Source organism: Boleophthalmus pectinirostris, unplaced genomic scaffold (assembly GCF_026225935.1).
Source record: "Boleophthalmus pectinirostris isolate CB_2022bp ecotype Guang Dong unplaced genomic scaffold, ASM2622593v1 HiC_scaffold_7, whole genome shotgun sequence".
In the NCBI taxonomy this organism is placed as follows: Eukaryota; Metazoa; Chordata; class Actinopteri; order Gobiiformes; family Gobiidae; genus Boleophthalmus; species Boleophthalmus pectinirostris.
In genome coordinates, this window is record NW_026571473.1 from 22144541 (window position 1) to 22432898 (window position 288358).

Consider the following 288358-nt stretch of genomic DNA (forward strand, 5'->3'; position numbering starts at 1 on the left):
ACTAGCTGTTATGTCTATGGGAGCCGCGGGGACAGAGAGAGACAGACACACAGCGCAAGAGCCAACATAAGCAGGACAGATGTTACTGACTATACTGTCTTCATTTTGTCTTCACTGGAAATGTTACTCTGTCTTTATTTACTAGATTTGTGGGATGTCAAACAATTTGCCGATCTGCTATTGGCAAGTCACTACTGTAATGTTCCAAATTCATGTGGGCAAAAAATAGCTTAACATACGCCACAGAAGCTAATTCCAGTTCCTCTTGCTTCATGTTTTTACATAGCAAAAAAGTCCCATTGTACAAAATTGTGTTTATATATTGGTGCAAGGATACACAATTTGATGTATGCTGAATATTTTGAGTCAACCCTCTTCATTTATCCATGTTCAGGATTAGGTATGTCAAGGTGAATCTGTTAATTATACAGTTCACAATGTAATGTATATTGAGTCAAAACAGTCATTCAAAGCCTGAGCCATTCAAGGTGTATCCTTCAGAACCACCAAAACAGACCACCCAGGTGTCTCCCAAGAAAGACAGGTGACTGCGACACTCCAGCAGAACATGGTGAAGAGAAACCAGCTCCAAAGACCGAAGGTATTGAGGTATCTCCTTCTGACCCACCAAAAGAACAGTGACCACTAAAAGGTCTTCCAAGAAGGTCAGGAAATTGTAAGACAACAACAGAAAATGTTTGTCCATCAGCCAGTTTTCAGATACCTCAAGCCAAGCAGGTCTCAACACTAAAGAATGAGCCTGAGATCCCTTCCATCTGCCAGGCTGAGAATAAACAGGGTGCTGACCCTCACACTTGTAACAGGAGTAATGAACAAACTTTGAGATTATAAACTCTCCTGATATATCAAAAGTGCCACAACACCAACCCCACTGTGGTCAAATTTGAGGAACCATCAAAATCTACAAGATCTGAGGTAGATGACAGTAAACCAAGTGTTCAGTTTTATGCTGAAATACCAGAGGAAACAGAGGGACCCATCATGAGACCTCAGGAGCTCAGCAAACAGGAAACAGAGAAAGGACATTATTTGGGGCCCCATCTTCGCATTAATAGGGGTGCCATGGCACAGAACGCTTTGCGTATAGCTGATCTACAATATTTAGACATGAATGACGTTAAGATAAGATACACTTTATTGTCCCCATAGGAATATTTGTCCTCTGCATTTGACCCATCATAGTACCATGCCTGGGGATCCATCTTCATGATCCTGTTGCTTTAGCTGGAAGATTTTACCTGTGTTACATGTTTTTGATAGGGGAAACCGAACAAAATAATATGTCCACACAGAAAAGCCCGGGTGATCTGGGGATTGAACGTGGAATGCCACCCATGAACACGAATCAAGGATTTCAATATTCAAATCTTGTCAATATTTCTCACGATAGTTCTAACATCATGTCGTCACAACTTGGGACTATCGCAAAGAGTAGCATAACTGAACTGCCAAAGTTTGTAGTTATAGTTAAACTATTCTGCCAGTCTCCACCATTTTAGGCCAGAGGTTTTGCTATTTTGGCTGACCTGTCCTCCCCTACCCTACATCTGTGGAAGTTAACACCTATTAAGAGTTGTGTTAGAGCCCCCTCCGCTGTGGTCTGAGCCTGTCATTCCCACATCCTCCTCCTCTCATCTCAAAGGTCACATTTCTTCTTCACTGTGTCAGAGACAGTTTATTCATTCTAGTGTCACTCTCACCCAGGCCCTGTCACTACAGCTCAGCGAGGGAGGATGGTCAAAAACACTTTGCCAAACTAGATTCACTTTCTTGAACTTAAAATGTTTGTTTCTATTTGAGATAGGGCTGCTAATTCTATACCACAGTCGAATCAAAGCCGCAATTTGGGTTGGTGTAATGATCAAATTGTAAATATAACATAAATATTCTGTCTTTTTACAGATGCATTTTTAGGCTTTTACAATGATGTTCTGAAAATCATGGGACTCTTGTATTAGTTTATTAGTTCATATTTCAGTCCTCTCTCAAATGCTCTTGTTGCTTACAATGTGCAAGTAAGTGCACATTGTAAGTTTTTTTTTTTTTTTTGATCATTTGATCATTCCCAAGAAATGCATTGGGTCATTTTGTCAGTTCCCATGTGTTACAGTGGGCAAGTGTAGTCCTTGTAGCATGCTGTCTGCACTAGTGAAAGAAAAAATATAAATACAGTATGTTCCTTATTAAGCAATTTCAAATAAGTAAAATCTGCTGCGCTGTCGTCCCTTCCCCTAAACGAGAACACAGATTTGATAATGTTAGTGAGTATCATTAGAGAACAGCATGTATATGAGCAGAGATTGGCCCTCCTCCAGATGAAAGCAGTTAGCCCTGGTTAGCTCTGCAGCAGACATCACCATCTGTTTAAAGGCAGATCCACAGTCTTCATTTGGGGTTTTGAAGCCAATTGACCTCATAACACAGTTTCACTTTTAGACGTAGAGCTCCTTCATGTTCTTGTTCTTTGGAAATGCATTACTGTTTAACTAATGTATATATCAAAAGCAAAAATATCCATATGTATGTAAATGTAAGTAAAAGACACGTTTTTCCTTAACAAGACATTATATAATATCTTTTTGTGTCTTAATTTAGGCTTATTAAAATTTTTATTTTGACAGTAGCAGCATGTCATTTTTTCTAATGAACTGAACGTATGGTGTTATCCAAGGGCGTAGGTTTGCATAGTTACTGTGGTGACATGTCACAACCAGTATTTGGGGAAGACATAATACTCCCTACAAATATTTGCCTTTTTTTTTTTTATAAACAAAAATATTAATTTATTCCGATATTTTTCCAAACTCAGTAGTATTAATTTAACACCTTTTAGTTCACATTCTGTTTATCAGACGTTCTGAGATGTATTCAGTGATATGACGACAGGGTTACCCCTGCCACTATTTCATTGGCTGCAGCAGAGTGATGTCATTAGTGGTGTCAGGAGCCGAAACTGGGGAAGCGGCAGGACAGGGCCAGCACCTGAAGATGGTGGCTTGAGCAGGTGTGAGTGAAGACACTGCGTGCCAAACTTTGAAAAACTTTTCAAAAGGAACTTACTTGGCTTCATCTTCATTTAAATTTGCCTTATAATGAGTGGCCGCGGAAAAAGAGCGACTATCGCCACAAGTGCACCTCCCAAATGGTACACTACTTGTGCGCTGTTAGCAGCTGGTCTCTATTGACAGTATTCCATCAGGACATTTCCTCACAAATATCTCATCACCAACAAGCAAAGGGAAGCTGCTACAAACTTCTACATCACTGTTATCCACTAAAAAATCATCTTAGAAGGGAAATGGACACAAACTGTACACAACCAGACTGTTTTTGGAAAGAATTCATTAAACATATCATGGCCTAATATCAAACTCCTTTGCAGATCCATTCATTTTAAGTCATTCTTTCAAGCTGCATAACGTAGTGGTCTTTAAACTTCTAACATATATTTATCTTTATATGTACTCTGTGTAAAAAAAATAATAATAATAAGACTATATGGTGATCTTTGAAATGAAAATCTGTCCCTAAATTAAGCAACAATCTGATCTGAGAATTCCTTGATGTAAGCAATGAAAAAGTGTTCACTAAACGCAATACAGATAAAAGTGTAGAGAAACGAGACGAATCAGCTGCAATTAAAATGATGCTTTTAAAACTGTACTTAAACCCTTTCAGCGTGCATGCAACAGTACTCCCACCATTCCCCCTTTTTCTTAGGGCTTTCCTCGGCTTTTTATATCCTCCTCACCCAAATATGAGACTTTGAACTCCTCTTTAAACGTTGCAGGAACCAGGCGCTTGTTAAAGGATTGCTTGTGTCAAGATGCATTAAGCAGGTCAGAGCCGGAGCAGCGTGATGCTAGCTAATTTAAGGAGCTAAACCAAACCTACATAAATGTTTTTGCCAAATAGCCTAAAGCCATCGTCGAGGCAGATTAGAGAGGGGGGTGTGTGATCTAAAAATGAATCAGATGTGTTGCAATAAAAAGCAGGAAATCATACATGCCAGAAGAAGCAGCCTGCGTAGCCTGCTTCTGTGGCTCTTAATTATCCCTGTCTTGTTAAAAAGCTGCTTTGAAATGAACGAATGGCAGGAGCTGGCAGACGTAATGGGTGTCATTAATTCTGGTCTGCTTTGCTGTTGTGGTCCTTCAGAGGCGATTGTCCTTAAAGAGGCTCTGGGCACATGTGAGGGGGAGAGGAGCCGTGCCAAATGTGATGTCATGTTCTACAATGTGAGGAGGAGGTCAGGTCAGGATTTATGCCATAGTGTTAATATGCTTGGAGATACAGCAGGAATTGTATAGTTGAATTTAATCTTAATAACTGAACACATTTCTTCACTGCCTGCTAGCTCAACTTCTGGCATCACTGTGACAATAAAGCGCAACTTAACTGCTAATGTAGTTAAACAATAGCAACATACATTACTGTAAGCTGATAACATCAATATGTGAAAACTTGATATACACATTTGTTTACATTTTTACTCAAATGGTTTTAATCGAATAATTTATTTAAAGGTGTACCATGTAACTTTTCTGGTGGGACGCACATCATCTTAAATAGGATATGTTCATATTTGGTTTATTTTGGTTTTTGTTTTTATTTAAGTGTAGAAGCATTTGTCTCCTCATTTTAAGTAAGAAAATGCTTGACTTTTTTTTTTTTTTTTTTTAAGAAAACAAGACATTTTGTGCTTGTTCTATTGGCAAATCTTATTTGAAGTCAAAAATGCACTCAAATCAAGACAAATGCTTCCTCAAGCAGTTATTAACTTTTTGAACTTATTTACCTTTTCGTTTTTTCCTGTGTCCATGGAGATGTAATTACTTTGCCAAGAATGTGTACATTCATAAGTGTTGTACTGTTTATTTCATTTCACACATTTCTCCACAGATCTTACCATTAAATTCACCTGATGGTGTCACCTGCTTGTCTCCATACCATCTATGTAAAGCAATAACCCTCTATAGGGGCAAGCAGTTGTCACATCCTTATGCAGTGCACCCTTAACATTATATTAATCCTTCAATAATACCATTTGGAGTAACAATACTTACATATTTTAGCTGCCATACGCGCCTATAGGTCTAACACAAGCGAATAGTGGACCTCTCCTGTGCCAATTAGGATGACAGCCGCTTGTCTCTGTGGTCCAGCGGAGCATGTCTGTGGTCCTGTCCAAGTCTGACCCCATCACTGTTGACCACTATATATCCATTGTACTACTGTGTGCCCTATAGCTGCCCCAATCTGTGAGCTACTCCTCTGGGCCAGGCTGATCCACCATGCAGAAGATTTGAAGTGAGCTTTCCTACTGGCTTACATGAAATGGCACTAAGTGTATTTGTGTGTCAGGACCTAGTTTGTAGCATCCTGGTGCTTACACTCACCCAAAGCAGTATATTCACTGCACCAAGTCAATACGAACCATACAGTATAACTTTACAACAATGTACCACTCCCAAAGAGGCCGGAGAGTGCCAGGGAGTAAAGTAGAGAGATTGAAAAGTTGATGAAATGCTACGCACATCTTCATCCTTGTCTGTACAGAAAGTGAGTCAGACTGAAGGCAGAATGAAAGAAGGCGATTGAGGAGTTGTGAAACAGTAAACGTAGAGACATTTAAGTCGAGTTTATTGAAGTTGTGGATTTGAAGTAGCTGTAGATTCCTTTTCAACCTGCCGCTACTGCCAGATCACAAGCCCATCCCCGGAGACACTTTAACAGACACAGTGGAGCCAAATTGTGAAAAATGAATGATAACACAAGTCCTTTCAGAAATAGAAATCTTCATCCACATTAAGGACAACGTCTTCCAGGTCAAATGGTGCATGGTCTCAGTGATATTAAAGAGGATGGACTGTATGAATGTTGGCTCTATTTGGGCACTGTACCTATATATATATATATATATATATATATATATATATATATATATATATATATATATATATATATATATATATATATATATATATATATATATATATATATATATATATATATATATATATATATATATGTATATATATATATATATATATATATATATATTATATATTTTTTTTTATGAAAAATTGCTTCAGGCAGGGCATCTGATTTAAAATAATCTCTATAGAAGGCAAATAATTTAATATAGCTGTGGTAATAAGATAAATAGGTTGATTACTTTAGATAAGTTTTGTAACTCTATTTTGGGCTGCAGCCCGGAAGTCAGCTCTGAAAGCAGCTCTCTGATTGGCTGTGCTCAAGTGGTCCACCTCAGTTTCACAAAAAAGCTGTTCTAAAGCAGTGCACAAGAACAAATACATGTGGATAATAACAATGTGTTTGTGGGAACTAGAGAACAGTTAGACAGATTTAAATGCCTACTTCCTCATTCCACTGTGTAAAAACATGTACAAGCTTTCCATAATTTTCCATTTTTTCCTCTTAAGACATAGTGAAGTGATCAGAAAAGCAATAGGTCATGCCATGAAAGTTAACTAACGGTTCAGTTTTATGAAGGAGCACCTGTGGCTCCACTGATCTCAAGGTTGGCGGTTCGAATCCCACTCTTGACATTAAAACATCATTAGTAGAGTAGTCATATCCACTGACCTTGGGCAAGAAACTTAGCCCATCTCACCGCCGGTGTCTGCGTAAACTGGTATATGAATGTGTGACCAAATCTCAGCATTTTATACTTGGAAAAGTGGGACAAAAGAAGTAAGTTGGACAATGGACTTAAATGGCTGTGCGGGACAACCAGAAGAGGAACAGGTGGTCAGCCTAGTGGTAGCTTTTATTAGTTCATATACAGCAAGAATTTCTATAACAAAGGCAATTGTATAAGAAATAGCTCTGATCCACCGTACATTAATTTAAAAATGGAAAATAAATGATAACTGCTCCACGTAGAGATCTTTTATCCCATTTGTCCCCTCTCTCTCACCCGGGCCTGCTCTCTCACACTAAGGCTCGCTGATAGAGGGATGTAGAGGGTCTAGATGATGGTGATTACTGTGGTGTATGTTGGGTACAGCTGTCAGAATGGTGGGACTCCGGGGGGATGCGTACGCCCACCCCCCATTACAGCTCGCACTGACAGGCAGCCTCAGCACTCATCAGCCCACTAGCCCACCCAGTAATCAGGCCACAGCTCCCAGTTCCACCACAGCAGGCTGCTCCAGGAGACGCAGAGGGGGACAGATCACCTTTGTTTACTTATAGTGCCTTCAACCTCTCTGTCAACATAGAGCTTCACTAAGCTCATAGTCACCAGTTAAAGCAATGTCTCCAAAGGATTTCACAACATACACTCCAAATCTACTTCATTCTGTGGTCAAACATTTTAGAAGGATTTGGGATTTTTTTAAGATAAATGTGCCAAAATGGCTACACACTGCTGTTGAACCCTATGAAAAATCAAAGAACAATGTAAGAAAACCATATGTATAGGACTGTCAATGGTAATTTGGGATCCCAGGGCAAGATGCCTCACATGGGCCCATCTCTGATATAAATTAAAAGGAAATAGGTTCAATTCTGGGACCCTAAGACCCTGGGGCTGGGATAACAGACCCCTTTGTCCCCCTGTCTACTCCACTTGTTGTGTATTGGGGGTAGGTGAAAACAGGAATTTTCATAGAAATGCCTGCCAATGATCCAGGACATTAAAGATTATTCCGGCATGTGTGAATAACTGTACGACTGTGAGTGATAAAGAAAAACCATCATAACACAGTCTCCTTTACGCTGAAGTTTGTTCTTTTTCTCATAAATTTAAAGTTTACAGTATCAGCAAAATGTGCTTACACTGCTGGAGTACAAGTGGTGAATAATTTCATAAATATTGTGGATAAGAGAATGCTGGCTTAGTATTTTAGGGCAGTTGTTTTATAAAATGACATATTCTCCTCTCACATATTATGGGCAGAAGAATGAGTGATATTTGATGGAAAGACTCATCACTATAATCTTCCTTGATATAAACTCTGTTAATTGCAGTGGTGATAATAATCTCATTATAATAATCGGAGAGCTCACAGTAGATCCCAGCATCTGCCTGATGATTGCATTTTAATTGATCATTTTAAGGCTCAGATGGGTCGCTCGTGTCTTATTGCACAACCATAGTCTTAGCCAGTGCCATAATTGAGCATCTGCATCTGCCTTCTGTGGGTTGAAATGGGATAATTCAGGGCTACGAAATGAACACACATTAGCTGTTAAAACTGCAACATTTTAGCGTCATGGCTATTAGCCAGTTAAGGCTCATCATACATCTGTTTATTCAAGTGATACTTTCATTACATAAAACATGTTTATTAGTTAATATTTGATTCAAACTGTGACATTTACACACTAGTCCTTCAATTTGCCCTACTGTTAGTAGTAAGGATAATGTCATCTTTGTACATAGTGGGTATTTGATAGGGTAAATCTGACAATCATAAAGAAGATGCACATAAGTATATTCTTGTATTTGCTTTATTTCTGCTTTATTTCATTTACTTTAAATTAAACAAAGAAAAAATTTGCTTTTGGGGGTTGTAGGCCTTGCGTGTCAACTGAAAACCTTAGGGCTACGCTAATATATTTTCTCTCTCTTCCAATATTTACATGATCTTGGTGGATGTCTATTTTTATCTCATGTATATTCAGAACCTCCCCCACCCAACCCCCACCCTTCCCCCTGCAGCATGTATTGACCAGGTGGTGTATGGGAGCATGAGTCCTTCGGTGTAGCCCATGTTTCCCGATTGACTACATTAAATGCACCCTCCACCTCAGCCTCCCCCACCTCTCCAGTCAGTGTCACTACTGCAATCTGTTCTCTTTACTATACCACAGCTATTTATACCATTCAAAATCTGCTCCCCATTTGAAGCGCAACTCCTCCCTCACATCTTCTTCTGTCATATTGTGTAGCCCGGCTCTCCGTCTGTCCCTGCAGCTCCCAGACCGCTCCCCATAGCCCTAATCAGGAGGAGCAGAGAGGCGCTGGTCTTCTTCCTAATAGGCCAGAGGTTGGAGTCTGTCAGCTGTGGCCATATAAAGACTCTGGTGCTTGGGTCCTGACACATGGTTTCTTCTTCTTCTCTCTCACAGACGAGTGCTGAGGCAGATGGCACGGAGCAGTCCCAGAGCGATAGATACTGTTCAGAGGAAGAATCAGACTTTTTCTATTATACTAGATACAACTTCAGTATATTAGGTTTGGGCACTTGCACGACTGTGTTATGTTACTATAGCAAGCACAGAAATGGGTAGAACTGTTAATTCTACTTGATAATTAAAGGTGCGCTGTGTAACTTTTCTGGGAGAGGTCTGCTACCTGCTAGTCTTCATGGACATGTTATTGCTTTGCCTTGAAAGTTTCATAGTATGGCCTCATACATGTCTGTATTTATACAATTACAGTTATTGATCTGGAAGGCAACGAAAAACATACATTCTTAATGTACAGATTAGCTGATGGTGTCACCTACTGTCTCCATGGAAATGGATAAGTTAAATGGCTGTCTTATTGATTGGCCCTCTGGATATGTAAGAAAAAAAACAACTTTTTAGTGGCTACATGGGTTCTATGCTGCTGATATATAAATTAGATTTGAACTGAGTGTGTGGTTTGAAGTGTTAGTGCTAGTAATAGTAACTAAAATACATTTTGTAGTATTGGTTCACTTGAAAAAGTTTTTTTTTTAATCTAATCCAATCTCTGGAATGAGATAAAAGTAAACATGTTGTTTTTTTTTTGTTTTGTTGTTTTTTTTTGTCTGATTTTTTTGTCATATTAATTATAAATTGTCTGATTAATTATAAATTAATTATCAATTATAAATTAAATGTAAAAAACAAAAGAACAAAACTTATTACACGATTTAGCCTGAGTCTTGTTTTGTCTCTTTGCACTCTTTTTGTTCTTTTCACTACTTCTCCAACTCTCCTCCCCCATTAGAGCAACTCCAGGTCATCCCATTTGAATATGCAGATGTAGAATATGAATGATTAATTAGGCAAATGCTGGGGGATTTATAGTTCCATACCTTTTCCACTTTGGCATTAAATAAATGCATGTGATTTGCATAGATCTTAACCTGAAGCCACTGGTGTAAACTTAACCACTTAGTCCGGCAGCCATGTTGGAATTCACTCAAACATTCAATACAAAAGTGAAAAATCCAGATCAATAGTGGTGTGACTGTTGGCACTGTTATGTCACCATCTACTGTCCAAGTGACTATGTCATGGTGAGGAAATAGTTGTGAATGTTCGGGTCAACAAATGTGTAAACTGATGTATTAGTCCAGCTTATAGCCTGACATGTTACATAGAAGTTACACACGTGGGGTCAGGGTGATCGATCATTTGGCCAGCCACCACTGCTTTGATTTTCTCTCCCCTCTAATTGGGCACGAGGGACGAGCGAAGGGGGAAAGGCTCTGAAATATGATCTAGTGTCCTTTGTAGCACTGTGTCCCTATGCACAGACACACAGGGCTATGACAAATGCAAGTCTAGACAGTAATCCGAGGTAAAATATTGTACTGGGGACTTTTTAAGAAGGTTTGAACAAAGAAAGGAGCGACAATGAGCACAAAAGGTTGTCATGAATTAGGGATGCACTGATCCTATACTGGTATCGGATATCAGCACCAATACTGAAATATTAGCTGGATCCGATATGGGCTTCCAAATAGTGGTTTAGTGTCTATCCTGGTTGGACATACAAATTGATGTAAAAAAAGCCGTCAGCCCAGAAAGTATCATAATGTTTTATTTTTAAACTTTTATTTACACAAATTTGTTCATGAGTTACTTGAGAGATAAAAACAGCTACATAACACATTTGGAATATCTGGTCTCATTTTATTTTTGTTTGATGGAAAAAAATGTTTTTCAGGCTCTTCACTGGTTTCAGTAATGATGGACACTTAAAGCTACAGTACACTCTCGAAATTGGAACTGAAAAGGCTGGATTGGTGCATCCCTATCTGGAACTGGCTGTTTTGCTGTCACATTTCATATTTGCAGGTGGTTTGTGGTTACTATCGCTGTAATTACTACCTATCCTAGGACAGTAAAATATGTATTTTTCTCAATAACTTCAGTGTTCCCATTATTTAACCCCAAAAATGTGATGTCGTGTCAGTTGAAACTGACAATATGACAAGTTTGTGGAGCCAGTACATGGTAAGCCAAAATTGTAGATCAAAAGTTTGGTTATTTCCTTAAAAACTGTGAATCTCCCATAGTTATACAAACCTCTGCCATCCATGAGAAACTATTACATCATTAAAGAGTTGAACGTGAAGACAAACTAAAACAGAAATAAACAATCAAAACAGAAATAAAATCTCCTTCTAATAATGAAAACTAGTGGTCGGCTCATTACTACTGGCATTAAGTATATTTTTTTTTTACAAAAATGCATTTTCCATATATTGAAAAAATACAAAATCATCCAACATTTGCAGCCCATACAGTACATCCATCTCAGTTTCTATTTCTTCCATTAGGTCTTTCGTCTCGCTCCATAAGAAACTCAAGCATTTAAATCAGGGCTAATGATATTGACGTTTAATCTGCTCTGTGTGTGCCACTGGAACCAGAACAATAGTCATTTACTGCACCCAGCGTTAGATGTCTAATTTCACTGGGAAGAATCTCTGTGTGTTTGAGTGGAGCCTCTGAGAAATGTGCAGCCGGCCCGTAATTGAAATGTAGTCAGAAAAGATTTCCTTCTGTTAAGTGGAATTTGATAGCCTCCAAACTGCGCTGTGCATTTGCATATTTTAATTAAACATCTTGCTGTATTTATTTAAGATGATCTAAACCAACTCGTCACCTTCTATACTGTGGCATTAACTAATTCATGTTTGCGCAACATGTCAGTGTATATTTATCCACTCGTTTCTCACCATTTTGAACTTTCTTCCTCCGAGCAAGGCCGGGCTGTTTCTGTCTACATGTATTGCTTGTTTAAATTATATGAATTTACATTTCTCTGCACAGCATTTTTTTCCCTTGACCAGTAGCACCTTTGCCGAGTAGTTGCCATGACAGCGGGTAGCCTCAGCCTCTTGAGGGCTCCTGGAAGTGCGTGAGTGAAATAGCATTTTGGTGTTCCTGGCTAAAAGCAATTGGCGGAAAATGCGTGTAAGCAGTGATAAGGGATCTGTTGAGTGGAGTGGAGTGCATGCTTTTCTTATCGGAGTGTGTTGAGTAACAGCGCGCGTTTTAAAAGATAATAATCCTTCTTGGAGCCCCACCCCCAGATCAATAGCTCATTGGTGGGAAAAGCAGCAGAGGCAGTTAGTTAACAAGGGTCTCCATCATCGGCAGTCAATGCATCTCGCGTCGAATCTGATGGATAGGGTTTTATAAAGATCTGATGTTTTATTAGTGGGTAAGTTATTAGTGTGGCGAGTTTATGTTCAAGTATATTTAAGTACTAGATGATGAACTGTACATATTTATTTTATATATAAGTATGGAATTTAAGCATGTTTGTATGTTCATATTGTAAAATCCATTGTTATCAGGGCTATACTGAATCATACAATAGCCTGATTAATCAGCCAATTTCACTTCGTAGAAACTGTCTGACCTCGAAGCATTAAATTCATTCGCTCGGCGGTAGGCAGTTACTTTTTTATTTAACAATCGCTGCTATTTGGTTGTGACGTTTGTAATGTGCCGCAAACGGGGCTAACTGGTATATTAAGCTTTTCCCAAATCCCATAGAAAGAAGGGCAATAACATCTTTCCCCTTGATAGAATTCACCAAACATTCTCTTTGTTCTGGCTTTAAATTCTCGTTCTCGGGAATTGTTGCCAACACAGAATGTACGTCTCTTTGCTGGTTGACTAGTTCCGGGGTTCTTACAAACTACCTAGTGTATTCCGATTCCTGACTTAGTCGCTGGAGAGAAATGCAGTTGAGCGGAGGCACTAGGTAGCGCCAGCCTGGCTAGTGTTACAATGGAAATAAGATGCCATTTTCCTAGCTACATCAATCACAGCAATCTGTTTTGCAAATTTTGATAATGATAGTGTAATATTTTAGTTTGATGTGTGTATGACTGTACAATCTTATGTTTTAGTTAGACTTTTTTTTTCTTATGGTAAATGGGACACTGTGATGGAATCAGTAAATTTTCAAACTGTATATATTTCACAGAATGACAAGAAAGGGGCCCGACTTTGGAAAAGATTTACCTGAAATGTAAATGTTTGTATATGTCATAGCATCTGTTGCATACATTACACACCTACATTTACATACAAGCCTTCATGTACCAGTGAGTGCAGCAGTACTGTGCACACTGTCTTGCCCGGTGAGATAGAGTGTGACACAGGGAAGACGTCTGAAGATCGGGGGCGGTGTGGGCACGGGGGCAGACTGGGGTCAATTAGTATTCATAAAAGACAAATGAATCCATAGCTGTTGCCTAATACCAATTACTTTTGATCACCTAATCAATTAGAGTTGGTTAGGGTTACTGTAGCTAAATAGAAAATTAACTGCGACATTCACCATTGGCGTCGAGATGACTTCCCATCAGCCACTACATTGGACATGTTAATTTTCTCATCAAGGTAGAGAATGGGAGGGTATCGAGCCAGCAGAAGCAGCCCCCGAAACACACACAGACACACATGTACTAGACCGCATGCACAAGTTATTACAGGGCCTTTATTAAATATCCCTGTGGCCCCTTAATAGACAAATAGCATCTGATTCTATCAAGGAGAGTATAGAGAAAAGCAGGGAGGGCAGAAAATTAACAGTCCTCAGAGCTGGAGAGAATATGCAGTGCCCAGAGACCAAGCAAATGAGTAATTCAGAACTGATTGATTGTACAAGAGAGAGGCTGAAGCGGAGATAGAGTCAGATTATGGAGAGGGGGATGGAGAAACAGACGAGGATGATAAAATGACTTGTGTTAAAGGGGAAGTCATGAGAAGTGGTCAAGACAAAATGAAACTGTTTGATCAGGGCTTCTCAGATTGGGATGTGTGTACTTTTCCAATCTGATTCCGTCTGTAGTACTTTATGGTGATTAAATTAAATGATCTTTTATAATACTTTTCTGCATTTAAAGGTACAGTATGTAGCTTTTCTGGTCTGCTATCTTCCTTCTCTCCATTGAGATTTTTTTGCTATGCTTGGAATTTTCCACAGTATGGCTTTATATATGTTACAAATGACAAGCAGGTGGCAGATACGCTAATAGAAAAGTAACAGTGAACCTTTAAAACTGCATTACAGTTGCCATTGAGTTCAGTTTGGTTTGGTTTCACTTCTGGATGAGCTCTACTAACACTAAGTGTGTGGTATACTTCACATTTAACAGGAGAAGTTTGAGAGCCACTGTGTTGGATGGATCCCCTGTAAGAAGAGGCCAGTGAGGAGAGCTATACATGGTTTCCCCGCCTTCAAAAGCCAGAACTATATGGTTATTAAGCTAACTCTCCTGGATGTTCCCACCTGTAACCCAGTTTAAGTTCAGCCTGCGCCTCAGGGCTGCCACGGACACTACAAAGAAGTGCGGTCCACATGAGGTCAGGTGTGGAGAGGGGAAAAGCCCACGGTTAGCATTCAGTGCATGTGTGAGTGTGGAGAGAGGGGAAGGCTGCTCTGGAGGCTGGAATAGACTAGTACTTTAAAGGACATACATGGTGCTGTAGGTGACATTTAACATCACCCATGGAGCTGGATGGAGATCATGTTTAAACAAAATATGTGTCATTACTGTACAAGGATGAGTGGTGATATAACAGGAAGATGTTATTGCTTTGCCTATTTCCATGGAGACAAGCAGGCCGCACCACCAAGCCAAGCAAAGTTTTTTTTCTTTTTTAATAATAACACTTGTAATTTTTGTCATACTGTGTAACATGCCACCAAAGTCAGAACATCTCCATGAAGACAAGCTGATGGCAACAAAGTTACATAGTACTTTAAGATGAGGAGTTCAGATCATGTTTTTGAATATGCCTATGCCTATTATTTCTTTAAAAAGCCTTGACCTGGACAATTAAAACAAAGAAGCTGCAGCCTTTCTGTTTCACATGGCCCAGTCAAAATTATTATTTTTTGAATGAATGAATCTTTGGGATATTAATGGGCCCATATATTGCTATTTTATGATCTATGTTATAACGTAGTTTCCTCATCACAAACATCCTGGAGTTATGTTTTGTTTCATTCTTTTCATTCATTAATTTCAATGCACAAATTATGCATATCTAGGCTGAGTTCTTCTCTCAAACAGAAAACATTCAGTTCCACCTTGTGATGTCGCATGGTAATATGGGAAGTGTTTTTAAACATCAGGAGTCACCAAACTTTTTTCTCTGCGGGCCACGTTATTGCTCCTGACGGTGATGGGGGTCGGGGTTGGGTCGGTCGTAACAGAATTGAGCGACCCTGACGACACATGATTATATTCTTGGCAAAACGCCACACTTTCTTTACATATCCCACAAACTGCACGGTCTTTAAATTGAACAAAAAAAATAATCGGTTGTCCACTGTTCTTTGAAAACTCGGCACTCTCTGTCAACTTTTCATACTTTAACACGAGCCATTTTCTGTTCTTAATTGCACTACAGAACTTTGCGCCTGTGGTGACTGTCACTGTTTGATCTCGAGCTTGTCAGGTAACGAAAATTTTGTGGCAAATTTGGACCCAAATGTAAATACGTCATTATTTAAATATAAATATAAATACTTCATATAATGTCATTGTCTAATTGTAAAAGAAAGAAGTGTGGGGCAGAGGGGCTGGGGGGCTGGTCAAAGGGGCATGGAGGGCCAGAGTCCTTAGTTTGATGACCCCTGCCATACACCTTCAGATGAATCATTTGGCTGATTTCCATTTGGATTTCCAATCTCTACAGGATAAGAGGTTAAAAAAAAAAAAAGGTTAACTTGAAAGGTTAACTTAACTTGAAAACTACTAAAACTAATGTGGGACTGCTCAAACATGTGTGGACAAAACAAGACACAACTTGTTTTTGATGAGGTAACAACATTATAACCTGGCTTAAAGCTCCCAAGAGTGAGCTTTGCGTAATATAAGACCTGTAAATACTGATTTGTCCATTCTATTAATAGGAGTAATTTATGCATCCCATGGTTATCTTGGTCGGAGCCTTTGAAACAATATAATTCCTTGCAAATTTACATTTAGGAGCCCTATAGTTAAGTCTTCCCTATCTTGCACTGTCACTGGTGTCAGTATAGATCAGAGCATGCATGACTGTTCGTGTATGTGAAAGACGACAGCACACACTTGGTTTCATTACAGCTGGTTTGCATGATCTGCCAATTGCCCCAGTCCCTGCAGCTCTCATATAACATTATTACATCACATACAGACCCGTGTGGTGTGGGCTCCTCTTCATTCCTACACACCAATCTCCATGTGCCCTCTCCTTCTCACCCTCTGTTTAATTCCTCCCATCCTCTTCCTCGTGGGGTGACTTTGAGACGGGCGGAGGAGACAGGCCCGCTCGCTGCTGCAGTATTGACGTGGACTCTTAGTTAGGTCTTCCTCCTCAGATAGTCCTTCCTGTCTAATTAGTGAGGAAAGAGAGAAAGCCTGGGCTCCGCGTGTTTGTGTGTGTCCTAGCCTCTGCTCCCTTATCTCACCGCTCTCATTAACCAGCTTTTGTTTTCCTTAGCTTCATTAGCATTCCCATGACAGTGGCTGTTACCCTGGCGCTGGGCTAAATGCAGGGCTAAATGGTATATAGAAGAAGTCAGTCTGCCCCGTTCATTAGCCTGCTTTAATTGTAAGTGTGATTTTTTTTCTTTGTAAGAGCAGCTGTTTTTTTTCTTATTAGACTTTTGGTAGGGCTTCTACATATTAAGTGTGTGTGTTGGTTGTTCTGCGTTAAAAATAGGCCGAGATAAATGATTTTCCGAAGCTAGCTGTTACGCTCTGGGTAAGTCTTCTTGTCTGTGCCCACGAGGGGTACAGGCTAGTCCATTAACATGAAGACAGCATCTGTGTGGACACCATTCCTCTAGGTGTATAGCAAAGCGGGTTCAGCTTTAATACCACTCCACGGCTAGCATACTAAGAGAAAGTGAAGGAAATGGGAACAAATGAGCCAGCCACCAGAAGGCCTGCTGATCAGACTGGAGTGGTGGGGGAGGTAGAGGCAGGAGCATAAAAAATGAATGTGCATAGCTAAAATATGGGGTTAAGGAGGCGCAGGGACGTTTTTAAGGTCCTGATGTGGGTTACTGCTAAAATGAGGTACTTCTCCCCGGAGTCCATAGGGTCAATCAGGGGGAATATGTAGAGGAGAACAGGCTACTCCACCTGTACTAAGGAGAGGCAAAACGAAGGCCATCCAAAGCATCCATCTGTCACTATCACCATGGAAACGGAGAAGAAGGTTGGTGAAAACATTCAGTATTTTAAAATTATATAACTAAAACAGGTTCAAATGGAAGTTTGTAGCTATCGTTTGCCCTTCAAAACATATATTTGTTATTGTGCTTGTTTAATGCAGTTTTTTTTCCATTTCCGATGTCAGCAAGAAAAAGGCTAGATTTATACTTGAGCGTCTACAGCATAGTTTATTAAAACACACGGGGCTCAGTGAAATATTGACAAGCACATGAGCCATGTTCAGCTTTAGTCAAAATAATTGCAGCTAGTTTTATTCCAGCCTCAATATTTTGTTGCTCTAATAAAATCTAGCAGGAGGATTTGTGTAGAAGGAAAGACTGCAGTGCGGTGCAGACAGCCGCTCATGTGTGATTAAGTACAGCCACAACATGTGTTTGAATCTGAGCGCTCTCCATCTCTGCTGCACATGAATATTACTCACCAACTCAAACTGGCAAGACAAATGTAAGTTGTTATTAAGAATGCTGTCAAAAATCTATTTCTTTTCTGCCGCTCGGCTTGTCTCCCTCCTTCTTATCACTCTTCATTGGCTCCTTCTGAAGCGCCCACTAGCCCTGTCTATCAGGCCTTTGCTTACACAGCCTGTACAAGCTCAAGTGGTCATTATTCACAGCTTAAGCCATGGCTGTGTGCTGTGAAATAGCTCACAAGTGAGCTAACATGCGTCCAGAAATGCAATTAGCATAGCTATTAGCCTGGCTATTTCACATGTTAACCCATCAAATGCAGAAGCGGCTCTCCATGGACCCCCACAGTGAGCACTGACAATACAGTTACATGGACTTATAATGGAGCAGACAGTTCTTCTGCTTTTATAAGAACCTTTGCTTCATGGCCTGTCCTCCCTCTACCCCCTCATGTTGTCTTTATCTCAATATCAGTTTGGCCTTTTTGTTCACAAGTGCTCCCAGAGGATCTATGGACTAAATGGAAAATCCCTTTCCCCGTGGATACACGCACGACATTTCCAGAGAACAACCATTTCCAATAGAGCAGTGTTATTTCACCAGTTCGACCAGTGACCCTGTAAAAGACGCCCTACTGTGGCTTTATACACAGCCTCAATAATTCAGCCAGCACACTGGTGCTCCCCAGCACACGCTGACACACAAACACACAAAGAAACACAACTAAATTATTTACACAACCAGACGTCTACTTATATATGAATGGGAAGCGGAAGTCCATTCACCAGTAGGCCCACAGGCAGAAATACCTTTAGTCCTTCTCTGAGAACTGAGTACAGCTTGAACCAAAACACCCTAAAATGAGCAAATGATTTAATATAAAATAAAACTACTTGCAAATCAACACCCATAACTCTTGGTTGTTAGTAACTGTAGCCCAAGGACATAAAATGTATTGGTGTATTCCTTTTGACATGAGCTGTAATTACACTAAGGATATGACCAGGGGGAATTGAAATGGTAAGATATTTTATGAGTACATGGGTATAGAATATTAATGATGAGAGACATGCAGTGGGCTGGTCATTTTGTTAATACGGAGTTCAATCTACCTTCAACTATACATCGATATATAGAGCCGTGACCTCATTACCAGCTTAGGAAGTCCTGTTATTGACAGTATTTATTCACTGGTGTATAGTAAACATAAAATCCAGTATATTGACTTTGATTAAACAGTAAGTATCTTGCCCACTATTTTTATAATAACATACTTGACACATGAATTCTAGTGTGTTATTAAGCAAGCATTGAGTTTGTTTGGCCCTACTTATTTTAGTAAAACACTATACCAGGTTGTGCTAATGATCAGCACTGAGTTAGTATAAATAGAGCAATCACACATAATGGGCCTAATAGCACCAGGGAAGAACATTTTCCAACTAGGTTCTCTAACTTGCTATCAATATATTGATTTTCCTCATACATAAGTTGGCCATTTAATTAGATTGTACATTTCCTAAATTAAATCTCAATTCTAATTCGCTGCGCTAGACCCAGGAGACGCCTCTACCCTTTCACACAGCAATATGCTTAAATAGAAGAACAGGGCACTAATATACAGTAGTCTTTGCTTTGTTGTTATCATTGGATCTCTCAGCCTCTGTCTTTTCTTCTGCCAGTGTCCCAGTATAGCAGGCCTATTTCAGCCAGAGCACACATCATGACAATTAGCGCTTACAGGAGAGAGAGGAGGGCAATCAATACACCGGCCAGTTTTCTGTTTCTATAGGATCTGCTCCTCACTTCATTTCTCTCAACCTCTCTACAAACTAGCTGTCTCTGGGAAGAACAGAAGAGAAGGTTACCTCCTACTCTTAAGTTAACAGCTTGGGAATCTATACTATTCCATCTTAAATTGTGCTCCCATGGTTTGAGTTTAATCATTGTATTAGTTTCCTTCTATTTCTGATATTATAATGTTGTTTTTCATCACAAATGTACCTGGAGTTGTCTTTTATTTCATTCAGACATGTTTACACACTAACTCAGCATATTTAGGCTTCTTCTCTGAAAAAGAAAGCACTCTGTTTCACCATGTTATGTTATGTAGTAATACAGGAAGTGCTCCACTGTGTTTTTAAACTCCATGCACCTTTGCTAGAATCATTCAGATAATTTCACCCATGGAATTGCCAATCTCAACTAAACAAAAGGTAAAAAATAGCTGTTAACATGAAAACTACACAAACAAACACAACTCCAGGTATGTTTTTAAGAGGTAACAACATTCTAACATGGCTAAAAGCTCACAATTTTGTCAAAGCTCATCATTTTTTAAATAATGTATTACTGTTAACATTGCAATCTCGAGCTAAGCTTGCAAACTCCAGAGCTCAGTGTAGCGTTAGAAACAACTGCGATGTTTTTTTTTCCCCCCTCATCAGTACGTTTCATTTGATTAGACAATACAGCTTGAAAAGGGGCTTGAAGAGTGAGGACATTAAGCAAATTGTCAGAGCCAGAACTTAATTTCACAACATTACATCTTAGACCACTCAACAATTTATGAGAGTTATAAAAATAGTATTAATCCCAAAACTATAAAAACAAGATTTAGGGACCAGATTTTCAAATATTTTTGATAGCATACTCACAAGCAAATCAAACAAGGCTACCCACTGTGTTCCAGGATCAGGAACACTCACGATAAATATGGACACGAAGTTGGGGCTGTGGGACCCTAAAGCTAATGAAAGTAGAGCCTAACGCTCTCGAGCAGGTCTGGAGGAGGGAGAGGAGAGAGAAGAGAGCTGGGTGCTGCATGTTGGCATGTATCAGGGGGAGTATTTGGTGGCCCGCAGCCAGTATGAGTGAGATGAGGGGAGGCCAGTCTGCAGAGCCAATAAATTACCAAGCTTCAAGCCCCACTTTACATTAATGGAAAGTGCCGCGCAGCTCTCTCCAGTGGGCCTCTGAGATTAAAGAGCGAGGAAACGGCGGCGGACAGGCTCTCCCTGGCCCCGGTGCACTCTGGGAGACTTTGGGAGATGGTGGGATACGGGTCTTCAGGAACCACCACGCAAAACCGTCATGTGGGGGTTGAGTCAGGGCACTCTTCTCCTCACTCCAAAGACAGGGAGATTTGTCTTTATTTGAAAGGATCACAGGTTTATGCCAGTTCAAACTAGAGTCTTGTGGTAATTACGATGGTCCTATGAAGTTAAGATTACATAACTATAGTTATAGTTTGGTGTAAAGGTTTTGTGGTCTACCATTATCATGCCAATATGTGTGCAGATGACATTCTAATGACATTGATGTTTCCTACTTTTGAGGTGAAGATAGTGACTTTTTGTAAATATAAACTATGATAAAATAAAATAAAATTATAAAATAATGAAAATTAAGCTTCAACTGTGAACCTAGAGAAGAAAGATTGTGGCGGAGCGCCCGCGGAGCGTCACCCAATGAAGCATCTTCCTCTGGCCCAAGAGCACTCTTGCCATACAGGACCGCTCATGTGTCCCACGGTCTTGTACCCCCACAGATTGATTCCCCACTAGCTGGACTCTGTTTTCTCTGGTAGTGCATTCGAGGGTGCACACTCGATGCCCACACCCCACACACTCCTTACCTGCAGCAGTATTCATGCTATTCTCTGCTTCGGGGACCAAACCTAGACACTTCCTGGTCATGCTCTAAATAGTGCACAGTGGCTACGTGGGTGCTGGCTTATTGTAAGTGCTACTGCTGTATATTATAAATACTTCTTTTTTTTTTTGGACTCTACGTCATCATTTCCACTGTAAATATTCCACTCTGCACATTGGGCTGTGGATAAAAATGAACTTAAGTGAAGTTTTTTTGACTGAGCCATAATTTCTTAACATTTATTTTGAACAAACCTGTGACGAAGATTACAAAAACCAAATTGTAATCACAGAGAATTATGAAGGCTGTCCCACTCAAACAAACATAAAACAACATACACAAACAAACAAAAACATAATGCTGAAATGCAATATGTCTTCTGAAACAAGAATATGCCATATCATATATTAATAACTATAGGGATAATGTGAAATGTAGAATATTTTGTTCTATAATTGAACGTGTATTGCATCTGATTTTGCTGTCCGTTGTGAGGAGAGGCAGACAGAGATTGTGGCTAATTGCTGCCACTAAGGCCTAGAGCAACTTAAACACTGACTGTGGAACTTCTGCAGAGGCTAGAAACTTTAATAAAGAGATAAGACGTGAGGAGTGGAAGCAGAACTTTAGCTTTTATTTCAATAGCTTCAAACAACCAAGTGCAGACACTATATATGCCTCCTATAAGCAGAATAAGGTATATACATTTTATAGTTACTGCAGATACATTGAAAACATTTAGGCCATATCGTCCTGCTCTGTTCTGAAATTTGATGTTCATAAACCAGTTTTTAATGAATCAGCCATTTTAAATCTCTTTTCTTTTCACCAGTTTGCACATGTCTTCAGGTCTGAGTAGTATCTATTATGTGGTCTAAATCCTGTGTGTTACTGATGCGAAATACAGTGTAAAAGAGTGTAATGCGGTGGATACAGTTTGTCCTCTGTAGATCTCTCTCAGATTATGTGGGATCAGGAGTGTGAGGATGGGAGAGTGGTTGAAGCATATCCCATAATGCCTCTCCCTTTGACGCTCTCTGAAACCATTAGCCCCGCACCGAGCTCCAGGCCCGTCCACGCCACTGTTTCATGGCATCACGCGCATCTGGGAGCTTCCAATTAAAACGCACTTGCCTTTTCTTCTCCACTTCTCGCGGCCTGTATGTCTCCTGCCAGTCTTTAAAAGTGATTACACACAATTATTTCAATTAGACGTCAGGAAGCAGTCATCATCGTCAGGCAGTAATCAGGTTGTGGTGCAGCGGGGAGACTTGAACACAGCGACGCTCATTCCCTTTCATTAATGATAGAAAAGAACAACTCACTGCGTTTGAGCTCTTTTGTTTTTTCTTAAACTTGAGCCTATTTTTCACAACGTGGCACACTTTTAGAAAGCCAGGAAAAAGCCACTTGTACCCCCCGCGAGCTCTTCTCATCGCTAATGAATGTGGTACGTTTCGAGATGGTTTCAGCGAGACAAGTGAAGATGAGGGATCTGGGGAGACACAAAAGACCAGCGGACCTCCTGTCGTCTTTTGGACAGAGTCAAATAGAGAGGAAAGACAAAGACTTTATACAGGCTGCCTCCTGGCTATGCTTTACAGTGCGCCTCGTCTAATAATACCTACACTACATGAATGGCTGCTTTGACGACAATGTCAGAGTGAATTCAAGCCCTGCCAGCCCTAAGCCAACTCACACCCCGGGAATTTTTTTGTCTCTGAAAATTGTGCAGTTCGTGAAATAATAGCATGAGAAAAATAGGATAACTATATTACTAAAATTGGATGTTGCGAGCAGTTTCCCAAGTTTGTAAGTGATTATTAGGCCTTCAGATAAAGGCACTGAATATTTGCTTCTCAGTGGTTGTGTGTGTTTTCCTAACTTTAGATGATTTAAAGCAGTTTTTCCCAAACTTTTTTCTGGGGACCTATATTTTAAAAGTCACAAACCTTTGCGACCCAAGTCAATAGACATTATATGCAAATCACAAAATAAAGGTGGATTTGACCATTACTGAATATTAATGAGGATATTTTATTGCTGAGTGAGTAATCGTGTCTCTCTGAATAATGAGTATTACTCAAGTTTTAAACTGTGAAAAACAGAAATTGAACCAGCAATAAAAGGTCCATAAGTCGCCTATTTGGACATTAAATGTAGCCCATTTCTTTTCTTTTTTTTTCAACATTCAATTGAACCAGCAATATTGGAACAAAATAGTGAAGTGTAGAACTGAATATTGCAGATCTACATGCAGATCATGACAAGGTGACTCAAAGAAAATCTCTAGCGACCCACCAGAGGGTCACAACCCAGTCTTTGGGAAGCAATGTGTTAAAGGACCCATATTACACTATTTTCTGATCTATGTTATAGCATTGTTCCCTTATCTAAAACACTAGTATACCCAGAATTATGTTTTATTTTATTCACAGATCTTTAACACACAAATCCTGCATATTTAGGGTGAGTTCTTCTCTCCTACAGAACACACCTTTTAGGCTGGGTATCATTAAGAAGTTGCCGATATGATACATTCCTCGACACATAGGCCACGATACGATACATATCTCAATACAGTGCACTTTCAATTCAATACGATATATTTCAAATCGGTTTGATACGTTTCAATAAAAAAAATAAAGGCTAAATCATGGCTATGATATTAAAAGTCTTTGTTAAACCACTTCTTGTGCAAAGTTAATATGAAAAACGCCCATTTTAATAATCAAAACAGTGAAAATATAAAATGTGTCACATAAATGAGTTTCCTTCCACTGAACAATCAAGAAATCTGTAGCACTATAACAAAATAATAATTTTATTTAATATACCAAATAAAACCCCCTTGGCGATATATCGGTACATCAGCCCATGATATCAATACTGTATCATCACATTAAACTATACGATATATTGATATTTCAATATTTTTGTACACCCCTACTTGTGATATCATGTGGTGATACAGGAAGTGTTTCATTGTCAACTTCAAGCTGAGTAACGGAAGCAAAACTACAACTTCTGTAACATTTCCATCCCTCATTCACTCACCATGTTCGAAGAAGGTGGGTTCAGAGTCTTGCCCAAGGGCACTACACACTGAAATGCAACTGTCCTCCATTAGGTTTGGTGTGAGTACCCTAACCACTATGCCACTGCTGCCCATTCTATTCATGTTGTTGTATATATACTGTATATATGGGAGAGTTAGCTTCCCAACACACTTCCACCAACCATGTTCAATTTACAACATGGCATCTCATCCAATCTAGCCCTTTTATTGCTTCCTGTAAGGTGCCATAATATAAAACGCTTTCTCTGTTACGTTGATTTCAGTTGTCTGTGGTCGCTGTTCATTTGATATTGTTTACACGTAGCACTGTCCCTTCACCCTCCAGTGTGGGTGGGGTGACTGGGTCCGTAAGGGTTACAGTGGATTGTGTCTCTGCATTGTGTCTTTACTGTACTGTCCTTGAGGAGCAGAATGTGCCTCTGGATGTCCCGGGGGATGGAGGTATGCTAACAGCGCTAGTGCCCGTTCTGCTGGGTTATGTGCTGTGATAACATTGGCTGTGCACAGAGACACATGCTGCATAACGAACAGTCCAATGCTCCATCTCTCTCACTGCGGCTCACGTGCACTTTTACACTGGTGACACACAAACCAGGAGCGTCAGAGAGTGAGTGTGTGGCAGAGTCTTTTATGATTGTGTTTTGCAAACTGCTCCATAAAGAAGACCACGCATAAATCTTGTCTTCGTCATAGGCTGTAGTGCTGCCTGGATGGAACAACAGCAGGGCCTGATTTGATTTGAGCTTTGCATGTAGGGTTTATAGTATCAATAAATGTGTATCATTATAAAAAGCTACTGTATGTTAAGCAGAAACCCAATAGTTCACATAGAAAAAATGTTTAAGATTGAGCGGTAACTTTTTCTGTTGGAGGGTACACCATGTTAGCCAAGCTGGCACCACCTAGTGCCTCCGCTCAATTTCATTTTTCTCCAGCGTCTAGGTCAGGAATTGGAATACATTAGATGGTTTGCATGAACCACAGAAATGCGGTTCCGGGCACCAGCCAATCAGCGAAGAGCCATACATTCTGTGTTGGTAACGATCAAGGATTAAAAGCCCTGTTAGCAGCATATTACATAGGCCAGGACTGATTAGCAGCAATTGGTTAAATTTTAAAAAGTACCTGCTTACCATCAAACGAACAAATCCTAATGCTCGAGGTCAGACGGATTCCACAAAGTGAAACCACCTGATGAATCAGGCTAAAACCATGTGCTTGTCTCCATGGAAGTGCCATTGATTTCCCTGGAATGTTCCATTGGATGACATTATATTTGAGTGTTTATTCAATTGCATTTTTATTGCTAAATTACATTGAAGTACACACATTTCTATTGTGAATATGTCACCTCTCCGTAGATCTGAGCTGTAACTTGGTGCATAGAGGTACCACCTGCTTGTCTCCATGTAGGGGCGGTGGTTCGAATCCCGCTCTCGACAGATCCACTGACAGATCAGCGGTCAGGTCCACTGACCCACAGGCTGGCGGTGTGATTCCAGCTCCCACAGCTGTTGTGTCCTTGGACAAGACACTTCACCATGGGTGAGGCTGAATGGGTGAATGGTTGTTTGTTGCAAAGAGATTTGAGTCCCTTGAAGGTGGAAAAGCACTATATAAAAATGTGACCATTTAGATAGGTAAGTTTAACATCAGCGGAACATTTCAGTCAAAGCAATAACATAACCATGGAGACAGAAAAGTTACATAGTGAAATACTGACTGATACTTTGCAGTGATGCTGGGAGTGTGAATGTATGTGTATGGTGTAATGAAGCCATAGTGACAATTAGCAAACACCGGAAAAAAGTTTTAAGAACATCTGATAATTCGAGAAAATACATGAAATGGATTTAACTGCACATTTTCATGAGCCTGTGATCATCACAAGTGTTCATGGTTGGTTTAGGTATTTAATTTTCAACAAAAAAGGTGAAAGTAATGATAGCTAGCTTGTGACTGTAATGTTATTTGAGATGGACTTTTAACAGTTGTCTTTAGACCTCGAAAAAATGTATTCTTTGTTATTTCATGTTAGTTCACCAAATCCTACACTTTATGACAGAGTGTTCTATGGTCTGTTTTGTTGTTGTTGCCTTCTCAAAGTAAAATGGAAATAAGCTGGAGAAAACAGGTGTGCACAGTGAACATGCAGGGGCCCGGGCGTCTCATGCTTGGTTTCTCACCTGAGGCCCTCACACTGACTGCATGTCTACACCAGCATCAGTATTCTGCAGCTATGGCCCTGTCTCCACCCCCCTCTCCTCCACCTCTGAGCCCACCTCCATCACTCCACTGTCTCAATGCTCCCTCGGCTCTGCTCCTTCACAGCCAAAACAGCATCCAGCTCCAGTTATTAAACCACCGCTGCTGGGTATTCATGTACTGTGGCCTTTCCCCTTTTTCATATTGTCAGCCATATTAGCATTTTGTGTGTTTTGCTGTATTTTTTTCCTGTGGCCCTTATATTGGCTTGAGTTCTTTGCTTTCTAGCATTTTTCCTGGCTTGCTCTGTACTTCCACACTTGTCTGGTACAGTTCTGATGAAGTCTTGGTTTGGTCCTGTTCTAGTCCTGGTTTAGTCCTGGTTAAGTTCCAGGTTTAGTTCCAGTTTTGATGTGATGTGGAGTGGGCACATGTTATCAAGGTGGAAGTATTCTACAGTACCTTTCGGATATTGTAATTCATCCAAGTGCATTTTATTACTATAAGTGGTTGCAAGTGCTTTCGCCCTTTTTGTAAATCAAAGAGCTCCGGTACATTGATTTTATTATTTCATTATGAGATACTAAACTACAGTGCTCAAACTGAACCTGCACCGAGTGGTACAATTAAAAGTAATAGTATTTGTTGTGTAGTAGTAAAAGTAGCATATTAGTAACACTTTACATTTTGAATAATTCTTGCACCTTTAGATCTTACCTAATGCTTCTCACAAGTATGGCCCCACTGAAGGATGTCATGATCCAGGCCCTCTGCCCCACTCAGAGATGTGCATCCTTCATGTATCTGTGTGTGTGTATGTGCGTGTGCGTGTGTGCGTGTGTGTGAGAGTCGCAGTAGGGGGCTGATGGGAGGGTGCTCAACTGTGGAGGACTCATCATGGCTTATTAGGAGCAGGCAGGGGGCCATCAAGCCACAGATAAAGATGGAGCTGCCAGATACACAAGTCTGATGTGGTTAAAATGTAAAAGCAAGTTAATATTAAAGCCATTTAAATTAAGTGCAGCGGACTACATTGTGAAGTTGTGTCAATTAACCTTCAAAGAGGAAGCTCAAAAGAGGCAGATTTAAATATCAGAAGCTCCTGGCAGAACCTGTTAGATACTGCTATAATCAAGACATCATTAAAGATGCACTGTGTAACTTTTCCAGTGGGGGTGTGCCACTATGGAGATGTTATTGCTTTGCCTGGAATGTTCAACAGTAGTGAGTGAGTCTAACACACATGTTCTTCAAATACAGTTTTCTCTACTGTACAAAATGATCTTAAAAAACTTTTTAATTAATTAATTAATTAATTTATTTATTTATTGAGCTTGCATGTTCACAAACCTAGCTTTTATTTGGCTTATGAGGGCCTCAACCTGCTTGTTTTCATGGAAATGTTGTTCCGTTGGCATAAGACAAGCCATGGAATGCCATGGTGCTACTTTAAAGGGCCCTATATTGCACTATTTTCTGAACCGTTATAATGTTGTTTCCTCATTAAAAAAAAAGCATACCTGAATTTGTGTTTTAGTTCAATCACACACACTGCATATTTAGGCTGAGTTCTTCTCTCAAACAGAAAACTCTCATGTGATAATACAGGAAGTGCTCCACTGTGTTCTTAAACACACAGCTTTTCTAGAATCATATGGATAATTTCAGCCCTGGACTTGCCAACTCAACTCTCAACTGAGCAAAAGGTAAAAGGGAGCTGTTAACTTGACAAATACAGCTTTCATGACATCACAAAGTGGAACACAGCATTTGAAGTTTGGAGATGTAGACAAACTAATAATGACTCAAACATGTGTGAGTGAAACTCCAGGTCTGTTTTTGATGAGGTAACTACATTCTAACATGGCTTAAAGTTCACAATAACAGGTAGAGGGAAAATTAATGATGAATAAAAAAAAATAAAAAAAGTGGCCGTGCCGGCTTATCCCGTCAGATCTCAGAAGCTAAGCAAGGCCGGGCCTGGTTAGTACTTGGATGGGAGACCGCTGAGAAAATCAGGTGCCACAGTGGGTTGTCGTTTTGTCCTTAGGCAAGGCACTTCGCCCACATTGCCTAGTATGAAAGTGGTGTGTGTGTGAGTGATGGTGGTGGTCAGAGGGACCGATGGCGCTGATTGGTATGGCAGCTGCGCTTTGGTCAGTCTGCCCCAGGGCAGCTGTGGCTACAATAGTAGCTTACTACTATTGTGGAGTGAATGAATAATGCTCTGTAAAGTATCTTTGTGACAAATGTCTGTGAAGAATGCTATATAAATATAAACTTACTTACTTACTTACTTACAAAAATGGGATATGTTACACTAGACATTCCACTATATATTCAGGTAACTCTATTATTTTATGTATAAACTTTTTTTTAACTGATAATTTATTGTGTAGCAGATGATGGGAGATAAGAATAAGAAAGAAATCTAGACAGGCGGTTGGTCATGATTAATTCAGTGGGTGTTCTGCTGGCCTTGAATGAATGTGCAGTTAATATTTCATAATCTTAGTTCTTTTTCACATGATTGTGACATAGCTATGAGTGAATTTGGCAACACGTGGTAGTGGCGCTGGGTTTGTGTGTGTGAGGTGAAGCAGAGGGCATAGGAGCGGTGTGAAAGACAGAAGGTGTAATCTCACTCTGGGTAAATACTGTAGTGTTGTTAATGGTATTTCAGCCTCCTACCACAGCCATAATGAGAGGCCTAAGTCATTGGAAACACAAAAACACAGAGACAAGCTAAATAGTGGGATTTGCTCAGAGACTGGAGCTGAGCCATTGCGGGCGTACCATATGTGAGCACGAGTGAGGGGGCAGGAGCGTCTGACACACTTTGTGAATGTGCTGCTCTGTGTAAATACAAGCTGGCTCCGTTTGAGCTCATGCAGTGGAGGAAATGAGGAGACACAAAATAGATTCACACCGTCATCAATTGAATATTAATTGATGAAGTATTTTTCTTAATTTTAGCTCAGGTTGTTTGTATTGATTGATTGATTGATTGATTGATTGATTTTTGAGAAGAGTTGGGCAGTATGGTACTAAAGGTTGAATCATGATCTCATTTCTGTAATGATGTAATATTTTTGGTAAAATCACCATATTGTGATTCACTATTGGTCATCCTCAAAAATGTGTGAAGTGTGAACTTTCAGATGAGGAAGATTTAGATGAGTTTAGTTATCTCTTAAAGGCAATACGGGCATACAAATTGTATGAATCGTGCTAAAATTGTAATTGTGATATTGCTCAAATTTTTATTTATTTTTTTTGTATGTCACCCACCCTAAATGAAAAGAAGGTGTCTTGCCCAAGGACACAAACAATTCCACTCTAGACTGGATATTTGAGTGATATTTGAGTCTTCTGAAACAGACTATGCCTCTCAACACGACGGCAAATTCAAATGTTTTTCTGTAGTTGCTGTACATGTGGCATAAAATACTTTTTTTTTATCTATGCCAATCAAATGATTACATTCCACAGCTCAGACCTAATCAAAACAAGAAGAAAAGCACATCTGAACAACTGGGTTCTTGTTGACAGACATACACAACTATTCTCTCTAATCAACAGTAAAATAGAAAAGTTACAAAACTACTGTTATTTCTTTATTCTTTGTTTTAACAGCTTTTAGGCAGTGTTCTTTGTGTGCAGACTCCTTATTTACTGATCGACTGTTCATCCAACTATTTCATTATTAGTATCAACAGTTTACACACTGGTCTTTTCACATTAGATATAGTTTGACTCAAAGGTCTTTTATTTCTTTGTCCGCAAGTAATATGATAGGGTATATCTTGATATTTCAAAAAGGTGCTACAATCACTGCTAAACCTGGACTACCATTGCCTTAACTTGTTTATAGAGGACAGACGTTTTTCGCATTGAACAGACCAAGGCTCAAATAAAAGCTCAGAACCTCCAGAATTCACTCCCTGAGCTGCAGATGCTGCACTAGCACTGATTCATGATGGCTGCAGGTGCTGGGCTTTAGGTAGTGAGAACCAAAACGATGTATTGAACCCAAAATGAATTCCCCATGTGAGGCTCATTTAGGTAAAAGTAAATACAAAATTAATCATTAGAACCTCAGATATTTCAGTGTTTTTCTTCTATATTCACTATATTCTTAGAACTTGAGAATTTAATGCAGAATCTATAAATAAATGATTTTCTAATCTCTGCCCACTTAGAGCCAGTTGATTTACGGTGATGACCCCAGAAGCGTAAAGCCAAAGGGAAGTAAAAGTCAATCAGTGCAGGTTCAAATACCTTTAAACGGCCTATTTACCTCCCCCCCCCCATGTCATAGTGCTGCCCCGTGTGCCCCAGTGTGGAACATGATGTAAGATGAGCCCAGTGTGGTGCCCATGTGAGGAGTTAATTAGAGCTGAGGCCAGTGTTCTCTACCTCCTGACCCTGCTCTGGCTCCTGTCTCCTCCTCTGTCTTTCACTGCAGGCCTCACCCCGGTAATGAGCTTATTCCACACCATACATTATATCTGCAGCTGCCCCGCACCCTTATTCTTCTGCTGGGCTATTTCTCCAGAAAGACATCTTCATTCATCGCTGTCTCCAATTAGATGATGCTCCTGGCATGTGTCCTTTCCCCTGTGGACCCCAGGAGCAGCTTGTAAAACAGGCCTCCTCTCCCTGAAGGATACACTGGAGTTGTGTTTCAGGCAGAGGCGCAGAAGCCCTGGTCTCTTCTGGAAAATCACCAAATTTCATTTACCTGCTGAAAGAGAACCGATTTCGAAGTGACGATAGTTTTATAATTTGTTCAATATTTATTATTCAGTTATATTTATTGATCAGTATTTATTTCAATTATGTATTATTGCATTTTCAAAATGTATTTATTTTTATAATTTAAATACTTTTTTATATCACCTTACAACCAAGAAGTTAGTGTTGTGTAGGTCTAAAGGACGGTAACTGGTATTAACTGGCAAAATCTCTGTACGTCAAAGCAGGGTATTACCAAGGAGCAATATATCATATACATACTTTTTCAACTTAAATGTGCGCATTTTCATTTGGGGGTCTGTCACCTGCTTGTTTCTATGGATATGTAATTACTTTGCCAGGAATGTTCAACAGTATGACATTAAACAGCTCTACCTTATATTTATTTAATTACAAGTAGTATTATAGCTCAAAATACCTAGAAAAACAGGCATTCTGACTGTGAGTGGGGTTGCCTCTCTACAGACCTGACCTGTAACTTGGTCTGGTTTGGTTTCCATGCAGATAGAAAGGTTTAATGCCATACTGTGAATCATTCCAGACAAAGCAACAACATCTCTATGAAGAAAAGCATTTGACAGACCCATAATGCAACGTTACACAATGCACCTTTAAGAAGTCCTTTGTTAAGTATTATAAAATCCAGCTCCATGGTACACCATTATGCCTTGGTATTTCTGGTCATGGTTTAATGATGGTTTGTTACCCCCTCATCCTTAGTTGTAAGATTTCTGAAGGTGTAAATACAGCCAAACAAGTGAATTAACTCCCTAAGTCAATTTTATTACTCAAATTTGTATTTTTATCACAGAAATGAACAGGAATAAGTTATTTCTTGTCTCAAATGGGCTTTGGCAGTGCATGTGTGTGCGTTTGGTAGCCAGCGTGCCACATTAGCCTTGCAGTCCCAGGTAATGATCTCATCTCCCCGCCGGTGACTGGGAGCACACAAAGAAAATGACACACGGGGCGCGTAAGAGGGAGAGATGGGGAGCAAAGATTGGTATTGTAATGGTACTCTAATGGGCTACCTGACAAGTGCTTTTTCTTAATGCCAGACCAAGCCCCCTCCTCCCTCTCTCTGTCTCTCTCTCACACACTGCCCCAAACCCTCTCCTCTTCCTCATGTCTTCTTCTTTCTCTCTCCACAGAAGCGTTTCCTGTCTTTTGAGGAGCTGTGATATGGACGCGGCGTGCAGTGAAAAAGTGCAGGTATGTCTGTGTCTCATAGCTAACCCAGTGTTCCAAAGCAAATGGCAGTGTGGGATGACTCCTGAAACCATTGGAATGTGGCAAAAATACTTTCCCCTGAATGACAGTACTAAGATTCCAACACTTTGAAGTTGCAGGACATAATAATGATAGTTAGTTACTGTAGAGAGTATAATGAGTATTGGGAGGGTATTGTATCAGCCAGTGTCAGATGTGAAAAGTCAGATAAGTAGAGAGGACATGTTTGGTTAGCCTCAATCCAGTGGTTTCAGAATGATGAGAAGTTAGGACAGTTGCCATAGTTGTCAAAAAAAATATTATAGCTTTGTTATTAATGGGGAAAATGTCTCATTTGAACAATATCCTCATTGAAAAAACAATTACTTTTTATCATTCCTTTTTTGTGAGTATAATCAAATCAAAAGCAAAATCACTAGTTGAAACTCAGAGTGGACAGGGTGAGTCCAGCAGAGAGCACTCAGAGGTCAGTGTGTCTTGTTTGTGTGTGTATGTGTGTGTGGAGCAGATCTTAACGAGGCCCTGACACCTCTGCTTGTTAATGCTCGCATTTACACCAGTACTGCACACGCCCGCTGAAGCCTGCATGTGTCTGTGCAAGTCATGTTAGACAGAGTCGTAGTACTTTTCTTTCAATCATTGGTACATTCATTTTTATTTGAGAAGCTTTGTTGAATTACACAAACTCTGGTGACAGCATCACTCACGGGCAGATGAATCTATATCACAAATTTCACTGACCAATAAAATGAAGACGTTACCGGTATGTAGAGTCCTGCACCCAGTCGGGTACCCGCAGGTACACTTACCACTGTGAGGCACGGAGCTCTGTGCTGGTCCTTTTCACCTGCGGGCACCTCTGAGACAGTGACAGTGAGTCCATGTTCAGTCCTGGTTTAGTCCTCCTGGTTCAGTCCTGGGTTAGTCCTGGGTTAGTCCTGGTTCAGTCCATGGCGTGTGCAGCACAAAAGTGTGGCATCTCAATCATTGTTTCTTCTGCTCAGTAAATAATGCCTGTGATGACAGTTGAGTCGCGTCTGTGAATTCGTATTTGTACTGAATAAAGCGTAACCGTTTCATTTCATTTCGTGATTGTAATTCTTGTGATTGTAATTCAGTTTTTTATTCTGATGGATGCTTCAGTTATAATGCTTTTAATTTGTGGGGCAGGCACGGGCGGGTAATGGGTGAAATGTTAACAGGTCCGGGGGGTGCGGGTTCAACTTTGATAAAATCATGGTTCAACGGGTGGGTGCGGTGCTGTACTGCACGGGTGCGGGATGGTGCGGGGCTCCAAAAATGGACCCATGACCCATGAACTCCCGTATGGTGTCTGATGGCATGTCCAAAACTGCAGTCCTTGTGCTGTGATAAATCTCAGCATTTATCAGAAATTGCCAGTAAAAATGTTTTGACAGAAGGTGCCAGAATATGTACTGCATCACATTTCCAGGTTTCAAACAAGGGTGGATGACCTGACAATATGCCAGACATCTCCAGTCACAAAAAATGTACACTCATTCAACGAAGGACTTGGATTTACTACTTGACTAAGTCTTATGTGGCCCGTATGACATTTTTTCTTATACGTCTTTATGGTGTAGAGAAAACATTATGAGAATGTGGTGATGTGCAGTGCAATAGCTCATGCTTGGGCACCTTCCATTTGCTTTCTTATAAATGGTCTTTTATCAAATCACTGCCTGCTGTTTACTATGATCCTGCAATGAACCAAACACACAGAACAAGGTGGGAACGGCACATTAATCGCACAACTGCCCCACTGAGTTACACAACGCTGAAACGTCACAGGTGAGTGTGTCTGTGCGACGTGAAAACAAATGATGCACGTGTGTGAAATTACCCAGTCAGGCTTTGGCTTGGTGCTTTCTGTGTCCATGGTGCAACAGTTGTGTGGTGCACCTGCCTGGCCTGTGGTGATTTGTAGCTCTGAGCTGCCTCTCTGCCCCCAAGAAGCACACTGTATGAAGCTCCTATATACCCCGCTCTCTATTTTTCTATTTATACCCACTGAGCAATGAGCCGCGGGCAGCCCTCACTCGCCATTCCCAGCATACACACGCACACACACACACGTATTATACAGGGTCTTGGTAACACACCCGCTGAGGCCAGGTGGAGGTGAGAGCATTTCATCAACAGTGTGTCTGACCGTATGAACTAATATAATGTGGTTAGCTGTAGCATTGTCAGGCCTCGCTCTGCACTAGCACCCCTGCTATGTCCTCTCTTTGAGCTGCTGTTTGCCTGGTCTGCATAAAAGACAAATTCCATTCTGTGAAACGAATCATTTTTATGCTATAGTCTTTCTTATTGTTGATATGGTTATGGTATTGACACATGCGTCAGAAGGTGAATTGTGTAATGGATTCAAACTATGATTCACCCCCCTTGCATTTCTGTCTTATCATACAACCTATTGTGAACTCTTTCCATCAGTTTGTATGGCTGTTGTGTCCTTGGGCAAGGCACTTCACTCCATTTATCTCCAAAGAATATTGATGAGAATGAACGATTCCTTGATATACACCAATAGAGGTAGACACACTATTTTATGTGACTGTTTACAATATAGGCCTATAATGTCACAGTACATATTTATACACAAAGGTAGTTAGTACTCGATTACATTTACTACTTTTAACAGACTTTTGAATACAATACATGCATCCAGAATTTTGGACTTCTGGTCATCACGCAATGGATACTGGGAAGGGTCCTCCGAAAAAGTGAGCATGTTTGATTTCCCAGTGGAAATTGTCTATTGTCAAATCCGATCTTTTCAAGTTTTTTGAACCATATCACTTTTGTTTCTGGTTCTGATAGTTATATTTTAGTTATGAGATTCAGACATTGTAATTGTGTGGTTGTTGGGTCCTAACAGCAGAAAACGGGCTTCGGAAGTTTGCGAACTCCATAAATGCAAAAGGAAATCAGATCTGTGTGACTGCAAACCTCCGTTCAAATGGTTTTCCTTCCCAACGGAATTGAAAAATAGTGAAAGGTGAAGGCGATGGGTAGTATTGATACACTGGAAGGATGAAAAAGGTAACCTTTGGCTTCCTAAGAAATCATCCTGAGTTTGCAGTGAACATTTTGTATGTGGAATGCCAAGAAAGCAAACTTATGAAGCCCATTTCTTGAGCTGTTTTCCGTTGTTAGGACATTGAACAACCACACAATTACGATGTTCGAATCCCATAACTAAAATATGACAATATCAGTATCAGAACACTTCCCACTGGGAAATCAAACATGGCAGTTTGATGCTCACTTTTTTGGAGGGCCGTTCCCAGTATGCATTGTGCGATGCTCGGAAGTGCGGAATTTGGGATGCATGTAATTATTTTGGAATTATTTTGTTTTTATCATTCACGGTCTCTTTCTTGTTGTCTTTCTCATATAAAATACCAGGTTTGTACATTTGTCCAATTACCCTTACAGTTACTATCATTTGAGTGGTAGCTTTCTCACATACAGTATTTACTTTCCACCTCTTCAAAACCATGATGAGGATCCAGTGAATTAATTATTTGGTTTATAGTTTAGTTAATGATGTCCAGATAACATTATCCACCAGAATGCTTTCTTTTGCTGGCCCCATTCCTGGAAAAATTACTGCAGATCTCATTTTACTACCACAATATCTTAACAACTCATTCAGGACACATTTAGTGCATTCACTGCTGCATTGTATTAACCCAGATCATTTCCCATCCAATTTCCTTTTACATTCGAGTGCGCTATACCTTTTTGACGAGCCCATGTTTTGTATGAAGAAAGTGAAAATGCGAGTTGTGCAGAACGCTGGGTTAGAAAATGCATATGAGGTTCTCCAGTGTTCATTCTGCTGAGACAAAGTAATAAAACACACTTCTCTTGTAGCGCCTTTAATGCCAAATCCTAAATTACATTTTAATAACAGATTTACTCCAGTCTTTCCTAATGTGTTTTCTGATATACTTACTGGGACTACTATGGTGTGTGTGTAAGTCGCACTCATAAGGTATAGTGTGTTCATTAGAGCGCTGTTCACCTTTTATAATTTTGGGAGGATTTCTGCCCCATTTCTCCGATACAGGCTTAGAATCACCATGGGAGACAGTGAAAGTTGGAGTACTCTAGTGTAACTGATGTGGTTAAATATAGATGGAGACAACATCCAATGTGAAACAGATCAGGATGCATTATTTACTATTGAGAGAAGAGTGAAGCCAGGATGCCTGCTTGAGTTGGTTTACCTCCTCTGCCCTCGATTCCTCATTCGCTTTAAACTCTTGTCATTCTCAACCTGATGTTTGACAGTTGCTCAGTTGATAGTGAATCCCGCTCTCCACATAAACATCATTGGTAAAGAGGACAGATCCACAGGTCATCAGGGTGGCAGTGCGATTCCAGCTCTCACAGATAAATGCTGTTGTTTTGTACTCGAACAAAACACTTAACCCACCTCGACCTCAGTGTCTGCATACACTGGTGTATGAAGGGGTGTGTGAATGAGTGAGTGGTTCCTTGAAGCTTTGAGTGCTTTAAAGGTGGAAAAATGCTGTATAAATATGTGACCATTTACCATTTAGTATGTTTCACAGTATGGTGTGCTAGCTTGCATTTTATCAATTACATATTTTTTAGGGTTAAAGATAAATGCCATACTGTGGAACACTCCTGACAAAGATGTCATGTTTCCAGGCACCAAGCAATTGGTAGACCTTCCACGACAAGGTACATAGTGCACCTTTAACTTAAAATAAATAAATAAATCTACTCTTGTTGTGCTTGTGGGTAACATTTTGTGTCATGATTTAGTCCTGGTTTTGTTGAGTCTTTAATTGTTGGCAAAAAAAAAAAAAGGTTGAATTCAGCTGGAAAAAGTTTTAAAGTGAATACTCCACTCATTCAGTCCTGGCTTTAATATATCCTTTCAGAAATATATGGAGAGAAATACATTAACATATTCAGTTGACAGAATCCACCCTCCTTAGCCCTGTGTAGCATTTTGTGGTGGCATCTAATATGGGCAGTTTTAGAAAATGTTCACACTTGTCCTACTTTGGTCCTGGTTTGAGCCCAGTTTAGACCTGATCTAGACTTGGTTTGGTCCTACCTTGGTTTGGTAGTTCTGGTTTAGTGGTTGGTTAGTCTCAGTTTGGTTAAGATGTGGTGTTTGTTAGAATGAATGCAGACTCAGAATCACAGGTGCATTTGTATTTGCCCGAAATGTGATGTTTGTGCAGCAAACCCCGTACATAAGTTCAATGGCAGTTACAGAACTTGCAAAACTCCCTCTTTTTGTGTGAGCGCTTTGAAGCTGGCAGGGAGCAGTTATCTTAATTGATCTCACGGCATCAAGCGCCCGGCCACGTGGACCCGCTCAGGTGTGTGGAGACATTTGGAAATTAGCTGCTGAGTCACGCCACTGCTCAGCACACGACCACACAAGCTGTACTTTTGTAGGAGCCAAAGAAATGATATTTCTAATAAATGAATGTGATGGTCACAATTAAAATAGCATTAATGTCTTATTGACAATTTGTGGCTCAGGAAAAAAATCCATCACTTCCTAATGTGTGTGCTAATACTGTCACCTCCAGTAGGACCGTGTTAATCCTTTACCACTAATAAGCCCCTTTAATTACTGTGCAGACTCAAATTATGTTCCCATTATGATGCATAAACATATTTGCAATGTTTCCAAATGAGATTAACCTATTTGTGTGTTTTTAGACAGACAGTCATTATTTTCACAAATCTCATCCTCCCACAGTATTAGGACCACACATGCAGCAGGTAAAACATAGCTTAGCCGCGTCAAATGGCTCATTAGAGTTAACTCTTAGAAGACTGTTTATTATGGCCTACATGAAGGTCTTATCTTGTTTTTGCGGTATATTCTTTTGGACATGTTTACTTTGTTGTTTTATTTATTCTCATTATTCTAGTCTGTTTTCATAAATAACTGTGAAGGGATGCTTTTAGTTTCACATTTTATTCATTATGAATGTATTTTTACAAAGAGACTGTAAAAGTGTCCCTCCACGTATATTTATGTGAAGAGACTCGATTGAACGCTAATATGCTGACAGCCGTACCACACAGAGATTCCCAGTTGAACCAATATACTGTTGTTGTGTCTTTGGGAAAAACACTTTACCCACTTTGCCTTGTTTGAATGTGGTGTGTGTGAATGAGTCTACACCAGGGCAGCTGTGGCAAGTTGCTTACCATCAAGTATGGACTGAATGAATAATGCATTGTAAAGCACTTTGGGTGTCTGAAATATGCTGTATAAATCCATAAACTATATAATTAATAATATATATAATAAATGTATATAATACAATATAAAACAAAATGAAATGATTGTGTCTTCCCAAACCTTTATTCCTTTTAATCTTTATTCCGCCTTATGTTACATAATACTCAAAGATTTGAAGAGTCAATTTTTTTCAGTTGTGACTGTGTTATCTGGAGCTGACATACAGTGCTCAAAGTGCCCTGTGTTCAGATTGACAGCTGGCTGCATGTATAAAACATGTTGATAGCATATGATGATATATGATGGATTCTCCCAGTGGAAAATGGATAAGAGCAGAAGACATGTGACATTTGAACAGAGCTGTGGGGCTCACCTCAGGGTTACATGCACAGGACATATGCACCTGCTGTTAGCCTGTACACCTACACATCCATCTTCACAGCCACCATCATTATAGCAGTGCAAAGATGGCTTACTTCATATGTGCATATACTTGGTGTTCTGCTGATTATTCTGAGCTCTTTGACAATGAAGATAATAGTAAAATGGCAGTACCTCCAAAAAATAAGCATTAGTCATTATTCACATGTGTAGATGACTTATAAATATCTTAGAACTGTTATAAAAAGAGAGATACGTGCCACAGAATCCTTATCCTAAATCTCTGCCAAACATAACATCCAAGAACTCATCCAAACCCCTCTTTTAACCTTAACCCTGTAGACTTTCATTGTTATCGGTTCGTCATCATTAGATTCATTAGAAAACCCTTTATACATATTGGGAATTTGCAACTTTTCGTGTGTGCATTTTGAGTTGCGCAAAGGACTAGATAGTACACAGGAAATGTGCAATTTATGACATACAACTCCATGTCCGTTTTTGAAGAGAATACATCAATATAGCATGATATAAACATACATACTCTGAATAAGTCAGTTTAGCGTAACATAGCCCCACTAAAAGCTATAGGAATTCTTTATCTGTCATTCAATGTTTGGGCTGCCCCCACATTGGCAGTACAGAGGAGCCTGAGAACAGACAGGTGAAGCAGGGTCACAGCTAATCTCGTTCTGAAATTCACCTCCAGACATATTGACGCCTCATTGGAGGAGACTTTCATTTACCCATGCCAGCCAATGTTATTGTCATATCAGTGCAAATAAAGAAATGGGAAATATTCAAATAGATGTTTGATTAGGCTGTAAATTTGTCTGCAAATGTTGTATCAAGTGTCACTGCACAATGTGTGATTTCTTTTGGTACTTATGCACGTTTTTGGTATTTTACTCTTTCGCACTATTTATTTTAAAGGTCCTGTATTCTGCTAAATAGACTCTTGTGAGCTTTAAACCATGTTAGAATGTTGTTACCTCCTCAAAAACATACTGTACCTGGAGTTGTGTTTTGTTTTATTCACATTGACATTGACTATCACTGTATTATTAGTCTGTCTACATCTCCAAAGCTGAAAATGCTCTGTTCCACATTAGATTACAGCTACATTTTGCCTTTAGTTCAGAGGAGATTGGCAATTCCAGGACTGAAATCATCCAAATGATTCTAGTGAAGGTGCGTGAAGTTTTAAAACAGAGTGGCACTACCTGCATTACCAAATGAGATCACAAGATGGAACAGAGTGTTTTCCATTTGAGAGAAAACTCAGCCTAAATATGCAGGAATTGTGCAAACGTGTGAATTAAACAAAACACAACTACAGGTACTTTTTTGATGAGGAAGCAACTTTATGACATAGATCAGAAACAGCATAATATGAGCCCTTTAAATGAACTTTAAACATGAGTACAAAGGAGACAAAAATAGTCTCCTAAGCATAGTTGTTGCCCTGGTTTAATTCTGATTTGGTCCTAGATCTAAGTTACTCTTTTTTTTCTCCAGTTTGGCATTTCTAATTTTAATTCATCTGAAAGTTCCCATTATTTTGTGAGAGTTTAACAATCATTGCTGTAAGACAAGTACAAAGGGCAAAAATGGTGAAGCACTGTATTAGTTATCTTTGTTACTGTGAAAAAAGAAGCCTATTTGGACAAATGTTTCAAATGAGTTCAGAGAAAAGCTACGGCTTTGTTCTTCAAAACATTCAGAGTAAAGACAAAACGGAAAAAATAATAAGGAAACTTGACTTGTATTGTCCAAATGAAAACTTGCCCTCCCCAGATATCGCACATTTGAGCCTGTTACTGTCAGTAGTACTTTTAATGTAGTTTGTGGAATAGCCCTCTCTACTGTACTGATGAAGTATACTGAGACTTGGAGTGATGCCTTTTGTTCGTTGTAACGAGTTTGACCCGTTTTTCTGATAAATCACACTCTTTCATTTCTCAGTCTGTTTTCTCTCCATCTTTTCCCTCTGCTTCTGCCACATTTCTGACTCTATCTGGGCTCCTCTCGCTGCAAATGTGAATCAGAGTTGTCCTAATCCTGAGCAGCCCTTTGTGTGAACAATGACCTTCTTATTCCCACTGAAGATGGAATCGTCCTGGACATTCCCATGGATTATCCCACTGCTATGGACTTATGCTCACATGTATTTTTTGTACTATATAGCCAATGCACATTTTCAAAATCAGCAATTTCACACTTCTTTCTTTCAAATAAGAGTAAATTAGTTTTAGAAACACAGTTGGAATTAGCATTAATGTTCATTGTGCTCTTTCTCAGAATTGGAATTACTACTATACATTTAAAACTATAATAATAATTGATCCAGATTTAAGCAAAACCATGATAATTTAATAATTTGCTGCATTGCCTGTTGTTTACATGTTTGATAGTAGTGGGAAAAAGTAAAGTGGGATAGTGGGAAAAAGTAAAAGAAATTTGTCTTTAATCAACTTTGGTTCTGTCTAAATGTTTAAATATTACACTATCAAATTGAAGACAATACCTTTCACACCAGTGTAAGCAAAATTCACTGTCCTTTATTTTGAGCATTAGATTCACTTGTGATTGTTTGGGTGTGCCACATCGTAGCAGGTGAAGGGCAGAGAGAGCTCGCCTCTGGAGTTATCTGCTCAGCCAAGCTCAGACAGAGACAGGAGGAAGAGGAGTGGGACACTCAGATAGGGACGGCACACTGCGATGCTCAAGTGTGGGAGGAAGATAGTCAGGGACTGCTGAGATACTGGGAGTAAACTACTGCTGTAGAAGGAAGGAAGCAAATGGATGAGGTATGTTGAAACCAAGGAACTTTTTACCCTCAATGTTAATGTTCAAAGCAAAGTAGCAAATACATTTGTGACAAAGGCCAGACTGTAAACTGCTGGATAACTGGGCATCTGTGTCTCTTACTATCCTGAATCCACCTATGTCCCAGAAAGGAACTTTGTTGAACCTTTGTTATACCATGGTCCATGTGATCTGACCAACAATAAGTGAGTAGACCCAAGGTTTTGCCTGATTGACCGAAGATCAAATCCAACATTGTTTTATAACCTAAAACTGCAATATTTTAGGCTGAGTTGATTTTACATGCTGTCTCATCATCGCTTAGTAAGAAAAATTGCTCCAGTCTCTCTAGACATAATGCATTTGAACCCCGCTCGTTTGAACAGAGGAGCTTTGAAAAAGAGTTTCTTTGAGTGCAGATCAGACGAGTGTAAAAGTCAGTTATTAACCTCCTTGTGTCTTCTCCTCAAATCTACAGGTGCACAGATGGAGAGGGGCCAATAGGCTGGGGAAAAGTGCTTTTGAAGTATGGTTGAAGGGAGTGGGACTCCATCATAAAACAGTAAAATGTCTCAGGCAAAGGTGTATTCAGACACTTAACCTTTCGTATGATCTTTGAGATCCATGGCATTGGTGCATCAGTGGCTCTTGTATTTGACTATATTGTATTGTATTGCATTCTAAGTGAAATTACAAAAGTCACACGTTTAGTTTGTACCTTTCTTTAGCCAGAGAGGAGGGAGCCTAAAATCTGCACTCAACACAATTTAATGCACGCCACATTAGACATTAATGCAAAGAACTACTCTAGAATGCTTTCTAATGCAGTTGAATCCAGGATGGGCCATCACTCACATTTATTACTTTATTTTTGTAGTTGGTAGCGCAGGCATAAAATTCAGTTGCCAATTTTGCTGATGTAATGAAAGTGAACTCAAGTTTAATTTCTTTCGTTTCTTCCTCTTGTTCTTTGCAAATATTGTATGATTAAAAGTTCTCTTGAAGCAGCAGGACATCTTGTTGAGTTCAGACCCATGACTCAGAACTCACTGCAGGAGTCTTCAGGATCAATGGCCTCCAGTAGATGAGTGTGCGGTTACATTTATTCATGATTTACTCTGAAGAACAGAGTAATGATGATGATGCTGACGTTATGATAGCCTCTCAACACTCGGTGAACTTCTGAAGTCGTTTGAGTCAGCCCCTGTGATCTAAGTGGGGCAATGATTCTCCTCCGACCTCCTTCTAACCCAAACCTTCATTTTCTTTCTTCTTTCATCTCTTCCTCTCATTACACTTATTTTAAAATACACACTTTCTAAATCCTTCCTCGTCACCCCCACCATCCCCAAGTCCCTCACCCCTCCGCTCCTGGAAAGCTGTGGAAATCAGGACAGCGCAGCAGCGGAGGGGTTAAGACGCAGCGCGGCCTGTGATTGGCTGCAGGCCGGCGCTCTGAACCAGCCTACAGAAAGAGGTAACCAGGCAACCTCGGAGAGAAAGTGAGGGAGAGGGGCCAGAGGAGAGAGGAGGGAGGAAAAAACGCGCTGAAAGAGGAGGACTGGCATAGTTTTGTGGGGATTGTGCAAAAAGATGTAACGAGGCTCGCGGTGACTCTCCCCGGGATGGAAAAGTGGATTACTGCCCCTGCCGACGCTCACTGTGGATGTCTGAATAAACCAGGAGAGGACACGCGCGCATGAATGGATCTAAAGCCTTTTTTCGTGAAATGGGAACTAACTGTGCACGTTTTCGCTTTGGTGTGAAGGTAAGTGGGCCGAATGCAGAGAAGTGTCTCGTGTGTGTGGCGGAGGAGTGTGTCGCTTACTTTGAGTTGTGGAGAGCGGAGAGAGGAGCCTGTGGATTCACTCACTGCAATGAATAATCTACGGCTGCCGCTGGTGCATCGTGTCGGCGCGTGCAAGCTGGTGCTGGGAGGGTGCAGAGGTAGTGACCCTTCACAAAAATGCACGGACAACATCGGGATTCATGTCTGTTCCGATTGTGTGTTACGGTAATTTGCTGTGTTTGTGCCTTCTGTACCCCACTCCAAAGTGTCACGCACGGTCCTTTCCCGCTCTGCTGCGTAAGGTGCACGTCGTGGTCCTCCCTAGTCTGTCCCAACACCAACGCTCGCCTCGGTTAGACACGACTTTAGGACTGCAATGCTACTTTATGCCATTTCGTTTCATGTTTTTTAATTTAGCGATGGTTGTTTCGATGCTGTTTGCACTTTAGATAAACACTTAAGTGCCCGCTTGCCTGCCTAGCGGTCCTCGTTTCTAAACTTTTGCGCCGTGCATTGTAGCGTAACGTCCCCGCTGCGTAAAACTGATGTTCACGGTGTGGTCCTCGCGCAGGGCTGGCTCGCGCTATGCTGAAGTGAAACGTGCTCGCGGTGATGTCGTGGATGTTGGTGGAGTAATAGTGTTGAGATGTAATCAAAGCTGTGGGTTTGCTCCGTGTCGGATTTGAGCTGTGGAAAACAGCAAAGACGCATGGGGAAACAGTTGAATGGGCGACCCGGTCAGTTTGCTTTGGGGGCCCCAGCCAAGCTTCGCTGCAGCTAAAAGCCGCATTAATCATGGAACTGCCTCTCTGCAGCCCCCCTCTAGCTCCGACGCGCTCATATGTCTGCTGTGATGGTGTGCACTCTGTATGTGGATAGAGGGTGCAGTGTGGACGCCTCTGGCTCCAAGGCCATTTGAATGAAGTCCACTTTAGGCTAATCAGGTGATAGAGATATGATCGCAGTAGTTGATATTAATTCGTGCAAATGAAATTAACAATAATAAAATATTTTCATGACCCATTGTATCAGACATTTATTAGAGCCCACTTTATATGACATCCCTACTCAAGACGCATGGTTCATCACATTGTAAATGGTCTGAGAATTTGACGCAGCTTTCCCTGTGCAGTCGAGATAGTATTTTGCCAGTGTTTGTTCTGAAGCTTTAGCTGTGAGCACTTGTCCAGCGCTGCCTGCCACACACAGTCCTTACTTCAGCCTGTATGAGCCCAGCAGGCTACTGCAGGTCGTCATAGAAACCACAAGTATTGAGAAGAACTCAAAGACACACAGTGGAGAGTTTTCTTTTAATTCTTATCTCAGTCTGGTCTGTCCAGTCCCAGCCTTCCTTTTCTTTGTCACCACTTCTTTCACTTCTCCAAACTTGGCCTTCCTCCTGCAGAGCTGTGTAGTGCCTCTGTCTACTGTTTAAGCGTGGACAATGCAGTGTGAGGGAGCATTTGACTAAAGCTCTAAAAGAGGGCTTTTAGGCTGGGTCGTCATGACATCAAGAATTCATTGTAAAATGGAGCTTACATTTGCTCTTCCTAAATCTTTTCTCTTTCTCTGCAGAACTTAGGCCTGTAACCGTGAATTTGTCTCTCAGTTGGAGACGAGTTGTACCTCTGATCTGAAGACTCTTTTCTTCACTCAAAACTCTTTTATGCTGCACAGAATCCCATTTGAAACCTGTAAACGTTTGTGTAAAATGACAACCTGCTACCATGAGGCTATAGGAGCTGCTTCTGTATGTGCGGTTAACTCAGCTTTTTAACAACAAACTCCGATTACTATCTCCAGATTGTCTGAATCTGTCTTTTGAAACATAAAATAAATAAATAAATAATACCTTTGACTCAAGAACAAAACTGTTCAAAAATAACGGCACAGTCCCATTTTCTCCCTCACCTGTGTGCAGCCATTTGCATTACCACCTACTTCGCCAAGGCGCCCCAGTGACACCTGTTACTATGGATACAATTCAAGCCTACAGTAAATTGACGGCCTATTCAAGGTACCTGCTCTGTGAAAGTGTGAGTGTTCCTCGCTGACATCTCTTAAATTAACTGTGATGAAAACAATGAGGAGGCAGCTGCAGAAGAATTAGAAAAAAATGCTTATGCTCTTGGGTTGGGGCCATTTTGTTGCAAGCATTTCATGACAGTTATGAAAAGGCAATCCTAACAGTCATGTGTAAAGGTTAGGTTTCTCCAAAATGGTTGGTTGAAAAGCAAAAAAATAATGGATGTTGAAATGTCAGTGCGCGCAATCACTGCAGTAATCAGAAATCAACAGCTGTGTGCACTTACAGAGCTCACACCCACCTCACGTTCACATTTATGATCAACTGTAATGGGCTAATCACGGCAGAAGACAAATATGCAACAAAATGTTCACCAACAACCAGAAGAGGGACTTTTTAAATGATTTCCATGCAAATTATAATTAGCAGTACATGTAATCTTAACACTTGACAATAATGAAGACACTTTAGGTTTACTTTCTGTGGGGTTATTTCATTGTTTTCCTTATACTATATGCAAATTATAGTCCATAATTATAGACTTTGTTTCAGACAAGACAGTTGGTATTTTTCTTTGCTTTCAAGTAATAAGAGATTTAGTTTGTGTTCACACTATCTAGAGCCTGTTTGCAGGACTAAACAGCTAACATTCACACCAATTTACTGCAATTCAGAGTCTTTTTTATATGCCAAAGGGAGAATACACAGTTTGCTCGAGATTCTCAGTGTAACAGATATGCTAGAAGTTGTGTCAGTAGTAGTAATACAATTAGGGATGCACTGATCCGATACTGGTATCTGATATTGGCACTGATACTGAAAAAAATTGCTGGATCAGATATCGGTTTTGAAATATTTGTTTAGCTGATATCCTAGTTTGAATTAAATACTATTTACTAGGGATGTAACAATAACCAAAACATCATGATATCGTATTGTCAAAGTTCTCACAATAATATCATGTACCCTCACAATATATCAAATTACAGGTTTCTTTGCTTAGATTAAGAGTTATGGTGCAGCAACAGCTACAAAAAAGACAGAGGGAACTACATAGACCATGATCCTTTGCTCCATTTCAATGTAGACTGAAGAAATAACAGTTCTAAGCACTTTTAAGTCTTAGTTCTTTGGATTGGATGGAGGAAAAAATAGCATATTTACAGTTTTGTTAGCCTCCATAAAATATCGCAATAAATATACCACGAGATATATATTGTGAAAATAGCATACTGAGAGATTTGGATATTATTACATCTCTAATCATGAGCCTCCCCTCTATATCATGAGCTTTCCCACAATATCACAATAAATATCGTACAGTGAGGTTCATACTGTGACGATATCGTATCGTGAGACTTGAATATCGTTACACCTCTCCTCTTTACTGGTCATGACTGGTTTAGAAAGCCTTTATACAAAACTGTTGTGTAGTTACTTGAGGGATCAGTAACACATATGGGTCAGTTTTGTATTGTTTGATTTTTGTTTAAAGGAAATAAATGCTGTTTTAAGTCTCTGCACTGGTATCAGTTGATATTGGGAATCAGCAGCTACTTAAAGCTATCTGTATCGGAAATTAAAAAGTTGTATCGGTGAATCCCTAAACATAATTCTCACTTTTACTATATACCTGTATAGTAGTATTCACTCCATAAATACTACATTACCTGCACAAAACAATGCCTTTGTGCAGGTCCTCACTCTCTTTTGTTATCAGCTGAGGTATTTTTGATCTAACATGTTAAATATTGGTCTACTCCTTCAATAATGGGGTTTGCCTGTTACTGAGAAACCAAGAGGCTGAATTGACTGGCTCTTGGCTGGCTGCCCTACCCATTGATCCACGTTCAGTGACTGTGTGTGCGTGCGTGACAGTCTTTTAGATATAATTGACACCAGGAATATCCACAGCAGCCCATGGGGAGTCGATGTATATGTACTTGCTTTATTCCTATCCACTAGAAAGGGGAGTTAGGTGTTTGCGCTACCTGCTAGATCAATAATTATCAGACAAATGAACCCGGTAGCTTGGTATTGGATGTTGCTATCATTAGAAGCATTCACACAGCGGGCGCAGAGGGCAGTGAGTGCGGGCTTGTCTAGTGCTGTGGTGATGATAGAACTGCCAGCTAATCTGCAGAGCACTCTGTAATCTGTAATCTTTTTAAAACACTCACATATCTGGCTGCATCATTGGGATTAGCGTGCATAGACACAACACACTGGACCCTAGAGTCATTTAGGAGCACAAAAGGCCGCCACTGCCTCATGCGCATGATCCAACCAACGTCTTATTTTCAGCTTTTTAAAGATGTTTTTCAGTCACATTCTTCGTTGTAATCAAATGACAAGTTGTGTTTTTCTTGTAGCAATTTCAAATCTTGGACTTGTGCCTAATAGAGAAACAGAAGCTAAATATTATCTTGTTGAACCAAATGTTGATTTTGTCAATGTAGAACCGTGTTTACAATTATTTATGCACTTCTCCCTATGTCTGATTATGTAGTGCTGTAATGGATTCAAATTGGAGGAAATAGTCAATTATTGTTAAGAGTTTTACACGCAGAAGTAAGTGGATACTTTGTGACAGTCCCGCGCCTGGATAAATGGTCTGTCTGATGAAACCATCTGCATAGTGACAGCACAATCTGAGGCATTTGATTCCAGGGAACATTTTGAAATAAAATTAAATTATCCAAAATTGTTTCAACAACTTCTTATACAGTGCATCATTGATTGATTATTGATTGCTTTTTAAAGGTACACTGCGTAACTCTTCTGTTTGAGGTCCATCACCTTCTAGCCAAGCTGGCGCCACCTACTGCCTCCACTCAATTTAATTTTTCTCCAGCGACTAAGCCAGGAATCGGAATACACTAGACTGTTTGCAAGATTCCAGGAAGTGCAAATCCGGGCACCAGCCAATCAGCGAAGAGCCATACATTCTGTGTTGGCAACGATTCCCGAGATCGAGGATTTAAAGCCGGAACAAAGAGAATGTTTGTTGAATTTTATGAAGGGGAAAGACGTTATTGTCCTTCTTCCTATGGGATTTGGGAAAAGCTTAATATACCAGTTAGCCCCGTTAGCATTGGCTTACACACGTCAAGCGAATGAATCCTAATGCTGCAAGGTCAGACAGTTTCCATAAAGTGAAACCCACTCCATGGAGATATTGCCTGGAATGTTCCATCTTATGGCACTGCACTTGTCTATCTCTGCGGAGACAGCAATTGACACCTCAGGGCCAAGGTACATGACAGATCTGTGGAGAGGGGAGCCCACTCACAGTAAGAAAACCCATGTTACCGAGTAAATGCAAAATAGATATGTTTACTGCTACAGCAGGACATTCCAGACAAAAAAATAGCATCTCTATGGAAACAAGGAGAAAAGTTACTCAGTGCACCTTTTAAGTTATACATTTCTTTATTTAAGTTTTGGAATTACCTGCATATACTTTATACTGCAAGTTTTTCTATGTGCATAATTTTCGTGTAGTGCCTTGTCTGCAGGTAACTGAGATGTTAAAACTAGGTCCAGCCGAGTGAACAGCTGCTGTGGTGTAAAAGTTGATATTTAGATTTATATTGCATATGTTACGGCTCTTTTCATTCTCCACTGAGTCCAACTTTGAAATCGCCAAGGTGTTCACTTTGGTAATGAGTTTTTACAAGAAGCTACACAAACGCACGCAGGCACAGACACACACACACACGCGCAAGACCTGCAATGCACCCGAGTCACAGCACATTAACACTTCAATTAATTCAGTGCCTTAGATTCTCATTTCCGTACGAGTCAAGATCCCTGACCACCCAGCCCTCTCTCTGTAACCACACCTAGTAGACCCCAGTGTAAGACATGCTACTGCTGACACCAGAAAACAATACTTCATGAATCACTTTTTAATTTGTGTGATAAATTTGCCTCTCACTTGTCAAGTTTTCATGGTAAGTGCCAATAATGGGTTCATGATGTTGTTGGTATTGTGAAAGTGTAGTGATGACTAGGGCTGTGAATCACAATGTTTCTCACAATGCGAAACAACACACAATACATGGCTCCCGATACAATATTATCACGATATAGCGATACATGCACTAACTGATACATTGCACATGATATATTACTGTTTCTTAAGGATCATATACATGTTAACAACAGTATTTCTTTGTTAAACCACTATTTCTGCAAAGTTAATATGAAATACATCTATTTTAATTATCAAACAATGAATATGCCAGGTGTATTGTATAAACAAGTTCCCTTACAGCAAATAAGTAATAAAACTGATGTGCACTCACCAAAAAAAAGATACTAAAAATACTCATGGCGATATACCGACACAGCAGCCCATGATAACGATACTGTAACACCAAATTTAGTATCACGATATATCGATATATCAATATTTTTGCACACCCCCTAGTGATTAGACTGTTTATTGCGTCAATCTGTAGTCATGCCCATTATTTGTAAAATATGAACTTCTGCATTAGGAGACAAGGTCTAATCTAATCCAAATAGTTGAATGTATTGTATTGGGTAGAACATTGTATTGGGCCCTTGATTGTGCTGGGGGTTTTGTTAGTGGGTCTTCAGTGGCTGCCACACACACACACACAGCAAGACTTCCACAAAGTTCCACGCAGCCAAGACAAGAATGGATAGATCTTTGTCCTTTGTGAATTTTCTTTTCATATTTTTCTCCTTCAATTCTCTTTTGTTGCTGCTCACTAATGAATTTTTTACAGATTTCTGACTCTGTGTCCTTAGATTTGGTTAGATAAAGATGAGTGGTTATGCTAAAACTGTCATTACTTTTCAATCTGCTTGTTTTGGTCTCTGTAGATTAGACTCACAGAGAAAAGTATGCCAATGCATTGTTAATGAAAAATAATATTGTGATAATGAACAAATTGCAAATTAATTGAATTTCTAGATTTGGAGTCATTACAGTGCTGTGAAAAAGTATTTGTCCCCTTCCTGACTTATTTTTTCAGATCATCAAACTAATTTAAATATTAAACTAAGATAACTCAAATAAACAAGAAATGAAGTTTTTCTGTGATGGTTTTATTTGTTAAGAGAAAAATATGATCTAAACCTACATGATCCTGTGTGAAACTGCCCACCTTGTTAAATGATGAGGCAATTGTGATTAATCATTAATCATATTATAGTGGAATGCTGAGTTCAAATTCATAGCCACACCCAGGCCTATCAAGTCAAGAGATCACTTAAATAGAACCTGTTTGACAAGGTGAAGTAGGCCATATTGAACCCAAAACACCATGCTGCGATCCAAATAAATTCAGGAGCAGATAAGAAGAAAAGTAATTGACATGTGTCAGTCTGGAAAAGGTTACAAAACCATTTCTACATCTTTGGAACTTCGGCGACCCACAGTGTGAGCCATTATCTACAAATGGAGAAAGCATGGTACAATGGTGAACCTTTCCAGGAGTGGCCGGCCTTCAAAAATGACCTCAAGTGCGACGACTGATCCAAGAGGTCACAAAGGAACCCAGAACAACATCTAAACAACTGCAGACCTCACTTGCCTCAAGGTCAGTGTTCAGAGATTAGGCAAAAATGGCATGGCAGAGTTCCACGGTGAAAGCCACTGCTGACAAAAAAGAACATAAAGACTTATCTCACTTTTGCCAAAAAATATCTTGATGATCCCCAAAGCTTTTGGAAAAATATTTTGTGGACGATGAAACAAAAGTTGAACTGTGTGTCCTATTACATCTGGTGTAAAATGAACACAGCATCTGAACAAAAGAACATCATGCCAACAGTGAAACATGGTGGTGGTAGTGTCGTGGTTTGGGGCTTTGTTGCTTCAGGACCTGGACGACTTGCTGAAGGAACCATGAACTCTGCTCTCCACCAACAAATCCTGAAGGAGAACGTCCAGTCATCAGTTTGGGATTTGAAGCTGAAGCGCACTTGGGTTCTGCAGCAGGACAATGACCCAAAGTACACGAGCAAGTCCACTTCTGAATGGCTTTTTAAAAAAAAAAACCTAAATGTGGGGTTTGAAGTGGCCTAGTCAAAATTCAGACCTGAACCCAATTGAGATGCAGTGGCATGACAAAAAGGCAGTTCATACTTGGAAACCCTCCAGTGTGGCTGATGTAAAACAATTATGTGAAGAAGAGTGGGCCAAAATTCCTCCACAGTGATGTGAAAGACTCATTGCCAGTTATTGCAAAAGCTTGACTGCAGTTGTTGCTGCTAAGGGTTGTTCAACTAGTTATTAGGTTTAGCGGGCAATTACTTTTTCACATGGGCAATGTAGGTTCAGATGGCTTTTTTCCATTAATAAATAAAATCAGCACTTAAAACAGCATTTTGTGTTTACTTGTTATCTTTGTCTGGTATTTAACTTTGCTTAATCTGAAATGACTAAGAGTGATAAAGATGCAAAAAAGTAAAAAATCAGTAAGAGGCAAATACTTTTTCACAGTACTGTATATGTGCCCCATCCCAAGCCTGGAGGAATGGACAAACGTCAGATTAGATCGGTGTTTGTGAACCTTCAGGCTCTTCATATTCATTTACCATGTTTGATATTGATAAACACAAAATCGAAAAAGAAAAAAAAAAGTTTTATTTTTAAGTCATATTACTCCTTTGTCATTATGGCCTTGAAGTGTTGGACCCTGATGTTCTTTGTGGATCTTTACAAAATGAAAGTGTGTACCACATCTGAGTCCAGGGAAAAGCTGAAACCAGTCCTTTCAAACTTCCAACTTCATTTCAGTCACCCATTTTGCACCAGATGAGGACTAGAAATTGTGTCACAGAAAGTACGATCTTCATTTATATATATTGGGTTGCTACCTTCACAGTCTGAAATTGCCTCCATTCTTAACTTTTTTGTAACTGATTTGTCAAAGGGTCATAACATAATGCAATCTGTGTGCCAACTCAAAGACTAAATAAAGTGGAATTTTTGTAGGGCATCTGATACATAATTTGTAACTCAATATAACAACGAAAGTGTGTATTTTACGTGGTTATTTGGTTCTGTTCATTTAACCCATGTCTATTAAATTAGTCAGTTATTTCCTTGGACAGTCTTCAGATGAGGATACAGTTACAGTCAGTGACCCAAATAGTAATGCAAAAAACATCCAATAACATCCAATTCTATCTCTCATATCTATGTCACCTCCCTCAGTGTGAGTCTGAAGCAGTGTAACCCACTTCTTGTCACAGCAAGCTTCTGTGAGCACAGTGAGTTTATGGTCCCATGGGTCATGAAGCGGCCCATGCCATCAAGACAGTTAGGTTTCAATTAAAACAGAAACATAAAATGGAGGAAAATGCCATCCAGCGTTAATGTACTTATGGAGAACAGGGCCTAGTGATGGAGGTGTTACTCAGCTGTTTCACATTATGAGCTCTATAGAATAAATGAAGATGAACAGGCCACGACATGTTCAGGTATTTTTACATTTTAATCATATATTGTCTTTGATAATATTAATATACTGCTAATAATACTAAAGCTACTGGTGCATTTCTTCCATTTCTGGACTCACATTATTCTAAACAAATCCTTATTCTTACCAGATTGCCAGTTTAGGGCTGCAAGATGAATCACAATTTAATCAAAATCACAATTTGAATGGACGGAATTAGCAAATTACAAAGACTGAAATTTTTGGATTGAAATAATTTCCTCCACAAACAACAAATTATCCTGTCTTATTCTGCATAAAAAGGCTAACCCTGTAGTTACGAACCCTGTAGTTAACATCTGTGTTTTGAAATGTGAATCTTGTATGAGATTGTCAGGTTAAGTCTTTTTGTCAATTCAGTTTGGATGCATCTGTGAACTTTAAAGCGTCAATGTTATGCTATTTTCTGATGTATGTTATAATGTTGTTTCCTCATCACAAACATACCTGGAGTTGTGATTTTTTTCATTCACACATGTTTAACACACAAGTCTTTAACACACAAGTAAGACTAGAGCTGGGTATCATTAAGAAGTTGCCGATATGATACATACCTTGATAGATAGGCCACGATATGATACATGTCTCAATACAGTGAGTTTGATTTGATATATATTTCAAATATATTTCAAGGCAAAATTTTGGATGTGATACTAAAAGTCTTTGTTAAACCACTTCTTGTGCAGTGAATATGAAACACAAACATTTTAATCCTCAAAACAGTGAAAATGTCAAATCTGCTGCACAAACGAGTTTCCTTTCTCTGAACAAACAACAAAAATGTAGCGCTGAAACAAAATAATTTAGTAAAATATACCAAAAAATAACTCTTGGCGATATATCGTTACAGCAGCCCACGATATCGATAGTGTATCATCACATTAAACAATACTATATATCGATGTTTTGATATTTTTGCACACCTCTAAGTAAGACCACTGTGTTTTTAAAGTCCATGCACCTTCACTAGAAACATTAGAATAATTTCAGCCCTGGAATTGCCCATCTCTATTGGACTTAAAGGTAAAAGTTAGCTGTTAACGTGAAAACTACCATTTCATGACATCACAAGTTGGAACAGAGTCAGTCAATTTTGTGTAATATAAGACCTTTAAACAGAATTGTATTAAAACATAAATTGCAATGCTAGTCACAGTCTCACTTGTTACTGTTAGCAGCTGTCTTGATAGGAGTGGGGTTTGCTTTTATTTTTTCATGGTGTTGAAATAGTGCTGCGTAATTCTTATCCAAAATTATAACATTGAAAATCTTCTGTTGCACACATAGATCTAGAAATGTTGAGCCTTGTTGCAGCTCCCCAAGAGAAATGCCCCCCCTCATTGACCTATCAGTGTCTATAATGTAAAGCCAAGAAAATCCATGCAGCCTGTTTTTGCTGATCACATCTTCTCAGCTTTGCACACGGCTCTTTTCTCAGTACTGTGCATTTAGAAAGGTTACAGCGGGGCATTACCATCATAATTCTTGTCAGTGCTTCTCTTGGCTGTGTATTGACCTTTGTTGAGGCCATCTACTTCCAGAGCACATTTAATTTAATATACTCTGGTTTATCTTTGATTTATATGTTCTTATTCTTATTTATAGAGCTCTGTGTGGTCGCAGTATGTTAACGAAATTTGTTGTAAAGTGTGATTTAATAAAGGTGCACAATGTAATTTTTGTGGTGAGGCGTCTGCCATCTGTTTATGAAGATGTTATTGCTTTGCCTGGAACGCTCCACAGTGGGGTTAAACTTCAGTACATTTATTTACCTACTAGGGTTTTAATTGCTAAAAAAAAAGCTTACATTCAAGAGTGGAGTCACCTCTCCTCAGATCTGACCTTACTCAGCCTGTTGGGGACACCTGCTTATAGGGATTTAACGATATCCAAATCTCACAGTACGATATTTTCACCATATACATCTCTCGGCACGGTATTTATTGTGATATTTCGTCGAGGCTAACAAAATTGTCAATATGCTACTTTTTCCTCTTAAAATGCCTTGACAAGATTTAATTCAAAAGAACTAAGAAAGTGCTTAGAACTGTTATTTCTTCATGTAGTTTGCACCAAAACGGAGCAAAGGATCATGGTCAATGTAGTTCCCTCTGTTTTTTAGCTATTGCTGCACCATAACAATGAATTTAAGCAACGAAACCTGTGATTCAATATATTGTGATGGCCCACGATAGTACTGAGAGACTTTTGACGATACGGTATCACAGTATTTTGGTAATTGTTACACCCCTACCTGCTTGTCCTTGTGCAGATTGATATGTTTAAATCTAGGAGTGGGATGAGACACAATTTCCCCAAGACAAGACAAGAATGGGTCCTCAAGAATGATACAAGATGAAATGTTTGCATAATTTCAACTATGTAAATAACGCGATTTAGTTTCCAAAGTTTGCTTCAGTTTTTCTATTCACGTCACTTAATATTTTTGTTGGCATTCTAGCTGTCCTTTTTTAAACTAAGGCTTCTCAAAAGATACAACCCACCAGTACTTAACCCTTTTTTGCCAACCCCAAATGTGGGAAAAATCTCACAAGTTTATTTTTCTCATGTGTGCACAATCTTGTGGAAATTTTGTCTTATGAGATTTTGTCCCATCCCTATTTACTGTGGAACACTACAGGCGAAGCAACAACACCTCCATGGAAACAAGCATATGGTGAACACTGATGCACCTTTAAGTGGATGAAAAATGTTTTTGAATTCCCTTCACACCTTATCCACAATACTGCTTATAGTTTGTTCAGCTTTGCTCGTGATCTGCAACTTTTTAATGACTCTGTATACGGTCTGTCTGTGGTGTATTTTCACTGTGCCACTTGAAATGTTGTTTACTGTCAGATTTGTAAGCCTCTGACCCTCCAGACACATAACTACACATTAAGATACCATGAATGACTTAACTACTGGGGATTTCTGAGCCGGGATGAGCCCAGAAGAGCTAGTTAGCCCGGCTTTGTGGAGGGCAGGATTGGGCTGTAAATGTAGACGCATTAGCACGAGTAAGCATCTATTTATGAAAAGAGTGCTTACAGCAAATAAATAACCATTCATTTCATGGAGTAGCTTAAAGATGCATTAAGCTGGTTTTCAGTGGAGTACCAATGGAAGACACCCTATTGTTTCGTCAATTTAGGACCAGACCATTTCCGCAAATTGACTTGGTTTAGAAAATGAAGCCCTAAAAGGAGATTTCCAAGGAGCAAAATTGACAAAAATGCTTGACAGAATGAGCTAGGTTAAGACTTAGTTTGAATTTGCTTCTTTCTTCTCTTACATTCTTGTTTTTGGTCTGCACAGCATCTATTATAAAGCATAAAATTGCTACTTAGTGTTAAAAACCTCTCAAATAATACTACTTAAATTCCATTTGATATGCATGTAGTACTGAAATCATTTGAACATTTCTTTAAAAAGTACAATTATTCAGACCAACAAAAGAACTAGTATCTGATAAAGCTATTTAAAACACCAAAACATATTAGTAATTCCTTTTTTTTGTTTTTTAGAAAGTCCCTCAAGTCCCTTTATACAGATCACATGATGGATTGAATAACCAATACCAAAAATATCAAAACGTAGTATGTCATGGGTACATTCTGTTGGTCAAGGCTTTTCATTTCTGATCTCTCTGAAGGGAAATATTTTTACCAGAAAGAACCATTTTACATTTCCTTTAACTCTATACTATTTCCATTAAACCTGCAGCCGTAGCCCTCTCTGCTGTGCTCATGGAGGACCACCACCGTCTTGTATGCACATGAGGATGATGATGAAGAGCACATCTCACTGAAGGCTAAATGGTTTTTGCTCTGTATTAGTGCTGCTGATAGCCCCTTACCCACGGGCCATGACCCTCCCTCCCTCTCTCCCTCTCCCCCTCTCCCCGTATCACACACACACACACTCACACACGCACTTACGTACCTCCCACCCACTCTTTATTTGAGTGTTAAAGATAGGCAGCCTTCAATTAGCCGCATGATCCTCTCCATAATGACTGCTCTCTGTCTGTAGTGGGCCCCGGGCTGATGAGTGTGATAATTTGTTTTTTGGAGGGTGCTAACATGGATCACCCATATGACACGCTTACTACATGTGTGTGTGAGGGTGTGTGCGTGCATGTGTGTGGCAAAAAGCAGGATTAATGGAAGAGGGCAGACCTAAGTGCTCCAGATTAAATGACTGTGAAGCGTTGGGCTGGTCTCAATCACATAGGCCTGGTATTGCTGGGGCCCGAGCTGGCAGAAATATTTGGTGGGGTTAGGAAGTTAATACGATCAGGTTGACTGAAGAACCATATTTTTTGGAGAGGGAAGTGTATTTGCAGCTGTCCCATAGCAAATGTAGTTAGAAGATATGTTGGTACGGTACAGCTCAGTGGAGGTAAGCCTTGGGTGTGTTAACCTGTCTAGCTAGATGAATTCTCATGATATTTGTGAGATCAAACTCACAAGAATCCATCTGGACTGGCTCCTGCTGTTGTGATTGGGCCCGACCCACCAGTGTGACAGAGACTGGACCAATCACAAGACAGCATTGGGGTTTGGACAGAAGCCAAAAAGTGAATTCCCAACGGACATACTTTAAAGAAAATACTTAAAAGAAATACAGACTTTTGTTTTTGACAAACTTGCAGAGGGAAGTGCATCATGCATTTGTGTATTGGAAAGATGTCTGTGCTTTTCTCTCAACTGGATTTACTGTAACTAAAGTGTGATTATTCGGCTGGTTCCGCTGTTGTGACGCTTTGCTCAATCAGCTTCAAATATTCGTCATGACGTTCCGCCCTTTCCCGGTCGATTTCAGCAAAAACCTTTCCACAATGATAAATGTGTACAACTCCATTCAGCGTGCTACACATAACAGTCCAGCCTGTGGGTTCTTATAGTGTACAAAAGTGTGATTCAAACAGTGTGCCACTATTTTTACCATATGGATGCAAAATAAGAGTTGAGATCCTGGTGCAAAAAGGCGCTGTGTTTTGTGTTTTGTGTTGCTTATTCTATTATTTTGTCCAAATCTACCCCATTCACTGCTGAAGGACAGTTTGTATGAAAAATTATCTCAGTGACCACTAAATTGGCAGTGCCCTTGTAAACTCACTGTTTTCATAATCAAGAAAGACTGTTTTCAAGATTAGTGTCCTGTGCATTTGACCCATCCTTTAATGCAGCTCGGCCAACCTATAGTACCAAAGTAGTATACTCATTATATCAATTGTTCAATCCCAGTATGACTTGTTACTAGTGGTGTGCAAAAATATCAAAATATCAATATATCGTATCGTTTAATGTGATGATACAGTATCAGTATTGTGGGCTGATGTATTGATATATCGCCAAGAGTATTTTTTTGGTATATTTTGCTAAATTATTTTTTTACAGTGCTACAGTTTTGCTGCTTGTTTAGAGGAAGGAAACTCCTTTATGCAACACATTTGACATTTTCACTGTTTTGATGATTAAAATGTGTGTGTTTCATATTCAGTTTGCACAAAAGTGGTTTAAAAAAGACTGTTAGAATCACAGCCATCATTTAGTCTTTAGTTTTTACTGAACTGTATCAAAACTATGTATCGGCCTATGTATCGAGTTATGTGTCGTATCGGCAGCTTCTTCATGACACTCAGCCATACTTGTTACTGTGCAATCATTCACACTTGTTCATTCAGAGAGTTTGATCTCATAAAGCTGGTTACATGCTAATCTGTTAGACACTGCGTATGAAAGTGAATCAGGCATTTTGCTCTTTCTTGGTTATGCTCTCAAAACTCATGAATAAATGTAAAACTGTCATGTTGCTTCACACTCTAATCTGACATTCTGACATTCTTATTTACAGTACAGACAACATATTCAGACAGAATGCACCTGAGATCTTCAGTGTAGTTGAGCTTGGTGTCAGAAGAGCCTCTATATGTTCTCACTTACCAATGTCCACAATGACACCCCCAGCATCCCATCGCCATCTGAAAATGAACTCTCCATATTCTCGGCCATTGCACCAGGCAGAAGAAGCTCCCGCACCATTGGACCGGTCATTTAATAAAGCTCTCGGCGGGCGTCCTGTTATATGGCCCTGCTGCCGTATTATTATTGCGTGAGTGTCCCCCCGAGGGCTCCCATGTGATAGATGTCAGCAGCCGGGGTAATGAATTGCTCAGGTCAATCCACTCCCGGTGAAGAGGCACGCACTTGGGAAGGCCACCTGATAGACAATACACGCACAAGCTCCCATTCACCCCTGGCTCTTTCTCTTTCTCTGTTTCACTCTCTCTCTCTCTCTCTCACACACACACACACACACGCTCTTTCTCTCTGTCTTTCTCTGTCTCTTTGGCTTTTTCTTCCTTTCTTTCTCCCTCTGTCTCTCTCTTGCCCCGTATCCCTGTGTCTCACTCTTAAGCTCCCTCACTCTCTCTCTCTTTACCTATCTTTCTCTCCCTCTCCCCCCTCTCTCTCTCCCCCCATTTATCAAAACAAGGATCATTACGTTGTTCTCTCGAGAGGGCTGTGGTCAGAGCCAGTGCAAAGAGGGATCAGAAGTAAGAACTCATTCGAAAAGGCGATTTGCAGCAGTAAGTCCGAAGGTATGAGTGCCTTTTCTCCAGCTGAGTGCCAAGTCTCTAGAGTGGAAACGCATTGGGTGACTTTTACTCATAGCTGTGTGGAGAAGCTATTAGGCGTGTGCGTGAATGAGCAGGGCACATGCAGGGGCGGGTGCAGGTCTGCGAGGCGGGTTTAGACCGGGGGGATCTCAGTGGGAGGTTCTATAGGGCTAATAACAGCAGAGAGGGCAGCCAGCCACACCAGGCAATCACAGGCATTTCTCACACCACTAGTCCACAGCTTTTACTTCCTCCTGTCACCACAACCGGTCCACCTCGCCAGCTTCTCAATCCTGAATTTGACCAAACGTAACAGATTATAAACCCATTTTGATTCAATGTGCAGTAGCGTTTTGGGTCACTTATAGAGTTGATCACATGTCAGACTTCTAGTTGGTTCAGTAGGGAGTTTGCTAGGTGTTGACTTCGTGGTTTGTACAAATAAATTCATTTGATGTGATCAGGGCTGTGGTGGAGCAGTGGGTTAAGCAATTGCCCTCTAACCATTCAGATAACACCCTAGCATATAATGTCCAGGCCTGTCATGATAAAAAAAAAATTTGAAGTGTGATTTATTTCTGAAGTAAATATAGACAATAAACGATAATATAAAGGATAATTATTCACAAAAAAAGTTTTCAAAATGTACAATATTGTTAAGCAATGTTGAGTGTATAACTGAACAACAGATTCAAAGGTGCACTATGTAACTTTTTGCTTGGGGGTTCATCACCTGCTCTGTCTTTAAACTCTGACTTTAAACTGTTCTACCTTACATTTATTAAATTACAGGTGGTTTTATGGCTCAAAAATACAAACAGGCATTCTGACTCGTGAGCGGGGTTGCCTCTCCACAGATCTAGCTTTGGTCTGGTTTTATCTCCATGAAAAAAGAAAGGTTTAATGCCAGACTGTGAAACATTCCAGACAAAGCAATAACATCTCCATGGAGAAGAGCATTTGACGGACCCTCTACCAGAAAAGTTCCATAGTGCACCTTTAATTAAGTTAGATTGTGTAATTTTAAGTCATAATTAAACCTTCTACATCTCAAATCTTATCATATTACTGGAAGAAGAACCAAAAATGTCCCACTGGTACAAAGAAAAAGTCCCCATGATGAATTCTGACTCCCAAAAATGATCGTTCCATTTATAATATATTGAACGATAATTCAATATAGTAATTATCGTGACAGGCCTAATTATGTCCCAGAAAAATAAAAAAAAGATTACATTTGACTGGTTCTTTTAAGCAAACTCAACAAGAGCAGGAGCAGTGAAAAGAAAATACAGTTAATAATGATAATTTGAGTCAGATGTACATATTTACTGATTTGCACCGAAAATATTTTGTGCAGCACAGAATAGATTGAATTTTAATGTATGGCAAAAGATGAAGACTATTACCCTGTCATTAGTAAGGAGTGTGCGATGGAAGGCTTTTCTTGATGAGGAGAGATTGAACTGCTTTTCTGCTCTCTGCAAAACACTGTAAGATCATTGAAGCTTTGTTTTTCTGTGATGTTGATTTGTAAATCTGTATGAAATATGGCTTTTGCAGTTGTTAGCAAAAGAAATACAAGCACCCCTGTTGAGTAGCTTTAAGGACCCTCTTGATCATTTCATGTTTAAGATATTCTGTAGTACGCACATAATTGCAATCTAACCAGGCTTATTAGTTCAATAGTAAATATCCTTTAGGCCCATACTTTGAACAAGAATCCATTCAAACAAATACACTTTTCTTGAGTGTAGTAGGTCATGTTTGTTGTGGTTGTGGCTTAATACTTGCAGCTGCATTTCAAACATTTGAGGAAGTTGCTGGGGACTTGACTTGAGAGTGTTGAAGTGTCATCCAGAGGAGTATGTAGAGCCTGGACCGGAGCAGATCTCACGGGCACAGCTGTAGACTGTAGACATAGGCCAGATGAATGAGGAGAAGAGAGGGAGAGAGAGAGGAAAAGAGGGAGAGGAAGGGGGGGGGGTACTTCTAGGTGTTGTAGAGCATTTAATCACTCACCTGTGAGACTGATGATACGGCACACACGCACACACACGTACACACACATGCTCAAGTACAAACAGAATAACCGGTGGGACTAATTACCCAAACTCCGCCACAGTGAACATGGAGCCACTGAACGGCTGCTAAAAGGCTCATTCAAATGCAGGGAGGAAGGCCCAACAGCTTGTCCCCCTCCCTATGCCAGTCCTTATTCTGTCCCATCAGAAGAAGACTGTGAAGAAGCTAGTGCTGGCTCAGTTTAATATGGTAGTTAAACTAAGAAACTAAAAAGTGCTGTAAGATCTTTAAATAGAATAACACAAAACAACATTCTTTTTTCCACAGGTTCTTTCACTTTTAAGGTTTTGAAAGGTTTAGGACAGAAGAACAGTGAACTTTTATCTCATCTTATTAGTATTTGATAAGTAGAAGTGAAAATCAGCTATACAGACAGTCACTAGAAAAAAAACAAAGAACAACAACAGCTAATCATTCAACTAGAGATTTTCTTAGTAAAAGCTATACCAGTTAACTTTTACAAGGCACACATTACTAGGACTGCAGTCTTTATGGTGTTTAGTCAGTTATGTGGTTTATCATCTTTAGTCAATGTTTTGTTGTTGTTTTTTTTTACAAGTGAAGAAATTAGTTAATGAAGGTCATAAGGATTTTTCATACACAACAGAAGAAAGGGGAGTGCATGAGTAAGATAGAGTTTTGAGGTGATTGGACAGTTTAATGTGCTTTGTCACATATGAAAATGCTGTATTGTAGGAGAGTTCTTGTAGTTCGTGCATGCAACTGCAAGACATTAATTTTTGTGCCTTTGCCAGTGTTAAAGCCCAACCTATTCTAGTCAGTTCATTGAGGCACAGGGCATTTCTTTAATTACAGCACAACCCCAAGTAATCTGTACTATACTGTTATATTTGTCTGTCTGTTTTTTACTCTGGACCATGATTCCATTGAGCAGTAACGATATCTATGTAATAGGGGACATGTACACACAGTTATAAGCCAAAATTGTACTCTTACATTGTTTGTCTTCAATGTGACCAGAAGAAAAACTACTTTTAGAAGAAAAGTTAGTTTATAAAAACTGTGAAAAGTGTGGAAGTAAATATAGACTCAATTGCTCCCAGCTCTACTATATCTTCAACAGTAGTAGGTCAGGGGGAGGACTTGAAGAGGCAGCTACTCTCCGGGCAGACTCTGGCTCCAGGCTGTGCCACAGGTAACAAACCCATCCGTCACACCTCCACCGCACCTGTTACTGTGCAGATGGTGGGCCCCAGGAGAGAGGCGCTCCACAATGAAGAAGGATGAGCAATCGCACACACAGGGACCGGCACAGAGGGGGCGATAGAGGCGTGCAGGGCTGGCCAAACTGTGTGGAGATGTGGAGTTATGAGACTGCAGTGATGAGGGGTCAAGGGTCACACCTGTTTGTGTATCTGGTGGTTGTTAGGAGAGCGAGAGAGGAGGTGGGATCTGCTCACCTGTGTCCTCACCTGGAGAGTTCAATTTGTCATTCCAGTTTTGGTTTAATTTTGTAACAGTTGTTGGAGCAGAAACACAGAATTGCCCTGTGCATTAACATCAGGCACAGCCAAGCTGCATTCTTTGGGCATGTAATGAGGAAGAGAGCCTCAGCAGATGGTTGGATACATCTACCATCACTTTATTTAACATTATCAGAGACCAGGAAGGATACAGAGCCATAAGTTACCAGCATCTTGGGCGTGAAATATTTAAAGACTGACTGTAACATAGCGTTGTGCAGTTATTTGGATTTTAATCAAGATTCAGTCATTACTAAACACCAAGATATGCTTGGGCCATTTTATTTAATGGATCTAAAGTAGAGATAGATTGGCCTCAAATCTCCTGCACAGGTCAATATTTGTATTGGCCAACTTGCTGCCTAAAGAGTACACATCAGTGAATGAACATTTTAGTACAAAGAGATAACAGTACAAAACATGATTACACAGCTCCCTTAAGATTTATGGTATAACAGATGACTGTGGGTGGAGTTTGTTGTAAAATGGGGAAAATAATCAAAATCTGCCGTAGGAATCGACTGAAAAAAAAAAAAAAAGCTGACCTTATCGGCTACCGGTTTCACATGATCCCATCGGGCATGATAAAGCTATAACATATCATTCAATCTCTAGTCTAAAGCCAGTGTTCTGTCAGTAAAATCATGTATTTGGAGATAAATTTGTTTAGAGGAAGAAATATGGCAATTTCTTGGGCCAAAGGTTAGGCCAGCAGCAGTCCCTCAGGCCAAACAATACAGTTTAAAAATCAAATCGAATATCAGGTTTGATCACGGAAAATTTTAGATTTTTTTTTCTCATATCGTCCAGCCCCACTTTAACATCTCCAAAATTACCCTTTCATTAAATGTAGCCCATTACCTCTATTCTCATTAAAGACAGTAAGGCTCTGCTCCTGGATGTACCATTATAATTTGTTCCAGCAGAGAATGTGTGTGGTTGTGCCCCCAGCTACTCCTCTTAATCTGCAGTCCATTAGCATATTCCCTGCTCTCCTCACACTCGAGCCATCTGATAGGCCCATTTCACAGCCCCCATGGCCTGCATCTGGATCCAGGACGGGGAGAGGAGGGGGCGTTTTAGGAAGAAGATGAGAACAAAAGAGAAGAGGCTATGCTGTGTGACATATTTGGCATACTGATCTTTCTGGGCCTCGTATAAAAGTTTATTTGTTGTGAGTTTATTCTAAGTATACTTTATGAACTTTGAGTAGTTTGATCTTAATGTTTTTGGTCATATTGAAAGAGACTACCAATCCATTGTCCCATTTGAAGAAATAGGTTGTACTTCTTTCAATGTCACATTTATAAGACTCAAACTTGATGACACTGACGGATGACCCATATTTTAAGCACAAGATAAGACTCCAGTCATATGTGTGTGTGTTTGTGTGTGTGTGTGTGTAATATTCATTCATTGTTTCATAGACCTTCTGCTTGACAATGTATTCAATTTGATTAAAGTTATACATTGTGCTCTCTGTCTCTCCCATTATAATGCCAAATATTGGACTGTTGGACTTTCTAGGTCATTGGTAACTCCATTATATACTGCAGCTCAATGTAGTAAATTAATGCATAAGGATTCATAGAGTCATTCTTGCCTTATTCTTATTCCCCCATTTAAAGTCATGTCACATTTTGCCTGATTTATGCAGTATAAGACTTAAGCAAGTATTTTTCATTTTTGGAGTTTTGGTGGTTTAAACTTTCCTTTGTTCTCTACTCACAATCCCAGTGGTACAGCAGACTTTAAAAGCCATAGCCTTACACTGGTAGACATGTGCTGTCTGAACTACTCTTGTTTCAAATGCAAGGAGTGAACATGGCATTTCATAAGACATTCATGAGCAAAGACCAACCTTGTTCCTGGTGCAACCGAGATTTCCAAAAGACCTAATTTTTCACAGTGAGGCCACTCTTTCCTGGTGTTTCCATCAAAATTTTATCCCATCTGCAGTGAGCCCCAGACAGAGATGAATCTACGAATAATCCATAAATCTATCACCAAAGATCAAATTCAGTTTGCCACAAGTGCAGCTTGTGTCTTATTCATGAAAAGCACTGAGGTTATGTCAAACAAGCAGCATGGGGGGATGCAACACACTGTAAAAATGTAGAAATATTATGAATGTCATTTTCATATTTACTACTACATTTACTATTGGTGTTGTAAAAAATATACATTTAATATATATATTTTTTAAGATGCAATACTGAACTTGCCCTTCCTCAATATTATATTTTACTCTAACAAAAATCTATAAACATATACATCATGAGACAGTACAGTCAGATGCAGATGCCAGATTTGTGCCATGTTTTTTAATAGTCTTTTGTATATATGCACAAAAACTCTATATCTGGTAGGGGCCAGTGTAGATTCTTGGTTATACATTCACAAGAGAGCATCAGATTGCCTATTCTAGATGCACCACGGTCCTCCACTGCTCAGCCGGTGACAGCACAGGGCTACTCCCCCAACTCTCCCAACACCCCAGTCTCCACGGAAATGCACACCAGCTTTGTTATGTCAGAATTTTAACTTTATAAACTCTATTATAATATACGCTACACATACTGTTCTACACTGAGAAACTGCACAAACAAAATTATGAGAAAAATAAATATTGTCAGTGCTGAAATGTGGCGGGAATAACAATCATCTGTAAATGCAGAGCTACCGGGCAAATGTTGAAATTTAGGCTGATATCAAGCTGATTGTTTTTAAAACCAAAATGATGAAGCTCACATCAGCAGTCACAGAGAGAAAGATGACAACTTTTCAGTGTAAAGTCAATTGATGTCAAATTGAGTTGATGGAGAAGCCGGAAGCGCCCCTATGAACACTTCCTTTTTGATGGGTTAGCTGTGTCCATTTATATACTGTCAATGCATTGGAGTTTGAAATACCATTTTCTTTTCTTGATTTTGATTCTTTTACCTTTTAATTCCCTTTTTCTGTCCTCTTTTTGTGTCTCTGTCTCCCCCTCCTGTCCCATGACTGCCGTATGTAGTGTTATCATTAGCTTCCTGCCGCTCTATGATGGATGACTGGGAGAGGCTTGGTCCTGAGAGGAGGGATTCTGCTTGAGTACACCATCAATACCTGTGCTAGATTCACACTACACACGTGTCCACACAGCTCACACAGACACACAGACACAAAGACACCCCCAACACCCCCAACACAGCACTAAGCATAGCATGGGATAAATTGTGTGTGTAATAAGGTGTGGAAAAACAACTATCAGCTTTAATAAACACAGTATTCTCATTTTGTTTTGTGACATTTTCATATACTGTAGTAGTAATTGGTCTTAAAATGATTAATGTATTCCAGTTTGCTGTTTATATCCAGGGATGTTTTTGTGCTGCAAAAGATTCAGAAGGTCTAAATGTGATATGTGGTTTTAACTTTGCAGTCGAAAATAATGCTCAGATTTTAGTCGGTTCACTGTCATTGTATAAAATGTGAACAAGGAGCACTATGAGGAGAGTCTGCTACCTTGTCTGGAATGTGCCACAGTATGGCATTAAATGTATCTATCTCCACCAGAGCAAGTCAAGGGTCTGACTTGTGGAAAGGGAACCCCACTCACAGTGTGAATGTATTTCAAGTGATTTTTGAGTAGTTGAAACATCAGTATAGTTTAACTATTGTGAATAGCGTACACAGCAAAATAATAACCCAGACAAGCAATCATTGGACACCCACCAAAAATGTTACATAGTGAAACTTTAAAGGGCCCATATTATGCTATTTTCTGATCTGTTATAATGTTGTTTCCTCAAAAACATACCTGGCATTGTGTTTTGTTTCATTCACACTCCACTGTGTTTTTAAACCTCTTACACTAGCATCATTTTGGATGATTTCAGGCCTGGAACTGCCAATCTCTACTAAACTAAAGTTAGCAGGTAGCTCTTACCTTTAAAACTACTACTACATGACATCAAGAGGTGGTAAAGAACATTTTGAGCTTTGGAGTTGTAGACCGACTTGTAATAAACATGTTTGTGTGAATGAAACAAAACACAAGGTATGTTTTTGAGGAGGTAATTACATTAAAACATTGCTTAAAGCTCACAAGAGTTAAGTTTACATAATAGAGGACCTTTAAACTATTTTTGATGCCTTTGACGTTTGGCCCTTTTTTTCTTGTGTAATTTTGTACATTGGCACTGATTTGTTTATTTATGATACCCATGACTTTTAGCACAGCAGTACTTTACACTTAGACACAGCTTATCATGCATACAAACCACGGCGTTCACATCGCTCGTATTCAAATTGAGGGGAAAAAGACTATTTGATGCTAAAGTCCCAGTCGGCATGGCGTTTCTATTCTGTGCCTGTGCGTCTAAGAGGTTTGTATCGACTTGGAGCCCCACAGGGAGCAGTGCCAATACCCCCCACTCACACTGAGAGTTCAGACGGACCAGCTCTCCAATAGACCATAGGGTGCTAAAAGGGTCTATTTCAAGAGCTGGCACAAAGTTCCACCTCCGGGAACTTTCACACACTCCCCATGCACCATGACATTTGTGCACTGGGGTCTTGTGTGTGCGTGTGTGTCTGTTTGTGTGTGTTTGTGTGTGTACACCGAGTTCAAAGAGTTGGTAGTGAATTCTCAATTGGAAATGAGTCCAATATAGTCCAGAAGTCTTGCAGTGATTCACTCCCCCAGTCCCCGATGACATCAGTCTGGCTTTGTTTTGTGTTTACTCAAAGCTGCAAAGTCACCCCAGAAGTGTGGAAATTAAAGTTGAGATTGGAAAGTTCTTCTGTTCATGTTGGGGCCCTGAGTTGAACTGTGGGGTTGTTTTATGCAAGATAATTTTTTCATTTAAAAGTGGTGAAAATACATAAAGATGAGCATGTTTTTAATAGTAGTCAGGACTATAGGTTGCTGCGGAGTGTGTATTGGTCTTTGCTGTATAAATGATGGGTGTCACTCTCTATGTTATGGCTATATTCCAGTATGACTTGTGTATTTAATCCATATACTAGCATCATACTCAACATAGAAGATACTGTGCATTGCTAGAGACAGCTTTTGGGGTTGGAAAAGATTCAATTTCAGACATACAGTATTTGTAGAATTTCATATTGTTAAGATGATGTCTCCACCATGTGCTGATCTCTGAAGTTAAGCAAGGCTGGGTCTGGTTCGTACTTGGATGGGAGACCATTGGGAATACCAGGTGCCGCAGCGGGACAGCAGTGGCTTTAGTGGAAACTTGTTGTGTCCTTAAGCAAGACACCGGCAGTCTGCCATTACATCAGTCTATCCCAGGGCAGATCCAAATGTGGAGTGAATGAATAATGCACTGTAAAACGCTTTGGGTGTCTTGAAAAGTGCTATATAAACCCAATGCATTAAGGATATGTAATTAATTGTAAATGATCTTAACATAAACATATAGTGATTCAGTGCAGTTATGAAAGCGGTGCTCTAATTTGTGCCTGCTTCTGTTTGTTTACTGTTACATACAAACTCATCATTTGCCTTCCAGAGCCTACAGCCAAAAGAGACTGAGAAGAGAGAAAAAAAAATCTGGGAACACCACTCGACTCTGGAGACTAGAGTTGGAAGCATTAGATAATCCTGCTTGCTGTGCACTGTGGTCTGCTGCTGTTGTCAGACTCCATAAGAAAGTACAAGGCCTTATTAAACCGGGACACTCAGTAAAGATTGATTTTGTTTGGCTGTCTGTCTGTTAGGAGGAAGGGCAGGCAAGTGTGACAGTGAGCGTGGGTGATTAGACACACAGCGGGCGGGCGGAGGCAGGAGCTGTGACTGACTGATGTCCGCTGGTGGCAGGCTGCTCAACCGCCCCAGAAGAGGCTGTAGCCCTGGGGGGACGCTCCCGGGAGAAAGGGGCAAGTTGGAGCCGAGCTGGAGCCGAGCTGGTCCCATCCTCCCACAGCGCACACAGACTGACGGGACCAGACTCCAGTGCCATATGTGGAGGATTGATAAAGCGGCTCCATTGGCCTGTCTACTTGTGATTTTGATAGGAGTTTATGAGCTGCTGCGCCGGGGCTCGCCAGTGGCTCCAAGTCAAGTAGTTAGGAAGTGTTATTGTTGAAAGTCTCGCCTAAAGGACACTTGGCTTCTGCTAACGTCTAGTCTTGCGCTTCTCTTTCCTCATTTGTAACTTTTTTCACCTGGGTTGTAAATTGGTTTCTAGAAAACTGACAAGACTAGAAGGCATATTACATAATAGTCTTCTGTCATTATTGATATTCCACACTATGGTTCTGAATCTTTTCTTTCTTACATGAATTCATTTAAAAACATGTTTCTTGGTAAAAACAAAAATATTCTTCTTCTTTTCTTTCTTTCTTGTTTTGGTGAATTCACCTGTTTGTCTCCGTGGAACTAGATAGAGTTCTGTGGCAATCTGTGGAACATATTACAACACAATAAAAAAAAAAAAAAAAAAAAAAAAACCTTCCATGAAAAAAAAGTGTTATTTGTCTTTTGATTAGGGCTGGGTGATATGGTGACTGAGTTGTGAAAAATCTTCCCAACTACATCTTTAAAAGCTGTTAGTCAATTGAGTGAGTGACAGCTGGATTTAACCAATCACAGTTAAGTGTGAATTTTCAGAAGAAGCAGATGACTATTTATTTGTCTATTTACTAAAGATGAGACAAGCTCTCAGGCCACAAGACCTTATGTGATAAAATTGCCACAAGAATGTTTACACATGAGGAAAATAGTTTTTACATTTGGACTGAATAAAAACATTGTTAATGCTGCATAAATAAAAAATAAAAAAAAGTGTGGCCAAAATTGAGAACTAAGCCGCACAATAGATTTATCATAAACTATGTCAAAATCTTGTCTTCCAATCCAATCCAAGTGTATTTGTAAATAAGACAGTTTCCAAAGTGCTGCACATAGCAATAGCGTAAAATGTTTTGTCTCGTTCTCATGGACCCAGTTTCATGTCTCGTCTCATAGAAATTGTGTCTCACCTCTAGATTTGGTGTCCTTACTTGTTTCAGTATGAACCACAGGGCTCATTGCATCAGCGGTTGTCGTCTGTAATATCTGTATTTCCTTTCATCCTTCTGTGTCCTTAGTGGCCTGCTTTGTGACAGCCCTATGTGAGTGTGTGTGTGTTTGTGTGCATGTGTGTGCGCTCGTGTGTGTTTGTGCAACAGTGTGGCGCGACATCATGATTAAATGTTTGGAATAATTGATGATTGCATCCCTCATTAAGTCTGGCTCTCCTGCACCGGCACTTTGTTTTTCATACTGCTCCTCTGCTCTCCTCTTTTCCTCCATCCCTCTGTCTAGGCTGAGCTGATGGAGGTCAGGTGTGGTATATCATGTGGAGAGGACATTTTGAACTGTGATCTCAGTTCGTTAGAGCAAAGAGCGCCCCCTGGTTTCCGAGCAGCAAGGCACATCCCACATGATCCCAGGTCGATGGTAGAGCAAGCGTTTTACTGTCTTTTTTATTGTACTTTATTTATTCATTAACCCACTGCTGCGATAACCCTTAATGCTAAGTATTTCTTGCAAAACAAACCAGCGCAGTGATGTCTTCTTGTGCTGAGATTTCTGTTGGAAAATCAATAAAATGTAGGAGTTTGTTGTGAGATCCTTGAATGTTAAATCAAACGCGGTCAGGGCTCAAATAAATGCCACATTATATAAACATTTGCACTGTAAATAGACTTGGCTTTTTGTTCAAATCAATCTCTACTTTTTGCTGACCTTTCATTATTTGACACTCAAATGTGTGGCTCTATTCAGCTTCCTCAGTATTTTCCTGTGTGTTTCTTGGGACTTTGGGTGGAGTTTAGGAGTCCATGAGCTTATTCAAGCAATGGGTATTACAAGGCCATGGACTATGTAGTCATGATAATTAATGTATGCATTTTTTGTTGTATTTATACCTCTATGCACTAGTAGGAAACTTGTTGCACCATAAGAGTCAAATAAGTAACTTCTCTGATACATTAAGGCACAAACTTGCTAGCGTTTCAAAGTTGAAAAAAGCTAAGGCACTTAAAAAGAACAAAATAATTAAAAGCCTTTATAAACACATGGCAGATAAAGTTAAAATCACGTCAGTGCACTTCAGCCCTTCAGCCTTCATAGGGACAAACTGAGCATTAGATTTTGCTATTTTGTTTTTTAATAATACTGTTCATTCACTATTGTGTTTATTAGGATTATCCTGCATTAGGCTTCTATTATATTTTCACAAGCAAACTTCTAAAATGACTGATAAAAATGATACCCACGGCCCCTCATTATACAATTTGTAGAAGCAGATACATATTTAACTATTGTAGCACTGCAGAATGTTGTGCAGTACCAGAATAGTTGAGAGTGTATCACATAGAGGCATTGGCTGATGGGCTGATTGACAGACGAGCTGACACCCAGATGGGATCAGACCAGAGGCTTGTTAATAACCACAGTCTATGTAGCTCTGCGTGGAGAAGTGTGCCTCACTCTCAGCGCACAGCTCCATTTACATTTGAGCACATTAACGAGCACAGGGGAGCCGCTCGCATATCCGTTTTCATCTATTTCCCCTTAAAACATGAGAAATGAGGAATTCCCAACAGACGCAGCGGTGCTTTGATATCTCCAGCTCTGTGTCTGTAAATAGGTTAGGCACTGCAGACGATGTTGTGTTTCGTGCGTATGTTTTGTGGTAATCCTTGGCCCGGACATAAATGGGGATCTGTCAAGTGCTGGTTCTATGTGCTGTTTGTGCTGTATTTACCTGCTCGTGCTGGGGCTCAACTGGAGGCGGGGTGCAGCAGGATGTGTGCTGCTGAGAGGGGGCTGACTGCTGCTAGGCCTCAGGCTCCATATCAGTGATAATGCTTTATCCACTGGACAGCCACAGTCACTGTTGGAGCCTGCTGTTTATGGCTGCTACAGATGTAACTACTGCTCAGGACTATATAGTGCCTTCCCCTAGCTCCAGCCATATCCCCACAAAGCCTTACATCAGCTTAAAACTATATTTTAACCACATTTATGTCGACTGGCTGTCCGTTGTTTTGGTCAGGTGAGGACTTTCAAGTTGTGACTTGGACTCGAGTCAGACTTGAGTCACTATTTTTAGGACTTGAGACTTGACTTGATAAAATGGAGTAAGACTTGGGACTCCACATGGACTTGATGGTCAGTGACTTGGGATTTGACTTGGATTTGAGGCCTGTGACTTGAGAAGACTTGAGAAGCACTTTTAAATCTGAATTCTTTCCATTCTGACTGTAATGATTCACACTAAGATCTTGTCAAGACATTTAAAAAGTAAAACATAACTAAATTAATTTCTACTCTTATATACACTATAAACACTCATATAAATATACTTAAGTACAGTTTATCTTAAAATTCATATAAATTACAAAAATCTAAGCTATATTTGATACTTTGGTTTAAAGACTGGAAATGACTTGAAGCTCAAAGCAGACGACTTGGACTTGACTTGGATTTATGTGCCAGTGACTCGAGACTCGACTTGGACTTGCCTGTATTTGTCTTGGGACTTGACTCGGACTTGAGGTCAAAGACTTGAGAGTTACGTGACACTTGCAAAACAACAACTTGGTCCCACCTCTGTTTTTGGTCTGTGCAATCATAAACATGTTATCAACAGTAAACTCAGTTTTTCTTTTTGCTGTCCTTCATCTTGTCCAGTATGGTGTGTCCACATTTAATCTCCACGATAACCTTCAGAGTAGAAGGGAACACATTGAAGGTAGAGTTCTGATGTGGATATGACGCTGTGATAATTGGCATGTGGTGAAACCGATCGCTGACGTTTAAGCATGAAAGTAAGTGGCAATGTGTTACCACCAACTGCTCTTATGCTGCATCAAGCCTCCTGTTTTCTAGTGCTGCTATTTAGTTGGTTATCTTATAATTTTTGAACCATATTTACATCTTCTAAGCTTGATGTCCACATTGTTGGTAGAAACATTGCTAGTTTTTGCTGTCAAAAAGTTCAAAAAGTAACACACAAAAAAATGACTGACCTGTAAAACTTGAACACATGTCACTATCCATTCACCGTGGTGCTGGACAAAGAGCTATATTATTCCAGTGAAGGGGACATAAACGCCGCTGAACTTGAGTCAGAGCTATAATCTGGCTTCATTGTTTGTCCTAGTTTTGCCTTTGTACAGCTGTAAACTGCACACCCGTACACCTCATTTATCCTCTACCTGGTCATGAACTTTGACCCGTGCTGCTCTTCCTGTTGCTCTGTTGCTTCAGTCTTTTGTCTCTGAGAGCGGAGTTAAGTGGCAGTTGTTTTCTCCCGTGGGACAGATCAAAGCCGCGGATTTACTGTGTCTCTCCATAAACTGGTGAGGTAGGAAATGAGTGTCTTTACAATGGATTTGGAGTTACTGTTGGGTGTGCAGTGTGAAAAATATTATCACAAAAATTTTTTTTTATAATGCTTTATTCAGTGCTAAAATACAATTGATAAGAAAATATAACCGTAATCAAAAGAAAGTGGCTGTAGTTCTGAAAGTTTTCTATTTTATAAAAGAGGCTCGTTAGTTGTGTCAGTGGAAGTTTAATATTCACCAGTATTAAATAAGGACACACCAGGCTGCTCCCATATTATTAGGAAAAATATGACTTAAGTTAGGTTCATGAATATGTATTACTGAAGCTGTGAAATTCTTCTCTTCATTTTAACACCAAGTAAAATGGAACAATGATAAGAAGCTGTGAATATCTTGTAAAAGAAAAGAGTGAAATTCATAACGAATCATCTTACTGAATGTGTACATGGATGAGTGAAGGTTTTTTTGGGGTGTATCAATGGACGATCAGGCCACATACCACCGCCATATTATTTAGATACAGGTCTTTTATTGTATAAAAATACATGCATCTGTAAGTGATCTGAGCTGTAACTTAAACTAGTGGTGTCACATGTTTGCCTTCATGGATATATTTAATCCCATACTGTGGAACATTCCAGAGAACACATTGAAATCTCCATGGAAACAAACAGCTGGCTGGTCCTCCACCAGAAAAGTGCACTTTTAACCATCAAGAATTGTGAAGGCAGGTTACTGTGACGTACTGTGATTCTGTTTATGATTCCACAAATGAGAACAAAGGTTAAACCACAGAAGAAGAAATCATTCTCTGTTTTCACAATTTTCACTTACATAACTTAAGGCCAAAAAAAAAAAAAAAAAAACGTCCTTTAGTTGGTGTCCTTTACTAATTTGTATGCAGTGGTATTGCTTTTATGTCTGCTAGCTCCAATTTAGTGATTTCATTCAGGTTCAAGTCTGATGCAACAAATGTTAATGTGATAATTATTAGCTAATGCTTTAATGTGAGCTGAACTTTGGCTCTGAATTGGGAGATGAAGAGCCAGCTGTGTGGAGTTAATTTTTACTTCTCAATGGAGTATATCATAATATAAACCACCCATAGTCTTTTCAATGTGCAAGGTACAACAAATATTAACAAAAACACTTGATATGCACAGCTTTACCTGGCCAATCACAATGAACCATTAAAAGGGCCTTTCTCAAATGGACAAAGTTTTAGTGTGAGTGGAGAGTTTTGGGTAATGCATTGATGATGTTTGATCTAGTTAAATGGCTCAAGCATCTTGTCTCAGGACACAACAACATAACATCCTACAACTGGGCTATGGCCGCCCTTCACACATACATGCAGCACTGTCGTGACTATGATACTACACTATTACCTCTTTCTTTTTTGTATGCTATATGGTCTCTTAAAGGCACACTGGGTAACATTTCTAGTGGAGGGTTTGCCACCCGTGTGTCTCCATGGAAATATTATTGCTTTGTCTAGAATGTTCCACAGTGTAGATTAAACCTATCATGAAGGAGACACACTACATTACGCTACATTACAATATAGATCTGTGGAGAGTCGACCCTATTCACAGAAGGAATGATTGTGTTTTTGAGCCATAGAAACACCTGTAATGAACAAATGGTAGTATATATTGTAGTGTGGCTTTGGGATGAATTTTTCTGTCCAAGCCTGGTCCACGTCCGACACACCAGTGATCGATTAAGACATTAACACTTTTGTGTCCGAACCCGACTCAACCCGACCCAATTAAAATCACACTATTTTCATAGGCCTACTAATGACACAGGTAGGATATTGTTTGTGTGACCTCTAATGGACACAGAGACGCAAAATACAAACTCAGGATACAGTGAAAATAATGAGAGGACTTTATTCCTCACTAAAGTAATACTACTACTCACTAAAGTGCAGCATCTCATCCAAATTATCCATAGAATTTGTCCTCCACAAATTATCACACACATCCAGTCCATAAAACAGTGCTGTGAATCCAGTTTGAGATGTTATTTAAAAGTAAAACTGCAAAAATAGTTCATGTGTGTCTGTTTACATCCACACAGCGCACAAATCGAGGTGAAAGTGCAGATTAGCAATACTGACTCTACTTCCTGTGGACTTTATCGCCAATCTTTTATGCTTTACAAATAAGAATAAGAAAGAAATGTGAAGTATTGCACCACATTTCACAAATAATAGTAACATAGTTTTGACTTGTATCTAAACTAGAAGTGCAGTGCTCTGATCTTTTGAACACCTGAAGAGTCTCAAAGTGAGTGGGTTTACTGTAGACAGAAAACAGCTGATGCACTGATGTGTCCAAATCCAACCAGAGCCCAAACATAAGTTCTGAGTCTGACGAAGACCATCTTGCACACGTTGGCGTTCCATCATGCAATAAAGGACTTTCAATATATTCCATCGAAGTGCCTTGGGTTTGTACCATGCCCAGTTTTACATTTTCCAGTAAGGGCAACTTTCTGTTTTAAAACTACTAGTTTCACCCTTGTAGAGCACCCGTACTGTTATTTTCTTTTTAACTCTTTTATGACCCAATGAAATGCTCTACCTCTTTTTTTTTTCTCCAAAAATTCTAAGTATTTGTCCAAACCCCGGCAGACTTCAGTCAGATTTCAATGCTCTAGTATATATATCTATATGTTTAATGTTATACCAAGCAAAGCAATAACATCTCCATGGAGACAAGCAGAAAAGTTGCGCAGTCCCTCTTTAAGGCACTTATTTAACAGCAGACCTCACTGATAGTAGTTGTGATTAAGTGTCTTCATCAAACCCTCTTGTTACCCATGACTATAAAATGCTAATGTGAAATCAGCAGTTGTGCGATGCTCCCGAGTGGTGAGGACCTGGAGAAGCCAGTGGCAGTGTGAGGTGAACTGGAGCTGTTCTTCATGATTAGACATTATCCTGATGGAGGAGAGGAGCAGCTAATCTAAGACAGAATGATGGACAGAATACAATTACAATGAAGACCCCACCTCTCTCTCTCTTCCTCTCTCTCTTCTTCTCTCTTACTTCTTCCATGTTGCTGGCACGCTCCACTGTAGCTGCACATGATTTCTGGGCATTAAGCTCCTGTTGGCAGCGTCCTGTTTGTTGAGTCACACACACATCTCCCACTTGCGCCTCTTGGCATCGCCCCATTTAAGGCTGTCCAATTTACTCTTCCTTCCTTTCTCTCCCTCCTTCTCTCTCCCTCCTCCCTCCTCCTCTCCTCCTCCTCTCCCTCCAGCCCGTGTCGCCTCTGGTTCGACTTCAGCTTGTCGTCTAAATCCAGAAGTGCTAAGCCATGTTCACATCCTTTTCCTGCTGCTACTTTTAGCGCAGATTCCAGGTCAGGTTTTTCTTTTTTTTTTCTTTTTTTTTTCTTTTTGGATGGCACCGCTCCTATCAGTCTGTTAGGGAATTTTGTACAGCTCAAGCTTGACATGTTTTTTTATTTGAGAAATTAGCTTTTTCTATCCGTAGGGACGTTAGCTTAGATGTAGCGCTCTCAGCCCCAGTCTCCGGAGAAACAACCATATGTCTGGGGCCTGGCAGTCATCTGGAGAGAGGTATTGCGGTGCATTTTTCATTTTCAGCCGTACAATTTCATTCGTTGCTCATTCACAGCACAGGGAGAGGGTGAGTAGTGGGCTTTTTTGCTGGCAGAAAATGGACTATACTTTTCTCCTTTCCTTGATTTTACACTTGGAGAAATGTGTTTGTACGAGCCTGTATGGCAATATTGTGGAAGTGCTTTACATTATAGGTTACTTGGGATTGACCTTATTACAATCCATGCTGGTTTCCATGTATTAGTGGGACCCAAAACATGCACCATAGGTAAAAACTAGAGATGCTCTGATCCACTGTTTTCAGTTTCAATACCATTAGCAGAGTAGCCACCTGTTTATCGTCTTTGATATCATGTGCTTCAAAAAAAAGTTCCATTCGCTCGACGTAGGCTGTCCACTGTTCATTTTTGGGCCTGAATTCGTCCAGCTTGGCGAAGTTTGCCATCTTCAGCTGTCACTGCTCACTACAGTCACTTTACCTCGTCGCCAAAATTATGTGGTGTATTAATAACGAGTCGGCTGCACGCATTTAACAACTTTACTGGGGGCTTCTTTATAACACGTTACCATTACAAATCAATGCTTGAGAGCTCGCACTCTGGCATGCGCAATTCACTCCAACTACAACTACGGTGGCCCTGAAAGTTCAATATACCACAATTTTAATACTGTAGCTCTAAGTGTCTGCCGATACCCAATATCAGCCAATATAAGTGTAGACACTAAAAACAGCATTCCTTTAAACAAGATTAACTACTGAACATCTTAGTATAAATACAAATTAAAATTTTTTTTAGGCCAACCAGCAAATAGTTTTATTTCGTCAATTTATACGTCCAACCAGGATATCAACTGAACCGATATTTGGAAGTTGATATCTGATCCAGCTAATTTTTTATATTGATAACCTTTATCGGATTGGTGCATCCCTAGTATAGTCCTCAAGCTAAAGTAATCCTGACCAAGCCTTGCAACAAGATCATGGAGCTGGGTCTCCACTGATCCTGATGAGATGATCCAGCGGCATTGAAGGATGGGTCATATACCAAGGACAAATGTATCTATGGGGACAGTAAAGTGTACCTTAACCTTAACCTTAATTTCAAGAGAGTTCTGGCTCTGGTTGAACATGAATTTAAGGTTTTGTCAGCTGTCTTCTCAAGGAGTCCAAAGTCTGGCATGAAACTACTTCATTTGGTAGTATCACTCTGGGACAGTGCCTGGGGAATAAAAGAGTCTTTATACAGCATCATGTTTTAAGGTTTTATGGTCAGATACTTGTATGGATGATTAGGTCTTCTGCAGTGGTCAGCTGGAGTGAACTGGGTGGTACTGCTATTGGTATTTTATTCATAATTTTATGCATCAGGACAAGTTGTTGATGTTTTTGACATAGAATTTACATTGCTTTTTAGATCATAGTCAGAGGTTATAGCTATACAAGGTATATGCACATTGATGATGGCAATGAAGAGATGAAGCAAAAGAGTTGTAGCAGTATACATGACAGCAGAGCAGTGAATGTTGTGGCAGCTGTGATGACATGCTGTGATTGGCTGACGAACAGGAAGTAGTTTGTTTGTGCTTTGGGATTGTGAGTCATGAAAAGTTTTGTACAAAATGAACCACAATAGAAATATCTTTCTGCTGAGAAAATTGTGTTAAATACTTCAATATGACCATTTTCAGGAGATGTAAAATGTTGTTCATGATACCCAAAACTATATCCAAACAGAACTTAAACTATAGTCTCATTGTGAATACTTAATTGTTTATATTCTCAGGTCCTTTAGTTCTTTAGTGAATTTATTGATCAGCATGTTTTGGGAGTGACTAGACAGACATCTGCCTTTTCACTTGTAAATTACTAGCACATCTTTGTAGTTGATGTACTTTTTACACGAGATCCTAATAATTTTGAGGAAAGTTCCTTCTGCACACAGGGTCTTTGGTCGACCAAGAGTTTCATCTGCAGCCATACTTTGTTCAAGTAGAATGTGACCTGCTGGTATTGGTGGTTTGAACTGGTCCAAGTTAACAGTCAACTTAACCAGGCCCCAGATGCAAACTGAAAGACTTCACAGCCAGACGCCATGACACAAAAGGGTCAGGCAGGGGGGCAGAGGGGCACATGCTGGGGGTTAGGCCCGCGTTGATTCAAACCTCCCTCCATTCTCTTCTGACTGGTCTTCACACAGTTTTTTCTTTTCCCTCTTTGGCCCTGGATTATATCTTCTGTCCTTCTTTCTCTCCCCTCTCTCTCTCTCTCTCTCTTTGAGCTTTATTCTGCTGGTTGCCTCTAACCCTCCTCTCTTCATATACACTCTCTCTCTGTCCATTTGCTGGAGCAGTGCTGCTGATAATGCCTGTAATTGGAGTGACTCACACTTTTCCAGTGTGTTTGGACCAGATAAAGAATATTGTCAGCATTTTGCCGACATGGCCTCTGCTGGCAGAATTAAATGGACTCTGTTCTCTTCTGTCTGCAGCAAATTAAAAGCCTCTCAATTCATGTGTTTTCACCCCAGGCTCATACAGGGGCCTCCTATTCACAGGGAGAGAGGGACCCCGACAGCAGCACTGGCTCCAAGAGACTCCTATAGTCCATAATGTAAAAAAACAAGAAGAAAAAGTTTCTCAATGATTTCTCAAGAAATGTGTTGTATAAACAAAATATCACTATAATGTAAGAAAGTCTAAGCAGCATGAATTAATCTATTGGGTTCTAGTTCCAGTTTTGTTGCCGACTTTTTAAATTCTGCATCTAATTTAGCATTAAATCTTTTGCACTGTCCACTCTTACTTCGCTTTGTGTGATTAAAGGATTTGTGAGAGAACTAGTGCAGTTTAAAGAAAGGGTATTAGATTTATATACTGATATATTGCATTATTATATTATTATTTCAACTTTTAAAACTTTTGTTGTAGTACTCAGATCATTTGATAAAATTATTAAATATAACCACAGGTTAATCTATAGAAGAATTTAAAGAGAATTTATGGATTATTTTTCATTTATATATTCTTGGTCCATGCATTGATCTTGTACAGTGTGTGTATGTGTGTGTCGGTGTGTGTGCGTGTGTCTTTGTCTGTGTTGGACAGAAGCAGAGCACATTGTAGTGGCAGTGCTCGTGTGACAGAGGTGAGAGGGACAGTCACATTCATTATGCAGCGCGTCAACCTGCAGCTGTCTCCTGGCCTCTTTGTAGAGCTGTCCCTCCCAGTAAAAAGGAACTTGTCTGCATTTTGTTTTTGCATGCAAATGAGCGTGCCACTTCATTCATGCTTCAGCTCTGTGGACCTGGCTGTGAGCTTATGGAAGTCTCTGCCAGTCTACTCTTCAGAATCAAGGAGCAACAGATGGGCAAAGAAGGGACGCAGAGAAGGGCCAGAGTGTGTGGCAGAGGGACCAATCAGGCACTGTGCAGGGTCTCAGAGGGAGCTGTGCCGCTGACCACTTAAATATGTTTTCTCTTTACAAGCTGTGTAAAAAATACTCATTACTTTTGTATTGTTTTTTACAAGTTAGTAGGCTCAAAAACCTGCCATAGGTTTTTCCAAAATTACCAAAAATGAAGTTCTCATTTGTTCTGAGTGTGTATGCTGGATTTTGGGAGTGAGATAAAAAACACAATGACAAACTACATCATAAATGAGTGTAGAGTGAGACTAAGGACAACTGATGAGAAGAAAACACATGATCAAACAGAGTAGCTCGTACAGTGGTCCATGTGCTGTCCTTGCTCTGCAGTATAATATTGACAAGCAGTTGAACAACGTACCTCTGTTACCAACGGCAACCTGTGTTATCAGAAATCAGCTTGTTTCTCTACCTGCTGGGACCTTGCTTGCACACAAAATATTTTGGTTTGAGGTTGAAGAAATTACAAATGACTCATAAATATTACTTTTGGTTCTGTAAACAATCATAGTTGTAATAATTTTCTTTTCTCAAGTGCAGATTTTTCTTGTGACACCACCTGTGATTCCAATAAATTGCATTCTAACTGAAGTACTTTTTCTCTCTCTTTCTGACAGCTCTCCGTGGCTGGGTGTGGGTGGTTGTGTCAGGGCTGAGGCCCGGCCCTCTCCCATGCGCCCCTGTGCCCGCTCACACAGCTGGCGCCTCCACGCACCCACGCGGCGCCCACACAGCCTCCACTGACGCTGTCACCGGGACCCCCCTGCAGGACCCCCCTGCAGGACCCCCACCGGAGCAGAGGCACAGGAGCTTAGCCCAGAGGGAGTCTGACCATGTCCACAGAGACTGAGCTGCAGCCCGCGGTCAGGCCCAGCACTCTCAGACGGGACTCCAGACGAAAAGGTACACCCTCAAATGTCCTCTACTATGTACTATACCTTACCTGTCTTAAGTCCTGCCCTAGAGTTACACATTTCTCTAGTTTAGGGAGTACCTCTTAACATATCTCAAAGCTGAAATGTTTGAGCAATATGTGATCACTGAGCATTATGTTAGTTAGTTTGTTAGTTTGTTAGTGATATATGACTGAACAGCTGGAGATGGGATTGGACAAGTGGACATAGTGTATAATGAGTTGTGCTCATAGACCACCAGCAGGTTAAGAGAAGTCACAGAGGTAAATTCAGCTAGCCCAGCCAAAAACTGCTTAATCAGAGGCAGAGTGTGTAACAGTAACTTCCTGTTCCAAAGTCTACCTGCTCTAGTGGTGTTGTTGGTCAATGTTTACTGCATATAAGATATATGTGCTTGAAAATAGTTGCCACTGCCTTTATTAAAATCTGATCTGAATATGTTTTAGTGTATCATCAACTAGATAGACAGTAGTTTGCCAATATTGTAAGATCCATCTATCATTCAAGAGTTTGAAAATATCTCTTGATCTACAATGACAACATTCTCTACATAATCAATTGCTGTTGTAAAATATGCAGTATATCCATGAAGCTACAAAATGACCCATCCCTGTATCAGCAGCTGCCCATTTTTGTCCATTGCAGTACAGTTATATATTGTCATCAAAATCTGTGTTTGCAGTCATCAAATATGAAATCATTCTATACATTCTTTAAACAGTTCAGAAGTGAATGTTGTGTGCAGATTTGTAAAGTATACAGTGCAACAGTTCCAGAGACAGCCTCACACATAAATGCGCACAGCTTTGTCCTTGGTGAAGATCATATTCATTTACATTTTGCCTGGGGTCGGGCGAGTGAACGCGGGCGGCTGTTGTTGCTGGCTAATTAACAGGTAGGGGGTTATTATGTTGCTGTGGGTTGCCAGCAGACAGGTGCACAGACAGGGAGCTGGTGTGTGCAGGTGCAGAATGCTCCAGGGGCAGGTTGCTAAAGCAGGTGCAGAGCAGGCCAGGGCGTCCCAGAGCAGAGGTGATGCCAAGGGCCAGGCTGGCAGCCATAATGCAGCTGCTTGGTGCCACCTGCTCCAATGCCAACATCTAGCAATCTCCCAATAAGTGTCATGATTGATGTAGCAAGACGTCCTGCCAGTGCACTGGGAATTGGCCAAACAAACAAGCCCAACCGATGGAAATCTAAACTGGCTTGATGAAGATTAATAGTGTTGAAATGTAAAAGGAGCAAGATGCCACAAGGTATAATGATAAATGTCTTTGCATTGTGCTTGTATTACAGAAATATGATCTACAGTATTATATATGCTGTTTTCTGTAAAATAAGTTATTCTATTTACAGAATAGTCACTTTTTTAGCCTAGTTTTTAACTTATTAATTCAACTTTTTATGTCTTAAATCTTATTATATACCCAAAAAGTAAAAAAAAAAAAAATCCCATTATTGCAAAAAGTACACATAATAAATATTGACCCCAAAAATATTGTTCCAGCTTTCATACACTGAACGATAAGTTGATATAATAATTATTGTGACAGGCCTAGAGACCCCCATCTTCTTGTTTCCATGGAAATATTATTGCTTTGTAAAGTTCCTCTTGGCTCCTCTTGTTCATCTTGTATTTACGTAATTGCAGGTTATTTTATTGCCTAAGAACATGCATTCTTACTGTGAGCACGGTTGCCTCTCTGCAGATCTGACCTGGCCCCATCCCCAGATTGTCTCCATGGAGATAGATAAGTTTAATGCCATACGGTGGAATATTCCAGGCAAAGCAATAACTCTGTACTTGAAATTGTATATAAATTCCCACATCCCCTAACCCACCATTAGGGTCTGACAGTCCACAGTAAGTGCACAAATTCACTATCGCCTAAAGCAGGTGGCTCATTGCACAGCAGGTTTGAGCAATGCCAAAACGCTGCACACAGAATGAGCAGGGAAGCCTCAGTGCCTCTCATGTCCTATTTAGAAACTCCATTGTTCTGGTGCAAAGCTGATCATGTTCATCAGTCAGGGCTGCTCATAGACACAGGCACAGGCAGAGGCAGAGGGAGAGGTGGGAGAAGAGCCCAGAGCAGAGCACCAGAGAGATGGTGATGGATGGTGTGCCCAAAGCCTCCAGACCAGAGACAGCACCAGAACACTGCACTAATAACCTGTGATGTCACCACTATACCTGCTGGGAATGACCAGCTGAAGTTACAGTAGAGCCCGATTTAAAAATAGGAACAAAGTCAGGAAGGCATAATCGGAACTGTTATGTCTTGGAGAGCTAGTCATGGCATTTAATAGGAAGCAATATTGAATTTGCTAGTCAGGTATAACATTAAGGCCACAGGCAAGTAAAAATAGGATAGGACTTAGTGATTGTGAGAGAACATAAAAAGTATCATCAGAACACCAGTTATAATTTTGATGATGTAAGTGTTATAATATTGTTACCTCATCAGTAAAATTTCACTTTTGGGTGATCCTGCACATTCAGTCTGTATTCTCTTCGCAGACTCTTCTGGAATATGTAATCTTGTAGTAATCCCTGAAGCTCCATAAAGTCATAATCTTATTGCGTTAAATGTGCACTATATAGCTTTTGTGAGGGGTGCAGCATCACCTTGTGTTCTTGTCTATGATATTGCTTTGCCTGGAATATTCCACAGTATGTAATTAATCTTATCTTCTATTTATTCAATTACAAGAGTTTTTTATTGCTGAAAATACCTTGAAAAACAATCCCATTCCCATTATGATCATTTCTCAGAGGTGGGACCAAGTCGTCATTTTGCAAGTCTCAACTAAGTCTCAAGTCTTTGACCTCAAGTCCGAGTCAAGTCCCAAGGCAAATACAGGCAAGTCCAAGTTGAGTCTCGAGTCACTGGCACAGAAGTCCAAGTCAAGTCCAAATCGTCCGTTTGAGCTTCAAGTCATTTCACTTCTTTAAACCAAAGTATCAAAGATAGCTTAGATTTTTGCAATTTATATGAATTTTAAATAAAATTATACTTAAAAAGTCATGGTATATTTATATGAGTATTTACAGAGTATATAAGAGTTGTAGAAATGCAAATCTTTCCTTTTTAAATGCCTTGACAAGATCTTAGAGTGAATCATTATAATCAGAATAGAAAGAATTCAGATTTAAAAATGCTTCTCAAGTCTTCTCAAGTCACAGGCCACAAGTCTGAGTCAAGTCCCAAGTCAGTGACCTTCATGTCCAAGTCGAGTCCCAAGTCTTAGTCCATTTTATCAAGTCAAGTCTCAAGTCCTAAAAATAGTGACTCAAGTCTGACTTGAGTCAAAGTCATGACTTGCAAGTCCACACCTCTGTCACTTCTCCACAGACCTGACCTGTAACTTGGCCTGATGGCATTACTTGCTTGTCTCATTCCAGGCAAAGCAATAACATTTCCATGGATACAAGAAGGTGGGGTTACACAGTCCATCTTTAACACTTTACTATACTCTTCGCTCATGGCTTAAAAAAACTACACTGATATTAATCTAATAGAACTTTACTTACTTTTACTTGTACTAATGGCCCGCTTCTCTTACAATGCTGAAATCTGTAACATCTAACCCCTCCTCTCCTCACTGCTCTTAACTGCTCCCCTCTCTTCAGAGACTTGCATGTGTTTTTAAATGGGAAGTCAAATGTACAGCGCGTAGCCCAGTCGAACACGTCCTCTTTCGCACTCATCTTTGTACTGATCTGGGTCATTTTTCCATTACGCAGTCTCCCAGTCTCTCTGTGGGGTGATGAAAGCCAAATGCAATCGTATACCACACGCGAGCAGCTGCCGAGCTCTGGGAATAGGCTACTTTGATAATGTTCCTGTTATTTTGCCCCCCCTTGTGACTATCCTGGCGCATACACACACCCCTGTCTGAGGCTTCTGGGTTGCCTGATTTGAATGAAAATGGCTTTAAATGAATAGCACATCATAGTATAAATGGTTAGTATTAGTGTCAGAATCCCTATAGGACAGCTGGCCATTCTTCCGACTCGCTTTTATTCAGAATCTGTGACTTACAAACGACCTTGACTTGGGCGATCGAGAGGCAGACTGACAGGGGAGAGAGAGTGAAGAAGACTAATGATTTGTCTTGAAGGAGCGCTGTTTAATCTAGCGCCATTGTTCCCTAGCTCTGGGCACAAGAATGTAATGAAAACCACTACGGGACATCCCACATTTATCACAGGCACCGCACGTGTTCCAGTGTCAGCGCTGATCATTGGTCCAGAGGAGGCGGAGATGGTTTTCTCAAGCACAATTATGTTTTCATCTCTATAATTTTCCTCTAAGAAGTGGTTTTATTGAATTAGAGCGACAGGTAGAGATAACCTTCGACCTTTTAGCATTTGCAAGACCTGAAGTGAATAACATTAGCATTGTATGTCCTCCCACAATGAATAAAGATTGTGTTATTGGCCAAATTTGACTCTTTAAGTGTGTAGTCTTTATTAATCCACACCAAATCCTCAAGATTAGAGCTGTGATTCCTCTATCTCTCCTGTCACTGCTCTCATCTCCATTGCTTGGGAGAAAAATGGGAAAAAAATATAAATTTTTTGTGGTAGAATATCACATAGTAGAAGCAGTCTATCCACATTGACTTCAAACAGATTGGTGGATCATATTAACAACTTATTTTTTTCCCTATAACAGTCTGTTAGTGTTTCCATATAACACCTGTTAGTGGGTAGGTTTTTGACCAGTTGTAACAGGTAACAATTGACACATTTGCCCTTAAAGTTGATGAGTCTGATGGCAAATTGTGTTTTTCGTAGTCAGCAGTGATCAGTAGCTATCAAAAGTGGGTCCAGTGATGTACAGTGGTTAACAAGCGACAAGTAACAGATGCAGAGAGTGAAGGCTGTCCATATGGTTCTTATCAAGTGACAAGTCACTACTGGAGCTCTGCTCAGTCAGCTCCTTCTGACAGAACGTGTCAGGATATACAGTGATCACAGTTCACATATGGGCCAGCAGATGGCCATAGCACATAACATCATTTGCACTGGTATTACACAGGTGGTCACATGTTATGGCCAGTCCATTTATATGTGTTTTTGTAAATATTTATCTTGTACTTAACTGTTACAGCTGTCAACTGTAACTCATCTTATCATGTTAAAACTTTAGTTTACTACTTTGGATAATCTAAAACTTATTACATTTTTCTATTCAGCATCAAAAATGCATTTAAAACCTTTGCTGACACGAAAACTCTGAAATGATTATACCAGTTCTAACAACTTCCAAAGCTGTCAACAAACCCACGAAAGTGTCCTGATGGTTGTGAAAAATCACAGTATAGTGTCACAATGGGATTTGGCTGAGTGTGTATTTGTGTGGGAGAGGGGATATGCTGCAGTGGATCTGGCAACCGCTGGCATGAAAAGAGTGGTTAAAGGTTATAGCCATGCAGCCGTTAGTGTGGTGTGCACGTGCGTGGTGTGCACGGGTGTCTGTTTAGCCTGTCTCTGGTGTGCGATTAGCAAACACATTAGCTTATGTGGTGTGGATATTATGCACACATCCAGTCTATCTGGCACAATCACCGCAGCCATTTACTCAGATATCTTTCCCTTGAGGATTCTCCAAGCACAAACAATGCTATTCAAGTGTGTGTATGTGTGTGGGGGGGTCTATGAGAGGTAATCAGATCTGTTCCCTCCAATCAGACAGAGATTGAATTGAATTGGCTGCTGTTGTCACTAGAGGCCAGTGGGTATAGGGCTGACAGAAGACAAGAATGACCTGCAATAACACACAGTGACATAGACTTTGTGAAACTATATTTAGAGATAAGTGGCTCCTCTCTGTCCTCCCGCTATCGCTGCCCTTCCGCACCATCACTTTATTTCTGGAGGATTAGGTGCTGTATCCATCCTGCTTCCTGGCATCCCTAGCCCACACCGCTGGTCTTTTTTTAAAGTACACAGAAGCACTGAAAGAATATGAAAACGCCTGCAGGTAAAGAGGCATTGTGTAACTTTCCAGGCTGAGGGTCTGTCACCTGAGTTGATGCCACCGGGCCTTGACCTTACTTTGCGAATGCATGTTTTTGAAGTTATTGTGAATCAAAAGAAAAACCAATACTTTAATCAATGCAAGTACAAGTTTAATGTTCAATACTATTCAACATTCCAGGCAAGAAACCCCAGTTCCACCCAGAAAGTTACATAATGTAACATTAAAACAGTTTTAACTTAAGGTACAAGTGAATGTTGTGTTGTTCATAGTTTTAATAATAATATATAACTTTTGGCTATATTTACTTAATTTATTATATGTTTAAAGCTTTATGTTATGTCTCAAAAGTTGAAAATTTTTAAGTGTTATTTTAATTGGCTATCTTTGATACTTTAACAAGAGATTTTCACACAATGAAGTTACGTGATAGTATCTTCAAATATATCTGACAATTTTGACCACTCTACCTTCTCTTTGTCTCCTTTTTGGGTCAGTTCAGGTCATGGGAATGATGCAGTCACGTCTCTTTGAGTCCAGAGCTTGTATTTGCTCTCTTAAGTCCTCTGTGTCTGTGGAGCTGCTCTCTGATCTCTCTGTGTGCTCAGCTTTAGTCCTCAACTCCAGTTTGTGCTGCTTTCTCCCACCTCACCGCTAACTACAGTCTCCATAGCAACAGTTTGGTCCCTGCTCATAATTTGCACAAAAGGAAAATGTCCCAATGTCACACAAAGCCGTAATAGAGGCCCACGCGCTCACCCTGCTGCGCGGCTGAAGGACTTGCCTCCGAAAGGGCAGTTCTTATTTGTTTGATGTTGACAGGCTGCTGTTTGCTATTTCCAACACGCGCTAAAGTGTCTATTTTCCATATGGGAGACACAGGCGCTCGCTGACAGATGATGTGAAAATTAAAAGGTCAGTGGTTTTGACAAAAGAAACTAAAGCAAAAATAAGTTTTGTGCATTTGTTTTGTTCACAGATACAAGTCTATTTCAAAATGTTAAAATAGCATTGTTGAATAGTTGTCTTTATTGTCCATTTCTCAGCTGAGAGAGAAGGAGAGTTTATGTAATGTTTTGTTTTACCTTTGTGGTAAAAGACTATAGACTATCCTCCTACCAGAAATTAAGTTGAATAATCAGAGCAACTTTGTAATTATGTGTGATACTAATATATAAAGAAATGTGACCTGGGTGGCTCTATTGATTAAATTCTGTGAAACTTCATAATGACGGAAATTGTGTTATACCTGAATATTAAATTTAATCAGAAATTAATAGTAGATATGAAAATGTGGGTCCCTGCTCATGCGCATCTCATTAGAAAGACATAATTTTAAAGGTCAAAGCAAATGGATTACCTCATATTCCTATAGTCCCTGTATCTACATTTGTGACACAGTTCATTGTTGATATACATACAAACTCTCCAAGCTGGCCATAGCAAGAGTCCATGTGGATGTATAACCAATGGGCTCACCTCTTTGTCATGTCTCACTGCAATAACAGATCTCATTGCATAGAATATTTACAAAGCCCTGGTCTGGCTATAAGGCTAACATTAACTACCGCTCAAAAGTTGCCATTCTTTATTTGATACTACATTGAAAATGGTAATTTTGTGTTTGCATGCTTATTTCTAATTAATTTATTTAACAAATTTTAAAGGTACACTGTCAGAATCTTCCGGTGGAGGGTGCATGATCTGATGATGACCCAACCTGTTGAGCTGCAGTCTTTTTATGCTTTCTATTATTATTGTATTTTACTGCTCAGTGTGCTTAAATTACCCCTCAGGGACAAATGAAGTGATATTGACTGATTCTAGACAAAGTGGTAACATTTTCATGGAGACAAGCAGGTGGCTGTAGCCTGATTCATCAGCCGGTTTCACTTTGTGGAAAGCGTCTGACCTCGCAGCATTAGGATTTGTTCACTCGACGGTAGGTGGGTACATTTTTTTATTACACCAATTGCTGCTATTTGGTCATGACATATGTAATGCGCCGGAACGCTCAGTGGTGTCCAAGTAATTGCTGGCACAACAGCAAACAAAGCAGAGAGTGAAAATCCTTGATCTCAGGAATCATTGCCAATACAGAAGGTATGGCTTCGTCTACATCCATCTCGACCACTTTGTTTACCGTTGCGCTGTACCACAAAAGAGACCCAGACAGGTGCTTGAGTTTGACGTCATGGCTTCACAGCTCTTCGCTGATTGGCCGGTGTGGCTCGTCTGGGGGTTCTTGCAAACCGTCTAGTGTATTCCAATTCCTGACCTACTTGCTGGAGAGAAATGAAATTGAGCAGAGACACTAGGTGGTACCAGCCTGGCCAAAGTGGCTGACCCTCCATCAGAAAAGTTACACAGTGCACCTTTAAAGCTTGGTGAGATCGAAACCGAACCAAGTCCGAAGACTAGAGATAGGCTGATATATCGAGCTGATATTTTCACTTTTTAGCAAATCAAATCTCTAGCATAGGCCAATATTTTGTTTTGGCCGAGCTGCCTAAAGAGTACACACAGAGCTTTATTTGAACAAAATTTTAAGATATTGCCATCTTGAAGGGTAAAAAGTGATTGTAGGTGAGTTTGTCTTAAATAAAAATTACACAATTTGGTGAAAATAATCCAAATAGACCCCACAGATTGGCCTGAAAATACTGTAAGAGCTTTTCGGTCATCAGTTTGTCTGAATTCTAAACAACTGGTATCAGCCATGAAAAAAATCTGTCATACTGGTCAAACTCTACCTAAGCCCACAACATTTATATATATTTCTTTGTCATTTGTGAAGTAGTGAGTGTGTAATGACGAGCAGATGAGAGAGTCCTCAGACAGCTGGCAGAGCTTGTAGTTCCTCCTCATATCTTATGTTGTCTCCAGTCTCGCCTCCTGGAGTGCCGCTGAGCCAGCTCAGAGAAAAGGTTCATTACAGCAGATGAGAGGCAGGAGCTCCATGTTTTGGCACACGTCAGATAGCAGCCTTTGTTGTGGTGTGCTCACCGTTACTTGAAAGACCTGGCGGCATCTTGTGAGGACTTACCTGTGTTTGCTAATGTTTTGACACTTATTCCTCCGCACTCGCACACCTTAGGAAACAAATCGTCACTCAGATGTCTCCACTAAACAATGTGCTTTCAGTGAAGAGACTAGGAGTGGAATCACTTTTGTAGTACAAGCGTTTATGCTAGTACAAGGAACTTTCGAGTGTGAAGCCGGTTATTTATAGCTATTTATCTTATACTAAACAGCACTCGCAGTGCTTCAATCCAGCTCTGTTCAACCTACAGACATGATACTGTTATGGACTACATAGGCTCACACATTGTCTATGTTCTTCACATTCCTTACCATATAGTGGCTTTTAGCAGTGTTAGGGGTGGGACGAGATGAGACACGCGATAGGGTCCACAAGATCGAGACAAGACAAGATTTTGAAATAATTTACAATAATCTGATCTAGTTATAAAAATGACCAGATTAAGTCATTTTCATCATGCTTTTAATATCCTAAATGCATTGTGTGCTTTAAACACACAGGCCTATTTAAACATCATTGTAAATCCTCACACACATCTCTACTGATTATTACAGTATACTCGTACGTCTATTACACTTTATTTTTATTACTTAAAAGACAAAAACTGGACCTGCTCCTCTGTCCTCTGATGCTCCAGCCCCTCACCCCTCTCCCTCTCCTTCTTTCTCACTTTAAATGAAGTTATGGATGAGGAGGGCCTAAATATCTCTTTGTGGATCTTTTCAAAAAATGTTTAAGTGTCAAAAACACTGCATGGTCTGCACTGCCCGTGGATTAATTAGATGCGCATATTTATTTCATTATACTTTTTTGCGGTCTTTAGCGCTGATTATCTGTGTCACTATGGATCCTATCACTTCTAAATAAAAATTGGAACAGAGTTTAATGTGTTCTTTCTGAATATATGAGCAAGTCTCTATGTGGAGGAGTCTTTTAGCTACAGCTGCTCAAAGATACACAACTCTCCAGATCTAAAGTGCGGTGTGTAACCCTTTCATGTCCATGCCACATGTAAAGACCAGGATACAATCTCGCAAGATAGTTTTTCTCTTATGCACACAGTCTTGAAGCAATTTGATCTCGAGAGATCTTCTGGCATGAGATCTCGTCCCATCCCTAATCAGTTTATATTTTTCCAGAGTGATTGACCACAGTGTCCAATGGAATCATTTGCGACTTGACTCAGCTGATCCTGTTCCACATAAACACCTTAGTTAGATTTAGAATTTTTCTAAAAAAAAAAAAAACTGTGTATTTCCAACTAAGTGTTATTACATTTAACAGTATTAAATGGATTTGTGTGAAGTGGTTCGACTCAAGCTTTTGGCATAAACTTTTTGGTAAAGTGATCAGATACTTGCCCCTGGATTGGCGGTGTGATTCCAGCTCCCACAGATGGATACTGTTGTTGTGTCCTTGGACAAATCACTTAACCCATCTTGGCATACTGTCTGCATACACTGGTGTGTGAATGGGTGAATGGTTGATGTAAAGTGCTTTGATTTCCTTGAAGGTAGAAAAATGCTGTATAAATGTGACCATTTCCCAGTAATATCGTGTAAAAAAAATACAAAAGATGTACTCAAGCCATATACTTTTGGCACATGAATATGCATCTCTATTAGACCTTGACTGTAAATGCATTATGAATAAGTGCTGTTGCTATGGCGCCAAACTCCGAGCTCCGTGTTAACTGACAGAGCGGTCTGAGGGGAGGATCTTCAGTGTTGCGTGACAGGATGCTGGGGGCTTGTTTACACTGGTCCTCTCTCTGATGCCCTGTCAAAGCCTATGCACGTTACACATACTACATACTGCACTCACTCACACCCATGCAGCGAGGGGCCACATTCCCCTTCGTTAGTGAGACCAATTAGTTTGTAATTAAAGCCGGGGCGAGAAACAGGCTTTATAGTGCCCAGCATCCAGAGAGGCGGGGTCCTGCGTGTGAAGTGGCAGGACACAGTGAATCGTCTGCAGTGTTTGGAGGGCCTCATGCTACCACTGTTACTGTTGGGTTATTATTAAGAGAGCCCCCAAAGAAAAGATGAATTGAGAGGGTAGAGGACATGATTAAATGGCTGCAGCTCTAAAGAACATACTGTGGGCTTTGTGTGAGTAAATTAAATTCATTTTGTCCAACCACTGCACCCTGCGTCATCCAGGGTCCATTTGGAGTGGCTGCTAATCAACACAGAGCTGTATTTACAGGTAATTGTAGCTCATTGTGACCACTGCTTTTGGCACATATCATAGTGCATCTCATTACAGTAATACTATAAACAAAGGCTGGCTCTGAAAATGCTTTTGTGGCTCAGAGTGTGGCTGCAATGACAAGCTTAAAAGCACAGGGCAGAGAGGCCTTTCTCTGTTTGTTTTGTACAATCTATTCGATACAGAGCCGTGTATTTGGGCAAAATATCACAAAGCTTTTGTGAAATCAGAACAAAATAACATTTACAATTGGGCTACCTGAAAATTCATTTTCTCAGGTGTGTTGGCGGGTCGCACTATAGCTCATCAAAGGCCATGAAGAGTAAATCTGATTATAAAATGTTTTTATTTTACATCAATTAGGTTGCATAAGTTCTAACTAACCTCTATCTTCATGGCTAATAAATCATCCATTCATTGTTGAAGTTCAGCCCCTAACCAGAAAGGTTGCTGGTTTGATGCCAGCAGTGCATTCTACAGTTCTTGTCAGGATGGCTGTAGATGCGTCCTCACCAGCCTATCTCAAGGCAGATGCTGCTAAAGAAGTGATTTACCAATAACAAGCAGCACCGCTAAACAGAAAGAGAGAAAAGCCCTGTTTATGATGAATATTATTTGTTTGGTTTTATTTCAACAAAGTATCTGATCTGAAGCACTGAAATATCATTCACATTTTATCCTCTGCCTCTCTCAGCTTGTATTTCTTCCAATCAGTGCGTTTTCCTCTCCCAGATCCCCTATGACCTGGCTGAAGGAGCAGCCCACAGACCTGTGTATGTGTGTGTGTGTGTGTGTGTCTGGGTGTGCATGTGTGTCCTCAGGCTCTGCACTGTCCTCTGTAGAAGAAAATACACGGCAAATTAGAGCTGAGAAATACGCCAGGGACAGATGCCAGCCATCGCCCATTAGGCCCCCACCCTCCCACCAAACAAACAATATTTAAGGTCACTTTGACAACTCAGAACTTTAAACTTCAAGGAAGTGGCAAAGACAAGGCCACTGGCATATCTAAAGTTCTTCTCTTTGATCAGGGCATTTAGAGAATCATCTCCAAACATAAACTAATGTGTTTGAATACAAGCCTACTCAAGATCTCCTTTTCACAAAAGCACTTTATATAACACAGCATAAGACAAACATTTTCTATCTCAGTAAGAGCAGTTAAACATCAGTTTCTTCCATTAATAAAATTGTTGCTATATTGAAGGATAACCCCCTTCAAAACCAGATGGTTCATCTCAAAAGGCTTACCTTCCAAAGGGCCTTAGCATTATCCAGGCATTCTAAACAGCTTCAGATATAATTTGGTGAATCGAAAAGGGAAGATGATACATGATGCTATGGGTGCTAGCATAAAAAATTAAACTATGTTTAAAAGAAGGTTTTGAGCATTTGCGACTCTCAAACGAGAGAATTATTACTGAAAGTGCTTGCGACAATGAATCCAATCTCAAGTACAGGTATATTTGGGATGATTAGACATTATAGCATGGTTAAAAGGTCAAAACACAAGTCTTTTTAACATGAGTACATGATCATTGTCTAAACTATGAATAATATAACAATGTGACATTAGTCTTATAGTTAATCCACCACAATGCAGCTTCAACAACAGATTTACCTCATTATATTTGTGTTGCGGGGTACAAAAGGAGCGGCCCTGTTTAGACTTGAAACATCTGCACTCACAAAGGCACAACATTCATTTCTTTGACGAGAGTGGCAACAGTTACTTTATCATCTCATTTTACACTTGGCGTTTGTCTCCGCCAGCCACTGCTATGTTTATGGAGTATGCGTGGATGCGTATACTTAGTGAAGTGCAAGCGGGGTGTGTTGCCAAGTCTGTCTACCACAATTAAGCATGGTGCTGAAGGGGGAAACTTGTTGTTTTCTTGGCATGCTTTCGACTGTGGTTTTAACTGTGAGTGTTGCTATGATTGAGTGCTTCATCTGAACAAGTCTCGGAGAGGTAAGGAGGAAAAAGCCACAAGTTTTTGCTCACCAGCAGGATTTAGAGGCAGGATTAATTGGAGAGAGTTACTGCTACTGTAGGTTCCCTCATGTGCTGTTGAATTTGGGTTGTGGATCAAACTCGGCTGCAGTTAGGAGCCCCCGCGGAGCAGTGGAGACTACAAGGCCGACGGAAAATATGTCTAAAGTAAAGCACCAAACCAGAGATATAGCGCTATTACCATCAGCTTTTGTAATGATAACAGTCCAGTGTCACATTAAGGAAAATGAGGTGGACTGCTCCAGACACAGGTGCGCCCTCTAACTCTGCACACTGGCTCTAAACTAATCTCATGGCCCCAACTGCCCAATCAAACTAATGAACTGGACTCTTATGCATTATTGACCATACACATAAAAGTCTGGGCATCAGTTAGAGAGATGGAAGAAACTCTGCAGCAATGGAGATGTTGTTCTTTTGCAGGTAATAATATTCACCATCAATCTTATATCATTCTTTTTGTAAATGCATAAAGTGCTTTTACAAAAATAATCATGTTTTCTTTTTTAAAATAGATCTAATAGCCCTCCATTACAGTCATATCTTTCTCCAGTTGCAAGCCATTATTGTTACTATATTTGGGTCCGCTTGTTTGGTCTGGTTAGAAAACACATTAACAGTAGCAAGAAAACAAGAAAACACTGATGTAACATTATACAACACCAAGATTAGAAATTGCCACTGACTTAATGCAATTGGATTGGCCATAATTATAATGATTCTAGTATACGTGTTGCTTGTTAAAGGGTCCATGTTACACTATTTTCTGATCTGTTATAATGTTGTTCATCACAAACATACCCAGAGTTGTGTTTTGTTTCGTTCACACACATTTAACACACAAACCCTGCATATTTAGGATGAGTTTTCTCTCAAACAGTAAACACTCTGTTCCACTCTGTGATGTCATATTGTAATACAGGCATAATACAGTGTTTTTAAACTCCATACAGCTTCACTAAAATCAGCTGGATAATGTCAGTCCTGGAATTGACTATTTCAGTCTGCTGAACTAAGGCCCCATCCACACTAGTAAATATTCGAGTCGTTTTCATTGCAGATGCAGTGTTCGTCCACACTAATCCGATGGAAAACAGCTCCAGAGACGGAACGATCTGGAACGATCAAAATTTTGTGTAATATAGGACCTTTAATAGCTTTAGTAAAAACATTTTTGGTCTGCGGATGAAAACATGTGTGTCGGAGTTCAAGTTGTTTAGGGGATATATATGTAAAGGAATATATGTATGTAGGAATCCAGAGATGACTTCAAATCAGAAAGTACAGGATACACTTAATAATATAGAGAAGTGTCAACTACTCTGCCACATTGTACCCAAATAACATTTGTTTGCCAATAGAGCAAACAAGCTTAAAATGATAGCTCTAGTACAACATAAAATAAGCCAGAAAAAAAGCATGTACAGTCTTATTTGCATTAATATTACTGTGCATTGTTGATAGGAGCCTTGCACCTCTAGGCATTGCAATCGTCTGCTTTTTAGCAAATGTACATTGTAAACGTCTGCAGGTCCCTTATGTACAATCCTTTTTGGCATTCTACCATGTCAGTGATTCTTTGCTTTCCACTACTGTTTACTTTTCACAATCTTTTAATAAATCCAATATGTTTTAGCGAATTTTTAAACTCGAGACAAACCTCGCTATCATCGAAATATCACCTCGCTCTCTAGACAATGCTTTTTGCTCTGCTCGATGATAAAAATCCACACTATAAGTCAGGCACCATAAAGTATACACTCTGGCATTCTCAGTTATGTGCAATACGATGAAACTGTGCACCAACACAGTTCACTGACAGCTGACAGGTAAAAAACACTGTAGGGATGATATACTAATAGATGCAGGGCTAGGTTAGCATAGCCTGTAGCGTCACTGTGGGTTCTCCCTAGGGTGCACCTGTGTCCTGTACATGTGTGTATGGAGTTTGTATCCGTCATAACGCTCTAATCCTGAGTGACATTTATCCAATAGAGACCGTGCATATGTCCTCCCCTTCTTCTTTGCTTGTTGCTTCAGACAGACAGCCTCACCAGCGCTGCATGCCAAATACTGTCTCACCCACTCACACATACACACGGAGATAAGCTAAAACTGACTGCTTTTAATTATAGGGCCACGTACTGCTTACAAAGCAGATTTCCCGTGTTATCGGCTGTAGTGAGATGGGGGCTGAACTTGTTGCTTTTGTAGTTCACTCTGGGGTCAATGGTAGTAGGAGTAGTTTAGGTAGTGCAAGAGATGAAAAGGCTGATTATTCAACAGACTACCTATCCAATTTACTGTTAGTCCTATTCCTGACAAGATGTTTACAGAATAATAATATTTCAACTGTTTCAGATCATGCCGCCCCATAGTTTTTACAGAAAATAATGCAGTTAATAGCATATTTCTTTGTTTGATATAACCCCTTAATTTGACCAAAGATTCAAGCAAAATCAAACTGGAAATTTATCACTTTTTATGAGCACTGCTGTTTCTTTGTGTTAGCACTGTACAGAACCATTTGCATTACAATACAAATTCTATAAACCATCAGCTTTCCAGCCCTCCACGCCCCTTTAACCGTCCCCCCAGCTTCTCAGCCCCCACCTCTTGAACTGGCCCTTTGAGGAAATCCTCAAAAGTTGTGATGGTCTATTTTTTTTATTACTTTTTGGCAAATAGCACGTCTGCATCTTGTATTTTGTTGATTTTTCAATTAAAAAAGAATATTTATCTGAAGTATTTATATTTATATCTAAATAATTATATGTATATATTTACATTTGCTGCCAAATTTTCGTTACCTGACAAGTTCAAGATCAAACAGTGACAACACACGCGCAGAGGTCTGTGGTGCAGTTAAAGACGGCAAAATGGCGTGTTAAAGTATGAAGACTTGACAGAGAGTGCTGAGTTTTCAAAGACCAGTGGACGACCGATTATTTTGTTGTTCAGTGTAAGGACCATGCAGGTTGTCAGTTTTCAAAGAATATATTCTGCGTCGTCAGGGTCATACAATTCCGTTATACAACCTACCTGACCCCAGCCTCCATCACAGTTAGGAGCGATAATGTGGCCCCCCGAGAAAAGTTTGGTGACCCCTGCTATAAACTATGGGTTCTCAAAGTAAGGAGTCACAAAGCCCTCTGCGGGGGGTAAGATGATTTCATTGATTAATATAACAATAATGACAATTCATTTTTAGTCTAACTGAAAACTGTATATTTTGTGTTAAATTAGGTGAGATACAATAGCTTTAAATCTTTTGACAGTGTAAATTATATCTTCAATTGTATTTATTTTACAGCAAGGGTCCCGGAGTTGTTCACATAGTTATTTGGGGGTTCTGGGCCTGAAAAGCCTGAGAACCCCTGCTGTAACCCAACCATGTATCTCTTTTGATAGATTATCCCCTGACAATGCCTACTGCTTATAAAGGTTTAGTGGCCTGGATAAAAGCATGTGCGCACTGCTGTGTTTCTATACATTTAGTAGAACGATAGTCTTTCAGTGGACCGGCGAGCCTTTCATTAGTTCTTTTTCAATCTCAGCGGGGTTGCAACAATAACACACATTTAATTTGACGCCCCCCGCTGACCCTCTCCAGTACTGCGTCTCTTGTACACTGTCACTGGGCGGGCCTTCACTGAACATGCTTTCCAAGGTAATCATATGAAGCACTCAGGGCACTCTGTTTTCCCCTCTTGGCCTTGGTCTATGTGCTCCTACTTACTGGCTCTCTCTCCTCTCCTCCCATAGCAGCGGTAATGGTGATGGATGCAGATGGCCAGAGTGAGCCTTAAATGTCAAACTCAAATGGAAAGTGCCGTTCCGTTGAGACAATATCAGATGGACACTACTTAACACTCACAGATATAACATGGAATGGCCCTGTGCTGTTAGAATCAGCAATAAAACCTTGAATATCGCAGTATAAGAAGACAGCTAAACAATGCTACACCATGTTTCTCTTGTCGTAGCTTTCGTATTGATTGGACTTAAGAGGGGTAGTGTCCTTTGGAACTTAAAACAACTTTCAACATATTCCGCCTTAGAAGTGTAATATATATTTTTAATAACATTTATCAAACCAATCCAATCCACTTTATTTCTACAGCACCTTTTATAAACATGACAGTTTCCAAAGTGTTGCACCGACAAATTAAGACAAAAAGAGAGTAAATCATAAATAAAAAAGCATTAAAATACATTGTTAAAACTATAAAATTTATAAAATAAAAATAAATAAAACACACAGAGGACCATACAACTCATGCGGTGTTAAAAGCCAGAGAATAAAAGTGTGTCTTAGAATAATCTGAAAGTTAAAAACAATAATAAAAATTATAAGATAATAAGAGGGATATCAGTCTGGTCACCATGCACATTGCCGTGCCTAAAGCCAGATTCAGACAGTACTGTGCAGTGTGCGAGCAGATTAGTTTATTTCAGTGACGCATCTGAAACAAATGAGCTCATTGGTCACCCATCATTTAACAAAATCAAACCTCTCTCACCTCAGTTAAACAGAGTAGAGTTCTTTGCTCATTGATTCCACAGAAATACGTGATGTTTTTCAGTCTCCTGTGATATTTTTTCCTTCCTATTTTCCCCGTAAGCAGCCTTTTTTTGGAGATGGACCATGCGTGTCCCCGATAATCCACCTGCCAATCAAACCCATCTGAACTCGTGGAGATACAACCAGTGACCAGACTCACATCTTAGTAATGTTTTGGAGAAGTGTGTATTTTGGATCCCATGCAAGCAAATATGCATTTTCCGTCAAATAAACTTGTAGCTGTTGGTCAAACAGAAGTGGATCTGGTGTTTCATGTCATTGCATACGCACTTATATTGCAGTTTTCCCCTGTAGTTAATGTCTATTCTATTTGTATATTCCATAAGATTGTTTAAGAAGTTTATGGAAAGCCTTATTTAAATATGATAGAAGATTTGTGCACATCCCCTGGTGGTGTAATCATTTAGTGTTCTCAAAGCCCCGGTGAGACGTGACACAGTGCGCCTGCTGCTGCTGCGCTCCACAATAAGGACAGATGTTGTGTGGCGTTTTGTCTCCATAGACTTTGAGGCAGACACTTCACATTTGTGGGATTGTGCTGGAGCTGTGTGCTGGGTGATTCATCCCAAACATGAGTGCATGTGGAGGTGGTGCTTTTACTCAATGGGATCGCTTTGTTTATACACTGGAAAATGATTTTATCTGCACTAAGTAATCTGTAGTAGTGAACTTTTGACCCTATGCTACCCACAATACATGTTGAGAATTGATGTTGATTTTGCACTTGGTGGCAAGGGGATAATATTTTGCAGAATATATACAATTCTACAGCCACTGTTGCTCTGGGATAGACTGAAGGAAGCAAGGCTGCACACTGCACACCACCTTCATATGCAATGTGGGAGTGAATGTCTTGCCCACGGACACGATGGTAAATGGTTACATTATTATAGCGCTTTTCAAACCGCTAGCTTTAAGATCAGTGGACAAACACTCCAACTGAGCTACTTTCGCCCCAACAACATTTTACACTGGTTGCAGCTGGGATTGACACTCTGACCTTTTGGTTGATGGGCAAAGGCTCTAACTACTAAACTGCTTCAGTCCTCAGTTAGTTGCATGATATTGTTAGGAGAGTGGTGAAGAATGCTATACAGAAATTGCACCTGGATCCTGGGTTGTGCATAGACTTCTCCTAAGTGTGCTTCCCCAGGTGAACTGATGAGGTTGTAGGCTGCATTAATGCACATTGAGAGAGCTCACACCTGATGCTAGCCACTCACAGTCCATCTGAGGACCAGCCTGATGTCTTCCCTTTATAGCCCTAAAGACCCCATGGCGATGGTCAAGCCAGAGGTGCCCCATGACTTGTGCCAGTACACTAGTGAAGTCTAAGATTCCTGGGAAATTTCTTCTGTAATCTGTAATGGATTTTTTTTTACCCAACTACAAAGCAAAATGTAAATATCTGTAGATTTGTGCTTGATTTTAGCATAGTATTTTTACATTTGAGGAGAGAAGCAGCTCCATTCCATAATACTGTTAATTATCTAGACAGTTTACAACACTTTTTATTACAGTAGCTAAGGCCGTATGAAATGCTATGATGTGTCCCTTGGCCACACTTTGAACATCTGGGTCAGCTTCACGACTGTGGTTTATGTTCAGTTGATTAAAATAATGTTTAATCTGTTGAAAACAAGAGGGTTGTTTGCCGACATCAAGAGTCATTTTTGTGTAGTTTTAGTCTGATTATGTGGAAGATCTGGACAAAAACAATTTAATGTCATATTTATAACATGGATTATGTTTTGCAATGCCTCTGCACTGCTCTAAACTCTGTATGTGAATGGAGGGATGTGGTAGAAAAGAGGAGGAGGAGTGAGACCTCTCCATCACTGTGTGTATGACCTTCCAAGAGTCACGCTGCTGTAGAGTACAAAACTAATGCCTCGATATATTATCAGAATATGCTGCATAATCAGTACTCCGCCCCTTTCACCATCACTCTTGTAGACACGCTCGGGTTTATAGACCCCTTAAAGTTCAGAACAATGATATAATGTAATGCTGGAAATATCCACTCGACACATGAAGGTATATAAATGAAATGAATTTGGTCACCTTGCATCTGCAGATTTTACCCTGAAAGTTAACTTCCAAATGGCTCATGTCTAAAACTCAATTGTTCCTGATTTAAAGGTACATTATGGAACTTTTCTGGTGAGGGATCCGCCACTTGAAGTTTGGCAATGTTCTCTCTCCGTGAATCTTAACTTTGCCCTGTGAGGTCATTAGCTTGTCTCCATAGAGATATGTAAGTTTTATATTATACTGTGGAGATAAGCTGATCACAAGCAGATGATGTACTCTCCACCAGAAAAGTTTCCTAGTGAAGCAAAAAGAGGCTGTGTCTTCATGGATTGTGTTTTATTTGGAAAATTCACACACTATGATGAAACCAAAAAAACCCTCACATGGTTTCCAGCCACAAGTTGTACATTAGAATATTAAATCATACACATGTGACTCATCTAATGGTATTATTACTATACAAGTCCTCCTGCATTATCTTGCTTCATGTAAGACTGCAGAACAGAAGCAATACAACACCATTTCTCAGTACTATGTTATATATAAATAGTAGCTGCAGTAGATAACACAGACACTTCCTGGATGAGAGCAAGGTCAACACGTGTGTGCCATCCCTGACAACCACTAATGCTTGCTCACAATGTCCGCAATCTCCACTCACAATGGAGCAAGAGCGCTGTGCAAGACAGAGCAGATAAGAGCCAAATGTCACTGCGTTATTTTAGAGGAGACATGTCCCGGGAAGGGGACTCCACAGCCTCAAGTCTAATCCTGCAAAACTCCATTGATTACCTTGTCCCAGTGTATTGACCATGCCATTCATATGATGCTAGAGTTCAATGGCAGCAGGTCTCCAGTCCCATAGAGGTGCATAACAAGATGTAGCCGGTATTAGCAGCTTTGACCTATGTTTTTTCTTAAGATTATTGCTGTGAGCGGAATGATTGATGACTCCCTACAAGTGTGGAGAAGAGGTGACACATGCAGATGAGTAAAAGTAGGAAAGCAATCAAGCACTCAAATTTAAAATCTCTATTTGAATGGTTACAATTACCAAATGGAAACAGCTGCAATTGTTTCAAATGTACTTCTGCATACAACTAATGATTGTCTTGGATATAAAACTTGCTTAGCCTTTACGTTTTCAGTTCTCACTGTGCCCTCAAATGTCAATGCTTCTGAAGGTGTTAAATGTCCGCTGTAGATTCAATATAAATTGCAGATCTTATCACTATACTTGACAGTTCCAGATAGATTGTTTAAGTTATAGAAATAGATGGCTTCAGGTAATAGATAGATAGTATGAATTTGCTGATTGAGGTTCTCTTTGGTCGCAACAAGAATGGAGAGAATAAGGAATTATCATAGACAAACAGCTCATCTTTGTTATCCAGGCAAATTGAATTGCAAAAAATATTTTCAATAAAAACGGTTAAAGGTGCACTATGTAACTTTTTAGAATAGCATCTACCTCCTGCTGATTTCCACGGTGATGTTATTGTTTTTCCTCGTATATGCCACAGTATGGCATATACCAATCTGGCGTCAGAGGTTAAAAATGCTGAACTTTTGGCATCGGATGAGCCGTGTCAACCAATCAGGGACGACTATCCAGTGATGTAGCGACATTATTATCCAGAAAAAGGAGAAGAAAGAGAACGACACAGGAGCTGGCCAGTCAGGGCCGGGAGCCACAAACATTAGTGGAGTATAAATATATACACACCGCAACTGCCGAGTTGATCGCCAGGACTACATCAGGACTGGTCTGCTGTTGTTCTGGGAAAAGACCAGGACCGGGCACTTGTTTCCAGGGCAACGGATGCCCTGAACATGCATCAACTATTTTTCTCCTGTTCGTCCAAGGCATCCAAGACGTGCGTCAGGGTCGTTTAAACTCAAATGCAAAGGCATCCTGGTAGAGGCGTCCAGTGAGTTTTTTGAGGTTCCGGTCTGAACGTATCTTAAGAATGAATGCTTTTCCCTGGTATTTTGAGGCAAAACTATTATATTTCCATGGAAACAAACCAGGTTGCAGACCCTCCAACAAAAAAGTTACATTGTGCACTGAAGTATGAGTCGGTAAGGTTTGTGGGTGCCTTATAGGAAGACATTGAGATACATTGTGTAAAAACAGGACATGAAGTTGGCTGGTGTGAGACCTAGTATTAGCAGCTTTGACCTATGTTTTTCTTCAGATTACTGTTGTGAGCAGTATGATTGATGACCCCCAGGTAATAGGGGAGTGAGATGGAGGTCCTTGATGGAAGATGTAGTGTGTTCTCGGCGCTGACCGTTCTGTGTGTGTGTGTGTGTGTCTGCAGGGCAGGATCGCAGCGAGGCAGCTCTCATCAGGCGTTTTAAGGGCGATGGCGTCCGCTACAAGGCCAAGCTCATCGGCCTGGACGAGGTCACTGCCGCCCGAGGAGACAAGCTCTGCCAGGACTCCATGATGAAGCTCAAGGTAAGACAAATGCACACATTCCACTATCAAATATATGGTTTGTGAGATATTACGGGTTTGACATTTTTTCATGGGGCAAAATATTGTTATAGTTGGGTGTTTTTGTTTACAGTTTCAAAATATTCTCCAAAACATCAGAATCTGCACCTGGATCAATGTTATACAGCTTGGTCACCATCTAACTAAGTGAATAAAAAACAGTCAAACATATATCCACTTTGAAGAAAACTATTCTGATTTGTTGGGTGTTATGGCACATATAGCATCCATATAAATTCCTAACACGCATTGAATCAGTTACATAATATTTTTTTCTATTTTTTCATTATTGTTTTTGTTTATTTCTTCCTCTAATGGTCTAAACAACATCACATACCGTAATTAAAGTTGAATAACATTGGCTGTAACTAGCACATGTTCATGCATATTCTAACACCATTTTACTATGCATGTTTTGTGTATCCCACATACGGTAATGATGCCCTTTCATGTTTGGATGGAGATCTTTGATTTTAGTAGAAATCATAGTTAGAAGAAACACTGAACTGTGAACATTTATGAGGAGAAAAATAAGCCTTGTCGTAAGATAATTTAGAGTCTACTTTGCAGGGCTGGGTGAAGAGGAAGCTTTTGGTCTACTATTTACCTATAATGCGAACTCTTGTCAACAGAAACACATTTGAATAAATAGAAATGCTTCGAGAAGTGTGTTTCCCCCGTGAATGAGAAACAACCGAGCTTGGAATAGTGGAATAGAGGGTGTTATGGCAGATGGGACCAGAGTCAGCAAGACGCAATATGGTGCAACGACTATGAATGTTTGCTGTTATGGAAATCAGTAAAAGCGTCGGCATGTGGCTGTATACTGGCTATTGTCAATACGACTTATACGAAAGCTGGAAGTTTATCATTCAGATTTGTGTGTGAGAGATAGAACAGTGAGGTCCACAAAGAAGAGAATTTAAAGGTGCACTGTGTAACATCTGGGGGGAGAGTCTGTCACCTGCTTGTACCAGTGGAGAAGTTATTGCTTTGCCTGAAATGTTCTACAGTATTGCATTAAACTTGTAGAATTTGTGTTTATTCAGTTACAGGGGATTTATGAGTCTTGAAAAACATGCATTCTTAATGAGAGCAAGTTGCCTCTCTACAGATTTGACCTGTAATTTATCCCAGTAACATCACCTGCTTGACTCCATGGATATAGATGTTTAATGCCATACTATGGGACATTTCAGCAATAGCATCTTAATGGAGTCAAGCAGCCGACTTTTCACAGTGCACCTTTAAAGCTTTATTCAGGTCACCAACAAAGCGTTCAACGGAGTAAGTATTGCTGAAACTACTTTTATTGAATTTCTCTTGTGCAGTTACAAAGATGAACAGGGTTAAGAATCACCAGTTGGACAGCTCATGCTAAAGAAGCCAGTAAGACTAGATTTAGAGTTTAGACATGCAAGGTTAAGGTACACTTAATTGTCCCTGTAGGGAAATTTGTCCTTTGAATCTGTGTCTAGGGGCCCATCTCCAGATCTTGAGCTAGGCTTGGTCAAACTACCTTATTTCTCCTATAGTGCCTATTGTGCATGTTTTGGGAAGACTAAATTTAGAGTTTGGACAGGTACAATGGAGGAATATGGAATATGCAAGCAGAAGAAACCTAGACAAAGATCAAATAAAGGATTTGTGAGTGTAACATATGCAGCTGTAGAGACAGGAGAGGTTGCAGAGAATGGTGTGAGATGGTGCAGGTGATATTCTGTGAACACTCCTTAGCAAACACAGCATGAGAAAGAGAAGAACTAGCCGGGCATTCAAGTTCAGGGTTGTTATTTGTAATATAATGTCCTTGCAAAACCTCTGTGCTAGTCTGAATAAATAATGCACAAAGAGGCTCAAATATAGCCAAAGATAAAAAAAATAAACAGAATTGCACCAGGAACGCGCTTGGGTACATTTTGTTCATTGGTGTGAGAATAGTCTGTGTGCATGTTGTTTATGTCCACTGAAAACTCCATCCAGGCGAGGCGCACGAGGTGAGGCAGGGGATGGACAGCTCATTGATCAAACAGCTTTCCTCCTCCTCATTTATTCCGACAGCAAATCCATCAAGTCCTTTTCTCTGATCTCTCCACCTTCTTCCTCCACTGCCCCGCCCTGCACCAGCCCGCCATTCTACCTCTTTTCATCTGCTGTTGTGGCTCACCTATGCAAATACAGCCACGGGCAAAGTACAGAGACGCCCCAATCCTTAGAGGCTCTAGTCGGGCCATAAATCATACACTCAATTATTTCAAGCAGGTAAGTTGTCGCGACACATTGTACTTTCACTTATTTGCGAGGCATTTTAGCAGAGAAAATATAAATCAAAGTAAAAGAGGAGTTCTTGATGAATGATTCTTTGCAAGGCCCATTTGTTCATTTTTCACTCGTCCAGACAGAAGAAGAGAATGTTCGTTTGACTTAGGCCTAATTGGGCTGACAGTTTGTAAAGTCATTGTCTTGTAAAAGAATGAGGTAGAGTCCAACTACTATACAAGATGACTGTCATTGCTCAATAGTTTAGTTGTCATTTAAAGTTGCACTGTCACTTTTCTATTGGATGGTCTGCCAAATACTTGTTTCCATGGAGATGTTATGGGTTTGCCTGACGTGTTACACAGTATGGCAACTGCCTACTGTGCAGGTGTTTTTATTGTTGAGAAAAATATTTGAAAAACATGTGTTCTTACTGTTGGTGGAGTTGCCTTTCCACAGATCTGACCTATAACTTGGCTTGGTGGCTTCACCTGCTTGTTTACATGGAGATAGATAAGATTAATGTCATACTGCATACGGAACATTCAGGGCAAAGTAATGACATCACCATGGACACAAGCAGAAAAGTTACATAGTCATTAGGGGTGTGCAAAAATATTGAAATATCGATATATTGTTTTGTTTAATTTGATGATACAGTATCGATATCGTGGGCTGCTGTATCTAGATATCACCAAGAGTAATTTTTGGTATATTTTGGTATATATACTAAATTATTTTGTGTAAAAGCTACAGAAGTGTTGACATTTTCACTGTTTTGATGAGTAAAATTGGTGTTTTTCATATTCACTTTGCATAAACTTAGAGGACTTATTCAACTTTTTCAATGAACCATTTTAAATCGATGTGAAATATATCATATTTTATTGAATCAAAAGTTCACTGTAACAAAAAGTGTAGCATATCGTGGCCTATGTATCAAGGTATGTATCATAGTGACAACTTCTTAATGATACCCGGCCCTAATAGTCAAAGTAAAAAAAAAAAGTGTAGTTCAAAGTAAAATAAAATCACAGTTAACTTTTCAAACCTCCTATACTATCAACTTGTTTTTTGTAATATTGTTAATAGTCATTATAAATGATCTTTTGCTAATTTCTACAAACAAGATTTGTATGGTAAGTAGATACAGATTTGTGAAGGGAATATGGCATGAAATAGACTTGACTGAATGGTGAAGCCAAATGAAATAAGCTGATTTGTGGTTTAAAATGCAACCATATTGATGCAAAAGAACCAAAGAATTACATCACCATGAAATATGATGTGCTTTTCAGCTCCATGGCATGAGTCCGTTGCCTTTCTACTCACGACTTCCTCTTTGCAGCATTCTTCTTTTCCCTCCACATAGGCCCACAGTTATCAGAGTCAATACACTGATAACCACAGCGGACCACATGTTCCCAGAAAGATTGTGTGTCTTGTATAATTTTTCCCATAATGCCTTGCTCCGCTCTGACCGCTGTGTGTCTAAGGTCAGGAGGGCGCTCTATAAATGTTTACCTTAATTCTCCTCAGTCGCTTCTGTGTGTGCAGCCCTGTCCTCACTTATCTCTGCAAAGACCAATATACAAGGAACATTTTGATACATATTTGATTCTTTTGAATAGAATTTTCCCCATAAATGAATTCATGCATGTACGTGTGTCCCTACAGGGCATAGCAGCAGCAGCACGGTCCAAAGGAGAGCACAAGCAGAAGGTGTTCTTGACAGTATCCTTTGGAGGGATCAAAATCTATGATGAGAAGTCAGGGGTGAGTATATAGTATGTACTTTATGTATATCCATGTGTGCGCTATCATGGCGTATGTGCGTATTTGTGTGTGTGTGTGTGTGGTGTTTTCAATGTTAATGAGGCATCTCTGAGAGGGAGGGGCCTCTGGGGAAATTAGGGGGGTCTAATTGAAACCCTGAGTACAAGGCCGGTGCAGATGAGAGAACATGCACATTCTATTGTGTGGGTCTCTTAAACATAAACAGCAATAGTGTGGTATTATACTGACGATCAGCTACTTAATACACCTCAGCACGGCCGCTCTGAGGCTGTCCAACTGCCCGTCCTGTCCAATCTGTCTCATAGAGCAGTGTCAGTGGAGTTTTCATCAAGAGATGCAAACCAAGAGTGCGAAGTATAATGTTGTCCTTAAAGGTCCTCTGTGCGACTTTTCAGGTGACTGCTTCTCTCTATGGAGATGTTCACAAGCAGGTGCGCCACCAGTTACAGTTCAGGTCTGTGGTGAGGTGATCCTCCTCACCATTAGAATGTTTAGCAGTGAGTTTAGCAGACAGATAAGCTTAATGCTATACTGCGGACCATAGCAAAGCAACAACAATATCTCCATGGAGACAAGCAGATGGTGATACACAATTGTGCAGTCCCACTCCTCCCGCCCCTGCAAAGAACTGTAATTTTCATTCCCGCTCCCGCCTGCATCTGCAATATTTTGTCCCGCTCCCACCCACAAATCCTGCAAGATGGGGACGTTCGCTTTCTTAAGCTCTATCAAACACGGAGACAAGGAATTGTCTAAAATGTGCACGAGATTAGACCACATCTGCAAGTTTAGGCTGCTTAAAATGTTTTAATTAATGCCAAATAAAATATCCAGCCAAAGTATGTATGATAGGCAGACTTTAATAATTTGTATACTTTACTTTACACTCATATTTAGTTTGCGGGACTGTAGTTTATCATCCCACCTGCCTGCTCCCACATTGTCCAGTCCCGCTCCCGCCCGCATCTGCAATATTTTGTCCCGCTCCCACCCACAAATCCTGTAAGATGGGGACGTTTGCTTTCTTAAGATCTATCAAACACGGAAAGGAATTGTATAATATGTGCACGAGATTAGACCACATCTGCAAGTTAAAATGTTTTTATTAATGCCAAATAAAATATCTACCACACATGATGTATGATAGACAGACATGAATCATTTGTATATTTTACTTTACACTCATATGTAGTTTGCGGGACTGCAGTTTATCATCCCATCTGCCCGCTCTCACATTGTGCAGACCTGCCCGCGCCCGCATTGAGCTTTCAAAATGTCCCGCGTCGCGCTGTTTTGCGTCGTGCAGGGCTCTACACTGCACCTTTAACTAGCAGGTAGTACAAGTCACTTACATCGAGTATATACTAAAACTAAGTAAGCAAAACAAGCTAAAATCACCGTGTACAAATGAAAACCTATTTAGCATTTGAATATCTAATGTCCAAACATATCCAACTACATTTATTTAACATTATAGCCTGCTTAGTTTAGACAGTAAGATGCATTGTTGTACCAGCTCATGTTATCTTGAATTAGCTTTAGCTTTGAATGTTTATTTATTGATTTGATTATCCATACGCATTTGCATTAGACTACAACACCACTTAGCCTCTCTCAAAGTCGATGTATTGGCTGAATGTTGAGGACCCATGCAGTTTCCTTTACTGTTGTCGTGGCCAGTGTGCTTCTGCAGTGGCCAGTGGAGTGTAATGATTTCCTTTGATACTCCCTCCTCAAGGATGCCCTGACAGCTATGGTCCCAGTATGATCACATATGTGTCCCGTTATCCTTCAGCCTAAAATATAACACTGTCCCAAGGCATAGCATTACAAGGGCTTGACTTTGTTACCTTCATTTGACAGTTGAAGTTTCTGAACCAAGCAATAGCTGAAATCAATCATGTTTACCTATTCTGCACATACATCTTGACATTAGCATCCGTGTCCAGTCTCCTGCCTGGTGTCTGGTGGCAGTGGAACATAAAGAAGCCTCTGTCTGCACACTGGCTTTACTGTCTGACATGTAAAGCCACAGATTTAGACCTCAGCAGTGGCTCTGAGCTACAGATCTGTGTGAATGGTGCTGTGTGTCCATGTTCCTAAATGAAGCTATAATTCACCAGAACAGGGTTAGAATGACTGGACACACTTACCAAGAGTTTACTGTGGTTGGGACAAAAAGTAGGTCCAAGTCTGATTTATTAAGAGTAGTTATAAAATGAACGGACCAACAAATATGGCAACAATTTCTTTGTGTTTTCCTTGCTCTCTTTTTACCTGTGTTATTTATTTATTTATGTATTTGTTTATTTATTTGTTTATAACAAAAAACAATGTACATTAGGGTTGTAACGATAGCCGAAATATTGTGATATCGTATCATCAGAGTTCTCACAATAATATCATGGACGTTCACAATATATCGAATTATAAGTCTCTTTACTTAAATTAAGAGTTATGGTGCAGCAATAGCTAAAAAAAAGACTATATAGACCATGATCCTTTGCTCCATTTCAGTGTAGACTACATGAAGAAATAAAAGTTCTAAGCACTTTTAAGTCTTAGTTCTTTGGATTGAGTCTTGTCAAGGCATTTAAGAGGTATCATATTAACAATTTTGTTAGCTCCACAAAATATCTCAATAAATATTGTACCGTGAGATGTATATCGTGAAAATATCGTACCGATAGATTTAGATATTGTTACATCCGTAATCATGAGCCTCCCAACCATATCGCAAGCTTTTCCACGATAAATATCATACCATGAGGTTCATACCGTGACGATATCTAATCATGAGACTTGGATATCGTTACACCCCTTATGTGCATTAATAAACATTGTTGTAAATGTATCATGAATTCAACTTTAATCACACTGTAATTGGCTATATATTTAGCAGTTTTATGAAGAAAATCTTTTAATATTGGAACAAGGCAATTCCTTTGTATTATTTTAGTACTTGTAGTTTTTTTTTTTTTTTTTTTTCATTTTTCCTTTTATTTGTGTTGGAGGTGAATAGGACAGATTCTACTATACCACTGGGGTTCAACTTGGATCACCTCTACCAAAAAAAAAAAGAGGGAATTTCAGATGTGATCATTACACTCCACTGGACACTTCCCCTGTGCTATGACCTGTTTAAAATATAAACGACATTATTGTTCCATGTTTTTTTTTTCCTTGATGCAACCTTAAGTGCCACTGGAGTGACCTGTCAGGAACAGTAGATGTCATTGGTCAGAAGCACTTAGCTGACGGATGAGCTTATTGGCTACATCTCTTAGCTTAGGCGCACTCGTAGTGCCTTGGTGGAGGTCTTTTACTCAATCCATTAACTCTATAAATGTGATTGATGTATGTGCCGTTTATTACAAGTGGGTGTCTGGGTGAGAAAAAAATAAATTGTTGAAATTTCACAAAATGTCACTTAATGTTCGTTCCTAATATAGTGTAGTTAATAGCGCATAGGACAGCACATAATCAAAACTGCCTTCCCTGGCTAAGAGAAAAATGTCCCAATGCCGTATTTGAGTTTGATATATGTAAAAAGAAAGAGATGCGTGTGCAGAAACAATGATGTGAGCCAGAGTGATAGAGGCAGAGACAGACGGAGACAGCATTAGAAGGATAGGTGGGGAATCAGGCAGCATATGTCAAAGTAAAGCTCTCTACAGGGAGACCTTGTCCTCTGTCTCCTCACATTAATATTAACTATAAAGATATGCTGTCCTTACCAGCAGTCCTTCAGCCTAACTCCTATAATGGCCAGGGAGGGAGGGAGGGCAGATCGTGTGTGGAGGTTCAGGGCTCTCGACAGACTCATTCCCCTCCTGTCTGCGCATCAGTCAAGAGTCCGGGGCGGCAGGATGTATGGGTGCGCGGGACGGAGGACGGAAGGTCGTGCAGGGTGGGGGTGCTGGCGTGGAGGGTGGGGGTGGAGGGGTGCAGGAGAGGAAAAGACGAGGCATTAATCTAACCTGCAGGTCTCTGTCTCTATCGCACACCAATGGCTGTGACCTCAAGTGTTTTGGGCGGTCTTTAGAAAGTCCACAGGAGGTCAAGTGTGAAGGGCTGGACTCGCTGACCCCATAGACTGACCCCTACTGGTTCACTCAGGTAGTTTTGCCAATTCACAATGTGTATTTCAAAGGTGCTCTGATGTTTGCAAAATGTACCTTTAAAGCAAAAGTTGCAACAAGCAGAGAATGTAAGTGCTATTTATATCCTCAATATGAGTTATTTTAGTAGTTGACTTGTCAGCGATGATTTCTTTGATTAGTCAACTAGTTTCCATTGTACATTGATATTTTTAAATACATTTTAAACCAAACAAAAGTTGTACAAAAGTATAATTCTGAAGAGACTGAATAATCTGAATACTGAATATTGAATAATCTATTTATTTATTTAATGTTGTTATTGGTATGGATGTGAGAATGTGTCTATATTTATTCATTTTTACTGCACACAGATTTGCTCTGTCAAAGATTCGTTGTATTTTGTTCAATGACAGTAAATCTAAATCTAATCCAAAAAATTCTGATTATTTTAAAGTTTCTACATAAAAAATAAAGCTTGCAATCTTTCTAAGCTTACCTTTTGTTCTGTACAGTGCTGAAAGCATCCAAATGATTCTAGTGAAGGTGTATGAAGTTTAAAAACACAGTGGAGCAGTAACGATGATGATAAATGATAAATTGTAACATACTAGTAAACATGTTTCATTTGTGTTCCTGAAGATACTTAGACTAGGGGTTGTAATGATATCCAAGTCTCACGATACGATATCTTCACTGCTCATAGTATGATGGAGTCTAACAAAACTGTTAATATGCTACTTTTTCCTCTTAAAATGCCTTGACAAGACTTAATTCAAAGAACTTAAACTTAAAAGTGCTTAGAAATGCTATTTCTTCATGTAGTCTGCACTGAAATGGCGCAAAGGATCATGGTCTATGTAGTTCTCTCTGTCTTTTTTTTTTTTTTTTTTTTTTTTGTCTATTGATGCACCATAACTCTTAATTTAAGCAAAAAGACTTGTAATTCAGTGTATTGTGATGGTCCACGATATTATAGTGAGAACTTTGACGATACGATATCACGATATTTCAGTTATTGTTACATCCCTAACTTAGACGATAACTTTTAAAACAACATAAAGTATTTGTACAACCTCCGCTCTTACAAGAATGAACCCATTAGAGCTTCTAAATGTATTCTAAAAGTACGCTCAACTGAGTATCAAACCGCCAAGGCCAATTTATTCTCTGTGATGGCTACTCAAGCAAACAGGGCCATTGTCCATGCATCTATTTTAAATGTAGATGATATGGACTGATGGAGCACTACTTCACTAATCGTATTTAGCTGATACGGCAGGACAACAGGCTCAAGTGCTTGTGTGAGTTGGCCGGAAATTGAAAAATGACTGCGCAAAAAGTCAGCCAGTAACAATGGAAAATGTTTTGCACTGAAGTTAGTTTGACCAATGCTGTCAGTTTTGTTGTTGAGGACTCCACCAGAATCACCATTTCTTATGCTGTCACAAAGTTTTTGTTCTTGATAAAAGTTGTATCCACCATGAGCCATATTTCCTCGGTTGTAAGCTGTAGATTATATCATATAAAATGGACTGCTCTATTTCCCTGCTCCCAGCCCTGTGGCTTCAGACTGGCCCTCAGGCAGGAGGAGATGTGAAGAAGAGTGGTGCGCCTCGTCTTCCTCATGGTTCAATGACCAGTCTATGCCCCTGTTCCTTTGAGCCTGACACTGTGCAGACTGCAGCCACATCAACAACACAAATACTTATCCATTACTCCCACCTGATTCTGCTATAGTTGGCTACTGCTGCCAGACATGCCTCCTGCGGGATGAAGAAATTCTATTTTTTTCATTTTAATATTACATGTATTGTATCGCTATAAAAGAATTTTAATTGAATTTGAAAATAATTGTAGAATTGAAACAGAATAATTCCCTTTATCAAAATAATCTTGCTATACTGTCCCAGTGCGAATAATAATAATACTTTTTATTTGTTTTTCAAGTTTTGTGTAATAAAGAAAAAAAAAAAAAAAAAACAATACAAAGCTTGGGGTGCTGTTCCACTGCAACAAGGATATTGAAGGTTGAATCAAGTTTCTTTTTGTTTGTATTTCAAGCATTTCAATCAGCGTTTGATGAAGAAATGTCCTTTGAGTCGTACAAAAAGTCAGTTGTTCCATGGAATATATTTCTTCTATAATGTCTAGCCAATAATTCACTGATGGTGGGTCCTTTTTAAGCCAGCTTTTTGTTATTGTTTTTTGTTTTGTTTTTTTATGTCTATGTCAGAATCTTAAATCTTTTTTGATCACCTCTCCAAAAATATCTTTGGATCCTTGAGGACAACATAAGTCAAGATCGTATCTGTTTTTTCAAACAAATTGTCCCAGAATGATTTTAATTTTGTACATGTCCAAAAAATATGAGAGTGATTGGCGTTTGAGTGGCCACACTGTCTCCAACAAAGACAATCAAACCGTTGTACTCTAGCAGTAATTTGAGAAGTAATAAAGAATCGTATAAGACACATCCACTGCAAAGAGACGTGAATGGCTGTCTAACCTGTCTGTGGTGAGACTGATACTTAGTTCCATTAAAGCATATAGTGGAGGATAAATACTGAATAAATAAACATAGATGACTGCTTTATCATTTCTCTCTCTTTCATCCATAGAGCAGTGTATCTATCTATCTATCGGCTATTGCCAACTTATGTTACAAAAAGCAGTAAATGGCATTGTAAATCTAACTGGTGGCTTTTCACTGACTCATAGCGGGTAAAGATTGACAATAATAGAATCTCTGGAAGCTCAGAGTCACTCAAAACACTTACGCCTCATTCACTGCAGCTCTGTTAACGCTATTATATCAGACTGACATTCAGTATGGAGGCTGATGGCATATACCCCATTCAAATGTGCTATTATGAACTGTTGCCCTGGCGTACTTGTTGATTCATACCATAATCCACTGTAGTCACACGACCTCTGTTGTCAGCTGATTTGAGTGCCCTGTGAACTGTGTGGGTTGTGTGCGCCTGCAGCATTAGCAGCCTACAGCGGCTCTTACCTGTCTGCCCCATACCTCCTGTGTAAACATCCGTGACCCTGTACTCTTCTAGTCTGCCAACAGTATCTGCCTCACATCAAATTATTCTATTTTCTAACAATATTATGACAAATTCATTTCGTTTTGCATAGCCGCGGGCAGCGATGAGAAAGCCAAACAGTTCAGCAGGGCGGCGTCTCCATGGAAACCCGAGCTGTTAAAATCGAGGTGGTGATGAGGTTGTTTTTACTGGATATAGCACAGACAGCAGCGAGGCTATTAGATGGACAATTCTGGCATAAACATAGTCGGCGGAATTGACTGGCAGTTCTGCTATACAACTAAGATCAAGAAGTCAAATGAATAAGAGATTGTGTGAAATTATGAGGTATTAGTTTATAAACCCATTCTCTGACTATGATGTAGTTTCTAAAGTAGACTAAATGAACTTCTTGGATGGTTTAAGATTATTTTGAAGGTGAAATCCTGATTATGTTTAGTGTGTTGTGTTGTATGTTTCATTTTATTGATTTTTTTAAATTGTGTTTGTTATGTGTTTACTTGAGGCTATTTAACAGAGCAACAATTTCAGACTATTTTCTGTTTTAAATTCCAGTGATAAATGTCTGTTGAACACTGAAAATTGCAATGTATTATTATTATGAGCAAAAAAAAGTGATGTATTTTTGTTCAGCTCTGAAAGCCCCAAAATATCATAGAGTAGTGTTAAATTCCTTGGTGCTTGAGTTTGCCCATCACCTCAGCCTGTGCTCCCTGCTCCGCTGTGGGGCACACAGTCACCTCCTCCTCCCATCCGCACATAATTCAATAATCACTGCAAATGAGCTGTATGTGTGTTTACATGTGTGCCAACAGGGCCTTAGCCGCCATTCTCAGGTCAATCAGAGGTGATAATAATAATCATTAGGCTAATTATTCAATTCACTAGACATGACTCATGCAGTGATTAGCTAGATATAGAGCTGTGCATGTGTGGCCCCATGTTAAATTGATGTCACTGTGAGCATGCTTTGGAGTTTGGAGAAAAGAGCTTTTAACGATGTTATACTGTAGGTGTTTCCCTTCTCATTAACCTTCTCAGTCACTTAGTTGTATTTAGCACAATTCACGCATGTTTGTAATCACGTTGTTGCTCCAATCAACTTTTTAACTGCCACCGGTGTACACCCACTACTGTGTATTTACTTCGTTCTCCAATTTTATTTTCTTAATATGTGATCCGCATAGGATTCGACAGCATTGTATAACCATTTTATAACAAATGAAAAATCTGCACTTGCTAGCATGATCTGCAAAGCATGATCCAGCTCCCAGTGGGCCAAGCAATTTTCCTACCCAGAAGTCAGTAGACTTGTTTCTTTATTAAGTCCTTTTAGAAAATATTATTGATTTAAAATGTCCAAAATATAACATAATGATCCATGATGTTATATTTGTTATATAACTAAAATAACAGAAGTAACAGTTAAATAACAGAAGCACAGTATGAATTCTTTAAATTTGTGGCATTAATAATACACTTTCACTATAACGTGCATCCTCTACTTTAAGGCAGCAGATGTCTTCAGTCACTGATGTGTAGCTGGTCAGTTCATTCTCAAGGGCTGGAGGGTCACTGTGTAGCCTCTGCGCCTTCTTTCCCAGCATGCATCTGGCGCAGACAATAGCAACAAAGCAGACATTTAGTTCGACTTAGCCCAGCGCCAGTGCATATTAAGTCTGTGTATAGTGTGTCTGCTGTGGAGGCGCGAGGCAGGAGAGGGCACAGATGAAGTGATCAAGTGGACAGCTTGCCGAGTTGTGATTGTCACTGATCCCCCCTCTGTCCTCGGGAAAAACAGTGCCATCTGCCGCGGGCCATGCCAGCTTGGCATGGACCACCCAGCCTAAACTGGAGTGGGCAGAGAGCTCCAAACTGTTTAATAGAGGATACAAGGTCTCAGCATGGACACTTGAGAGCTATGTGATCCTATTTGTCGACAACACATAGGTCACATTCTCTGGAGCAGGCCGCATATAATCATATGTTTTATGCGGCTGAATATTTTTTGTGAGTCTTTGATTTTGCAATTTGTTTTTGTAAATCCAAAAATATAATTACTGCACATGCACAAAAGGGTTCATTTATGCTGCAGTTATTGTTTTTGGAAAATACCAATCAAATCTGACTGGATCCAAGGTAATTTGGTGGGCCACTCTGGTACTTTTGATTGTGAAAAGAAAATGATTATATTCAGAAAGAGTAATCAGAAAGCCTCTTGAACTGGATTGTCTAATTTACATGGTGTATGTAGAACCTTTACATCTATTGTGCTCTTCTTAACCAAACTGAAAACAACAACTGTGCTCTTTACCCAGGTTCTTCAGCACCACCATGCAGTCCATGAGATCTCCTACATCGCCAAGGACATCACAGACCACCGAGCATTTGGATACGTCTGTGGGAAGGAGGGCAACCACCGCTTTGTGGCCATCAAGACTGCACAGTCGGTACGAAACTTGCATATGGATTTTGCAGGATTTATTTAGCTACAATATTATCCACTCTCATAACTAGAAGGTTAGGGTAAGAAAGTTATTTGCTGGTAGTTATGGAAAATGCAGTGCAACTGAATAGAGTTGTTATAACGTTATGTAAGTGACCTAACAGTTGTGACTTCATGGGGGAGAACATGTTAAAGTTGACTGGATAGTGCAGGTCAAGTTGTCTACTTGTCATTCATGAGAATATTGCCATGCAGATCCGTGCTGCCCTTTATTCATGTGTTATACAGGGTGAAAGAGAGAATGAAAAGAGGGAGAGAGTTAGTCTCTTCCCTGCACTTATCACACTGTGGGGACTCAACTGTGTATACACCATAGACTGTATAAAAGAAGTGGACTAAGTGAGTGTGACATCACCCATAGTGTTCAGTGCCACTCAAATGAGGCTCGCGACTCTAACGGTTACAGGAGCAAATCTGGAGCCAGACTGTGTGTTATGAACAGGATTTTTTAAGGAAAAAATAGCAAAAAAAAAAAAAACCAGACAGAAGGATGACAAGATCCCATTGTATGTCAATCGGAGCCAGGGTCAGAAGGAGCCGAAAGCCTCCTGGCAAACTTCCTATTTAGGACACAGCGGCTAGCGCATTAGCTATATCCACTCATATATACAGTCTATGGTATACACACTCACATCATGGGGACCTGCATGATTTAAAGTTTAGACATGGGTTCAAATAAGTTAAGGGTAGTTTTAAAGTTAAGGTGGTATGGTTAAAGTTAGGATCAGTCTCCAGGAAATGAATGCAAGTCATAATGTCCCTATGAAGCATGTAAACTCGACATGCACGTGTATGTGTGCTTGTGTGTGTGTGTGCGTGCGTGTGCGTGCATGTGTGTGTGTGTGTGTGTGTGTGTACGTTAATGCATGATTCATCAGGGTCTTTCTCAATAGTGCAGCCCTCTTGACATTTAGATAAGCACCCTCCAACACTGTCCCTTTTGTGTGTTGCTCATCACAGGCTGTTTACTCAGTCCTGTGTCTTACATGTGGGGAACACTTCTCTCAGCTTCTACACTAAACCTCTATGGACTCCTTTAGTCTTTGTAAACAATGCTGCTGTGCAAATATCATAAAGCAGGATTTTCGGTCGTTCACATTACTGTTCGGTCAAGATAAAAAGCATCGGATCTGAAGCTGCACTTGGGCCAGTGTGAATCCAACAGCTGCATTCTGGACCGCAGAAAATCACCACCTGTTTGAAGTGTTCTCACAGCGGCAGTCAGCTGATGGCCTCTCATGTGGCTCTTCTTTTTTTTTATTATTTCCTTTTTTTGCTGTCAACGCATCAGTGTTTAGAGAGTATCCCAATAGTTAACTGTTTTTTAATGTAACAGTGATTAGCATACCCAGTCATCACAGAAACAGCTTCATTATAAAGGCTTATTAATATGGATGTCTCACTGGACAAATAATTACAGGAATGACTGGGACTAACAATTTCTCAGTAAATGATGATGTGTAATCCGCCAATTACCTTGTTCCTTTTTAACAACAGTAAAAAATGTTCTCCATCTATTCACTGACTTATTTTAACACAATACATTAAATTCCTGTGTTTTTGGAAGCTGCATTTCCCCTCCTGTTTTGAATGCTGCTGGTGTTGTTTTGGTGCGGCGTTTGGCTCCAGCTGGCTCACTCTGTAGCTGTATCGATTTCCCATAGTGAGTCGATGAGGGTTTGAGTGTGTGTCACCCGCACTAATGGCATATCCATCCTCCTCGGGCCATGGACCACGGCTCTTTGACTTAGAGCGATACTCACATTAGCTACTGCGCTACATATACAACTCACAAAACGGTTCCTCACCCAACGCTACATCCCCACGTAAGGTGAAGCCGTCATCTGTCAACTAAATCTGCACAGAGAGGCACCATTATTTATCACTTTGTTTGTCTGGGATTTGAGCAAAAATGGTGGAGATTGAGCCTGTTAGCCGTGGGGAAACCATGACGAGCTCCGAGCATTAAGAGGTTATGGCCGAGGCAGCGGCTGTAATTGGAAAATATACCATGTTGAAGTCAATTAACAAAGCACTGTGGTGTGGTTGTCACGAAGAGTGAGACTTTAAGATGTTCTCAGCCAGCCAATTTAGAGCTACATGCACTACTAATTGGTTTCGAGCTGATACCAAGAGTTACAAGTATGTTTTAGAAATTAGTTTCCCCCAGTTGTAGTACATTACGGTTGTTAAGGTACACTTTTTGTTCTTTTATGTCTGTATTTGACCCATCCTTCAGTACCACTGGATCAACCAGGAGTGGTGGAACCTGAAACTAGATGCACAATCAGGATTACCTAGCACCAGGATTAGCCTGGTGCACATGTTTTAAGTATACTTGGTAGGAGCATAGAAGTCTAACTATATAGCAGATTCAAGCACACTTTGTCGTCTTTAACAACTGCATAACAGTGTGGTTGGCGAACCTGCTTCTAATTAAAAATCTGGAAGTCCTTGTCCTTTCTAAGTCTTCTTAAGTCCTCTTTACTCAAGCTTAAATAACTTGAAATAACTCTGCACTTCATTCCCGTGAATTAAATATGTGACTAAACTGACCAGCCTGTTGTTGCCCATGCCCCATAGCTAAAGTAAGAGAGGACCACTCATAACAAGGCAGTGCAATGCCCTTTCTAGTGTTTTGTATACTTTTAAGCAGGTTTCATTATAATTCACCTCTTACCAAAGACGATTAAGCTATCAACTTTGAAAATGCAGTTTTGTGGCAGCCTACATTTTACTTATGCATGAGAAAGTGAATCCATTTAGAAAAATCCTTGTCAGCTGTGTTTTAATTGAAGCTCGGTAAAAATGTTTATGGCTGCTCTTTTTGTTGTAAAACTCTTCTGAACATGTCTTGCTTGTCTCAGCTCTCTGTTCCCTCTTGTCCTCCATTTTGAACCATAGTAGAAAACCACAGTAAAGTGTCTGGAGGTTAGAAGTATACATTTCTGAATGCAACAGTTCCCTAGTGTGATGTAGTGACTGTATACTTCTGTGTTGGCTCTGCGGGGGGCGTGGTTCTCCCCAAGTGTGTCTGTCTGTGGGAATATGCTCCATGAAATCCAGGAACAGTCTAAAATAGCACTGCTTTATGCACGGTAGCTTCTAGTGTGTGAACTCTGCGTGCACTTTGCGTAACTCCAGTCAATAATTGATAAAGTCTCGTGGTGCTTTGTGATGTGGTGTTCATGACAGTTGTTTCAAGTTGTGCATCACTGAACACATTTGTTGTCTGTCATCTCCTGACAAGAAAGGTGCACAGTGCAAGACGAGGCTAGTGTCCTGCAACTCCAAGGAGCACTAGAGTCCACCAAGAATCAAATATATTTTACAGCAATTGGATACAGACTGTGTAAGATGCAAGATAGGGAATGGAATTTTATCTCACAAAAGGCTACACTGGCTACACCGAATAAAATTTACAGTGAAAGATATGTTTTGTGAAAAGAATTGCTTGTTTCTGTCAAGTAACTGAAATTGCCCAATTCAATCTCTGTCTGAACCCTTGGAGTACAGACAAATGGCTGGGTTCTTTGTGAAGCTGAGGCTCTGTAGTTTTGGCCTCTGCTGTCTGATCTACCCTCATTATAAGCGGGAACAAGCTCCACATAGAAGAACATTTGATTTCAATTGCTGTCTAGATTATTTTTGGTAAATGTAAGATGAGGTATAGCTGCTGTCTGCGGGGATGGTGGGGTACACTGAACATTTGTTGAGTCTCACTAAAAATTAAAACTCACTCACTAACTAAAAAGTCCTAAAATTTATCCTGATTCCTCCCAGTATGGTTGATGAAACTAAAACAAATGTAAGTACAACTCCAAATGTATAACACATTACAATGAGGTATAATTTCACTTCGTTTGTTAACAACTTAAATGCAAAAAAGCAGCTTGTTTTCAGACGTTTTAAGGTTAGTGACATGAGCAGCACCTGCTTTTTACTACATGTTGTATTTATATCCAACATTTGGAGCATATTTGTGAAATCTTGTGTTTATCCCCTAAGTGCTCCTTTTCATGCCTGACTCCTGAGCCTCTGCCCTGATGCTGCAGCTCACTCTGTCTTTGACTAATCCTCAGTTTAAAAAAACAGCACTTTAAATCACAAAGGGCTCTTGTGTTTGTGGAAGTTGCCACAGGTGAGAGAGCAGCACATTTCAATAGTTCTAAGTAAAGAGTTAAGAAATATATAGTTGTACAAAAATATTAAATTGACTTTTCTTACTAAAATAAAATATAGAAAAATGTCCTGCTTAGCAACCTTTTTCAAACATTTATTGTTTGTAATAAAATATAAACTTTGAATGGAGATACTGTAATTAGTTAGCTTCTTATTTTCTTTTAATCAGACAATTTATAAGTGAGATGTATTGTATTTGGGATGCTCTGCAAGCAGTGTTCAGAACTGTGACCGGTAGGGATGGTACAAGATTTTGTGCTACAAGATCCTGTGAGAGAAAACTGTCTCGTATCTCGTCTCGTCCCTCATCTCATCTTGTAGAAATGTTGTCCCATTTCTAGTGACCGGTGTTGGTGGTCATGTGACAAGATGAATATTACAAAAATAAAGATGCTGAAAAGCCAGAATACATATGACTTCTGAAGACACAGCAGTTATTCGGTATTTAAAGGGGCACTTATTTGGTGGAGGATCCATTACTTGTTTGTCTCCATGAAGATGCTATACTATCAATGAAAACTAATTTAATATTAGCATGTTAGATGTTCAGTGCCATACCATGGAACTTCACAGGCAAGTCAAGGACATCTCCATGGAGACTTGCTGGTGGTGGACCTTGCATCAGAAAAGTTATATATTGCACCTTTCAATTTTATTTTGATGGTTTTACTAAACATCGTGTGTGAATTATGAAATATGGTTAAAGTTTGTTGTAAATGCAGTACAAGCCAGGAGGCATCTGGAACAGATGCCCAAGCCAATTCAGCTGGCTCCTCTTGACATAGAGGAGCAGTGGCTCTACTCCGAGCTCCTTCCTTGTGACTGGGCTCCTCACCCCATCTCTAAGGGAGCGCCCAGCCACCCTGCGGAGGACACTCATTTCAGCTGCTTGTGTCCTTGTCCTTTCGGTCATTACCCAAAGCTCATGACCATTGGTGAGGGTAGGAACGTAGATTAACCGGTAAAGTCGAGAGCTTTGCCTTTCGGCTCAGCTAACTCTACCCCACAACAGTCCGATACAGCGACCGCATCACTGCAGAAGCTGCACCTATCCGCCTGTCAATCTCACCCTCCATCCTTCCCTCACTCGTGAACAAGACCCCGAGATACTTGAACTCCTTCATTTGAGACAGGAACTCTCCACCCATCCATAGAGGGCAAGCCACCTTTTTTTTGTTCGAGAATCATGGCCTTGGATTTGGAGGAGCTGGTCTTCATCCTAGCCGCTTCACACTCGGTTGGAAACCACTCCAGTGCACATTGCAGGTCCTGGTTTGATGAAGCCATCAGGACAACATAATTTGCAAACAGCAGATGAGATCCTGTGGTCCCCAAACCAAACCCCCTCCGGCACCTGACTACATTTAGAAATTCTGTCCATAAATATAATGAACAGAACCAGTAACAAAGGGCAGCCCTGGTGAAGTCCAACATGCACCGGGAACAGACTTACTGCCGGAAATGTGAACACAGCTGATTTTTAGCAATCAGTTTTTCTTTATTATCTGCTTTGACTAACACTTGACCATTGCCTGTTTTTGTGTGCACGCTTAGGCCGAGCCTGTCATATTGGACCTTCGGGACCTGTTCCAGCTCATCTATGAGATAAAGCAGAGGGAGGAGGTGGAGAAGAAGGCTCAGAAGGACAAGCAGTGTGAGCAGGCCGTCTACCAGGTTTGTCCAACACCTCCATGACACCCCATGACTGATTACACTGTGGCTGCATGGGAAAGAAAATCTAAGTACAAATAGATTTGCAACTTGTGTTAAAAAGTAGGATTCAGTTCAGAGTGCACATTGTAAACCAGGAGCATTAACATTTGGGAAAAGAATGAAATATGAACTAATAAACTAATACAAAAGTCCCATTCACAAGATGTTTGTAGAGGTCTAAACTGCAGGTACTCTCTAAAAAGGTTTTTTGCAGAATGATTCTATTATCTAAATCACTGCAGCCTTTGTAATTGATTACACTGGAATGACACTAGTCTTAAGCGCCTTTAACAGAATGCAGTGGTTCAAATACTGTTGAGTCAAGTACAACTCCAAAACTTATCAAAGACTTTGCACTAGACTTTCAACTTAGATCAGCACAGCCATCTGTCTATTCTGCTTACTTCTTTTGGCTTTTGTTCTGGCAACTACTTTAATGTGTCTTTAAAAACCTCTCTGTCTCTCTCTGATGATTGCCAAATAATTATACAAATTCTGTGAAGCGCCGTAGTCTCACTCTTTCAACTTCGCTGGCTTAACTCTTTTGTCTGTCTTCTTACTTGATCTTTGCACCTTCAGACGATATTGGAGGAGGACTTGGAGGACCCCGTGTACCAGGTAACGATCTCTGTTTCTGATAGCTGCGTGTGCACTGGGGGGAGACAGCAGCCCCTGTTTGGGTGTGACACACAATAGTACATGTGACTATAGGGCTCAGGTGTGGATGCCTTGTCCGTATGCATGCTGGTAACCTGGTAGTGCATGCTTTTCTTTTAACTTCCTCTCTGTGACACTGTAGAAGGTATTCTCCTGCCACTAAAGACGCTAATGTTTGACTAATCACCTCTGCTATTCACGGCTGTTCTCTCAGTCTCTTTGAATTTCTCTCCTCGTTTCCCTCCCTCCGCTGCTACTCTTGTAGTACATTGTCTTTGAGGCGGGACATGAGCCCATCCGTGACCAATCAGAAGAGAGCATTTATCAGGTATTCCCATGCTTATGTTTTCTACTTGTTTTGTTCTTAGCATTTGTTACTACTATAGTTATTTCAGCTTAAATTCACTAAAAGGTCATATAGGTACAATGGGAGGTTTAAGAGAGCATGTAATGTAATATATACCCAGCATAATAAAGTACTATTATAGCTGTAAATTAATAAAACAACATTGTCCCAAATGCCCTTGAAATTTTCATTTTCATACATTATTAAACATGGTGATGATAATATTAGTTATAACAATATGTCCATTTATTCTTCAAATAGCCTCAACTGAGAAAGGGGGTGACACAATATAGTATTAGTATAGTATAGTATTTTCTAGCCCTTTTTACCCTGAGGCGAGCTGACAGAGACATATCAGCAACACCCCACCAATTGCCGACCACCAAACACACTTACACACTAATGCCACAGATATTAATGGTCATTGCTTAAAGATACAATTCAGCCTCTTTCTGCTCACTAGACTAATAGGCATAAAATTAAAATATATGCTACTAAATAATTCATTGTAATCAGTTGTATCTACTTCCTAGATCGAATTTGAAATCAAAGCACGGATTGTAATTTTCCTCTTCACTGAGAGCTGTAATATAAGTTGTACCCACCTCGAGAAGCTGATTTTCCAAATGCTGTTTGTAGCTGTAAATATAATACAGTTTTTTTATATCAGGACCAAGTCTATCAATAATGTATTGCAGTAGGAAACAGCAGAGTATATTCTCACATACTCTCCTCATGATGGTGTGATATCTCAATTTTCTCATAACACACCTAACAATGTGAGACAAACAACCAGCTGTGAGGCTCCAGGGGGCCCTGCTAGCCCGCATGGCTGCCCCAAGAGCCTGTTCTCTGGGTGCACTCCCCACAGAGCAGGGGGTGGTGCGGTGTGCACGAGGTTATTCTTGGCCCATATGGAAGCAGACCCCCGCCTCTTATTCCTGCTCTCCCCTCCTTCTTTTCCCAAGGAGATGAAAGAAAGCCAGGCAAAGAAAGATTAATCACCAGCCTCTCGTTTGATCTTTAAATAAAATGGATTGAAAATAGTGAGGCTCTGGAGTTGTGCACGTGTGTACACAGACTTCACATGCACGCTCGCTCACTCTGAAGAGATAGGCCCAGGGACCGTGAGCCTGAGCCAGCCTCCAGCCACAGAGGAACCAATGTATGAATAAAGATGGCAGCTTCTGGAAATAAACATGTGAAAGAAGTAAACAAGGCCCAAGCAGTTTCCCAGTCTCCTTGTGCTATATGGAATGATGCTATACTTTATTTCAGGCATTGTGTTACAGATGTCAGTGCAATACATCCTTTACAGAAAAATAAGTTTGCCAGTTTAGAAGAAAAAATTGTTACATTCTTAGGTCCTTGGACCTTATAAAACAAATTTTCACATACTGATGTTTTTTAGACTCATATATGTGGGCGCAATTAAACACAATTAAAAGACTATATTAGACTTTATTCTACTGAGATTTCATTGACTTCCATATCATTTGAAATCTAGCATGACTATTAACCAAGAAACCTTGGAGGACTACAATTCGTGCTGTGTTACTTGATTCACAACACCAGTACTGACCAGTTATAAAATACTATAAAAAAGGCTTTGCAATGGCTTCACCAATAGAAAGCCTCACAATACCTTTTATATGAGCTTTCTTCTGAGTGCGCCTGCTGTCAAATCTCTGTATGACATAGAGATATTACATGCCATCATATATGTGACAATCTGAGTTATTACATGTCTGTGCTGAAGATAAGCACGTCGTATCCATTCTTTATTAGGAGAAAGAGAGCAGAGAGGCTGGCTGGAGTCTGATGGAGGTTCTTGATTAGCTGGAGCCTAACGCACTCCAAAGATTTTAATTGTGATTATGACTTTGCCCACACACATACACACACACAGACACACACAGGCACACACAGGCATAGATCCTCACATGAACCACACCCATGTGATTGATGGGCTCATAATTCACAGAGCTTTTGATGTGAGATGGTGGTGGGAGGAGTCAGAGTCTGAACTCATAAATCCATCAGTTAGTCAAAAACACTGAACAATTAGCATTAGGTAGGGTAAAATGTGAGTTGACATCATTTGCAGACTCAGTAATACATATTTGTAACTTCTTTTTATTAAATAAGGTCGTCACTATATAAGAGCATGTTAGTTAAAAGGCTGTAAGAAGTAAATAAAGACTAACATTAAAAAAAAAAAATAGGTCCAAAATAAATAAATAAAATCCATTGAAGTTTTCAGTGTAAAAATATTATAGTATTGGGCATTTGTGTAACGGGGCTGTTGTGGCTGTTCTGTGCCCTCATTGGTGGATGATGTAGGTTCCCACCAGTCAGCAGAAGGAAGGGGTCTATGATGTCCCTAAACGACACCCAGTGAGTGACACCTGTGTATGACACCCATAAGTGTGTGTGTTTGCCTGTCTCATCCTGCCCCCCACTGCCTGCCTCCCCTCTCACCCAAACCTCTCAGGGCAGTCCCACCTGCTGATAAACTGCACTATCTTTGAACTGGTTCCCAGTCAAATCGTGAGAATCTATTTGAGACTATTTGATCTTACCAACTCTTGTGAAAGAAAATTTGCAGTGAATCTCCCTTCTTTTGCATCATTCACACTCATCCCTGAGAGGTTTGGAGAGACCCAGTGCTCTGTGCAGTGTGCTGTGCTACTGTTGAGCTCCTGATGTGAGCTCTGCTGGTTGCTGGTGTCCGTTTTCAGCAGAGGTGGAATTATTTATGACATTTGAACTGTTGCTTGTTAAAAAGATGAATACGCTCATACAAATTAGTATCATTTGCATAAATATAACATGAACTCTGCTCTTTCACATTTTGGCTTTAAATTGTAACTTTTCTGGTGGGGGGTTTGCCACCTGTTTGCCTCCGTGGAGATGCTATTTCTTTGCACAGTATGGCATTAGACTTATATTGCTTACATTTATTCTATGAGAGGTATTATTAAAAATATCTTGAGAAACATGCATTGTTATTGTGTCAGCAGGGTAACATATCCACTGATCTCACTGCTCACTTGTTCTAGTGGCGTCATTTCCTTGTCTCCATGGAAATAAATTTAATCCCGTACTGTGGAACCTTCTAGGTTAAACAATGGGCACAAGCAAGTGGTGGACCCTACTCCAGAAAAGTTACATAGTATAACTATCCATACAAGACTATTATATAAAAACTGCATACATAAGAGCAGTTTCTTACTTCCACCTCTGTTCTTTGTTCAATAATTGTTGCATTGTTTGGACTATTTGCACTTGTGTGGTCACTGTGGCTGTGGTCTTCCTGTTATGTGAAGCCTGCGGCCTGCCTGTGGAGCATGATTTGATTCTGTGTGGGATAAAAGCGATAAGTCGGACCATGTGTGAATCTCCAAATGTCCTTCACCTCCTCATCCATAGCAGCGCGCTGCACATTAATGCTCTATCTCTGCTCTTCTCTGGCGCCTACTGCATTGGTTCTAATGGGGTGACCTTGCCCGCAGTCAGACAGCCCTATAACTCACTACTTCATGTGCCTATAAAGACGTGGGTTGTACAGCAATGAATAGGTGAGACTGCAGTCCTCACTCCCACGCTGCAGGAGGAGCTCATGTACTCTTTATTTACAGAGGGAAGGCAGACAGGCAGGGCTGTGCTACCAGATCTTATTTTAGATCAATGTCTTGTAGGAAATTGGTAAGGAAATAAGGTTTTTACACTTCTAATTTGTTGGCCAGTGAAATGTGATGTGACAGTTTCATTTCAAAGTGTTAAAACATTAATATAAGCATTTCCATTCTGTTTAGATTCAAGTCAAGCCATGTTGTCAGAGGTACTTTTGTTGACTAAAACTTTATGGATGTTGACAAATTCTTTATTGTATATAAAGTATTTGCATAAATTATGACCATCATTTTGAAATCTTACCATGGATCATTGTTTTGTTCATTTTCAGACAGCCAACCATTCACCAGAGCACTTGTGGATAGGCTTTTTTTTTTTTTTTTTTTTTTTGCATAGTAAGTTGTAAAAAAGGTTGAACTGAGAACTTCTATCACTCATTACAGAGACAAACTATGTACTAGTGTTTCATTCTGCTGTTTATTTATTGCAATTCACGTTTTTACATTGTAGATCTAGATTTGTGTCAGTGGAATAAATTTGTTTCAGTATAATTTATCATATATATTTACTTCAGCAATATATCCCACTGGCCTACAAGTGGAGAACCTACAGTGCCACTTGTGGACATGTAGAGATTGTTTTTTATGTTATGTGTTGTTTAAAGACCCAAATAGCAGTTCCTAAAATGGCTGAACTCTGCTATTCTGTTTGGTTAAGTTGCTTTCCTCCATGGCCTACATTCTCTAGCCCCATTTCTCTGCAGTGCGTGTTGAATCTGTAGCCAGCCAGTGGACTCTCACATCGCGGCTGGCTCATACCCCACTGCATTGGGCGCACTGGAAATCAGCCTCACAGTTTCCGAGTGCATTTGATCCCGGGCTTTGGTAAGGAGCTTACAGACACCATAGTATGTGTGTGCTCTGCTCTATCGGCACATGCTGCTATTTGGATTGCCTCCGTGTTGGCAGGTGTCGGCATGTGAACAAATCCAATGTTTCTCTCTTGTTGTGCAACCAATTGGACCGCTCGTCTATTCCGCTTTAACAACAGCAAATTCAAGTCTTTTCTGCCTTTGAGCCAGTCAGGCCCAGTGAATATAGCAGTGCTTTAAGGGAATACACATGGATTAAGCAAATGCATGTTATACAAGAGCTGACTGTACACTTCTGGGGTCTCAATGTTTTCTGTTCAAACATGTGTACATATGATGAGGTTTAGGCTTTGGGACAAAATGAACAGAAATCAAGAAACACAGACATTATATTCCGAAAAATCATGAAACTGGATAAAACATCCCAACACCCAATTATGAATAAAACGATGAGTGTTGTGCAAGTGTTTTATCATTTTAAATTGCAGCTGTTGTTTGAATGGAACTCAGCAGTTCTGCCCCTTTGATGCCTGCTGTGGTTCCAGAAGTACATCTCCCATTCATTTTTTACCATGGATTTTTTCCATTTGAAAATTTCAAATATTAAGAGTTTAAAGGCACAACAAAGATTGACCAGTTATGTGGAAGATTATAGCCAAAGGAACAACAACTTCAAGCCAAATAAGAGTCAAGTTTGTAGAGATGCAAGCTGGCTCAGTGTAAGAACGAATCTTTTTCAGTGCAATAAACACGAACACAATGCAAAAACATGCTTTTATTGCAGTGTATTTTATGGCTACAAAGCTCTATACTGTGACTTTTTCAAGATTCAGAAACCAATTTTAATAAAATTATAGGTTAGCTGCTGGCTTTCAAACTTTTATTTTATTTATTTTATTTTAAGTCTATGGAAAATATGGAATGGAATGAAATAGGACCGAGTGGTGGTCGGTCTCTGTGGAGCTCCATAAACTTGTCGATTGGCTGGGTGGACCCCTGCTGTGTGTCTATACATCTTAATGACATGATGGGTGGCAGATTTGTGACCTCATGTCTCCTGTTGTTTACTGTCAGCGTGTCCGTCAGCTCCACAGGTCAATAAAAGACTCACAGAGGGCCATTTCAATCCTCCGTAAGCCCTTGACCCTGTGAGAAGTGTGAGTGTGTTAAGTCACCAGCGTTGGCCCTGTTCACATGAAGAGGTCAACACATTACCAGTGAGCAGCCAAGCACAGCGCGCCACTCTCCGCACCTCTGCAGCACTGGATTAGCCATGTGTTTTATACGCATGTACACAGAGTAATGGCACTCTGAAATATAGGCTTATGTCTTTCTACAGACCCCGCAATACTCAAATAAAAATTTAAATAGTTCTAGCTACATTTTCAAACATTTTCAATTTTGTTGTTTGCTTGGGGAAAAAATCATAATCATGGTCATTTGTAATTATTTGAAGGAATTACTCTGTTCCACCTTGTGATATCATGAAGCGATGGCTTTCAAGTTAACAGCTACCTTTTAACTTTTATTTAGTAGAGATTGAGAATTCCAGAGCTGAAATTATCAAAATTATTCTAGTGATGGTGTATGGAGTTTAAAGTCATGGAGCACTTCCTGTATTAACAGAATGAAGAGCTCAGCCTAAATATGCAGGGTTTTTGTGTTAAACATGTGTGAATGAAACAAAATACAACTCTGGGTGTGTTTGTGATGAGGAAACAATATAATGTAGATCAGAAAACAGCATAATATAAGCCCTGTAAAAGCCACTGTAGAATGAATAAAATGAATGGCCATGGTTTTTACCTGACATTCAAAACTATTTAAATAACTGTTAATTTTCACCACACATGTTTGTACTAGATTGGAGCTGTAAGAATGATTAGGCTCATGCCATTGCACAGTCCTTTGTTCCAGTTCAAAGTCTGAATAAACTCTATAATTCAATCTAAGAAGCAGAAGATTGGCTTTGGAGATCCCAGAAGAGAAAATTCAAAGATCTTTATAACTCATGCCAGATTGGACAATGCCATACCTTATTGACCATCTTGGCACAAACAGACCCTTCTGTGCCACTTTTCTTGTTGTTTTTGTAGCGTGCCAATGCCATCAATCACACGGCAGGGAGTAGGCAAGGTAGCTTTAATTAAGGGGTCGGCTTTAATTGTATGCAGAACACATGTGCACAGGTAATTACCGTTTCCTTGGAGATGGCTAATAGATAGGTGGCCTCCATATTGATAAAGAAGCGGGCAGGGAGGTGTGAGCCGTAATGGGCACACGAGGATAATTGGCAGGAGAAGAGAGAAGGATGGACATGCTGTGTAGAGTAGGTATCAAGAGACTGTGGTTTAGAAGAAGAAAAATGGTATTGGATTAGGCCCTGCCACATACTTTATATTGTTTACATTTTTACAGCAGTATGTCCCCAACATCTTCTATAGTAAAGGGTTGAATCTAAAGGAAATCCACATAAGACAAATAGGATACACTTGTGGAGCTGATGAATATTGGCCGAGCTGTTATGCTTCTCCAGTAAAACTAATGATGGCCATGCTTCATCGTTTTCGGCCGTTGGAAAGACTGTAGTGCTTTATTGTGTGGAAAGGGCGAGAGAAAGAGTTGGGTGCAGTGTTATAGTAAAGTGTGACGCCTTTTGTCCTTGTATACTGAGCATACAGCCAAAAAGATACTATCACCAGACTATGTAAAGCAGTAAACACATACGTTTTTAACCGGTTGGTTTGTTACTATTAGTCTGATTCATCAGCCGGTTTCACTTCATTCACTCGACAGTAGGTGAGTACTTTTTTTCATTTAACCAATCGCTGCTATTTGGTCGTGATGTATGTATTGCGCCACTAACAGGGCTAACTGGTATATTAAGCTTTTCCCAAATCCCATAGGAAGAAGGGAAATAACATCTTTCCCCTTGATAAAATTCACCAAACATTCTCTTTGCTCCAGCTTTAAAATTCTCAATCTCAGGAATTGTTGCCAACACAGAATATATGGCTCTTCGTGGATTGGCTGGCGCCAAACTCGTACTTCCGGGGTTTTTGCAAACCATCTAGTGTATTCTGATTCCTGACCTAGTTGCTGGAGAGAAATGAAATTCAGTGGAAGCACTAGGTGGTGCCAGCCTGGCTATGTTACTATAGTATATTTTGCCAATTGTATTGATGTAATGCCATAGACTGTATTAATAAGTCACTCACAGGGTTTGGCTCCAGTCAAATGAAGCTCATGAGGCCGGCAGTTATGGGGGTGAATTTGGAGCCTAGTTGCATATTAGGAATAGGAATTTATTTACAGACAAATAGGGAAATAAAAACATCAGGATCACGTACAGGGGTTTAACAGTATAAGAACAAACTGGTGAGCCTGATTGCAGCAGTTACAGAGAGAGGGGTGACCATTTTTCAATGTAAAGTCATGTAGCCATGGATGTAGAGTCGATGGAGCCAGAAGCGCTGCCATGTTCACTTCCTATTTGGAAAGCAGTGGCTAGCGGGTTAGCTATGTCCATTTATATACAGTCTTTGTATATTATAGTAATCACACCCACATGTCCGTTACGAAATTATAGAAAATCAGCAAGGGAACTCCTACAATTCATCCGACATCCCACAATGTGGGATGCTTAGTTATCTTACTACTACTATACTTACTTACTTACTTACTTTACTGCAGTGTTTTCCAACCAGGGAAGCACAAAGTGTGAGAGTGGTATACTCAAAACTAAAAAGATTGGGATTACTGCTCTGTTGGTCCAATACTTTGCGAAATCTTAAAAGTTTATCCAGCTTATCCAAACTCACTTAGTATCTTTTGCTGATGACCCTCTAAACTTTTGCATGTCCGAGAGCAACGCATGGTCAAAATGTAAATGAGCCTTAAATAAGTTCTTGTGATGAAAGCCTGCAGTAACACAAAGCAGATATTCTAATGCCATACCCCTCCATATTGCTCACCGCCAGTGTGCTTCTTAATCCGGCTCTGTGCCCGGTGGTTTCCTCTGCTGTGACACTGGGGAGCAAGCTTTACAAAAATACAAAGGCTTTAAAGCTGTTCTCTGCTCAAGTTTGAGACCAAAGGTAGGGATGAAGCATAACCCTCTTAAAAGCTTCACTCTGACTCCAAATCTGGAAACACGGTTAGCACTCAGTTATGTGTATATAGGCCTACCATGCTTATATAAGGTAGTGGTACTCAAATTGTGCTAGAACAGAAACCAGTGGTGGTGCAAGTCAAGTTTATTCAAGTCAGAATTTAGTTATCTTTGTTGAGCCCTGGTTTTGAACTGCTTATATACTTGGTTTTGTAAATGTTTTCTACAGGTTTAACTAAGGTTTGTTTGGTTGGTTTAGCTGGTATTTACTGTAGATATTGTATACTGTATAGATATTGTATACTCTCAATAGACAATAGTTTATTCAGCATTTTGTCCATTTACAAACAATTCTCTGTTATGGAAAGTTAATGTTTGTCTGTGCACATTTCATCCCATGTAACATCTAACACTGCGGCTGTGTTTGCAGAATGGACATCAAACCACCCCTTATCATCATCATCATCATCATCATCATCATGATCTTCATCAGCCACAACCATCCCATTTCCAGGAGACACCAGCCCCAGAGCCGCAGGCAGCAGCAGACCTCACAGACTTTCTGGGTCTGGACATTGTGACTCAGGTAAGGAGCAAGGCAGTGACAAGAACCATGGTACAATTTGAAACAGTACAGAAGAAAGATCAGATTTTTAGGCAATACCTGTATATTACAAAATACACAACACACACACACTCACATACATACCACCCAATTAAGGCAAGGGATAAGATTGTTTATGCTCTTTCAGTGACTGCGTTGTCTGCACTGAAACTGAGCAAAGGATCATCTTGCTACTGCAGCACAAAGAATAACAATCAATATGGAAGATAATGTGTTCCATCAGATTATGAATTTTAAATACTTTGAATTTTATAACTCTGAAAAAAGAATTGAATTATTTGTATTCTGAATTTTTGTTGCTGATATTTTAAGTATACTTTTTCAATATATTACAAATTCAAAATAAAAAAATATTCACCTTTTAAATATTCAGCACAGATATTTTCAAGCCCTCAAATTCAAAAGTTGAAATTCATAGTGAGCGAAAGATTTCACAACAAAGACCCAAGATGCCATTGCAGAAGCAATCAATCATGTGAGTTAGGAGGACAGAGGCGATTTCCTATTGGCCTTTTTCATCTGTGGGTGGGTTTACATTTAAGAAATCAGAGATGAGGTTTTGATGAGGCTAATTCTGACCAATCAGATCGATTCACTACACCAGTTGGATCATAAGTTAGATCGGATCAATTTGGATCGATTCCTTCTGCCTTGGCATCTTGGATCTTTCCTGCAAATTTTTTTCACTGTGAATTTTACACTCTGAATTTTGACTACTGAATTTGAGGACTTGAAAATATTTGTGCTGAATATTTAAAAGGTGAATTTTTTCATGTTGAATTTTTGAAAATGTACACTTAAAACTTCAGCAACTAAAATTCAGAATAAAAATAATTAATTTGGTTTTTCAGAGTTAAAACATTCAAAGTGAGAAATTCAATGGCAGTGAAACAAATTATCTTCCATAAATAAATTTAAGCAAAGATTTGTGATTCGATATATTATGATGGCCCACAGTATAATTGCGAGATTTTGATGATGCAATATCACCATATTTTGTTTATTGTTACATACTTAATATGTAATAATTGCTAGTCTACAGCCACTCTTGGATCCAAAATCATTTTATATTTATTAAAGCATTTTCACCACAAACACCCATATTTGTACTACATAGACACTGACTAATGCAGTGTGGCCTTATATTTATTGATTTGCCAGTGGTCTTTCAATAATCGTCATACCCCTTGTGAGCGTGTTGCCAGATACTCTTGAGACACCTGCTCTAAGGTTCACAGTTTTCAAACCCCTCGACAGATGCTCAGGTGCGCTCCTGTCTCCCGTCCTGAGCTGTTCCTCTGTTGTTCTGCTTTAGTGGTGGGTCAGCCTGACTCTTGACCCTGTCATTTCATGAATAAAACATGCACACCTTGCTGCTGCCATAGTAACAGAGAGTTCTCCTCTGAAAGGGCACTAGTGCGTTTATACAAGTACATACATACAGCAGCCAAAAGACACAGTTAAGTCATTAAATAAAATATGATAATGGTTTTGTTATTATTAAGTGGATGGAATTGTTTTTATATTTTAAGATACACTAGCAGCTACATGAATGAGCTACTTTAGTTAATACACCAAAAATATATCTTCATTTTGAAACTTTTTTTTTATTATTAACATATTTATTTTTGTTAACATCTTCTATTTATTTTAATGACAATGTAGTTGCTCATTTGGAGGAATTTTGAAAACACTCTAGGACAAAGAATAAATTCCAAGTTTCACTTCTGTTTTTGCTATTGTGCCATACCTTTTATAACTTAAATGTTCCTTGGGCTGGGTTCATGAATAATTTTGACTTTAGCTGTATCAGTGTGAGTCAGGAGGACGGTGAGAGTGCAGTGAACTGTCAGAGAAGTGCTTTTGGGTCATGGGGTCGAGCAGACTCACTGTGGCGGTCACCTCACTCTCTCAGCATTAATAAAGCATTCATAATCAGCTGCATAGCCTGACCTTACCACACAACCAAAGAATAAGAAGTCTCAGTGTGGACAGAAAGTCTATAACTGTACAACTCTGCTCAAGGGTTTGAAGTTAAAGCTGTTAAAATTGATCATGAGATTATAAGAACAGATGGCGCCACAGCCAGTCCATACTAGAGTTACTATGCTTGATAACTGTATGTAGTATGTAAAGTGCTTTACATACATCAACATACAAGAACATTTTCAGTGGATAAATTTACATGCACACTAATAATCCACAAACCATAAACCATTATCTGATTACAGGAGTTATCAGATTATTGAAATGACATATAAACTGTTCTATCTGAGAGTAATCTGATTTCTCTCTTATTATTAATAACTGTGCTGGTTTTGACAAGGAAAATGATGCAAATCTGACAAATACAAAAATGAAAGAGAAATTATTGAAGGAGTTATTTAAAATTCACTGTATTTCGTCTACCAAATCCTCACACACGTCACCAGCTGTTTTTGAGGATCAGATTGTACATTGTATTCATTGTACACTAAAACAATTGTTATAATTATACACAATGTGCAGACGGTGTAAATTTCCTCAAATACTATTTACAATGACCCTGTCTCTGATAGAGGCTCACAAAACCAACTTCTGACCCACAAGACCAAAATATATCCTAAGAACATTCATAATCTGCAGAAGAAATGATCTGCTCCATGATTTATGCAAATCTATGACCACGTATCCAAGGCCTGAGATTCCTTTATCACCTATAAATAGTTCTCTTCGCTCGCTGCTGGCTTAAAGATACTATTAAAGTGCAAAGAGGAGAAGCTCATGGGGAGAATGTGAAAGGAAACCCAACATAACAGATCAAACCAGGCTCCTGCTGGCTTTGATGGCACAGAGAGGGGGCAGTAATGACTTGTCCAGGGCAACACACTGCTACTATAATGATGCCGGGGGTGTGCTAGTGTGTTTTAGCATCAGATGCTAGTTAGGAAAGCACCTTTGTCTGTGGCACATTTCAAAGATGGTGGTAGGTATGTCATCCTAATCAATCATCTCACCTCATTATCTCATCTGTCCCCGTCCCCTTCTCCTCTCTGTGGCTGCTCAGAACTCAGGTAGGTGCCATAATTATAACTTGTGCTGTTTTGCATGCGGTGTGGAAAGCATGGTGCACTGGACTGGAACTAATAAGATTGAACAATACAAAATAATAATAGTCACTTGTTTTTAAAAAAGGGCTTATGTTTGATTTTCAGAACATCAACCAGTTAGAGATTTTTGGAGATATGTCCACGCCTCCTGACATCACCTCTCCATCTGTAAGTAGCTCATTGTTATCAAATTACAGAGTTTCAGGTTCACCGCCTGCTTGTATCCAAGGAGATATTCCAAAATATGGCATTTATCTTGCATTTATCCTACTGTAGTTGTTTTGATTGAAAAAATACCTTTAAAGGTCATCTGACGCATGTCAACACAATTCAAAGGCCACCCATCACGGCTCTTAAAAAGGCTTTAACCCAGTTCTTTATCTGCAGATTACTAACAAAATGAAAGACATAGCACAAGGCTGTGAGGAGAAAAAGGCCAAGGTTTGAAAGGGTTATGGTGTGTTTTGCAAGACAGAAGTTTGCCATACACAGAAAGAAGCAACAGTGGTTTTATTGCTGCCCATCAAAGCGTCTTGTGCGCATTGGCCTTTACTGTGGGTGGTTTCGCCTCTCCATGGATCTGACCTGATGCCTCTATTGCTTGCCTCTGTTGAAATGATATTACTTTGCCATCCCATACTGTGGAACTTTCCATGAAAACCAATGAGACATGCAGAACCACCAGAAAAGTTACATAGTGAACCTTTAATAACAACACTGTCAAGAAGTAATGTGACTTTGTTAAACAGATTTTGAAGGCTGATCGCTCTGACTGTTTTATTTCATGTTTATGGTTCCACTAATTATAGAGATTTTCACATCTGTATTTAAAATTTTTAACATGCTGCCATTCACCACAATTACACACCTTTTAGAATCATGACATCACCTGGAAACAAAAAGCTGTGAAGATCGGTGACAAAACAGTATTTTGTTTGGAATGCTACCCAACCCGCTCATGTCCTGTCCTTACTTGCCTCCTTCCTCAGACACCCGCCTCTCCAGCCAACACCCTGGACCCCTCCCAAGGCCTGCAGCCCCCCACCGAACTGTTTGCTCCCTTCAACCCTGCGTCTGTGCCCTCAGGTAGGACCCTTTCATTTTCTGCTTAAATACAAGAGCGCTGTGAGCGGAAGGGAAACAGGCTCAGCGGGAGGGCAGGGCGTGAGCAGAGATGAAGGCAGAGTCAGAAGACTTAAGAGGCACACCAGAGGAAGAGGAGAGGGCCGGAGGAAAATACACAGGGACAGAACAGAATAGAAATGTAGATGAGGGGCGCAGAGAGGTGGGCTGCTTGTGTGTGGAATATGAAATATGTGGTTAACGGGATGTGGCTGATTTACCTGTGGCTGAGGTGCTGACTGTGCTGGTCAGAGCACAGTAATAAACACAGGAGTGGAGTGTTTAGTATGCACAGCCCCTGGTGAGTGAGACATGTCCTACAGCTCCTCTGTACTGGCTCTGAGCTCAGTGCAGGACACACAGGTGAAGTGTCAGCCTTCACACAGTCACACAGACTAACAGATGTGTTACAGAACAAGCTGCACTGATGAATGGGACTGAATGTAATGAGTTTGCCTTTACATAATGACTCCAGCTCATTCTGGAGGTAATTATGAGAGTTCACCGTGACCATTAAGAGACAGCACATTAACTGCAGGCAAAACCAGGGCAGCTCTCTGCAGTGATGCATGGTGCATTATCTGTGTGTGTGGAAACTGCTATGTTCAGATCAATCACTCACATGTGCTTCTGTATCTGTGCAGGTTATGTGACCATGGGAGCGGTGCCTCCAGGACACTGGGCGCAGACGCCTTTGGCCTTCGGCGTTCAGTCGCCATTGGGTCCTGTGGCACAGGTCTTGCCTGGGGGTCAGCCTCTGATCTGGGGCCAGGCTAACATCTTCCCTGCCACACAGCAGCAGTGGGCAGCCATGGCGGCAGGAGCCTACCCCACAGCCTACCTCCCTGCCCAGCCCGTGGGCACGCTGCCTGCAGCCATGTTCCAGACACTGACCCCAGTCACCACAGTGACCCCTGCTGGAGAGAGCCTTTCAGCTGGGGCCAGCGCCTCAGCCCCCTCCCCTTCCGCATCGTCCAGTCCGCAGCATGGGGAGCGGGCAAAGAAGATGGGCAAAGAGATGTTCAAGGTGCTCAACAGTTCACTGTGTAAAATCTGCTGACTTTTCTGCAGAATAATGGTGCTTCTACACAGGGTTACCATGGCTACAGGGATAGAGACTACTAAATCAGCTCAAGGTTTTGTTTATCTCGCAAAGCTGACTTTATCTTGGCATCTTTACCTGTGTATTTAAATTCTAATCTCCAAACTTATCTGATGGCACCAGAGCTAGAGGCCAAGGAAACTGAGCCAAAATTTAACAGCAGGTCCCACTGCTGCAGCCTGTAGTTTCTCACATTGCTAGATCAGATTTTTTTTTGTTTTCACGGCATATATGGAGCTCCACTTTAAGACTGGTCACTATTAGGTCACATTTTGTTGGCGCAAACTCACACTTGTCTCGTGTGCAGGATTTCCAGCTGGCCAAGCCTCCTGCCATGCCCTCCAAGAAGTCAGAGCAGCCCGGCTTAGCAGGAACCTCCGAAGCATTCAGCACTTACTTCAGCCGTGTGGGCACTGCCCAGGACACGGACGACTGTGACGACTTTGACATTTCTCAGATGAACTTGACACCAGTCACCTCCACCACGCCATCCACCAACTCGCGTAAGACTCACCCTCTGTGTCACATCACACAGTGTAGTCCAGTACATCTGACTCAGTGTCTCCTCACAGCTCCCACCCCAGCTCCCAGACAGAGCTCTCCCTCCAAATCATCGGCCTCCCACGTCAGTGACCCCCACACGGACGCCACAGACCCCCCCACGGATGCCACGGACCCCCCCACTGATGACTCATTTGGGGAGGCAGAGGGCAGCCCGAGTCGCAGTGGAGAGGAGGATGCTGTAAGTATCTTTAGCCACTGTAGAAGAAAGGAAACCACAAATTTTTTGGAATGTATCTAAATCATTTGAAATGAATATTCACTAAAATTACTGCGCATCAATTTGGCAAATCTAGAAGTACAGTTGGAATCAGTTATTTTGCTGCTGAAGCCTGGTCCTGTCTTGATTCTTCTATAAAAATGGGTTCAGGCTGCCTTGACTTTTGCAACGTTCCCAGGTCTTTGTGAAGTGTGCGTCCTTTATTAAGCCACTTCTTATGCAGCTGTAAGTGTATCCACATGTCGAGATCTGCTGATAAATCGCCGCTGTGGCCGTGTTGGCGGGCCAGGTAATCACTCTAGCTGATTAGAGGGCCGACTGTTGCGTCCCTGTTGTGCGTGTGTGTGTGTGTGTGTGTGTGTGCATGCATATGTTTGTGTATGAGTGTGTTTCTCTATGATTGTGAAAATGAGTTGTATGTGGCCTCGTGTGTGCATGCGTGATCAACGCGGCATTAAATTAGCCAGCGGACTTGTCATCATTAGGCTGTTATTAATATGTGAGCGCTAGCATCCATACATCACCACTTCTGTATGGACAAGCTCATCTTTCTGGTATAAAGGAGAAATACTCTCTAATTTTTCTTCCGGTGGTGATTTATCCTTATTTTGTGTGCACGTTGGACAGGGGCAGAGTTAGATGACGAGATGGAGAGAGTTTGTGAGAGATGAGCAAGCGCCCCCTTTGACCAAAGTCCTTGTCGCATGAATGACCTTCAAAAAACACAGCTTTCAACTCTTCTCTCTCTCTCTTTCCAATGCTTTCTTCCCCCTTTTCTCTTTCTCCCTCTGACTCACTTTCTCTCTCTCTCTTTCTGGTGCTTTCTTCTCCCTTCTCCTTGTCTTTCTTTTTCGATGCTTTCTTCCCTCTTTTTCTCTTGCTCTCTCTCTTTCTGTCCCATGCTTTTGTCCGCCTTTTTCTATTACTCTCTCTCTTTCCAATGCTTTCTTCCCTCCTTTTCTCCTTGCTCTCTCCACTCCGGGGCGTGCAACATTAGTTTTATGCCTCCAAGTCCAGCTATTACTGAAAAAAAAAAAACATAAAGGACTTTTCACACTTTTGAAAATGTCACCGGGCCTGAATAACAGAGAGCGGGGTGGCACTGAGTGAGTGAGAGAGAGCTGAAAAGGTTACACAGAAAGACGGACAAGAAAGATGGGCACAGGCGGAAACATGGCTCCGACTCAGCACCGCGAGACGTGTGAGGGAGGGAGAGCTTTAGATTGAAAAATACGCCTGCCAGTGAGGTGGATGCAGGGAGCTTTCATAATCATCAGAAGTGGTGACAATTTTCAAAGTCATTAAATCAAACGATACTGCAAAAAATCTACACCTGAAGTTCTTTTTCTGTTTAAAGGTGCATTGTGGAAGTTTCCTGGTGGCAGGCCTGTTAAATGCTAGTGTCCATGGGAGATTTTATTGTTTTGCCTGCAATATTCCAAAGTATGACATTAAACATCTCCACTAGGCCAATTTACAGGTGAGATCAGTAAAGAGGCGAACCCACTCACAGTAAGCACATTTTGAGCAATAAAAACACCCATAATTGAAAAAATGCATATTATATATATGTTTAATACCATATTGTAAAACATTACTGGCAAACCAAGTTACACAGTGCACCTTAAAGTTTAAAGTAAACTATGTAACTTTTTGGTTGGGGTTCTGTCACCTGCTTGTTTCTATGGATATGTCAGGAATGTTTCACAGTATGGCATTAAAGCGCTCTGTCTTACATTTATTAAATTACAAGTGGTTTTATAACTCAGAAAAACAGGCTTTCTCACTGTGTGCTGGGTCGCCTCTCCACAGATCTGATCTGTAACTTGGTCTGGCTTAGTCTCCATGAAGATAGAAGGGTTTAATGTCCATACTGTGAAACATTCAAGACAAAGCAATATCATCTCCGTAAAGAAAAGCATTTGATGGACTCTCCTCAAGAAAAATTAAACAATGCACCTTTAAATTATAATCTGGTTGTTTATGTCAGTTTAACATTACTATCATTCAGAATGTTACTTCATGAAACATTTTAGTCAATGGTAATAAGATAAGAGAAGATAAGAAAATCATTATTTGTTCCACAATGTGGAAATTTCAGTGTTGCAACACTGTTTAAGAATGAATGATAATTAATGAAAGATTTCACAGTTGTTTTGTCTTGGTGTCAATATTAGTTGAGTAATAGTGAACTTTGATAATACAACATATTTGCCAATGTCCTCATTAACATGCACAATAGGTAAACAGGTAAAATCCTCCCACTAAGGTAGCCCTGACCAAACCAAACCTAGGTCAACATGTGAAGATGGGTCCCACTAATCTTGACAGGTTGCCTTAGCGACATTGAAGGATGGGTCAAATGCAGGGGACATATTTCCATACAAGGACAATACCCTTACATAATTATCTTCTGTGTAGACTACTGACACTTTCCACTTTTATAGTCCTAACAGTCTTTCAACCCTAGCTTCTTTCTTTCAGTCTAATTCTGCTTTTCCTCTCCTTTCCCTTCCTTGTTTCCATCTCTCCCACACTGCTGCTTGCCCAGGCGTGTGGCTCTGGCTCGCCCTGTCCCAGTGAGAGCGCAGAGGGAACTGAGGCACCAGAGCCTAGTCCAGCGCAGGGCAGCCCCGACCAGGGCAGTCCCGCCCAGGGCAGTCCGGAGGCGGGGAGCTAGATAGCAGCAGAGCACGGTAGGTATCAAGCATAACCAATGTTCTGCTGCCTGCCTTTTCCTCTCCGTGCACACTGTCCCCTTGTAGTTTCTCTGTCCCTTTTGCATTTTTGTATGTTCTTTTATTTTTTTTTTCATTTCTCACAACCCCGGCATGTGTTTGAGTGGTGAGATTGTTTCATTGTGTTTGTTTGTCATGTTGTGTCACGTTCTATGTGTACCTTGTGAAATGGTATATTTCTCCATAGTACAATGTGTCCTTCTCATACCGTGTTTTGGTTATTCCCACATCACAACCTGCTCCCTAAAATAGCACATGTCAGAAGTACAGGTGATTGTGTGTGACAGCCAATCAGAGCCTGTATGCTTCACCCAACTCAAGGGCTTCTGGGATTGAGCCTTGATTTTGGATATAAATAAATGTAATTGTATGTATAATAGATGACTTGTTTTAGCTGCATAGTCATAAAAACAAACTATGTAATATTGCAAAGGCAGAATGGTTTGAAAGAACCCAATTTTCCCATAGAGGCAATCGTTTTTGTGCCTGGAGCTGCTAAAGTATATTCATATGCAAAAAAGAGCTGAAACAATGGCATGCAATCTTAAAAGATTAAAGGATTGATGGGATGTTACAGCATAATAAACTACACTGTGATGTGCTTTGTTACATTACTTTGTTTGCTTCTGTACTATGTAGTTTAAGGTTTGTTTGGTACTTTTATATTTCTCATATCTTAAATGAAAATGTAATCACCTATTCACAACAACATTTGGACACCAGTAAGCACGGCTCATATGTATCTAACATTTTACTTATTGCAAGTTTTATTTCAGATGACTTTACCAAATTTTACAAACATATCACCCAAAATATCATAAAACAACAGAGACACACTAAACAAGAGTTTGTTCTTGAATCTACAGTGTATTCACCCAGTCACAATATTCACGACTGTGGGCCTAATAATAGCAGTTGGCACTGAGTCCGGAGGTTTTCATCATCTTATACAGGGGTGCCAAGATTAACGAGCCTACCTCCATAATTGGCATAATTCAAAACCCAAGATGCCTTGTGGGGTATTGGCTTGGCAGAGTGTCCCCTATTGCCCCCTTCTAAACCTGAGCTAAAACTCCAGTGTGACAGGTGTAAGTGAGCCTTAAATGGGGCGAGATGGACTGTAAAATGTTGTGTGGAGAATCTGACCCAAAAGCTTTGAGTTTTTACCCTTATTTTTTTTTCTTTGGTTGTGTTCCAGTGCCGCTGCTCCCATATGGTGTTTACTTGCTCAATCACATCGGTTTCAGACATCGTCCCAAATACGCACACACAAATACTTTTGATTAGGCTGGTTACACCCAGGACAAGCACACCTGTGATCCACGCTGGGGCCACCTGTGCTCCCATTGCAGCCAAGGGTGTACTGTAGCTTTGACAAAGTGGCCTAGCTTCTCAGTTTGACACACTTGTACAGGCGTGCTGGGGAGTGGTTCTCAAACTGGGGTGCGCAGGTGTCTTCTTGTAGTACTCAGTTTTGTTTTAGCAAATTTTTCCTGCTGTAATTCTGTTCTGATTAGTTGAGACCAATGTAGAATTCTGGTATATTCGTATAGAATATATTGTAAAAGCAGATTCGAGGAACTTTCTAGGCTGAAACTAACACACCCTTGTTGTTTAGAGTAAGGTGTATCTGTTATTGACTTACCCATATTGTTCTCTTTAATCCTCAGTTAGTCAAACAAAAGTTCTGGTTGAGTTCGGTTGAGTTTAAACCTGAATATTATTTTCATCTTGTTTTTGTTATGTGCTAGTTTAAACCGTGATTTGTCTTTGTTGTGAAAATATCCTGCAGAAAATATCGTGCAACATACATCAGGTCAAATACAAATAAGCAGTTTTATCATCCATGGTTCAATCACAGACAGATAAAATGTTTTTAGACAGAATTGCATGTGAATTATAGTGTAAAGACAGCTTTATATTTCTCTCACAATCTTAAAGCATTTCTACTACTAAGTAGAGAAGGAAAAGTCACACATGCACTTACCAGAAGAGCAGAGTTGTTCAATATTTTGAAGTCTAAATTACATGACTGACTACCTTAATATATTCCTTTGATTGTAGAAAATTAGTATAGGAACTGTAACAGAATACAGTTACTCAAATTCATATTTGTATTTGGAATACATATTCTTGGTACATATATTGAGTTGATTCCTAACACTGTAGATCACTTATTTATTTCTTATGTGTATATAAATGTTATTTTGAATATACTGAAATAATTTGACAGCCAAGTATATTACAAGATGTCTGATTAACTTGAGAGTGACGATGCCAGTGCTACTCATGTTTGTTTTGGGTCTACTGTGCAAGTCCAGTGTGCAATGTTCAGACACTTGAGCTCACACTTGTGTCCACAGGTATTTTGGTCCCTCACCTGTCTCCCCCTCAGCAGCACGTCCCCACACTGTGTTTTCTAGTGTTTTGAGTCCAATGGCGTTGAAGCAGTCTGGGGTTTGGCGGCCCTGCACAGTTGATGTGGGGTGACATGGGCAGGCTGGAGCAGCTCAGAGCAGTGTGCAGAGCGTTGGCTGTCACTCGGCATCTTTGCCTTTTTGTCTCAGTTCCTCTGGCAGCTCGTTCTGACTGTCTGGCCCTGGCACGCCCCACACTCACACTCTCTGCTCTCCTGCCCAGAGCCACCACCGCTAAATGCTCCCCTCCAACTTTAACCCTGGTTTGTGCAGCAGAGACGGGGTAGAAGTAAAATAGAAAAAGTTGTCAAGTTAATGTTATTATTTTATTCAATTAAGAATCATATTGTACAAACAGTACTATTTTGAAATGTTGAGAGAAAGCATAATCGATGGTAGAAATTAATCTACAAGAGATTTAATTGCCCCAAACCTGTCACGTATGCTATTCTGCAACGTTTGTACTACTGACCATCACATAAGGTGCACAATAACTTTTTCTGCTAGGGGGTTTGACACCTGTCTCCCTAAGGCTGTTATTTTTTCACCAGACATGTACACCATCAAACATAACCATCTTATTGCTAATTTTTTTTTTTTTTTTGATCTCAAAAAACATGCATTCTTACGGTGAGTGAACTTAATCTGCTTTGCTCCAAGGAGATGAGTTTAATGCCATAGTGTGAAACATTCCCAACAAAGCAATACTATCTCCATGGATACAAGCAGGTTAATGCCCGTCAGTTGAGCTAGACATTTAACTCATGCAAAATATGACTCCACATTTAAGATTTCAGTTATAATGGCTTTCATGACTCAACACTTGACATAGGCCTACTATTGTACAAGGCCTGATTTGGGTGTGTAGCATTAGCAGAGTGATGTATTTATTTGAACCACTCGACTCTAAGAGGTCATTTGTCTGGCCCTAGTTGCTGTCTAATTGGCATTTACTCCACTATTCTCTGCTGCAGTCTCCAGGATGGAAACCTCTTATAGTACAAACTTGTTTCAGGCTTTCAACGCAGATCTGTCCCAAATATACCATAAGAGTGAAAAGCCCCCAATCAGGCTGTCTGCATGAGGGATGGAGTGGCTGGTGTAATTATGTGTATGATAATAACTGGCCCCGCTGTGGGGTGCTCCATCATCCTCTCTTTGTCTCAGATTGGGGGAGACTGCCTATGACTCAGAACTGGTCTTTCAAGGCTAGTTTATTCCTCTGATTCATAGGAGCCCTAGAGGAGGCCTGGGGTGAGAGGAGGTGTAACAGTGGCAACTTATAACTCCCCCTTTCTTTCTTTATGTTTTAAGGGTGAAGACTGAGAGGTTTAAATGAGCGCAGAACACAAGTGATTAGCAGAGCTCAAAGCAGTGCACTCCTGCCCCCTTGTGGATCATATAAATATTTTCTCACTCTTAGAGCTAGATGGTTCTTGTCTGGGCTTGTAACGGTGAAACTGCTGCTTGGTCCAGTTGGATGAGTTGAGTCGTTGGATGAGTGTCATTACAACATAAGCAGCTACTCAAACGCTAATGTCTGCTGTTTTTATCTTGCATGGATGTTTTTGCATGTAAATGGAGGCTTTGTAAAAGGATAAGTGCGGCATTTTGTAAACAAGTATAATAAGCCAGCTCTACTTATTCGCATTACAATATAAATGAAACCTAATCTTTTATCTCTCTCCTTTACAACAGATGAGGTGTTTATCCCATCACTGTCTACAAATTAAGTACAGTAAAAAATAATATATTAAAGGTTATGCTTATTGCTTTCCCTGGAGTGGCTTTAAACATCTTTATCTTATATTCATTCAATTACATGTGTTTTTATACACTGAAAACATGCATTCTTGACATGAGCGGAGTTGTTTTTCCACAGATCTGACCAATAACTTTGCCACATCACCTCTTCGGCTCCATGGAGATAGATTTGTTTAATGCCATACTGTGGAATATTCCAGGGAAAGCAATAACAAGACCAAGTGGCAGACTCACAACCACAAAAGTTAAAATCAACCCTAATTTTTAAGAATGTAACAATAACCGACATATCATGATATTGTCTCACAATAATATCGTGGGTTGTCACAATATATCGAATTACAACTTCTTTTCTTTAAATGCATTGTTTTATAGTAGCAACCGTTAATAAACATAGGGAACTACACATCCCATTTTTCATTTCAGTGCAGACAACATGAAGAAATTTTTTTTCTTAAATTCTGGGATTATGACAGTAATGATTTGAAAATCTGGTCAAAGTATTTTAAAAGGAATAAGTATCTATGTTCTATTAGCTTCACCAAAATATCGCAATAAATATCCTTCCGTCAGATGCATATTGAGGTAATATCGTACCGTGAGATTTGGATATCATTACATCTCTGCTTATTTTGATTCTGTCAAATGGAAGAGATTGTTAAAGACCGTTAAATGAGTTTATGTGAAACTGAATTCAAGTGACACCCTCTGATTAGTCACGCCATATTCATAACCGGTTGTAAACAGAAGCTTAAAATCATATGAAACCATGGATTAAACTCTGCTCCCTCTTGTCTGTCTTGTGTGCAGAAGGGAAAAGACCCTCTCTACGCCAAGATCAACAAAGGGAAGAAATAGAGACCCACAGGAAGATGCACCCGACCAGCAGCAGTGGGGCAGGAGCAGAGCCCCCCTCATCACTGTATGAATGTGTAACTCCTCTTCATCAACTTCTGCTAACAATGTCCCAGGAGGAGCCACTGCGCCCCTTCTCTGTCACCCTCCTCCTCTGCAGCTTCATCACCACGCACTGTGCTGTCTCCTCCTCTCGTCTCCCTGTGGCCAATCAGAGCCAGCCTTACACATACTATGGACTCCACCCTGTCCCACACGCTCCTGCTGCCCTGCACCTGCTCCTCTTCTCGCCCCTCTGGCCTGGGACTGTCCTGCCAGGGAGGGGTTACCGAATCAAGCAGTGCCTCTCCCTCTGTCTCCATCCAACTTACCGTTCAAGTACATGCACGCTTACAAGGATTAGAGAGATCATCTTTTCTTTTGAGAATCTGTGCTGGGACAAGACATACGAGGATTGCTACTTCTGATTGGTCGGTCGCTTTTGGGCGTTTCCCCATCCTTGTGAGTGTCTGCTGGATCTCTATGCAGAAACAGACTCTCTGGGAGCTCCTCACACACATGCAGTACACACAAACATCGCCTAACACACACACGTGATTTGCCAAACGTCTCTCTAGCAGAAAGACTGAAGGCTTAAGGACCAGACGAACTGCAGAACGGACCCAAGAGGGAAGAGGCCAGGGACAGATTCTGTGATTGAACTCTTCATTCTCTATAGCTTTTGTACAATACTGATTTAAAAAATGAAAAAAGTGAATTTTTATTTTATAAGTCAATCAAGCCGCTGGGGTCAGCTCTATTGGACTTATAGAGTCTACATGGCTTTAAGGCATCTGATAGTTGGTTTGCCAAACTCATTTTGTAAATAATAATAACAACCATTCTGTCCACTGGACTTCTGTGCCATAAAATAGGAAGGCTTCAGTTATGCAAACTCTTAACTTTACCCAAGCAATACCAACATATGTTTTCCTTTCAGGGTCACACTATGTTTATTGCCCTAATTTAGAATGTAGACCTGTTATACTTCTCAGCTAATCCTGCTTCCAGCTCCAAACATTGCATCATTTTTGTCTCAAACCAATAAACCTTAATGTTAAGTTAAAGATTTTACCACCCTTGTACTTTGTGTGAAAAGTTGCGTTCTGTTTTTTGTGTTTCTCCACACTCTGATTGGTCAGTATCAGTTCATGTCCCGCCCATTTCTCTGTCAGTCAGGTGCCAAACTGCTGCTGTCCGTGACAGCTGCAGCCTCCTCTGCTACAGCTCCATACTGTGATGCCAGTCACTCCCTATTTTATGGCCAGAGTCCCTGTCCACGTCGCCTGGAGAGGAAACACATGACATCCAGGAGACAAGAGCAAAGAATAAATAAAAAGGGAACCATTGCTGTTTGAGTACATAACATTTCTAGACCTATTTTAACTTTACCTCAGCTAACAGTTTCTTAATGTAAAATTGACACCTTATTTTTATCTTTATGACTATGACATTCTACAGTGGGTTTATAGATGATTTTGGTTCAGTTGATTATGCCACCATGTATTACTGTTACAAATAAACACATCTCAATGACTCGCTGGTCTAAGTGTTTTATATGCCTGTGAATGAAGGAGACTAATGGTTGTGCATGAGGGTGACCTCGTGCTTCTGTACTCAGTCTGAAGTTACTAGTCCACACTATTTAGTTGTAATTTAACATGATTTTAATGGCCCTGTCACTTTGGCAGACTCTAATGCAAGCTGTCATAAGGTTTATTAGCATCCAGCTACAACAGCCTCCCTTCTGTTCCTTTATTTCAGCAGTGTTTAAGAAGCCAAAGCCTTAAAGCAAAGGTTAATAGACGGTTTATTTCACACTGCTCAGGACAAAGAGAACAATGACCTAGTCCAGGGTCACAGCACACGTCTGGTGGATTCACTTTTACTCTAGCTGCCATACACAGGGTTATTTTTATGACACTAAGCAGTGGAAAATGATTGTGTCTTTCTCATAATGGTGTCCTAGTTACTGCCTAATCCACAATGCTCATTGTCAGCAGTTCCCTTTGGGGCTGCTTCTCTTCCCAGCTCTCTGTCATGAGACTACAGTACAGGCAATATATTGTCCACAAATTACTTATGTTTTTGTTCAGAACTGGACTGTATGATAAGGTTATTTTAGGTTTCACTCAAGTAAAAAAGATTTTTTTGGAAAATCTACATTTGCAGAACACACTGCTAATCCCTGCACAGGACAGAGGAGCTGCCTAGGGCCTGTTCAGTCCTTCATTAACAGCTTGAACATACCTGAAATGGCAACTTAAAATATGTGCTAAAACAAAAGTAATTTATTTATTTATTCATCTATTAATTTATTCATTTCCAGGATAAAACGGATGCTGGTGATGAAGACGTGAGGGTCATGTTTGTGTAGAACAGGACAAACTCTTCTGAAGACACTGTATCTGTCTTAAGGTGTATTTTGTGTCATATTATAAATGCCTGGCTAAATACGTTTATCTTCAGAGTAACAAAGCTGGAATGTTGACAGGCCTCTTTCGCTTCCTATTGCTATGTTTGCGTCTGTAATCTTATATACACAGTTGATTAATGACAAATAGTGAACTTGTCCGCCAAATAGTACTCAGTACCGAGTTTACTAGATTGTAATTCCAAACAATATCAATGTAAAGGTACAAATGTAAAAAACGAGCCAAAGTTTCATTGCAACAGTACCAGACACCTGCTGCATGACAGTGAGTCATTTTGCGCGTACGCGTAATGCCAGCCGAGCGGCATTCCTGGCGTACTGAGGAAATGTGTGTGTGTAGCTACACGTTCAGTCTAAACCAGTGCGAGACCCGTCCAACCAGCCCGGCTGTTTCTCTCGACATGCGTGTGCGTCTTCCTACTCAACCTCATTCTTTCCCTGAAACCACTGGCAGAGCGCGTGGGCATACCTGCTGTAGAGCTCTGAGGTGCGCGGACACGGTGTGGACAGGTGGACAGGTGGACTCAAGAGTTACAACTCACATCTCAGCGGACACAGGATGAGAGGCTGAGACATACTCGGACACAGGAGTGACGCTTTTGGTGGAATTAATTCGCATAATGGACGAGGTATGTTCAAACTTCGCATTACGCAACACAGCTAAACCCATGAAGCTGGTTACGTCTAACAAATTGTGAACATATAATTAAATATGTAGGCTATAAACAACAGTATTAACTATAGAGGAACACGAACATAAGGCCTATGTGTTGGGGCAGTTTATGAATCCTGTTTACAACACAAGGATTTATTAGGGAAAAAAACTGATAGAAATTGTAATAATGCTTCAAGAATGCTGCTGTTCAGTCTTCTCAAATACAATATTATTGAATGCTATATCAATGGGTTAAGAACAATTTACAATACTTAATTAAATGTACTTATATGTATGTATGTATTTGTGTATACATACTTATATATACATCCCATATCCATTATACTGTATTGCAAATGTTGTGCAAGTTCATGTTGTGATCAATGGTAGCCACAGATTTTTCCTCCAGGGCAGGGGGAGCTAAGTGAGTGCTTATCATCTGTGGGGATGCTCATAGTGTGGAGCTAACCATTGTGTAGGTATGTATAATCATAAATGCTATTCACTGACTGCTTTCACATTCCACTTTCACAGGAGAACTCTCTGGATTTCCAGGCCCTCAGGGCCAAGTTCCAGGAAGAGGAGCTGCTCCTCAAGCAGTCCCTCAAACCCAAACCTGCTCTCCCAGAGAAACCCAAAGTGGTGCCCCCTCCCCAGAGCCCTCCTTATTACATGCCTGCAGGAGCACGGCCTTCTCTGCTCACCTCCATCAACCAGAGTCTGGAGGGAAAGACCCCCCTCGCCCCTCGGGTGGTTTTTAAGGACGAGAAGAAGGAGAGCAAGAAACCTCTTCTACCATCCAACTCCAAACCCAAAGACTCTAAGATTAAAGTGGGCAAAGACAAGAGCAAAGGGGGCAGAGAGCGTCTGTATGACGAGGACACACCGCCACAGAAGCCCAAAAAAGAGAAGAAGAAGGAAACCACAGCAGAGCTGGTCCCAGCCACACCCCCACCCAAAAACTCTACACTCAAGAAGAAGGGCTTCCTTGGTTTCAAGAAGTCCAAAAGAGATTCCGTGGAAATCATAGATGACCCAATCCTGGATATTCCCAGTTCTGAGGTCTCAGGACCAGTCCCTTTGACCCCAATGACACAGGACTTCTCCAGCTCTACCCCTGAGACCAGGACTCCTCCAAAGGCCCTGATGCCAGAGCTCCTAACTATACCTACCTCCAGTCCTGCAGTAGAGACACCTACTCTCACAGTCTCCACCTCTCCAGACTTCAACTCTCCAGATATCACCTCTCCAGACGTCACCTCTACAGACATCACCCCTCCTCCGGCCTTTTTCTCCGAGGTCCCAATCGTCCCTGTACCGCTCACCTTGGAGAATGAAAACACAGCACCTACAGAAACTCTCAGTGTTCTCCATCCACCCAGTGAGAACGAGGTGCCCATCAGTCTGACCCCTCCCCTCATTATCCCAGAGCCTGATGTGTCTGTGCTGGCCTCTGTGCACTCTACACCTCCTCCAGAAAATACAGAGTCTCCTGTTGAGCTGTTAAACCTGGACTCTTTAAAAATCCCCCCTCCACCTGTGGATCTAGATACTCTCTCAGTCTCTTCTAAAGCAGAGTGCTCCCCGTCTGCCCTGTCTGCCCTGTCTGCTCTGGAGAGGGCAGAGGAGATGAGCCCAGGCAAGAGGACTCCACCAGGGGACCAGAGGATCTTCAATGCCCTGGAGAAGGTGCGCAGGATGGCCCATAAGTAAGTAATCGTGTTTTTGTGTCTTATTCATAATGTCACTCAACAAGCAAAAACTGTCATTTTTATAATTCTTTATTTGTCCCCAGTCATCCAAAACCAACCACATCTCTGGTAACCCCTCCCCCAGAGGAGCACCCTGAGGTGCATGATGAAGCAACACTGTTTGAACTTCCTCCCATTGACTACGAAGACAAGATGGCTAAAGGCCTCCCTCCAAAGCCAGAGGTCAATGGGCTGGACCACCGTAAGTGACACTTGATTTAAATGTACAGTATATGTACTGCATGCTGATCACCAGTACATACTGTACTGTGACATCACAAAGATAAACTTTGATCAGAGCAGCTGTACAAGCTGATGCTTTGTTCCTGGCTGATTCCTGTAAGAACTATTATTGCTTTTAAAGTGAGTGAATCTGGGGGTCACTTATTACCTTAATTAGTCATTGTAAATTGAAACTGGCAGTGTAGATGAAATACACTAGTTTCGCAGAGGCACCATTGGGAAAGGCCCGTGGGTACATGCTGTTCTGCTCTGGAGCTACTTGTTGTGCACTGAGCAGGTATGAAGCCTGCAGAGTGTAACCTAGTGCCAGTGGGTGCCTGAGGTGTTGGCTGGAGAAAGTGTCTTTAAAAACAGAGCAGTCTGGAGCGGGGCTGTTGTTTTAGTGGCAGAGACAGCATGGAGCAGGCAGGGCACAGAGCTGGTATGACAGACACGACGCAAGGAGGAGCAGCATGTCCATCACTGTGAGCCGCTCTGACAACACTGAATGAAAAACACTGCACTGCTGTATACAAACCATGTTCCATTAGCATATTTATTGTTATCCATGAATGCATTAGGCCCCATTGAATCAGTTACAATTTTACTAGGAGCAGTCATCTGTCATTACATACCATTCATATTATGATGATACTGTTCATTCTAGACAGCATTTTAATATCTGAGAGTACAAGTCAGACCAAAATGGATTTTTAAAAAGCATTTGTCATTGTTTTTTAAAAGAAATGCCAAATGTAAAGCCTGGAAACATGCATGTATTTATGAGTTTAACGAAAGAAATTTCATAGTGTTCATAACTGGTTTGGTTTGCTCAGAAATCACCAATGTCACATTCTCTTTTCCTAAACTCTGATTGTGTGTTGTTCTTTGAGAGAGCTCCAGTCACTACTAAGAATTTTCATGTAAAACTAGTAGAAACTGAGTTACCACGAGTCTTCATCAGTTGCTCACATTGTAGTTTGGCTGTGCGTAGGGTCTTCGCTGGTGTTGGAGGGCATTGAAGAGGAGGAGATCCCAGAACAGCCTGAGATGCGCCCCCCTCCTCCCCCCAGGAAACTTCTGCCTGAAAATGAGACCCTCCCCGTCGCTCCCCCCAAACCTGCCCGCCCCCCCACTATGGACCTCAGTGCCTTCATCCCTCCTCCCCCTCTAGAGGACAGTGGTCAGTACTACACCTGTTATAGCATATGCAGGGTATGAGCTACTTCAGTTTAATGTGGTGTTGTGTGCGATTTGGTTCTGCATCAGTACATCTTCTGATTACTGATTTCTTTTTATCATACAGCTGGTACATTTACATGACCAGTAATAATCATATTGTTAAAATGATCTGACATCACAATAGATTAGAGTGGATTCTTGGTGTGTGGTGTGTGTTTACATGCACAAAAGAAATCTAAAAATCAAAAACTCCTGTGCCAAGTATCAGTTAATCAATTGGGTTTAATCTGATATCTCCAGAAATCAGATAATGAACAGATTTTGGTGTGCATGTAAGCATACACACACACAGTTTAGAAATCAAGTTTCCCCATAATTACCCAAACATTTCAAGTAGTCTTTTGATTAGGTTTAACAGTGTTATATATGAAATGCTCTTATAAAGCTCTTGACCTTTTTGCCTCATATGTTGTTATCTTCGATGATGTATTCTTGCCCTGCTGCAGATTGGTTAATGCAAATGTTATCAAAATGTATTATCTGACATCATTTCTCTCTCGTATTCAGCAGTGGCGATCCCAGCCCCTGTGGAGTTCTCCGAGACAAACACAGACATCGCTGCACACACAGACGTCCCGGAGTTTGAGGACAGGACTCCAGAGGCCCACTCCCCTGACCTGCCTGTGTCCGACTGGGGCAGTGGAGATTACAATGGCTCTGAGTCTCCGGACGGACCCCACATCCCAGAGCTCATCCCCAATGGGACCATACCTACAGCGGAAGTCCAAGCCACAACTCCAGTGTTTGATGTGACAGATTCACCCAGCAACCGGGACTCTCTGCTACTAACACCAGGGTAAAACATCTGACTAACTGTTATGGACCTATGAAAAAAAAAAACATAAAAGAACACATGTAGTAAAAATGCCATTCAATTTATTTTTTAGGGTTCAGGGTGTCAGTCCCTATGAACCTACAGAAAATGTTTATGAAGATGTGTCGTCATCCAAAAAGAAAGGGAAAACTGATGGGAAGAAGCGCAAAGGACCGCCCAAGAGTAAGACTAAGCTTTAATTAAATAATTAGGTGTTTTAACTACTGCAAGGAGTTGAATAATGTGACTTTTGTTGAATTAGTGGAGTACTTTCATCTCACAAGGCAGAGTTTTTTAAGCTCTTTTGATGTTAGTATATTTCCTGTTGTATCCAATTGCCTACAGCAGAGAAAGTGAAGTTAAAAAGGTCTAAATAAGCTGGCATCTGACCAGTCCTGGTTTTCTTCACAGGAAGCATGTCCCTTCAGGCCTTCTCAATACAAATATTTAATGTAATAAACTTAGACTTGCGTAAACATAAGATCAGCTAAATGATGCAAAGTGACAGTAATATAATAGGAGGCTGTGGTGTAATAGTGTTTTTTTAGTATTGTTTACGTTGCAGGAACAGACATTGAATACAAACGTTTTTGTTACTTTTTGATTATTTGTTGAATTATTAAAGAAAGATATACGCAGCTAACCAAATATGATAATCACCACACTTAAAATAATCACATCCAATTATCTGCAATCTCTAGTTTGCATATTGATATGGAACAGGTTGCCAGATCTGTGCCTTTCTGCTCTAACAAATATCACAGGAATGCTGTTCTTATTAAAACTAAACTTACGCTAAATCTTTACTTGCAGATCCATATGCGGAGGCACCGGAAATGGTAAGAAGCATACAAGTTAACCAGTGGTGGAACGAAACAAAGTAAAAGTAGTAAAGTACTGTACTTAAGTATACATTTTTGATATCTGTATTTTACTTAAGTATAAGTGCATACTTCTTACTTTCACTTCTCTACATTTGAGACCAGGTATCTGTATTTTCTACCCCACTGAGCTATTTTTAACAGATTTGCAGTTTGACCAAACAAAAATACATACAAACTGCTAGGGAATAAACATCTGTTGAACATAATTCAACACAATCTGTAACAAAATCACTACATTTAAAGCTTTGTTACACCTCTTTTTTAATTTTTAACATTTTTAATCAGGTACTTTAATATTTTTACTCAGGTCGATTTTTCATTTTACTTTTAGTTGATTATTTATTTTGCTCCAGTATCTAGTCTTTCACTTAAATAACGAAACTGAGTAATTTTTCCACCACTGTAACACTGTTAACAAGATCAATTATTATAGATTCTTGCTTTTTTATTTTTATTTTAATATGTGTTTCCTAATTCTTGTTGGTTTCTTGTGCATTATAGACTGAAGAGAAAACCAAGACTGGCAGGTTTGGCAAGTAAGTCCCACACTCACTTGACCCCCTTTTATTTCCCAAACACTTTGAAAGATAAGGATGGCGTGTTGTCAGGAAGAGTCTCCATTATAATCTCTTGTGCTACTTAAATACACTTCAAAGTCTCACTCGCTCGGTAACAAAAGGCTATCTTTGATTTAGGAGTGACAAGAAAGCTGTGGCAGCTTTGGAAGGCCTGGACGAGAAAGAACTGAAGAAACGAGAGAAACAGAGGCTGGAGAAAGAGAAGAAGGAGTTAAAGGAAAGACAGGAGAGAGAGAAGAAGGAGCAGAAGGAGAGAGAGAAGAGAGAGAATGAACTGAAAAAGAAATTTAAAGTGAGTAATATTAATGATACAGTCAGACAGGAAAGCGTGGGGGAGGGTGGGGTTTGGGCTCTGCTATTAAAACCAGTCTGTGTTCATTCCACACAATCCAAACGCTCAGTCTCTATTGGAATCTATGTAAACATGATTGACTTTGTTAGTGCTATCTTGTATGCACTCAAAATCTGCAGTGATAACTTTACTTCAAAGAAAAAGGGTAACAAAAGGCCAGACTTTGGGTGGTATTTAGTGTTGGTAGGTTCCTAATGGGACTCTTCATTTACATAGACAGTAGACAAAGATTTTCAAATCACATTTCTTGTAATATAATAGATTTCTTGCTATGTTTTCACCATTGTGTTTTTGTTGTGGAGTAACATTTTGGCTATTTCTCAAAATGCTGAGTAATTCTGCAATAGTATTTTGTACATTGTGTGTGTAAAATGTACACACTACTTTGAAAACTGTTCAGGCTTGAGTTACTACACTCGATATAGACATAGCTAGACACAATATAGCCATAAAAACATGACAAACGACTTAATTGATTAATTAAATTGTTTATAGAGAATGATTCAGGTTTTGGAACTACCCCATTAATACCCCAACTCCTAATCCCTTAATGAATGTTACTCATGCTGAATCATCCTTAATGAACTATTAACAAAATATTTTCTTTTGTGCTTTATTAAGGTTAATAATAAAGAGGTGTAGTTATTCATTAGAAAGTGTGAGTTTCCTAAATCACATAGCAGACATAATGGAATTATGGGTGTAAGAAGAGTAAGAATAGTTTTGTCTTCCTTAGATCACGGGACAGGAGGATGCTATGTACCAGGCGACAGTGACAGTAACCTCAAAGGGACGAAAGCAGGACCTCCCAGTGAAGAGTGGAGACACCATCAGTATCATCAGGACCACCAACTGCCCCAAGGGGAAGTGGCTGGCCCGGGACAGCAGCAACAACTGTGAGAGAAATACATAGTTGTAGAATAATGGGATTCTCTATTTAAGTTATGTATATTTTATCATGTATTGTTTTATTATGCGTGTTTCAGATGGTTATGTGGCTGTGAACCATGTTGACCTGGACATAAAGGAGATGCTGGAGATGGGGAAGAAGGCTGCAGTGTCCCGACTGAACAGCACCAATGTTGAGCAGGAGGTCACCAGCACGGGCAGCAGGTGTGTATGACCATAATACAATAAAGCAGGGCTATAGGCCAGTTATAGTTGTATACTTCTTTTCTACGTTTAAGCCACTAAAGCTCTTTACAATAAGGAACCACTCATTCATTCACAAACACATTCACACACCGGTGTACACAGACATACACAGTAAGGTGTCTTGCAAAAGGACACAAAAACAGTATTCACCACAAAGACATCAGAGCTGGTCCTGAGATGTCAAATTGCAGCTTGTGACAGTAATGGTGTTGGTTTGTGTGTTTCAGGGCTTCAAACCATTATCCAAATGAGAGCTGTAAGTATTTAATTATTCATTTACTAAAAACATTACTTTCCATTGATTATGTAAATATATAATTTAAATAAAAAATATTTATTTAGTCACAGATGACAGTGAAGAATGGACTTGTGATGATGACGAGCCACTTTCTCCTACTGAAAACGTAGTGCCAGAGTTGCCAATGTAAATAACCAGATGTATTTAATGTATTTAAAACATGCACATTTATTATATTGTTATTTCTGAATGTAATTTCATTTCAGAGTCCACAATAGAACGCATTCTTTGCCCGACATGGGTGAAACGGGTAAGTCAACAAACGCCTACAGACATTGCTATAGTTATAAGCATAATACATTTGTCATTCAGCTGTCTTTTTAACTTGATAGAAATCTCAGACACAGCTGCAGGATACAGTACTTAAGAAAAGTTGGATATTTAATGTTTCACCCTGTGGCTCATTTTGACAACCACAATGATCAAATGCAGTTATTTCAAATCTATCCTCTAAAATCGAGAATAAAACAAGGCTACCTTTCTTTCTCTTATTAGAAGTACAAAATTATGCAGTTTTCTATAATGCATGTTTTTGTTTGTTTGTTTGTTTTTAGGAAGTGAAGAGCTCACTATAAACCACCAGCACAGTCAGAGTGATCTTGTGGAGGGCTCCCATGTACAGTAAGTTTTGATTAAAATATAGACTCTTCTTAAAGTTCACCATCAAACATATGATGATAAATACAATGTGTGTTGTTTAGAGCCAGACATGAAGCACTTGCAAAGCTCGCCACGTTTTTCCACCCTCCTAAAACTACAGAACCCACTGCCAGGTACACACCAGAATAAATACTGCAATATTTCCAATACCTTTCTTATAAATCTTTGTGAGAGTTTAACAATGCAAGTTTTAAGTCTCTGCTCGTTGTGTTTTTTACAGCCCTGTTGAACCAGCCACAAGTGAGTAATCCCATACCTTTGTCGAACTCATAGTCTTGTGTGAATGCCCTTTGTTACCCAATTTTAACTCTTACTTTTTCTCCCTCTCAGCTCCTGAAGTAATCACGGAAGAAGAGACCTTGTAAGTACTAGTACACACTTACACAATGCAGTATACATGCATTGTTTGGATAGGCTTTCCTTATTTGTGGCGAACAAACAAGTCTGTTTGAGGGACTGATAAGAGAATGAAATTGTGTGGTATTTTCCAGAAAACTGTAAAGAACTGTGAATTTGTGAAAAACATAAATAATAATAACTAAGTCTTTTAAGAAGCTTTAAACATTCATTTAAAGTGACATTTCTCAATTCATATATTATCACAACTGAGCAGCTCATGTAATAAACTGTGTAGAACCATGTAAGATTTAGGGACAAATGGGTGTACTGGCAACAATATTTTACTATTCTAAATCTAATATGGTTTCTAAAACATTTTCAACTGTATGTAACATATATATAAATATATACCTCATATTAATAATCTAATCATACAAGATATTCATTTTAAATATATTTATTGCTACTTATAGAGAATAAAAGAAACATATAACATAGATTGTGTAAAATCTCAAGTATTCAAGTGGTTGAAAACATGTTGTTTTTGCCCACAGGCGTGAGCCGAGCCCATCAGAGGACCTGGATCTTAACATTCCTATCCTCCCTCCTCCAGAGCAGTATGCCGACTTTTTTGATGAGTGAGCTCCACTAACACTGGACTAAATGTGTGAACTATGGTGATGCTTCTGCTGAGGGAGACACTATGAGAATATACTGTGACCGTGACTTTGGCCTGACAACTGGTGAAACTGCATTGGTGAATGGCATTTTGTTCAGACTCAAATACACCAACCAATCGAAATTTTTATAAGGAAGACTGGAAAACAAGCTTCAACCAACTACTCACATTTACCTGGTTACACTTTAGCCACTGGCTGCCCAAAAGTCATATTTGTGTTTATTTTTTTGTATTTTTGTACTTAAGTCACGTGGGGTATTATCTTTGCACCATTGGACAATTGTTAGAGAATATTGTTACGTTAAGTGTGTCATATATTTAAAATCCACATAGTAAGATTATATCACTCATGTTTTTCCTCCATGTACCTCTTGGTGTTTGCTTTTTTTATGCCTTTTATGGCTTTCTTACAAAAAAGTATTTAAGAAAAAAACTCAGTACCTACGTTCTCACTACTAACCTCTGCTCACGTATTATATTGGCAGTAAATGGTTACTGAAGTAATGGCACAAGTAACAGTTTTATTTTCAAATGTTTTATTGTTTTTGATAAATACTCATTAAAGTGCAAATGATAACAGCAATACAGTATCATGCAGTGCATAATAAGAGAAATCCCACTCAGACAGTAACAGCAGTGATCATCCCAACTCACACACACACACAACAAAGAGTTACACTTAAAGACAAACAAATCTTCACTTTGGTACAACATGAGGGTTTGTGGCACTGATACGACACACATGCCACTCCAAGTTGCATATTATGTTTTATATTTATACAGTACAACAGAGATGAACACTGGTGAGTTTATTTGAACCCTAAGCAGAACCTTTTGATATTTCACATTGCATTTAGGACTTGTGTGTGCTCAGTATGAATGTGACAGTAAACTGGTGCCTTATCCAAATTTACAATTACAATTTTTTATACGATGCTGGAATTAGCTGCAACTGTCATGTTTGTGAACATAATTTCTTAAAACTTTTTAAAGGGTCTTTATTATGCTATTTTCTGATCTATGTTATAATGTTGTTTCCTCATTGATAACATACTCGGAGTTGTGTTTTGTTATATTTGATGAGGTAACAACATTCTAACATGGCTTTGAGCTCACAAGAGATCATTTTGCATAATATAGGCCCTTTAAAACTTTATTATATTGAATGTAAAAGGAAATAACACTGATTATTTACCATTACATCTTTCATCTCATATCCTGTTTAGAAAGTACATCTAAGTACATGAACATACACCATTTTTAATTTTCACTCTTTTTGAATTCATCTTGATGTAATGTTAGGTCTTCAATAGCGACGGCAGCCAAAGACATGATTTAAATATTGCACTAAACCACTGTAGATGTATGGCCCTGACCTGCATTATGGAGGTACTAAAAGTAATTGTACTGTTACATATAATAGCCTGTCATTACAACAAATAAAGGGATTCACGCAAAGCAACCAAACAATCAACCAAACCAAGATCCTTCAAAATGCTTTTTAAGGCAAACTCTGTCCACTCAGAAATATATAAGTCACAACAGTCTTACACTTTTAACCAAGGTTTAACTCCTGTAGGTCCATAAAATATTTAGTTCTTTTCTCTTACAAATTGATCTGTGTTAAATATATAAAAACACAAGACAAATATAAAACATTGTCAGAAAAAAATCAATAAAATCCACATCAGAATTTAAAATAATTTACACACTATGTCCTGTTTCTCAAGACAAAATCTCTCATCCGTTCTTTTCAAACTGTTTCAAAATGCTTTGTATTCTGCACAACACAGTATCTATTCAATCTTGCATAACTTCTTAGCTGCTCCTTCAGTTGTAACGATAGTCTGTCAGCAGGTCCAAAACTAGTCTATACTCTGTGTTTGACAAAGAACAGCACAAGGCAACAGTCCAGTGATCTTCAGCTCTCTTTAGATTCAAGCACAAAAGACTGACAAAAAGTATTATCTCAACAACACCACACCAGCTGGCTCTGCTACCAAAGAGTAAGAGACTGGTAAAGACATGGCAGTCATCACATAGGGCTACAAATATAAGTAGTAGATCCGTAAACTGCTCATAACAGCCCTTGCACACAACAAATTAATAATTTATTTATTATTAACCTTTGCTTTTTTCATAGCTTTTCTGTCAACTTGGCAACTCTTTTAAATGATCCAGTAACGGGGCTTAACATTACAGTAACTAGTCTTAGGAGTAGACAAAACAGCAAAAAAATATAATTTTTAGAGCTTGTGATTTAAATTTTATGAATATTAATTTACACTTCAAAACTTTATATTGCTATTTTAATCCTCCTGTCACTCAATTAGAGCATGACAAAGACTGACCAATAGGAGGAAATAAAGAGGAAAAGTAGAAGTGTTTCAACAGAGAAAAATTAAACAAAAAGAAATATTTGATTAGCCCAGACTAGCAGATCATCACTGGGTCTGAATTTGCTTTTATAAGGCCATGGTGCGCACCCAGTCTGTTATGGAAAACTCCAAAGGCAAACTCCAAACATCATTGTCTCCTTCATCACATTCAATCTCAAACTTGTTCTTTAAGGCAACTGGAGCAAAGTGTCTGTGGCTTATTCTCTATACAGCTTTAGGGTGCTGCTAAATAATATTGTATAAATATTACAGTAAGAAAAACAGCAACACTGATAGCCTTAAGTAACCTTTCTATTGCACAGCATTAAAAACAAAATGGTGGCGTGATGGTGACTACAGCCCTCAGTCTCCGTGTGGTGTGTGACATGTGTGTCCTCTCCGTGTCACCGTACGTCTTCTCTTTAATTACACTGGGAGCACACATGAGCAAGCAGCACATTAACAGTCACTCAACATGTCAGTCTAACGGACTCAGCTCGAGTGGAAAGGAGCCATGTGCGTGGTACATTTTAATAATGCTGTATAAACTAATGGCTGATCTCGAGGGAGGGCTTGTGAAGAGTAGTGTGTGCGATGTGAAAAACTATATCCATACCTCCATTCAACAGCACAATATATCTTGTCTCAAACATAAATAACAGTTCTAAAATATTTTCATGATTCTCTCTAAACAGATGTTAAACAAAGCTAACTGCTCTCAAAAATAAATAGATTTGATAGTCACCATCTATATAATATATAAACTCTTTTTGGTATTTTATCTGTGTATAATGTAGTACACAATACAAATATCCACGAATAACAAAAACTGTTTCAGTAGAAACCATTTGAACTTAAAAAGCATTGTGTTCCTCTGACACTACTATACTATCAGGTCTAACACGTGGTGCCTTAATAAAATAAAGACAGATGTCAATCTGACCTTTGTCAGCCTCAGCAGGATGCCCTGCAGCTCTCCGCTGTGGGGAGCTGTGTGCAGGAGAGAGAGAAGGAGGGGTGGAGCTACAGTTAACTTTATCTCTGCTGAGTCAGATCCAACATCTCTGGCCTTTACCTCGACCCAATGACTTTGCGAGAATAAGAATAAATGCTTTCAATTCCCTGTACTTCTGTCTCTGCCTTTTTGGATGCACAGTGCACTTTAAAAACAGTAGAGACAGAGCACAGCCAGCACAAGTGTAACTGGGCTGATACAGCCCTTGAGCTCCAGCCCAGAGCCTCGGTCTAGAGCCTCAGCGGGCCAGAGTGGTGATGAGGCTGGCACACATCTCAAAAAAGTCCATGGTGTGAGAACCCTGTCGGGGGGCGAGCTGGGGGGCACTGCAGGACAGGGACAGAGTGCCAGGAAGAGATGAGCTGAGCTGGGACAGATCCAGAGCTGGACTGAGAGAGTCTATACTAAGCCTGGGCCTGTGCAAACCAGCTGTGGAGCCGGACCTCTGGGGAGTGGATGTGCCCGACTTAAAGCCCACTGCCTCCATGATGTCATCTGAGGGACAGAGAATCACAAAAATAATGATGTGTGATTACTGTGATGTAAGTTAGTATATTATAAGGTGATTGCTCATAAAAGTATAATTCTATACTCATAATTTTGGCTCCATGTCAATATACAGTTTTGAGTCAATTTTAATTTTTTTGGTGACTGATACCATAATAGAGTCATATTATCAATAAAATATCTACATTTCTATACACCAAGGGGTTAAAATCTCACATTCAAACTGTTGCTTGTTTTATAGTAATGACCTTCGTCACGGCACCTACCATCGATGCTTTTAAAGTCGAGCAGGTAAGACCTGTTGTCCACTTGGTACAGCTGCAGACTCATTTTCACCAGGTTCCCTGTCACTGGGTTTTTCCTCCTCACTCTCAGGTGATAGGGGTTCACCACCTACAACACAAGATCACAGTTTCACCATCACTGTGACAGAGTAGCACATCGTACAGTGTTTTCATTCAAAGTGCAAAAGTGCAGAGATGTGCGTGATACCTTCCAGTCAAAGTTGAGCTGCTTCATTGCTCTGTACACCTCGGCCATGATGTCGTACGGTCTGCTCTGGCTTCTGATGCCCAGGTGCCATTTGGCCTTCTTCACTGTAAGAGGTTTGGGCCGAGTCGTGTTCAGGGCGTCCAGGGGGCAGCGCGCTTTAGGGCTGTCAGCCAACAAGGGGGGCATTCTCTCTGGGTGAGGCTTGACTCCAGGAGGGAGGGGCATCCCATCCTCCATGAAGGACCCCTGTGGAGGACTAGAGGCCAGGTAGAACTCACTGGCCTGGGTCATGATGCGCCGGTTGTCTATGATCAAATGGTAAGCAACAGCCAGCTGGTCCTGAATATACATAAGAATAAGGGTCAGAATAATGTTTCATTTATTTATTTCTGCCCACATATAGAGAAGCATCCCATTGCGGTGGTGCAATGCTTTGAAATGGCCACCAGAGGCAGAAAGCACCAAAGAAAAGCACAAAATTGGTCAAATATGTGAATGGTGTGTTACCTGAGGATCTCCACTGTAAAGACTGGACACCACCTCTGACTCAGTGCACTCAAACTTTTCACACACTTCTCTGACGGCCTCTTCATCCAGGACCGTGGAGTCGTACGAGGGGTCCTCAGGGAACAGGTACCCAGGCAGGTCCTGCTTGAACCACTCATGCTCTCTGAAAATAAATAAGTACAATTTTAAAATCAACAAATGTCCAATCTGAACATTGTCTTAACACTGTATTAAGAAAACATTGGAACATATTAATTATTATGATTATTTTAATCATAATAAATACTACATTATGGACAGTGGTTGGTTAGAAATATGATTTCAGACTTATAAACAGTGTATGAAAGAAAACAAAGAAATGAAAAAATTTAAATGTGAAAAAATATTAGCAATTTAGTTTTCAGCAAGGTACCAATGTCTGAGTCATTGGTTTGTTGAAGGGGGTTGGTAAAATGTAGTAAAATGTTTTTCTCTCTAAGACAAAATTAAAGACTTGCTGGGGTAATAGTACGTGTTTTGTTAGCACGATGAATTTTAAAAGCAACAATAATTAGAAGGGTCTACATCTACTTAAGGCTGGGTTTAATTATCGACTTATTGAACCTTTATTCTGACGCAGACCCTAAGCTTAACCAACCTAACAGTGTAGCTAGCATAATTGTATAAATTGTTACCAGTGTTTCAAAAATGATTTATTTTGTCATGCAATGTGGCTCTCTCACTGATCATACATATTTATAACATAACTGTACCTGATATCTTTGATAGTGGCTCGTTTGAGAGGGTCCACCTGCAGCATGAGCATGAGCAGAGAGGCTACAGAGCGCGTCAGGTACTCGGGGATGTAGAAGACCCCTCCTCGGATCTTCTTGAACAGAGTGGGGACGTGCTCATCGTCAAAGGGTAGGGTCCCACACAGGAGGGCGTACAGGATCACCCCACAGCTCCAGATGTCCACCTCCGGGCCGGCGTAGAGTCTGGGTGCAAGAACCGCATCATGTCAACACAACACTTAATCCTGTATTTTTACCGATGCAAAATTCTGTACCATCCTCTTTTCTGTTTGTTATTAGTGGTGGCTGGTAGTATGTACTAAGTACATACTACTTAGTAGTAGTAAGTATATAATGGCTGAACTATATGTTGAATAAATCTAAATAATTAGATTTATATTTAATAAGTCACCTGCCCTACGTCTGCACAATGCACAGCCAAATGCAATGTTTACATATCAGCACAACCTTTTGTTATCCATTCATTATAGTACTAAAATAACGCCAGTGAAAAGTTGGCGACTAGACGGGACATAACATAACAGCAGCAGGCTAACTCAGATAGACATTCATGAAGCCTAATCACATAGTTTGAATAAGCTCCTGCCTGCGCCCCAAAGTTGTACGTCAGGGCTGTGATGTAAAGTCATGGGCACAAGCACCGGATTTGACGTCAAATTTTCTCAAAACTTCAGGCCGTAGAACTCCATTCAGTGAGCACCAACCAGAGAACTCAAAGAGCAAACTTATGAATCCTAAAAAGTAACATGACCAAATTTAACATTAAAAAATAAGCATCTGCACATACACATTGAATTTTAAACAAAATATGGAACATATAGCCTAATACAAAATAATTATTAATTTTGATCTAGGTTGAGTAGTGTGGTGCACTTGCGCCCCCTATTGACCAGCTATTAGGTTTATTTCAGTAGATTAATATTCATTAATGTTTTGTCATTAATGTTAGCTCCTCAAAAACAGTCCAAGGTGTTTGCACATCAAAAATGCATTACCTTTTGGATTTCTTTCAGAAAATATGACAACTGAAATCAGATGTCCATTTTATTTTTTGCTACAAGGCCTTGATTACTGAATAGAATAGAAATTTGTTATAGTAAAAAGTACTCCTTTTGCAGAGTAAAGTACATAGTTGATTTAAAAAAATGTATAGAAGAGTCCACTGGCACACACCTTCCTGAGATAACCTCTGGAGCTGCATAGTTGGGTGAACCACAACTTGTCCTCAAGAACTCCCCATCAGACATCATGTTGGACAGACCTGTTGAACATAACAGACATTTGAAAAAGCTTTTACCTAAGAAAATAATGAGTAACACTGTCTTTTGACTGGAACAATTTGAGGAAAATGTCTTATCGCAATTGCAATTAGATTATATTTGTAATTTATGTTTTAATTATAGGATTCTGATTATTGGAGACCAAAATGAACTGCTTCACTAACTGCAACAATTCAAGGCATTAGGAGCATGCTTGTTGAAGAGGTCTGCAGGGTGTGCAGGTTTTTCCTAATGACAATTTATCTGTTTTGTTGTTTGTAGAGGAAAGACTTCTGTCTTTGCCATTTGCTAATAGTGACTTGATTTCAATTGCAATAAATCTTGCAGCCCTAATTATAATCATCTTTTAGCTATTAAAATACAGAAATACAAGTGCTTAATTTAAGCCTGTGGTGTTCATCCACAAATTGCTAGTTCTGATAGGAATGCCAGAATATACACTGCAGTTTGTTGCATGTGGCTGCATGTCAGTCATAAAGATAAGCTGTATAACACAGATATTACCACTTAGTTATTCATTCTCCTAATGTATATAGACCATGTAAATTTCTAGAACATCAACAGTACAGGGGCAAGAGTTAAGAGTGGGACATTGAAGTTTATCCCAGTTCACGAGTAAAGACTCTGAGCTGAGACACAAAGCTGCTCTAATTGGATGAGCCTCTTTGCTGCTGCCACAACCTCTGTCGTGCAGTGCCACAAGCAGACACTGCAGACCTGACCTTCTCTTTATCTGTCCTCTCCGCTCCATAATGCTGCTTTTAACACACACGAGTGTCAGCCAAAACACCCAGCCCCCCCCCTCCCCCCCCCCCCCCCCTCCTTTCGCTCCTCTCCTATCAGATATCAGATGACACGGGGCCTCAAGGCTTCCTGCCAGGCCTGATATGATCCAGTGCGTTGCTAAGGGAACATACCGCGCACACCCTGCAGAGAGGACAGCCTTGTATTTTAGGAAATATTTCTTGTTAACGGGGTCATATTGCATCAGCTCCAGTGTCAAAACCAAGGCTGATTAATTATGTTAGCACCAATCTGCCATAAAGTGGGAATAATGTACTCTACATTATTATAAGGTCAGGAGGGGCAGGGTGATGATTTAAAAGGCTGTTGTGCTGAATTAAATCTAAAATTCAATTTTGTGGTATAAATTTAGAGAGCTGTGTGTTTCAGTGTGTGTTATATTCTTTTTATTAGCAGACTGAGGAGGGTCAGACCTATAGCATAAAATAGACTCAACAATAAAATGTTTTCCACATTGTGCATCTAACACAGTTTAAGCTTTATTTAAGTCAAGATTTATATAATAATAAGGAACATCTTCTATGACCATCTGTTGATCGTTACCCACAATCTGGAGAAGACGATGTCACCAGCTCCAGTCTCCAAGGAGATGTTATTATTTCACCTACAATATTCCACAGTATGGCATTAAATATTCATTTTCTACCTCCATCAGCAAAAGCAGGTGATGCCCCAAGGCCTACTTATAGGTTAGATCTGTGGAGAGGCAGCCTCACTCACAGTAAAAATGCACCTTTTTCTAAGGTATTTCTGGGCCATAAACACACCAGACAAGCATGTGGTGGAACCCGCCCAGGTTACATATTGCAACTCAAACAAATTTTAAATCAATAAAGTACTTACCAAAGTCTGCAATTTTGGCATTTTTGTTTGCATCCAGCAGGACATTTTCAGGCTTGAGGTCTCTGTGCACCACCATGTGTCTGTGGCAGTAGTCTACGGCTGAGATGATCTGCTGAAACAGGCGACGCGCTTCTGTGTCCTCTACCTGAAGGACAGTATATCCATGTATGAATAAGGGGCGTGTATTTCACTAATTGAAAGCATATTATGTCTTTTTAAAAAAAACTGAAACTTGTCTTACTCTTCCATGTTTGCAGATGTAGTCAAACAGTTCACCTCCAGAGACATACTCCATCACCATGAAGAAGTCCGTGGGAGTGCTGATCACCTGGTACCTGCCAACACAATCATACAGAGTTCAAACAAAGCCTTGATCCTTGTCACTGAAGCTTCCAGCACAGAATCATCTAAAAGGTCAGGTTTATTTACAGATCCAGTCACACAAATGGATGCTCTAGTGACATAGCACTTTATTACTGGTAGTGTTTCTAAGACTTTGGTTTTATCAACTTTCCTCTAGGGATGGGCAATATGCCAATAATGACAAAAAAACTAGACAATATTCAGACAGTGATAAGTAAATCCTACATAAACATGTTAAGTTGGGATTTTAGTATCAGAGAAATGTGAAATAACTATTAAATTATCCACAAAACTTTTTGGAAGTTTACAGTTTTTAAATTTTTATTTTCATCTTTAATCATTTCATCTTTATAGTAATTAATATTCTTGATATTCAAAGTTTGCATATCTTCAAAATAGCATTCACAATGTTATTACATTTTTATGACCTGCCCATCTCTACTTGCTACAGCAAATCATGAGCAACTTATCAGTAGAAAGCAACAAAGATAATGGACTAGCCTAATAGGTTTTGGTTGATGGAGGAAACCAGGGTGTCCAAACAAAACCCAGTCAGAAAGGGGACAACGCTGAATGGACTGCTCTGTATTTATTATTAACTAAACTTTTTTTCTGATATGTGGTCACTGATGTTTATAGCTAAGAGCTGGGATACCATTTAGCGACACACACACATAGGCTACAATAGTGTTTTGAGTCTGATTTGTTGACCAAAGGTTTAAAATACACCAAGAGTAATACGATACACAATTCTCCCAAATGTTTATGTGTACACGTCTGTGAATGTATAGCAACATGCAACAGCTTGTGATCTGGCAATCCACGTTATTGCCATAGCTAACATGAGAGTCGACAAACCCTAACCCACGACTAAAAATATCATGAAGCATGTTGAGAGTCACATAGGCAAGGAGGAGGAAAGCTGAAGGTCAGGACAAATTTAACACAAGGGAGCCTAAAATCATTAACAACATGTGGTAAGATTGGATTGGGATTTAGAATTGTCATTATTATGTGAAGCAATTTCCAAACTAAAATTGCAACTTAAAAAAAAATAGTTTCATGGGAACTTTGGTGTAAAATAAAATGAACTAACCTATTGTTAAAATCCATGACTAAAGGTAAAGGTAGGTAATACCTGACAATGAAGCTAATTTGTGTCAAATTTTGTCATAGTCAGTATTTTTGTCAATTGTGTCTGAAACTACACAAAAATAGTGATATGATTTGATGAATTTTGCTGGAAAAATTGACATTGCACTAGAAAAAGCGCTCAGTTGAACTTGTACCACAGTTTGAGAACCACTAATCTAGTTTATCAAGTTCCTTCACTCAGAATACTAGGAACCATGTGGGAGACAATGGTAAACAAACTCGGTGATAATGGTAAACAAAGTTGGCTAATGCTGGAAATGGCACAGGCCCATATTATGGTATCATTATAGAATATTTATGGATCATGTAGCAGGCAAAAGGACGATTGCACTCACAGCTTGATAATATGTGGATGTCTGAAGAGCTTGAGGTTCTGAATTTCCCGTTTGATTTTTCCCACTACATCGAGACTGCGGATCTTCTGCCTGTTTAATATCTTCACTGCCACTTTATGACCTGTCAGCTGGTGCTCGCCGACTAAAAGCAGAATAAAGCAGATATGAAGCAGCGGCAGCAGTGAGGGTACAATACAAACAGCACAGATGAGATAAAGATGGGAGATAGACAGGGAAAGACACTGGTAAAAAGGAGCTAATCCTATACTAAATCCTTTTTCCTAGAAAACATGGCAGGCACTTTCCTTGGCTTTATTTGATGACTACTTATGTTGAGGCTTTGGTTTTGTGACAAACAGTAAAATCCCCTCTCAATAAAAAGCGTGGCGATATTACAATGTAACTAAGAAAAACAAGATTCACTGGTGAGTAGAGAGATGCCGCTTATGGTCATAATTGTTTTTATTTTGAAATTGGAGCCAAAACCACAAGGGCATGTCAAGTGCACTGAAATAGGCAACATGAATGCCCCATGTGTATTTATTTACGTTTGGGTGGTTTCCCCACTGATTATCGGTGCCAGACACTACTGAAGGGCCGATGTTGTAACAATACGTCAAATATTTACGTTGCTCGCGTAATAAATGTGTAAAGAAACGTGTGCGCCTGTTTTTGGTAAGCTTCAAATGCCCTTTACGCCAGGCAGGTCAAGGGAAAACTACCACTCTGCAAATACAGAGAATGTTATCACTAACAACTCTGTGAAACAGAGCATATTTTGGTAGGCGAGCGTTTATCCCCCAGGTAATTCCACCTGCCATACTCGCACACAGATACGCGTCTGGGGGCTTCGGCGAAAAGAATTTGACTTTGAAACTGTCGCATTCACTAAGCGAATTTACGCTTTAAATCCCCTCCGCTGCAGTTGTAAGCCAAGACAGCTACGCTACGCACCTACAGACCACCGGTAACTTCAGCACTCTCCGTAAAGGGGGGCGATACTTCATATACTGTATACTCCACCTGACACAAACAAACGCACGCATTCTCCACGACACGAGTTAAAGAAATCACTTAACTCTTCACTTTTCCAAACGTGCCCACTCCGAGCGTGTCGCCGAGGATGTAATGGCCGATTTTTACCCTGCCTTCGTGTTTCTGTTGTTGCCGCTCTGCCATCTTCTCCCGTTACCGACTCGGCTGGGTTCTCTTTGGTGGGTGTGCTGTCTGCCTCCCGACGGGGCGCGCAGAGGGGCGGGGTACGTCGCTCACTCGCTCCTGGGAAGAGGGATTCATGCGGGCGATCTCTGGAAATGCATAGTCAGGTTTGTAGGGAGGACAGTGGCGCGGCAGCCAATAAATTAAAGAAAAGGCGATTCTCCAAGACGGATAATCTGTCGTAACGCGCAACATATTGAGAGATATACCCGGATGAGCGCACCAAGAGCGATCACTTCAGTCGGGCCATTGCCTTCCAGATATTTAAGTATTTTAAACAGTTAAAATCCTCCCATCACGGACTGGGATCCACCACCACATAGTTCTGATATATGTGCTATCAAGAGCGTGCGTAAAAGCTTGCTTCAATAGGTTAAAATACCAATATGCCTATATGTAAATATGTCTATTTTTAAGCCACAAATAGACATGTTAATGAAATTGAATAGTATGATGACCCCAACCTTATGTATTTATATTTTTTATAATAAATATGGCTATATTTTTGCACCTTTTTTCCTCTATAAAGTGGGCTAAAGTTAAATAGGTAAAAGGTTACATACAATATTGTCCATCGACTGACCTTAATTTGAGTTTAGCATTTGTGACCACTAGATGGCGGACATGTCAAGGACAGTATATTACGATAATCTCAGCAACATTTTGATTTTAATACATTTGAAAACACAATTTTCGTGAAATCCCTGAGTTGTCCAGGTAATGCATTTTAATATTACGAGGCAGCCATTATTATGTTCAGCTTGCATATTTAAGTATATCTTATATTTTAAAATATTATATGTCCATAAGTGCTGTGCTTTATTCCCAAAATGTTAACCCGTTAAAGAAAAAAAAAAAAGTACATGACTTACTTACAGGACTATTTTGAGGGAGAATTCCACGCTAAATAAAACCTGGAAGAAAAGAGCCACGTATTGATTTAAATGACCTGTTGAAGCCAGTACTCTCTATGGGCAATAAGACTACTTCTTGAAACACAAAGCTGAAAGTGAAGTAACATCATTTCTGTGTCATGACCAGTTAACTCAATGTAAACAGTAGTATTGTATTATGACCATTACAGAACAGCCTTTTTTGCACGACTAAAACGCACCGCTAGGGGCACTATTTACGCGCGGCTCCAGTCCACGCTTGCCGCGCGGCTCTACAGTGTGAGAAAGTTTTCCATGTGGGATGGAAGAGGCTACCCACCGCTAGCAGAGGGAAGAGGGCTGAGCCTGGAGCCACTGGGGAACTTGAAGAGAGCAGGGGGAGGAGGCGAAGGAGGATTGATAAAACAAGAGCGTCTGTCGATGCGCGCAGCAATTCGCACTCTCTCAGAGTCTTTGAACCAACAACGAAGAAAGGGGAGCGGGCTTTCCATTCATCTTGTTCACAGGCAACTTCACTCTTTGAGCTGGTCACGCGCGTTTTGTTTTGACTTGCTAAATTGTTGTCAGTACTGAAAAAGATACGATACGAGAGAAAAAGACGCATCTGTTGGTTTACCAGATCTGCTTTTGTGACACTTGTTTTACGGACTTAAACTTTGGCAAAGAACTCAGCCGTCAACCGCGTGGTGCGGTATTTTGAGACAGAACAGGGACACTTTCAAATGCAAAAGTACGAGAAAGCCATGGCTCAAGAGACAAGGAACGGAGGAACCTCTACGTTAAACAACAACAATGGTGTTGACAACAGCAAGAAGAAAATGCTCATAGCTCTCGACATCTTCTGCCTGCTGCTGGGTAAGTTCACACAAGCGCTGGAGTTTTTGAGTTTAACATTTCATTGTGACCTTTTATCAGCTGATGTGCTCTGTATACAAAACACGCATGTCGCCAGGCAGAAAGGATTTACATAAGAATGAAAGGCCAAACAGTAAATGCGTTATAGAGACCCGCGCTTTCTTTGAGTTAACCATAAAAGACTTATCGATTTAAAAGAATAAAGTCTTATCTACAAGGAGCGTACAAAACCATATCTCCAGCATCCCCTTATCGCACAGCACAAATGTTCATATTGCCAACTGCTTTACTAAAGAACAATGGCATACATTTGATAATAGTCTACACATACACCTTAACTTGATACAAGCGTGCTGAGGATGTTCATGTCATCTGTCATAGGTGCATTGTAAGTGTAATAGGCTATTCACTGTTCATTAAGGATATTATTATATTTAACTTACTGCATTTTTTGTTTTTGTTTTGTTTTTACCTTTATGTTATTACATAATATAGTGTCCATTTCAAAGTTCACTGGATTCCATTGGGATTTGAGTGTTGATGCTTTTGCTGCCAAGGCGCCTCGGGCATGAATGTTTTAAGAATTTGAAACCTTTAAATCTTTAAATAACCAATCACCCTTTATTTGCCCCATATCCTTGTTCATTTGACCCTAAAGTTGAGACGTGCCATTTCAGCTATGTACCGCTCCAAAACTTGCCGTTGTCACTTGTTATTCCATGAGCGTCCAGTGCGTATTGAGCGTTTGTTTTTGGCTCTTGTCACTGTACCCCTCTTTTTGAGTTGGGACCCTTACCCCCACCCCTTTTTCCCTTTCTAAATCCTGTTCTGCAATTTGGAAAAGGATTAGGCGGGTTGCATTTAACTTCTACACATTCACCTCCAGAACTTTGCAAATCCCTGGCCAGCTGCCCCTGATCCCTCCACTTGAAATGGCTCTTTCTCTCTCCCCCTTCTTTCCTCCTACCTCTGTATCTCTATATGCTGCTCCGTCCAGGGGAATGTGTGGAATAATTGCTTAAGCATGTGTTGTAGAAGGGAATGCCGCTCCAATAGCCAGCAGGGACCCTCGGCTGACCGGGCTTTACAGGAGCAGGTGGAATACCATAATGACGAAATTATTGAGCATCAGCGTGGATAGAGAGTGCAACTAGATACTTTTGTTTATGTTAAGTACAATTGAAAGGGACTGATTTAACCTCTACTTTTGACCATTTTCATAATGCCCAAAGAGGAAAGGGCATTTTCAGTGTTCTGTGCCCAGATCTGTGTGTGTACTAGAAGTTGAAAGTGGCATCTATTGTAGTTGAGATATTGCTGAAGTAGGGTCTAATTTAGTGTACAAGTAATAGCAGTTCTTAGTAGAAGTATTGTAGTACTGCAAGAGTCAACATTTGTACTCATCGGTTAAAGAAAAGTAACATTTGTGTAGCTTGTTGTATTGTTGTGCACTTTAGCTCCATTGCACTTCTTCTAGTGTTTAACATTGCTAATAAAACACAGCATTACCACACAGGAGCTAGCTTTTATTGGCCCGGATGTTACAAATGGAGTAGATTAAATGCACATTTTCTTGCACAACCTCAAAGTTTTCCAGTGGGCTTTTATATTGCTTTGTCAATTAAAGAACCTCAACTAGGGACACTGCTTTTCATCTGGTCTTGTATAAATGCAGATGTGATTTTAACTTCCTGCAGCTCCATTCGGTGTCGGGCTCTTTGGGGACACATACAGTTTGCATGCTCCAAAACACACACCAACGCTGTGTTCACACAGATTGTTCTTTGTCATGCTAAATGCGTGGTTGTCTGCTAGCGTCGCCCCACTTCAGCAGTACATATGGGGGTCTTGAGAGAGGGTGGAGGTGGCAGAGAAGGGAGAAAGGCTAGTATAAAAAGCTGGGGTTATCAGGGGACCCGATTGAAGAATAAGGGATACACACAAGATGCATCGTAAAATTAATGCATAAAAATCCTATTATTGCTAAGTTGGTCCTATCTGCCAGCTGGTGTCAGACACATTGACAGCTTATAGAAGGGTGCTGCTTTACGGTCACTTTGCCTCAGGCCTTGACCCGTAATGGAAGTGTTTGCATAAAAGACATCTTGGGTGATTTAGAGCCAATTGCAGCCATTGAACTGCATGTTACCAAGAATGATGTGAAAATAGCCTAAAATAAGGTGCATCTTTTATCTTATGTTCACATGTTGTAGATTATAGATTCATAATACAGTGTTCCAAGTAAAGAAAAACATAATAAATAGCGTTACATTATAAAGACATGCTGAAACACAATGGTGCAGTTGTGGAGTGACTTGACATTGGCAGCTGAGCGGTGAGCATCGTGAGCTGATTTCACTTTGGCAATGTTCAGCTGACTTGATTTAGCAAGTCTATAAGAAGCACACGCAAGCCCTACACACTATAAATACAATCCACTCTCCAGAATAGGGCATAGCATTCTTTGTTTTTTTATTATTGACACCGCTGCTAAGTTACTTTGACACCAAAACAGTGTGAGATCAAGCGGTCTCTTATGTTTGAAAGAAATAAATTAAATCTATTAGTGGATTGCTCAAAGTTTTAATCTTGTATTATTAGAAGTTTGCATCTTAGCCGTAAATTGATTTCCAATTTCTTTCATATTTCTACATCAGCTCAGTATAATTATGTTTACCAGAATATACTTTGTCACAACCTCTTAATCTGCAACCTCTTATCACCTCTTGACCTAAGCGAATCAGCACAAAGCAGTTCAGAGCATTAACTCTGCCATAGTCTTAGCCATTAGCAGCTATAGTATTACATTAGCCAGTCACACAGTCATTCATTAAGGCTTGAGCGCTATAACCTTTACCTCAGTACTCTAAATATTTTCCAGAATTTCTCACATTCTTCATCTGGCTGTGGGACTGTGGACTTTGACGTGACATCTGGTGTAATTTTGAGGGCGAGTGAACCGGGGGGCACTGTGTGTGTAGAGTGGAGCTCAGGAAAGGGAGGATAACGGAAAGGTAGTGCTGGACGGAGATGGGTGTGTCCCTGAAATCAAATCCTGGCTATTTTTTATGCCCCTCTCTCTCTCTGTCTCTCTCTCACCATCGACTGCCTTAGTCCACTTGAGCTGGAGTAGAGCTGGTACATTTGAGCCTGTATTGCAGTAATGGATCTATTCTGAAAGACAGTTTGCAGTGAGGCTGAAATAAGATGAAATAAAAATACTCTGAGCATAACATTTCGCACCAGGTTGAATTGGATTTCTTCAATTAACTTGAATTTCACTATTTGATGTATGATAATTACCAGTCTTCTTCTCTCATGGATTATAATGCAGTGTTTAATGTAACTTTTTCAACTACCGCCTTCTAATAACAGTATTCAGATGATATTATATTATGTGAATCCAAGAGAAATGTGCTAAAACCTGTATTTAAATGTATTTGTGAGGTTTAAGTGTCACACAAAAGTGCAAATTTAGCGTATCTTCAAAACAACATTCACAGTATGATACATTTTTTCATAATCCCACTTCTGGAGAGCACTGAGCCTGTATTTTGGAAAAATTCAAGATAAGCATTTACTGGACTTAAGTGTCTAGCCAACAACAATAATCAAGGGCTTAGGGAGAAACTGTATAAACACAATATAGCATAACCTGCAATTTAGCAAATACTCTTCTGAATAAACTCAAAAAATAAATCTGACTCTAAAATGTGTTTCAAAAGTGTGTTTAATGTCATTGTAAAGAATCAGTCCTGACAACCTCCCACTATGAAGCTGCAGTTAAATTGTGATTAGGCTTGTTATCTGTGGATGCCCGGTAGAGGTGTGTGTGTTTATAGTCTGTCTACAGGATGAGGCGAGGCCCGTGCCCCTCCAAAGGTTAGGAGTGTCCCACAGCAGAATCACATCATTGTTTTATGAGGAGAGATAGAGATCAGCAGATGCAGCAGACAACAGCAGCCCTGTCTCTAGGCTATGGCCCAGACTGTGAATAATGCAGTTAATCTAATTGGGAGACACATGTATACATATAGTGGGGGAGTGTCTTGATATGTTATGTTAGAGCTGGAGTTGTTTACAAGATAATATATAGTTTTTAATGCAGTCAGTTCTTGGGTCTAGTCACAAAAAGAAATGAAGTTACACTATTTTCTGATGTATGCTATAATGTTGTTTCCTCATCAAACACATACACACACACATGCTTAACACACAAACTCATAATGCATATTTAGGCTGGGTTCTTGTCTCAGACAGAAAGCACTCTGTTCCACCTTGTGATGTCATGCGGTAATGCAGAAAATGCTCCACTGTGTTTTTAAACTCCATACATATTCACTAGAATCATTTGGATGATTTCAGCCCTGGAATTTCCAATTTCTACTAAACAAAAGGTAAAAGGAGCTGTTAACTTGAAAACTACTGTTTCACTGCTTCATGACATCATAAGGTAGAACAGCATTTTGAGCTTTGGAGATGTACACTGACTAATATTACAGGAATACTCAAACATGTGTGAATGAAACAAAACTCCAGGTATGTTTTTGAGGAGGTAACAACATTATAACATGACTAAAAGCTCACAGGAGTCAATTTTGCTTTAAACATTTCTGAATTTATCAGTGTCATCAATAGGAAAAACTGTCTCCTGTCTGGCAGTATGACATCATTCTAAAATCTAAAAATCAACAATATTTTCAGTACTTAGTGAAATTTTACAGCCCATTTACTTTTTATGCAATACTTGAATCTCAACCAAGACATTTACCAGCACAATTTGGCACATTTCTGAAATATTGCAAAAAATATACACCAATTATTATTAATGGGAGAAACCAGAAAAATAAAAAGATAATCATTCTTGTCAACCTCTATGTTGGAGCCAAATGATGAAGCCTTGAGGGTGAGTGTGTAGATTAGTGGCGTGTGGGTGAGCACGCGTCCCGTGAGGTTTGGGAGAGACAGAGAGCCCAAAACTGTCATTATGGCTTCTCTTGCCCCACTGGCCTGTGTATATGTGTGTTTGTGCGGAGCATGTGTGATACAGCTGGTTTCTGTCTATGTCCCCTGTGGTTTGTGCGGAACAGCTCCAGGCACAAACTGGAGTGACTGTCCCAAACCAGACACATCGATCTGGGCACCTCTTGTTTCACTGTCTCCATTCTGAAATAAATAAATGACATAAAGAAACAAAGCCTTGACATTAGATCAGAGGTGACTTATGAGTTTATGCTTTGATCACAGTGCAGCTAAGCCTGTGTCTATATAATCATATGTTTTTCAGTACTATTTACACAAACTGCAATCACTGGGCACGTCTCGAGTTTACAACCATGCACTTTTGTGGCTCTAAACTATCAGATTATATTATATTTTACTAATCTCTTTGTTTAAACACAAACATTTAGGACTGAATAATGCTGGAAAAAGCTGTCAACTGGCATATGTAATTCTGAGCTGGGACACAGATTGAGAAGGGCTGCTCTCCTCCAACCCCAGCATGCAGGCTCCATGACGGTGCCCAGTACAGTGTCCCATCCTGGGCCTCCTCCTGCGGTTCACTGCCCTCTCTGTCTGTCACTTTCTCTCACTCATTGTTCGCTGGCAGCAGGCCTCTGTGTGTGGATGCTGCCTGCATACACAGAGGGGGAGGGGCCAGGCTCATTTTTCTGTTTTACTCTGAACAATAGGCCTTTTGATGCATTTCAGAGCACTTTGTTTCACTAACGAGCTCCAATAAGGCCGCAGCAGACAGAAGGTTAGTATGAGGTGCTGGGAGAGTGCCCCTCTTCACTGGTCTATCACTGGTCTATCACTGCTTTATGGGGCTGCTCCATTTTTACAGAGCTGTGAGCTGTCGCTTGACTAGATTGCAGGTTGTAGTGTTGTCTCTGATTCTTTTCTGTGCTGTGCAGTAATTAGCTGAGCATCTTTACTGAGAAGGTCTTATCTGCACTGTAGCCACCGAGCTTCATCTTGTCTTGTTTGTATTCACATACAGAAGAAGCTGTCATAAATGTGCACCTCAGGAGGGGACCAGGCTGAACTTTCACACTGCTGCAGTTTTCTGAAAATGACACAGAGCTTAAGATGAGGAAAGTGATGGAGGAAAGTGAGGAATGTTGAGTATTATCCAGACACAGGTGTCAAGTTTCAAAGACTATACAAGCTCTCATCCACAGCACCCCTTTGTCCCAGGAGGCAATAATGCCATTAAGGACACAGCAAAGGAACACCCAGTCAGCCACCCATCCCAGAGCCCAAGACCTGAGGTCGCCCCTGGGCACTGCTCGGATTACCGCCCCTAGAACAGCTGTGCATCCTCCCATTACAGCTGGCAGAGCGCACCAGCATCAGGAATGTGTCTATGACAAGTGATCATTTCAGATATTATAAATACCCTCATGACTCTACACTAAGGCCTGTTTCGCTCCTCCTGACCACAGTGTATCTGAGTCTCCAGTGTTCTGGTCCTGGGGCTGCTCATGTGGTTGCTGTTAAAGGAGCACACAGTATCCACAGGTGCCTGAGTTAAAGCACTGGTTTGTACTGACTAAGCAGATGCTTCATCTGCGGCCCCACAGTTTTCAGCTCCGACACAGAGGGACAGAGTTCAGAGTGGACAGTGCTGAGCTCAGCCGCTCCTGTGTCTGCCTGAGAGAGAGACAGAGACAGAGAGAGAGGGAGAGACACAGAGGAAGGGAAAGACATAATGAGTACATGTGAGGCACACATTAACACAGGACAAACAAAAGACCCACATCTGTAACAAGACTATGTCTTCCTGTTGTTTTAAATTGAATCTTGTATTTTAGAAGCCCCATTGTGTTCAACAGCTTTAAATGATGGAGGCTTTGCCGAAGATGGAATCAGTTATTCAGTGTAACAGTGTTGATGCAGTGTCAAGCATGATCCCAAGTCAATTTGTCTTTACCTTGTACTTTTGTGTTTTTGTAACTGATCCATTGTACCAAAATCATGTTTATATTGGTCCCAAATGGAGAACAAAAGCCCACTGAGCACTGCACACACAAAGACAGTCCTAGAGAGCAGTTGATGGTACAGTACAATCCTGTCACATGCCTGCCCTTTGACCTTTGACCCTCTGAGCACATCCGGGGTCAGGCAGAGCACCTCATCTAACCTCTGCTCCTACATGTCTAGAAGGCCACACATACTTACAGGTTGGATTTGGGCGCACTAAAGATAAAGTGAAGTGTGTGGGCACCTATGTGGAGCTGGAAGTGTGACAAATTCCATAAGATCCAGGCATCCACGGGCCAGCCCCGTATTTAAAACACCAGAGTGCTGCTCCGAGTGTGTGGCCTGGCTAAATGTTGAAACAAGAAGAGGAAATTACAAGCCAATTTGGATAAGTTACTGTTATTATAGTTCATTATGACTCTACAGTGTATAATATAACTTTAAACATGTACTTAAGCCTGCTATCTGTACAGACAGTAGCTTCAAGAGTGGCAGTGACATTTTGGCTCAACAATGAACTGAAGGATTGGGCACCGAGGCACGCATTCTTTTTGATCCCGTTAACTTATCTGATTACAACAAAACAAAACACGCTAGGCTAAGGTCTCGCTAACACTTCCACGTAAGATTACAGCCTTTTGGAGAAGTAGCGTTCAAGCAAGGCCAATAAGAGGCTAATTATGGAGCGTACCAGAATACTCACATAGACATACAGCAGTATAACCAGCAAGGTGTCATTTGACAGTGGACAAATAGGATGTGCTGCAGGGTGGGGACCTGTATGATATGTATGTCAACACTTCTCTCCAGAGACAGAGACAGGGACACATAGAACACAAGTGTAAACGATCCTTCTGTCAGTGGCACATAAAAAGCACAAGTCTCACGATATGCGCTGGAGCCAAATCTGTCGTTAAATGTGAGATCAAATAAAGCAGGATTGGATGATTTGTTTTTTCCCCTTGTATTGATCAGTCTTTTTATTTTTTCTTTACAAAAACAACAAAACAGCTTTCGATATTGATTTTATGAAGATAAACAAGTCAGAGTTGAGGCCAGTGTCACTTCAAACTGTGAACTCTGCACCTGCTACCACTTTTACTGACAGATAAACTGGAAGAACTCCAAGCACAATTTATTTGACTGAAATTATTGCATCTTGATCTGATTAAAATTAAATGAAGTGCCAAGCCCAATATAAACAGTTTGTGTGTGAAGTTGTGCTTATTATACTATCCTAGCAAATGGAAAGCTAGACCAAAGTTCACAGACAACAAATGTAACTTGTGCACCTCACTTAGTAAATAGTGAAATCTTGTCATGTGTTGTTTCCTAATGCCTTTAAGACATACCCTGGCCAAAACATGGGAATCATCTTTCAGAGCACAAAGACACTCTAGTATGCTAAACATACGTCTTTATTGAATGACTGGTTGGGACCCCTGTCTAACCTTCCTCTGAATTGTCCCCTTCTGCTTCTTGGGACAGGTCACATGATATGTTTGAAAGACAGGACAAGGAAATCCTCTATTAGAAACAAGACAATACGTCTTCCTCTGCCCAGCCCCGCCTCCTATTCACCTCTCACACTGAGGTCCTGACAGTCCCGGACGCTCTCCATAATGACAATATCAGTCTAATTCTGCAGTTGAAAACCATGAAAACTCATTAAAATGTCAATAGAAGATCTCCAGGCTCAAAGTCACAGCTCTGGCCAAAGGTTTGATGTTGTAGTCTCAAGGGAAAGTACAGGTGGGGCAGAGGGTATTATTAACCTTTCGAGCTCCAATAAGAATAGCCATTGTTTCCTGTTTTGGAAGGCACAAATGCTCTTAAGAAAGAAGATAATACAATGCAGTCTCGAGGGACTTAAATCTGATTGTTGGATAAGAAAAAGGCAACAGTGCAACCTCAAATGAAAACTAACCGCCTGGGTGAAATATGAATACAACATAACACAATGAACTGTAAATCCCTTATAGTTCAGTGACAATACAATGTAAGCGCACTTTCTAAAGCCTTTTCTTTCTCTTTATAAAAATGAAAGAATTTATGGGGAGCCATATTGGTCTGTAGGGTTTTAACAATAAGCAAAATACCATGATATCATAAAGTCAAAAGTCTCACGATACTATAGAGGGTTAGGGTTAGGCTATATATAAGATTCTTTGCTTAAATTCATTGTTATGGTGCAGTAATAGCTAAAAAAGGGAACTACATACTATCTTTTGTTTCATTTCATTGCAATATGAAGTTAACTTTTCTTAATTCTTTGGCATGAGTGAGTGTATATGTACGAAATATAGCACCAAAAGCTTTTTTAAAAGGAAAAAGTTGATTTTTTAACATTTTGTAAGCATCTCTATAATATCATAATAAATATCATGTTGTGAAATTAATATTGTGATAATATCGCACAGTGAAATTTTCATGTCGTTATTTGGCCAGAAAGTTATTGTGTCTTGTTATAATGCTTTCCAGTTTGGGCTTTAAAAATATGAGTTTGGATTAGGAACACTTTTAGAATTAACTTGCATGTATAAAAATAAGCATAAGCCTTAGATTGTTTACAAGGTAGTTTTCCCATTGCATAAAAATGTCCAATCAGGCTTGGCTTGGCCTGTTAATCTAAATGTTCACTCACTATACCAAATTTAACCCGAAAGCCAATCAAATGGACCCGCCTGGATAATCTCCCTTACACAGAGCACTTTGGCCTTGTATATATGTCCCTGTGCAGCTCAGAGCCTTCAGTAAACATAAGTACACTGTGTGGACACTAATTAAATCTTTCCAAAACATACAAAGCTCATATAAAGCTAAATTGAGCAAGCAGATATACCTCAAAATTGCACGTTTGCAATTGTAGTTTTTACTGTCAAACAAATCGCAAGCACAATACTGGTAATGAGCTACACTTTTCCAACAATATCAGTTAACACCACTGCGCTAAAATGTTCTTTTCTTCTCTCACTTTAAAAACCATGGCAGTCTCCACTCTCCCTGACCTGACGACAGCTCTTGTTAAATAGTTGTTTTTTAATTTAGTGGTGCACCCGGAGGTGTACCGATGGGCCGTCCTACCTCTTTCTTCATCCTTCTTTTATGTTTTTTTTATCTTTCTACTGTGCCACTCCCCCCCTTGTCTCCCTCTATCAGTCTGGGTCAGCGGGCCCTCTGAAGGTCACCCTGGCTTTATCCAACAATAATGAAGGAGGTCATATTTCTTAAGTCTACGTTTGAGGATGAAGATCACATGGGCAGTAAAGATATTAGTTTGAGTAGATTCCTTATGAGTGAGAGACAGAGGCTTTGGTGTTCAATAGAAAACTCATTTACCGCTAACCTAGAAGGTCTTCAGTTTTTGCATCATGTTTTAACCATTCAATAACACTGGATTAATGGTCCTATATTACGCAAAATTGACTCTTGTGAGCTTTAAGCCATGTTAGAATGTTGTTTTCTCATCCCAAACATACATGAAGTTGGAGTTTCATCCACACATGTTTGAGTAATCCTTTATTATCACTCTATCTATTTCTCCAAAGCTCAAAATGCTCTGGTCCACCCTGTGATGTCATGTAGTGCTAGTTTTCACCTTAACATCTACGTTTTACCTTTATTTCAGAAGAGATTGAAAATACCTTTTTCTAATATTATCCAAATTAATTCTAGTAAAAGTTTATGGAGTTTAAAAACATAGTGGAGAACTCTTTGTATTAAAACATGACATCACAAGGTGGAGTGTTTTCAGGCTGAGAGAAGAACACAGCCCAAATCTTCAGGGTTTGAGAGTGTTTATGTGAATGAAACAAATGAGAACTCCAGATATGTTATTGATGAGAAACAACATTATAACATAGATCAGAAAATAGCGTAATATGTAGGGATGTAACAATAACCAAAATATTGTGATATCGTATCGTTAGAAGTCTCACAGTAATATTAGGGACTGTCACAATATATATCGAATTACATGCATGGTTTTATAGTAGCAACAGCTTGTAAACATAGGGAACTACATATCCCTTGATTCATTTCAGTGCAGACAACATGAAGAAAAATGTTTTTGACTTGAATTCTTGGGATTATGATGGAGATAATTCACACCAAAATCTTGTCAAGATATTTTAAAGGGGAAAAAAAGTGTCCTATCTACAATTATATTAACCTCTCCAAAATATCGCAATAAATATCATACAGTGAGAAGCATATCGTGATAATATCGTACTGATAGATTTGGAAAACGTTACATCCGTAGTAATATGTGTCTTAATAAGAAGGTCTTGCCTTATTTTGCCTATTGCACAATGCTGTATATGCATAAATCAAAATAGATTTTTTCGATGGCTGAATTTGACCCCCGAAGTCCTCACGTAACTCCCTTTCACTCGTCTCAATGGAGATTCTGGTTCACGCTCTCTAAAATCTCAGGTATTCATTGGGTAAACTCCTCACTTTCCCATCACTTTAGCTTTAGCACTAGTTAGCATGTGTTTGTTTATGAGGGTTTCCCATGTCTTAGGCCCGTGACCTCCTTTTACGTCTGCTCATTTGCATGTGAATCCCCAACTCCACAAGTAGGCCACTGCTGAGAGAAGTGAGGAGGGAAAAAGAGGGAGAGATTGGCATGAGAGAAAACATGATCTCCAACTTTGTCCAAATTCCAGTCACGTGGAGTTTGAAACAGCACAGCCAGGTTTAACTGTAAAAAGAAAATAAATGCGTTGATTTGAGCGGCTTAGGTTGTGTTTTGTGAATAGGCTCACCCACGTCTAACCTCCTGGTGGTTCCCAGACAGTGGCATGGGTCTGTGGGACGTGTTATTGCAGGTGTCTATTAGTGCCAACCACCAAATACTGACAGCAGACTGTTTGCATGGGGCATAAAAGGTGACTCTGACTAGAGCTTTTATAGTTAAGCAGTTATCTAATGCTGCTGCAGAGCTCACTTAACAATGCAAGACTGAATTTCCACCAAAATAACAAAACTGGGGTAAGTCAATTAATTGCATACATTAAGCGTCTTGACATATCCATTTGTATATGAAAGTATATATTTTGGATAAATAGATAGAGAGATAGACTAATACTTTATTGATCCTGAAGGAAAATCAAAGTTTGGCAGCAGTAACATAGAAACAAACATACATTTATACATAATTTAAAGGGACAGTCTGAACCTTTGGACATTGGACCTTCATTTCCTAATTAGCGTTAGAGATGTGCAGAGATACTTTTTAAAAATATTCCATCTAGTCCTTGTATTTGTAGAAGTCGCTGGTGCTAGGCAAGCACATGTCAATGGCCATAGTTGTCCTGCCACAAAAAACAGTCTTACCCACTCCACAAAACACCCGAAGCAAATCTGTTATAACGCTAGACTGTCAATGTGAATGTCTGTGTCGACAGAATAATTTTAGAAGTAAAACCAACTTTGCATTTGAAGAATTTAGATCCGTGGTTGTACCTCCTGATAGAAAGCTTGGCAGCGGTGGACTGATATCACCGAGCACCTGTCTTACCGGCAAAGTAAAATTCCGCTGCTGCTGAGAAAATAGTCCCTCAACATGCAACGATTCATGTGATGCGATGTTAGTTTTATTTCAAACATTATTCTATCAACACAGACATTCACATCGACAGTCTGACATAATAATAGATTTGTTTTGTGTGGGTAAGACTGTTTTTAGTGGCAGGCTAACTATGGCCATTGACATGCACTAGCCTAGCACCAGCGACCTCTGCAAGTACAAGGACTGGATAAAATATTTTAAAAAGTGACTCCACACGTCTCCAACTCTCTGGCTCACTAGAAAATGAGATCCTACATCCAAAATTCCGGACTGTCCCTTCACCTACTTCCATATACTAGAAGGTGTCAGTTCTGAAATAAAGTGGTAAAATGCCTTAATTCCAATTTACAATGTGCAGTTTCATAAGCTATTGTTTTGAATGTACGTAAATATTAAACATATTTTCCAACTCAAGTGACCCTAGCACTTACTTATATTTCAGTACTATGTACAATTTTGCTTACATTCCACAAGTTAACATGCTCAAAGGATTCATTATAATATCTTCACTTCTAACTGTGTAGTTAATAACAAAATAAGCCAACCATGGCATGTTTTTGTACCTCTGTGTCTTAGCCAGAGTTCACCCACTGATGTTGCAGACACCTAAAACAACACTTTCTCCTTTTCAAGTGGGTCCGGCTGTCTGAGAACTCATGCATAACATAGTGAGTTTGAGGTTTGCTTGGAATGCCTATACTCGCGGTTATACTAGAGAATTATACTGTTTTGCAAGACTTCTCCATAACACAATCTCTCATTCCCAGTGCTGGTGAGATGATGGCCATGGCACCAAATTAAGAGCACTCACAAGCAGATCTGTGCCTTTGACCCAAATGTCAGCCAGGCCCTGTGAAGTTAGCTAACCACACGCACCACATGTTGGAACTTCTAATGTGTAGTCTAATGGAGAATGTATACAGTGGTGTCTATGGGACGCCTGTGTGTCTTGAGAAATCCCTCGTCTTAAAGGCTATAGTCGTCGTCATATATGCCAAGAGTGCTGTCATCTCTGAAAGTGTTCCATAGTTGGGTGGGCTAACTTTTTGTTTTTCTTTCTATTCGCACATGTCAAATCCCCAAGAGGGTGGTCTAGTATGTCAGTGTATTAGCACGTTTGCAGTCCTTTGATTTTGAGGTTTTGACTGACGTAAAAGACTTAGCATGGTTAACTTTAGATGGCTGAAACACAATCATAACACTACTGTAATTAATAGCATTTCCTAATAGAGCTGGACCGATCAGATACTGGTATTGGATATTGGCGCTGATACTGAAAATTTGCTGGATTGGATGCTGGCAGAATATCCTGGTTGGACATGACATTGATGTAAAAAGACTGTTTACTTGTTGTAGTCAGCCCAGAAAGTCTCGCAATGTTTGAACTTTTATTTATACAAAGCTGTGCTGTGGTTGCACGAGAGATAAATCACAGTTACATAACACATTTGGACCCATTTTTTATTTATGTATGAAGAAAATAAATGTTTTCTGTCTCTGCACTAGTCTTGGCTGATATTGGCAGATACTTAAAGGTATAATATCAGAATTGGTATCAAAACTGAAAAAGCTGGACCTGTGTATCCTTATTTTTTAATATAGCTTCAATGTAATCTTGTTGTTTATTGTACAGTTTTATTCCTGTACGATAATAGCTGGAATGGCACTCTCTTCCATATAGCACATAATGCATTGACACTATCCCAATGAGTGTATGTGTGTGTTCCTTTGTCCTACATAATGGACCCCTGGCCTGTGGATGTTGGGTGTATTTGCCTTGGCGGAGGGGGGCATCCCACTTCTGTTAAAAGACAAACCTCATGTCTGAATCACTGGGTGTTACACTGTCAACACGAGCGGCAGGAGAGGATTTGCATAGTCAACACTGTATTTAGACTTCGACTTAGTATTTAGGTTCAGAATGAGTTTGACACACACCTGTGAAAGGATGTGGGTAGAATGTCAGCTCACAGGTAGACACGTACATGATCACAGCAAAGGAACATTTTCTATTGGAGTGTGATGGCATAGTTTGGGTCAGTATGGCATTGGTTTTAGTGTACATAATACCAAGACATGTTCAATGAAGCACATATTGTAGAAAATCTCTAATACTATAGGTGAGCAATATGTCAATATATATGAGAATGCCAAGTTTATTGTTTATAATCCTGCCATTTTACAATCATGTGGTATTTAAACCTCAAATAATACAATTATCATCTGATATATTGTTGCCAGGATACTCCCAAAAACTTCAAGAGATCCAATTTTGTCTAGCGTCTAATATTTTCACACTGCAACCCATTGTCTCCCATTGTTCAGCACTGTAAAGACATAAGTCAACTTCTGCCTTAGCCTTACCATACCAGACTGTGCCATGACATTTATATTGTATCCTTCAAAGAAAGAAAGCATGTCAAGAATCAAATCAGCAATCAATTTTGGCAGATTGGACATGAAGTTGTGTAAAAGTTCAAATGTTAAAAAAAAAAAACAGGTAAGTAATTGGCATGCATTGACCCATGTATTTGTACTGTACATAGCCATGCTGCCTTCCTTGGTCTTCCATCATAGTCTGTTCAACCCGTACCAGAGGGGTTTCTACTGCAATGACTCCAGTCTGTACTTCCCGTACAAGAGGAGCACCATATCCTCCGCCGTGCTCACCGGTGTGGGCCTAACGCTGCCCCTAGTGTCTGTAAGTGGAATGGGGCAACCACTGAGGAGCAACCACAGCAAAGATTGAAGGATCATGGGGTGGAGAGATGGACAGCAGCTTTGAGCGGCACAGAATATGAAAGCAATATTGGTTTAAGAATTGGTTCAGTGCAGGAGTACTGCAAGAGTCAGTATTCATGCATTTAAAAAAAAATTCCAATTAAAAGAAAAGGCAAAGTCCATAATGGCATTTTATTATGTGTGATAATGTTGGTTGATGTGTAAAACACCAGAAATACAGACTGTCTCAAAACATTAGAATATGCAAAAACTCAATGGATTCTGTGCTTGAAGCTGCCTGAATATCCCCCCACACCCACACACACATTACCCATGATCCTTCAGCAGTGGTGTGCTCCTGGTGCACCCTGTGGTGTGGTTTGTTTATGTCTGTGTCACTGACCTGGTGCTTTTATGCCCTCTGCTCCTCCCTTCCTCTCTCCCTCTCTCCCCCCTGCACTGCCCTGTCTTTGTCTCTTGTAGCTAGCCTGCCTTTCCTGATCATTGAGACTAGCACCATAGCTCCGTACCGGCGCGGCTTTTACTGTTCGGACGAGTCCATCCGGTACCCCCAAAAAAAGGGAGACACCATAAGCGATGCCGTGCTCTGTGCAGTAGGCATTCTTATTGCCATCTTCTCTGTAAGTGCAACCATACATTTTAATATTACACAACACTTCAGGGCTGTGCAATATATTTTGACATTTTAAATTAAATTATACAAACAATAATACAAACAATAACGACTTCATAATAATGCGGGCTACAAACAAACAAAAATCGGTCTTAACCAAGGCGAAATGTAGAACAAGAGAAATCCAAAATGAGGAATTGTCTGATCACTGCAATATATACCGAAGCCCAAAATAAACAAATATTCTTCAAGTTCAAACTACTTTGATTTTACTTTGGACCGTTGGAAGAACTCTTAACACTTTTAACATATAAATCTTTATTCTTATAAAAAAAAAAGTAATATTGTGCAAACTGAAGAAGCTGAGTAGTGAGTATTCACTCCAAAACCCAGTCCAGCTGACAAATTATATTTTATTTCGAAATTATATTGTGCAGCTCTCGTACACCTCCTTATAGCCCCATCACACACGTTTGGGTCGTATCATGCAGCTCTGTCTCTCCATGACTGTTCTTCGTGTCATTCCGAGTCTTTCCTTTGTTGTCTGTATCATTTGAGCCTGGTTTTATGGCTTCTCTAAGAGCCAGTAGCAGTAAAAGGGCCCCCCCAAAGCGACAGTAGGAAGTGTGTGTGGTGACGCGCGCATGCTACTGAGACCAAAGACACTTTTACAGGCTGCCGTGCAGGACCGCCTCTGTGCGACGCCCGTATGTGTCCATACTGTAGCTGCTCTAGGCTATAGGGCTGGCTTATAGACTATATTATTCTCATTATTTCTGCACAGTAATGGCTTTAGTGGAGTGCCAAAGGATTAGGGGGTCCTCCTGTCTGGTGGAAACATGTGCTAATGACATGTCCATTAGAACTGGGACCGTATAGGAGAAATATTTACAGGCAGGGGACTCAACGTGGCGCTAAGACTTAGATTAAGCCTGAGTTAAACCTAGTCGTGCAGTACTATAAAAAAATTTTTTATTATTTCCATTACCAACAGATATTCAGTAAAAGGTTGCAATATGAATTGGTGTCTTGAAGTGCCAGTATTTAAGCTATTAAAATATCCTCTCATACATGTGAGCTAAGCCAAGAAATTTGGACAATTCAAGCATATTAAATGATTAAGCTCATTGCCATGTGTATTGGCTCAATTGCACAAATTTCCCTATGGGGACAATAAAGCACCTTTCTTCTTAGTTTTGTTTTACCATTATAAACTTTATCCTTAGGGCATGAATCAAAGTCATGTATTTGCAATATAGCTAAAAGTTCTGTCTTCCAGCAGAATCACAAACGTGTTAGTATGGCTCAGGTTCTTAGTCCATGTTCTTAGTTCATGAATCGGTCAATGGAGTCTTGATCACCCAAAATTTGTATTAGTCGACTAATTATTTTTAACATTTAGATTATAAGGACTTATATGGGACACCAGCGAAAAGGAAAAGTTATGGAGTGAGTTTGATTTTGGGAAATTAAAATACACAGTTCCTGGTACTTGTTTGTATAAATAGTTGTTTTTGCATGTACTCTAGTGCCAGATCAGATACACACACCGCCTTTTTAGTCGACTAATTGATCCACAGGACATGTCTTTAGTCAACCAAAATTTCTTTAGTCAACCATAGCACTACATATTAGTAAGTGCAGCCAGAGAAAGATAGAAGCCAGTGCAATTTTGTACCATTCCCAAGCCTGGTAAAAGAACTGAGATTTGCACACTTAAGGACATTGATATGAAACCTATGCCAAATCAATAGGACAGTCATCAAGTGTCAATTGCGGTGATTCAAACCAGCTTTAGCACCACTTTAAAAACATACACTATATACAGTAGTCTGACCCCTCCCTCCCTGATGTTATGTGGGGGCCTCTGGTGTTCACGTGTGGCAGTGCTGGCGTGTCTGACACAGCTGCACTCCATTAACAGCGTCTCCTGCCTTTAGCGTACTCACACATCCACGTATCCACGCGCTCGGCTCAGGTCTGCCTATGTTTATCTCCACACTGAGGGAAATCCCAGCGGTTCTCCACTACAGACCTACCCAGACAGACAATTTTCCACTGTCATATGGGCCTATAGTAACTGTAACATTATTTCTTTTTCTAAATCTTGTCGACAAAGGAAAAAGCTCAGGGCAAGCAAAAGAAAGGTTTGATTTTAATGTTGACAAGGTAAATAAACATATCCAAGCAGCTTTACTCCCTTGTGGGTCTAATCTGTAACCCAGATCGAAACAATGATACAATAGCACACACACGCTTATACTTTCTTTGGCGTTGGGCCCACCAGCTGACAACCCCATTGACAGGAGAGCCTCACAATCAGCGTAAACAGACAAACTTAGACCTTCTAACTAAATGTCATTCAAATCATCCTTTTTTAAGTGACATCAAATTTACTCCTGACATAATGATTTAACAATGTCTGTAGGCCAACTATCTAGTCAAAATTGGACACAGAATCACTCAGTAGCTTAAACCACCAGAAAAAAAAACAATGAAAACCCACTATTTTTGGTTATTTCACTACCTTGCCATATACAAAAATTACTTCCTGACTGAATATTCATTTTCAGATATAACATTAGCTCAATTAGCATCAGTTGCAAAAATAACTCTTAATGTTTTCTTATCTTGTTAGCATTGTAAAATCGTTAAGCAAGATTTTTATCAAGCCTATCCAAGTAATGCAAATAACTGTGCTGAATGATATCTAAAATCCCAATATTGCGGTTCGGCCTGACTCCTGGACTCCCTCGATGTTTTGGATCCGGGCAGAGACTGGGCCCTTGTGTGGAGAGAGGAAGGAAGTAGAGATGTGGTTAGCTGCAGCACCCCATCAGTCTGATAGATACAGAGCTGCTACAGTTATGATTGACATGTCCATACCTCCAGGGCTACTGTGGTGTACATGAGGGGGCCCACATTACTTAAAACCACCTGGCTCGAATACTGCGCGAGTCAAAGTTACGCCCTATGACCCCAGACCATAACCACCAGTGAGAGCCATGTTGCTTTCAAGTCAGATTGTATGTTTGGTTTTTGTTCCCCATCATATCCATCAATCCGCCATCACCACTTCACCCATTCCGACTGCCTGAGGGAAAGGCAGGCCACTCTCACTCCATGTTGTGTCTTGGTTTGTCTGTGTGTGTCTGTCAAATATTATCCTGACTTCATGTGCTATGTCCACTTTGAGAAGCTGCTGCATGATACGCACTCAAACTTTGCATGGGTATCAGATATACTGTATTTGCAAGAACAATTATGCAATACTTTTTTATTTGCATTGAGCAGGCTTAACATTATGACCATGGAGAGGTGTAAGTTAGTCCTGTATTAGACAAAATGGATTCTGGTGAACTTTAAGCAGTGTTACAATGTTGTTACCTCCTCAAAAACATACCTGGATTTATGTTTTGTTTCATTCACACATGTTTAAGATACCTTTGATTAATAGTCTGTCTACATCTCCAAAGCATAAAATTCTCTGCTCTACCTTGTGATGTGATGTAGTGGTAGTTTATATAGTGGTAGTTTCAAGTTAACAGCTACCTTTTACCTTAACTTCAGTAGAGACTGAAAATTCCAGTGCTGATATTATCCAAATGATTCTAGTGAAGGTGTTTGGAATTTAAAACACAATGGAGCACTTCCTGTATTACCACATGACATCACAAGGTGGAACAGAGTGTTTTCTCAGCCTAAATATGCAGGGCTTGTGTGTTAAACATGTGAGAATGAAACAAAACACAACTCCAGGCATGTTTGTGATGAGGAAACATTATAACAGATCAGAAATTAGCGTAATATGGGCCCTTCACTGGTCACAATGTTATGCCTGATTGGTGTAATATTTGTTTGTCATATCTAGCTGATGTTCTGTCTCTAATGTTTGTAATTATTTTGTAGATTGTGATTGGAGAATGTTTCAGAATTCATCAGCTTCATGAAGGAACCAAGTCTTTTATTGGTAATCCATATGTGGCAGCCCTATACAAACAGGTTACTATACATTTCATTAACATAGAAACAAACTGCTAATTTCCTGGCTATCTTAAGATAACTCAACTCTACATTATCTTACAGATGGGAGTCTTCATATTTGGTTGTGCTATCAGCCAGTCATTCACGGACATTGCCAAAGTGTCTGTTGGCAGAATGAGGCCGCACTTTTTAGATGTGTGTAAACCAGATTTCTCCACCATCGACTGCTCTATGGGATACATCACCCAGTACACGTGCACCGGAAAGGAGAGTGAGGTGCAGGAGGCCAGGTCAGTATCACCCCATTGGCTTCATTCAACCCAGGAAACTTTATTAATGCCTGAAAACTAAGAGAGACTTCTGTTTTGTTTCACTGTAGGAAATCATTCTTCTCAGGACACGCATCCTTTTCGATGTACACCATGCTCTACCTGGCCGTAAGTACTTATATCTATGTTTGTTCTTTATTTAAATGCATTGAGGTTGTGTAAAAACTATATATATATTTGAATACTGTTTTTGACTTATCTGGTCTAAGCCTCACTCTTTACAAAGACAAAAATCAGCATATAAAAAGTAACACGATAAAGTTATTGGGTTGTCAAAAGTATCGAAATTCAGACACTGATGAAAGTCACATTGACAGGACAGAAATGAACCTTTCCTGAATAGCTACAAAATGATGAGCAGTGTGTTTTATTATCATCAAGAATTGGTATTGAGTATCAAATCTATCCGTTAGTATCGAAATTGAGTTCGAAACACTTTAAAGTATCAGAGATTGAGTTTAAAGTACTCTGCACCCATAAACTTCACCTTACAATGTACAAGGACACATAAATTACTTAATGTCTGTCTCTCCATTGATGATTCAAGCCCCAAAAGTCCCTCGTACACTTCAATTAAAACAAGCATCTTGTGTGAGGTTGGCTCTGACTAATGCTGATGTTTTTCCCCCTTTTTTATAAGAACAGTTAAACAAAGACACACACATTTTACTAAAGGAGGATGGTCTTTATCAAGGGACTGTCAAACTATACAAACATCTGAATCACTTCCTCTGTCCTCATTTACAAGAGCTTGATTATTCTTCTATCTCCCTGGACAGAGCGCGTGCATCCCATGTCTGTTCACTTGCTTCCTTCCACTCCCAACTCCTTGATTCCTCAACAGTTAATCTCATCCGCTGAGGAAAGAACTGACAGAAAACAAGTTGCTCATCTCCGCTATGGCTCTATCCTCTTTGTGGGTGGGGACTACAACTGAGGGAGTGAGGAGCTGAGGCTTCGAGGAGGCAGAGAACAGAAATGGAATGCACCCAAGGACGTAAGGGATGGATGCGCTCCACCTGCTTTGTCTGAGCGCAGCTGGGTGTGCACTTCCTGTCCTGCCTCTGTCCCTCCCACCTGTTGTGGCTGTCCGCTGGGACCTGACTCTCTGCACACTGCACTGATTCAAACAGTCTTATTGCAAATGGCTGCCTGCTTTTTCTTATCATTTATGGTAGAATTTATAGTCTTTATCTATTTCTGTATCTTTTGACAATCCCCCTGCCTCCTCTGTGCATGTCATCTCAATTTCATATGCAGAATTATCTCTCTTTTGATTATTAGACTTAATTTTTCCACTCAGAATAAGAAAATATTACAGTACATTTCCAATATTAGAGCGTTCAGCTGTCAGTTCTTGTGTTATGGGAATTAGTTATGCTAACTTGCTTGAATAAGAGTGTGATTGTCAGTCCCAAAGACTCCAAATTACTTGCCGTTTTCCTGTAAATGAAAATGAAATCATAAAATTTGGAATCCATTTTTTCCCCCCCGTATTAGATTTGGTAGACCGTATTGCCATATTGCAGAGGTGCAGAGGGTAATTCCCAGCCTTTCTCTGACCCATGGCTCTGGTCAGGCCATAGGAACAGATTTGGTGAATGAAAAGAAGGGAAATTTCACCCAAAGCGTCCAGACCACAGAATGACATAAGAGCGAGTGTTCCAGCTGCGGCTATAGCCCAGGACTCCGGCCAGAGGACACCGAGGAGAGAATGAATGTTATGTTTTGGAAATGTAAAACCAAAAACACAACCCAATAGAGGTGGCATTCCCAGTGGAACAAAAATCCACGGCATCCTTTGTTTTTGCCAGTCCTCTTACTTCACATCAATAGTTCAAATTATTGTTTTCATGCAGATTGTGTTTCCATAACAACGGCCACAGCCACAATATGAAACCAAATAAACACCGTAAATCTGAAGCAAATCGCTCATAGCTAGTAATGATTTTCACAAGGCATTTAATAGGCTATTGCTTTACATGAGAAATTATTACATAATAGATCTTAATGTCATAAATGGTTTGCACAGACACAAGTCACATATACACTCCGTAACCTTTTGTATAACCTTTTGAAGTTTTTCACATTTTGAATCATCTTCTGTTTCATTTAAAATATTTTAATAGGATCTGTGAATGTTTAAACGGGGCGAGCCAGGCCAGAGATATGAATATGACTTATTACAGTTTCCCCTAACTAGCCAATCGTAATACAGGGTCTTGCCTTGAAAAAATACCCATGTACTTTCTCTTAATAAAATAATTCAGATTTTTATTAAGATAACTTTCCTCTTCTTGTTTCCCATCTTATTAATTCAAAATAGGATCGAGGTGCAAGGTACTGTATGCATGCATGGTTTTAAGCTTGAAGGACCATTCAAATGATATAATATTTAGTTTTAATTTGTTAATAGTTATTGCAGCTGTCTTAATTTCATCATTCAGAAACCCATGCATAGTTAATTCATTGAAATGTTTTACCCCTATCAACCTTAAGCGTAATTCAGAAAATTGATAGTGACAGTTGTGAAGATGTCGTGACAGTAGCTACTTTAATTTCCTGTAGCTGACACATACACATTTTACTCTGTGGTTTTGCCGTGCATCAGTTACATCCTCATGGAAAGGTGGTGCAGTTATAACCGCAGACAAAGCATGCGCTGTGGTTTCTTATCAGCTATCTTCTGTTTGGTCTATGTTCTCATCGCGTGTCTTTTTTTCACTCTTCACCAGAAATGACCTGAGATGTTTATTAATACCGGATAATTTTAAACAAAGCACATTTCTGCCGCTTTGGTATTGTTACTGAGAAAGCCAAAGTCTTAAATACAAGTCATTCAACCACTGCTATGCATTTCTGTCACAGTGTGGTGTAAACTGAAAACAGGGGACTGGAACAAAACCATTCTTTTTAACACCATCACTTTGAAAGAACGATATGACTGGTCTACATGCCTCTCTAAACCAGTAACCACTTTGTAAATGTAAAGAGATTCCTTTAGTTGTTTTGCTGTTTTGGGGTTTTATTGTTGTTTTCCTCACTTTAAACTATTTGGGAAACAGCAGAGAAACAGAGAGGCCACAGTGTCAAAGTTCCTGAGGTTGTTGTTTGAATGGCCTTGTGAAGGAAGCCGTTTGAAAAGGGGAAGGCGGTTGGGGCATGGTCTTATCACAGACTGAAGTTCTGCTGCTGAATCAGGACGAGCTGGTTATTTTGGCTAGGTCAATGCCCTTCATTGAGATAAATTCATTGACAGGTCTTGTTTACTAAGTCAGAGTTCAAACTAGGGCAGTATGCATGCATGTTAATCATGTCCAACAATGTTATAACTTGTTATCATTTGTTTATCATTACAAACATGAAAGTCATTATTTGAGCATGAGCATATGTTAAGCAGTACACTTACAAATATTTCTATTGCTATTTTAAAAAGAAATGATTTGGATTATTGCAAACTAAGAATTTTTTTTAAGTAATTATGACTTCTCTAATATATCTCGACTTTATTATATTCAAAATCAATGAAATATTTGGTTTTATTCTATCAGTGAGTTACAGCTTTTGACTGTGAATAACAATTTAAAACATAAATCTTATATGTTTTGAATGGAAAAACTCATGTTGTGTTTTCTGACAATTTAATGCCAACTTCAACAATTTTGACAGGTTATCTCTTATTCATTATCATTATTGGACACAAAAGACGTTATTGTTGGCAGTACTTAACCCAGCCTTGTACCTGAGGAAGCCTGATGTTCAAACATGTTCCCCCAGAATGAGGAGTGTCTGGAGGGGATGGGCGTATGTCTTCCCCTGTTTCCTTCTTCTCCACAACAATGATTCAAGTGTCATGGAGGAAACGTGATTTTCAGAGCACTACATACCTCTAGTCTCTCAGAGGAGGAGCTGTGGTCATCTGAAGGTATTGTTAGAATGAGGGGCAGGTCTGGAGCTTTGGGCAGGGCAGACCTTGGCTAAAGCAAGGTTTTTATGGGCTGTATGCATGTGTATGTGTGTCTGCGTGCGTGTATGTGTGTGTGCGCTTGTGCATATGGGAGAGGCAGACAGGAAGTTAGGGCTCAGAGTGAGGTATTACAGGTCTGAAGAACCTGGACTGACCTTGTCTTCACTGCTGTAAGACTGAAAAAGAAATAAGAGTAGCTGTATTTCATGTGCTTTTGCTGGAAGTGATAGGGCATTTGGTTTTAAAAAAAATAATTGTGAGATGAAAACGGGATATGAAATTACAAAAAATGGCTAGAAATAAGGAAGAAAACCCTTTATTTAATGTTGGTGGTCATGCTAAATATATTGTGATGAATTGTATTAATCAGTACATGGAAACGCTGCTACTACTACAACTACAACAAAATGCCATTACTATGACTGGAATGTAAACATACTCAAACTTGAAATAGTCTCTGAACATAGATATTTGGTCTGGTCCTGTCTTGTTGTGGGTTCTTAGTTCCCTCTGGTCAGGGTAATGATGTGGTATTGGCTTCTGCGGTCGTGCCTACAACAGTGCTACAGTGCACAGGCAGCAGCTGGAAGTGTGATAATGTCCAGTGATCCATTCTTATCATGACCCAGAAAATGAACCATGGGGTGCATCCGTTTGTCTTTAAATATATATTGTTTTTTATAAGTTCAAAGTGCTGGAAGGAGCGAGGCAGTCTATGTAAGAGCCAGCTAGTTAGTATTGGAGCGGTCCTCTCTGTGGTCGTCATGTTATTACAGCTGGGGAGTTGAAGCCAGTCGTGTCAGGGTCTTGGGCATTGTGTATGTGTGTGTGTGTGGAGAGAGAGTTCCCATGTTCTGCCATTTGGATACAAAATTATACTCTCACACACGGCACAGGTGCAAGGTTAAAAAGTCAAAATTACAAACTGTGCAGAAACGAATGACTTTGATGAGGATTTCCAGACAGGTGTGTGCGTGATGGGGCATTTCACGTCTTGGCGTTTGATCCAGCCATCAATAACAACCTGTGGATTACATATTATGCTTCGTACATATTTCCTGGAGGTATTTTCTCACGTGTGTGCCAGCTCTGACCCATGTCTGTGCTCTGTGTGTGCAGTTCTACCTCCAGTCCCGGTTCACGTGGCGTGGCGCTCGTCTGCTCCGCCCCCTGCTCCAGTTCACCCTCCTGATGATGGCCTTCTACACGGGACTGTCCCGAGTGTCTGACCACAAGCACCACCCCACTGACGTCCTGGCAGGCTTTGTGCAGGGAGCCCTGGTGGCCTACTGCATAGTAAGTACAGCCTGACACACTTAATATCTGCTTTTAGATGGACACTGGACAATTGTCAGGTATACAGAACACAACAGCAGCATTTGAATCTTTTTATTTTACATGAAGTTAAGCCTTGCTAGCATAAATACTGTAAAAATGTATTCTACCCTGGCATCACACGAATGTTGCTCTGTGGGAATCTTTTTATTTAATTTATACAAATTCCACATGCGCTTCATAAATTTTTTTCAGAATGTTTTAACTAATTGTTCATTCTAATCCATATCATTAATGTAAGATGTGTAGTTCAAAACTGAAATGTAGGCTGTCAAACATTTGATTGGTCGAGCAATTCTGGTTACAAAGATGTCAGTATTTGTAACAATGTAGTTTTATATCCCTTGAATATTAAGTTGGCAAATAGAACAAACTTACTGCCACAGATAGCTGTGGTTTGTATGTAAAAACACTGCCCCTGACCCATTTAAATTCACACCACGTGTATTATAAAATATATATAGCCAGAAACTGCAACCCAAACTTGTTGTGAGTAACCACTGGAGATCTTCCATGTAACTTTTTCACATTTACTGCAGGCATTAAAGTGAGGAGAATCCTATTCCCTATAATGAGGAACACATTGCTTGGAGCCAGGGCAACAGTCTTTTGGATTTGGTTGGTTTTTGTGTGTCTATGTGTAAATCTGTACTCCACTTAGGACTACTTTGGTGACATATCGTAAGAGCCTGTGCCAGAAGATTTTCGTAAGCCTCATCGTTACAGTGGGTTTCATGGAGCCAAGGAAAATTAAATTTGGTCTAGAGGAAAAATAGCAAAGGGAGGGGGAGGGGACAGCGTCCTATAGGCTTTGAAACCAAGAATGATGTTCTTAATTATTTTGAGTTTTTTATTTGGTGGCTCTGTTTCTATCAGCACAGCAGGCAGTGAGCCTTCAGCACACCCATAAGTGACCTTACGGAGCCATCCAAAACAAGAGCCAGTGGAGTGGATTAGATTCATAAAAATCTTTAGGAGCGGAGTGGTGGCGCCTGCACAGACCTTGGCACTGCTACATGCATACATGCAATGGCGACTCTGTAAATGCAAGGATTATTGGGGGATTGGAAAGGGACCCTGAGCTCAAAAAGGGAAGTCACAGAAGACTATAAAGTTGGTCTGTACAATCTCTACCAAACAGATTTCCAGTGTCGATGTCTGTTTCTCAAAGAAGTACTTGTTTTGCGCTTGCACGTTAAGTATAGCTTACCACTCCATCCTATGTACCATGCTCAGTTTGTACTTTGGGATAACATAACAATATAATGAAAATATTCTTATACATGTCAAATACAGGGTAATTGTTGCAAATTTAACTGCATTAATAACAAATAAATAGTAAGCATAAAATTTTTCCATGTGCGTGATTTCAGAACAGTGCAGAAATTTTGTATATTTTGAATATAGTTGCAAAGTACACTTTAGAGATCTACTCTGAAGAACCCCCAGAGCTACAATTTAAGAAATAACAACATTTAATCTTGATCTACAAAACGATTTTGTTTAGAGTCCCAGTTTTTATTTATCAATTCATATTTCTTTAAACAGTTCCTCTCTACTACAGGCCTCAGCACACTGTCATATGTCTTTCTATTATTACATTACTCCGGTCTATATTGTTCTTCACCTGGGCGTTGCTCCTGTTAGACATGAGCTTTGACAGGTAACATATATTTTGAAGTGCACGCTGCAGCCTTCAATGCACATCTGAAGGGAGAGAAGTGACAGCAGAGAGGAGCCTTGTCTGCAGCTTGGCCCGAGACGATCATGGGTCCGATCCAAGTCAACTATCCCACATAGGCCCCGCTCACAGAGACAACTTAATACACATAAAGACGCAGTATTCACAGTCACACGCTCTCACACAGCACACACTCAGATACATGGTCAAAACTGGTGCAGATCAAGGCAACATAGCACGTTTTTACAATCCCTGACGCCCCTTGACTGATTTGGTAGAAACACACATCTGCGACCACTTTAGCTTTAGCCCAATAAGCAGCGCAGCGAAAAAGAGCTGACAGCACAAGAGGGAGGTGAAGAAAGGGAGGGGTTTGAAGGTTATGACGTACGAAAGTATAGTCATCCAAAGCTCGTAAATCAAAATGTACAGGTTTGCTTATTAATCCCTTAAACCTTGTTATGTTAAACAGCAGTAAAAATGTCTATAATCTTATCAAGTCTATTCTAATCACTTTTCATTGTGGGACATATTGACCCTGACATTTCCAAAAAAGGTTTCCATGGAGATGTTATTGCTTTGCCTGGAATGTTCCTTGGTATGATTTTAAACATTTCCATCTTGCATTTATTCATTACGGGCAATTTAGCCTGATTCATCATCCGGTTTCACTTCGTAGAAACCTCGCAGCAATAGAATTCGTTCGCTCGACATTAGGCAGGTACTTTTTTTTAATTTAACCAATCAATTTGGTCATGATGTATGTAATGCACCGCTAATGGGGCTAACTGGTATATTAAGCTTTTCCCAAATCTCGTAGGAAGAAGGGCAATAACATCTTTCCCCTTGATAAAATTCAGCAAACATTCTCTTTGTTCCCGGCTTTAAATCCTCGATCTTGGGAGTCGTTGCCAACAGAGAATGTATGGCTCTTTGCTGATTGGCTGGTGCCCAAACTCGCACTTCCTAGGTTTTTGCGAACCATCTAGTGTATTCTGATTCCTGACCTAGTTGCTGGAGAGAAATTAAAATGAGTGGAGGCACTAGGTGGTGCCAGCCTGGCTAGAGGCAACTCTCCACAGATATGACTTGTAATGTAGCGTAGTGCCGTAACCTGCGTGTCTCCCTTGTGATAAATAGGTTTAATCTATCCTGTGGAAAATTAAACAAAGCAGTAAAATTTCCATGGAGAGAGCAGGTGGTGGACGCAACACTAGAAATGGTCCACATCTTTAAAGGAAAATTGAAAAATAAAATGGAATCACAAAAAACCCACACACACATACACAAAGAACCACACATTTTTAAACCAACTAACTGTAATAATTGAAGAATCAAATAAATCAAATTATACACTATACTATAAGTGTATGAGAAACCTAACACATGTAAACTATCAAGTGAGCAAGACGCGATTTCAATGAGGCAAAATGTACTAAGAAACACATGGCAAGAATTAGCATTTTTCCCATTCTACATCAGACTGTTTTCATTTTTCTGCTACAATTATTCTTGCTGCAATTGTCTAGTGGAAAGGGCATTCTCCAAAAATACAATTAACATTGAGGAATTGTGTTGCTTTTAGATTATGTTGTCATAGCTATTTAAAGTTTCCCTTAGGTCCAATTACGTTTAGTGAACCTCTGTTTGCGTCAACTTGAGTAACACACATATATGTAGTCATATATAGCCATAGTCATGTTATCAAAATTACAAAGATAATCGCGGTATACTGTATGATTATTGATAATGTAGGTCTCAAGTCCAGACTCCAAAGAAAGAGCAGGAACCAAAACAGGAAGTGTAGTCTGCCTGTCCTACACATGATTAGTTGTATCAGACGCATTGACCTACTTCTCGTCCTCATCTGTGGCAAGGTCAAATGAACTGAGGGCCACAGGAAGCAGCTGTTTTGGGGAGAAAGCTTGGAGAGTTTGTTTGTGAAAAGCTCTTTGTTACAGCAGACGGAGGTGGTTGAGGCATGAAGAAGTCAGAGGAGGTTCTATCATTTCCCTGTTTTTATTTTTGTGGAGGACAGGATGCACATGTCGCCAACAGTGAGCTTTGTCTAAAATAACGGTAAACACACATAACTGTTCTGTCATCACATGTTTGGCTTTTAACCATCAACTTGGGTGGATACAATTTGTTCTGCATTGCAACACACATTGGAATCGATTTTTGCCAACTAACGTCACCCAGCACAGATACTGGTTATTAATCTAAGAACTGAAAACTTAAAACTGTTTTAATTCTAATCATTTGGACTGTTAATGTATGTTTCATTTGGAATTTATATTTGTTTACATTATGAACTAAAAGTAGAATTTTTGTCATGTATCTGGAAAAATGTATTGTATTCATAAACTACTATAAAATGTATGATGAAAAGTCATATTGTGACTCAGAGGATATTATTTATACTACCTTTTGACAGAGAAAAAATATGTATTACTTTATATTTGACATAACCAGCTTATAAATATAATATCTACTCCTAGAACCCCTCCAGTCGTATGAGACAGTGTGCTGGTTTTCAGATATTCATGCTTCCTGCGAGTTTCCTCTATGACTAAGCGCTTTTATGTGTCACTACTGATGTTTAATAGCTCTTATGGAAACATTATTAGACACATGCTATGGGCTATAAACTTGGCGTATTTGTGGTTGTAACACACAACAATAGAGCTCTATGTAAGACAAAGCAGTAGGCTGGTGATTAGCATTACAGGGTAAGGTCAAAGTTGAAAAATGTACAAAATATGTCTAAAATAGTTTATCATTACCTCATATGACTTGTCTCTTTAATTATATATAACACTAAATTTGTAATACTGACTAAGAAGCTATTACAAACTGAAAAGAGCTGTCAACCTTTGATGACATCATGGGCCAAATGTCAACTGTAAAAAGTCAGATTGTGGCCTGTAAATGTCAGGCTCCCATAGAGCAACTTATTGTATTATGTTTATGAATGGAGCTTGTTATGTCCTATCTTTGCACTCTAGACAATAGTTCAATTGAGTCAGTGGAAGGAAATAAGGACATTTGAATGAATAATCAAGTCAAAAATCATGTCGAAATAGTGTTTAAATACGTTTAGGCGACGATATAATTATGTCTTGTGGCCACGGTTGACCTCTGTACATGAAAAGGCTGGTACAGTGAACTATACGCTCCATAGTCCTTCTTCCTGTCCACCCATGCCCATTTCCTGTTTGACTTGTGATGTCACTCCCAGCCCAGGAAGACATTTTTTGACAATTTTCCGTCATGTTCATAATGTACACTGCCCTTGGACTGATGTCACGGTCTGGGCTGATAAGAAAAGGGGAAACCACCACCATATTTTGGTGAATAGGGGATTGGGTTGAGTTGAGAGGAAGTCATTGTTGATATAGGCTGAGCTACACTAAAGTCATACCTTACTCAGCAATGCAAATGTGAGATTAGAAGACTGTACAAATTGTGTCTAAGGGACTTTTTCCTTTCTTTGGCAGAGTGATGTAACACATTACCCCATAGGAAAATTAGACTGGGCACGTTTGTTTTTGAGTAATAGTGAGACTGACTCAAGATTATTTGGTTCATAAAGTTGTTTCAAATTATTACGGTATATCAGTATTCCCATAGCGAGTTCACGTCAAAGTTAATGGTTGTGTACCAGCTCAGCAATCAATAGAGCCAGGTTTACTACCTTCAAGTATCTGGAATTGATTGATTTGCTTTTTTTATAAGTGCACATAAAATACATGGTATGGGTTTTGTAGTTTGAGGCATCTAATATTTATTTACCTGAAAACAAAAAAAGAAAAAAATCTTCCAGCTAGAGACCTAACTAGAATTCTGGCTCTCACTGCTCCTCCTAACAGGTTACCCCAGTAGTATTAAAAGAATGTACAACAATGCATAGCTAAACCTAAAAAAAAAAACACTGATATACTAATACTAGTTTTAACTTGCAATGGCCTAGTACATTCATTCGTTCCATGTCTGTATCTCACCTTCTCCTCCTCCTGCGTGTTTTCCAGGTCTTTTATGTCTCTGACTTGTTCAAGCCGCGGGTGAAGCCGACCACGCCCCCTCCGTCACCCATCAAGAAAGAACTCCTGCCTTCATCTGACATCATCGACAGAAACAACCACCACAATATGGTCTGAGCCCTCCTCTTCCCCCCGGAGCAAGGAGCCAATTGGGGGCGCCGCTCACCTCACATCGGACAGTAGAATGTAGCGACGAGAGACTATAGCTGCTTCTCAATGGGCCGCGGTGTCGCATTTGAGATTTGCACAGCAGAGTCCACTCTCACTATCAAGACTCCTTATATAACCATTATGTTAACTACTAATCTACATTTGAGCCCATTGTTTTTGAGCACAAAATATTGAAGAAAATGAATGAATTGTTGACCTGACAGGCAGAGACGCGGGCGCGGAAGTGTGACCGAAGTTTTGACCACATGAAGGCAAATCACTTGAAGAAAAGACTATAAAATATGAAGAGTCAAACCCGCTGCCTCAGGAGAGAATGATGCCCACTCTCCCTGTGAACTCTGTGGCCTTGAAACACCATAGGACAACAACTTCCTTAAGCTATGGGAAGGATATACTGCAATATTAAGCAGCATAGAAATATTAACAGTATAGAAATTGTAACTTATAGCACTGTTTTTTTTGTTTTTTTAAAGTTCATTGTCCATCACCACTTGCTGCCTGAGAGGTCTCACTGCAACAGTTCTTGATGATGCCCATATAACAAAACTAATCAAAGCAAATCTACAACTTCAAAAGCTTAATATTTTTTCGTAAATAATATAAAAACAGAAGCCAACATTTCAGTGTTTTTACATGAGCACTTCAAGATGTTGTGGTGGATCTTCGGAGCAGCCTTAACTCGGGATGTTGCATTTCTTGAGGTTTAGTTAAAAAGGGGGGGGGTATATTCTGTGGAAGAATGCAGTCAGATCATTAAGCTGTCCGGTCCTAGCGCCTTCAGAGGAGGGGCGCGGCTGTGCCCTGTCCCTCCTGGTGCGGGACCCCTGTGTTCCTCTCCCTAAATGGGACAGGGGCATGTGCTTACAGTGAAGTGCTTGGATCTGTCGCCATGGAAAGAGGCTGATGCTTTGGAGCTTAAACTGGCACATTTTACTTTGGGATGAAGTGGGTTCTTTCCGCTGGCAGGGAAGGGCCCTCATTCACCCGCCCAATCACTCATCGGCAATGGACGTGTGTGTATGTGTGTGTGTGTGTGTACATACGTGTGCCTTGTGAAGTGAACCCCAGTGACAAACTAAGTGTCAAATGAAACCTCTTGCGCACTCTGTCCCATGGCGTATGATGTATGTGTGAATGTGTGTGTGTCATCGGTCTAAAAACTGTGGATCTTTTGTTTCCTTTCTTTTGGGACGTCCCGTATAATCACTAACATTTGTACAATACCACACACACAAACCCTGTTTGTTTACATCAGATAAACTCCAACACAATCCACCATGTTGCACATCTTCTCCTCGTATAGTCCGTCCTATCATTTCATCACTTTTTATAAATATATAAATAATGTATAGATCACTAAACTAAACTCTGTAAAATATTGTTTTTAACATGTTTAGATATATCCACTATTACAGACCTGTGTTCTTTACAAAATGCTGCTTACGAAGCATCGATTGACAGATTTTTGTATCTAGAAAAATAAACTATTGTAGTTTGTATTAGTTTTTATTATGCATCAAAATAAATACACCCACAATTGTATTAAAATTCAATATTAGTTATTTTTGTATTGTCTTGTTTTTGTACAAAAGAATAGTAGTAATGCTGTTGTTCTGCTAAATGTACTTAGCTCTAATACATGTGCTTTTAAATAAAAAGCTCATTGTGACTCGACCCCTTGTCCTGTGCATTACTATGACTAACAATGTTAAAGTCTAGACTAGAGCGTAGTATGAGTCTAACCCGTTTGAAATCCTTAACTGCATTCTTCCAGGGGTCACTACAACAGGCATTTATGTAAACTAAAGATTCAAAGCAATAGGAGCATCAGGAAATTCTACAGCATTATTATAACAACACTGACTGAGTGTGTAGATACTTGTTACTAAAACTAACTAACAACTCATTTTATATCCTGAAATCCCCACAGTGTGTATTATTTCTGCATGTTTAGCTTCCCCAGCACCAACACCATGGCTCTGCTTTCTATAAATATAGTGTATAGTGAGATTTGGGCGTAACTGTTGCTGGAAAATATGTGATTTCACACTCTGGCAAACACCAGAGCCACCATATTTTCTCAAGTCAAACAAGAAGCCCCATTTGACCTCAGTGTTTGGTTTAAAAGACATCTTCCCAGTTCAGCCAGCTCTTATCCAAAATCTTTGTATTGGTTGGCGTAATTGTCCGAATGACATGTAAAGTAAGAAAAGTCAAACAAGATCACAGACACAATTGACTGGTGCTTTGACTATCAGTGCAAGGTGATTACAGCCCTGATAACAAGGTTTGAGCGCCCCCTGTGGAGTGCATTGTTTAGGGATGGCGACAGTGCAGCTGATGAGAGGCTCGTGGGAAAGGCCTAAAACAGCTGTGGACCTGGGCCTGGTCATGCACGGCTGTGATGGAGAGCTGCCACAGAGAGCACACTGCGGGCCTCTGTTGTGGTCGTGTTTGGAGCAGTGGAGCAGAGCGGGAGCTGGCTGTGGGCCGCACCAGGAAGGCCTCCACTGGACCGTACCCTTCACACATGCACTGGGGCTGAGGCAGAGGGGAGAGGTGGGTGAGTCCTCATCATTACAGCTACACTCTGTTTACAAGCAGCTAGGAGTTCAACCAGTCAAACGGTGCTGGTTTACACTTACTTACTTCATACTGTATTTGGCATGTGAGCCCGATGTGTGTGTGTGGGGCAAAAATACTTCCAGCTTTTATTTATAGTTTTTTTTAAAGACGAATAAAATTGTGTTATATATTAAATGAGTTAGAACATGTATGCATCACTAGGCTATTGGAAAAATTATGTGTACATGGACCCTATATGGAAACCTATAACAATTATTTAGTTATAATGTAAGTTGTTGATGATCTAAGTTAAATCTTACACATTATCCATTGCTTTTCTTAATAGCACCAAAAATAACAATGGATAAATGTTTGTTAGAGTTACATTTTATTTAGCCTTCATTTTACAGCTGTTGACTTTTAGCCCAGTTTTTACGACTTGGACTGTGATAGCGGTTCTTGTGAAATTGCATTGGAAATCGTATCCCTTCCGTAAAAAAGATTGATCACATATGTCATAGAGTGAACAGGCCTGTCCATTTGGAAAAGAAGTTTGCTCTGTAACATTAAACATTACAGTAGTCATATATTTAATGTTACTCAGTATTCAGCGTGTGTACATGTGGTCACTGGGCTGTCAGCTGGCAAACCAGAGGTGAACAGGCTCCATGTAGTGCTCTGGTCCAGATTCCCTGACAGGACGTCCCACTGGCATGTACGATATAAAAAGCATCGCCTTATAACAAGACACCTACTGTATAAAGCCCAGCCTTAGCCTACGTAGCAAATGCATGGGTTTTCCTGAGACCAGTGTGGCCCAGAGCTCAGAAGGCCTTTTCTCTACAGCGCGGGTCAGAGCAGTGGATTCTGAGTAAAAGGAAATAGAGCGATGGAGAGCCAGGAGAGAGAGAGAGGTCTGAACTTCCTTTGGGGGAATGAGAACAGCTTACAGTAGCATCAGTGTCTGTGGAGCAAGCTGCAGAGGTAGACATAATATGACACACCCTCAGGAATGACAAGACAAGTGAATTACAGCGGACATTTAGAGTAAAAACAAAATTAAAGGTATTTCTATATACACCTAAAAATGTAGGCATAATGTTCAAAGTTGGAAAAATATTCCACAGGTGTACAAGGACGCAATTAAATGACTATTACTGTTCAGAGAACCTTAGGCAAGACACCTCACCTATCTTGTGTGAATGTGTCAGTTATCAGTGGTGGAGTCAAGAATATTTATATTGACCCGTTTTTAAAAATCTACAGTGCATGAGGGTGAGTAAGTGATTAGATATGCTGGTGACAGTCATACCATGTTCAAATCCCTCATGTAGACAGGTAGTTTAAATTTGTAGATTAATCCATGTTTTAATAATGATTCTACATTCAAGTCTGATGCCCATGACTATTTGGGCTGTCTTTCATAATAATGAAAAACTAGCCCTATTTATCCAGGCTTTTCAACATAAACAGGAAGTGGGTTAACCCACTTTTTTTAGAAATTGGATGGGTTTCTATTTCAGGAAAAAGGATATTGTAGCCTGCTTACTGACAGCTAATTCCTGTGATGCCTCCGCACAACAGCGACATACATAATAATCCCTTTTAAACAGTATCTTTTACAGTAAGAGGAACACTATGTCCTATCGCCTTCTTGGGCAATCTAATATCAAGTAAAATCAGGGCTACCAGTTCAGCACTAAGATGGAAGGTCCGTTACTTGCTTGTCTCCATGGAGATGTGATTTCTTTGCTTAGGATGTTATACAATAGGACATTAACATATCTCTCTTGCATTTATTCAATTACATGTGTTTTATATCTCAAAAATACATTAAAAAACATGAATTCTTACCATGTGCTTCTCTGATCATTATCCTGTCTCCATGTACCAAGTTAATTTCCATATTGTGGAATAATCAAGGCAAAACAGGTGGGTGGAGGGTGGTGGACTCTCCCCCAGAAAAGTTACACAATGCACAAGATAACCTGATTCATCAGCCGGTTTCACTTCGTGGAAACCATTTGACCTCGCAGCATTAGGAGTCGTTTGCTTGACGGTAGGTGTGTACTTTTTTATTTTGCAGCTATTTGATTGTGACATATTTAATGTTCCGGAATGCTCAGTGGTGTCAAAGTAATTGTCGGCACAACAGCAAGCAAAGCTGATTGACTGGTACGGTCTGCTACAACTTCCAGGGTTCTTGCAAACTGTCTAGTGTATTCCGATTCTTGACCTAGTCGCTGGAGAGAAATTAAATTGAGTGGAGGCAGTAGGTGGTGCCAGCCTGGCTACCTTTAAGAATGATATCTGATCAAATTTGGTCATGAAATTGATTTGATTGATTTGATATGTTGTGGCTTCCATCCCTGAGTCACAAATCATCACTTGCATATCATGCCTAACAGTGATGTTTTTGTTTATGTTAAAATGAGAAGATACATTGTAGAATTCAAAACGTCATATGGAGACAACCTTTCTTTGCTCTCAAACCTCTTTACTGATTTGTTGTATCTCTAATTGAGGCGTGACAACTGATTAGACATGAACTCACTTGGCCTTTTCATGCAGAGCAGCAGGAGTATCCCAGTGTGACATAGTGTCTGTGTGGAGCTGGTGAGCCTCATGGAAAAACAGAGAAAGCTCAGAAAAGAGGGGTAAAAACAGGGAAAACTCAGAACAGAGGGGTAATAAATTAAGCAGATGTTGGAGTTACGTGGGGCAACAGGTGATTATGTCATCTTCACATAAATGGCCTCTGTATCCCTGAAACGCCTCACTCCACAGGTCACATATTCCTCTAACGTACAGTACCTTGGCCTAGTCCATATAAGCAACACCTGTCAACTTTCTTTTAGTCTGTTTATGAGATCAGACAAACCAGTGGCCATGAGATTACAGAAAGATGATACCACAAAATTTAAGGTTACATAATTATAGATATTCAATGAGAGAGTGAAAGAAAGTTTAATTTTGTGTATGAGCCCTTAAACAATTTCCACCTCAGTAACCACGGTGACGCAATGCACACATTAGTAAACACAGATAAAAAAGTGTTTGAAGATCATCTGAAAACATAAGTAAAAATACAAAATGGATTTAAACAGCAGATTTTCCGGAGCCTGTGATCAATACGTTCATGGTCCTGTTTAGTTGTTTGATTTTCAACAAAAAAGTGAAAGTAACTAAGTGAAAAATTGTTGGCCAATCATAGTTTCAATCAAGTCAGCTGTCTATGGTCAGATTGAATTAAAATAAAGATCAGATTACGTCTAACTTGAGTAACAGAGCTTCAGACAGAGTAGTGCTCTCAGTTAGCTTCACACCCCCAAAAGAATGTTGATGACAGTAGCTGCAAAGTATCAACAGTAACATAAGTGGTAGTAGCGATAGTGGCAATAATAAGAGTTTAGTAGCAGAGTTAAAAGAATATTTACATTAAAGAATATTTCAGCAGAGTCCTATAGTAGCGGGTGCAAATTGGAGTATTTCTTTCAAGTGTCAGTATGGTAAGTCCATTCCTACATTTTTGCTTCTCTCTTTTTCCCTTGTGGTCTTTATATAAGGTTGTTAAAGGTTTGCAGGTGTTTCAATCTGAGCCTACTGCTACAGCTTATAGGATTTCCTTCATCAAAATTTTATGTGTGAAACGTCAAGCTAACTGAGTGAACAGGGAAAACAGACTTGAAGCACAGATGTAGAGGACGACTGGACATATTAACAGAGACAGAGCTCTTATAAACTGGCAACAGGCCTGTAAAAGGACAAGGTGGTGCAGGGACTTTATAGAGCGAAAAGTGAAACGTGGAAAAGGTCAGTGATCAAGAAGGCGTCTCGTACAAGTCATTTCATATGGATATTCTGTGTATACATGCATCCCAAATTTTTGACTTCCGGTCATTGCACAATGCATACTGCGAAGGATCCTCCGCTGTTAGGACATCCAACAACCACACAATTACGATGTCCGAATTCTATAACTAAAATATGACAATATCAGAACCAGAAACAAAAGCGATATGGTTCAAAAGACTTGAAAAGACTGGCTTTGACAATAGACGCATCCCACTAGGAAATCAAACATGGCGGTTTGATGCTCAGTTTTTTCGGTGGATACTTCCCAGTATGCACTGCGTGATGACCCGGAAGTCCAAAATTCGGGATGCATGTATTGTTGGGACAAAGACAACCTTTGCAACAACTTTTCGATAGCCTACAAATTTGAGCATGTATCGATACTAAAAAAGGCACATTCACAGGACAGAAATCAACTCTTCTGAATAGCTTTAGAATGATCTTAAGCTGTATCAGAACAAGTATAAGAGCACATAGACTAGTACACGCCGATGAACAACTACGGAACCGATCTGAACGACTGAGGGATTACACAGATATTACATCACATTGTAATATAAAAGAAAGTACAATGAGTTAATGTTGAAAATCGCATTCTATTGTCTAAATAAATAGTGTTTTTAATTATCATTGTCGTATTAAGTCTGTTACTTAGTATCAACCTCAAAATTTTAGTATTTCAACAACACTATAACTAGGGGTGTGCAAAATTTTGAAATATCATCATCATCATCATCTTTATTCCAGACTCATGGTCCATTTTTAAAACAGACAAGGACAGTGACATTACAAAACAACAAACATTTATGTTCTTAAACGACAACCATACCAGTGTCTTCAAATATTGGGCTGATATCTTATTGAACTGAATGTCATATTTGAGAGTGACATTATTATTTCATTTGTTCATTTTGCAAATAAAACTGTATTAGTGCAGCTTGCAAGGTGTTCACTCATGCAGTGCTCGTCCATCACAGCCTCAAAAGCACCCGCAAAGCATCATTGTAAGCCACCTACAGTCTTTACAAACTGTCAGTATATCGTATTGTTTAATTTGATGATACAGTATCGATATCCTGGGCTGCTGTATTGATATATTGCCGTGAGTATTTTTAGGTACATTTTACTAAATTATTTTGTGTAAGAGCTACAATTGTGTTGCACTACAAGTACACTGTATCAAAAAAAAACATATCATATTGTTTCTTATGTATCGAGGCATGTATCATATCGGCAGCTTCTTCATAATACCCAGCCTTAACTATTACCAACATGCTTACTCTGCATATTCTGGAGAAAAAACTGGGGGAAAAATTTGTCTCTCTATTTTCAGTTTTTTCAGGAAATAAATGTCCCTCATGAAGCTGTACCAGGGCTTGTCTCCTCTATTTGATTTTTGATGATTAACGAGCCGAGGAAGATTTGGCAGTATATGAGAAATTAGAAGGGTGTGTAATAGGAATGTCCTGGCTGCTTGTGACTCTGCGATGTCACCAGTCCAAAAGTGTTCCAGTAACTACAGATTTACAAATGAAGCTCTGACTTGTATAGTCCAGCTAACTTGTCACAACAGAGGCATGGCATTCATACCCCTGTCCAGTAGCTAATGTTAGGTAAGGATTTACAGTTAATCCTTGTAGTATTTTTCCTATAAATAATTCCAAAAAGACTTAGTGAGAAAGATGTTCTGGGAAATGTGTGTTTTCTTGCCAGTTTCACTTCGCACAGAATATGAGGCAACAGGCAAAAATTTGGGTCAAAAAAAGGGAATCAAAGAAGTGTGTGATCATCTGTGTGGGCAGAAAATACCTCCAGACAAGTATCGCTTTTCTTTCCCTTCGGATTTTCATGCCTGTCAAGGACCATTTGGTCATGGAGCTTATGTTGCTTATGGTTCACCTGAAAGAGCACAGATAATATGGTATGTCATCCAAGTTTTTGACTTACTGATACTGAAATTTACTGGAGTTTAATCTTTGGGATCCATATGTTTTCAAGAGATGTTCAAAAAATAAGACATTATTGATTTATATTCCATAAATCAGCTTAATAACTTATGAATCACCAAGAGTATGGCTATGGCTTAGATTTTGATTAGAACCATTCAGGATTATGGATTACTCTTTGACAAGCTTGCAAGTTTGATTCCCACTGAGACCAGATTATGCCATTGTGTTCTTAGGCAAGACACTTCATCCACCTTGCCTAGTACAATTGAGGTGTGAGCGTGTTCAGAAGGGTCAGTGCTATAGATTGCCCGTATCTAAGGCATATTTTTAGTAAACAATACTGTATAATACATAAAAAAACTGTGCCACCATAAAGAAATACTATTGCAAGAAACCTATATTAGCTTTTTTCAAATTGAACTGTTTAAAAAAAATGAGCATTTTAAACATCACTACTTTTACCAAAGTACTTACTTTTACTTAAGTAGTTTTTCATGTGAAACTTTTACTTTTATTTGAGTACTTTTTTGCTCCAGTAACTTATACTTAAACAATAAAATTTAGTACTTCCTCCACCAGTGCTTTTAAAAGATTAAATTTGGCCATGCACACTGTTAGATATTATGTGTCTGATTAGGACTACTGTATGATTGCTTATTGTTTAAGGGTGTTAATCAAATTATATGTGCATGCATTCAGGAAGGAATAGAAACGACCATCTGGTAAACAGTTCAGAGTTGCAAAAATTGAGTCAGGTAAAGGCCAATGGGATGCTACTTCCTCTTTGTGTGACATGTTTTCTCTAGTGTGTGTGACAGACAGTGTGGACTGGGTGAAAGGTGAAAAAGGTGGTGTGTGGAGAAAGCAAGTCTGCAGGTCTTGGAAATCTACAATGAGCAACTGTTTGGACCAATAAAAAGAAGACAATGCCTGGATGCAACCAAAAAAGGCAAGAAAACACAACATTAGAATAGGAAGAAAAAGACTATATAAAAGGGTTCAGGGTTAGAAAGGGGAGACGAGAGCGGCCGTGAATCCTTCTCTGTCAACGAGCACTTGGACTAAAGAGGTCACGGTAATAGAGAACATTTAAAGTACTGCTACTGGGACAAGTGGAAAGGTATCATACTGTCTTTAAGTAGAGGTGGAGCTTAAGTACTGCTCTTAAAGAAAGTGGAAAATACTTAGTACTGTTCTAATTAGAGGTGGAAAAACAAATGTCAAATTAAAGGAGTCAGACAAGGGAAGAAAAGTTATCTCATTGGGGTTCTTCTGGCAGTAGTCCATGGGTTGTTTCATGATTCAGCATTCATTGATACGTGTGGAGAATATGTGTGTGTGGGGGTGTTTGTGTGTGTGTGTGTGTGTGTGTGTGTGCGTGTGTGTGTGCGTGTGTGTGTGTCTGAGCGAGACTGAAATGAAAAAGCAGAGCGAGTGGAGCTATGGGACCATACATCTGCCTCTGACAATGCGATGAGTAGCTCTGCAGACACTTGGCCCTCTCAGTACACTCACGGGAATCCACAGCACTATCAAAGACTGGGGTGAATCACACTGAGTAATAGGAAAGGAAAAGTTGTAATTACAAGTTGAATGGATTTTGCAACAAGTGTTTTTCCGTAATAATGTTGTTTTGAAGACATGCTACATTTAAACTCTCAAAATGAAAGTGAAAGGAGTAAAAGTACAAATGGGACAAACATGGAGCTTTCATTTTTCTTTCAGTTTTCATTTCTGTCAATATTGCCCATGTCTTTGTGCGATTGATACTTTGCAGCTGATGTCGTCAACATTCCCGATGGATTTGAAGCTAACTGAAAACACTACTCTGTCTGAAGCTCTGTTACTCAAGTTAAACGTTAATCTGATCTTTGTTGTAACACAATCTGACCAGAAAGAGCTGTCTTAGTTGGAAAGGCAAAAGGTGATCTGTTTTGTACTGTTAAGCAAATTTCTCACTTGTAAAATTATAGTCACATGCTATCTAGCATTAGCCAACAGTTTTTCAGTCAGTCACTCTCATCTTTTTGACTATGAACACTAATGGCAAAAGGAGAAATTTAATTTCTCAACTGGACAAAAGTTTAATTTGGTCGAATATGTTTCACAGTTCATCCAAGCTGCTTTTTCAGTTCTGGTCAGAAAGCTGCTGGACACTAGCCAGGCTGGCGCCACCTAGTGCTTCTGCTCAATTTCATTTCTCTCCAGCGACTAGGTCAAGAATCGGAATACACTAGACAGTTTGCAAGAACCCCAGAAGTGCGTGTTTGGGCACCAGCCAATCAGCCATACATTCTGTGTTGGCAACAATTCCTGAGATCGAGGATTTAAAACCGGAACAAAGAAATGTTTGGTGAATTTCATCAAGGGAAAAGACATTATTGCCCTTCTTCCTATGGTATTTGGGAAAAGCTTAATATACCAGTTAACCCCGTTGGCGGTGCATTACATATGTCATGACCAAATAGCAGCAATTGGTTAAATGAAAAAAAGTGCCCGCCTACTGTCAAGTGAACAAATTCTAGCACTGCAAGGTCAGACGGTTTTTACGAAGTGAAACCGACTGATGAATCAGGCTAGGGGGACACTGTCTGCAGGGAAGAGCTAACTACAATGAAACTACTCTGAAACTAACATCTTACTTGTTTACAGTTTCTCTTAGTTAGCTTGGTCTATTCAACTTGTGCTAAGTGTGGGGCTATAATGAGTGCTTTCACACCTTTGGGCCTGACCTGGCTATCCTTATTGTTTTCTTTTTCTTTTAGCCAGGTCAGGCCCAGAGGTGTAAAAGCATCCATTATGGCCCTGAATGATTCTGCTAATATGACCCCACACTCAGAGCAAGTTCAATAGGCCTAGCTGAAACTGTAAACAAGTAGGGTGTTAGTTTCAGAGTAGTTTCAGTGTAGTTGGATCCTTCCTTCAGGCAGATATAAGTGTCCTTCATCATTCTGGCCAGAACTGAAGAAGCAGCTTGGATGAGCTGTACAACATATTCAACCAAAATAAACTTTTGCCCAGTTGACACACTGAACTCCTCCTTTTGCTGTGGATTCTAACTGGACAACTGAGGGATTTTACACATATGAACACTGATCACACGCTGATCACAGGCTCATGAAAATGTGTTATTTAATTCCATTTTGTGTGTGTTTTGTTTGTTTGTTTTCAGTCTATTTTAAAACTTCATCTGTGTTTACTAATGTATGTACTGTGTCATAGTGGTAACTGCTGAACATTCCTCCACAGAAATACATGCAGAACACCCCCAGGGCTATGTGACTGCAAAGTATCAATTATGCATTTTGGTTATGTATTTATTTGCATCATTTCATCAGGATCTAGTGTATTTTGAAAACAGCTCCAAAAGTGGATAAGTATAGTGTTTATAAGTATAGTGGATAAGGTAGATCCCCGTTGTATTCAGTCATTTCTCAGCACTTTGATTTGGAAGTTGAAGACTGTGGGTGGATAATAACAGCCACAATAGGAGCCAGTCTATTTTGTTTTCTTCAAGGTTAGTGTGTGCATTGTTTTATTTTGGTTAATTTCTTAAAATGTTGTTACCTCCTCAAAAACATGCCTGGAGTTGTGTTTTGCTTCATTCACACATGTTTGAGTAATCCTTAAAAATGTAGGTTTTAGGTGTTTATGTGTGAATGAAACAAAACACAAAGGCAGATATGTTTTTGATGAGGAAATAACATTCTAACATACAAATCAGAAAATAGCTTAATATGGGCCCTTTAACTGTGAATACTGAATGTCAGACTGAGCAAACTTAAAGCTGAGGTCCACTTTTAGTTTTCCTCTACAGCCATATGACATCAATGTTTTTGTCAAATCCATAGCACTGCCTCCAGCCACTTAGGCATACTACATCATCTATATCTCATGTGTCATATGTTGTATTCTGTTTTTGCAAAAAAATATCTGTTACAGCTCCCTGTGGAGATGTGAAAATACTCCGATGACATACCTCTTCAAAAATGTAATAAAAATGTTCTTATCAGCACTGTTTCCCCCTCAATAACTCAAACCCAGAAGTATAGATTTACAGTCTTCCTCCAAACACAAAATCTGTCCAGGTGACTAATGTTGTTGAATCTGCCATGATTCTGTGATTTATCAAACATGACATGGTTTAGTCCTGGTTTAATCCTGGTTTAGTCCTGGTTTAGTTGACATATGGTAGGTTTAGTTTGGATTTAAATCCCATGAGGTTTTGCAGTTAGTTTAGCCACATCCTGCTTTAAACCTGGTCCGGTCATGGCTGTATCATGCATATATTGATACTTGTGACCTCACGCTAGGGGTGTTCTACATTTATGTCTATTGGCAGATGTTCAGCAGTTACCATAGTGACATATTGCACATATAAGCAAACACAGACAAGAAAGTTTAAAGGTGAACAAATGGATTTAAACAGCATATTTTCAGGAGTTTGTGATCAGTATGCGCGTTCATGATCCTGTTTATTTTCAACAAAAAGGTGACTTACTGAAAAACTGTTGGCTGATGCTTGTGACTATCATTTATGTGTGAGGACTATGTGTGTGAATCTTACTTGTTGTAGTTCCAACCAAGTCAGCTCTTTCAGGTCAGATTGTGCTAAATTAAAGATCAGATTAAAGGTGCAATGTGTAACTTTTCAGTTAGGTGGCCATATCATTCTTCTTCTTCCAATGTTCCACAGTCTGACATTAAACAGATCGACTTTACATGTATACAATTACAGATCGTTTTATTGCTTAACAGGACAGTTTGGAATTTTAGGGCCTCATTTCCTAGTGAGCCGGAGTGCTGGAGATGTGTGGAGATACTTTTTAAATATTCCATCTAGTCCTTGTATTTGCAGAGGTCACTGGTGCTAAACTAGCGCATGTCAATGGCCATAGTTTTCCTGACACTAAAAACAGTCTTACCTACTCCACAAAGCACCCAAAGCAAATCTATTATTTAGGGGTGTCAAATTATCGCGTTAATTGCGATTAATTAATTACAGTCATATTTAGCGCGTTATGTTTTTTAATCACGTTAATCTCATTTTTAATCTCTAACTTTACTGTTTCTGAATGCGAGTTGCTTTATTATAAAACCTGTTTTTATGTGTTGTTGGGACAACAACACACACACACACACACAAAAAACACATTTATACATTTTTTTATTTCGGTAATTCCACTCATTGCCGGAAAGCCACACAAAACGCACGCAGTAAGAGCGACGTAAACGTCCTGTTAACGTTGGCGGCGTCAGTCGCACAATGGACGAGGTCGAAGAGCCAGTAGAACAGAGGCAGCAGTGCACAGGTAAAAACGCATTCGTGTCTTGGAAATTATTCTCCCAACGTGAAATATAAAAGAAAATAACAAATATAATATCGCCTACAACTTAAATGTCACTGGTGAAAACAACCTGCATAGGCTCATGATGTCTGCATTACTGTCCTATAGTGACCTGCCACATGAGGGGACACGCACACAAACACACACACACAACACAAACAAACACACACCTTCATCATCGTCATTAACCTCAGAACGCGCGGACCACGTTTCCTTCCGTAGTTACTGCGCGGACACCGACGTGCTCCCGTGCGCCGCGTGTGGATCATGTTTTCTCGCGTACGCTGCGTAAACCGCGCTTCCTCCTGTGCGCCTCTAAACCAGAACTAACACCAAGACTAAAACCAGGACTAATCCAGTCCAGGACTAAACCAGGTCTAAACCAGGTCTAAACCAGGACTAAACCAGGACTAAACCAGGACAAAACCAGAACTAAAACCAGAACTAAAACCAGGTCTAAACCAGGTCTAAACCAGGACTAAACCAGGACTAAACCAGAACTAACACCAGGACTAAAACCAGGATTAATCCATTCCAGGACTAAACTAGGACTAAAGTAGGACTAAAGCAGGTCTAAACTAGGACTAAAACAAGGACTGAAACCAGTGATCTCATATATAAAGCATTTCTCTATCAATAATATTTTTAATATGGTTAAGGAAAGACTGGACTTTTTATTGTCTTTAAGTAGACAAAGGTTATTATGTTCAGATTTCCTCGTTTTTGCTACTTTACAGCAAACAGTTTCTTATTCATGGAGATTTAGGCTCAACAGCCAATTTGGAGAGATTTGTTAAACAATAAATTACTTTATAAAGTCACTTTTTTTAATCTATATCAGTCTTTTGATCTGCCACAATAATGTAATAATGAATTTAAATGAAAATACCTCAAATTTAAGGCTTTTCTCAGCAATTTTTAGGTGAGATTAAAATGAGATTAATTAGATTAATTAATTACAGATCATAATTAATTAATCTCTCAATTTTTTTAATCGCATGACAGCACTACTATTATTACACCAGACTGTTGATGTAAATGTCTGTTGTTTGAATAATGTTTGAAATAAAACTAACCTTGCATTGCATGAACTGTTGCATGTTGAGGGACTATTTTCTCATATATCAGTCCACCGTTACCAAGCTTTCTATCAGGAAGTACAAGTCACTGCTGCTGCTCAGACAGAAATCTTTCAAAAGCAAGGCTGGTTTTACTTCTAAAATTATTCTATCAACCCCGACATTGACATTGACAGTCTGGTGTAATAATAGATTTGCTTCAGGTGCTTTGTGAAGTGGGTACGTTTTTAGTGGCAGGCTAACTATGGCCATTGACATGCGCTAGCCTAGCACCAGCGACCTCTGCAAATACAAGGACTGGATGGAATATTTTAAAAAGTGTCTCCATGTGTCTCCAACACTCTGGCTCACTAGGAAATTAGGTCCTATGTCCAAAATTCTGAACTGTCCCTTTAAAAATACCTTCAAAAACAGGCATTCTGACTGTGAGCGGGCTTACATCTTCACAGATCTGACCAGTAACTTGGTTTGGTTCATGATGATACAAAAGGTCATATTGACAAAACATTTCTCAAAGCATTAACATCAACACAGACAAAAGCAAATAGCGGGCCCTCCACCAGAAAAGTTATTCAATGCACCTTTAAGTCTAACTTGTGTAACAGAGTTTCTGACAGAGTAGTGCTTCTAGTTAGCTTCACACACTCCCGGGGAATGTTGACATCAGCTGCAAAGTATTGACTGACATCATCTGAGGGTTTTTGAGGTTTATAATAATTTCTAGTCCATGATTAGTTTTGAAATCTTTTATTTAGTAAACAGAATCATTTTGACTTTCATTATATTTCTGTATTTACTGAGAAAAGTTTGAGAATCACAAAACTGTCCAACTGAGCGATGTTTTTGCCTCTGTAATGGTTCTGTGATTTGTCTAAAGTGACATGTATTCTTACGCACACAAATGGACAGAAAATAGAGCAGATACACTTAAAGGGTGCGACTGCTATGGTCTAATGGCATCTCTTCATTTAGGATTTCACGCCTGTCTCAGCTCAGCTCGCACTTAACCCCATCTTCTGCCCCAAGAAAACATTGAAAATTCCCACACTCACAAATGTGCGTATTTCTTTTGTAATCTACAACCCACTATCTGACCGCAAGTCACGTGTTTTGGAGTTACAGGAATGAGCTCCCAAATGGCCCCAAAACAAATCTACAATGTATGACTCCTCGCTCACCCATGCACCCCCTGTTGTGTAAAGGGGAAGTGAGTCAAGGACAGATACAGAAGAGCACTCTCACTGGTACTTGCGGGCAACATGATGGTAAATCTGTCCTTGAGAAAGCAGTATTTATGTCTGTGAATTGGGTGGAAAAAAAATACTATGAATCATAAATATGTCCTTATTTCCTGTAACATGACATCTGTATTTTTTTTATGATGTATGAACAAAATATAAGACTGTGATTTAGAAAACAAATGTACACTCCTTTTCATTTTTATGCAGAAAAAAACATAACTTGAAAAGACACTATGTAAGTTTTTGGCGGGGGGTTCATCACCTTTGCTCTACTTGGAATGTTCCACAGTATGACATTAAACAGCTCTACTTTAAATACTTTACATACATTCAATTAAGAGGAGGTTTTATAGCTTCAAAATACCTAGAAAAGCAGAGATTCTGACTGAACGAACAGAGTTGTGTCTCAGACATGGGGACTTGCGAGTCGTGACGTGGACTCGAGTCAGACTTGAGTCACTATTTTTAGGACTTGAGACTTGACTTGATAAAACTGACTAAGTTTTGGGACTCGACTTGGACTTGAAGGCTAGTGAGTTGGGACTTGACTCTGACTTGAGACCTATGACTTGAGAAAACTTGATGCGTCTCCTAAAAAAACATGTTTTTAGAAAATACTTTTCTCTTTACAGTTGATAAATGTGGTGCTTAAATTTACAGGAACCAACTGGAACATGTCTCCCACTTCTGTTTGTTACTTTGAATGTAACTGAAGTACTGTGATGTGGTATCCTCAAATGTACTACAGTAATATACAGTACAATACAGTAAAACAGAGGGAACTACATACAATATGATCCTTCCTTTTCAGTGCAGACTACACGACAAAATAACTGGTTTTAAGCATTTTTAAATCTTAATTCTTTCTGTTCTGACCGTAATAATTCACACTAAGATCATGTCAAGACATTTAAAAAGGAAAAATGAGCATTTCTACAACTCTTATATAAATACTCATATGTAAATATACTGTGGCTTTTTAAAGTACAATTTAGTTTAGTTAAATTTATATAAACTGCAAAAAACAAAGCTATATTTGGTACTTTGGTTTAAAGACCTGAACTGACTTGAAGCTCAAAGCAGACGACTTGGACTTGACTTGGACTTATGGGCCAGAGACTTGAGACACGACTTGGGCTTGTCTGTATTTGACTCTGGACTTGAGCTCAAACACATAAGACTTATTTGAGACTTGCAAAACAATGACTTGGTCCCACCTCTGTTGCCTCTCCACAGATCTGACGTGTAACTTGGTCTGGTCTGGTCTCCGTTGTGACATAAAAGTTTAATGTTATACTGTGAAACATTCCAGACAAAGCAATAACATCTCCATGAAGAAAAGCATCTTCTTCCACCAGAAAAGTTTCACAATCAACCTTTAAAAAAAATCACTCTAAAAATAAATCACACAAATTTCCCAGGATATTTAAACCACAACCAAGTCATTGCCAAAGATTACAAACAGTCTGAATGGTTGCCCTGTTGCCCCACCACAATGAAGGTCTAGGGCAAATAAAATAGTCTTCTCCGGAAACAGCCTTAATGTGCATAAGTAAAGCAGTATTTCCAAACGGCTCCAGTCACTGTGTTTACATGTTATTTCTAGATGTGGCTGTTTATGCACAAGACAATAGCACTGACTATTTCATTGTCTCTTTCTGTAAACAAGATCAGGATGGATAATGTTTACAGAGTTGTGGTTGTGGTTTCAATCTGTGAAGAGATGTGATTATTTCTAACCACTGGCTTCTGTTCCCAAACACTATCATTATCATTGCTAAAATCATTAATACAAACACAGCAAAAGATGTTTATTGCTGTAAACAAGAGAGACAAATTCTAACAGTGGTGTATTTCAAGAGTGAGTGGTGGTTTTGGGGAAACAGGATGTAGTTAAGTGCTTTGTTTGTCTCTGTTTTTGTCTGATTTTGTCCCAGCAGATAGTGTTTCATTTTAAATTAAATTACACTACTCATTTGCATCTTAAGTTATCCACATCCACACCTGAGAAACATGTACACTCTTATTTTTCAGGATTCAAGAAGGGGCATTAAGAACTGCCATACTATTTTAAAGACGCACTGTGTAACATTTCTGGTGGAGGGTCCATCAAATGCTTATTGGTTTGTCTGTAATGTTTCGCTGTATGGTATGAAACTTTTTTATCTTCACTGACACCAAACCAGATCAAGTTACAGCTTAGATCTTTGTAGAGGCAGCCCCACTCACAGTCAGAATGTCTGTTTTTCTACATATGTTTGAGCTATAAAATCACCTGCAACTGAATAAATGTAAACTAGATCTGTTTAATGTCATACTGTGGCACATTCCAGGCTGAGGAGTTACATATCCATAGAGACAAGTTGGTGACGCACCCCCAACCAAAAAGTTACATAGTGCACCTTTAAGTATGCACAGTCTCGTCAGATCTTGGAAGTTAAGCAGGATTGGGTGTGGGTATGAGGGTCTTTTCTGTTTTCATTTTGTATAAATAAAAAAAGACTGGGTGTGGGTAGTACTGGGATGAGAGATTGATGTGAATATCAGACATTAGTCATTTACAGTGACATCCGGGGGGCTCGATATCTTACTAAAATACTGGTTTCATACCATCTGGTTTGATGTTATACAAGTTTTATGTCATAGTGCGAAAACAAAAAATATATCTAACTTATTTTGTAGCATCAACAATGCTGCAGTGTATACATAGTCCATAACATCAGTTTCATAACCAACCCATTCCCATTATCTCATGTCCGGCCTGGCTTCCAAACATCCATTTACACAACAGTGCAGCAGTGCTTCCCTGCTGCCTCTCCTTGTCTTGATTGGAAAGCTCACTCGTCATGTTGTTTTGATTCTTGAGAGCGGCTCTTCAATCCCAGAGCTGTAGATGAAGGCATTCCAGGCGTCACATCTGCACTTCGTCTGCTCCATCACTCCACGAGCGAGGAGCTGCTGAAATCCTGTCAGAGCCTTTACACCCACTGGCATCTATGAGGAGATAGACACACAAAGACTCAAACATCTCTGAACAATAGGTTTACTCAACCTAGAGCTAAAAGTATCAAAAGGTATTTTACTAGATTGTGCAGTTTATAATATTTTACATACTTGTTTCATATTGCATTATAACTGCATTAAAGCAACACTTTCTGGGGCTGACATGTCACCTACATGATTCCATGGAAATAGAAAGGTAAACATACTTCAGAACATCAATTTTAAGACATATTACAGACTACTATAGCTAGATAATAGTAAATATAAATGTTGTTCACATTTCCATCGAAACAAGCTGGACGCTCCAGGCCAAGAAAGAGTCAGGTTTGTGAAGATGCAATACAACTCACAGTAAGGGCACATGTTTTTCAGTGCAGTAAAAAACATTCAAAATGTACAAAAAAAGCTTTAATATTACTCTATTGTTTGACTAAAAAGTCACACGGTGGGGCTATAAATTGATTGCAATCAATGAATAGTTTATGCAAGAGACAGGAAATGAGCTGTCTGAGAGAAAAAAACAGAACAAGCAGGCTCTAGTGATGGACAAGTGTGGGGCCAATAAAATGTTACACTTATTAACCCAATCAAACCTGAGATCATATTAGCCATTTTTCAAATATGTTACAATGAGCAATTAAATTCAAGACTTAGAATAATTTACCAACTTAATAATAATCACAAAATATTTAATACCCAAGAGAATGCTACAGAGAAAACAAAATCTATGAACTAAAGCTTCTATGATTCCAACCAAGAAATAAAACTAAGAAAAATTAAATTCTTGTCAAACAAAGGGATGTGGCTTCTTTCATTATGTCATTCACGGTCTATAGATGCTATTTTACGGACATATTGACCATCGAGGGATCTTGTGGGAGATTTCATAATATATTTCTCTACTTAACTGATATATTTTTCATCTGTCCCATAGTTTTAACACAGTTCCTTCAGCTGCTCTTCCTCCCCCTCCTCCTCATTCCAACATCTGCTTTCAATCTGAAGCAAGATTAGAGACGTAAGCATCAACAGCAGTACCCCTTCTCCCTCTCTCTCCCCCTACAGTGGTCGAGTAACTCCGAGCAGCTCACTTCCAGGCAGACACGCAATGACAGTTTAGCAAGAAAGGACATTTGGGAATTTCAACTTTATCCAAATAATTATTGGTCAAGACGAGACCAAACAGAAGACAGATAGTGGCTGATTAAGAACAGGGGGCTGACCATGACCCCTAGAGGTGAAAGTTCAAAGATGAACACATGGGTTGAAGGTCAGAAGGTCAAGAGGTAGTGGGGATGAAAGTTAAAGTTGTTTATGAGTGAAGTGTAGGAGGGGACCCTGAGAGGGCAGCAGTTGTGTCTGTTGGAGATGACCGGTGTGTCTGGGCTTCCTGTTGTGAGCTCGCTTTAGTCTCACGTCTGCCGACCAGGACCTCTCTATTTATGTGCTTTAGCTCAAATGCAGCTCTAGAAAAATGTAGATGTGAAAGTACTTGTAAACCAAATTCTCACAAAGGTTTTTATAATTTTGTTGAAAATGGATTTTGTATTGTCTGTCTTTAAAGAATTCAGATATGTTATCACAAACCATACTTTCTCTCTGTTTTTCCCTTTTTTTTCAGAAATCCAACATTGGTGTTTAAATTTCAAATATAATCAAATTTTAAATTGAATCAATGTCTCTTGCACTAACTGGCAATAATAATTTCACATTCCTTCTTATATTTTAATAATTAAAGCCACAGTATGTCACTTTTTAGCCAAAACAGACATTTTGTTTTTTATTCCACAGAAAAACTTGTGTTATATCTACTCAAACCTGTATCTTCTCTCCTCTGGTGTAATATTCCAAAGTAAATGGTCACATTTTTTGACCACTTTTTCACCTTCAAAGCGCTTTACAACAAGGAACCACTCAGCCATTCACACACACACGTGTATGCAGACACTGGGGGCGAGGTGGGTTAAGTGTCTTGCCCAAGGACACAACAACAGCATTCATCTGAGGGAGCTGGAATCACACCAGCCAACCTGTGGGTCAGTGGGACTCAAACCACCAACCTTCAGCTCAGTGGACGAACTAAGCGACTGCTGCCCTTGTACGGCATTAAATGTATCTCCATGGAGAACTATGAACTAGTACTGAACTAGGCATGCACCAATCTAGCTTTTTCAATTCTGATACCAATTTTCATACTTTTAAATTAAGTATCTGTCAATACCCTATATTAACCGATACCAGAGTAGGGACCGAAAATTACATTTATTTCTTAAAATACTATTTTCTTAAAAAACTTATACACATGAGATCCAACTGTGTTCTGTAACTGTTGTTCATCTTTCAAATGACTAGTGAACAGTTTTGTATGAATAAAAGTTCAAACATTATGACACTGCCAGGCCAAAAGCAGCCTGTAAATAGTCTTACACCCAACCAGGATATCAACTGAACTGATATCATGGAACCAATAACTGATCCAGCTATTTTTTTCAGTATCAGTGCCAATATCCAATACCAGTAACGGTATAGGTGCATCCTTAGTTTTAACTTTCTATCTTCATGGAATTATGCAGGCGACATGCCAACTCCAGAAAGTTACATCCTTTATCTTTAAGAAAACATCTGATAATTGACCCACATAACACTGGGAAGACAGATTCTTGTACTGAAACATCTGTCAACCCACAAGACATTTTTATGAACGTAGAGGTAATATGTAACAAGTAACTAATCCCACACAACTGATTTAGATGGTTGTAAACTAAGATACACATCATTTATTATATTAAAAATGGGTTTCAGATATTTTCTTGATCCAATTCCGGTCGGAGCCAAGTCCAACTGGGTAAGGTCCTGCAGCTGTGGCCCCCAAACCATAATCCTTCATTCACATAAGAGAGGAGAAGAAGACAGATACGCAGTAGAGACAAGAGCTGGAAACTTTACAATACTGAAGGATATAAGTGTCCTTCCATTCAACTACAATGCACATTCTCACGAGAGATTTTGCAAGATCAGTTTTTCACATAGAAGCCAGCTGAGTTGCATATAGCTGCAAATGATTTATGCTGTGTCACAAAGGTTTTCTTAAAATATATCATAAAAGAAAACAGCACAGGCAGTTTGGCAAATGTACCTCCCATGATACTTGCATTTGTGCATATATATATTTGTGGTACAGTGTGTTCTGAATAGGCAGTGTAGGAGTTCAAATTGTAATAATAATATCTGTATTGACCCCATACAACGCACACATGTTCACTCAAAGACTACAGGGAGGAACAGGGACACTGAATATGTGTTAACATAGAACATCTGGACACTTCTACATTTCACATTTCAATGAATTTAAATTTAACCACATGTACCGCTTATATATTTGTTTACTATAGCAAAAATAATAAGCCACGCTGCATGTTTCTGGTGGCGTGCAGGAGAGAAAGTTAAAGCCATACTTTGGAACATTCTCCATAGAGATAGACACGCTTTAGGCCAAACATTACAAGAAAAGCATTAACATTTCCATGGAGACAAGCAAGAGGTGAAGTTACAGGTCTGTGGAGGAGTCCGTTCACAGTAAGGATAGATTTTTATTTTTTATATTTAATCCATTTGGGCTTTCTTTTGGTACATGGTGGGGTTTTAAATAATCTTTATTTTAACATCATGCAAAGTCAACACAAGACACGTTTAGCAATTGCAACACTTTATTTGAATAGCCAGAATTAATTTGAGTAACTAATACAGTTGGGCAGTAATACGATATTACAGTATCCCACGGTATCAGAAAGTAGCAATGGTATCAGTTTCATTACCATCATTAAAAAAATCTGCAGCGCATAAGGACCTAATATAATATTATAATTTATTGATACCTAAATTTGTTTACTCAGAACAAATGAATGTGTGGTTGTATTTTCAATTTAATGCTATCATGATTTAAAACGGATAGTAGACTATAATGTTTCTTTTAACTGCGTGGGGAGATGACGTTCGATCAGTGTCGTTCCATAGTCACGTGACAACTCATAAGGGAGACCAAGACAAGATGGCAAGTCAGGCCACAAGCAAGTTGGTCCCCCTCCCCCCAGTAGTACTTCTGCAATTTGGCAGCATTTTGTCTTCAGGTGCATATTTGTTACGTTTTACAGAAAGAAAACTTAAGAACACATGGCTTATTTGCATAAACTATGAAGCTCTGATAAAAAACAGCTCTTTCCTTGTGCGCTGATGCGGTTCAGCTTCTGTTGGACTAAAGGACACGACTCAGTGGAATATGAGTGTTCTTTCTGTGACAGAGGATGTGCGGCTGACAGTGAGTCTGTTCTGTGCTTCTATCACGTTGGAGATGGTTCATCTGAAACTTGAGAAGTCTGCAAGTCATACACGTAGACCATACAGCAGTGCAGCTTTGTAGCTTACCAAAGTCGTACTCAAACATTTTGGTAATATGGTAATATCGTATACCCCAGTAGAATCCTGAGAAGAACGGTATAAAAATATGGATATCGCCCAACCCTAGTAACTAGTAATAGCCAGGTCTTTTTGTCCCTTCACTTTGCAGGAGGTAGACCACAGACCCTCTCCTGACATGCCCCCCCTGCTCCTCTACTCTTTTGAACCTCTTTGCCTGATTGTTTAATTTGTAGGCATTTTATTTATTTTCACAAGTCGCCATAGCTCTGAAGAGCGATCTCTCACTTAGATACATTTTACCAACATCTGGCAAATGACTGTAATCACGGCCTCCATCTTGTTACGGGCTCACAAGTTGACAGAGCTCATTATCCTTTTTCCTTTTTGAATTACTTTCCAACACAGTGGACCTTAGGCCTGGAGGCAGACACGGCTCTGATTTTTAATTAAAACAGTCACTTTATTTACCACCAGAATCTTGACAGATATCGTATTTATGCAAATGGAAGTTGTAGAAATATAAACCATGTGTTCAGTCAAATGAGCATGTTTTTCATTGTATTTAGCGCTCATCAGCTGACACATGAAACCATTGTAGTGGTAAGGTAATGGGCTTCCTGTCTGAATAAGGGGCTGCCACTGTTTGAGGTTTACAGTTAAGTGTCTTGAGCTAATCCCTCTGTTTATAGAACTATTAGATCAACGCTCTGTCAGGGCAGAGTCAGCTAAAATGCCTTTACTACTGTCACTACTGTCTGTTCAGGGATTTCAGCTTCCTTTCTGTTTGCATTTTTGTTTTAAATTGGTAATCGCTATGGCAACGGTCCAAATTTTTGTCATTCTGAAAATCCAAAAGTGAAGTGGAACATGATGAGAATTCAATGGACAAGTTATGATTAGCCATAGTACAGTCCCTGACAAAAGTCTTGTTGCTTATCCATTTTGTAGAAACAAAAGCTTATAACCTGACTTTAAATTAATTGATTGGTTTTAGAAATGTCTCATATGAAAGCTAAAACCCTACCAAATTATGCTCAATATACTAAAATAAATTTGCTTCACTGAAAAAAGATTGATCATTTAATGAACACAGAAAGGTCAGATTTTGGCAACACAAAAGTTTTGTCGCCTTGTCATATGATGCACCCAATCCTAGATTACAGCCTCACCTGTGATCAGTTACTGATCAGTCAATTAGTGGGTGTGTATAAAAAGAACCCCAGCACACCAGACCTTCACATCAACTACAACTTGACCTCTGACAACATGCCTAAGATCCACCCTGAGACCAAAGCGTTAATTATCAAGAGGCTGAAGACCAGATCCACTGCTGAGGTGGCTGACACCTTCAATGTGTCTCAGCGTCAAGTACAAAGAATAAGAAAAAGATCTGAAATGACTGGAGATGTTTTTGACAAGCCCAGGTCTGGCAGACCCCACAAGACAACTGCTCAATAGGACCGTTTGTTGATTGGAAAATCCAAGGCCAGCCCCTTTTCCACTGCAGCAGAGCTCCACCAGGCCTGGTCACCTCAAGTCCCTGTGTCAACTAGGGATGGGCATTCGATGAAATTTTCTTAATCGATCGTCGGAAGAATTAACGATCGATTATCGATTAATCATTAAAGTTTTTATATTAAAATGATTATCATTATTACTATCTGCATTACTAATCTGCATAAATAAATTCAACTTTACGACATATAAACCGTAACGACTCTAGAGCCACATCAATCCGTTTGACATTATAATGTGTTTAATTCAGTTTTGCGCAGCTCTCACAGAAACTAAACTTAAAACCGCATCGCTAATTTGCATAAACTCAGCGAAGATAAAACTACAGCTCTTGTGTCGCTGATGCGGTCAATTTCTGTCGGATTAAAAGACATGATTCAGTGGAATACAGGTTAGTGTGACCATATTTGCGTTTGTCAAAACCAGGACACTGTATGGGAGGTGGGAGGTGGGTCCTCGTCATCGACATTGCGCGACTCTCACCTGGTAAAGCTTTTTCCCACTGGACACCGAAGCATATGTGCTGCTTTATACACTGTGCACATGGACTCACACTTGTCCCGAACGCAACGGAAAGCGTGGAATTTCTTGTATAAGTCATTGTTAAATACACATTTGTGCTTCGGTACGCTGCAGACTGACCGACTGTTTGTGTTTGCTCGCTCCTTCTGAGTGCAGAGAGCTACATGTACGGACCCCTGTTTGGTCACGCTACGCACAGCAACCTACATTCGATTTGTCGATTAAAATTAAAACGTAATCGATGAAATTCTTAATGATCAATTATCGATTAATCAATTAATCATGCCCATCCCTAGTGTCAACCAGAACAGTTTGTAGAATTCTGTATTGAAATGGCCTCCATGGTCGAATCAGTGCACAGAAACCAGCACTAAACAAAAGGCAATTAAAAAACCGTGTGGCATTTGCCAAGGCCCACAGCCTGCTAAAAGGATGGACACTGGAAAAGTGGCAGAAGGTGGATTTCTCAGATGAATCCTCAGTTGAATTACATCACAGCCGCCGCAAATATTGCAGGAGACCTACTGGAGCCCGCATGGATCCAAGATTCACCCAGAAAACACTTAAGTTTGGTGGCGGAAAAATCATGGTCTGGGGTTACATCCAGTATGGGGGTGTGTGAGACATTTGCAGGGTGGAAGGCAATATCAATAGCCTAAAATATCAAGAACTATTAGCTACCTCTTACATTCCCAACCATAAAAAGGGTCAAATTTTGCAGCAGGATGGTGCTCCATCGCATAATTCTATCTCAACATCAAAGTTTCTCAAGGCGAAGAAGATCAAGGTGCTCCAGGACTGGCCAGCCCAGTCACCAGACATGAACATCATTGAGCATGTCTGGGGTAAAATGAAAGAGGAAGCATGGAAGGCAAAACCAAAGAATCTTGATGAACTCTGGGAGGCATGTAAGACTGCTTTCTGATGACTTCATCAACAAATTGTATGAATCATTGTCGAACCATATGGATGCGTCCTTCAAGCTCATGGAAGTCATACAAGATATTAAATATGGATCTCACAGCACCACTACTTAATTCACTGACGTTATGTAACATATTTTTGTATTTGAAGTAAATTATTTGTTCAATTTTCTGTAGACGACAAAACGTTTGTCTTGCCAAAATCTGACCTTTCTGTGTTCATTAAATGATCAATCTTTTTTCAGTGAAGCAAATTTATTTTAGTATATTGAGCATAATTTGGGAGGGTTTTAGCTTTCATATGAGACATTTCTAAAACCAATCGATTAATTTAAAGTCAGGTTATAAGCTTTTGTTTCTACAAAATGGATAAGCGACAAGACTTTTGTCAGGGACTGTATATCACAAACTATAAAAAGAAGAGTTTGACACATGATTTTTGTTATAAAAGCTTAAAATCATTAGCATTTAGAACATTTGAAAAGGGTATCTATGCATCTCTTATATAATAATAAAGCCTCACAATAGCATGCCATTGGGTCATTATGAGGTTGGTTTGATGTGCAAGGGACTGGGAATTCAGATATTTCCTACGGTTGGAAGGAACCCAGTAAACCCAATAACTACTCCGTTGTTTGGTGTATTTGCTACTAGAACACTGTACAAAATTTAGTCCTAAATGGAACACATTCATACCATAAAAAGTATTTACAATTAAAATATCTGGGTCAGGAGTTATGGTGCTATTGGCAAGAGTTAACAAAGTTGATCTGGTCCACACATACCAAGAAATCAGTAATACTGATCATACTGTGAGTAATAAAGTGAAATGAAAGTGAAGAACTGATTTCATGATTTACTAACATGTGCACTATATAACTTTTCTTCTTGTCTCAATGGAGATATGATTGCTATGCCTGCATGTTCCACAGTATAGCATTAAACTTGCCCATCTCCAATAGATTTCACAACCAGGCCAAGTAAAGAGTCTGTGGAGAGGCGAGCTCACACAGTAAGAATGCATATTTCATCAAGATTTAAATTATTATTTTTTGCAATAAATCCATTTATATAAAGACCTAACATCTCCATGTTAACTTTAAAAAGTTACAAAGCGGACCTTTAACCGGACGTTTTGATTATTGACAAGATTCAAAGTCTGTCCCATGCCAAAACATTCTGGCCTGATTCAGCGACTGGTTTCACTTTATAGAAATCATATGATTGTGTTAGAATTCATTCGCTTGATGGTAGGCAGGTACTTTTTTTAATTTAACCAATTGCTGCTATGTGGTCGTGATGTATGTAATGCACCGCTAACTGGGCTAACTAGGATACTAAGCTTTTCCCAAATCCCATAGGAAGACGAGCAATAACATCTTTCCCTCTGATAAAATTCACCAAACATTTTCTTTGTTCCGGCTTATAGCTCTTCACTGATTGACTGGTGCCCAAACTGGTGGCGAGTTAAACCGTCTGATGAATCAGGCTAACAATACCCAGGGTTAATATCACATTGCCATAGAACATAAGATAACAGAGACAGCTCTGTGTATCTGCGGTGACCACAGAGTTACATAGTGTGGTCCAACATTTTTCTGGTATGTGACAAAAACAAAAAAAACTTATGCTTATAAGAGCTGAGATTCATTCAGTTATTGACCACAAAAATGATGTCTTAGCATGTACTAACCACCAGCTGTCAGACTCCATATAGTCTACTTCTTGTTTGCTAAAATGGCACTGTGCAATTATAATATTTTTGAACCTCAATGTGACAATTGAAAACACAAATAGATCCAGAGTAAATTGTTCGCTATCAAATCTTTATCCACTACGTAATGATAGCACCGGGCTGATTTCTCTTGGCCCAGCAGATTGTAAATGTCTGTATTATGCAAACTTTTCCCTACAATCTTCACCCTTTTCTGCACTTTCTTTGAGCATGCTTAGTGTTAAATTATAGGTGGCACAAATACACTTTCCCAGCTCTGTAACCGTACTCTACTGAGGTTTAAAGGAGCCCGAAAAACTACAAATGAGTTGTGCAAAAAAGCTGGAAAATGGCAAGTCCATTCTTAGGTTTCAAGGAGGTGTCTTATGTCATTATTGGTGAGGACAAGATGGCGTCCATTGAGATTCGGCGGGGGTCTGGAGCAGTGGGTTTTATATGGTCCATGTCCAAAATACACACAGTCATCCAGATGTCATCTATTCCCAATTTACCCAAAAGCTGCACACGATTTGTCTCCAAGAAAATAATGAAATGCAAAGAGCCAAGCGGGTGCATTCTAATGAAGAGCAGACAGGCTATAGTGAATTAACTTGGATGGACCACAACAGAAACAGTGTCCCGGTCACTGTAGAAGGTGAATAAGAGTTCAGTGGGCCCTGGAGACATGCACAGTTGTTTGTAGATTTTGGACAAGTCCTAGGTTAGGACTTTACATTACTAAACGCATAGAGGGGGAAAAAACAGCAAAAGTCTAGCCAATGAGACACAGACACACACAGGCTTTCTAATACTTGTATAATGAGTGCTGTGTCATCTGAGGATGGTCATGACTGAGAAATTCACTTCTAAATTTATTTATTTTCTGGATAGTTTGCGCAAGTTTACCTGGATTGAACTCAAGCTTGGCTGAGTCTACTAAGAGAATCATTCCTCAATTTTGCAATTTAGATACGCAGATGCAGCACCTAAATCTTGTTTGCTAATGTTGTTCTACAACTACTTTCTGACTTGTACAAAACAGTAGTTACCTCATGCTACAATAGAAGGATGTAAACTAAAAGCGTGTCACTTTCTCTTGTGTTGTGCCTATTGCATGCTGTCATTATAATTATAAAACAAAGATATATAAATTGTAAACTTCTAAGAAAGAGCCATGTGAGTCATTATATGATGTTTTGTCTTTGGTGGTTCACCCTGTTTCGCTTCTCCGTCTGAAAAAGCTGTTCTAAAGCTGTGCTAGTGGAAAAACAACAACAACCAACAACATGCATGCGAACACTAGTGATCGAGCCACAGGATTTGTGAGAGCTATAAACTGGTTCAGTGTTACACTGAAGTGGTACAGTTTTCTCTCTTCTTTTGACTACTTAAAGAGGGGGTATATCACTTCTGTGGGGTATTAATTGCTAACACATGAGATATTTTGATCACCATGTTACCTTTTATTGTGTTAAGTTATATTTGCCAAAAACACTGTATTAACACGTTTTATAAGTTTCACCTTTTTGATGGTATGAGTCAATCCTCCCTTCAGAGCGCTATAACAATGCAATCAGCGTGCATTTCTCAAATTGTTCTGTACAGTTTTGTATATTTATGGAGAATCTCACAGCTAACCAATAGAGACAGACAGATTGCTAAAATACTCCAATGTAATACTCATACTTCCGGCATGTTTTTAATGAGTTAACAACGTTGTAACATGGTAGAGAAAGCTCCAAAAAGTCAATTTTGCATAATACCCCACTCATACACTTGCATACAGTTTCAGTATGCATAAAACAGTGAATGTATATCCAAGCATAGAGGGGGGTTAAGAGTCAGTTCTAAGGAAAAACATCCCTTGCTCCTTTTGTTGTTATTGTTCCAACTTTCTGTGTGGAAATTCCAGTCAGGAGTGCTCATATTTCTTAACGAGGAACTCAAAATTCCAAAGAAGAACTCATCAAGGACCTCAATAATGTGGTCACAGTATTTGAAAATTAGGATACAAAAGTATGTTTGTTTGGAAAGTAAAACGGTAAAAGGAAATGAGGGGTGACTTTTGTACTTTAGTCAAAAGAGTTTCAACAATGTCCAATGCTTAAAAAATAAAAAGTAGCTCCACCATCAAGAATCATCATCATCAACTACTAGTATATTTGTTTTGTCAGAAATTCAAACACATTCCAGTTGTTTAACTGTATCTTTTTTGTTCACTTAAGTTAAACATTTGGATCTTTCAACTATGTTTCGCATATAATTATCCTGCATATTTAGGCTTCTCTCTGTGCCAACTTGTGATGTCATGTGATATTACAGAAAGTGCTTTTCAGCCCTGGAATTTCCACTCTGTTAAACAAAAGATAAAAAGTAACTGTTAACTTGAAAACTACCACTACATGACATCATAAGGTGTAACAGAGCATGATTTGATTTTTGGAGATGTAGACAGACTAATAGTCCTGGATTACGCAAATGTGTGAATGAAACAAAACACAACTCCTACGTTTTTGATGAGGTAATGACATTATAACATGGTGTAAAACTCACAATTTGGGGTAATATAAATTTTTTAACCCTCCTGCACCCCTAGGTACATTTTTGTACATCTCAACTTTTCCTTTTTTGCATAACTTTGGCTATATTGCACCAAACAGCACCAAAAAATTGCCAGTTTGTGTATTTTGTGATTTTGTATTTTAAATTTCTTTCAAGACCACATTAATTGAATGGTCTAAAATAAAAATACTCACACTCGTGGTCTTTAGGTACATTTTTGACCCATTGACTTCCATTCAAAATGGCTTTTTCACTGGCATAACTTTGCCAGTATGTTTTTACTTTTTGTATTGTATTGTATTTTCCATTCTTTGGTGTTGAAAACCCTTTAAATAATTTTGTTTTGGTGTCTTTTTAAAATATTTTACAAGGTTATATCAATAGAAAGACATTTGTACATATTTGACCACACTGAAGTCCAGAGGCATAGATATTTCAGGTTAATTGATATGGGTCTGTTCTAGAGGAGCCCCAAACCTCTAATAATCCCAACACAAATAAACAAAAAATCCTTGAAAAACACAGAAATGCACATCATTTGAGATTTTTGCTGTAAAAAAATTGCATTTTAGGAGTTAAAATTTCAAAATATTATATATTATATGGCATCTATGATTAAGGCAGAAGTAAATGATGACACTGATATAAAAGTTATAAAAAAAAGTTATAAAAGATATAAAAGTTGAACTGCATAAAAAATATTGTGGTATTCTTTTCTGGTGTACATTTTTGTCATGACCACAGGTGTGATTATTTAAAGGGGTGCATGAGGGTTAAACAAATTCCATCCACTTAAATAAGAGATATATTTATTGACTTATTTTGTTATAATAGGTTACTACTGCACAAAACTATATTATATAACAAAATGCACAAAATGATCATAACTTAAGTCTTTGACACACGCCGAAAGACTGAGGCAGCTCCTACATTTAGCCAGTGTTAACCACATTAAGTAATCCCTCATGTGTATTCTGTATTTAAGTGCAGTGGTGAAAGAGTGCTGGCCTTTTCCTGACCCAGTCTTTGGCCAACAGTATCGCAGTGCAAGGAAAACTCATTTTGAACAGGTACTTCAGTCATTCAAGTCTATAGGAACGCATTCCCTCAAACTAATAACATCTGCTAAGGTGAGCTGCCATCTTGGATTTCCTTCTGTGTGCTTTCTGGATTTACTGAAAAGTATTGGTTGCACCTTCTGGTTCTACTGCCAAACTTCGGATAAACTTTGAAGAACAGATGTTGAATGATCTGCAAAACACTTCTTTAGCTTGTTAAAATGGTCTAAACTCGAAGTCCTCTCGATGTTATGATTTATGATCGCTCTCATTATAAGTGCGGTCAACGGTTTTAAATGGGATAAGTATCATTCGGGTTGAATTGTGGTAAGCAACTCATAAATGCATATTTTGTTTGCTCAGACAACCATTAAAAAACAAAAAAATTAAAACTCAAAGACTTCTTTGTGCATGTGACTCCTAACCTCTGAATAGGGAAAGGTTAGAACTAATAGTTTAAGCAGTTACATAAGACTCATATTCCAATGTTCTCATAAGAATTGCTGGGCTAAGTGAGTTTTTTAGAATTACCTCAGGCATGCAGCTAAATCAGAATTAGAAGCTGAGCCTAATGTCTAGTACAATCATATCAGTTTGTTTAGGTGAGAACAAACTCTAGAACAAACTCTGACCTAACTTTCTATTATTGTTCTATCTAAAATCAACTACGAACAGCGGTATATTGAATACTTTGCAGAAAGAACAAAAATGTGGCTGTTTGCTGCAGGTGTTCCAATCAGTAGGAGCAAATAGAGGGTGCTCTTGGAAAAAAGGATCAAAACTCAAGACACACCGGATTCCAGGCACTCCAAAACAGTAGAAAAAATTAACACATCGCACAAGGAAAAATATAATTAAAAGGCCTTTATTTGAATTGCCAAAGCCAACATGTTTCGACCTTAACTGGTCTTCATCAGGGCTTAATTAAAAACAAAGCATGGGTGTGGCCTTCAAGTAGAACACGTCAACCAATAGCAATACTGAATACTTTATTTGCCCATTTGGATTGCAGTTCTACCAAAAATGAAAACATACTTTAAATACTCAAATAAAAACAAAACAAATAAAAACAAACAAACTCAAATTCAGGTCGCAGCAAATGCAGTAGACTGTGTATTATACATATTTTCCTTTACCTGATGGTCCCGGAAATGCAAGACCAACAGGATGCTGCCGCTCTCCTGTCTCCGGCTTTGCCCAGAAGCCAAATCCTGTAGAGACCAACAGAGCACACAGTTGGATGTGAACCATCACAATAACTGTGGAGCCAAACCATTATGCAATACACCCTCCTTGGCGCAACTCTATCTCAAATCAAATGCTCATTTCCTCAATATCTGTCTCTACTTATCTGACATAAATAAAAAATCTAATGAATTCTCTATTTAAAATTGATGTGAAAGAATTATAGAGTGTTGTGAAAGATATCTCAATGGTTTATGGATGTGCAACTATCTGCAGAATGCACTCACTGCATAATCAGAGTATTTAAGAGAGAGTGGATATGTAGAGTGGAACAGATGAAGGGCAGTGGAGGTGTCAGACTGGTTGTTTTGGTCCAGAGCTCAGCTGATCACATGTCTGACATTCCGGTGCACACACATTTAGCTCAGAGGTGAAGATGACAGAGATTGCATACAGATGAATGGGCATGATCAGTGGCATGATCTGGAATAGAACAGCTTTACTGAAAAAAGAGACATGAGACAGTGGCTCCATGTTAAAAGCGCACGTCCACCAAACCCAAATCTTGGCTGCGATGCAGGACTTTTGCACCACATATGGACTGAACCAGGACTAAAACAGGACTGAACCAGCACTAAACCAGGTCCGGGACCAGACCGGAACCAAACCGGGACTGAGACCAGAACATAGACCGGGACCAGACCAGGACCAGACCATGACTGGGACCAGGATCAGACCGGGGCCGAGACTGGGACCAAACCAGGACCATTTTCATTTTCTTTTTTTGGTAGATGTTGTATAAATGAAAAATAAGGATAGATAAAAATATTTCAAAGTGAATAAAAATCACAATGAATTCCGTTTATAAAATGTACCACAGGGGTCCGTGCTTGTGGTCATTGTTTTATACTTGTAATACCTTTGGCATTCATACAAGAAATACATTTTTCCATAACAGTGTCAAGTAAACTTTGCATTTCCCTTAATATAAACTCCCACAGGTAGTGGCAACTATCGAATATCAAAATCTAATTAAGTACTTCATATGAAACAGTATATGTTCTTAAATTAGCCCTTTTAATCCTCAGTGATCATAAGACCTAACATCTCAACAAAGGTTTTTACATTCTCACTATCCACTGGGCCATAGTTCACTGCTCTCATATCTATAATGATCTCAGCTTGTGGTTTAGAGCCTATTATCAGAAATGGGCCAATCATCCTTTGGCTTCTTCAACCTGCTCCAAAGCTCATGAATTTATGAAATCCCATTTTGTTGACAGTGCTCTTTAAATGTCTCCAATCATCTTATTTAATTGGTTTTGGTACTTCTATAACACTCATGACCCCACAATCTGATTGACTCTTCCACTTCAGCTGTCATTATTTATGAAGACATAACAGTTTGGTCAAAGCGAAAATTGCCTTTGGTATTTTGAAATGCACTTCCTGGAAACAGAAAACTCAGAGGGAGGGAAAGTGGACAGTGTGAGTGATGAGGAGGTGAAGAAAGGCTAGATAAAGTTGTTGTTTTAGAATTGTCCACCCATATCACTGAGGCACTAGAGGCACAAATAAATCACTTTTATTTTTGTAATTTTATTTTTCTAAGAGCATATATTTCTAAGGCATATTTTCTTGCATTATAAAAAATCATATTACTCATATTTTTTGCATTTCATAATGGAGAACAAAATTTGAACTCTGCATTTGACCTATACTCCAATCACTACATCTGTGCAACAGTTCTCTGAGAGTTTTGTATAGAGGTTTGCAGATCTCATACTAATGGTGTTTATTTCCTATCACTGGAAACGCCCATCATTGTGTCCTTGGTAAAAGTTTCTTGACTAATCTAAGCTATATTTTTTTGTTATTGACGGAAGTACAGAATGACCAATAGTTACAGTAGCCCTATTGTCTTAATGTTAGTACAGTAGTAGTGGATTTGTAGCAGCCATATCTACCGCATAGACCACATAAAAAGTCTGTTGCTTTTACACCATCTTTTCATGTAATAATTTCACCACTGCACTTACATTTCCTGCTCAGAGGAGAGTGTAGTATATTATTGTTCTGTATCTGTCAGTATCCAATCTTGAAGTAATTACGCTGGCGTTGCAGAGATAGAAATATTAACCCAGTGACCCTTAGCCTCAGTGATGGCCTGGTGAAAGAGGGCTCTCAGGAAAGGCTGGCCGTGCGTCACAACTTTGAAAAACAGCCCTGACAGACACACTTGAGTTCCCTGGGCTTATCAGCACCCTTACTAAATGATCCTATTTCCACAGGAAGGTGCACAGAGGAGGACAGGGTGTGGTGACCTCACTCGACCAACACAAACCATTTCACACTCAATCAAAATAATGGCACTGGAACGAGTACTGAGGTAAATGGAACATTGTTGCTTTATATGTTTTAAAAATGAATGAGATTTAGACAGATTAGCACAAGGTCATTTTCATTCAGGAAAAGGATTACATAGTCCTAGTGGCATAATATTAGAAAAACACATATAGCACTCATATTTGAATTTGCTTTGGGTACCTTGGTAGTTCCATACAGTGGTTGATATTTAAAAGCCCATAGGGCGACTCAAACCTCTGACTTAGAGAACTAAAGACAGAAGATGACATAAGAAACAATATGAAATGGAGGGCCACTTTTCAAAAGGTACAGAAAAAGAAAAGCATTGATAGTTGATTTAACAGAAAACGACTTCATGGTTTAACCAAAATCAGTGCAGATTTCAGGTTTAAGACGGCGTAAATAACATTGGCAACAAAAATTAGTTTGATCCACCGTTTCTGGACACATCTTCAAAGGGGAATGGAGACCACGACTGTTGCTTCCTGCGGGTCACTTCCCCTTCCCTGTGTCCTACTAAATGAAAGGAATATGTGTTATTTTTGTGCATCACAATGTATTATGTTTATGAATGAGACATGTTTGAAATGATTGTTTTTTTCTCCCATGTCACACTTATGAGAGCACCCTGGATCAGAAAATGTCTGTTGAAGAAAACAAGTCCCTGCATCTTTTTGTCCTAGTGACGCCTGTTTTATGTTGACCTCCATAATCCTTCTCTTAGCAAACTAGATTTTTAAAATATATATTTAATAAAGATGTTATAAAACATCAGTCATCAATTATTCTATAGCTGCAACATGGCATCTCCTCATATAGCTGTCTAGTCTAGAGGATCCTTTTGATGTGGGGAACTCCATAGGTTTGAAATACCCTTTTTAAACATTCTGGTTTGTTGATGAGCTGATTACAAAACCACTCAATCTCTCTAATGAACACAGTGTAATTTGGCCCATAAATACTGATGATTACGCTCATAAGGCCTGGTGTTTTATGACCCCAAATTAAAACCATCAAACTGTGAGAGGGTCAATGTGAGGGCTTTCTCAAATTAGAATCATTACAGTGAAGTATGCAGTATGTAAAATAATGCAAAAATTATATATTATATACTGTAATATAATCAATTTGCATTTATTTTAAAACTTTGTTCAAAATGAGAAATAAATGATATTATAATTATTATAAATATTATAAACCTTTTGCTTCACAGTGATGTTATATTATTGTAGTATCTGCATAGACTCCCAACATTTCGTTAAATAAAGTTGGCTCACAAGCAACTGTAGTTTTCCCAAACCCTTCACCCTGCAGGGTCTCTTCCCTGGCCTCAGTCCACAAAATCAGTCAGGCAGAGACAGGCTCGACTCTCCCCCCATATTCCTCCATCAAAAACAACCAAAACAGAGGATCTACAGCAGCAGCACATGGGGCTGGCTTATGGATCAGAGTTCAGCCACAGTTCCCTACTGCTTTCACAAAGAAAGAGAGAAAGGAGTAAGTGGCTTGTGGAAATTATAATAAATGTGGTAGTCATTTAGATTCCTCATAATGTTGTCAGATCCACCACAAAACACTTCCAGCTTCATGTACTGTGCTGCATGTAAGACTCAGTAAATGTCAAATTCTGAACAAAACCAGTATAATTTTTGCATAACTATAAATTATTTTTTATGTCATTGAAACCTTGTACAATGCACAAGAATAAGGCACAACTCCCTCTAGAGGATGTGCCTGTAACTACTACAGCTAACAGACCCACTTATGTTAGTTTAAAGGAAATTCATCAGCGCAGAGGAAATGCAAGTTATACAGTTCAAGACCATTACAATGTTATCAGCACATTCATAAAGAAACACTAAACAATGTTAATGGAGGGTCTGTTGTTTTCTGAAGCCATTACATCTAATGGGAGCAGGAGAGGGTGCAATGTCAGCAGTCTCCAGTCTGGAGTGCTTTGTCATGAAAGCAAAGAGTAAGTACTAGTGCATGCCAACAATGGAAAAAAATGTTTCTCCTGTAAAACTAATCCAATGAATGAGCCATAACATGGTGACCACAAAAAGAAGGACGTGGACACTTGTCAGAATCCACATCACTTTTGTACGTTACTGTGTTTAAATTGTAAGAGACTGTAAATAAAAATCAATTATGTGGTGTGTAGGCTTTAGCTCTGTAAGAAAAAAACTACATTTCAACTCAAAGTCCACTGGCTACTGTACATAGGGCTTTGCCAAATCATATTCAAGTATACAAAGGACTATTTGTATGATCCTTTCCCTATTCCCTCTTGGAAAGTCCAGTCTGAGGAGGTGAAAGTTTGGACTTTTCTTAGAAGCGCTGCGTGGGGCGTGGGAAGGCGCTTCAGGAACAAGTACATCCTACAGAGAGGTATTTTTAGATGAAGAGGACATGGCGAGGAGATGACTCTTAAGAACTCGTCCGGACTTGGCACCAGGAGCGTGTTTGACTGGTCCAGAGACATTCAACATCCTCTTCCTCCAGTTGTTCCTCCTGCAGCGGTGACAGCGTCTTTTGAGTCTGCGGGTTTTTCCTGTCACTGTTTGAGTCATATATTCTGATTGTGGCTTGGATCTGTGGGCATCATCAATCACTCCGCACAGTTGGATACCTCTGTGTGTTTACAAATGAGTGCGTACAGTGTGTGTGAAGGAGGGCATTGCGGTTGTTGGAATGGATTCTTCCTGTTGAAATCACTGAACAAATTGTGTGTATAAAAAGAATGGTAAAGTTAAATTTAGAATGCATATGGAAATGGAATAAAATATTACGCAAAGTTAGGTTTATGCAAAAAATAACATCACTGTAAGATATATAGTTTGTGATGTGACAAAGATTAAACTTGTTTCCATTGAGATGTTATTGCTTTGCCTGTAATGTTCCATGCTATGGTATTAAGCTCAATTTCATTTATTGCTAAAGAAGTACTTTGAAAAACATGACTTCACTATGAGCAAGGTTGCCTCTCCACAGATTTGACCTGTAACATGGTTTAGTGGCATCTTCGCTTGCTAATAAAAACTTGATACAGTGGGACATTTCCAGACAAAGCTATAACATCTCCATGGAAACAGGGAGACAAGTTGCATAGTGTACCATTAATTGTACAGATCATCCAGATTATCCAGTATCAAATGTTATATATTATTTGCATATATAATTTTGTGTGTTTCAGCCATAGACCCTAACCAGGCTGGTGCCACCTAGTGCCTCCACTCAATTTAATTTCTCTCCAGTGACTAGGTCAGTTTGCAAAAACCTCAGAAGTGCGAGTTCGGGCACCAGTCAATCAGCGAAGAGTCATACATTCTGTGTTGGAAACGATTCCCGAGATTGAGGATTTAAAGCCGGAACAAAGAGAATGTTTGGTGAATTTTATCAAGGGGAAAGATGTTATTGCCCTTCTTCTTATGGGATTTGGGAAAAGCTTAATATACCAGTTAGCCCCGTTAGCGGTGCATAGCAACAATTGGTTAAATGAAAAAAAGTACCCACCTACCGTCGAGCAAACAAATTCTAATGCTGCGAAGTCAGACGGTTTCCACAAAGTGAAACCGACTGATGAATCAGGCTACATAGACCCATCTTCTTGCTATAAACTGATATACTGACTTGGCAAAATGGTAATTCTTGAAGGACATGTATCATTGTCTCATGTTTCTGTTCGGGCTCAGCTTTGACACGTAACACTCCCAGACAGACACTCTGCATTACAGTGTGGTGGACTAGTGGTCACCTGCCATATTTCACTCAGCACGTCTCCTCCCTCCCCTCCTTTATATGTACAGTACAGCTCACCGTGTGTCCAACATGAAGCCTCTGCTGTGGGAAATTAAGCAGGGTTTCTTGATAAATTCCCTGTTGACATGTTTATTGTTGGTGGTAAGAACACACAGGTGGGTGGTCACAGTGGGTCTATGGCATGTCTGCTATTTTAACCAGCTCTGTGCTGCTATTACTGTAGCCGCATGTGCCCACATTCAAACCACATTCTAGGGCCTTTAATGCTGCCTGGGTTTTCCCTAATTTTACATGCAAATGCCAAAATACAAACACCGTTCATAGATTCAAGGGGCTGCTGCTGGATTTGGGATTTCTCTCTGATATATTAGTGGTGATAACTTGGTCTAATGGCAGTTAACTACATTTTTAATAAAAATCAAAACCTTGGCCATTAATACACTCCAAAATGTAATATAGACATTGTGCCCATTAAAAACTACACTGGTGGAAGAAGGACACGTCACTCCAAAGAATATGAACTAGCCTCAAGATTGAATCCACAAACCTCTCTGCTGAAAAACATAAGAGCACTTTGCCTTGGTGCATTAAAGGCCCAATAATTCTTCAGAATTGTTTTGAAATGTCTTTCTCCTGTATCCCATCTGATACACACTCCAGTAGCAGTTCAACTTATAGCGTTTCTGATGTCTTATACAGTAGACTTTCACAACACCTGATATGGTTGCATGAGTTTGAAACTCCTCTCCAAACATGGACAAACCTAGAAACAGTGCGAGGTGATGGGGATATGTAGAACATGCATGAAAAATTAAAACTTCAAAGGTTTTTCTCTCTCTTTGCTTTCTGGTGTGGTTTGACGCTTGTGTTTGTCTTTAGCTAAATCCATTTTACAGCTACAAAATGAGTCAAGCGCTGACAGCTACTCCGGGCATAAACAAGCGTGACTATGCTCAGTCAAAACATCTTCAATCCTCTGGAGTGGGCTGGCATCTGGGTGATCTGTGGATATCTCTCTGTTTTTGTGGTGCACATAGTGGCTTTTCCTAGAAGAGCAGAGACCTCCAGATTGAGGTCAAAGGTCACATCCTAGGAGAGAACGAAGGAGGTGAAGAGGGGACCACAAGGGGCGCGCAGGTTAAACAAACACAGGTGATGATGGCCTCCTGTCATAACTATCCAAATCTAATCTCCGTGTGTGGGGGCAGAGCTGAGGCAGGCACCGAGTCGCACAAACTGATAGTGAGGAGTGCCAACAGACAAGAGTGAGAAGAATTGGGAGAGGGGAGATAAAGGTGAATGACACGAAGCATACGTTTAGCTTAAAGGACCAAAAATCCCAAACGATTTAGTAAATGTAAATGTGATGGACAATCACTTGGCATTATTTAAAGGTAAATACTTAAATTAGTTATAAATTATATACATTTGTTTCTATGTTAAGTCTACATAAATCCAAATGCGTTTTTTTTCCACCACTCATGAATTCTTCAACTCTTTCTACTAGGGATGTACCAATTCGGCCTTTTCTGTTCAGATAACAATACTTTGGTGTTAAGTATCTGCCTGTATCCAATATCAACCGATACCAGTGGAGAGACTTAAAATACTATTTATGTCCTTTAAGCACAGTGTACAGTAAGATACTCCAAATATGTGTAACTATACAACAGCTTTGTAAAAATAAATGTTTACTATTCTGAGACATACATCCTCTTCCCCTTATTATGCCGGTTTATAGACCAAAATGGGATATCAACTGATCTGATCCACCAAAATCTTAAATATTGGTGCCGATCTCAAATACCTGTATTGATATCCGTAATTTCTGTCCATATCAAAAAAACAAAACAAATCCAGAACATTTAAATTATGAACTAAGGTACAGTGTCTAGAACTGCTAACCAATTTTGGCAAACAAAATAGCCAAAATGCCATTGAATATGAATACATCATGAAAGTGTTAAAAGACTGGTTTATTTTAATAATTTCTTTTTTTACAGTACACAGGAAATAAAGAGAAGAGTGAGATGAAGTTGTGTAGATTCATAAAGCTAACCCACGTCCATTGGCATGTCTGTGTCTGTGTACACTTGGGTCCTCCTCTCTCCTCCTCAGCCTGTTCAGATTCTCCACATAGCCCCAAGAGCAGATTATAAAGGCATGGATTCTGCACATGTGATAATGTGTGTGGAGAATGTGATTGGTTACCTGGGCCTCCTCTGAGAGTGCGCACATAGGTCTCCATGGAGCCTCTGGAAACTTACCCAGTCATATATCTGTTTTATAGACATCTAGGTCCATAACTAGACTGTCAGCATAGATAATCCACTTAGACATAACTGCAGCCTCTGAGACTGTATGGCTCAGCTTCAATTAGTCTTATCTTTAATGCATGCACCACAAACTCCTTTCCTCCCATAAAGTTGGTAACATGGATACATTTGGTCAACTGAGGCAAACACATACACAGCAATACAATGTACAGTATGTGCTAAGATAAAACTCTAAAAATAAGTTAGTGTGGCTTCAGGAGGAACAGATGCTGGGGAAAAAAGAAGGGTGGACAGTGTTTCCAGCCCACATCCTTCATTATCCACATCATACAAACAAAATATGTGTGCAGCATGGTAATGTCAAATTATACTAACTCTGGAAAACAGACAGCTCTTTGTCCGGTGAGGTCATGTTTTCAAATATACAATTCAAAAGAAAAATATGATTGTTGAAAAAGGCAGACACGGTATTATATCTGGATGGTAAATTGTTTCAGTAGTCCAAAACTGATACCTATGAGGATCAAAATGATTACGCCATGAGACGGCACAGGCTCATTATGTTCAACCACAACCAGAAGACCACAAGATATCAGAGGTGCATATTGGAGTCGTGTCCTTTGGCAAGACACTTTACCTTCTACACAAGTGACACTATCTTTGAAAGCAGTTTTGTTTGTCAAATAAAATATAGCAAGTTTATGGAAAACAGTGCAGACCCATTTAAAGTTAACACCAACAGTCAGATTAAACCTTTTGCTGAGAGCTGCTATACTTTTCACTTTGTGCCGTGATTTGCTAACAAGAGTTAACTGCTATCAGCTGTAACACATAAAACTGATGTGCCATGTCCATGTGTGTGTACTGAACCAATCAGAAGCCAGGACATTGTGCACTATTCAAATTGGGAACAATATATTGTTTCAGTCGGGAAGTCTTTAATTCAAACCAGGAGCTAAAACCACACACACAAAGAGAAAAGTACAAATAACATGACAGGGAAGAGCTGTGCCAAAAAACTACAAAACCCATAAATGTGATAACTGACTCATCCTCATGAATCACATCACTCCACCTGCTCTTGTTTAACACACAGGGTCCGTATAAGCAAACGACTCCCCTGCCTCTCTAGTAACTGTCTTGAGTTTCGGGTCTTCACTCTGCAGGGGAGAATGATGGATCTTACTTGTCTGATATAATCACATTAAAATACACTTTTTTATCTACCTCATCTGGACTTGTATTCAAACCAAAGTAGTAACCTTATTCTGCCCCCTCTCTTTTGCATCTAAATGCTACTAAACCGCACTTTCTTTGTCGCGGTTAAGTGGGAATCCCATTAATCTAAATGGAGAATTTGAGAAAAGTTCCACAGCTAAAATAGATTGATTTGCGTATGATGTTCATGTGCACCAACAAGTCAACAATGCACGATTCTCTGTGAGGTTTTTAAACAACTTTGTAAGCTGTGTTTATTTGCTGTCAAGATCCACGGCCCCATGCAAAATAATACAAGCCAACAGACGATAGCGGCGCCCATGGCAACTTCTGGAAAAAGGTGAATAGTAGTGGAAAAGTAGTAGTGAAAAAGGATAGTTCAAATAAAGAAAATTACTTGTCATTATTATAAATTTCTAATAAAAAAAAAATCATAAAAAAGGTAAAATTTCAAATAGCTTTTTAGTTTTTGCAAACCCAAATGTTGTTCAGATTGTCTCAACACTTTTGTCACGTTGTTTTACATGACATGACAACATCTATAATTATCGCACTATCACCAGTTACCTTCACTTAAGCCTAGGAATACTGAATATTTTCTAGCCAGTCTTCTCTACCCAATCTCCAGCAGCTGCATGCTGTCAATGTGTTGCCTTTTCAGTTTGTTTACATCAAATTTGAATGCTGAAAGCTTATACACTTTTAGCACAAAACTGAAAATGCTCTGCTTTACTTCCACTGTCAAAGCTCTCAGGCAGCTCATGTTTACAAATAGAGGGTTCTATAGGTCTGTGCACAGTCATTGCAGGGTCTCCTGGGCCCTCTGCCACGCTGATGTAAAGGTCCGGAGGAAATACACTGGAATTTACCAAAACTACAGCCCAAACCTCCATTAGAGCCAGTACTGAACATATGGTGGCAATCTTTACAGAATGTGGAAGAGTGGGGTGGGCTCTGTTATGGAAGAGAGAGAAATGTTTAGTGGGAAAAGAGAGCGAGAAGATCATTTACTTCCAAGAAATGTGAGACTGTTTTGTTTCAAGAGCTTTGTTTTCCGTTTGTGTTGTGATAAACTTTGAAGTGGGCTCAATATATAAGCAATGCTAATGTGATATTGTATTTGAAGTGGTACCAGTGTTTTAAAGTAGGTGTTATAGTGATTAAAGTGAATTCTGTATTATATGTTAATGACTAAGTGCTGTAGTAGTAAGTGTTGCCATAAGTAAAAGTAGTAGTACACAAATTCCAGCAATTTCATGAACCATTCGATTGAGCTCACTGTGGCGTGTGGCTGGCCATGATAGTGTTACTAACCTACATCAGCTGCTTGACACTCGCACTCACTGCTATCACGTCACTGAGGGTATAGCAGGGGTAGACTTACACTAATTAGGTGATGTAATGTGCCGTACAGAAACCTCAGACCCACCGCCATCTCACTGCTATGTATATCAAGCACTGCAGCAAACTGGACTATTCAGGTATTACTCGAGTACTAACTCAAACTGTATCATTTAAGTAATGTTTGAGTGTGGCCATGTGGACAATAGTTCTATAACTTTAGCAAGATAGTAGTAATATAAAAAAGTAGTTGCTATTGCAGGTTATTGTATCAGAAAAGTATTACTGGTAGTAGGTCACTGACAATAGTAATTTAAGAAATAAAAGTAGTGATTTGAATCCATTATGGTACTACTTGTACTTCTATTTTAAGCAATAATCACTCTTTAACAATAAAGTATATTTGATTTGATAAACGAAAGTCAACATAGATGTCAGGTCAAATAAGTTTCAGAGACAGTATTGCAGTACTTTTACTTGAGTACTTAGATTGTACTTAAACAGAACTCATGAGGGCTGATGGTTATTCCATATGAATGCATTTAGGCCAATTACCTCGTGATTTACCCCTAGCATTAACCACAGAGTAACATCAAAGACAAAGGAGTTATAGGTAGAAAGACTGCAGCGGTACATGTCAAACTGTGCTGTAAAACAGTATGACGTTATGCTTGTACAGAACTTGCAATTACGCTGTTTTAGTGAAGGGGGGATATTTGCTGATGCCAAAAACTGTACAAATTATAAAGCGATGTTGTTAAAATGCTGCCAACTTCACAGTGCTGTAAAACAAGAGTGTAATACCTGTTTCTAACTGTGTTTTGACATTTCTAACAGGGAAAATAGGATTCAAGTTGGCTAGGCCATGATTTAACTTTAACTTTGATTAAACTGTTTAGTCGGCCTATTAGTGGATAGTAGTAAGTAGTGGTAGTAGCAGAAAAGAGCAATAGATTGTCTATTGTATAGGGTTAGCATGTTAAAAGACTATGAACTAAGTATATAGTATAGTATAGTATAAGTACTCCAGACCAAGCCTTGATGGTGCTATTGGCTACAGGCTCAAACCAAACTACCACCAACTTCACAAAGCTGTAAAAACATAAGAACATTTTTTTCAACTCCCTGTTTTGATAGTAATAGCTGTGAAAATATCAGGATCAAGGTGTGCGAACTGGACTGAAAGGTTGTGGTTAGTTTGATGTATCTGAGTCAGGGTCTAGGTAAGTTGGGCAGAGTCCATTCACGCAAAGAGGAAGGGCAATATTTTAATATGACATGAGTTCACAAGTTCACCTGAATAAATGACTGTTTGCATTTGGGATACATGTTGAGATAGTCGGACAGTGCGCTGATGTTACTGAGTTCAGGGACAGGCTAGACGTCAAGAGGCAAAACATGATATTAGACTTATGCATTTTCATCATCAGTGCTATTAATAATTGTATAGAGAAAATGTTGGTTTATAGCACTGGGAACAGATAATTACACAAACTTTTTTTTTTCATCTATTTTATGTATAATTTATTCACCAACCATTTCCAACATTAATGATTATGTCTAACCATTTGAAGTAGGATACTTTAGCCCTATTTGTTTTTCCAAACATTCATTTCACTGTAGGAAAAAACGATTGTAAAAATCAGATTTATAGCCAGTCTCTGACGGCGCTGCAGTGGATATAAGTAGATAAACAGCAGTAGTTCAGACAAATTGAGTGAGTTATTGTCTATGGATGCCATAAGGCCAAAGGTATTCAAGCTAAAATAAGCCGTTTTCCATCTCTGGTTAACTTGTTTTAGCTTCCTAAAAATATATTTCTAATGTGGAATGTCAGAAGACAAAGTGATATAGTATGTCATAATGTAACCACTGCCTAGCACTGTAACTCAATTACATATTCCTATATCATATAGACATAAAAGATTAACCATATATTTTCTTAAGAATTAAGCAAGGCATTATTATAGAGCAGGGCACCAAACATACAACATAACTTCCTATTCATTTTCGTTTTCGTGTAAGAAAGCAATACACTCCTACAAAGAAAGCAGAAATCCTCTTCTGTTGTGCTTCACTGTGCCTCCTGCAAAGAGCTTTTCTAAGAGGAAAAAGACCCACACGAACTCCAGCAGTGGGATTAAAGACAGGATCAGCTGCTCTGGGCCAAAGCCTGGGGGGCACTGGTTGACAAGTGCATCTTTATATCTGCAAACAACTTCTGCCTTAAGTTAACATGCAATATCTGAAGGAAATTGCCTCCAGCATCGAGGGGGGTGTTTGTACAATGTGTATGGGGCATTATCCCAACTGATTCTCTCAAGCCAACTTCTTCTTCTCTCTTGCCTCACTCACATCCTTGACATGCTCAGTAGTCCCACAGCAGGTTCTCCTCCAAACACTGACTACATGAGCAAGGAATGCATGAGTTGGACACTTCTCGCAAATACACGCAAGCATGCCCATAAACTCCAACAAATCGGACATAATGTATAGTAGCTGTGGTCGAGCACTTGTATCTGGCAAGCAGGTGGACCTTGAATGTATTTTTTTGTAAGTATGTTTTTATTAATACTAACAGATTTTAGATGGAATCGCAGTTGTAGAATTAGTATTTGTAGCATTAGTGGTTATATTATTTTTAATAGTAGTCGCAGGTAGTTTTTCATAACTTTACTGGAATCATTTCCCTGCAACAAGGTCAAAGCGTTGCATGTCACTGTTGCTTGTCAAAATAGATTATGGTATGAAGGTTCTTGAAAAGCAATTGACCCATAAGAATGTTTTGAATGTGACCTTTGGCTGCCGCTGTTACACATTCACACTTACACAACTAAATGCAGGAAGACCCCCTCATACACAGTACAATGGAAGCGGGACCTTGCACAGAGCATGGCGGGCCCAGTGAAGCATATCTATAACCAGGCTCCTGATGCAACTCTTACATGAACAAAATAAGATGGCATTGAATTAAAGATACACAAATAATCGGGCTTAGTTAAGATGCACAAAGCAGACCTGGTGGTGACATACCTAATTCCTGAATTGAATCTGATCCATGGGTTGGACTGAGACTTGGAGCGTTTCATGCAGGAAGAATTTAGGCACGATTTCACTTGGCTTCACTTTGAGAGGAATGGCTTCTTCGACTTTCCACTGCTATGTGGATAACTGGGTCATGAACTCCCCACCTGCTGAGGTTAAATTGGTATGAAATGTGCTGTTTTGATGGAGAAGAGTTAGAGGTTAGGAAAATGTTTGGCCAGAACGTTATATGGGTTACATAAAATAGATGAAAGTATATGTTATGGTATTTTAGGATTTTTGATCACTAGAACTTTCTAGGTGAATTTAGAATTACTTAATAAATCAAAACATTTCAAATATAAAGGCTCATAAGATATAAGAAATCTACCAGGCCCAGTATTCAACCTTGTGGTACACTTACACTGTACTGCTTGAGCTGTTTCTTACTAAAGCCCTCCAAACATCTACATTTCTTTCTCATAAAAATAGACCGACCAAACTTGGCCCATCAGTGGAAGCAGAGACATATGAGTAAGCAGTAGCCAATATTTGTACCTGGCAGAGTGGTTAGTTGTGTCGTTGTCACTTTCTTTTATAGCCAGCTTGTCCGAAGATCAAAGTTTAGCGTGTGTTATTGAGACAGGGCTGGCAGTAAGAGGAGAAGGTGTGCATGCCTGGCACATAAAGACTAGCCATGCTATGCACCAGCCCTGCAACATTTAGATCTGACGTGTAATATTAGCCACTCAAGCATGCAGTGCAACTAAGGACTTTGAATTTTCTGTGAATATGATACCAGAACATGCAAGGGTATGAAGAAGAGAACCATGATGAGCATTTCATCAAGAAGTCACAAATACCTTAATGAAAACCCATACATGCTAGTTCCCATGAGCCAGAAGACTAAACCCACAAAATCATACTGGAAGGTAACAATACCACTTGGCACTTAAACTTACAATTTATAACTTCTAAATCAACTTGTATTGCCTAATTAACATTGTGGCATTGTTTACTTAAGACAAGAACCAAGATAATTAACATTTTAACTTGATGGCGTGCTGGGCAATAACATTTTGTTGTGATGCCACAACACAAAACAGACATTGCCTGATTTTTGTCATGTGTGACTCACTAGGTTTTTAAGACATTTCTGCCTCTCTGGATTTACTTAGTCATCCACAAATTGTTACCAGTACACTGGGATCAGATAGAGGGTGTGTCTCTTCATTACACATGCATGGCTCTTGCCTTCCTCTTCAGCAGTAGAATGTTTGTGATTATTGATGACCTACTTCCTGCCTTAACAAAATGGCACTTGGTGGGCCACATGAGCGATCCATGGAGGGCTAGCATGGCTTTCCCAATATGTCCACCAACATTCTTCACGCTGACTGACATACCATTGAATTTGCGCTGGTTCCAGACAGCTGAGGTTGTGGTCAGAGTTGCACCTGTCAATGAAAGCCTTGAGTAACCAAGGCCTTCTCTAAACATTACAGGCATTTCCTCAATTGAACCTCATAAATCCATACTACCCCTTTAAATGCTTATTTGGTCCATTACACTATATGTGACGTCCAGGTCTCTTGGATGGTCTTGGAGTCATTTGCAAAAATGGCCCCTGGTTGAGTTACAGTTGCATGAATGAATCATAGCATTGCCTTTTAACAGCTGCAGCTCTTTTAAGTGGTGACTGTCTGCCCATGCCAATCAAAGAGACTGGGAGGAAATGTCATGTTTCATTATAAATCAGTTAAATTAGTTCATAAAATGTCCTGACCTTTTAAAAACACTGCCATGAGTGGCATCTTCAAAGCACTAAATATGAATGTTTCTACTGGCAGGTGCATTGTGGTTTATTGAAATGTAAGTAAAATACTAAATTTTTGCCTTAATTCAAACATGTTACACTTTGTTCCTTTATATATTAGAGGAAAATATTACACATTTTAAATCTTTAATTTCTGTTCAAATCTACTATTGCTATGACCCTGTGTTTGACTTTGAAAAGAAAAATAATTGGAAATTAATCTGGTAAAGAGCAATTATGAGTAAGACCATTTTAAAAACTAGAGCTTGTATGCATTTGTACCCCTCCCACAAGGTCCCATATTAAACAACATAGACTCTTGTGAGCTATAAAGTTATAATCTTGTTACCTTCTCAAAAACACACCTGGAGTTGTGTTTTGTTTCATTCACATATGTTTTAGAAACCCTTATTATTTTATATTATTAGTCTGTCTACACCTCAAAAGCTCAAAATTCTCTGTTACACCTTGTGATGTCATGAAGAGGTAGTTTTTCAATTTAACAGCTACCTTTTACATTTTGTTTAGTAGAGATTAGAAATTCCAGGACTGAAGTGATCCAAATGATTCTTGTGTATGTAGTGTAATATGGACTCTTTAAATAGAAAGAGCTGTAACTGTTTGGACCAAGAATGTATGGCATTTGGTAAGAGTCAAAATGTTGGTATGTACAGAGAAATTGAATAATGAACCATATGTTAATGCCCTCTACCCTTAACTGTCAAATAAACTGCTGAAAAGTATTCCAAAATTGTGTTGAAAATAAGTTGCAGTCTACTTTGCTGTTGCCTAATGCACTTGTGCCTTATACCATGAGAAATAACACACATTTTTTCAATACAAATATGTTCACATTTCTCCAGTTTCACAATGACATTGCTTTCTAAACACACTTGTGGAAACTCATCCATCATGTTGTTGTTACCAAACATCTCAACACTGCATCAGCAAGAAATGTACACATACAACTCAGTGCCTCTAGTGGCGGGTTTTATCGAGCTCCAGAACTGACTGGGGTTATAATGTTTGGTTTGCCTTTTCCTGTGACTCACGTAAAAACAACAAATATCCCCCTCAATTTACCAATGCTCAGGCACGGACATAAACCAAATCAAAGGCGGGGGTCAGAGGGCTTACTCACAGTTCACATGTGAGGGCAGGGCGCTGCTCTGCTCTCTGTCACAGTCAGGTAGAGGCACAGCTAAAGCAGGTCACACTATAATATATGCGGCGTTTATGTTACCTCAAGCACAGCGCTTTGTGTTAATGTTCTTAGCACTGTGGTCACTCAGCACTCATCAGACCAGTACATCAGAACACTAATGATGGTGTGTGCGATGGCCACAACTACATGTGTCACTGTGGATACGTCAACAGGTGATTATTCAACTATATTTGATGTCGGAGTGGCTGCCTGATGTGTATTGAGTAGAAATGGCTTAAGATTGGACTTGCTCTTGTGGGAGGTAGACGCTGACTAAGCAAGCAATAGAGAGAGGAACAAGGACACAAGGAAGGAATTATCAGAGGTAGGACATTTATTCAGGCCAATCTATCTGTGAAATAAAAGTAACAAAATTACTGGCTGGTCAAGTAAAAGTATACAAAACATTTCAAATACACATAATTTTTTACAATTACTGGTCAAAAAGGTTGCACCTCAAAACAAATAGCCCTGCAGATTTAAGCTGTTTATACAGTAAGCTGAAGCCATATTTTCTTAAGGCAATATTTATCATGTGTACATTTTCTTTGCACAACTCTGAAATTTGTGGTTATTTTTGGGCAATGTGATAAGATTTGAGCTGTAAAAGGTTAACTAAATACTAGTAAAGCATTTCATTCTGCTCTTTATATATTGCAGCTCATGATTTTTGTTTTATCAATACTGTAGATTTTAGCAGTTTTTGCAAGAAATAGCACTATTACACAATGTCATATTTTCAATAGGCATCTGGAATCTAGGTAACATTGGAATAGCATAAACTGAACATATTTTGGTGCTGATTTCACACTTCTACTTGTGTAACCTGGAGGCTGTATCATCAGTGTTGGTTAATATAAAGTTGTTCTGTAGTGAATGATTGTCAGATGGAATTAATGCCTGTCAGTGTGAGTGTCAGCCTATAAATGAACCTTTGTAAAGCTGTACTTCGCCTCAGGCACCAGGCAGCTGGGTCTCCAGTGGCACATAGTTTTGATTATTTCTTATTGTCAGATGGTGATGAATGCCTTTATATTAAGTGACTGATTCAAATTCACAAATTCAAATTTTGCTGGACGATTAATTGACCAAGAATTTACTGCGATAAACGATAATATTGACATTTTGAGACCAATTTCAACTAATAAAATGACCATGGAATAAAAATGCAAATACATCCTCTCAGTGATCAAAGAGGGAGCCTCTGTCCTGTCTGGTGTCGTGTCGGTTCGGTTTCGGGATTTCGGGTTCTCCCGGGCGCTAGGCTAGTTCTGTCGCTCGGGTTTGGGTTTGGGATATTTCTTCTCATTAATTGCGCGCTCGCTGCGTTTGACACATGTGACTGTTGAGACGTGTACCACTCACAAGTGTTGATTCGGCATCGTGACTTGTTTTGGCGATGAACGGAGATGAACAGTTTTGTCACTCTGACAGCGGCGTTAGCTTGTGTTGCTAGTACACCGCACAGACAGCGACGCTTTCTGCATTTGCATTTGCAGAAAGCACGCAGACTACGCGCGCATCCGCTCTGTTGATAAACACAGCGCACGTTGGTTCAAGCGTCATTACGCTTGTTAAACAAGAGGAGTCAGAGAGCGATAGACGCCTTCTAACATTCAGTCTCTTTGAGAGCGAGAAAGAGCAAGAGAGAGCGAGGAAAACAAACAAGTTGCAAATATAATTTATTGTGGCTGGAAAAGTTATCGAGCTCGTTAAAAGTTATCGTACGATTAATCGATTTATTGATTATCATTACAGGCCTAGTATCAGCTATAGAAAACTGTGTACTAAATATTTCAACATAGTAAATTTGACTTTTTTGAGCTTTCTCCTATGCTATAACATTCCCTCACCAAAATAAATGAACAGTCTGAAGAGGTTAGATGTCATCCATGCATGTCTGAGTAATTTAGCTCTCAGGCTGTATATTCAAACCATCCTTATGGTTAGCTGTACGATTCTGTACAACTGTGTTCAGCTCACAATCCTACATCACCCATGCAAAACTATTTTTGACTAATATATAAAAGCAATATACTAAATAATACACATAAATTTCACACTGATTGTATAGTGATAGTGCTGTGAAGGGGGAGTGACTTAGCAGAGACAAAGTGAAAATTATGAAACATATTAATACATTGTTTTCAGCAAATTTACCATTTTAAAACAATAAAAAGTAAAATGGTGTCTACATATGTAATGTGTCAGAAATTAATTCCCCATAGAAATGTAATCTCCCCTCTTTAAACTGTCCCATTGGTGCTCTTCAGTGCAGAATCAGACTCTGCCAGGTTCCAGAACCTCTGGTACATCTCTAATATGACTTTAAATTAAGTTCTGTGCATTTTATAAAAATCTGTGTCACAGAAAAATAACTTCCTTTTAACTTTCAGATACAAAACAGTACCTGACTCCATGTCCTGCAGACATGAGCTGCTCGAGGGGATACCATAAATCACCACTCCAGCTGACGACCATTGATTTATTGATAGTGTGAAATGGAGCTGACAATCCTTTCTGATTGATCATTCGTCTAACCTTATTACCTGCACTCAGACACAGGAAGTCATTTAATCTGTGTGTCCTTGTGTTCCCATGACAACTACACCCATGGGAGCATGGCTGACCTTGGCACCTTTCAACTTCAACCCCCTCCCAGTTTCACCCAAATGTTGAGCGTGATGCAATCCAGAGACAGGTAATTGTAATTTTATGAGTAGTTTTATCACAAAGATTATACTTTCACTTCCACATATTTATATTATTACGTAAAAATATATTCACTATTCATTTTTGAAATGACTGTGTTTTTGGTTTCTGATTGTTTTCATATTACAAACAATTGTTACAGCTGTTTTTGCTTGATGCTGGTTTAATTCAGAAGGCATCTCAATATAAATCATCGTCTGATTATGCCATTTGTGATTTAGTCAATTAGAATTAACTGAAGATTGTAAACATTAGCAGTCTATTAACTTACTTTTCAAAGCTTGACAATCTGGCTAACATCCAAAGATAACGACCAAGTGGGTTAAAATATTTTTAATTGTGCACTTCTTTGTCTGGTCTCACAAAGCTCTACTGTACACTCTCTTGTGAAGTCCAGTGTGTCCATGAAAGCACAGGTCAGTGGATAATAGTGGATAATGTGTGGATTGTTATGGTTTGGGGGGTAGTGGGGTTAAGGGGTGTGTATGGGGAGGTCTGGGCCAATAGGAATGTCCCTTTCACTGGAGATCCACTGTATGATGGAGAACACAAATGACACCTTTGTGCACAGACCACAGACTTCTGTCTCACTACCACACACACCACAAAGAGTTATACTTTCTCAAAAGAACTATGTGACCAGGCTTTGGCTGTAGAGTGCTTTAGTTGTGAAATAAAATGTGAGGTTTCCAATGTGATATAAATATTAGGATGAAAGCTCAAAGACAAATTAAAGTAATCCAGCCACTCATTAACCAAGTACCAAGCAACCATAATTTGTACAAAAATAGTTCCTGTAAGTTTTTATTATTATTATTATTATTATTATTATTATTATTATTATTTATTAATTTATTATTTTAGCAAGACTGGCTACAGTTTCACTTCATAGACCTTGCAGTGATAGAATTTGTTTGCTCGATGGTAGGCGGGTACTTTTTTTCATTTAATCAATTGCTGCTATTTGGTCGTGACATATGTAATGCGCTGCTAATGGGGCTAATAGGTATATTAAGCTTTTCTCAAATCCTGTAGGAAGAAGGGCAATAAGGTCTTTCCCCTTGATAAAATGCAACAAACATTCTCTTTGTTCCGGCTTTAAATCCTCGATCTCGGGAATCGTTGCCAACATAGAATGTATAACTCTTCGCTGATTGACTGGTGCCCAAACTCGCACTTCCGGGGGTTTTGCGAACCGTCTAGTGCACAGGTGTCAAACATGCGGCCCGGGGGCCAGATCCGGCCCTCCAAGACCTTTAATGTGGCCCTCGGCTGATTTTCTACTAAAATATTTTAATTATATTTTCTATTAAAATATTGTAAATTTTCTGTGGTGTTTATCACAGCAGCGTCTCCAGTGTCTCTGTACGTGGCCCCTCCCACCAGAGCAGCACAAATGAAGACTTGTCTCTTTCCAAACGCTCTTAAAGGTTGTATGGAGGATTTTTTTTTGTTTTTTTGTTTCAAGTTGTCAATGATAGCATTATAGAGGTGCAGTAGCCTTGTAATTATGATGACCAAAAAAAAGAGAATAAAAATTCATCAACTCTGGACGTGGTGGGGCCAGCTAAACATTTGCCAATAGATAACGACACGGCCTCGTTATCTGTTAGCTGACAGGCTATCAATCAAACTCCTACGTTTCTAGCGTAACTGACCTGCCTGCGCGCCGCCGGTACGTGGTTTAGTACGCCTGTCACGCAGTCCACAGACGCAAGACGCACAGACGCTGTTTACTCCACCAATGCAACAGTTCTTAGCGGCTTTTTTTGACCTATATCTTCCTCGCAGTTAGCACAAAGTTTGTTGCAATGGCAGACAAGAATCCAGGAGCAGTTAGCCGCAAAAGAAAGTCGTTTTTGAGGTCGCTGAAAGAAGAAGACAAGGGGAAAAGCAGCGAAGCCAAACTAAGGTATTCTTGTAGATTCATTCCAGCGATGGCGCGACTGAAGCAGACGCAGGGTCTAAAGACTGACGCATTGGTCGCCAAATTACTCCTGGACAGGTACTTCTGCTTATTATGAAAACGTACTTTATTTCCAAGAGCTAGTCAAACGTTTTTCAGGAACGAAAGCGATATCCTATGTTGAAAACGTCATTTTCAAGGCAAAAAAGAGTCCGCTTGCTGCTGCGTGTTGTAGCTAGTTCATTCGCACTGAATCTCCGCGCAACCTTCTCTGCTCCCTTTCCTACTCCTGTCCCCGCTGCCCGTTGCTCTTCCCCTTCTCCTCACTTCTACGGGCACGGAATCTCCGCGCACCGCTCTCTCCTCTCCTCTCTCTCTCTCCTTCTCTCCCTGCTCCGCCAGCCAGCTCCTCACTTCTCCCCTTGCTAACCACACTGTAGTTAGTTGTTTACAAGTCATGTGAGCTCAGTAAACAAACCTGTTTCTGGCGTAGTGAGGAGGCGGGAGAAGGCGTTTCTACTAGGGAGCTGTAGGGGAGGGGGGTGGTTTCAACGCTGCGCAACATTTGAAAAAGGACAAAAGTCGCTGGATTTCTCGTTCCTTGGAAAATCCTCTATACAACCTTAAAGGACAATCGTTTTGACTGTTGACCGTGACACCCTCATCAACAAAATGTCCAAAATGAGAAAAGTGGAGCTGAGTGCAGGATTTTCCAAGAAAAATTTACTTATTCCTATTTATACAAGTTAATGTTAAACAAGTTCATGTTAAAACATTGTGTTGAAATTTTTTTTTTCTTAAAGTTTCAGGTTGTTCATAATATTATAATATTTTGTAAAAGAAAGAGTTCATCAATTAAAAAAGATTTCTGTAATAGATTTGTGTTTCTCTGCACAAATATTTGAACTTATTGTTATTTTTGGGGTTTATATGCCATGAGTTTTCTGATCCGGCCCCTTTGGGATCAAAGTCGGTTGGATACGGCCCCCGGATCAAAATGAGTTTGACACCCCTGGTCTAGTGTATTCTGATTCCTGACCTAGTTGCTGGAGAGAAAAGAAATCGAGCGGAGGAACTAGGTGGTGCTAGCCCGGCTAAGCTACAGTAGTTATGATTGGACAATGCAACCGTGATTCTTGTCGGATAAAGGTTGAGTATATTGTAAGTAAAATTGCAATTTTAAAGGAGTCAGTTTGTCAGCTGAATTGGCATTAATTGACCACAAAAGGATAGCACGCTAGTTGCTTTGGCAATAACTTAGAAGAGAGGGCACATTCCTAAAACAGTAATTAAACTGCAAAGCCATGGAAACGCATTTATAAAATTTCATCAGTCACCATTTGACCCCATTAATTCTCTTGTAATTCCGCTTCCTGCACATCACTCATTCACAAGGGTCAGAATAAGAGTGTGGGATCGTAGTTCACAAAAGTGCTGACTAAGTGGATTTTCCTATACCCCAAAGCGCTACCTCCCCCTTGTTTGACTTCCTACACACATACATACACACAGACAGCCCACTGACCAAAGCACGTTGTAATCCACACGGCTCAACGTCTTAGCCTTTTCTCTTTGGGGCTAGCACAGGCAGTTCTTCAAAGCATATACTTCTTATACATCTGGAGGTGTTGACGTTATACCATCTTTAAAAACTTGACTGCAATGACTTAATCTTTTTGCAACCTGTAAAAAGTCCCTAGGAATTGGGAACTGTTTCGGGTTCTGCAGCAGGTGGGAGAAACACAAAAACCGCATATGATTCTTTTAAAAATATTTTGCCAAGCTGTAACTCGGCAAGAAGAAAGCACGTGGAATGAGCTGGACTTCCCCCATAAGCCATGACAACACGTGATTTTTCTGCTTTTATAACACAACCTGACTCACTGCATAACACATTCACACCACCTTTTCTCTGTCCCATGGTGCACATTAACTAATAACACTAAATCAAATTAGCTAAAGAATGTTGACAGGGAGTTGTAACCGCTCCACTGTGGCTCAACAGGACCCCAGTCAGGACTTATGATTCGGCAAAGTTCTTGTATTTGCAGTCTCCACACAGCTGCTATTCTTGTCTAAATAGCTTGGAGTGAGTCACAGATTACCAGAAGGTGTAGTAGATATTTAATTTACGAAAGGAGTCAGTGGGCAGACAGGAGCTAACAATGTTATTTTCCTTTAATTGACCAAATAAAGTGTGTGTTGAAGGAACATAAGCATAAATTGTTTAATGAATTTTCCCTGGAGAATTTGAGTGATGATCTTAGTAAATACACTTTTCCTCTTACTGAGCTTACCTTAAATGACCACCCACTTCTACTTAATCTTAAATTTCAAGCAACAAACCTTAACTCAATTTTAGCCTTCTGCTTCTGCAATGGGCCAATTTGAGGATATTAAATTAACTTGTGTTTGGCAAATTAACACAGCTCCAGTATATCATGCTGAAACATGGCTATGGTTCAGACCTCAGACATCCAGAAATTGTAAATTTGAGCCAAAAAGATTATTTACTTTCTCCGCTCAGAAATTGGACGCAAACAAACTGACTGCAAAACAGACAAGTAGCACATTTTAGTGTGTTAACCAGTAATAAAGTAAACCTGAAAATGACAAATGTGAGAGTCAATTTTAAAAGGCCACTGAACCAAGTGAAAGACAACGTGGGCTAGGTTTGGTAATAAAAATATAAGAAAAAAGCAAAAACAGATGTGGTCAAATCGATAAAGCAAAAATAAGAGGGAGAAATGTCAGAACAGTATGGGAGCAAATGGAGGACAGGGAGTATAATGTTACTCTTTGGGGAGTGCATGATTTGTGTAGACAGAAGAAATCTAATCATCCGATAATATTTGGCTATAATACATCAATAATTGTGATCATAATAACAGAACTAAAAAACACAATTGAAAGACATTAAATTACAAAGTTGTTTTCAGGAAATCCACAACAAATAATAGCGTTGGATCACAAGGTGTTTATTCAGTTTATTCAATAATGGTGCAGTGGTACAGATGTTAGCTCACCAACTAGGTGTTCACTATAAATATACTCCTCTCTGTTTCATACATCGCAGTATAATTGACTTAATAAGGATCATGAATAGAAAAAGCAGGTGTTAGATAGCAGACTGACCATTATTAACAAAACAGTAAAACAGAACCAGAGCCATCTACACTTAACTCTATAGTTAAGACACTGATGATTGCCAGAATATTAAGTGCAGCTATAAATTACATTTTATACACTGTTGTGATTCACATTGGGTCACAGCTTTTATTTTATTTTGGAATCAGGAATCTGTCCAGAGTGAAAAATATCTGCATGGACAATGTATTCATGAATTCCATACTTGTGACAGATTTTAAGAATTTACTTAAAATTGAGAAACACTCCGTGACTCTTAAAAAAAAATTATGGATTTACCATGTCCATAGATGTTGAATATCTTTTCTTACTTTGGCTTGATTGATCTATGATTTGCAAAGGTATTTTTACCTTATAAACGTGATGAGAAAAACTAACTCACAAACTAATTCCATACTCACGTATGAAACTACTGAGTAAACGCCAGAACAACTTTGGCCTACAAATGGAGTCATGGGGTTATCACTTTTCTGGATCTTAAAAAAAAAAAAGAGAAATATCAATCTCTTTGTAACCTGTATTACTTCCCAACTTTAATTCTGCATATTTCTTCCGTCTCTTCTCAGATGATGGAAAGAATTTGTCAGTCCCTGGCCTGTGGTATAACAAATGTATGCAGACAGCAGCTTGAATACCTGGCCCTGTAGAGCAGAGGAGCGTCTGTGTGTCTGGGCTGTTTGGACCATAGGGCTTATGTCCCGGGACAGTCGTACAGAGGCAGGTACAGCATGATGTATGGGACTGTCCCCAGAGAGAGGGAGAGAGGGAGAGAGAGAGAGAGAGAGAGAGAGAGAGAGAGGGGGGGGGGGGGGGGGGCAGCTGGATTCTGCTGCAGTCCACACAGTGGTCTGTATATCACTGAGAGGAACTAAGAGTAACTGTACAGATGTGCTATCATATAGTTTATTCATATGACTATTAGAATTACAGTGTGTATAGAGTTTAGTGTATAGAGCAAGTGTTATTCAAACATTTTTCAGGTCACAGTGCAAAACCACCAACAACAACAATCTACCAACAACACAAAAAGCCAAGATAAGCTATGGAAAATTGGTGGGAAAAAGCCTTAAAACACAATTTACCTGGGCATGCATCTATCCCATTATTTGGTTACTCTCTGTTTTTAATTTGACTTTTTCTGTATAGTTCTAATGTGTTGTGTGCATAAACTAGCCTGTGAAATAATCTCACCATTTAAACATGACTTCATTTGTCATGGTACAATGTCAACTTGCATCAGGCATGCTGTCAGGGGCTGACCTGGTCCTGACTCTGAAAGTGGAGCCAGTAGGCCTGTTTTATGTAAGGAAACCATACAATGACTTTAAGGCAATTCATCTAAAAGTATAAAGTCAAGTTGTTATGTAGAAAATAACCTGACTAAGCAAATCAGTTTTCATGGCCACTGTAGTAAATCTAGAAGCCAGTGTATATTTGATAATAAATCAACTGTCAAGCATACACCTTAACGAGTTTATCTGAGCTTGTCTCCTGAAGATGGTCTCCTGCTCCCCATCTGGGTAATGTAGTACAGCCAAGTCAAATGCACCCATTTTATCACCGTTCCTATACGTTATTGTGGTAAATGGTTTCTATGGATACACAACATGAAAAGTGATGTCACCTAAACTGCGAGCTGAAATGTTAGCCATCACAGGATATACATGAGAAATATTAACAATGGTGGTGAGTGAATGCCCTTTTATGGAAGAACATGAGGAGCTGGTTGTCATCTGCTGATTTTCAGTGACGGCCCAGAGGAATCAAGACCAACCTGCTGTAATGTGGTTAGACACGCTGGATTCAGTTGCAAGGTCAGATGTAGATATCTGGCAATATTCAATCAGCGCTACAATGGAAAAAGTAAGCATGTTGAAATGTACAGTACATGTTCATTTTGTCAAATCAGACATCGGACAGCTGAAAAAAAGCAACAACTTTTATGATAATTAGAATGATCTTCAGTAGCCCAAGAGACCAAAAAAGAATAAAACCCTGGTGAATATCATGAATGGATGACTCTATCTGACCATCCGTGTCTTAATATTTCCCACAAGGCAAATAGCTCTTCACGTTATCAAACCATTCTATATACATTCAAAAGTTAGCCAAGCAATCAGGGTTTTCTGTATCATTTTTACATAGCTTACAGCCTATTTTGCATGATAAAGATTTACTGCTTGTGTGTAAAATGTGTGTAAATGCTAATTTACATAACTGAACAACATTTCGAGGTTTTCTTCATCCACGAATAACAGTTCACACACTCTAACAGGCAGCATTGAGTCGTTTAAGGCCGTAGAACACTATTGAACTCTTTTTTTATTCATATTTTTGTGTCACATGATTTTTATGTGTAGTAATTTGAAGCCATTCCTCTTCTTTAGCACTGCTCACCATCTGGTAAATCTATAGGTAGTAAAACTAAATTATCTCTTATGTAGAGTGTAAAATTCAGCCTGTAGCTATGTAATATTTACAATTACTTGTAAATGTAGTTAAGTGTAAACCTTGTGGGTGGAGGTTGTTAATGGGATTAGTGCATGTGGTGGGCTAGTGCTGAACGCTGCAGTGTGTCTATTGGCCCGGGGCTTGGGCTTCTGTGTGAGCGAGCAGGCTACAGGAAGTTCCCACTGCTCTGGCTATCGGGGCGGAAAATGAGAGCTGGTCATCCACTTACAGACATCCACACAACAGTATGGATCACTGCTTCACACATGGCTTTTCCCATAGAAGCCGCAGACAAACACGGATCCTATGTGAAATTGAGCCTGAACTATTTGGTTGATCTAAGTGAGGTTCGAGGAAGTTTCAGGAAAAGAGTTCTTGGTTTTGTCAAGTCTGTCAAACTGGAACAGTCCTGCGAGTTCAGCAGGTTTTGCATAGTTTTTTGTTTCACTTCAGGGTGTCCTGGATTCAAAATGCCACAAAATGAATATGGGAATTTGATGCTACAATGGTTTAGATTTGAAGCCAAAGTTTGTCTATTAAGAAGTGTTTATGAGAGTGTGCAGTATGAGTTTCAAGAGTTCAGCCTAGTTTTGGCTGATGAAAGAGGTGGCAGCTAGGAGGAGCTTGACATCTAAGAAGTATGACTGTTTCTAATTTACAAAATTCTGTTTGAACATCATAATATCAACGCATGTTTCTTATTTTGAGATTTTAGCCAAAGTCCTATCAATTATAGTAAAACATAAACTGTTTAAGCAAGATTTGTGCTTACAGCTAAATCTCCTGGACTGTCTTGGCAAGTGAAAAAGTGATAAATATGGTATAAATTTTAACCAGCCCGTAAGCAACTAAAATGTGGTCTTGTTTAGAAAACATGCATGGATACATCAATGACTGTTTAAAGTACATGCCATCAATTAATTGTACTGATTGGGGAAATTCAAATCAATTACCATTGTTATTCCAGTGTTTACTGCTGCACTGATTGGATTCTGTCATTAACTGATCACAGATGCACAGGATTTGATGGAGTTGTCTTTTTCAGAATAGATAAGTCAAATATTTACAGTGAGCAGGTGATTGCCCCCCTGTGGGACAGTGGGATTCATGGGAGGTTAAGCGTGCATATGTGTTTGATCAGAGGAGGGGCAGGCTGAAGGCACAGAAGATCTGGCAGAACACAGACAGTGAGGAGGGCAACCCCACACAGAGCAGTGACAAAACACAACAACAAAATAATGACACACAACATGCAGACATTACTTCTTCAAAGCCATGACAATTGAATGAAGCGAGAGTATTATTATTCATACACAAATATTCACTGTATGTAAATATATGGAATGTGGATGGAATGGATACCTTTAAATGAAGGGCTTTTAAGTATTTATGTATTTTCAGTTCCTACCACATCAGCAGTCAATTGCAGGTTCCCTCACGATTCGATATGATACACAGCTCATGATACGATATTATCACGATATGGTGATGCATTACGATAATCGATATATTGCACATAATACATTTTAGCAACAATACTTCCACCACATAAAATGTATGTGTACAATATGAAATACATCTGTTTTAATAATCAAAACAGTGAATATGTCAAGCAACAAAATTGTAGTGAGGTCACAAAATAAAATGCTAAAAGATACCCCCAAATTACTCTTGGCGATATATTGATACAGCGCGATAACAATACTGTATCACCAAATTTAGTATCACAACAACTCAATATTTTGATATTTCTGCACATCCCTAGTACAGAACATAGCAAATTAATTATTAAACGTGCCAAGTGCGTTCATCTAAATCCCTGGATGACAAGATCCTGAAATGCAATGCTATTTGGCTTGGTTTGTCATGCATGATGCAAGAGTTTCAGAGTAAATATTTTCTTACTCTCTCAAACAGGAGATTTGCAGTAAACAAGATACATCCATAAATATAACTTCAACTCATGACCCTTTCCTGTAAGTCCAGTGTTTTTGATCACCATTGTACATGTTTGGACATTTTCAAACTTGGATGCAAAGACATTGTGAATTTAAAGTGATAAAGCAATCTTTCAATAGCCCAGTAGCATTCCCAGTTACATAAGCCCTCTTGTGTTCCGTTCACTCAGTCTTCCAAAAGCAGCACTTCCTCTGACACTTCCCTAACCCTCTGTAGAGTTCGTTTTCATCACTGCATATAAGCACATACAGCAGTTTAACTCTCACTGGTGCCATTTATTTCACGTTATTCCTAGGATCTATTTGAAAAGTCGGAAAGATTTCGACCAGAAAGTTCCAAGAAGGGTGAAAAAAAGAAAGCAGCTGTTCTACTATCTAATTGGGACCAAACGTTTATGGTAATAGAACACAATGCAATCCAAAAAAGTCACTAGTATTGTTGTGGATCAAATGCCCCCCCGCAGATTAAACTTTGGACCCCAGCAAAGTGAGTGAATTTGATTTACGTCAGAACATGTAGCAGAGTGGCAGATTAGGGGGTCATAAACTTCTCAGGTTTCGGACTGCAGCCTCAGGGGTAGAATATGGTCCTTATTTTGAATTCCCTACTGCCTGGACATAGGAAGGTCGCAAAACCGAAATAGTCACTTTAACTTTCATTTGGGAATCCAGGACTGACTCATTAGATCAGCTTTATAGAACATTCCATCACCTGCACTTGTCATATAGTCTAACAAGTGGTTAAAAGTAAAAAATGTATAATGAAGTATATTTCTTTCTTTTTTAAAGGTTGTATAGAGGATTTTCCAAGGAACGAGAAATCCAGCGACTGTTTGTCCTTTTTCAAATGTTGCGCATGCGTGAAACCACCCCCCCCTCCCCTACAGCTCCCTACGTAGAAACGCCTTCTCCCGCCTCCTCTTTACGCCAGAAACAGGTTTGTTTACAGCCGGTGCGCTGTACATGACTTGTAAACAACTAAATACAGTGTTGGTTAGGCAAGGCGGAGAAGTGAGGAGCGGGGGGAGCGGGTGTGCGGACATTTCGTTCGTGGACGAGAAGTGAGGAGCAGGGAGAAGAGCGGAGCAGGGAGAGGAGAGAGGAGAGGGGAGCGGTGCGCGGAGATTCCGTGCCCGGAGAAGTGAGGAGCAGGGGGAAGAGCGGATCGGGCAGCGGGGACAGGAGCAGGAAAGGGGAGCAGAAAAGAGTGCGCGGAGATTCAGTGCGAATGAACTAGCTACAACACGCAGCAGCAAGCGGACTCTTTCTTTGCCTTGAAAATTACGTTTTCAGACATAGGATATCGCTTTCGTATCCTGAAAAACTTTGACTAGCTCTTGGAAATAATGTACGTTTTCATAATAAACAGAAGTTACCTGTCCAGGAGTAATTTGGCGACCAGTGCGTCAGTCTTTAGACCCTGTGTCTGCTTCAGTCGCGCCATCGCTGGAATGAATCTTCAAGAATCACCTTAGTTTGGCTTCGCTGCTTTTCCCCTTGTCTTCTTCTTTCAGCGACCTCAAAAACGGACTTTCTTTTGCGGCTAACTGCTCCTGGATTCTTGTCTGCCATTGCAACAAACTTTGTGCTAACTGCGAGGAAGATATAGGTCAAAAAAAGCCGCTAAGAACTGTTGCGTTGGTGGAGTAAACAACGTCTGTGCGTCTTGAGTCTGTGGAATGCGTGACAGGCGTACGTAAACCACGTACCGGCGGCGCGCAGGCAAGTCAGTTACGCTAGAAACGTAGGGAGATTGATTGACAGCCTGTCAGCTAACAGATAACGAGGCAATGTCGTTATCTATTGGCAAATGTTTAGCCCCACCACGTCCAGAGTTGATGAATTTTTATTCTCTTTTTTTTTGGTCATCATAATTACAAGGCTACTGCACCTCTATAATGCTATCATTGACAACTTGAAACAAAAAAAACAAAACAAAATCCTCCATACAACCTTTAAAAACAACAAATAGTTTTAGTAGTTATTTTACTAAAATAAACATTTCCCTTTGGGGCTTTTATCTAAGTATGTAAGATAGTAATTTAATGTCTTTAAATCTACTGTACATTTACTTCCTCCAATGCCCATAAATAATTTCAGAGTAAGGCCATTATAATTAAAATCATGCAGCGACTGTAAAAAATAAATAGACACGCCTTATTGAGTCATGTTTCTGTGCATTAAAACTAATCCTTTTACATTCTGCCTGCTGTGTATGTTAATGCATGTGTAGTGTTATAGTGTTTGACCGCAGGCACGTCCAGGCCCTAGAGTCAGGGCTCTCCACCCACATCTGTATGTGCACTGGCTATGTTTTACGAACATAACTCTGCAAAGACATTGATTTATGTTGATATGTTAAAATAATGTGTGCTAATGTATATGAGATCAGGGTCAGTGGACCACAAGAACGACAAAAAAAACCTTATAAAGACCACATGTGTAATGTAGGTAATAAGACATGACACTGTGCAAGTAAAAAACTGCTTGTAGGTCTACTTAAAAATATCCCGTTATAGCCTGAACAACATAGGCTTTTAATTGCATTAAGTGAAATACATAGAGACATATGTCCTATTAAATTTATTTGATGGAGCAAATATGGCAAATGAAAGTGTTACACATTTTACTATGCGGGTGGCAAATTGCCATGGTCCAAAAATGATACAATAAATGAGAGAATTAAACAATAAATTAGAGCTCTATAGAGCTAATATTTACACTTATTAGCATAATAGCCAACAGCCTTGAATCTCAAACGTAGGCCGATATATGACCAATAATGTGTTTCGGATGACCACCTGACAAAGGGAAGGACCATTAGCTTCATTTGAACACTTAAATGCGAGGAGGGCATTGCTCAAAATATGACTACATTGCTCTCTGATGATTTTGCCCTGAAATAAAATCATAGTAATTTAAAATAATATAATGTGGGTTTAAATGATCAAAATCTGTTCTATATGTATCAGCCCAAAAATATCAGCAGGACTTATTGGCCATCAGTTGCTCTGGTTTCCAAACAATGGGCATTAGCCATGAAAAACCCATATAGATCAATCTCTACTATAAATTGGCCTTTTGGTGCAGGCATGACGCTGCTGAGATGAATGCCTCATCATTGACCCATAACATAGCTAAACACTGTTACATGCTTCTAATTGTAATTTTAGTAACTTTAGTGTGTGTGGTGTAACCTTTATAGACAATATTAATTTGATGTTCCACAGGGTCCAGTTATAGGGTTAGTATTATTGCATATGCACCCAAAGGAATCTTTCTTTTTTTACCCTTTATTTTTATGTATTGTACCTATACTGACTTACTTCTCTGAGGCAAACAGCAGCCGAATAGTGTTACTAATGAGAATCCTAAATGTTTGGAGAAGAACAGTATGTATCAGCATTTTACTACCCTGAGTGTTGGATCATGGCTTAGTAGTGTGTTGATATTGGAACATGCAACTCAATATAATGCACACATGTTGGAAAATGTACAGAGGTGGAGAAGTAGGAAGGAATGCAATACAACTCTGAGGTCACGTTAGCTTGCCAGTGGCTGTAAACGTGAGTATGTTATCATAAAGCAGGAGATTTGGATGCCAGCAGAATTAGGAGTGTTTTTATTGCAGCCTACATCGTGTGAGATCTGCATATCAACCCCACTGTATTCATTTTACAACTCAACCACTAATGGCCATAATTGTACACTTGCTCTCCAGCGTTAGCATTCTCTGTAAACATTAAAACTGCTAATGCTAGTGCAGTTGAGTGTCTATTTTCTTCACTATATGCTTCTGTTCCCTAAGTGATTAATTAGCTATAAATGGTAGACTTAAATGGTCACACAGAGCACCTGTCTCTCTCCACTCATCCATTCACACACGCACACACACACACACAGACACACACAGACACAACTTCAAATGCCTTTGTACTGAAACATGTCATTGTCTTTATAACCTGGAACTAGACAAACATGAGCTCACAAATATTGGTTGTGGACACAGATTTTCTGAGCTGCAGCTATGTGCTCCTCAGTTGACTCTTGATGAGTCCTATACAGCATTTTACACAGAATTCAATGAAATGAAGTTGGGCTGACTATCCAATAAGAACAATGGCACTTTGGGCATTATTCAGCCCCTGGAAGAGAATAACCTCTGGTCTACGGCTTTGGCGATGTGGGGCTTAGGCTGGTGTTTAGGGAAGAGCTGAATGGGCTGTGAGGTGTTCTCTGATGTCCCACTCAACCACAACCTGAGGACAACCCTGCAACAAGATGCTGAATAGCCATGTGTGTACTGAGCAGGAATTGGGTCTCCAACAGAGACAAAGAGTTGTCTTGCAGTAAAGAAGATAATTGTGTTTTTGGGAAAGTTTTGGATGTGTGTCACTTTGCATGTGGGCTATCATGTGTGCTGATGTTCGACCATAAAAGGATTTTTTTTAAATGGAAAATAACCAAAACAATTAAAACATATGTTATTTCTTGTTTTTTTATGTATTTGTTGGGTGTTTGATGACAGTTACAAATATATTGGATAGCATTACTTATTACCAGACTTGTTAAACTGAAATAGAAAAAAAATAAAATAAATTGATACTACTAATTACTAATAGATTTTGTGAGTCCACAAAAGATTAACACATACAATCTCTTTTTGGGATAAAGGCCCATGTATTGGTCTGGTACACTGTTTTGAGCCAGCAACAAAAACAACACAGGGATATAATAAGTAGTAGATTTTTCTGTCAAATAATTTTCACTTGTCACGGAGTGTAGAGCAATATGTTTAGCCTCCCCTGTTTTCTTACCTCACTTGCTCTCATTTTGTCTCCATCCCATAAAGAATGGTACAGTAATTCAAAACAGATTGCAGCAACGTGACACACTTTACGGTAATTTTTGCACTCTGTCTTATGGGCGGCTGTATGACTTCAGTTCATCATGACTTAAAATGCGATATAATCAATCCAAGACACAAATTTGGCCAAAATAAAATGCTATTCTCTGAGGTAATGGTAAAGTTGAGCAGAAATCTTGTGTTCAAGTCATTAAGGTGCAATCTTGCCAGAGCCTGTAACATGTAACTGTAAATAATGGTCCATCAACACTGGCTTTAATGTTGCGCAATTATGGCCCCCCATTTAACTTGTTTTTGTCCTGCTGCACCTCCCCTGCTGGTTCATAGGGGAGGCCATGTTAAATAAAGCTGTGATAGCACTGAGAGGAATCATTGTATATGTCAGTAGCAATATAAAACTTAGGTCTTGTTGTCCAACCAAATGCATCACCAAACAGTTTCTTTATTTTCTTTTTAACTAGGTCCGGAGTCGATTTTACTCCTGCTGAGACAAGATTTATACCCAAAACTTGTTCAACAGATTAGCATTGTTCAAAGACCAAGACATGACTATTCAAATAGAGCAATGTAATGAAAAACTGATGGGATACAATAATAAAAGCAATAGTATACTACTCCAGATAGGAATGATGTGAACTTTCAGTCTGACAGTTAAAGCTAAATCATAGTTGTAATTGTGTATTAGTGGTTGCTTGTTTATGTTGTTCACAAGGATCAGAAAATACCACACTGTGAACAAAAACATGCAAATTGCCAACCAAAAGTAAAGTGGGTGAGAATCTGAGAAAGGATAGTGAGCAAAAGCTTCAAAAAGTCAGACATAGGCTGTTTTTAACACTAATGGGCTGACCGCAGAGCCAAACTTCTACACATCGAATAAGTGACATGCATGCAAGCGTGTCCACATGTGGGCTCCCATTGGAGCATGTTTATATGTGTGTGTATGGCTTGGACCAGGAAACTGTGGCAAAGAAAAAAAATCTACTTCAGTACTGTGCAGCGTATGTGAGTGGACCACTGACCACAAAATGACCACAGAATTGCACACTGAAACCAGAGAGGTTTGAGCTTACCATGCCACCATACAGGGAGTGTAGGTGGGAAAGAATGGGCTGATCAACTTATCTGGATGGAGTATGGACTTTTATACTCACTAATTCCCAAACAAGTCTACAGTATGTTGGTGCTTTCTGTGGTATTGTTTAAGTAAAGTTTAAATGCACAATATGTAGTCTGATTAACCCTGTCATTTCAAAATAAAAGCCCATGAACATAACCTTTTCATTTGACTTCATCATTGACTCCAACACAAACAAAGCTGGGATACAGGCCATACAGGTCCTCTGCTCTCCCATCGAGCTCCCAGTGCAAACAGTGCAGGAAGCAATAACATCAGCATAACCCAACGCCCTTTTCTGAATATCTTGAAATACAAAACAATAAACTTATATGGGTCAAAGATTACCAGATGTAAGTTAGGTCAAAATAATATAAGAAAGTGAGGTAAGGATATGAGGTTCCCAGAGTATGGATGCATCGGCCTGATGAGATGGGGTGAAGGGGGTAGGTGGTGTATGGGGTAAATCAGAAGCAGATGTAGCTGAGTCTCTTGTATTGTTCCCAACACAAACCAGCTGACCGGTCTCAGCGTATCCATCAAAATAAACATTACTCTACATGGCCACGAGCACTGTTAGTCGTTAGATCAGATGTAGACCCGATGCACTTATCAAGAGTATTGACATAAGGTGCAGTCACGCCTGTATGATGATGAGGGTAGTTGTAATCGATAAACATTACTAACTTCAGTTAACTTCAGTTAACCTATGAACAGTTTGTTCTTGACAATACATACTTTTTTTTTCTCTTTTTAGACCATCTAACTTTTTTGTCTTTTTATCTGGTTATATTTACCCATACTATTTACCATTATATAGAAGTTTTGTGCATTAATAAGTTTAAAGTTTACTGCTTCAACAGAAAGTGAGCCAACACCCTGTATTAACCTGTACTTTTTCCCTGCTTTGTTGTACTGGAATCTAGCAATTCCCAAATCTCACTAGCTAAACATCACATATTTTCCATGTTTATTTGTTTTCCGCACACAGCTACAGCCAAACCTGCACGGACCAAACGCAAGGCCCACATTCTGAAACAATTACTGCTGGCTCTTTAAGATGCATCACGCTTTTCTTTGCTTAGACTGAATTCATTGGCACTATTTAAGGTTATTATCAATTCTCAAACAACACTGTACTTCAAAGCATCCCAAAATTAATTTCTCTCTGCCAATGCCAAGGTGTGGCCTCTATGGAAAGTTCCAGGACAGGGTGTGACCCAGGAGATCATGGAAAGCTGTCTTTTGATGTTTAATTTCGTTAAATCAAATTTTTCTTCTAAGAAAGGAATGTTGGGTTTGTTGGATTCTGTTTGAGTGATACTAATGTCAGGGATGCAACAATCCATTTCATTTTCAGCTTTAAGCATCTGCCGATACCAGATATCAACAGATACCATAGCAGATACTGAAAACAAAGTATTTATTTCTTTTAAACACAAATTAAATGCTGGTAAGTCAAAATGTATTCAAGTGTTATGTAGCTGTTGTTTATTTCTCCAGCAACTACAGAACAACTTTGAATAAATTATGAGACTTTCTGGGCCAACAACAGCGGGTAAATACCGTTACCATAGTCTTATTACATCAATTTCCAACCAGGGTATCAGTTGAACCAATATTTGGAAGCCAATATCCGGCCCAGCAAATTTTTCAATATTGCATATCATGCTAAATATTACCATAATCCTACAGCTGCCAATGTAAGACTACTTCAAGTAAACTAGTGTCCCTGCTGCAGTGGGAGAGCCTACTAATTGTCTGCCTCAAAAAATGCTGGTGAATGTAGATTAGAATCTCGTTATTTTATGCATAATCACTTTTATTCCACAAGCTGCATTTTAATGTAATAGCCTACAAATGTTTTCAATCCACTAGTTCATTGCAGAGAGAATCACAATATGATTATATGAATAATATTCATTCACTAATTTAGTAATAAATGTGTCTTTACTTTGTGAGGGGATACCAGAAGTTAAATAAGACTCCACTTGGGATAAGAAAAACACCACTCAAATCACCATTCTCCTACTTTAACAATTAAGTACACTTAATTAAAGTAATTTGTTGCCTGCTGATAAGGCTTCAGTGACAAAATATGTAATAGCTCCCTGATAATTCAATTCATTGTTGTCTTAACTTTGAATGTTTCAGTTCTGTTTTGCACATACCAGTACTATTTATCCATTGGGAACGAAAAGGAAAATCTACTGCCATATAGTAAAACCTCCTTTTGGCCATACATTTTACAACATGTATTATATAACTTGGATGCCAAATGTCAGTGAAATAACAAATACAGTCTGCTGCAAAGGCCCTTAAAAGATTATAATGGTGCTCGCCCACAGAGGACATACAGTAGAAGGAGACACACAGGTTTAAGTTAGGGATGACTGCAGTTAACCACAATCTACTGCTAAGCTCACAATAACACATATCTGACAGGGCTAATACAGGAAACATAATACAAGCACTGTATATGGTTTGCAGATGGAGGGTAAAGACAGTTAGGATTATACTAAACTACAGACATCTGGCTTCAGAGATAAACTTCAGCCTTGTATTCTCCACATCGGCTGTAATGGTAGAAAGATATAGGGATAATAATGCAAACTGAATAACAGAGAGCTGGAGAGGAAATTGGAGAAGGTGAAGCAATTGTAAAGTCCACAAGAGAATAAAAATGAAACATAATAGATTTGCAGCATAGTTTGGCTACAATTTTACCATTCCAATAAACATGAAATTGATTAATAACTGTTGATCATTCACTTTTGCTTTTCCTCAATGCTAATACAGTGATCTCAAATTCAATAAAAATGCCTGTAGTATACCTTGCCTGAAGTTGTAGAATTAGAAAGGAAGCTGTGTGTCTATTAGTCATGCTTCTGTCTATTGTCCAACTATCCATATGTTTCCTATCATCTGTAGTTATCTGTCAGAGCACTTTGTACAAACAGCACTGGGGTTAAAGCCTGCCAACAGCCAAGGGCACAACTGGATACTATGTATAGGTGGCCAATGTAAAAATATCTGCATTATATAATAAACATATTGTTATATTTAGGTGTTTTTCAAGATAGATTACCAACATAACATAACAATTATGATTAATGATGGTTTGATAATTGCGGTAGTATCACCTTATAACCTCTACAAGCCAAAATCCTTCAACACTACTAATATTCCAAAAAATATATATTGGCTCTGAAGTTTATATCTAAAAGTACTTAACAACATTAGAGACCAAATCTTTGTTTCAGCTGACTCAAGAATGAAAAACGTTCCAAGGCAACCATTTAAATATAAAACTTGCATGTATAGGTTGTGTTCTTGATTCAGAGTTGGAGACAGTAAGCTGTATTCAAAAGTACATTGAGTGAGAGCTGCTCTGTTGATGCTTTTCTCAGTTTTATGCCAATACAAACAGTCCCTGGATTTAGACCTGGAGAGCCCATATCCTGCTTTACCGGCCTGAGAGGGGTTTTGTGTATTTTAAATCTGAATGTTTTGGAGTTTGTGCACGTATCCATTCTACTCAACTGTCTCCGATGAGTCAAACAGAAACACAACAAGAAGAAGAAAAGGAAGAAACAACCACAAACACAGAAAATCCATTCCACTAATTACATCACCATATTTTGCAGAACAATTGGGTGTAAAGGTTCAGCTCAGGTTAACTATCTCATGGTGATGACATCAAAACACTATTTCTGTACAATGTGCCTTAAAATGAATGGTGTCAAAATCTCTGTAAAGTAACATACACACACAGTAAACATCCTGTGGCATGAACGTCACCCCTGGTCCGTCCCCAACAGGACACTGGGGCTCCTGTTTAGGCCTGTATGCAGCTGATCATTATGTAAAAAGTTGAATAGAGTTATGTGTTGCAGCAAATCTGGCATGTTCCTCAATTATGGTAAATAACACACAGAACAACACAATGTCTCATATGGGTTTAAGAATGTAGCCCGTCACCATGTTGTCTAACCAACAGTCACAGCTATGGAGGCTTTAGCTTAACTGTGACTAATCTAAAACGTGAATGTCATGCCAATATTACATCATATATTTGTATTATGTATTTCTATTTTTAACCAATATTATGTCAGAGAAGTATATAGAAGCATTTAATAGACAAGATAAATAAGGGGGCACTATGTACTTTGTATTTATTTAAATGTAAAAACTACAACAAGCAGGAGGTTAATAAATCAATGTATGAAAAGATATTTTAGGTAGGAGTGATATTAGGAGTGATATTATTCAAAACACTCAATTGTTATGGTATCAAATCACAGGTAAATTTAAAAAAACAATGTAAGGTGCAAATGTGGCAATAAAGAAAATTAGAAGAGAAAAAAAAACATTTTTAATCATGAATTTGTTCAAATGCCTCAGAAAAATGTCTAATGTTCTTGTAATGTTTTTATGGTCAATCACAACTCAGACAGCCTCTGTAAACAAACTTGGGCCCTGTAAGTTTTTCTGCAGGTTTAGTGGAAATGTCTCTCCCTGCTGAGCATCAAAGCTACGTTTGAGGTTGGATGTTTTTAAGGAACATAAAATCCAGCTGGAGAAGTGAGCACTCCTGCCCTCCTGGCCTCCCTCAGAGTGGCCCTCACTGCACAAGCCATTTCTTTCACTTTAAATCTTTCACAATTCAGATTGACAAAGTGTCACTGTATTTGAAGTGCTTTAAGGGTTGTTGAAGCTAGATTGGTATCCTGTTTGCTCATGATTGATGCTTGTCACCCCTGTGCCTCTTAAATTCAGCCATTAGAACTGACTGTATACAAACTACAAGTAAAAAATGAATTGTATGTAATATTATACTTTGTGGTGCACTATGTAATTTTTCAGGTTCACTGCCTCCTTGTCTCCATGGAGCTTTTATTGCTTTGCCTAAAATGTTCCAGAACATGGTATTAAACTTGCCTATCTTTAATTCATCTCATTACAGGTGTTCCATTTTAGATTACCCTTTTCATAAGCCTAGTACTTTCCAAAATATGTTACTGAACTTATACAATGGATACAATAGGACAGAGTGAAAGCAAAAACAGGAGGTCTCACTCTGCACTGTCTCTGAGTTTAAGCAGAAACATTTTCTTTTTCTTTCTTTGGTCTTGCAGAGATTTATGGTCTTGTAATCTGTATCATCACTGATCATTTATTATCATCCTTCAGCCCAGATGGAGTGAAAGTGTGTTAAGGCTTGAGGATCTAAAGCTTTGTTCAGATGATGTCAGGATAACCACAGTCACATGTTTATGCCCTTCCTAATGATGCCCTGGAACTCCAGTGATGACGCCAGATTAAGATTCACATCTGGCAACTGTCTGTCCTGTTGCCATTTTAAAGTATGTGGACATCCAATCGAATATACAAATTACCACTTGTGCGTGTTCTTTATCAATGACAGCATTGTCATTTTTTAGTTATGCTTTGATCACTTTGCCTCATAACAGGTGTAATACAAAGACGGTGTCCATCAGTCCAGGCATCGTCATTTTAGAATATGCCCATGCCAAGAGCGATGGAAAAAATAATCCTTTATTGAAATCACCTTTTTCTTTGGAGGAGAAAAAATATGGAAACTGTTATTATCCAATTGGAGAATTACTTGTTTACTCAAAGTCAACTGGTGACTTTTTGTCAGGCAGTGTTTCCATTCAAAAAATTGAAAATGAAATTACTGCTTTTTTTGAAACCATATTTAAAGGTGGACACAGTAATTTATCTTAACACCTGTTAAAATTTCCATAATACCAGATTAGCGAGATCCACAGATTATTACAAGTTTCATATAATGGTTGCCAAAATCTAATGTCATCTTCTAAAAAGATTACTCCCTGCAGTCCCTATAGCCTTATCTGGGACACCATACTGGACCAGTTAAACCTAATGGGCCATTGCTCTGTTGCATTAATGAGGTAAGAGGACTAAGTGTTGCTGTCTTCACCTCCTCCCTCCTCTTTTTGGGTCAACTGTGTGATAAAACACTGGTGAGTTGGTCTGGCCAGATGATCTCATGTGTTGTTCTTCTTGACTTTTTTCTTTCCTCCTATCTCTTCACACAAGGCTTAGCAATTGTCTTGTATTTCTCAGCAGCGAGGTCCCAGTGGAGGTGTCAACCAGTCAAAAGTTAAGCAGTGTGAAGGATGAGAAGGCTTTTGTTAGAGATATACTCAACCCAGAAGAGTCTAATCGCACAGAAACACAGGCACATAAAGTAAACACACCTGTGTCCTGAGCCAATGCCAGGGCTCTATCAGGATGTTACTCTCACTGCTGGTTCCCATTGTCCAATCATTTACCCCAGTTTTGGTCGAGTGAAAATCCAAACTCAACTCCAGATTTCCACAATTTAAAATAACTTAAAGCCGGCTGTGTGGAGCCAAGTTCATATTGAAGCAATGTTTATGTTTCTTTTCTTTCTTGAGCTTTTCTGGGAGGATTCCAGGTGAAGAATACCAGAAAGCTGAACAACAAAAATAAAAGCTATTTCAAAATATATTGCTCAACACAAATTTCAACTAACTTCATTCCATATTGCAACTTAATATGGCACTGTTTCTTAACACCACAAATACTGTAAAACAAATTTTGCCAAAAATCTATGACATGGTGGATGTAAAAACAGCAAACTGCACAATGAAAGTATAATTAGATCAGGAAGATGAATCCAAGATGGCATTACACTGGTTCCACTGTGGTTCTATGGGAGAATTGTTCTTGGGTCCAGCTGCTGCACTACCCATGGAGTAGCCACTAATCAAAATCTCATTAGGGCAGAAATCTATGCAATGTCACACAGGCTACTTGAAAGGACAACAAAGCTATGTGATTTAATAATTGGAAAATCAAGCAACAGGTGATAATAACTGTCTAAAAAGATGCCAGATTAAAGACATTATTTAAAAAAAATGAAAGCATACAGACATTATTTTATGCAGTACATTAACATAATCATATTTTGTCTAAAACACGAGAAGCAAGCCAAGCCATTTGGAATTTTCTTTTTCATATTCCCGATGATATGCTGTCAGTTGTAGTTGCCAACTCTATTAAATAGCCCCTGTAAGTCATCTATGATATTCTATAGATATCAGCAGTATTTTGGTGTGTGAGAAAATATCCTGTCCTGTCAGTCACAGCAGGGCCACATCTGCTCTTCATTTACTAAACACTCATCTTCTATCTCTGTATCATCCACACAGCGGGTGCACACTGACCAGGTCTATGTGTTTTAGTTGTCTCTCCATAGGGGCTCAGTAACCTAAGCCATGTAATATTGCCTTTGGGCCAATGATGAATGTAAAAATGAAGAGAAGCCATAAACACAAGATAAGACCAGCCTGTAGGAAGCGCCAAGGCCCTGGACACGGTTTGGGTTGAGGTCAGGATCATTTGTGATGGGACACCGCATCCAGCTGGAGGTCAGAGGTCACTAGGTCAATGTCCTTCAGGCTGACGGTTGTGTAGAGGAGGCCATGTTTTTGTGTCATTTAGCCAGACCCTAATTTATCGGTTTAAGATCAGCCAGAAAAGATACATAGATTAAGATGCAATGAACTACATATTAGGAAAGAGAAGCACTCAAAATTTGCGGTCAAGTAAAAGTATTGTACCATAATACAAACATATGTATTCCTAACTGTTGAGTGTAAAACAGATTGACTACTGCTGTTTTTACAAAAAATACTACTACTTTGTAACTGTTAGTGATGTACAACTATTTGTCAAAAATTAATTTTAGCCATTTATTTCGTTATACTGCAGCCAACACAGCAAATTCTCATCTAGCCTGCATATTGGGAATTTAGCTTCCATTTTACCAGATGCTCTTACTGTTTGAGCCCCTTTCCTTTATTTCATGCTTGGGGCTGGCACAATTTGAAAGCAAAACCATCTGACTCAGTGGTTGCAGACACTTTAATTAACAAAATGAAACAGTTCTTTTTTTTAGAGTAGAACTTAATGCTAACCATACAGTCAAAATGTTGTAGATTTTTTTTGTACACAGTTTTTTTTTTTGTGTACACTAACCTAAAATGACTTGGCCTTAAGCTATAGCCCTAATGACAGAAACATTTAACAAGGGAACACCATCATCATCTCCACAAATTAATAAATGAACGAGCCATGGGACAAATGTTTCAGAGCACATGATTCCAGCCAACTAACACTTGTAATAACACAGGGATCTCACACACACAGGCAAAGGGCTGGTTTAAAACAATACTGGTTGTATAACACAATATACGCAGAGATAGGTAATAGAAGCACCATTTACCACATATCTCTGCGTATATTGTGTTATACAACTGGTATTGTTTATTAGGTCACCCTGGCAAAAAATCAGATCGGCAAAATCTCAAGTAGTCCTCCCTCTGTGAAAGTGAACCACTCCCAAACTCTGACATCAAGTTCCTGAACACAAGATATGCTTCAATAAATCATGACCAATGGAAAAGTCTCTAGACAGGTTTGTTGTCTTTTTATTATCTTTTGGATATCCTTCTGTAAGCCTAAGATGGTGAACCGCAATAGCTGCCAGGGGTTCTTTTTGTTTTGAATGTACTAAATGTTTATTGAATTTTCCTTTGTGAAGCAAAGCACTTGCAAAAGAGTATACAGTGTTAACAGTTTAATTGTGTATGACAGTAAGCTGTGTAAAATAGTGGTTAATTAAGTGGAGAAAGATGTTCAACAAATTGTTGAACTTAAGAATCGATCTTATGATTCTCCCTTGGCCATCTCTCAAACATAATCACTAGGGAGCCATTTGGATTGACTAGTCATTATGTCTGAGAGATGGCTAAGAGTATTGAGACTATACAAATTTTGCCTTTTTTGGATAGTGAGAAGAAGAAGAAGACGGATCCCACAGAACAGAAATGAGGAAGCCACATGCATATTCCACGTTTTTGAAAGAGACCGAAGCAATTCCCTCTTTGAAGAAGATCTTGTGGGGTTTGCAGCAGAGATGAAGGGGAAGAGGAAACCGTCCCAGTGTGCATTTACTTTTTGAAGGTTTGTTTAGAAAGACAATTTGACATTTCTTTGGTGTACTTGGCAATGGGACAAGTTTGGAGCCCTGAGGAACCACAACAACTACCCCTTGATCATTTACTGCCACCCACTGCACTCAGATCAGTTACTTTGCCCCCCGCTCAGCCTCCTTGTAGCCAGATAGGAGCTCTTTTTCCCTGGCAGACTTCAGCTTTACCCTTAGGTCCAAGCTAAACACATAACAAAGCACATACACACAACTAGCACACGTTGCTGGCTACTGATCACAGGACATTAGCACTGGGGCTAACACAAACTTTTTGGAGTGTTGATTTGAAGCCGTCCATCTACAACAGTTGCATAAGACTTGGCCAAACAGCAACACCCAACACCACCCTCTATTCTTATATAAAAAAGGCATCTTTCTGGGCTTTGATCAGTCTTGGCTAACACTGATCATGACGCACTAATGACTAAACAACAGAAACACGCACTCCCTTTACTCACTATTTCATAATGGCTGCCAGGTTTTCTTTGTACTTTAGTAGTGTATAAAGGGATAAGGAGGTTGAAAGCTACTGCTCACTGTCTATTTATAATATGCAATCAAATGAAAATTATCCTTTATCTGTCTGTTTTGGGCAGTCATATTTGTCATATTAATGGATGTACCCAACAATTTGTGGCCATACCAGCTTGTCAAAGCCTGATCTTGTCAGATCTCAGAAGTTAGTACTTGGATGGGAGACCAGTGGGAAAATCAGGTGTCACAGTGGGGCATCGGACTGTCCTTAGGCAAGGCAGTTCACCCACAGTAGTATGAAAGTGGTGTGTGTGTGAGTGATGGTGGTGATTGGAGGGGCCGATGGCACAGACCGGCAGCCTCACTTCCGTCACTGCCCCAGGGCAGCAGTGGTTACAATAGTAGCATACCACCACTGGATATTGCGTGACTGAATAATGCTTGGTAAAACATCTTTGAGTGTCCAGAAAAGTGCTATATAAAGCGGATGCATTATTAATGGATGTACCCAACAATTTGATCACCTGCTGCTCTTGACTGGAAGCCCAGTAGCACAAAAAGATAAAATTTCCCTATTATGGACAACAACACTAACAGTATGTGTCTTATTAGAAGAAATGCGAAGATTGACATTTCATAAGAGGACAAACTGAACTTGCAAATCTAAGGCTACTGAGGAAGAACATTGCATTTGCCATCTGAGACTGCCCTTAAGCGACCTCTGTTGTGTAGAACTTAAGTTCTTGGGAAAGAAGATCATCCCAAGTAGTGACCAGGAAGTACATGGTTAAAAAAAAGCAACTCACATTCGAAGGATCCTGTTTGCTGTAAATAGTCCTGCTGAATGAAGAAAGAATATTTTTAGAAATGTGTCTTCATTTATGTCGTACATCATCCATCATGATTATTGTGAGCTAAGTGGTGTGTGAGATGTACCACCCAAACCGGCACATGTTGAAACATTATATTTCAAGCAAAGAATATCATACTTAATAATAAACTAACTTTCAGCAAATTCAGGAGGTGAACAGTCACCTAATGCTTTGTTCAATGCCAACAAATTAGTATTAAACGTACAATTATCAGTTTGGTGTATCTGATTTCTATCCTAGCAGCACCATCAGCCTGTGGGACAGGATGAGATGTCAAACTTAAGTCTTTTGCCGTGGTCAATGTACTGTTTATCAATTCAATGAATCCACTTGAACCTCTCTTGGAAATTAACATTATTTCCAGTTTCTTCAAAGCAAACATGCCTGGATGTTTGGACACCATGGAAGCCAGGGTCACTCTCTGACGTCACTAACCATCTCTGCGGTGATAGACAGGAAGTCCTGTTTACCTGGACGCCTCTGAGGTCACAGGGTTAAGATCGGGTCATGATCTCTGGCGCTGATCTCTCTGTCCTCTCCAGCTGTGCCAGATTAGCTCCGGTAACGGTAACTGTTGCTACTGAAACTCCTGCAAAGTTTCTCTGAGTGGCATTTCCCTTTAGCATTGTCTTGGAGTCACTGAAGTTAGTTTGTATGGATGGCGGACGCTGGATGTGTCCTGCTGTGTCTGGAGTTGTCAGTCACTCACAGTTGCTCTCAGCAGGGCCCCGTGTGCACAAACACGTTCAACACATCAGCCCACACCTGTTTTGCGTTTGAGAGGGCAGAGATCAGGCAAAGATTGATGGTTATCACAGGTCATACATGAGGCAGGAGTATAATGTGTGTCCCAACTGTAGCTCAGAGCACATCACAGCAGGTCTTGGCCTCAGCAGCCGTTTGATGGACGCAACTCATTTAGGTTAGTCCCAGTTGGAGATTATTGCTGAAACTTTGCTATCATCAACTGATAAGAAGTTCTCCCTAGAGGGCGGTGGATAGCTGCACAGAGCACAGTCTTGGTCAATAAACTATCAGTTAAAATGCTCACAATTTCCCCATTGTGGGACAAATAAGATTTTCTTATCTTATCTGAAATAATGAAGGCAATGCTGATGTAAGACAGAGGCATAGAACCCCATAAGCAGCAAAGTGCATTGATTCTTGCCAAAGTAATGGCTTACACTTCTTCATATCACAATGTCCTCCATGGTTCACTTAAAGGTTCCCACTGAGTACACACTAGTTAACCAATAGTTCAGAGTGATTACTGCGATTACTAAACTGCTACTACAACAACCAACTTAATACTGGGGTCCAAATGTATCCAACCATAAGTGAGTTAAGGTTTCAGTATTCTATAACTTGTATTAGCGTGATTCACTGTTTTACAAGTGACATTTCCAGTTAGATCTTGCGTCATCTTGCCATGGTTGGGGCCTGTAAGTCAAGTACAATACTAACTAAACAAAAATATCTCCTTGTTATGCCTAAGTGGGACATTTGCGTGACAGTGGTGCATGGTACCTACTTGGCTGCTTGAGTGTTTCTCTGACAAAGTTATTTCTGAGCCTTGATACAGGAAACACACTCACACATAGCTCTGTAAATAGCCCGACCAGGATGGCCTTTCAGAAGATGAGTGAGAAGTCAGACAGATGAAGTTTCACTGGATGGAGCCAAGACAGAACTCTGTGGGGTGAGGAGAATGATTTGATGATGAGTATAGAGTATAGACGATGGAAATACTGAGATTTTGATGTATTATGATTATTGTAGAAACCATAATACATTATAACCTCTTGAATAATTTGATATGCTCAAAAGTAACACCATAAATTGTTTGGTATTTTGTCTGTAAAAACACAAATGAAGAATATACATTACCAGTCCGGGGTCAGCATGAACAATGGTATTTAAGGATCCTTTTTCTATCAATGAACTATCACAGCAACATTGGAAAAAAACCCTGACTAAGAGACAGTTCTGAAAACACACAATACCATAAGTTAGAAGACACTTTAAAAATTCCCATTTCAAAACCACAGTGTCTCCAAAACATACAGTATTTATTTTGGAATGTGCTACTATGCCTCTGCTCTTTCAAATAAAATAAGTCCAGTACATTGTGCAAGACCTTTACTTTTCTTTTCCTTTCTTTGCTGTCCACCGTTACATCAGTTTTACTACATCATTGCCTAGACCTCTCACTGAGCCCATTAACTGTCTCTAGTGCGCAGTACAGAACAAATTGCTGTCTATTTTTGCCAGAAACGGCCATACATTTTCCTTATTTCTCTTGTTTGTGGTCTGTCTTTCAGAAGACAGGACCTGGGCCCGACTGGTACCATGGCTCTTATCAGCCGACATCCAACTACATCCTATACTTAAAATAGCTGCCTACACAAATTCCTATTCTCATTGTTATAATCCTACCTGGAAGTGTGGGAAGTTATACCTGGACTAACATTTAAATGGGTGTGTTCACATTAGTCCTGATATAGTCTCGATTTGATATTGTTCTATTTCTGATCATCTCCATGGAAACATGAATAGCATAATATAACTATATAGTACCTTAGCTTTCTCCATACTGAACTATGCATACTGCCATTGTGTTATTGGGCGAGACACTTCATCCTGTGCAAATTTGATTGATGGTCAGAGAGTTGTATGTTTTATGTTTTTTGTTTGTTTTTGTTGCAATATTTACCAAAGAAGGACCAAGACATTGCACGACTTTCTGAGCAACTCTAAATGATGACATGCCACCACACCATCACCCCAATAAAGTTGCAGTGACCTGGAGCATTACATCACCACAGTAAGAATACCACGACCCATTTCTATAGGCCTCAGGGGTAGTCTTGTATCCCAGATATACTGTGTTTAAGAGCAGAGGTTACTGTGAGCAGGGGTGAAGCCTGCAGTACCACTCAAAATAAATATTAAGTATAGTAGGAAGCCATCAACTGTACCCTACCACAAAAAGAATCTGTTATGAAATCTTGTACTGTATATATAGGAACAAAACAGAGAAGGAAACTCACACCCCGAGGCATCCTCATCTGCATCTCCACACTTCCTGTTTTCATCTGTACAGGTATCCCTACTGTACAAGCAACAGTCACACACTAAACTGCCAGGACGAGGAGGAAGACAAGCCACTGGGAACCTTTAAACAACGGGACATTTTTAGAAAGGTTCCTCTTGAATGGGGAAACAAAGGGGGGAAGTGAGATGACGTCCCGCAGCGGGGAATCTGGGGGTCAGCGGTGGCACATCTGACACACCTAGAAGGGACAGTCCCAAGCAAAAAGACGTCCACATCCACCTTAATAAACATAGGCAAGATCCTTTGTGCTTGTCTTAAAATAAAGACTTCCTGTATAATGGTATTTAAGAAATAAAACAGCTTTCCACTTTAATAAAGTTGTTTGAGTCTTTATTCAATTTAAAGTTTAGTGAAAGTTGTATATTGTATATATTTGTATATTAATTCTGCATGGTCCTGCATTATAAGCTCAAGTGCTCAGAAAATGTCCTAAAAACTTTCCTAAAACCTCTGTGTAAAATGACTTTCCATTCAAACTGACTCTGTTTCTTAACCCCCTAGAGCACAAACAAACGGCTGGCCTCGTTATGAAGCTGAGACTGTAGTTTTGGCAGATTTCAAATTCTGCCTGAATTATTTGGGGTAAAAGCTGAATCATATCTCATTAAAAATGAGATATGCCTAATTGCAGTGAACAGTTGTAATTAGGCAAAAAGGTCCAGGAGGAATTAATATAAAAGTATTTTCTTTGGATTACAAACTGGTCCAGATTCTTCTCTGAATGGTAAATTTGACTGAAAATAAGTGGATTACAGATTTCTATTAATGTTTAACATGTCTATGAGATTGATAGTCCCCTTTTATCAGAAGATGAACAAACAGAAATTAATTAAGAAAAAGTACAAGGGCCCATGCATGGGCCCTCAGAATGGTTTTAATATCACTTTGAGTTGCATAACAGTGCTGTAACTAGTTTTCAGTTCAAACATGTAACACGTGCTTGCCACATTGACATACTAGGTACCATTCTGATTACTGGAAGTATTTACTAAACAACAGCCAACTTCCTTTTCATCTAAACATAGCCCTGGTGTCCATAAAAGGACAACAATAGTGGACTGTAATTAAGTACAACTGGGAACATAAGGAGACCATAATGAGCCAGACGACACACATTAGTGAACTCTGGCAGCTTCTACAGAGCAATGACATTATCCATGATTCTATAAGAAACTGTATTAAATAACTGTAAAGGTCTTTCTCCTATAACAAGCAAATCCACCATACTGATACTGTAGATGCATTTGAGAGTGACTGCAACATTTTTGTCATCTTTAATAATTGACAATTTTGCACATTAAAAAAAACAAACAAACACTACAATAATATGATAGCTTGCTATATTTTGTTACTAATCTGTGTGTAAATTGGTTGTGATTTGAAAATTGTTAACACTCAATAAAATTAAAACCTGGCCGCTCTCAGCAGTGCCACAGAGTTCACAGAATCTCAATGCTGGATTCATATTTCAATATGCATATCCACAGACTAATTTACTGACTGTCAGACTTGCCCTTTTAAAAGATTTTGGCCTACCTTTTATTTGACACTGGGGATAGTGGAAAAAATATAGTAGAATTTAGGAGAATCGTGCAAAAATGGGGCAACGGATCAGGGC

At 39.6% G+C, this 288358-nt stretch overlaps 5 protein-coding genes across 8 annotated transcripts in view; 4 read left to right on the plus strand and 1 right to left on the minus strand.

Moving 5' to 3' along the window:
• Nucleotides 1-43852: 43852 nt before the first annotated feature.
• On the plus strand, nucleotides 43853-149697 carry dab1a (DAB adaptor protein 1a). Of its 3 annotated transcripts, none has more exons than XM_055165355.1 (13): nucleotides 43853-44017; nucleotides 81734-82019; nucleotides 104235-104374; nucleotides 108350-108448; nucleotides 117944-118075; nucleotides 123868-123987; nucleotides 134078-134233; nucleotides 137467-137529; nucleotides 138351-138447; nucleotides 139128-139510; nucleotides 139893-140088; nucleotides 140158-140327; nucleotides 148096-149697. In XM_055165355.1, exons 2-13 carry the CDS (start codon nucleotides 81950-81952, stop codon nucleotides 148141-148143), a joined length of 1674 nt encoding a protein of 557 aa, XP_055021330.1. In that variant the 5' UTR covers nucleotides 43853-44017; nucleotides 81734-81949; the 3' UTR covers nucleotides 148144-149697. The 3 variants fall into 3 exon arrangements, with proteins under 3 accessions (XP_055021330.1, XP_055021331.1, XP_020774419.2); XM_055165356.1 differs by lacking the exon at nucleotides 43853-44017 and adding an exon at nucleotides 74029-74104; XM_020918760.2 differs by lacking the exon at nucleotides 43853-44017 and adding an exon at nucleotides 74030-74109.
• Nucleotides 149698-151063: 1366 nt separating this feature from the next.
• On the plus strand, nucleotides 151064-160825 carry LOC110154871 (FYN-binding protein 1). The gene is made up of 19 exons (XM_055164464.1): nucleotides 151064-151242; nucleotides 151803-152977; nucleotides 153064-153221; nucleotides 154236-154424; nucleotides 154991-155279; nucleotides 155371-155480; nucleotides 156111-156136; nucleotides 156683-156717; nucleotides 156877-157051; nucleotides 157848-158007; nucleotides 158098-158224; nucleotides 158494-158522; nucleotides 158609-158690; nucleotides 158771-158814; nucleotides 159119-159185; nucleotides 159266-159337; nucleotides 159445-159464; nucleotides 159555-159585; nucleotides 160118-160825. The coding sequence occupies exons 1-19, from the start codon at nucleotides 151234-151236 to the stop codon at nucleotides 160203-160205; spliced, it is 2886 nt and encodes a 961-aa protein (XP_055020439.1). The 5' UTR covers nucleotides 151064-151233; the 3' UTR covers nucleotides 160206-160825.
• Nucleotides 160826-160961: 136 nt separating this feature from the next.
• prkaa2 (protein kinase, AMP-activated, alpha 2 catalytic subunit) lies at nucleotides 160962-172055 on the minus strand. Its single transcript, XM_020918988.2, has 10 exons — nucleotides 171795-172055; nucleotides 170716-170857; nucleotides 169104-169197; nucleotides 168863-169007; nucleotides 167109-167196; nucleotides 165894-166118; nucleotides 165142-165304; nucleotides 164635-164973; nucleotides 164409-164535; nucleotides 160962-164130 (listed from the first exon to the last, which is right to left on the minus strand). The coding sequence occupies exons 1-10, from the start codon at nucleotides 171892-171894 to the stop codon at nucleotides 163874-163876; spliced, it is 1680 nt and encodes a 559-aa protein (XP_020774647.1). The 5' UTR covers nucleotides 171895-172055; the 3' UTR covers nucleotides 160962-163873.
• A 1040-nt stretch (nucleotides 172056-173095) lies between these two features.
• On the plus strand, nucleotides 173096-206782 carry plpp3 (phospholipid phosphatase 3). 2 transcript variants are annotated; one of them, XM_020918990.2, is made up of 7 exons: nucleotides 173096-173681; nucleotides 188790-188944; nucleotides 193508-193600; nucleotides 193685-193872; nucleotides 193962-194019; nucleotides 198998-199174; nucleotides 204926-206782. In XM_020918990.2, the coding sequence occupies exons 1-7, from the start codon at nucleotides 173549-173551 to the stop codon at nucleotides 205052-205054; spliced, it is 933 nt and encodes a 310-aa protein (XP_020774649.1). In that variant the 5' UTR covers nucleotides 173096-173548; the 3' UTR covers nucleotides 205055-206782. The 2 variants fall into 2 exon arrangements, with proteins under 2 accessions (XP_020774649.1, XP_020774648.1); XM_020918989.2 differs by lacking the exon at nucleotides 188790-188944 and adding an exon at nucleotides 189448-189605 and having other exon boundaries at nucleotides 173097-173681.
• Nucleotides 206783-287978: 81196 nt separating this feature from the next.
• The window catches only part of usp24 (ubiquitin specific peptidase 24), an 18990-nt gene continuing 18610 nt past the window's right edge, over nucleotides 287979-288358 (plus strand). Inside the window, 1 exon segment of the mRNA XM_055164809.1 lies at nucleotides 287979-288032. Within this exon segment, the coding sequence (XP_055020784.1) occupies nucleotides 287979-288032 (54 nt within the window).

Excerpts from the sequence above, each read along its gene's own strand:
- dab1a (XM_055165355.1), top strand. The coding sequence starts at position 81,950 with ATGTCCACAGAGACTGAGCTGCAGCCCGCGGTCAGGCCCAGCACTCTC. Across the intron at positions 108,449-117,943 it reads TCTATGATGAGAAGTCAGGG|GTTCTTCAGCACCACCATGC; the intron begins GTGAGTATATAG and ends CTCTTTACCCAG. Across the intron at positions 123,988-134,077 it reads GTGAGCAGGCCGTCTACCAG|AATGGACATCAAACCACCCC; the intron begins GTTTGTCCAACA and ends CTGTGTTTGCAG.
- LOC110154871 (XM_055164464.1), top strand. Across the intron at positions 157,052-157,847 it reads AACTGAAAAAGAAATTTAAA|ATCACGGGACAGGAGGATGC; the intron begins GTGAGTAATATT and ends TGTCTTCCTTAG. Across the intron at positions 159,586-160,117 it reads ATCACGGAAGAAGAGACCTT|GCGTGAGCCGAGCCCATCAG; the intron begins GTAAGTACTAGT and ends TTTTGCCCACAG.
- prkaa2 (XM_020918988.2), bottom strand. The coding sequence starts at position 171,894 with ATGGCAGAGCGGCAACAACAGAAACACGAAGGCAGGGTAAAAATCGGC. Across the intron at positions 170,858-171,794 it reads CACGTTTGGAAAAGTGAAGA|TCGGCGAGCACCAGCTGACA; the intron begins GTTAAGTGATTT and ends TTCTGCTTTTAG. Across the intron at positions 164,974-165,141 it reads TTTACAGTGGAGATCCTCAG|GACCAGCTGGCTGTTGCTTA; the intron begins GTAACACACCAT and ends ATGTATATTCAG.
- plpp3 (XM_020918989.2), top strand. The coding sequence starts at position 173,549 with ATGCAAAAGTACGAGAAAGCCATGGCTCAAGAGACAAGGAACGGAGGA. Across the intron at positions 173,682-189,447 it reads CATCTTCTGCCTGCTGCTGG|CTAGCCTGCCTTTCCTGATC; the intron begins GTAAGTTCACAC and ends TGTCTCTTGTAG. Across the intron at positions 193,873-193,961 it reads AGTGAGGTGCAGGAGGCCAG|GAAATCATTCTTCTCAGGAC; the intron begins GTCAGTATCACC and ends GTTTCACTGTAG.